Here is a 280731-nt window from a genome sequence, read left to right on the forward strand (position 1 = left end):
AAAACCTAAGGGCTGGGGCGCCCCAGGCCTGGGGCTCCCAAAGCCTAAGGGCTGGGGCGCCCCAAGCCTGGGGCTACCAAAGCCTAAGGGCTGGGGCGCACCAGGCCTGGGTCTCCCAAAGGATTAGGGCTGGGGCTCCCCAGACCTGGGGCTTCCAAAGGATAAGGGTTTGGGCGCCACAGGCCTGGGGCTCCCAAAGCCTAAGGGCTGGGGCGGCCCAGGCGTGGGGCTCCCAAAGTCTAAGGGCTGGGGCACCCCAGGCCTGGGGTTCCCAAATGATAAGGGCTGGGGCGCCCCAGCCTGGGTCTCCCAAAGCCTAAAGGCTGGGGCGCCCCAGGCCTGGGGCTCCCTAAGCCTAAGGTCTAGGGGCCCCAGGCCTGGGGCTCCCTAATCCTAGAGCTGGGGCGCCCCAGTCCTGATGCTCCCGAAGCCTAATGGCTGGCGAGCCCCAGTCCTGGGCTCCTAATGCCTAATGGCTGTGTCGCCTCAGGCCTGGGGTTCCCAAAACCTAAGGGCTGGGGCGCCCCAGGCCTGGGGCTCCCAAAACCTAAGGGCTGGAGCGCCCCAGGCCTTGGGCTCCCAAAACCTAAGGGCCAGGGCGCCCCAAGCCTGGGGCTACCAGAGCCCAAGGGCTGGGGCGCCCCTGTCCTTTGGCTCCCAAAGCCTAAGGGCTGGGGCGCCCCAGGGCTGGGGCTCCCTAAGCCTAAGGCCTGGGGCACCCTAGGCCTGGGGCTCCCAAAACCTAAGGACTGGGGTGCCCCTGGCCTGGGGCTACCTAAGCCTAAGGGCTCTGTCGGCCCAGGCTTGGGGCTCCCTAAGCCTAAGGGGTGGTGTGCCCCCGGCCAGGAGCTCCCAAAGCCTAAGGGCTGTGGCGCCCCAGACCTGTGCTACAAATGTCTAAGGGCTGGAGCGCTCCAGGCCTGGGGCCCCCAAAAGATAAGGGCTGGGGCTCCCCAGGCCTGGGGCTCCCAAAGGATAAGGGCTGGGGCGCCCCAGGCCTGGGGCTCCCCAAGCCTAAGGGCTAGGGCGGCCCAGGCGTTGGGCTCCCAAAGCATAAGGGCTGGGTCACCCCATGGATAGGACGCCCCAGGCCTGGTCCTCCCTAAGCCTAAGTGCTATTGCGCCCCTGGCCTGTGACTCCCAAAGCCTAAGTGCTGCGGCACCCAGGCCTGGGGCTCCCAAAGCCTAAGGGCTGGGGCGCCCCAAGCCTGGGGCTCCGAAAGCCTAAGGACTGGGGTGGTCCCTGCCTGGGGTTCCCAAAGCCTAAGGGCTAGAGCGCCCCTGGCCTTTGACTCCCAAAACCTAAGGGCTCGGGCACCCCAGGCCTGGGGCTCCCTAAGCCTAAGGCCTGGGGCACCCAGGGCCTTGTGCCCCAAAGCCTAAGGCTTGGGTGCCCCAGTCCTGGGGCTCCCTAAGCCTCAGAGCTGGTGTGCTCCAGGCCTGGGGCTCCCTAAGCTAAGGGCTGTGGCGGCCCAGCCTTGGGGCTCCCTAAGCCTAAGGGCTGGGGAGCCCCAGGCCTGGGGCTCCCTAAGCCTAAGGGCTGGGACTCCCCAGGCTGAGGCACCCAAATCTTAAGGGCTGGTGTGCCGCTGGCCTGGGACTCCCTAAGCCTAAGGGCTGGGGCTCCCCAGGCCTGGGGCTCCCAGCCTAAGGGATGGGCCGCCCCAGGCCTGGGCTCCAAATGCCTAAGGGCTGGGGTGCCCCAAGTCTGGTTCTCCCTAAGACTAAGGGCTGGGGTGCCCCAGGCCTGAGGCTCCCTACGCCAAAGTGCTGGGGATCCCCAGGCCTGGGCTCCCAAATCCTAAGGGCAGAGGCGCGCCAGGCCTGGGACTACCAAAGCCTAAGGGCTGGGGCGCCCCAGGCATGGGGCTCCCAAAGCCTAAGGGCTCGGGTGGCCCTGGCCTGGGCCTCCCAAATCCTAAGGGCTGGGGCGGCCCAGGCCTGGGGTTCCCAAAGGATAAAGGCTGGGGCGCCCCAGTCCTGGGGCTCCCAAAACCTAAGGGCTGGCGAACCCCAGGCATGGGCTCCCAATGCCTAAGGGATTGGGGCAACCGAGGCCTGGGGCTCCCAAAACCTAAGGGCTGGGCCCCCAGGCCTGGGGCTCCCAAAGCCTAAGGGCTGGAGCGCCCCAAGCCTGGGGCTACCAAACCTAAGGGCTGGGGCTCCCCAGGACTGGGGCCACCAAAGGATAAGGGCTGGGGCGCCCTAGGCCTGGGGCTCCCAAAGCCTAAGGGCTAGGGCGGCCCAGGCGTTGGGCTCCCAAAGCATAAGGGCTGGGGCGCCCCAGGCCTGGGTCTCCCAAAGGATAAAGGCTGGGTAGCCCCAGGCCTGGGGCTCCCTAAGCCTTAGGGCAGGGGCGCCCCAGGCTGGGGCTCCCAAAGCCTAAGGGCTGTTGCGCCCCAGTCGTGGGGCTCCCTAAGCCTAAGGGCTGAGGCGCCCTGGCCTGGGGCTCCCTAAGCCTAAGGGCTTGGGCGCCCCAAATCTGGGACGCCCCAGGCCTGGGGCTCCCTAAGCCTAAGGGCTGGGAGGCCCCAGGTCTGGGGCTCCCAAAGCCTAAGGGCTGGGGGGCCCGAAGCCTAAGGCTCCCTAAACCTAAGGGCTGGGGCGCCCCAGTTCTGGGACTCCGTATACCTAATGGCTGGGGCGCCCCAGGCCTAGGGCTCCCTAAGAGTAAGGGCTGGGGTGCCCCAGGCCTGGGGCTCCCTAAGCCTAAGGGCTGTGGCGCCCCAGGCTGAGGCACCCAAATCCAATGTGCTGGTGCGCCCCAGGCCTGGGCTCCAAATGCCTAAGGGCTGGGGCACCCGAAGCCTGGGGCTCCCTAAGACTAAGGGCTGGGGCGCCCCAGGCCTGAGGCTCCCTAAGCCTTAGGGCTGGGGCACCCCAGTCCTGGGCTCCCAAAGCCTAAGGGCAGGGGCGCCCCAGGCCTGGGGCTCCCAAAACCTAAGGGCTGGGGCACCCCAGGCCTGGGGCTCCCAAAGCCTAAGGGCTGGGGCGCCCCAAGCCTGGGGCTACCAAAGCCTAAGGGCTGGGGCGCACCAGCCCTGGGTCTCCCAAAGGATTAGGGCTGTGGCTCCCCAGGCCTGGGGCTTCCAAAGGATAAGGGTTGGGGTGCCCCAGGCCTGGAGCTCCCAAAGCCTAAGGGCTGGGGCGGCCCAGGCGTGAAGCTCCCAAAGCCTAAGGGCTGGGGCGCCCCAGGCCTGGGGCTCCCAAATGATAAGGGCTGGGGCGCCCCAGCCTGGGTCTCCCAAAGCCTAAAGGCTGGGGCGCCCCAGGCCTGGGCTCCCTAAGCCTAAGGGCTTGGGGGCCCCAGGCCTGGGGCTCTCTAATCCTAGGGCTGGGGCGCCCCAGTCCTGATGCTCCCGAAGCCTAATGGCTGGCGAGCCCCAGTCCTGGGCTCCTAATGCCTAATGGCTGTGTCGCCTCAGGCCTGGGCTTCCCAAAACCTAAGGGCTGGGGCGCCCCAGGCCTGGGGCTCCCAAAACCTAAGGGCTGGAGCGCCCCAGGCCTTGGGCTCCCAAAACCTAAGGGCCAGGGGGCCCCAAGCCTGGGGCTACCAGAGCCCAAGGGCTGGGGCGCCCCTGTCCTTTGACTCCCAAAGCCTAAGGGCTGGGACGCCCCATGCCTGGGGCTCCCTAAGCCTAAGGCCTGGGGCACCCTAGGTCTGGGGCTCCCAAAGCCTAAGGTTTGGGTGCCCCAGTCCTGAGGCTCCCTAAGCCTAAGGGCTGGGGTGCCCCTGGCCTGGGGCTACCTAAGCCTAAGGGCTGGGGCTCCCCAGGCTGAGGCACCCAAATCCTAAGGGCTGGTGTGCCCCTGGCCTGGGACTCCCTAAGCCTAAGGGCTGGGGCTCCCCAGGCCTGGGGCTCCCTGCCTAAGTGCTGGGGCGCCCCAGGCCTGGGCTCCAAATGCCTAAGGGATGGGGTGCCCCAAGTCTGGGCCTCCCTAAGACTAAGGGCTGGGGTGCCCCAGGCCTGAGGCTCCCTACGGCAACGGGCTGGGGCGCCCCAGGCCTGGGCTCCCAAATCGTAAGGGCAGAGGCGCCCCAGGCCTGGGGCTACCAAAGCCTAAGGGCTTGGGCGCCCCAGGCCTGGGGCTCCCAAAGCCTAAGGGCTCGGGTGCCCCTGGCCTGGGGCTCCCAAATCCTAAGGGCTGGGGCGGCCCAGGCTGGGGGTTCCCAAAGGATAAGGGCTGCGGCGCCCCAGGCCTGGGGATCCCAAAGCCTAAGGGCTGGCGAACCCCAGGCCTGGGCTCCCAATGCCTAAGGGATAGGGTCGCCCCAGGCCTGGGGCTCCCAAAGCCTAATGGCTGGGGCGCCCCAAGCTTGGGGCTACCAAACCTAAGGGCTGGGGCTCCCCAACCTGGGGCCCCCAAAGGATAAGGGCTGGGGCTCCCCATGCCTGGGGCTCCCAAAGGATAAGGGCTGGGGCACCCCAGGCCTGGGGCTCCCAAAGCCTAAGGGCTGGGGCGGCCCAGGCGATGGGCTCCCAAAGAATAAGGGCTGGGGCGCCCCAGGCCTGGGTCTCCCAAAGGATAAAGGCTGGGGAGCCCCAGGCCTGGGGCTCCCTAAGCCTAAGGGCTGGCGCGCCCCTGGCTGCGGCTCCCAAAGCCTAAGGGCTTTTGCGCCCCAGGCCTGGGGCTCACTAAGAGTAAGGCTGGGGAGCTCCAGGCCTGGGGCTCCCTAAGCCTACGGGCTGGGGCGCCCCAGGCTGGGGCTCCCAAGTACTAAGGGCTGGTGCCTCCCATGCCTGGGGCTCCCTAAGCCTAAGGGCTGGGGCGCCCAGGCCTGGGGCTCCCAAAGCCTAAAACCTGGGGTGGCCCAGGCCTGGGGTACCCAAAGCCTAAGGGCTGGGGCACCCTTGGGCTGTGTCTCCCAGAGCTTTACGGCTGGGGTGCCCCGGGCCTGTGGCTCCCTAAGCCTAAGGGCTGTGGCGGCCCAGCCTTGGGGCTCCCTAAGCCTAAGTGCTGGGGCGCCCCAGGCCTAGGGCTACCTAAGTCTAAGGGGTGGGACTTCCCAGGCCTAGGGCTCCCTAAGAGTAAAGGCTGGGCCCCCCCGGCCTGGGGCTCCCTAAGCCTAAGGGCTGGGGCGCCCCAGGCTGAGGCTCCCAAATCCTAAGGGCTGGTGCGCCCCAGGCCTGGGACTCCCTAAGCCTAAGGGCTGGGGCTCCCCAGGCCTGGGGCTCCCTACGCCTAAGGGCTGGGGCGCCTCAGGCCTGGGCTCCAAATGCCTAAGGGCTGGGGCGCCCCAGGCCTGGGGCTCCCTAAGACTAAGGGCTGGGGCGCCCCAGGCCTGAGGCTCCCTAAGCCTAAGGGCTGGGGCGCCCCAGGCATGGGCTCCCAAAGCCTAAGGGCAGGGGCGCCCCAGGCCAGGGGCTACCAAAGCCTAAGGACTGGGGCGCCCCAGGCCTGGGGCTCCCAAAGTATAAGGGCTGTGGCACTCCAGGTCTGGGGCTCCCAATGCTTAAGTGCTGTGGCGCCCCTGGCCTGGGGCTCCCAAAGCCTAAGAGCTGGGGCGCCCCAGGCCTGGGACCCCCAAATGATAAGGGCTGGGGCGCCCCAGGCCTGGGGTTCCCAAAGGATAAGGGCTGGGGCGCCCTAGGCCTGGGTCTCCCAAAGTATAAGGGCTGGGTCACGCCAGGCCTGGGGCTTCCTAAGCCTAGGGCTCGGGCGACCCAGGCCTGGGGCTCCCGAAGCCTAAGGGCTGGCGAGCCCCAGTCCTGTGCTCCCAATGCCTAAAGGCTGTGGCGCCCCAGGCCTGGGGCTCCCAAAACCAAAGAGCTGGGGCGCCCCAGGCGTGGGGCTCCCAAAACCTAAGGGCTGGGGCGCCCCAGGCCTGGGGTTCCCAAAGCCTAAGTGCTGGGGCCCCCCTAGCCTGTGGCTACCACAGCCTAAGGGCTGGGGCACCCCCAGCCTGGGGCTCCCAAAGGATAAGGGCTGGGGCGCCCCTTGCCTGGGGCTCCCTAAGCCTAAGGGCTGGGGCGCCCCAGGCCTGGGGCTACCAAAGCCTAAGGGCTGGGGCGTCCTAGGCCTGGGGCTCCCAAAGGATAAGGGCTTGGGCGCCCCATGCCTGGGGCTACCAAAACCTAAGGGCTGGGCCGCCCCAGGCCTGGGGTTCCCAAAGCCTTAGCGCTGGGGCGGCCCAGGAGTGGGGCTCCCAAAGCCTAAGGGCTGGGTTACCCCTGGCCTGGGGCTCCCAAAGCCTAAGGGCTGGGTCGCCCCAGGCCTGGGGCTCCCTAAGCCTAAGGGCTGGGTCGCCCCAGTCCTGGGGCTTCCAAAGCCTAAGGGCTGGGGCTCCCCAGTACTGGAGCTCCCTAAGCCTAAGGGCAGGGGCTCCCCAGGCCTGGGGCTCCCTAAGCCTTAGGGCAGGGGCGCCCAAGGCTGAGGCTCCCAAAGCCTAAGGGCTGTTGCGCCCCAGTCGTGGGGCTCCCTAAGCCTAAGGGCTAAGGCGCCCTGGCCTGGGGCTCCCTAAACCTAAGGGCTTGGGTGCCCCAATTCTGGGACGCCCCAGGCCTGGGGCTCCCTAAGCCTAAGGGCTGGGAGGCCCCAGGCCTGGGGTTCCCAAAGCCTAAGGGCTGGGGGTCCCGAAGCCTAGGGCTCCCTAAACCTAAGGGCTGGGGCGCCCCAGTTCTGGGACTCCGTATACCTAATGGCTGTGGCGCCCCAGGCCTAGGGCTCCCTAAGAGTAAGGGCTGGGAGCCCCATGCCTGGGGCTCCCTAAGCCTAAGGGCTGGGGCGCCCCAAGCCTGGGGCTACCAAAGCCTAAGGGCTGGGGCGCACCAGGCCTGGGTCTCCCAAAGGATTAGGGCTGGGGCTCCCCAGGCTGGGGCTTCCAAAGGATAAGGGCTGGGGCGCCCCAGGCTGGGGCTCCGAAAGCCTAAGGGCTGGGGCGGCCCAGGCGTGGGGCTCCCAAAGCCTAAGGGCTGGGGCGCACCAGGCCTGGGGCTCCCAAATGATAAGGGCTGGGTCGCCCCAAGCCTGGGGCTCCCAAAGGATAAGGGCTGGGGCGCCCCAGACCTGGGGCTCCCAAAATCTAAGGGCTGGGGCGCCCCAGGCCTTGGGCTCCCAAAACCCAAGGGCCAGGGCGCCCCAAGCCTGGGGCTACCAGAGCCCAAGGGCTGGGGCACCCCTGTCCCTGGGCTCCCAAAGCCTAAGGTCTGGGGCGCCCCAGGCCTGGGGCTCCCTAAGCCTAAGGCCTGGGGCACCCTAGGCCTGGGGCTACCTAAGCCTAAGGGTTCTGTCGGCCCAGGATTGGCGCTCCCTAAGCCTAAGGCCTGGGGCGACCCAGGCCTGGGGTTACCTAAGCCTAAGGGGTGGAGTGCCCCCGGCCTGGAGGTCCCAAAGCCTAAGGGCTGGGACGCCCCAGGCCTGGGGCTCCCTAAGCCTAAGGGCTTGGGGGCCCCTGGCCTTGGGCACCCTAAACCTAAGGGCTGGGGTGCCCCAGGCCTGGGCTCCCAAATCCTAAGGGCAGAGGCGCCCCAGGCCTGGGACTACCAAAGCCTAAGGGCTGGGGCGCCCCAGGCATGGGGCTCCCAAAGCCTAAGGGCTCGGGTGGCCCTGGCCTGGGCCTCCCAAATCCTAAGGGCTGGGGCGGCCCAGGCCTGGGGTTCCCAAAGGATAAAGGCTGGGGCGCCCCAGTCCTGGGGCTCCCAAAACCTAAGGGCTGGCGAACCCCAGGCATGGGCTCCCAATGCCTAAGGGATTGGGGCAACCGAGGCCTGGGGCTCCCAAAACCTAAGGGCTGGGCCCCCAGGCCTGGGGCTCCCAAAGCCTAAGGGCTGGAGCGCCCCAAGCCTGGGGCTACCAAACCTAAGGGCTGGGGCTCCCCAGGACTGGGGCCCCCAAAGGATAAGGGCTGGGGCTCCCCATTGCTGGGGCTCCCATAGGATAAGGGCTGGGGCGCCCTAGGCCTGGGGCTCCCAAAGCCTAAGGGCTAGGGCGGCCCAGGCGTTGGGCTCCCAAAGCATAAGGGCTGGGGCGCCCCAGGCCTGGGTCTCCCAAAGGATAAAGGCTGGGTAGCCCCAGGCCTGGGGCTCCCTAAGCCTTAGGGCAGGGGCGCCCCAGGCTGGGGCTCCCAAAGCCTAAGGGCTGTTGCGCCCCAGTCGTGGGGCTCCCTAAGCCTAAGGGCTGAGGCGCCCTGGCCTGGGGCTCCCTAAGCCTAAGGGCTTGGGCAACCCAAGTCTGGGACGCCCCAGGCCTGGGGCTCCCTAAGCCTAAGGGCTGGGAGGCCCCAGGTCTGGGGCTCCCAAAGCCTAAGGGCTGGGGGGCCCGAAGCCTAAGGCTCCCTAAACCTAAGGGCTGGGGCGCCCCAGTTCTGGGACTCCGTATACCTAATGGCTGGGGCGCCCCAGGCCTAGGGCTCCCTAAGAGTAAGGGCTGGGGTGCCCCAGGCCTGGGGCTCCCTAAGCCTAAGGGCTGTGGCGCCCCAGGCTGAGGCACCCAAATCCAATGTGCTGGTGCGCCCCAGGCCTGGGCTCCAAATGCCTAAGTGCTGGGGCACCCGAAGCCTGGGGCTCCCTAAGACTAAGTGCTGGGGCGCCCCAGGCCTGAGGCTCCCTAAGCCTTAGGGCTGGGGCACCCCAGTCCTGGGCTCCCAAAGCCTAAGGGCAGGGGCGCCCCAGGCCTGGGGCTCCCAAAACCTAAGGGCTGGGGCACCCCAGGCCTGGGGCTCCCAAAGCCTAAGGGCTGGGGCGCCCCAAGCCTGGGGCTACCAAAGCCTAAGGGCTGGGGCGCACCAGCCCTGGGCCTCCCAAAGGATTAGGGCTGTGGCTCCCCAGGCCTGGGGCTTCCAAAGGATAAGGGTTGGGGTGCCCCAGGCCTGGAGCTCCCAAAGCCTAAGGGCTGGGGCGGCCCAGGCGTGGAGCTCCCAAAGCCTAAGGGCTGGGGCGCCCCAGGCCTGGGGCTCCCAAATGATAAGGGCTGGGGCGCCCCAGCCTGGGTCTCCCAAAGCCTAAAGGCTGGGGCGCCCCAGGCCTGGGCTCCCTAAGCCTAAGGGCTTGGGGGCCCCAGGCCTGGGGCTCTCTAATCCTAGGGCTGGGGCGCCCCAGTCCTGATGCTCCCGAAGCCTAATGGCTGGCGAGCCCCAGTCCTGGGCTCCCAATGCCTAATGGCTGTGTCGCCTCAGGCCTGGGCTTCCCAAAACCTAAGGGCTGGGGCGCCCCAGGCCTAGGGCTCCCAAAACCTAAGGGCTGGAGCGCCCCAGGCCTTGGGCTCCCAAAACCTAAGGGCCAGGGGGCCCCAAGCCTGGGGCTACCAGAGCCCAAGGGCTGGGGCGCCCCTGTCCTTTGACTCCCAAAGCCTAAGGGCTGGGACGCCCCATGCCTGGGGCTCCCTAAGCCTAAGGCCTGGGGCACCCTAGGTCTGGGGCTCCCAAAGCCTAAGGCTTGGGTGCCCCAGTCCTGAGGCTCCCTAAGCCTAAGGGCTGTGGTGCCCCTGGCCTGGGGCTACCTAAGCCTAAGGGCTGGGGCTCCCCAGGCTGAGGCACCCAAATCCTAAGGGCTGGTGTGCCCCTGGCCTGGGACTCCCTAAGCCTAAGGGCTGGGGCTCCCCAGGCCTGGGGCTCCCTGCCTAAGTGCTGGGGCGCCCCAGGCCTGGGCTCCAAATGCCTAAGGGATGGGGTGCCCCAAGTCTGGGCCTCCCTAAGACTAAGGGCTGGGGTGCCCCAGGCCTGAGGCTCCCTACGGCAACGGGCTGGGGCGCCCCAGGCCTGGGCTCCCAAATCGTAAGGGCAGAGGCGCCCCAGGCCTGGGGCTACCAAAGCCTAAGGGCTTGGGCGCCCCAGGCCTGGGGCTCCCAAAGCCTAAGGGCTCGGGTGCCCCTGGCCTGGGGCTCCCAAATCCTAAGGGCTGGGGCGGCCCAGGCTGGGGGTTCCCAAAGGATAAGGGCTGCGGCGCCCCAGGCCTGGGGATCCCAAAGCCTAAGGGCTGGCGAACCCCAGGCCTGGGCTCCCAATGCCTAAGGTATAGGGGCGCCCCAGGCCTGGGGCTCCCAAAGCCTAATGGCTGGGGCGCCCCAAGCCTGGGGCTACCAAACCTAAGGGCTGGGGCTCCCCAACCTGGGGCCCCCAAAGGATAAGGGCTGGGGCTCCCCATGCCTGGGGCTCCCAAAGGATAAGGGCTGGGGCACCCCAGGCCTGGGGCTCCCAAAGCCTAAGGGCTGGGACGGCCCAGGCGATGGGCTCCCAAAGAATAAGGGCTGGGGCGCCCCAGGCCTGGGTCTCCCAAAGGATAAAGGCTGGGGAGCCCCAGGCCTGGGGCTCCCTAAGCCTAAGGGCTGGCGCGCCCCTGGCTGCGGCTCCCAAAGCCTAAGGGCTTTTGCGCCCCAGGCCTGGGGCTCACTAAGAGTAAGGCTGGGGAGCTCCAGGCCTGGGGCTCCCTAAGCCTACGGGCTGGGGCGCCCCAGGCTGGGGCTCCCAAGTACTAAGGGCTGGTGCCTCCCATGCCTGGGGCTCCCTAAGCCTAAGGGCTGGGGCGCCCAGGCCTGGGGCTCCCAAAGCCTAAAACCTGGGGTGGCCCAGGCCTGGGGTACCCAAAGCCTAAGGGCTGGGGCACCCTTGGGCTGTGTCTCCCAGAGCTTTACGGCTGGGGTGCCCCGGGCCTGTGGCTCCCTAAGCCTAAGGGCTGTGGCGGCCCAGCCTTGGGGCTCCCTAAGCCTAAGTGCTGGGGCGCCCCAGGCCTAGGGCTACCTAAGTCTAAGGGGTGGGACTTCCCAGGCCTAGGGCTCCCTAAGAGTAAGGGCTGGGCCCCCCCGGCCTGGGGCTCCCTAAGCCTAAGGGCTGGGGCGCCCCAGGCTGAGGCTCCCAAATCCTAAGGGCTGGTGCGCCCCAGGCCTGGGACTCCCTAAGCCTAAGGGCTGGGGCTCCCCAGGCCTGGGGCTCCCTACGCCTAAGGGCTGGGTTGCCTCAGGCCTGGGCTCCAAATGCCTAAGGGCTAGGGCGCACCAGGCCTGGGGCTCCCTAAGACTAAGGGCTGGGGCGCCCCAGGCCTGAGGCTCCCTAAGCCTAAGGGCTGGGGCGCCCCAGGCATGGGCTCCCAAAGCCTAAGGGCAGGGGCGCCCCAGGCCAGGGGCTACCAAAGCTTAAGGACTGGGGCGCCCCAGGCCTGGGGCTCCCAAAGTATAAGGGCTGTGGCACTCCAGGTCTGGGGCTCCCAATGCTTAAGTGCTGTGGCGCCCCTGGCCTGGGGCTCCCAAAGCCTAAGAGCTGGGGCGCCCCAGGCCTGGGGCCCCCAAATGATAAGGGCTGGGGCGCCCCAGGCCTGGGGTTCCCAAAGGATAAGGGCTGGGGCGCCCTAGGCCTGGGTCTCCCAAAGTATAAGGGCTGGGTCACGCCAGGCCTGGGGCTTCCTAAGCCTAGGGCTCGGGCGGCCCAGGCCTGGGGCTCCCGAAGCCTAAGGGCTGGCGAGCCCCAGTCCTGTGCTCCCAATGCCTAAAGGCTGTGGCGCCCCAGGCCTGGGGCTCCCAAAACCAAAGAGCTGGGGCGCCCCTGGCGTGGGGCTCCCAAAACCTAAGGGCTGGGGCGCCCCAGGCCTGGGGTTCCCAAAGCCTAAGTGCTGGGGCCCCCCTAGCCTGTGGCTACCACAGCCTAAGGGCTGGGGCACCCCCAGCCTGGGGCTCCCAAAGGATAAGGGCTGGGGCGCCCCTTGCCTGGGGCTCCCTAAGCCTAAGGGCTGGGGCGCCCCAGGCGTGGGGCTATGAAAGCCTAAGGGCTGGGGCGTCCCAGGCCTGGGGCTCCCAAAGGATAAGGGCTTGGGCGCCCCATGCCTGGGGCTACCAAAACCTAAGGGCTGGGCCGCCCCAGGCCTGGGGCTCCCAAAGCCTTAGCGCTGGGGCGGCCCAGGAGTGGGGCTCCCAAAGCCTAAGGGCTGGGTTACCCCTGGCCTGGGGCTCCCAAAGCCTAAGGGCTGGGTCGCCCCAGGCCTGGGGCTCCCTAAGCCTAAGGGCTGGGTCGCCCCAGTCCTGGGGCTTCCAAAGCCTAAGGGCTGGGGCTCCCCAGTACTGGAGCTCCCTAAGCCTAAGGGCAGGGGCTCCCCAGGCCTGGGGCTCCCTAAGCCTTAGGGCAGGGGCGCCCAAGGCTGAGGCTCCCAAAGCCTAAGGGCTGTTGCACCCCAGTCGTGGGGCTCCCTAAGCCTAAGGGCTAAGGCGCCCAAGCCTGGGGCTCCCAAAACCTAAGGGCTGGGGCGCCCCAGGCCTGGGGCTCCCAAAGCCTAAGGGCTGGGCCGCCCCAAGCCTGGGGCTACCAAAGCCTAAGGGCTGGGGCGCACCAGGCCTGTGTCTCCCAAAGGATTAGGGCTGGGGCTCCCCAGGCCTGGGGCTTCCAAAGGATAAGGGTTTGGGCGCCCCAGGCCTGGGGCTCCCAAAGCCTAAGGGCTGGGGCGGCCCAGGCGTGGGGCTCCCAAAGTCTAAGGGCTGGGGCGCCCCAGGCCTGGGGCTCCCAAATGATAAGGGCTGGGGCACCCCAGGCCTGGGGCTCCCTAAGCCTAAGGGCTTGGGGGCCCCTGGCCTTGGGCACCCTAAACCTAAGGGCTGGGGTGCCCCAGGCCTGGGGCTCCCTAAGCCTAAGGGCTGTGGCGCCCCAGGCTGAGGCACCCAAATCCAATGTGCTGGTGCGCCACAGGCCTGGGCTCCAAATGCCTAAGGGCTGGGGCGCCCGAAGCCTGGGGCTCCCTAAGACTAAGGGCTGGGGCGCCCCAGGCCTGAGGCTCCCAAAGCCTTAGGGCTGGGGCACCCCAGTCCTGGGCTCCCAAAGCCTAAGGACAGGGGCGCCCCAGGCCTGGGGCTCCCAAAACCTAAGGGCTGGGGCGCCCCAGGCCTGGGGCTCCCAAAGCCTAAGGGCTGGGGCGCCCCAAGCCTGGGGCTACCAAAGCCTAAGGGCTGGGGCGCACCAGGCCTGGGTCTCCCAAAGGATTAGGGCTGGGGATCCCCAGGCCTGGGGCTTCCAAAGGATAAGGGTTTGGTCGCCCCAGGCCTGGGGCTCCCAAAGCCTAAGGGCTGGGGCGGCCCAGGCGTGGGGCTCCCAAAGTCTAAGGTCTGGGGCGCCCCAGGCCTGGGGCTCCCAAATGATAAGGGCTGCGGCGCCCCAGCCTGTGTCTCCCAAAGCCTAAAGGCTGGGGCGCCCCAGGCCTGGGGCTCCCTAAGCCTTAGGTCTAGGGGCCCCTAGCCTGGGGCTCCCTAATCCTAGGGCTGGGGCGCCCCAGTCCTGATGCTCCCGAAGCCTAATGGCTGGCGAGCCCCAGTCCTGGGCTCCCAATGCCTAATGGCTGTGTCGCCTCAGGCCTGGGCTTCCCAAAACCTAAGGGCTGGGGCGCCCCAGGCCTGGGCTCCCAAATCGTAAGGGCAGAGGCGCCCCAGGCCTGGTCCTCCCTAAGCCTAAGTGCTATTGCGCCCCTGGCCTGTGACTCCCAAAGCCTAAGTGCTGCGGCACCCAGGCCTGGGGCTCCCAAAGCCTAAGGGCTGGGGCGCCCCAAGCCTGGGGCTCCGAAAGCCTAAGGACTGGGGTGGTCCCTGCCTGGGGTCCCAAAGCCTAAGGGCTAGAGCGCCCCTGGCCTTTGACTCCCAAAACCTAAGGGCTCGGGCGCCCCAGGCCTGGGGCTCCCTAAGCCTAAGGGCTGGGGAGCCCCAGGCCTGGGGCTCCCTAAGCCTAAGGGCTGGGACTCCCCAGGCTGAGGCACCCAAATCCTAAGGGCTGGTGCGCCGCTGGCCTGGGACTCCCTAAGCCTAAGGGCTGGGGCTCCCCAGGCCTGGGGCTCCCAGCCTAAGGGATGGGCCGCCCCAGGCCTGGGCTCCAAATGCCTAAGGGCTGGGGTGCCCCAAGTCTGGTTCTCCCTAAGACTAAGGGCTGGGGTGCCCCAGGCCTGAGGCTCCCTACGCCAAAGTGCTGGGGCTCCCCAGGCCTGGGCTCCCAAATCCTAAGGGCAGAGGCGCCCCAGGCCTGGGGCTACCAAAGCCTAAGGGCTGGGGCGCCCCAGGCATGGGGCTCCCAAAGCCTAAGGGCTCGGGTGGCCCTGGCCTGGGGCTCCAAAATCCTAAGGGCTGGGGCGGCCCAAGCCTGGGGTTCCCAAAGGATAATGGCTGGGGCACCCCAGTCCTGGGGCTCCCAAAACCTAAGGGCTGCCGAACCCCAGGCCTGGGCTCCCAATGTCTAAGGGATTGGGGCAACCGAGCCTGGGGCTCCCAAAACCTAAGGGTTGGGCCCCCAGGCCTGGGGCTCCCAAAGCCTAAGGGCTGGGGCGCCCCAAGCCTGGGGCTACCAAACCTAAGGGCTGGGGCTCCCCAGGACTGGGGCCCCCAAAGGATAAGTGCTGGGGCTCCCCATTGCTGGGTTCCCAAAGGATAAGGGCTGGGGCGCCCTAGGCCTGGGGCTCCCAAAGACTAAGGGCTGGGGCGGCCCAGGCGTTGGGCTCCCAAAGCATAAGGGCTGGGGCGCCCCAGGCCTGGGTCTCCCAAAGGATAAAGGCTGGGGAGCCCCAGGCCTAGGGCTACCTAAGTCTAAGGGGTGGGACTTCCCAGGCCTAGGGCTCCCTAAGCCTAAGGGCTGGCGCGCCCCAGGCTACGGCTCCCAAAGCCTAAGGGCTGTTGCGCCCCAGGCCTGGGGCTCCCTAAGCCTAAGGGCTTGGGGTTACCAGTTCTGGGGCTCCCTAAACCTATGGGCGGGTGTCCCCAGGCCTGGGGCTCGCTACACCTAAGGGCTGGGGCGCCCCAGGCCTGCGCTCCCAAAGCCTAAGGGCTTTTGCGCCCCAGGCCTGGGGCTCACTAAGACTAAGGCTGGGGAGCTCCAGGCCTGGGGCTCCCTAAGCCTAAGGGCTTGGGCGCCCCAGGCTGGGGCTCCCAAGTACTAAGGGCTGGTGCGTCCCATGCCTGGGGCTCGCTAAGCCTAAGGGCTGGGGCGCCCAGGCCTGGGGCTCCCAAAGCCTAAAAACTGGGGAGGCCCAGGCCTGGGGTTCCCAAAGCCTAAGGGCTGGGGCACCCCTGGCCTGTGTCTCCCAAAGCTTTACGACTGGGGTGCCCCCGGCCTGGGGCTCCGTAAGCCTAAGGGCTGTGGCGGCCCAGCCTTGGGGCTCCCTAAGCCTAAGGGCTGGGGCGCCCCAGGCCTAGGGCTACCTAAGTCTAAGGGGTGGGACTTCCCAGGCCTAGGGCTCCCTAACAGTAAGAGCTGGGCCCCCCTGGCCTGGGGCTCCCTAAGCCTAAGGGCTGGGGCGCCCCAGGCTGAGGCTCCCAAATCCTAAGGGCTGGTGCGCCCCAAGCCTGGGACTCCCTAAGCCTAAGGGCTGGGGCTCCCCAGGCCTGGGGCTCCCTACGCCTAAGGGCTGGGGCGCCTCAGGCCTGGGCTCCAAATGCCTAAGGGCTGGGGCGCCCCAGGACTGGGGCTCCCTAAGACTAAGGGCTGGGGCGCCCCACGCCTGAGGCTCCCTAAGCCTAAGGGCTGGGTCGCCCCAGGCTTGGGCTCCCAAAGCCTAAGGGCAGGGGGCTCCCCAGGCCTGGGGCTCCCAAAGTATAAGGGCTGTGGCACTCCAAGTCTGGGGCTCCCAAAGCTTAAGTGCTGGGGCGCCCCTGGCCTGGGACTCCCAAAGCCTAAGGGCTCGGGTGCCCCTGGCCTGGGGCTCCCAAATCCTAAGGGCTGGGGCGGCCCAGGCCTGGGGTTCCCAAAGGATAAGGGCTGGGGCGCCCCAGGCCTGGGGCTCCCAACACCTAAGGGCTGGGGAACCCCAGGCCTGGGCTCCCAATGCTTAAGGGATTGGGGCGCCCCAGGCCTGAGGCTCCCAAAACCTATGGGCTGGGGCGCCCCAGGCCTGGGGCTCCCAAAGCCTAAGGGCTGGGGCGCCTCAAGCCTGGGGCTACCAAACCTAAGGGCTGGGGCTCCCCAGGCCTGTGGCCCCCAAAGGATAAGGGCTGGGGCTCCCCATGCCTGGGGCTCCCAAAGATAAGGGCTGGGGCGCCCCAGGCCTGGGGCTCCCAAAGCCTAAGGGCTGGGGCGGCCCAGGCGTTAGGCTCCCAAGGCATAAGGGCTGGGGCGCCCTAGGCCTGGGTCTCCCTAAGCCTAAGGGCTGGCGCGCCCCAGGCTGCGGCTCCCAAAGCCTAAGGGCTGTTGCGCCCCAGGCCTGGGGCTCCCTAAGCCTAAGGGCTTGGGGGTCCCAGTTCTTGGGCTCCCTAAACCTATGGGCGGGTGTCCCCAGGCCTGGGGTTCGCTACACCTAAGGGCTGGGGCGCCCCAGGCCTGCGCTTCCAAAGCCTAAGGGCTTTTGCGCCCCAGGCCTGGGGCTCACTGAGACTAAGGCTGGGGAGCTCCAGTCCTGGGGCTCCCTAAGCCTAAGGGCTGGGGTGCCCCAGACTGGGGCTCCCAAGTACTAAGTGCTGGTGCGTCCCATGCCTGGGGCTCCCTAAGCCTAAGGGTTGGGCCGCCCAGGCCTGGGGCTCCCAAAGCCTAAAAACTGGGGAGGCCCAGGCCTGGGGTTCCCAAAGCCTAAGGGCTGGGGCACCCCTGGCCTGTGTCTCCCAAAGCTTTACGGCTGGGGTGCCCCGGGCCTGGGGCTCCCTAAGCCTAAGGGCTGTGGCGGCCCAGCCTTTCGGCTCCCTAAGCCTAAGGGCTGGGGCGCCCCAGGCCTAGGGCTACCTTAGTCTAAGGGGTGGGACTTCCCAGGCCTAGGGCTCCCTAAGAGTAAGGGCTGGGCCCCCCTGGCCTGGGGCTCCCTAAGCCTAAGGGCTGGGGCGCCCCAGGCTGAGGCTCCCAAATCCTAAGGGCTGGTGCGCCCCAAGCCTGGGACTCCCTAAGCCTAAGGGCTGGGGCTCCCCAGGCCTGGGGCTCCCTACGCCTAAGGGCTGGGGCGCCTCAGGCCTGGGCTCCAAATGCCTAAGGGCTGGGGCGCCCCAGGACTGGGGCTCCCTAAGACTAAGGGCTGGGGCGCCCCACGCCTGAGGCTCCCTAAGCCTAAGGGCTGGGTCGCCCCAGGCTTGGGCTCCCAAAGCCTAAGGGCAGGGGGCTCCCCAGGCCTGGGGCTCCCAAAGTATAAGGGCTGTGGCACTCCAAGTCTGGGGCTCCCAAAGCTTAAGTGCTGGGGCGCCCCTGGCCTGGGACTCCCAAAGCCTAAGGGCTCGGGTGCCCCTGGCCTGGGGCTCCCAAATCCTAAGGGCTGGGGCGGCCCAGGCCTGGGGTTCCCAAAGGATAAGGGCTGGGGCGCCCCAGGCCTGGGGCTCCCAACACCTAAGGGCTGGGGAACCCCAGGCCTGGGCTCCCAATGCTTAAGGGATTGGGGCGCCCCAGGCCTGAGGCTCCCAAAACCTATGGGCTGGGGCGCCCCAGGCCTGGGGCTCCCAAAGCCTAAGGGCTGGGGCGCCTCAAGCCTGGGGCTACCAAACCTAAGGGCTGGGGCTCCCCAGGCCTGTGGCCCCCAAAGGATAAGGGCTGGGGCTCCCCATGCCTGGGGCTCCCAAAGATAAGGGCTGGGGCGCCCCAGGCCTGGGGCTCCCAAAGCCTAAGGGCTGGGGCGGCCCAGGCGTTAGGCTCCCAAGGCATAAGGGCTGGGGCGCCCTAGGCCTGGGTCTCCCTAAGCCTAAGGGCTGGCGCGCCCCAGGCTGCGGCTCCCAAAGCCTAAGGGCTGTTGCGCCCCAGGCCTGGGGCTCCCTAAGCCTAAGGGCTTGGGGGTCCCAGTTCTTGGGCTCCCTAAACCTATGGGCGGGTGTCCCCAGGCCTGGGGTTCGCTACACCTAAGGGCTGGGGCGCCCCAGGCCTGCGCTTCCAAAGCCTAAGGGCTTTTGCGCCCCAGGCCTGGGGCTCACTGAGACTAAGGCTGGGGAGCTCCAGTCCTGGGGCTCCCTAAGCCTAAGGGCTGGGGTGCCCCAGACTGGGGCTCCCAAGTACTAAGTGCTGGTGCGTCCCATGCCTGGGGCTCCCTAAGCCTAAGGGTTGGGCCGCCCAGGCCTGGGGCTCCCAAAGCCTAAAAACTGGGGAGGCCCAGGCCTGGGGTTCCCAAAGCCTAAGGGCTGGGGCACCCCTGGCCTGTGTCTCCCAAAGCTTTACGGCTGGGGTGCCCCGGGCCTGGGGCTCCCTAAGCCTAAGGGCTGTGGCGGCCCAGCCTTTCGGCTCCCTAAGCCTAAGGGCTGGGGCGCCCCAGGCCTAGGGCTACCTTAGTCTAAGGGGTGGGACTTCCCAGGCCTAGGGCTCCCTAAGAGTAAGGGCTGGGCCCCCCTGGCCTGGGGCTCCCTAAGCCTAAGGGCTGGGGCGCCCCAGGCTGAGGCTCCCAAATCCAAAGGGCTGGTGCGCCCCAGGCCTGGGACTCCCTAAGCCTAAGGGCTGGGGCTCCCCAGGCCTGGGGCTCCCTACGCCTAAGGGCTGGGGCGCTTCAGGCCTGGGCGCCAAATGCCTAAGGGCTGGGGCGCCCCAGGCCTGGGGCTCCCTAAGACTAAGGGCTGGGGCGCCCCAGGCCTGAGGCTCCGTAAGCCTAAGGGCTGGGGCGCCCCAGGCCTGGGCTCCCAAAGCCTAAGGGCAGGGGCGCCCCAGGCCAGGGGCGCCCAAAGCCTAAGAGCTGGGGCGCCCCAGGCCTGGGGCTCCCAAAGCCTAAGGGTGGGCGGCCCAGGCATAGGGCTCCCAAAGCCTAAGAGCTGGGGCGCCCCAGGCCTGGGGCCCCCAAATGATAAGGGCTGGGCGCCCCAGGCCTGTGGTTCCCAAAGGATAAGGGCTGGGGCGCCCTAGGCCTGGGTCTCCCAAAGTATACGGGCTGGGTCGCGCCAGGCCTGGGGCTTCTTAAGCCTAGGGCTGGGGCGGCCCAGGCCTGGGGCTCCCGAAGCCTAAGGGCTGGCGAGCCCCAGTCCTGTGCTACCAATGCCTAAAGGCTGGGGCACCCCAGGCCTGGGGCTACCAAAGCCTAAGGGCTGGGCCGCCCCAGGCCTGGGGCTGCCAAAGCCTTAGCGCTGGGGCGGCCCAGGAGTGGGGCTCCCAAAGCCTAAGGGCTGGGTCACCCCAGGCCTGGGGCTCCCTAAGCATAAGGGCTGGGGCGACCCAGACCTGGGGCTTCCAAAGCCTAAGGCTGGGGCTCCCCAGTACTGGAGCTCCCTAAGCCTAAGGGCATGGGCTCCCCAGGCCTGGGGCTCTCTAAGCCTTAGGGCAGGGGCGCCCCAGGCTGAGGCTCCCAAAGCCTAAGGGCTGTTGCGCCCCAGTCGTGGGGCTCCCTAAACCTAAGGGCTAAGGCGCCCTGGCCTGGGGCTCCCTAAACCTAAGGGCTTGGGTGCCCCAAGTCTGGGACGCCCCAGGCCTGGGGCTCCCTAAGCCTAAGGGCTGGGAGGCCCCAGGCCTGCGGCTCCCAAAGCCTAAGGGCTGGGGGTCCCGAAGCCTAGGGCTCCATAAACCTAAGGGCTGGGGCGCCCCAGTTCTGGGACTCCGTATACCTAATGGCTGTGGCACCCCAGGCCTAGGGCTCCCTAAGAGTAAGGGCTGGGAGCCCCATGCCTGGGGCTCCCTAAGCCTAAGGGCTGGGGTGCCCCAGGCCTGGGGCTCCCTAAGCCTAAGGGCTGGGGCGCCCCTGGCTGAGGCACCCAAATCCTAAGGGCTGGTGCGCCCAAGGCCTGGGCTCCAAATGCCTAAGGGCTGGGGCGCCCCAAGCCTGGGGCTCCCTAAGACTACGGGCTGGGGCGCCCCAGGCCTGAGGCTCCCTAAGCCTTAGGGCTGGGGCACCCCAGGCCTGGGCTCGCAAAGCTTAAGGGCAGGGGCGCCCCAGGTCTGGGGCTCCCAAAGCCTAATGGCTGGCGAGCCCCAGGCCTGGGGCTCCCAAAGCCTAATGGCTGGGGCGCCCCAAGCCTGGGGCTACCAAAGCCCAAGGGCTGGGGCGCCCCTGTCCTTTGGCTCCCATAGCCTAAGGGCTGGGGCGCCCCAGGCCTGGGGCTCCCTAAGCCTAAGGCCTGGGGCACCCTAGGCCTGGGGCTCCCAAAGCCTAAGGCTGGGGTGCCCCAGTCCTGAGGCTCCCTAAGCCTAAGGGCTGGGGTGCCCCTGGCCTGGGGCTACCTAAGCCTAAGGGCTCTGTCGGCCCAGGCTTGGGGCTCCCTAAGCCTAAGGCCTGGGGCGACCCAGGCCTGGGGCTACCTAAGCCTAAGGGGTGGAGTGCCCCCGGCCTGGAGCTCCCAAAGCCTAAGGCCTGTGGCTCCCCAGGACTGGGGCTCCCTACGCCCAAGGGCTGGGGCGCCCCAGACCTGTGCTCCAAATGTCTAAGGGCTGGGGCGCCCCAGGCCTGGGGCCCCCAAAAGATAAGGGCTGGGGCCCCCAGGCCTGGGGCTCCCAAAGGATAAGGGCTGGGGCGCCCCAGGCCTGGGGCTCCCAAACCCTAAGAGCTAGGGCGGCCCAGGCGTTGGGCTCCCAAAGCATAAGGCCTGGGGCACCCCATGGATAGGACGCCCCAGGCCTGGTCCTCCCTAAGCCTAAGGGCTAGTGAGCCCCTGGCCTGTGACTCCCAAAGCCTAAGTGCTGTGGCACCCAGGCCTGGGGCTCCCAAAGCCTAATGGCTGGGGCGCCCCAAGCCTGGGGCTCGCAAAGCCTAAGGACTGGGGTGGTCCAGGCCTGGGGTTCCCAAAGCCTAAGGGCTAGAGTGCCCCTGGCCTGTGACTCCCAAAACCTAAGGGCTCGGGCGCCCCAGGCCTGGGGCTCCCTAAGCCTAAGGCCTGGGGCACCCTAGGCCTTGTGCCCCAAAGCCTAAGGCTTGGGTGCCCCAGTCCTGGGGCTCCCTAAGTCTCAGAGCTGGTGTGCTCCAGGCCTGGGGCTCCCTAAGCTAAGGGCTGTGGCGGCCCAGCCTTGGGGCTCCCTAAGCCTAAGGGCTGTGGCGGCCCAGCCTTGGGGCTCCTTAAGCCTAAGGGCTGGGGCGCCCCAGGCCTAGGGCTACCTAAGTCTAAGGGGTGGGACTTCCCAGGCCTAGGGCTCCCTAAGAGTAAGGGCTGGGCCCCCCTGGCCTGGGGCTCCCTAAGCCTAAGGGCTGGGGCACCCCAGGCTGAGGCTCCCAAATCCTAAGGGCTGGTGCGCCCCAGGCCTGGGACTCCCTAAGCCTAAGGGCTGGGGCTCCCCAGGCCTGGGGCTCCCTACGCCTAAGGGCTGGGGCGCCTCAGGCCTGGGCTCCAAATGCCTAAGGGCTGGGGCGCCCCAGGCCTGGGGCTCCCTAAGAGTAAGGGCTGGGGCGCCCCAGGCCTGAGGCTCCCTAAGCCTAAGGGCTGGTGCGCCCCAGGCCTGGGCTCCCAAAGCCTAAGGGCAGGGGCGCCCCAGTCCTGGGGCTACCAAAGCCTAAGGACTGGGGCGCCCCAGGCCTGGGGCTCCCAAAGTATAAGGGCTGTGGCACTCCAGGTCTGGGGCTCCCAAAGCTTAAGTGCTGGGGCGCCCCTGGCCTGGGGCTCCCAAAGTCTAAGAGCTGGGGCGCCCCAGGCCTGGGGCTCCCAAAGCCTAAGGATGGGTGGCCCAGGCGTTGGGCTCCCAAAGCCTAAGTGCTGGGGCGCCCCAGGCCTGGGGCCCCCAAATGATAAGGGCTGGGGTGCCCCAGGCCTGGGGTTCCCAAAGGATAAGTGCTGGGGCGCCCTAGGCCTGGGTCTCCCAAAGTATAAGGGCTGGGTCGCGCCAGGCCTGGGGCTTCCTAAGCCTAGGGCTGGGGCGGCCCAGGCCTGGGGCTCCCGAAGCCTAAGGGCTGGCGAGCCCCAGTCCTGTGCTCCCAATGCCTAAAGGCTGTGGCGCCCCAGGCCTGGGCCTCCCAAAACCAAAGAGCTGGGGCGCCCCAGGCGTGGGGCTCCCAAAACCTAAGGGCTTGGGCGCCCCAGGCCTGGGGTTCCTAAAGCCGAAGTGCTGGGGCCCCCCTAGCCTGTGGCTACCACAGCCTAAGGACTGGGGCACCCCCGGCCTGGGGCTCCCAAAGGATAAGGGCTGGGGCGCCCCTTGCCTGGGGCTCCCTAAGCCTAAGGGCTTGGGCGCCCCAGGCCTGGGGCTACCAAAGCCTAAGGGCTGGGCCGCCCCAGGCCTGGGGCTCCCAAAGCCTTAGCGCTGGGGCGGCCCAGGAGTGGGGCTCCCAAAGCCTAAGGGCTGGGGTGCCCCTGGCCTGGGGCTTCCAAAGCCTAAGGGCTGGGGATCCCCAGTACTGGAGCTCCCTAAGCCTAAGGGCAGGGGCTCCCCAGGCCTGGGGCTCCCAAAGCCTAAGGGCTGTTGCGCCCAGTCGTGGGGCTCCCTAAGCCTAAGGTCTAAGGCGCCCTGTCCGGGGGCTCCCTAAACCTAAGGGCTTGGGTGCCCCAATTCTGGGACACCCCAGGCCTGGGGCTCCCTAAGCCTAAGGGCTGGGAGGCCCCAGGCCTGGGGCTCCCTAAGCCTAAGGGCTGGGGTCACGATGCCTAGGGCTCCACAAACCTAAGGGCTGGGGCGCCCCAGTTCTGGGACTCCGTATACCTAATGGCTGTGGCGCCCCAGGCCTAGGGCTCCCTAAGAGTAAGGGCTGGGAGCCCCATGCCTGGGGCTCGCTAAGCCTAAGGTCTGGGGTGCCCCATGCTTGGGCTCCCTAAGCCTAAGGGCTGGGGCGCCCCTGGCTGAGGCACCCAAATCCTAAGGGCTGGTGCGCCCCAGGCCTGGGCTCCAAATGCCTAAGGGCTGGGGCGCCCCAACCTGGGGCTCCCTAAGACTAAGGGCTGGGGCGCCCCAGGCCTGAGGCTCCCTAAGCCTTAGGGCTGGGGCACCCCAGGCGTGGGCTCGTAAAGCCTAAGGGCAGGGGCGCCCTAGGCCTGGGGCTCCCAAAGCCTAAGGGCTGGGGCGCCCCAGGCCTGGGGCTCCTAAAGCCTAAGGGCTGGGGCGCCCCAAGCCTGGGGCTACCAAAGCCTATGGGCTGGGTCGCACCAGGCCTGGGTCTCCCAAAGGATTAGGGCTGGGGCTCCCCAGGCTGGGGCTTCCAAAGGATAAGGGCAGGGACGCCCCAGGCCTGGGGCTCCCAAAGCTTAAGGGCTGGGGCGGCCCAGGCGTGGGGCTCCCAAAACCTAAGGGCTGGGGCGCACAAGGCCTGGGGCTCCCAAATGATAAGGGCTGGGTCGCCCCAAGCCTGGGGCTCCCAAAGGATAAGGGCTGGGGCGCCCCAGGCCTGGGGCTCCCAAAACCTAAGGGCTGGGGCGCCCCAGGCCTTGGGCTCCCAAAACCTAAGGAACAGGGCGCCCGATGCCTGGGGCTACCAGAGCCCAAGGGCTGGGGCGCCCCTGTCCTTTGGCTCCCAAAGCCTAAGGGCTAGGGCGCCCCAGGCCTGGGGCTCCCTAAGCCTAAGGCCTGGGGCACCCTAGGCCTGGGGCTACCTAAGCCTAAGGGTTCTGTCGGCCCAGGCTTGGGGCTCCCTAAGCCTAAGGCCTGGGGCGACCCAGGCCTGGGGCTACCTAAGCCTAAAGGGTGGAGTGCCCCTGGCCTGGAGCTCCCAAAGCCTAAGGGCTGTGACGCCCCAGGCCTGGGGCTCCCTAAGCCAAAGGGCTTGGGGGCCCCAGGCCTGGGGCACCCTAAACCTAAGGGCTGGGGTGCCCCAGCCCTGGGACTTCCTAAGCCTAAGGGCTGTGGCGCCCCACGCTCAGGCACCCAAATCCAATGTGCTGGTGCGCCCCAGGCCTGGGCTCCAAATGCCTAAGGGCTGGGGCGCCCGAAGCATGGGGCTCCCTAAGACTAAGGGCTGGGGCGCCCAAGGCCTGGGGCTCCCAAAACCTAAGGGCTGGGGCGCCCCAGGCCTGGGGCTCCCAAAGCCTAAGGGCTGGGGCGCCCCAAGCCTGGGGCTACCAAAGCTTAAGGGGTGGGGCGCACCAGGCCTGGGTCTCCCAAAGGATTAGGGCTGGGGCTCCCCAGGCCTGAGGCTTCCAAAGGATAAGGGTTGGGGCGCCCCAGGCCTGGGGCTCCCAAATGATAAGGGCTGGGGCGCCCCAGCCTGGGTCTCCCAAAGCCTAATGGCTGGGGCGCCCCAGGCCTGGGGCTCCCTAAGCCTAAGGGCTTGGGGGCCCCAGGCCTGGGGCTCCCTAATCCTAGGGCTGGGGCGCCCCAGTCCTGATGCTCCCGAAGCCTAGTGGCTGGCGAGCCCGAGTCCTGGGCTCCCAATGCCTAATGGCTGTGTCGCCTCAGGCCTGGGCTTCCCAAAACCTAAGGGCTGGGGCGCCCCAGGCCTGGGGCTCCCAAAACCTAAGGGCTGGAGCGCCCCAGGCCTTGGGCTCCCAAAACCTAAGGGCCAGGGCGCCCCAAGCCTGGGGCTACCTAAGCCTAAGGGCTGGGGTGCCCCTGGCCTGGGGCTACCTAAGCCTAAGGGCTCTGTTGGCCCAGTCTTGGGGCTCCCTAAGCCTAAGGCCTGGGGTGACCCAGGCCTGGGGCTACCTAAGCCTAAGGGGTGGAGTGCCCCCGGCCTGGAGCTCCCAAAGCCTAAGGGCTGTGGCTCCCCAGGCCTGGGGCTCCCTACGCCTAAGGGCTGCGGCGCCCCAGACCTGTGCTCCAAATGTCTAAGGGCTGAGGCCCCCAAAAGATAAGGGCTGGGGCTCCCCAGGCCTGGGGCTCCCAAAGGATAAGGGCTGGGGCGCCCCAGGCCTGGGACTCCCAAACCCTAAGGGCTAGGGCGGCCCAGGCGTTGGGCTCCCAGAGCAAAAGGGCTGGGGCACCCCATGGATAGGACGCCCCAGGCCTGGTCCTCCATAAGCCTAAGGGCTAGTGCGCCCATGGCCTGTGACTCCCAAAGCCTAAGTGCTGTGGCACCCAGGCCTGGGGCCCCCAAATGATAAGGGCTGGGGCGCCCCAGGCCTGGGGTTCCCAAAGGATAAGGGCTGGGGCGCCCTAGGCCTGGGTCTCCCAAAGTATAAGGGCTGGGTCGCGCCAGGCCTGGGGCTTCCTAAGCCTTGGGCTGGGGCGGCCCAAGCCTGGGGCTCCCGAAGCCTAAGGGCTGGCGAGCCCCAGTCCTGTGCTCCCAATGCCTAAAGGCTGTGGAGCCCCAGGCCTGGGGCTCCCAAAACCAAAGAGCTGGGGCGCCCCAGGCGTGGGGCTCCCAAAGCCTAAGGGCTGTGGCGCCCCAGACCTGTGCTCCAAATGTCTAAGGGCTGGAGCGCTCCAGGCCTGGGGCCCCCAAAAGATAAGGGCTCGGGCTCCCCAGGCCTGGGGCTCCCAAAGGATAAGGGCTGGGGCGCCCCAGGCCTGGGGCTCCCCAAGCCTAAGGGCTAGGGCGGCCCAGGCGTTGGGCTCCCAAAGCATAAGGGCTGGGGCACCCCATGGATAGGACGCCCCAGGCCTGGTCCTCCCTAAGCCTAAGTGCTATTGCGCCCCTGGCCTGTGACTCCCAAAGCCTAAGTGCTGCGGCACCCAGGCCTGGGGCTCCCAAAGCCTAAGGGCTGGGGCGCCCCAAGCCTGGGGCTCCGAAAGCCTAAGGACTGGGGTGGTCCCTGCCTGGGGTTCCCAAAGCCTAAGGGCTAGAGCGCCCCTGGCCTTTGACTCCCAAAACCTAAGGGCTCGGGCACCCCAGGCCTGGAGCTCCCTAAGCCTAAGGCCTGGGGCACCCAGGGCCTTGTGCCCCAAAGCCTAAGGCTTGGGTGCCCCAGTCCTGGGGATCCCTAAGCCTCAGAGCTGGTGTGCTCCAGGCCTGGGGCTCCCTAAGCTAAGGGCTGTGGCGGCCCAGCCTTGGGGCTCCCTAAGCCTAAGGGCTGGGGATCCCCAGGCCTGGGGCTCCCTAAGCCTAAGGGCTGGGACTCCCCAGGCTGAGGCACCCAAATCCTAAGGGCTGGTGTGCCGCTGGCCTGGGACTCCCTAAGCCTAAGGGCTGGGGCTACCCAGGCCTGGGGCTCCCAGCCTAAGGGATGGGCCGCCCCAGGCCTGGGCCCCAAATGCCTAAGGGCTGGGGTGCCCCAAGTCTGGTTCTCCCTAAGACTAAGGGCTGGGGTGCCCCAGGCCTGAGGCTCCCAAAACCTAAGGGCTGGTGCGCCCCAGGGCTGGGGTTCCCAAAGCCTAAGTGCTGGGGCCCCCCTAGCCTGTGGCTACCACAGCCTAAGGGCTGGGGCACCCTGGCCTGGGGCTCCCAAAGGATAAGGGCTGGGGCGTCCCAGGCCTGGGGCTCCCAAAGGATAAGGGCTGGGGCGCCCCTTGCCTGGGGCTCCCTAAGCCTAAGGGCTGCGGTGCCCCTGGCCTGGGGCTCCCAAAGCATAAGGGCTGGGTCGCCCCAGGCCTGGGGCTCCCTAAGCCTAAGGGCTGGGGTCCCGACGCCTAGGGCTCCACAAACCTAAGGGTTGGGGCGCCCCAGTTCTGGGACTCCGTATACCTAATGGCTGTGGCGCCCCAGGCCTAGGGCTCCCTAAGAGTAAGGGCTGGGAGCCCCATGCCTGGGGCTCGCTAAGCCTAAGGTCTGGGGTGCCCCAGGCCTGGGGCTCCCTAAGCCTAAGCGCTGGGGCGCCCCTGGCTGAGGCACCCAAATCCTAAGGGCTGGTGCGCCCCAGGCCTGGGCTCCAAATGCCTAAGGGCTGTGGCGCCCCAAGCCTGGGGCTCCCTAAGACTAAGGGCTGGGGCGCCCCAGGCCGGAGGCTCCCTAAGCCTTAGGGCTGTGGCACCCCAGGCCTGGGCTCCCAAAGCCTAAGGGCAGGGGCGTCCCAGGCCTGGGGCTCCCAAAACCTAAGGGATGGGGCGCCCCAGGCCTGGGGCTCCCAAAGCCTAAGGGCTGGGGCGCCCCAAACCAGGGGCTACCAAAGCCTAAGGGCTGGGGCGCACCAGGCCTGGGTCTCCCAAAGGATTAGGGCTGGGGCACCCCAGGCCTGGGGCTCCCAAAGCCTAAGGGCTGGGGCGGCCCAGCCGATGGGCTCCCAAAGAATAAGGGCTGGGGCACCCCAGGCCTGGGTCTCCCAAAGGATAAAGGCTGGGGAGCCCCAGGCCTGGGGCTCCCTAAGCCTAAGGGCTGGCGCGCCCCTGGCTGCGGCTCCCAAAGCCTAAGGGCTTTTGCGCCCCAGGCCTGGGGCTCACTAAGAGTAAGGCTGGGGAGCTCCAGGCCTGGGGCTCCCTAAGCCTACGGGCTGGGGCGCCCCAGGCTGGGGCTCCCAAGTACTAAGGGCTGGTGCCTCCCATGCCTGGGGCTCCCTAAGCCTAAGGGCTGGGGCGCCCAGGCCTGGGGCTCCCAAAGCCTAAAACCTGGGGTGGCCCAGGCCTGGGGTACCCAAAGCCTAAGGGCTGGGGCACCCTTGGGCTGTGTCTCCCAGAGCTTTACGGCTGGGGTGCCCCGGGCCTGTGGCTCCCTAAGCCTAAGGGCTGTGGCGGCCCAGCCTTGGGGCTCCCTAAGCCTAAGTGCTGGGGCGCCCCAGGCCTAGGGCTACCTAAGTCTAAGGGGTGGGACTTCCCAGGCCTAGGGCTCCCTAAGAGTAAGGGCTGGGCCCCCCCGGCCTGGGGCTCCCTAAGCCTAAGGGCTGGTGCGCCCCAGGCCTGGGACTCCCTAAGCCTAAGGGCTGGGGCTCCCCAGGCCTGGGGCTCCCTACGCCTAAGGGCTGGGGCGCCTCAGGCCTGGGCTCCAAATGCCTAAGGGCTGGGGCGCCCCAGGCCTGGGGCTCCCTAAGACTAAGGGCTGGGGCGCCCCAGGCCTGAGGCTCCCTAAGCCTAAGGGCTGGGGCGCCCCAGGCATGGGCTCCCAAAGCCTAAGGGCAGGGGCGCCCCAGGCCAGGGGCTACCAAAGCCTAAGGACTGGGGCGCCCCAGGCCTGGGGCTCCCAAAGTATAAGGGCTGTGGCACTCCAGGTCTGGGGCTCCCAATGCTTAAGTGCTGTGGCGCCCCTGGCCTGGGGCTCCCAAAGCCTAAGAGCTGGGGCGCCCCAGGCCTGGGGCCCCCAAATGATAAGGGCTGGGGCGCCCCAGGCCTGGGGTTCCCAAAGGATAAGTGCTGGGGCGCCCTAGGCCTGGGTCTCCCAAAGTATAAGGGCTGGGTCGCGCCAGGCCTGGGGCTTCCTAAGCCTAGGGCTCGGGCGGCCCAGGCCTGGGGCTCCCGAAGCCTAAGGGCTGGCGAGCCCCAGTCCTGTGCTCCCAATGCCTAAAGGCTGTGGCGCCCCAGGCCTGGGGCTCCCAAAACCAAAGAGCTGGGGCGCCCCAGGCGTGGGCCTCCCAAAACCTAAGGGCTGGGGCGCCCCAGGCCTGGGGTTCCCAAAGCCTAAGTGCTGGGGCCCCCCTAGCCTGTGGCTACCACAGCCTAAGGGCTGGGGCACCCCCAGCCTGGGGCTCCCAAAGGATAAGGGCTGGGGCGCCCCTTGCCTGGGGCTCCCTAAGCCTAAGGGCTGGGGCGCCCCAGGCCTGGGGCTACCAAAGCCTAAGGGCTGGGGCGTCCTAGGCCTGGGGCTCCCAAAGGATAAGGGCTTGGGCGCCCCATGCCTGGGGCTGCCAAAACCTAAGGGCTGGGCCGCCCCAGGCCTGGGGCTCCCAAAGCCTTAGCGCTGGGGCGGCCCAGGAGTTTGGCTCCCAAAGCCTAAGGGCTGGGTTACCCCTGGCCTGGGGTTCCCAAAGCCTAAGGCCTGGGTCGCCCCAGGCCTGGGGCTCCCTAAGCCTAAGGGCTGGGTCGCCCCAGTCCTGGGGCTTCCAAAGCCTAAGGGCTGGGGCTCCCCAGTACTGGAGCTCCCTAAGCCTAAGGGCAGGGGCTCCCCAGGCCTGGGGCTCCCTAAGCCTTAGGGCAGGGGCGCCCAAGGCTGAGGCTCCCAAAGCCTAAGGGCTGTTGCGCCCCAGTCGTGGGGCTCCCTAAGCCTAAGGGCTAAGGCGCCCTGGCCTGGGGCTCCCTAAACCTAAGGGCTTGGGTGCCCCAATTCTGGGACGCCCCAGGCCTGGGGCTCCCTAAGCCTAAGGGCTGGGAGGCCCCAGGCCTGGGGTTCCCAAAGCCTAAGGGCTGGGGGTCCCGAAGCCTAGGGCTCCCTAAACCTAAGGGCTGGGGCTCCCCAGTTCTGGGACTCCGTATACCTAATGGCTGTGGCGCCCCAGGCCTAGGGCTCCCTAAGAGTAAGGGCTGGGAGCCCCATGCCTGGGGCTCCCTAAGCCTAAGGGCTGGGGTGCCCCAGGCCTGGGGCTCCCAAAGCCTAAGGGCTAGGGCGCCCCAGGCAGAGGCACCCAAATCCTAAGGGCAGGTGCGCCCCAGGCCAGGCCTCCAAATGCCTAAGGGCTGGGGCGCCCCAAGGCTGGGGCTCCCTAAGACTAAGGGCTGGGGCGCCCCAGGCCTGAGGCTCCCTAAGCCTTAGGGCTGGGGCACCCCAGGCCTGGGCTCCCAAAGCCTAAGGGCAGGGGCCCCCCAGGCCTGGGGCTCCCAAAACCTAAGGGCTGGGGCGCCCCAGGCCTGGGGCTCCCAAAGCCTAAGGGCTGGGGCGCCCCAAGCCTGGGGCTACCAAAGCCTAAGGGCTGGGGCGCACCAGGCCTGGGTCTCCCAAAGGATTAGGGCTGGGGCTCCCCAGGCTGGGGCTTCCAAAGGATAAGGGCTGGGGCGCCCCAGGCTGGGGCTCCGAAAGCCTAAGGGCTGGGGCGGCCCAGGCGTGGGGCTCCCAAAGCCTAAGGGCTGGGGCGCACCAGGCCTGGGGCTCCCAAATGATAAGGGCTGGGTCGCCCCAAGCCTGGGGCTCCCAAAGGATAAGGGCTGGGGCGCACCAGGCCTGGGGCTCCCAAAACCTAAGGGCTGGGGCGCCCCAGGCCTTGGGCTCCCAAAACCTAAGGGCCAGGGCGCCCCAAGCCTGGGGCTACCAGAGCCCAAGGGCTGGGGCACCCCTGTCCCTGGGCTCCCAAAGCCTAAGGTCTGGGGCGCCCCAGGCCTGGGGCTCCCTAAGCCTAAGGCCTGGGGCACCCTAGGCCTGGGGCTACCTAAGCCTAAGGGTTCTGTCGGCCCAGGATTGGCGCTCCCTAAGCCTAAGGCCTGGGGCGACCCAGGCCTGGGGTTACCTAAGCCTAAGGGGTGGAGTGCCCCCGGCCTGGAGGTCCCAAAGCCTAAGGGCTGGGACGCCCCAGGCCTGGGGCTCCCTAAGCCTAAGGGCTTGGGGGCCCCTGGCCTTGGGCACCCTAAACCTAAGGGCTGGGGTGCCCCAGGCCTGGGCTCCCAAATCCTAAGGGCAGAGGCGCCCCAGGCCTGGGACTACCAAAGCCTAAGGGCTGGGGCGCCCCAGGCATGGGGCTCCCAAAGCCTAAGGGCTCGGGTGGCCCTGGCCTGGGCCTCCCAAATCCTAAGGGCTGGGGCGGCCCAGGCCTGGGGTTCCCAAAGGATAAAGGCTGGGGCGCCCCAGTCCTGGGGCTCCCAAAACCTAAGGGCTGGCGAACCCCAGGCCTGGGCTCCCAATGCCTAAGGGATTGGGGCAACCGAGGCCTGGGGCTCCCAAAACCTAAGGGCTGGGCCCCCAGGCCTGGGGCTCCCAAAGCCTAAGGGCTGGAGCGCCCCAAGCCTGGGGCTACCAAACCTAAGGGCTGGGGCTCCCCAGGACTGGGGCCCCCAAAGGATAAGGGCTGGGGCTCCCCATTGCTGGGGCTCCCAAAGGATAAGGGCTGGGGCGCCCTAGGCCTGGGGCTCCCAAAGCCTAAGGGCTAGGGCGGCCCAGGCGTTGGGCTCCCAAAGCATAAGGGCTGGGGCGCCCCTGGCCTGGGTCTCCCAAAGGATAAAGGCTGGGTAGCCCCAGGCCTGGGGCTCCCTAAGCCTTAGGGCAGGGGCGCCCCAGGCTGGGGCTCCCAAAGCCTAAGGGCTGTTGCGCCCCAGTCGTGGGGCTCCCTAAGCCTAAGGGCTGAGGCGCCCTGGCCTGGGGCTCCCTAAGCCTAAGGGCTTGGGCAACCCAAGTCTGGGACGCCCCAGGCCTGGGGCTCCCTAAGCCTAAGGGCTGGGAGGCCCCAGGTCTGGGGCTCCCAAAGCCTAAGGGCTGGGGGGCCCGAAGCCTAAGGCTCCCTAAACCTAAGGGCTGGGGCGCCCCAGTTCTGGGACTCCGTATACCTAATGGCTGGGGCGCCCCAGGCCTAGGGCTCCCTAAGAGTAAGGGCTGGGGTGCCCCAGGCCTGGGGCTCCCTAAGCCTAAGGGCTGTGGCGCCCCAGGCTGAGGCACCCAAATCCAATGTGCTGGTGCGCCCCAGGCCTGGGCTCCAAATGCCTAAGGGCTGGGGCACCCGAAGCCTGGGGCTCCCTAAGACTAAGGGCTGGGGCGCCCCAGGCCTGAGGCTCCCTAAGCCTTAGGGCTGGGGCACCCCAGTCCTGGGCTCCCAAAGCCTAAGGGCAGGGGCGCCCCAGGCCTGGGGCTCCCAAAACCTAAGGGCTGGGGCACCCCAGGCCTGGGGCTCCCAAAGCCTAAGGGCTGGGGCGCCCCAAGCCTGGGGCTACCAAAGCCTAAGGGCTGGGGCGCACCAGCCCTGGGTCTCCCAAAGGATTAGGGCTGTGGCTCCCCAGGCCTGGGGCTTCCAAAGGATAAGGGTTGGGGTGCCCCAGGCCTGGAGCTCCCAAAGCCTAAGGGCTGGGGCGGCCCAGGCGTGGAGCTCCCAAAGCCTAAGGGCTGGGGCGCCCCAGGCCTGGGGCTCCCAAATGATAAGGGCTGGGGCGCCCCAGCCTGGGTCTCCCAAAGCCTAAAGGCTGGGGCGCCCCAGGCCTGGGCTCCCTAAGCCTAAGGGCTTGGGGGCCCCAGGCCTGGGGCTCTCTAATCCTAGGGCTGGGGCGCCCCAGTCCTGATGCTCCCGAAGCCTAATGGCTGGCGAGCCCCAATCCTGGGCTCCCAATGCCTAATGGCTGTGTCGCCTCAGGCCTGGGCTTCCCAAAACCTAAGGGCTGGGGCGCCCCAGGCCTGGGGCTCCCAAAACCTAAGGGCTGGAGCGCCCCAGGCCTTGGGCTCCCAAAACCTAAGGGACAGGGGGCCCCAAGCCTGGGGCTACCAGAGCCCAAGGGCTGGGGCGCCCCTGTCCTTTGACTCCCAAAGCCTAAGGGCTAGGACGCCCCATGCCTGGGGCTCCCTAAGCCTAAGGCCTGGGGCACCCTAGGTCTGGGGCTCCCAAAGTCTAAGGCTTGGGTGCCCCAGTCCTGAGGCTCCCAAAGCCTAAGGGCTGGGGTGCCCCTGGCCTGGGGCTACCTAAGCCTAAGGACTGGGGCTCCCCAGGCTGAGGCACCCAAATCCTAAGGGCTGGTGTGCCCCTGGCCTGGGACTCCCTAAGCCTAAGGGCTGGGGCTCCCCAGGCCTGGGGCTCCCTGCCTAAGGGCTGGGGAGCCCCAGGCCTGGGCTCCAAATGCCTAAGGGATGGGGTGCCCCAAGTCTGGGCCTCCCTAAGACTAAGGGCTGGGGTGCCCCAGGCCTGAGGCTCCCTACGCCAACGGGCTGGGGCGCCCCAGGCCTGGGCTCCCAAATCGTAAGGGCAGAGGCGCCCCAGGCCTGGGGCTACCAAAGCCTAAGGGCTTGGGCGCCCCAGGCCTGGGGCTCCCAAATCCTAAGTCCTGGGGCGGCCCAGGCTGGGGGTTCCCAAAGGATAAGGGCTGCGGCGCCCCAGGCCTGGGGATCCCAAAGCCTAAGGGCTGGCGAACCCCAGGCCTGGGCTCCCAATGCCTAAGGGATAGGGGCGCCCCAGGCCTGGGGCTCCCAAAGCCTAATGGCTGGGGCGCCCCAAGCCTGGGGCTACCAAACCTAAGGGCTGGGGCTCCCCAACCTGGGGCCCCCAAAGGATAAGGGCTGGGGCTCCCCATGCCTGGGGCTCCCAAAGGATAAGGGCTGGGGCACCCCAGGCCTGGGGCTCCCAAAGCCTAAGGGCTGGGGCGGCCCAGGCGATGGGCTCCCAAAGAATAAGGGCTGGGGCACCCCAGGCCTGGGTCTCCCAAAGGATAAAGGCTGGGGAGCCCCAGGCCTGGGGCTCCCTAAGCCTAAGGGCTGGCGCGCCCCTGGCTGCGGCTCCCAAAGCCTAAGGGCTTTTGCGCCCCAGGCCTGGGGCTCACTAAGAGTAAGGCTGGGGAGCTCCAGGCCTGGGGCTCCCTAAGCCTACGGGCTGGGGCGCCCCAGGCTGGGGCTCCCAAGTACTAAGGGCTGGTGCCTCCCATGCCTGGGGCTCCCTAAGCCTAAGGGCTGGGGCGCCCAGGCCTGGGGCTCCCAAAGCCTAAAACCTGGGGTGGCCCAGGCCTGGGGTACCCAAAGCCTAAGGGCTGGGGCACCCTTGGGCTGTGTCTCCCAGAGCTTTACGGCTGGGGTGCCCCGGGCCTGTGGCTCCCTAAGCCTAAGGGCTGTGGCGGCCCAGCCTTGGGGCTCCCTAAGCCTAAGTGCTGGGGCGCCCCAGGCCTAGGGCTACCTAAGTCTAAGGGGTGGGACTTCCCAGGCCTAGGGCTCCCTAAGAGTAAGGGCTGGGCCCCCCCGGCCTGGGGCTCCCTAAGCCTAAGGGCTGGTGCGCCCCAGGCCTGGGACTCCCTAAGCCTAAGGGCTGGGGCTCCCCAGGCCTGGGGCTCCCTACGCCTAAGGGCTGGGGCGCCTCAGGCCTGGGCTCCAAATGCCTAAGGGCTGGGGCTCCCTAAGACTAAGGGCTGGGGCGCCCCAGGCCTGAGGCTCCCTAAGCCTAAGGGCTGGGGCGCCCCAGGCATGGGCTCCCAAAGCCTAAGGACAGGGGCACCCCAGGCCAGGGGCTACCAAAGCCTAAGGACTGGGGCACCCCAGGCCTGGGGCTCCCAAAGTATAAGGGCTGTGGCACTCCAGGTCTGGGGCTCCCAATGCTTAAGTGCTGTGGCGCCCCTGGCCTGGGGCTCCCAAAGCCTAAGAGCTGGGGCGCCCCAGGCCTGGGGCCCCCAAATGATAAGGGCTGGGGCGCCCCAGGCCTGGGGTTCCCAAAGGATAAGGGCTGGGGCGCCCTAGGCCTGGGTCTCCCAAAGTATAAGGGCTGGGTCGCGCCAGGCCTGGGGCTTCCTAAGCCTAGGGCTCGGGCGGCCCAGGCCTGGGCCTACCGAAGCCTAAGGGCTGGCGAGCCCCAGTCCTGTGCTCCCAATGCCTAAAGGCTGTGGCGCCCCAGGCCTGGGGCTCCCAAAACCAAAGAGCTGGGGCGCCCCAGGCGTGGGGCTCCCAAAACCTAAGGGCTGGGGCGCCCCAGGCCTGGGGTTCCCAAAGCCTAAGTGCTGGGGCCCCCCTAGCCTGTGGCTACCACAGCCTAAGGGATGGGGCACCCCCAGCCTGGGGCTCCCAAAGGATAAGGGCTGGGGCGCCCCTTGCCTGGGGCTCCCTAAGCCTAAGGGCTGGGGCGCCCCAGGCCTGGGGCTACCAAAGCCTGAGGGCTGGGGCGTCCTAGGCCTGGGGCTCCCAAAGGATAAGGGCTTGGGCGCCCCATGCCTGGGGCTACCAAAACCTAAGGGCTGGGCCGCCCCAGGCCTGGGGCTCCCAAAGCCTTAGCGCTGGGGCGGCCCAGGAGTGGGGCTCCCAAAGCCTAAGGGCTGGGTTACCCCTGGCCTGGGGCTCCCAAAGCCTAAGGGCTGGGTCGCCCCAGGCCTGGGGCTCCCTAAGCCTAAGGGCTGGGTCGCCCCAGTCCTGGGGCTTCCAAAGCCTAAGGGCTGGGGCTCCCCAGTACTGGAGCTCCCTAAGCCTAAGGGCAGGGGCTCCCCAGGCCTGGGGCTCCCTAAGCCTTAGGGCAGGGGCGCCCAAGGCTGAGGCTCCCAAAGCCTAAGGGCTGTTGCGCCCCAGTCGTGGGGCTCCCTAAGCCTAAGGGCTAAGGCGCACTGGCCTGGGGCTTCCTAAACCTAAGGGCTTGGGTGCCCCAATTCTGGGACGCCCCAGGCCTGGGGCTCCCTAAGCCTAAGGGCTGGGAGGCCCCAGGCCTGGGGTTCCCAAAGCCTAAGGGCTGGGGGTCCCGAAGCCTAGGGCTCCCTAAACCTATGGGCTGGGGCGCCCCAGTTCTGGGACTCCGTATACCTAATGGCTGTGGCGCCCCAGGCCTAGGGCTCCCTAAGAGTAAGGGCTGGGAGCCCCATGCCTGGGGCTCCCTAAGCCTAAGGGCTGGGGTGCCCCAGGCCTGGGGCTCCCAAAGCCTAAGGGCTAGGGCGCCCCAGGCAGAGGCACCCAAATCCTAAGGGCAGGTGCGCCCCAGGCCAGGCCTCCAAATGCCTAAGGGCTGGGGCGCCCCAAGGCTGGGGCTCCCTAAGACTAAGGGCTGGGGCGCCCCAGGCCTGAGGCTCCCTAAGCCTTAGGGCTGGGGCACCCCAGGCCTGGGCTCCCAAAGCCTAAGGGCAGGGGCCCCCCAGGCCTGGGGCTCCCAAAACCTAAGGGCTGGGGCGCCCCAGGCCTGGGGCTCCCAAAGCCTAAGGGCTGGGGCGCCCCAAGCCTGGGGCTACCAAAGCCTAAGGGCTGGGGCGCACCAGGCCTGGGTCTCCCAAAGGATTAGGGCTGGGGCTCCCCAGGCTGGGGCTTCCAAAGGATAAGGGCTGGGGCGCCCCAGGCTGGGGCTCCGAAAGCCTAAGGGCTGGGGCGGCCCAGGCGTGGGGCTCCCAAAGCCTAAGTGCTGGGGCGCACCAGGCCTGGGGCTCCCAAATGATAAGGGCTGGGTCGCCCCAAGCCTGGGGCTCCCAAAGGATAAGGGCTGGGGCGCACCAGGCCTGGGGCTCCCAAAACCTAAGGGCTGGGGCGCCCCAGGCCTTGGGCTCCCAAAACCTAAGGGCCAGGGCGCCCCAAGCCTGGGGCTACCAGAGCCCAAGGGCTGGGGCACCCCTGTCCCTGGGCTCCCAAAGCCTAAGGTCTGGGGCGCCCCAGGCCTGGGGCTCCCTAAGCCTAAGGCCTGGGGCACCCTAGGCCTGGGGCTACCTAAGCCTAAGGGTTCTGTCGGCCCAGGATTGGCGCTCCCTAAGCCTAAGGCCTGGGGCGACCCAGGCCTGGGGTTACCTAAGCCTAAGGGGTGGAGTGCCCCCGGCCTGGAGGTCCCAAAGCCTAAGGGCTGGGACGCCCCAGGCCTGGGGCTCCCTAAGCCTAAGGGCTTGGGGGCCCCTGGCCTTGGGCACCCTAAACCTAAGGGCTGGGGTGCCCCAGGCCTGGGCTCCCAAATCCTAAGGGCAGAGGCGCCCCAGGCCTGGGACTACCAAAGCCTAAGGGCTGGGGCGCCCCAGGCATGGGGCTCCCAAAGCCTAAGGGCTCGGGTGGCCCTGGCCTGGGCCTCCCAAATCCTAAGGGCTGGGGCGGCCCAGGCCTGGGGTTCCCAAAGGATAAAGGCTGGGGCGCCCCAGTCCTGGGGCTCCCAAAACCTAAGGGCTGGCGAACCCCAGGCCTGGGCTCCCAATGCCTAAGGGATTGGGGCAACCGAGGCCTGGGGCTCCCAAAACCTAAGGGCTGGGCCCCCAGGCCTGGGGCTCCCAAAGCCTAAGGGCTGGAGCGCCCCAAGCCTGGGGCTACCAAACCTAAGGGCTGGGGCTCCCCAGGACTGGGGCCCCCAAAGGATAAGGGCTGGGGCTCCCCATTGCTGGGGCTCCCAAAGGATAAGGGCTGGGGCGCCCTAGGCCTGGGGCTCCCAAAGCCTAAGGGCTAGGGCGGCCCAGGCGTTGGGCTCCCAAAGCATAAGGGCTGGGGCGCCCCAGGCCTGGGTCTCCCAAAGGATAAAGGCTGGGTAGCCCCAGGCCTGGGGCTCCCTAAGCCTTAGGGCAGGGGCGCCCCAGGCTGGGGCTCCCAAAGCCTAAGGGCTGTTGCGCCCCAGTCGTGGGGCTCCCTAAGCCTAAGGGCTGAGGCGCCCTGGCCTGGGGCTCCCTAAGCCTAAGGGCTTGGGCAACCCAAGTCTGGGACGCCCCAGGCCTGGGGCTCCCTAAGCCTAAGGGCTGGGAGGCCCCAGGTCTGGGGCTCCCAAAGCCTAAGGGCTGGGGGGCCCGAAGCCTAAGGCTCCCTAAACCTAAGGGCTGGGGCGCCCCAGTTCTGGGACTCCGTATACCTAATGGCTGGGGCGCCCCAGGCCTAGGGCTCCCTAAGAGTAAGGGCTGGGGTGCCCCAGGCCTGGGGCTCCCTAAGCCTAAGGGCTGTGGCGCCCCAGGCTGAGGCACCCAAATCCAATGTGCTGGTGCGCCCCAGGCCTGGGCTCCAAATGCCTAAGGGCTGGGGCACCCGAAGCCTGGGGCTCCCTAAGACTAAGGGCTGGGGCGCCCCAGGCCTGAGGCTCCCTAAGCCTTAGGGCTGGGGCACCCCAGTCCTGGGCTTCCAAAGCCTAAGGGCAGGGGCGCCCCAGGCCTGGGGCTCCCAAAACCTAAGGGCTGGGGCACCCCAGGCCTGGGGCTCCCAAAGCCTAAGGGCTGGGGCGCCCCAAGCCTGGGGCTACCAAAGCCTAAGGGCTGGGGCGCACCAGCCCTGGGTCTCCCAAAGGATTAGTGCTGTGGCTCCCCAGGCCTAGGGCTTCCAAAGGATAATGGTTGGGGTGCCCCAGGCATGGAGCTCCCAAAGCCTAAGGGCTGGGGCGGCCCAGGCGTGGAGCTCCCAAAGCCTAAGGGCTGGGGCGCCCCAGGCCTGGGGCTCCCAAATGATAAGGGCTGGGGCGCCCCAGCCTGGGTCTCCCAAAGCCTAAAGGCTGGGGCGCCCCAGGCCTGGGCTCCCTAAGCCTAAGGGCTTGGGGGCCCCAGGCCTGGGGCTCTCTAATCCTAGGGCTGGGGCGCCCCAGTCCTGATGCTCCCGAAGCCTAATGGCTGGCGAGCCCCAGTCCTGGGCTCCCAATGCCTAATGGCTGTGTCGCCTCAGGCCTGGGCTTCCCAAAACCTAAGGGCTGGGGCGCCCCAGGCCTGGGGCTCCCAAAACCTAAGGGCTGGAGCGCCCCAGGCCTTGGGCTCCCAAAACCTAAGGGCCAGGGGGCCCCAAGCCTGGGGCTACCAGAGCCCAAGGGCTGGGGCGCCCCTGTCCTTTGACTCCCAAAGCCTAAGGGCTGGGACGCCCCATGCCTGGGGCTCCCTAAGCCTAAGGCCTGGGGCACCCTAGGTCTGGGGCTCCCAAAGCCTAAGGCTTGGGTGCCCCAGTCCTGAGGCTCCCTAAGCCTAAGGGCTAGGGTGCCCCTGGCCTGGGGCTACCTAAGCCTAAGGGCTGGGGCTCCCCAGGCTGAGGCACCCAAATCCTAAGGGCTGGTGTGCCCCTGGCCTGGGACTCCCTAAGCCTAAGGGCTGGGGCGCCCCAGGCCTGGGCTCCAAATGCCTAAGGGATGGGGTGCCCCAAGTCTGGGCCTCCCTAAGACTAAGGGCTGGGGTGCCCCAGGCCTGAGGCTCCCTACGCCAACGGGCTGGGGCGCCCTAGGCCTGGGCTCCCAAATCGTAAGGGCAGAGGCGCCCCAGGCCTGGGGCTACCAAAGCCTAAGGGCTTGGGCGCCCCAGGCCTGGGGCTCCCAAAGCCTAAGGGCTCGGGTGCCCCTGGCCTGGGGCTCCCAAATCCTAAGGGCTGGGGCGGCCCAGGCTGGGGGTTCCCAAAGGATAAGGGCTGCGGCGCCCCAGGCCTGGGGATCCCAAAGCCTAAGGGCTGGCGAACCCCAGGCCTGGGCTCCCAATGCCTAAGGTATAGGGGCGCCCCAGGCCTGGGGCTCCCAAAGCCTAATGGCTGGGGCGCCCCAAGCCTGGGGCTACCAAACCTAAGGGCTGGGGCTCCCCAACCTGGGGCCCCCAAAGGATAAGGGCTGGGGCTCCCCATGCCTGGGGCTCCCAAAGGATAAGGGCTGGGGCACCCCAGGCCTGGGGCTCCCAAAGCCTAAGGGCTGGGGCGGCCCAGGCGATGGGCTCCCAAAGAATAAGGGCTGGGGCGCCCCAAGCCTGGGTCTCCCAAAGGATAAAGGCTGGGGAGCCCCAGGCCTGGGGCTCCCTAAGCCTAAGGGCTGGCGCGCCCCTGGCTGCGGCTCCCAAAGCCTAAGGGCTTTTGCGCCCCAGGCCTGGGGCTCACTAAGAGTAAGGCTGGGGAGCTCCAGGCCTGGGGCTCCCTAAGCCTACGGGCTGGGGCGCCCCAGGCTGGGGCTCCCAAGTACTAAGGGCTGGTGCCTCCCATGCCTGGGGCTCCCTAAGCCTAAGGGCTGTGGCGCCCAGGCATGGGGCTCCCAAAGCCTAAAACCTGGGGTGGCCCAGGCCTGGGGTACCCAAAGCCTAAGGGCTGGGGCACCCTTGGGCTGTGTCTCCCAGAGCTTTACGGCTGGGGTGCCCCGGGCCTGTGGCTCCCTAAGCCTAAGGGCTGTGGCGGCCCAGCCTTGGGGCTCCCTAAGCCTAAGTGCTGGGGCGCCCCAGGCCTAGGGCTACCTAAGTCTAAGGGGTGGGACTTCCCAGGCCTAGGGCTCCCTAAGAGTAAGGGCTGGGCCCCCCCGGCCTGGGGCTCCCTAAGCCTAAGGGCTGGGGCGCCCCAGGCATGGGCTCCCTAAGCCTAAGGGCTGGGGCGCCCCAGGCATGGGCTCCCTAAGACTAAGGGCTGGGGCGCCCCAGGCCTGAGGCTCCCTAAGCCTAAGGGCTGGGGCGCCCCAGGCATGGGCTCCCAAAGCCTAAGGGCAGGGGCGCCCCAGGCCAGGGGCGACCAAAGCCTAAGGACTGGGGCGCCCCAGGCCTGGGGCTCCCAAAGTATAAGGGCTGTGGCACTCCAGGTCTGGGGCTCCCAATGCTTAAGTGCTGTGGCGCCCCTGGCCTGGGGCTCCCAAAGCCTAAGAGCTGGGGCGCCCCAGGCCTGGGGCCCCCAAATGATAAGGGCTGGGGCGCCCCAGGCCTGGGGTTCCCAAAGGATAAGGGCTGGGGCGCCCTAGGCCTGGGTCTCCCAAAGTATAAGGGCTGGGTCGCGCCAGGCCTAGGGCTTTCTAAGCCTAGGGCTCGGGCGGCCCAGGCCTGGGGCTCCCGAAGCCTAAGGGCTGGCGAGCCCCAGTCCTGTGCTCCCAATGCCTAAAGGCTGTGGCGCCCCAGGCCTGGGGCTCCCAAAACCAAAGAGCTGGGGCGCCCCAGGCGTGGGGCTCCCAAAACCTAAGGGATGGGGCGCCCCAGGGCTGGGTTACCCCTGGCCTGGGGCTCCCAAAGCCTAAGGGCTGGGTTACCCCTGGCCTGGGGCTCCCAAAGCCTAAGGGCTGGGTCGCCCCAGGCCTGGGGCTCCCTAAGCCTAAGGGCTGGGTCGCCCCAGTCCTGGGGCTTCCAAAGCCTAAGGGCTGGGGCTCCCCAGTACTGGAGCTCCCTAAGCCTAAGGGCAGGGGCTCCCCAGGCCTGGGGCTCCCTAAGACTTAGGGCAGGGGCGCCCAAGGCTGAGGCTCCCAAAGCCTAAGGGCTGTTGCGCCCCAGTCGTGGGGCTCCCTAAGCCTAAGGGCTAAGGCGCCCAGGCCTGGGGCTACCAAACCTAAGGGCTGGGGCTCCCCAACCTGGGGCCCCCAAAGGATAAGGGCTGGGGCTCCCCATGCCTGGGGCTCCCAAAGGATAAGGGCTGGGGCACCCCAGGCCTGGGGCTCCCAAAGCCTAAGGGCTGGGGCGGCCCAGGCGATGGGCTCCCAAAGAATAAGGGCTGGGGCGCCCCAGGCCTGGGTCTCCCAAAGGATAAAGGCTGGGGAGCCCCAGGCCTGGGGCTTCCTAAGCCTAAGGGCTGGCGCGCCCCTGGCTGCGGCTCCCAAAGCCTAAGGGCTTTTGCGCCCCAGGCCTGGGGCTCACTAAGAGTAAGGCTGGGGAGCTCCAGGCCTGGGGCTCCCTAAGCCTACGGGCTGGGGCGCCCCAGGCTGGGGCTCCCAAGTACTAAGGGCTGGTGCCTCCCATGCCTGGGGCTCCCTAAGCCTAAGGGCTGTGGCGCCCAGGCCTGGTGCTCCCAAAGCCTAAAACCTGGGGTGGCCCAGGCCTGGGGTACCCAAAGCCTAAGGGCTGGGGCACCCTTGGGCTGTGTCTCCCAGAGCTTTACGGCTGGGGTGCCCCGGGCCTGTGGCTCCCTAAGCCTAAGGGCTGTGGCGGCCCAGCCTTGGGGCTCCCTAAGCCTAAGTGCTGGGGCGCCCCAGGCCTAGGGCTACCTAAGTCTAAGGGGTGGGACTTCCCAGGCCTAGGGCTCCCTAAGAGTAAGGGCTGGGCCCCCCCGGCCTGGGGCTCCCTAAGCCTAAGGGCTGGTGCGCCCCAGGCCTGGGACTCCCTAAGCCTAAGGGCTGGGGCTCCCCAGGCCTGGGGCTCCCTACGCCTAAGGGCTGGGGCGCCTCAGGCCTGGGCTCCAAATGCCTAAGGGCTGGGGCGCCCCAGGCCTGGGGCTCCCTAAGACTAAGGGCTGGGGCGCCCCAGGCCTGAGGCTCCCTAAGCCTAAGGGCTGGGGCGCCCCAGGCATGGGCTCCCAAAGCCTAAGGGCAGGGGCGCCCCAGGCCAGGGGCTACCAAAGCCTAAGGACTGGGGCACCCCAGGCCTGGGGCTCCCAAAGTATAAGGGCTGTGGCACTCCAGGTCTGGGGCTCCCAATGCTTAAGTGCTGTGGCGCCCCTGGCCTGGGGCTCCCAAAGCCTAAGAGCTGGGGCGCCCCAGGCCTGGGGCCCCCAAATGATAAGGGCTGGGGCGCCCCAGGCCTGGGGTTCCCAAAGGATAAGGGCTGGGGCGCCCTAGGCCTGGGTCTCCCAAAGTATAAGGGCTGGGTCGCGCCAGGCCTGGGGCTTCCTAAGCCTAGGGCTCGGGCGGCCCAGGCCTGGGGCTACCGAAGCCTAAGGGCTGGCGAGCCCCAGTCCTGTGCTCCCAATGCCTAAAGGCTGTGGCGCCCCAGGCCTGGGGCTCCCAAAACCAAAGAGCTGGGGCGCCCCAGGCGTGGGGCTCCCAAAACCTAAGGGCTGGGGCGCCCCAGGCCTGGGGTTCCCAAAGCCTAAGTGCTGGGGCCCCCCTAGCCTGTGGCTACCACAGCCTAAGGGCTGGGGCACCCCCAGCCTGGGGCTCCCAAAGGATAAGGGCTGGGGCGCCCCTTGCCTGGGGCTCCCTAAGCCTAAGGGCTGGGGCGCCCCAGGCCTGGGGCTACCAAAGCCTGAGGGCTGGGGCGTCCTAGGCCTGGGGCTCCCAAAGGATAAGGGCTTGGGCGCCCCATGCCTGGGGCTACCAAAACCTAAGGGCTGGGCCGCCCCAGGCCTGGGGCTCCCAAAGCCTTAGCGCTGGGGCGGCCCAGGAGTGGGGCTCCCAAAGCCTAAGGGCTGGGTTACCCCTGGCCTGGGGCTCCCAAAGCCTAAGGGCTGGGTCGCCCCAGGCCTGGGGCTCCCTAAGCCTAAGGGCTGGGTCGCCCCAGTCCTGGGGCTTCCAAAGCCTAAGGGCTGGGGCTCCCCAGTACTGGAGCTCCCTAAGCCTAAGGGCAGGGGCTCCCCAGGCCTGGGGCTCCCTAAGCCTTAGGGCAGGGGCGCCCAAGGCTGAGGCTCCCAAAGCCTAAGGGCTGTTGCGCCCCAGTCGTGGGGCTCCCTAAGCCTAAGGGCTAAGGCGCACTGGCCTGGGGCTTCCTAAACCTAAGGGCTTGGGTGCCCCAATTCTGGGACGCCCCAGGCCTGGGGCTCCCTAAGCCTAAGGGCTGGGAGGCCCCAGGCCTGGGGTTCCCAAAGCCTAAGGGCTGGGGGTCCCGAAGCCTAGGGCTCCCTAAACCTAAGGGCTGGGGCGCCCCAGTTCTGGGACTCCGTATACCTAATGGCTGTGGCGCCCCAGGCCTAGGGCTCCCTAAGAGTAAGGGCTGGGAGCCCCATGCCTGGGGCTCCCTAAGCCTAAGGGCTGGGGTGCCCCAGGCCTGGGGCTCCCAAAGCCTAAGGGCTAGGGCGCCCCAGGCAGAGGCACCCAAATCCTAAGGGCAGGTGCGCCCCAGGCCAGGCCTCCAAATGCCTAAGGGCTGGGGCGCCCCAAGGCTGGGGCTCCCTAAGACTAAGGGCTGGGGCGCCCCAGGCCTGAGGCTCCCTAAGCCTTAGGGCTGGGGCACCCCAGGCCTGGGCTCCCAAAGCCTAAGGGCAGGGGCCCCCCAGGCCTGGGGCTCCCAAAACCTAAGGGCTGGGGCGCCCCAGGCCTGGGGCTCCCAAAGCCTAAGGGCTGGGGCGCCCCAAGCCTGGGGCTCCCAAAGCCTAAGGGCTGGGGCGCACCAGGCCTGGGTCTCCCAAAGGATTAGGGCTGGGGCTCCCCAGGCTGGGGCTTCCAAAGGATAAGGGCTGGGGCGCCCCAGGCTGGGGCTCCGAAAGCCTAAGGGCTGGGGCGGCCCAGGCGTGGGGCTCCCAAAGCCTAAGGGCTGGGGCGCACCAGGCCTGGGGCTCCCAAATGATAAGGGCTGGGTCGCCCCAAGCCTGGGGCTCCCAAAGGATAAGGGCTGGGGCGCACCAGGCCTGGGGCTCCCAAAACCTAAGGGCTGGGGCGCCCCAGGCCTTGGGCTCCCAAAACCTAAGGGCCAGGGCGCCCCAAGCCTGGGGCTACCAGAGCCCAAGGGCTGGGGCACCCCTGTCCCTGGGCTCCCAAAGCCTAAGGTCTGGGGCGCCCCAGGCCTGGGGCTCCCTAAGCCTAAGGCCTGGGGCACCCTAGGCCTGGGGCTACCTAAGCCTAAGGGTTCTGTCGGCCCAGGATTGGCGCTCCCTAAGCCTAAGGCCTGGGGCGACCCAGGCCTGGGGTTACCTAAGCCTAAGGGGTGGAGTGCCCCCGGCCTGGAGGTCCCAAAGCCTAAGGGCTGGGACGCCCCAGGCCTGGGGCTCCCTAAGCCTAAGGGCTTGGGGGCCCCTGGCCTTGGGCACCCTAAACCTAAGGGCTGGGGTGCCCCAGGCCTGGGCTCCCAAATCCTAAGGGCAGAGGCGCCCCAGGCCTGGGACTACCAAAGCCTAAGGGCTGGGGCGCCCCAGGCATGGGGCTCCCAAAGCCTAAGGGCTCGGGTGGCCCTGGCCTGGGCCTCCCAAATCCTAAGGGCTGGGGCGGCCCAGGCCTGGGGTTCCCAAAGGATAAAGGCTGGGGCGCCCCAGTCCTGGGGCTCCCAAAACCTAAGGGCTGGCGAACCCCAGGCCTGGGCTCCCAATGCCTAAGGGATTGGGGCAACCGAGGCCTGGGGCTCCCAAAACCTAAGGGCTGGGCCCCCAGGCCTGGGGCTCCCAAAGCCTAAGGGCTGGAGCGCCCCAAGCCTGGGGCTACCAAACCTAAGGGCTGGGGCTCCCCAGGACTGGGGCCCCCAAAGGATAAGGGCTGGGGCTCCCCATTGCTGGGGCTCCCAAAGGATAAGGGCTGGGGCGCCCTAGGCCTGGGGCTCCCAAAGCCTAAGGGCTAGGGCGGCCCAGGCGTTGGGCTCCCAAAGCATAAGGGCTGGGGCGCCCCAGGCCTGGGTCTCCCAAAGGATAAAGGCTGGGTAGCCCCAGGCCTGGCGCTCCCTAAGCCTTAGGGCAGGGGCGCCCCAGGCTGGGGCTCCCAAAGCCTAAGGGCTGTTGCGCCCCAGTCGTGGGGCTCCCTAAGCCTAAGGGCTGAGGCGCCCTGGCCTGGGGCTCCCTAAGCCTAAGGGCTTGGGCAACCCAAGTCTGGGACGCCCCAGGCCTGGGGCTCCCTAAGCCTAAGGGCTGGGAGGCCCCAGGTCTGGGGCTCCCAAAGCCTAAGGGCTGGGGGGCCCGAAGCCTAAGGCTCCCTAAACCTAAGGGCTGGGGCGCCCCAGTTCTGGGACTCCGTATACCTAATGGCTGGGGCGCCCCAGGCCTAGGGCTCCCTAAGAGTAAGGGCTGGGGTGCCCCAGGCCTGGGGCTCCCTAAGCCTAAGGGCTGTGGCGCCCCAGGCTGAGGCACCCAAATCCAATGTGCTGGTGCGCCCCAGGCCTGGGCTCCAAATGCCTAAGGGCTGGGGCACCCGAAGCCTGGGGCTCCCTAAGACTAAGGGCTGGGGCGCCCCAGGCCTGAGGCTCCCTAAGCCTTAGGGCTGGGGCACCCCAGTCCTGGGCTTCCAAAGCCTAAGGGCAGGGGCGCCCCAGGCCTGGGGCTCCCAAAACCTAAGGGCTGTGGCACCCCAGGCCTGGGGCTCCCAAAGCCTAAGGGCTGGGGCGCCCCAAGCCTGGGGCTACCAAAGCCTAAGGGCTGGGGCGCACCAGCCCTGGGTCTCCCAAAGGATTAGGGCTGTGGCTCCCCAGGCCTAGGGCTTCCAAAGGATAATGGTTGGGGTGCCCCAGGCATGGAGCTCCCAAAGCCTAAGGGCTGGGGCGGCCCAGGCGTGGGTCTCCCAAAGCCTAAAGGCTGGGGCGCCCCAGGCCTGGGCTCCCTAAGCCTAAGGGCTTGGGGGCCCCAGGCCTGGGGCTCTCTAATCCTAGGGCTGGGGCGCCCCAGTCCTGATGCTCCCGAAGCCTAATGGCTGGCGAGCCCCAGTCCTGGGCTCCCAATGCCTAATGGCTGTGTCGCCTCAGGCCTGGGCTTCCCAAAACCTAAGGGCTGGGGCGCCCCAGGCCTGGGGCTCCCAAAACCTAAGGGCTGGAGCGCCCCAGGCCTTGGGCTCCCAAAACCTAAGGGCCAGGGGGCCCCAAGCCTGGGGCTACCAGAGCCCAAGGGCTGGGGCGCCCCTGTCCTTTGACTCCCAAAGACTAAGGGCTGGGACGCCCCATGCCTGGGGCTCCCTAAGCCTAAGGCCTGGGGCACCCTAGGTCTGGGGCTCCCAAAGCCTAAGGCTTGGGTGCCACAGTCCTGAGGCTCCCTAAGCCTAAGGGCTGGGGTGCCCCTGGCCTGGGGCTACCTAAGCCTAAGGGCTGGGGCTCCCCAGGCTGAGGCACCCAAATCCTAAGGGCTGGTGTGCCCCTGGCCTGGGACTCCCTAAGCCTAAGGGCTGGGGCTCCCCAGGCCTGGGGCTCCCTGCCTAAGGGCTGGGGCGCCCCAGGCCTGGGCTCCAAATGCCTAAGGGATGGGGTGCCCCAAGTCTGGGCCTCCCTAAGACTAAGGGCTGGGGTGCCCCAGGCCTGAGGCTCCCTACGCCAACGGGCTGGGGCGCCCCAGGCCTGGGCTCCCAAATCATAAGGGCAGAGGCGCCCCAGGCCTGGGGCTACCAAAGCCTAAGGGCTTGGGCGCCCCAGGCCTGGGGCTCCCAAAGCCTAAGGGCTCGGGTGCCCCTGGCCTGGGGCTCCCAAATCCTAAGGGCTGGGGCGGCCCAGGCTGGGGGTTCCCAAAGGATAAGGGCTGCGGCGCCCCAGGCCTGGGGATCCCAAAGCCTAAGGGCTGGCGAACCCCAGGCCTGGGCTCCCAATGCCTAAGGTATAGGGGCGCCCCAGGCCTGGGGCTCCCAAAGCCTAATGGCTGGGGCGCCCCAAGCCTGGGGCTACCAAACCTAAGGGCTGGGGCTCCCCAACCTGGGGCCCCCAAAGGATAAGGGCTGGGGCTCCCCATGCCTGGGGCTCCCAAAGGATAAGGGCTGGGGCACCCCAGGCCTGGGGCTCCCAAAGCCTAAGGGCTGGGGCGGCCCAGGCGATGGGCTCCCAAAGAATAAGGGCTGGGGCGCCCCAGGCCTGGGTCTCCCAAAGGATAAAGGCTGGGGAGCCCCAGGCCTGGGGCTCCCTAAGCCTAAGGGCTGGCGCGCCCCTGGCTGCGGCTCCCAAAGCCTAAGGGCTTTTGCGCCCCAGGCCTGGGGCTCACTAAGAGTAAGGCTGGGGAGCTCCAGGCCTGGGGCTCCCTAAGCCTACGGGCTGGGGCGCCCCAGGCTGGGGCTCCCAAGTACTAAGGGCTGGTGCCTCCCATGCCTGGGGCTCCCTAAGCCTAAGGGCTGTGGCGCCCAGGCCTGGGGATCCCAAAGCCTAAAACCTGGGGTGGCCCAGGCCTGGGGTACCCAAAGCCTAAGGGCTGGGGCACCCTTGGGCTGTGTCTCCCAGAGCTTTACGGCTGGGGTGCCCTGGGCCTGTGGCTCCCTAAGCCTAAGGGCTGTGGCGGCCCAGCCTTGGGGCTCCCTAAGCCTAAGGGCTGGGGCGCCCCAGGCCTAGGGCTACCTAAGTCTAAGGGGTGGGACTTTCCAGGCCTAGGGCTCCCTAAGAGTAAGGGCTGGGCCCCCCCGGCCTGGGGCTCCCTAAGCCTAAGGGCTGGGGCGCCCCAGGCATGGGCTCCCTAAGCCTAAGGGCTGGGGCGCCCCAGGCATGGGCTCCCTAAGACTAAGGGCTGGGGCGCCCCAGGCCTGAGGCTCCCGAAGCCTAAGGGCTGGGACGCCCCAGGCATGGGCTCCCAAAGCCTAAGGGCAGGGGCGCCCCAGGCCAGGGGCGACCAAAGCCTAAGGACTGGGGCGCCCCAGGCCTGGGGCTCCCAAAGTATAAGGGCTGTGGCACTCCAGGTCTGGGGCTCCCAATGCTTAAGTGCTGTGGCGCCCCTGGCCTGGGGCTCCCAAAGCCTAAGAGCTGGGGCGCCCCAGGCCTGGGGCTACGAAAGCCTAAGGGCTGGGGCGTCCCAGGCCTGGGGCTCGCAAAGGATAAGGGCTTGGGCGCCCCATGCCTGGGGCTACCAAAACCTAAGGGCTGGGCCGCCCCAGGCCTGGGGCTCCCAAAGCCTTAGCGCTGGGGCGGCCCAGGAGTGGGGCTCCCAAAGCCTAAGGGCTGGGTTACCCCTGGCCTGGGGCTCCCAAAGCCTAAGGGCTGGGTTACCCCTGGCCTGGGGCTCCCAAAGCCTAAGGGCTGGGTCGCCCCAGGCCTGGGGCTCCCTAAGCCTAAGGGCTGGGTCGCCCCAGTCCTGGGGCTTCCAAAGCCTAAGGGCTGGGGCTCCCCAGTACTGGAGCTCCCTAAGCCTAAGGGTAGGGGCTCCCCAGGCCTGGGGCTCCCTAAGCCTTAGGGCAGGGGCGCCCAAGGCTGAGGCTCCCAAAGCCTAAGGGCTGTTGCGCCCCAGTCGTGGGGCTCCCTAAGCCTAAGGGCTAAGGCGCCCAGGCCTGGGGCTCCCAAAACCTAAGGGCTGGGGCGCCCCAGGCCTGGGGCTCCCAAAGCCTAAGGGCTGGGCCGCCCCAAGCCTGGGGCTACCAAAGCCTAAGGGCTGGGGCGCACCAGGCCTGTGTCTCCCAAAGGATTAGGGCTGGGGCTCCCCAGGCCTGGGGCTTCCAAAGGATAAGGGTTTGGGCGCCCCAGGCCTGGGGCTCCCAAAGCCTAAGGGCTGGGGCGGCCCAGGCGTGGGGCTCCCAAAGTCTAAGGGCTGGGGCGCCCCAGGCCTGGGGCTCCCAAATGATAAGGGCTGGGGCACCCCAGGCCTGGGGCTCCCTAAGCCTAAGGGCTTGGGGGCCCCTGGCCTTGGGCACCCTAAACCTAAGGGCTGGGGTGCCCCAGGCCTGGGGCTCCCTAAGCCTAAGGGCTGTGGCGCCCCAGGCTGAGGCACCCAAATCCAATGTGCTGGTGCGCCACAGGCCTGGGCTCCAAATGCCTAAGGGCTGGGGCGCCCGAAGCCTGGGGCTCCCTAAGACTAAGGGCTGGGGCGCCCCAGGCCTGAGGCTCCCTAAGCCTTAGGGCTGGGGCACCCCAGTCCTGGGCTCCCAAAGCCTAAGGACAGGGGCGCCCCAGGCCTGGGGCTCCCAAAACCTAAGGGCTGGGGCGCCCCAGGCCTGGGGCTCCCAAAGCCTAAGGGCTGGGGCGCCCCAAGCCTGGGGCTACCAAAGCCTAAGGGCTGGGGCGCACCAGGCCTGGGTCTCCCAAAGGATTAGGGCTGGGGCTCGCCAGGCCTGGGGCTTCCAAAGGATAAGGGTTTGGGCGCCCCAGGCCTGGGGCTCCCAAAGCCTAAGGGCTGGGACGGCCCAGGCGTGGGGCTCCCAAAGTCTAACGTCTGGGGCGCCCCAGGCCTGGGGCTCCCAAATGAAAAGGGCTGCGGCGCCCCAGCCTGGGTCTCCCAAAGCCTAAAGGCTGGGGCGCCCCAGGCCTGGGGCTCCCTAAGCCTTAGGTCTAGGGGCCCCTGGCCTGGGGCTCCCTAATCCTAGGGCTGGGGCTCCCCAGTCCTGATGCTCCCGAAGCCTAATGGCTGGCGAGCCCCAGTCCTGGGCTCCCAATGCCTAATGGCTGTGTCGCCTCAGGCCTGGGCTTCCCAAAACCTAAGGGCTGGAGCGCCCCAGGCCTTGGGCTCCCAAAACCTAAGGGGCAGGGGGCCCCAAGCCTGGGGCTACCAGAGCCCAAGGGCTGGGGCGCCCCTGTCCTTTGGCTCCCAAAGCCTAAGGGCTGGGGCGCCCCAGGCCTGGGGCTCCCTAAGCCTAAGGCCTGGGGCACCCTAGGCCTGGGGCTCCCAAAACCTAAGGACTGGGGTGCCCCTGGCCTGGGGCTCCCTAAGCCTAAGGGCTCTGTCGGCCCAGGCTTGGGGCTCCCTAAGCCTAAGGGGTGGAGTGCCCCCGGCCTGGAGCTCCCAAAGCCTAAGGGCTGTGGCTCCCCAGGCCTGGGGCTCCCAAATCCTAAGGGCTGTGGCGCCCCAGACCTGTGCTCCAAATGTCTAAGGGCTGGAGCGCTCCAGGCCAGGAGCCCCCAAAATATAAGGGCTGGGGCTCCCCAGGCCTGGGGCTCCCAAAGGATAAGGGCTGGGGCGTCCCAGGCCTGGGGCTCCCCAAGCCTAAGGGCTAGGGCGGCCCAGGCGTTGGGCTCCCAAAGCATAAGGGCTGGGGCACCCCATGGATAGGACGCCCCAGGCCTGGTCCTCCCTAAGCCTAAGTGCTATTGCGCCCCTGGCCTGTGACTCCCAAAGCCTAAGTGCTGCGGCACCCAGGCTGGGGCTCCCAAAGCCTAAGGGCTGGGGCGCCCTAGGCCTGGGGCTCCCAAAGACTAAGGGCTGGGGCACCCCAGGCCTGGGTCTCCCAAAGGATAAAGGCTGGGGAGCCCCAGGCCTGGGGCTCCCTAAGCCTAAGGGCTGGCGCGCCCCAGGCTGCGGCTCCCAAAGCCTAAGGGCTGTTGCGCCCCAGGCCTGGGGCTCCCTAAGCCTAAGGGCTTGGGGTTACCAGTTCTGGGGCTCCCTAAACCTATGGGCGGGGGTCCCCAGGCCTGGGGCTCGCTACACCTAAGGGCTGGGGCGCCCCAGGCCTGCGCTCCCAAAGCCTAAGGGCTTTTGCGCCCCAGGCCTGGGGCTCACTAAGACTAAGGCTGGGGAGCTCCAGGCCTGGGGCTCCCTAAGCCTAAGGGCTTGGGCGCCCCAGGCTGGGGCTCCCAAGTACTAAGGGCTGGTGCGTCCCATGCCTGGGGCTCGCTAAGCCTAAGGGCTGGGGCGCCCAGGCCTGGGGCTCCCAAAGCCTAAAAACTGGGGAGGCCCAGGCCTGGGGTTCCCAAAGCCTAAGGGCTGGGGCACCCCTGGCCTGTGTCTCCCAAAGCTTTACGACTGGGGTGCCCCCGGCCTGGGGCTCCCTAAGCCTAAGGGCTGTGGCGGCCCAGCCTTGGGGCTCCCTAAGCCTAAGGGCTGGGGCGCCCCAGGCCTAGGGCTACCTAAGTCTAAGGGGTGGGACTTCCCAGGCTTAGGGCTCCCTAAGAGTAAGGGCTGGGCCCCCCTGGCCTGGGGCTCCCTAAGCCTAAGGGCTGGGGCGCCCCAGGCTGAGGCTCCCAAATCCTAAGGGCTGGTGCGCCCCAGGCCTGGGACTCCCTAAGCCTAAGGGCTGGGGCTCCCCAGGCCTGGGGCTCCCTACGCCTAAGGGCTGGGGCGCCTCAGGCCTGGGCTCCAAATGCCTAAGGGCTGGGGCGCCCCAGGCCTGGGGCTCCCTAAGACTAAGGGCTGGGGCGCCCCACGCCTGAGGCTCCCTAAGCCTAAGGGCTGGGTCGCCCCAGGCTTGGGCTCCCAAAGCCTAAGGGCAGGGGGCGCCCCAGGCCTGGGGCTCCCAAAGTATAAGGGCTGTGGCACTCCAAGTCTGGGGCTCCCAAAGCTTAAGTGCTGGGGCGCCCCTGGCCTGGGACTCCCAAAGCCTAAGGGCTCGGGTGCCCCTGGCCTGGGGCTCCCAAATCCTAAGGGCTGGGGCGGCCCAGGCCTGGGGTTCCCAAAGGATAAGGGCTGGGGCGCCCCAGGCCTGGGGCTCCCAACACCTAAGGGCTGGGGAACCCCAGGCCTGGGCTCCCAATGCCTAAGGGATTGGGGCGCCCCAGGCCTGGGGCTCCCAAAACCTATGGGCTGGGGCGCCCCAGGCCTGGGGCTCCCAAAGCCTAAGGGCTGGGGCGCCTCAAGCCTGGGGCTACCAAACCTAAGGGCTGGGGTTCCCCAGGCCTGTGGCCCCCAAAGGATAAGGGCTGGGGCTCCCCATGCCTGGGGCTCCCAAAGATAAGGGCTGGGGCGCCCCAGGCCTGGGGCTCCCAAAGCCTAAGGGCTGGGGCGGCCCAGGCGTTAGGCTCCCAAGGCATAAGGGCTGGGGCGCCCTAGGCCTGGGTCTCCCTAATCCTAAGGGCTGGCGCGCCCCAGGCTGCGGCTCCCAAAGCCTAAGGGCTGTTGCGCCCCAGGCCTGGGGCTCCCTAAGCCTAAGGGCTTGGGGGTCCCAATTCTGGGGCTCCCTAAACCTATGGGCGGGTGTCCCCAGGACTGGGGCTCGCTACACCTAAGGGCTGGGGCGCCCCAGGCCTGCGCTTCCAAAGCCTAAGGGCTTTTGTGCCCCAGGCCTGGGGCTCACTGAGACTAAGGCTGGGGAGCTCCAGTCCTGGGGCTCCCCAAGCCTAAGGGCTGGGGTGCCCCAGACTGGGGCTCCCAAGTACTAAGTGCTGGTGCGTCCCATGCCTGGGGCTCCCTAAGCCTAAGGGCTGGGCCGCCCAGGCCTGGGTCTCCCAAAGCCTAAAAACTGGGGAGGCCCAGGCCTGGGGTTCCCAAAGCCTAAGGGCTGGGGCACCCCTGGCCTGTGTCTCCCAAAGCTTTACGGCTTGGGTGCCCCGGGCCTGGGGCTCCCTAAGCCTAAGGGCTGTGGCGGCCCAGCCTTTCGGCTCCCTAAGCCTAAGGGCTGGGGCGCCCCAGGCCTAGGGCTACCTTAGTCTAAGGGGTGGGACTTCCCAGGCCTAGGGCTCCCTAAGAGTAAGGGCTGGGCCCCTCTGGCCTGGGGCTCCCTAAGCCTAAGGGCTGGGGCGCCCCAGGCTGAGGCTCCCAAATCCAAAGGGCTGGTGCGCCCCAGGCCTGGGACTCCCTAAGCCTAAGGGCTGGGGCTCCCCAGGCCTGGGGCTCCCTACGCCTAAGGGCTGGGGCGCTTCAGGCCTGGGCGCCAAATGCCTAAGGGCTGGGGCGCCCCAGGCCTGGGGCTCCCTAAGACTAAGGGCTGGGGCGCCCCAGGCCTGAGGCTCCGTAAGCCTAAGGGCTGGGGCGCCCCAGGCCTGGGCTCCCAAAGCCTAAGGGCAGGGGCGCCCCAGGCCAGGGGCGCCCAAAGCCTAAGAGCTGGGGCGCCCCAGGCCTGGGGCTCCCAAAGCCTAAGGGTGGGCGGCCCAGGCGTAGGGCTCCCAAAGCCTAAGAGCTGGGGCGCCCCAGGCCTGGGGCCCCCAAATGATAAGGGCTGGGCGCCCCAGGCCTGTGGTTCCCAAAGGATAAGGGCTGGGGCGCCCTAGGCCTGGGTCTCCCAAAGTATAAGGGCTGGGTCGCGCCAGGCCTGGGGCTTCTTAAGCCTAGGGCTGGGGCGGCCCAGGCCTGGGGCTCCCGAAGCCTAAGGGCTGGCGAGCCCCAGTCCTGTGCTACCAATGCCTAAAGGCTGGGGCGCCCCAGGCCTGGGGCTACCAAAGCCTAAGGGCTGGGCCGCCCCAGGCCTGGGGCTGCCAAAGCCTTAGCGCTGGGGCGGCCCAGGAGTGGGGCTCCCAAAGCCTAAGGGCTGGGTCACCCCAGGCCTGGGGCTCCCTAAGCATAAGGGCTGGGGCGACCCAGACCTGGGGCTTCCAAAGCCTAAGGCTGGGGCTCCCCAGTACTGGAGCTCCCTAAGCCTAAGGGCAGGGGCTCCCCAGGCCTGGGGTTCTCTAAGCCTTAGGGCAGGGGCGCCCCAGGCTGAGGCTCCCAAAGCCTAAGGGCTGTTGCGCCCCAGTCGTGGGGCTCCCTAAACCTAAGGGCTAAGGCGCCCTGGCCTGGGGCTCCCTAAACCTAAGGGCTTGGGTGCCCCAAGTCTGGGACGCCCCAGGCCTGGGGCTCCCTAAGCCTAAGGGCTGGGAGGCCCCAGGCCTGCGGCTCCCAAAGCCTAAGGGCTGGGGGTCCCGAAGCCTAGGGCTCCATAAACCTAAGGGCTGGGGCGCCCCAGTTCTGGGACTCCGTATACCTAATGGCTGTGGCACCCCAGGCCTAGGGCTCCCTAAGAGTAAGGGCTGGGAGCCCCATGCCTGGGTCTCCCTAAGCCTAAGGGCTGGGGTGCCCCAGGCCTGGGGCTCCCTAAGCCTAAGGGCTGGGGCGCCCCTGGCTGAGGCACCCAAATCCTAAGGGCTGGTGCGCCCAAGGCTTGGGCTCCAAATGCCTAAGGGCTGGGGCGCCCCAAGGCTGGGGCTCCCTAAGACTAAGGGCTGGGGCGCCCCAGGCCTGAGGCTCCCTAAGCCTTAGGGCTGGGGCACCCCAAGCCTGGGCTCGCAAAGCCTAAGGGCAGGGGCGCCCCAGGCCTGAGGCTCCCTAAGCCTTAGGGCTGGGGCACCCCAAGCCTGGGCTCGCAAAGCCTAAGGGCTGGGGCGCCCCAGGCCTGAGGCTCCCTAAGCCTTAGGGCTGGGGCACCCCAAGCCTGGGCTCCCAAAGCCTAAGGGCAGAGGCGCCCCAGGTCTGGGGCTCCCAAAGCCTAAGGGCTGGGGCGCCCCAGGCCTGGGGCTCCCAAAGCCTAATGGCTGGGGCGCCCCAAGCCTGGGGCTACCAAAGCCTAAGGGCTGGGTCGCACCAGGCCTGGGTCTCCCAAAGGATTAGGGCTGGGGCTCCCCAGGCTGGGGTTTGCAAAGGATAAGGGCTGGGGCGCCCCGGCCTGGGGCTCCCAAAGCCTAAGGGCTGGGGCGGCCCAGGCGTGGGGCTCCCAAAGCCTAAGGGCTGGGGCGCACCAGGCCTGGGGCTCCCAAATGATAAGGGCTGGGTCGCCCCAAGCCTGGGGCTCCCAAAGGATAAGGGCTGGGGCGCCCCAAGCCTGGGGCTACCAGAGCCCAAGGGCTGGGGCGCCCCTGTCCTTTGGCTCCCATAGCCTAAGGGCTGGGGCGCCCCAGGCCTGGGGCTCCCTAAGCCTAAGGCCTGGGGCACCCTAGGCCTGGGGCTCCCAAAACCTAAGGCTGGGGTGCCCCAGTCCTGAGGCTCCCTAAGCCTAAGGGCTGGGGTGCCCCTGGCCTGTGGCTACCTAAGCCTAAGGGCTCTGTCGGCCCAGCCTTGGGGCTCCCTAAGCCTAAGGCCTGGGGCGACCCAGGCCTGGGGCTACCTAAGCCTAAGGGGTGGAGTGCCCCCGGCCTGGAGCTCCCAAAGCCTAAGGGCTGTGACTCCCCAGGACTGGGGCTCCCTACCCCCAAGGGCTGGGGCGCCCCAGACCTGTGCTCCAAATGTCTAAGGGCTGGGGCGCCCCAGGCCTGGGGGCCCCAAAAGATAAGGGCTGGGGCCCCCAGGCCTGGGGCTCCCAAAGGATAAGGGCTGGGGCGCCCCAGGCCTGGGGCTCCCAAAGGATAAGGGCTGGGGCGCCCCAGGCCTGGGGCTCCCAAACCCTAAGGGCTAGGGCGGCCCAGGCGTTGGGCTCCCAAAGCATAAGGCCTGGGTCACCCCATGGATAGGACGCCCCAGGCCTGGTCCTCCCTAAGCCTAAGGGCTAGTGAGCCCCTGGCCTGTGACTCCCAAAGCCTAAGTGCTGTGGCACCCAGGCCTGGGGCTCCCAAAGCCTAAGGGCTGGGCCGCCCCAAGCCTGGGGCTCGCAAAGCCTAAGGACTGGGGTGGTCCAGGCCTGGGGTTCCCAAAGCCTAAGGGCTAGATCGCCCCTGGCCTGTGACTCCCAAAACCTAAGGGCTCGGGCGCCCCAGGCCTGGGGCTCCCTAAGCCTAAGGCCTGGGGCACCCTAGGCCTTGTGCCCCAAAGCCTAAGGCTTGGGTGCCCCAGTCCTGGGGCTCCCTAAGCCTCAGAGCTGGTGTGCTCCAGGCCTGGGGCTCCCTAAGCTAAGGGCTGTGGCGGCCCAGCCTTGGGGCTCCCTAAGCCTAAGGGCTGTGGCGGCCCAGCCTTGGGGCTCCTTAAGCCTAAGGGCTGGGGCGCCCCAGGCCTAGGGCTACCTAAGTCTAAGGGGTGGGACTTCCCAGGCCTAGGGCTCCCTAAGAGTAAGGGCTGGGCCCCCCTGGCCTGGGGCTCCCTAAGCCTAAGGGCTGGGGCACCCCAGGCTGAGGCTCCCAAATCCTAAGGGCTGGTGCGCCCCAGGCCTGGGACTCCCTAAGCCTAAGGGCTGGGGCTCCCCAGGCCTGGGGCTCCCTACGCCTAAGGGCTGGGGCGCCTCAGGCCTGGGCTCCAAATGTCTAAGGGCTGGTGCGCCCCGGGCCTGGGGCTCCCTAAGAGTAAGGGCTGGGGTGCCCCAGGCCTGAGGCTCCCTAAGCCTAAGGGCTGGGGCGCCCCAGGCCTGGGCTCCCAAAGCCTAAGGGCAGGGGCGCCCCAGGCCTGGGGCTACCAAAGCCTAAGGACTGGGGCGCCCCAGGCCTGGGGCTCCCAAAGTATAAGGGCTGTGGCACTCCAGGTCTGGGGTTCCCAAAGCTTAAGTGCTGGGGCGCCCCTGGCCTGGGGCTCCCAAAGCCTAAGAGCTGGGGCGCCCCAGGCCTGGGGCTCCCAAAGCCTAAGGATGGGTGGCCCAGGCGTGGGGCTCCCAAAGCCTAAGTGCTGGGGCGCCCCAGGCCTGGGGCCCCCAAATGATAAGGGCTGGGGCGCCCCAGGCCTGGGGTTCCCAAAGGATAAGTGCTGGGGCGCCCTAGGCCTGGGTCTCCCAAAGTATAAGGGCTGGATCGCGCCAGGCCTGGAGCTTCCTAAGCCTAGGGCTGGGGCGGCCCAGGCCTGGGGCTCCCGAAGCCTAAGGGCTGGCGAGCCCCAGTCCTGTGCTCCCAATGCCTAAAAGCTGTGGCGCCCCAGGCCTGGGGCTCCCAAAACCAAAGAGCTGGGGCGCCCCAGGCGTGGGGCTCCCAAAACCTAAGGGCTGGGGCGCCCCAGGCCTGGGGTTCCTAAAGCCGAAGTGCTGGGGCCCCCCTAGCCTGTGGCTACCACAGCCTAAGAACTGGGGCACCCCCGGCCTGGGGCTCCCAAAGGATAAGGGCTGGGGCGCCCCTTGCCTGGGGCTCCCTAAGCCTAAGGGCTTGGGCGCCCCAGGCCTGGGGCTACCAAAGCCTAAGGGCTGGGCCGCCCCAGGCCTGGGGCTCCCAAAGCCTTAGCGCTGGGGCGGCCCAGGAGTGGGGCTCCCAAAGCCTAAGGGCTGGGGTGCCCCTGGCCTGGGGCTTCCAAAGCCTAAGGGCTGGGGATCCCCAGTACTGGAGCTCCCTAAGCCTAAGGGCAGGGGCTCCCCAGGCCTGGGGCTCCCAAAGCCTAAGGGCTGTTGCGCCCAGTCGTGGGGCTCCCTAAGCCTAAGGTCTAAGGCGCCCTGGCCGGGGGCTCCCTAAACCTAAGGGCTTGGGTGCCCCAATTCTGGGACACCCCTGGCCTGGGGCTCCCTAAGCCTAAGGGCTGGGAGGCCCCAGGCCTGGGGCTCCCTAAGCCTAAGGGCTGGGGTCACGATGCCTAGGGCTCCACAAACCTAAGGGCTGGGGCGCCCCAGTTCTGGGACTCCGTATACCTAATGGCTGTGGCGCCCCAGGCCTAGGGCTCCCTAAGAGTAAGGGCTGGGAGCCCCATGCCTGGGGCTCGCTAAGCCTAAGGTCTGGGGTGCCCCATGCTTGGGGCTCCCTAAGCCTAAGGGATGGGGCGCCCCTGGCTGAGGCACCCAAATCCTAAGGGCTGGTGCGCCCCAGGCCTGGGCTCCAAATGCCTAAGGGCTGGGGCGCCCCAACCTGGGGCTCCCTAAGACTAAGGGCTGGGGCGCCCCAGGCCTGAGGCTCCCTAAGCCTTAGGGCTGGGGCACCCCAGGCGTGGGCTCGTAAAGCCTAAGGGCTGGGGCGCCCCAGGCCTGGGGCTCCCAAAGCCTAAGGGCTGGGGCGCCCCAGGCCTGGGGCTCCTAAAGCCTAAGGGCTGGGGCGCCCCAAGCCTGGGGCTACCAAAGCCTAAGGGCTGGGTCGCACCAGGCCTGGGTCTCCCAAAGGATTAGGGCTGGGGCTCCCCAGGCTGGGGCTTCCAAAGGATAAGGGCTGGGGCGCCCCAGGCCTGGGGCTCCCAAAGCTTAAGGGCTGGGGCGGCCCAGGCGTGGGGCTCCCAAAACCTAAGGGCTGGGGCGCACAAGGCCTGGGGCTCCCAAATGATAAGGGCTGGGTCGCCCCAAGCCTGGGGCTCCCAAAGGATAAGGGCTGGGGCGCCCCAGGCCTGGGGCTCCCAAAACCTAAGGGCTGGGGCGCCCCAGGCCTTGGGCTCCCAAAACCTAAGGACCAGGGCGCCCGATGCCTGGGGCTACCAGAGCCCAAGGGCTGGGGCGCCCCTGTCCTTTGGCTCCCAAAGCCTAAGGGCTAGGGCGCCCCAGGCCTGGGGCTCCCTAAGCCTAAGGCCTGGGGCACCCTAGGCCTGGGGCTACCTAAGCCTAAGGGTTCTGTCGGCCCAGGCTTGGGGCTCCCTAAGCCTAAGGCCTGGGGCGACCCAGGCCTGGGGCTACCTAAGCCTAAGGGGTGGAGTGCCCCTGGCCTGGAGCTCCCAAAGCCTAAGGGCTGTGACGCCCCATGCCTGGGGCTCCCTAAGCCAAAGGGCTTGGGGGCCCCAGGCCTGGGGCACCCTAAACCTAAGGGCTGGGGTGCCCCAGGCCTGGGGCTCCCTAAGCCTAAGGGCTGTGGCGCCCCAGGCTCAGGCACCCAAATCCAATGTGCTGGTGCGCCCCAGGCCTGGGCTCCAAATGCCTAAGGGCTGGGGCGCCCGAAGCGTGGGGCTCCCTAAGACTAAGGGCTGGGGCGCCCAAGGCCTGGGGCTCCCAAAACCTAAGGGCTGGGGCGCCCCAGGCCTGGGGCTCCCAAAGCCTAAGGGCTGGGGCGCCCCAAGCCTGGGGCTACCAAAGCTTAAGGGGTGGGGCGCACCAGGCCTGGGTCTCCCAAAGGATTAGGGCTGGGGCTCCCCAGGCCTGAGGCTTCCAAAGGATAAGGGTTGGGGCGCCCCAGGCCTGGGGCTCCCAAATGATAAGGGCTGGGGCGCCCCAGCCTGGGTCTCCCAAAGCCTAATGGCTGGGGCGCCCCAGGCCTGGGGCTCCCTAAGCCTAAGGGCTTGGGGGCCCCAGGCCTGGGGCTCCCTAATCCTAGGGCTGGGGCGCCCCAGTCCTGATGATCCCGAAGCCTAGTGGCTGGCGAGCCTGAGTCCTGGGCTCCCAATGCCTAATGGCTGTGTCGCCTCAGGCCTGGGCTTCCCAAAACCTAAGGGCTGGGGCGCCCCAGGCTTGGGGCTCCCAAAACCTAAGGGCTGGAGCGCCCCAGGCCTTGGGCTCCCAAAACCTAAGGGCCAGGGCGCCCCAAGCCTGGGGCTACCTAAGCCTAAGGGCTGGGGTGCCCCTGGCCTGGGGCTACCTAAGCCTAAGGGCTCTGTCGGCCCAGTCTTGGGGCTCCCTAAGCCTAAGGCCTGGGGTGACCCAGGCCTGGGGCTACCTAAGCCTAAGGGGTGGAGTGCCCCCGGCCTGGAGCTCCCAAAGCCTAAGGGCTGTGGCTCCCCAGGCCTGGGGCTCCCTACGCCTAAGGGCTGGGGCGCCCCAGACCTGTGCTCCAAATGTCTAAGGGCTGGGGCCCCCAAAAGATAAGGGCTGGGGCTCCCCAGGCCTGGGGCTCCCAAAGGATAAGGGCTGGGGCGCCCCAGGCCTGGGACTCCCAAACCCTAAGGGCTAGGGCGGCCCAGGCGTTGGGCTCCCAGAGCAAAAGGGCTGGGGCACCCCATGGATAGGACGCCCCAGGCCTGGTCCTCCCTAAGCCTAAGGGCTAGTGCGCCCATGGCCTGTGACTCCCAAAGCCTAAGTGCTGCGGCACCCAGGCCTGGGGCCCCCAAATGATAAGGGCTGGGGCGCCCCAGGCCTGGGGTTCCCAAAGGATAAGGGCTGGGGCGCCCTAGGCCTGGGTCTCCCAAAGTATAAGGGCTGGGTTGCGCCAGGCCTGGGGCTTCCTAAGCCTTGGGCTGGGGCGGCCCAAGCCTGGGGCTCCCGAAGCCTAAGGGCTGGCGAGCCCCAGTCCTGTGCTCCCAATGCCTAAAGGCTGTGGAGCCCCAGGCCTGGGGCTCCCAAAACCAAAGAGCTGGGGCGCCCCAGGCGTGGGGCTCCCAAAGCCTAAGGGCTGTGGCGCCCCAGACCTGTGCTCCAAATGTCTAAGGGCTGGAGCGCTCCAGGCCTGGGGCCCCCAAAAGATAAGGGCTCGGGCTACCCAGGCCTGGGGCTCCCAAAGGATAAGGGCTGGGGCGCCCCAGGCCTGGGCTCCCCAAGCCTAAGGGCTAGGGCGGCCCAGGCGTTGGGCTCCCAAAGCATAAGGGCTGGGGCACCCCATGGATAGGACGCCCCAGGCCTGGTCCTCCCTAAGCCTAAGTGCTATTGCGCCCCTGGCCTGTGACTCCCAAAGCCTAAGTGCTGCGGCACCCAGGCCTGGGGCTCCCAAAGCCTAAGGGCTGGGGCGCCCCAAGCCTGGGGCTCCGAAAGCCTAAGGACTGGGGTGGTCCCTGCCTGGGGTTCCCAAAGCCTAAGGGCTAGAGCGCCCCTGGCCTTTGACTCCCAAAACCTAAGGGCTCGGGCACCCCAGGCCTGGAGCTCCCTAAGCCTAAGGCCTGGGGCACCCAGGGCCTTGTGCCCCAAAGCCTAAGGCTTGGGTGCCCCAGTCCTGGGGCTCCCTAAGCCTCAGAGCTGGTGTGCTCCAGGCCTGGGGCTCCCTAAGCTAAGGGCTGTGGCGGCCCAGCCTTGGGGCTCCCTAAGCCTAAGGGCTGGGGAGCCCCAGGCCTGGGGCTCCCTAAGCCTAAGGGCTGGGACTCCCCAGGCTGAGGCACCCAAATCCTAAGGGCTGGTGTGCCGCTGGCCAGGGACTCCCTAAGCCTAAGGGCTGGGGCTCCCCAGGCCTGGGGCTCCCAGCCTAAGGGATGGGCCGCCCCAGGCCTGGGCCCCAAATGCCTAAGGGCTGGGGTGCCCCAAGTCTGGTTCTCCCTAAGACTAAGGGCTGGGGTGCCCCAGGCCTGAGGCTCCCAAAACCTAAGGGCTGGGGCGCCCCAGGGCTGGGGTTCCCAAAGCCTAAGTGCTGGGGCCCCCCTAGCCTGTGGCTACCACAGCCTAAGGGCTGGGGCACCCTGGCCTGGGCTCCCAAAGGATAAGGGCTGGGGCGTCCCAGGCCTGAGGCTCCCAAAGGATAAGGGCTGGGGCGCCCCTTGCCTGGGGCTCCCTAAGCCTAAGGGCTTGGCCGCCCCAGGCCTGGGGCTACCAAAGCCTAAGGGCTGGGGCGTCCCAGGCCTGGGGCTCCCAAAGGATAAGGGCTTGGGCGCCCCATGCCTCGGGCTACCAAAGCCTAAGGGCTGCGGTGCCCCTGGCCTGGGGCTCCCAAAGCATAAGGGCTGGGTCACCCCAGGCCTGGGGCTCCCTAAGCCTAAGGGCTGGGGTCCCGACGCCTAGGGCTCCACAAACCTAAGGGCTGGGGCGCCCCAGTTCTGGGACTCCGTATACCTAATGGCTGTGGCGCCCCAGGCCTAGGGCTCCCTAAGAGTAAGGGCTGGGAGCCCCATGCCTGGGGCTCGCTAAGCCTAAGGTCTGGGGTGCCCCAGGCCTGGGGCTCCCTAAGCCTAAGGGCTGGGGCGCCCCTGGCTGAGGCACCCAAATCCTAAGGGCTGGTGCGCCCCAGGCCTGGGCTCCAAATGCCTAAGGGCTGTGGCGCCCCAGGCCTGGGGCTCCCTAAGACTAAGGGCTGGGGCGCCCCAGGCCTGAGGCTCCCTAAGCCTTAGGGCTGGGGCACCCCAGGCCTGGGCTCCCAAAGCCTAAGGGCAGGGGCGTCCCAGGCCTGCGGCTCCCAAAACCTAAGGGATGGGGCGCCCCAGGCCTGGGGCTCCCAAAGCCTAAGGGCTGGGGCGCCCCAAACCAGGGGCTACCAAAGCCTAAGGGCTGGGGCGCACCAGGCCTGGGTCTCCCAAAGGATTAGGGCTGGGGCTCCCCAGGCTGGGGCTTCCAAAGGATAAGGGCTGGGGCGCCCCAGGCCTGGGGCTCCCAAAGCCTAAGGACTGGGGTGGTCCAGGCCTGGGGTTCCCAAAGCCTAAGGGCTAGAGCGCCCCTGGCCTGTGACTCCCAAAACCTAAGGGCTCGGGCGCCCCAGGCCTGGGGGTCCCTAAGCCTAAGGCCTGGGGCACCCTAGGCCTTGTGCCCCAAAGACTAAGGCTTGGGTGCCCCAGTCCTGGGGCTTCCTAAGCCTCAGAGCTGGTGTGCTCCAGGTCTGGGGCTTCCTAAGCTAAGGGCTGTGGCGGCCCAGCCTTGGGGCTCCCTAAGCCTAAGGGCTGGGGCGCCCCAGGCCTAGGGCTACCTAAGTCTAAGGGGTGGGACTTCCCAGGCCTAGGGCTCCCTAAGAGTAAGGGCTGGCCCCCCTGGCCTGGGGCTCCCTAAGCCTAAGGGCTGGGGCGCCCCAGACTGAGGCTCCCAAAGCCTAAGGGCTGGGGCGCCCCAGGCCTGGGCTCCCAAAGCCTAAGGGCAGGGGCGCCCCAGGCCTGGGGCTACCAAAGCCTAAGGACTGGGGCGCCCCAGGCCTGGGCTCCCAAAGTATAAGGGCTGTGGCACTCCAGGTCTGGGGCTCCCAAAGCTTAAGTGCTGGGGCGCCCCTGGCCTGGGGCTCCCAAAGCCTAAGGGCTGGGGCGCCCCAGGCCTGGGGCTCCCAAAGCCTAAGGGTGGGCGGCCCAGGCGTGGGGCTCCCAAAGCCTAAGTGCTGGGGCGCCCCAGGCCTGGGGCCCCCAAATGATAAGGGCTGGGGCGCCCCAGGCCTGGGGTTCCCAAAGGATAAGGGCTGGGGCGCCCCAGGCCTGGGGCTCCCAAAGCCTAAGGACTGGGGTGGTCCAGGCCTGGGGTTCCCAAAGCCTAAGGGCTAGAGCGCCCCTGGCCTGTGACTCCCAAAACCTAAGGGCTCGGGCGCCCCAGGCCTGGGGGTCCCTAAGCCTAAGGCCTGGGGCACCCTAGGCCTTGTGCCCCAAAGACTAAGGCTTGGGTGCCCCAGTCCTGGGGCTTCCTAAGCCTCAGAGCTGGTGTGCTCCAGGTCTCGGGCTTCCTAAGCTAAGGGCTGTGGCGGCCCAGCCTTGGGGCTCCCTAAGCCTAAGGGCTGGGGCGCCCCAGGCCTAGGGCTACCTAAGTCTAAGGGGTGGGACTTCCCAGGCCTAGGGCTCCCTAAGAGTAAGGGCTGGCCCCCCTGGCCTGGGGCTCCCTAAGCCTAAGGGCTGGGGCGCCCCAGACTGAGGCTCCCAAAGCCTAAGGGCTGGGGCGCCCCAGGCCTGGGCTCCCAAAGCCTAAGGGCAGGGGCGCCCCAGGCCTGGGGCTACCAAAGCCTAAGGACTGGGGCGCCCCAGGCCTGGGCTCCCAAAGTATAAGGGCTGTGGCACTCCAGGTCTGGGGCTCCCAAAGCTTAAGTGCTGGGGCGCCCCTGGCCTGGGGCTCCCAAAGCCTAAGGGCTGGGGCGCCCCAGGCCTGGGGCTCCCAAAGCCTAAGGGTGGGCGGCCCAGGCGTGGGGCTCCCAAAGCCTAAGTGCTGGGGCGCCCCAGGCCTGGGGCCCCCAAATGATAAGGGCTGGGGCGCCCCAGGCCTGGGGTTCCCAAAGGATAAGGGCTGGGGCGCCCTAGGCCTGGGGTTCCCAAAGGATAAGTGCTGGGGCGCCCCAGGCCTGGGGCCCCCAAATGATAAGGGCTGGGGCGCCCCAGGCCTGGGGTTCCCAAAGGATAAGGGCTGGGGCGCCCTAGGCCTGGGTCTCCCAAAGTATAAGGGCTGGGTCGCGCCAGGCCTGGGGCTTCCTAAGCCTTGGGCTGGGGCGGCCCAAGCCTGGGGCTCCCGAAGCCTAAGGGCTGGCGAGCCCCAGTCCTGTGCTCCCAATGCCTAAAGGCTGTGGCGCCCCAGGCCTGGGGCTCCCATAACCAAAGAGCTGGGGCGCCCCAGGCGTGGGGCTCCCAAACCTAAGGGCTGGGGCGCCCCAGGGCTGGGGTTCCGAAAGCCTAAGTGCTGGGGCCCCCTAGCCTGTGGCTACCACAGCCTAAGGGCTGGGGCACCCTGGCCTGGGGCTCCCAAAGGATAAGGGCTGGGGCGTCCCAGGCCTGGGCCTCCCAAAGGATAAGGGCTGGGGCGCCCCTTGCCTTGGGCTCCCTAAGCCTACGGGCTTGGGCGCCCCAGGCCTGGGGCTACCAAAGCCTAAGGGCTGGGGCGTCCCAGGCCTGGGGCTCCCAAAGGATAAGGGCTTGGGCGCCCCATGCCTCGGGCTACCAAAGCCTAAGGGCTGCGGTGCCCCTGGCCTGGGGCTCCCAAAGCATAAGGGCTGGGTCGCCCCAGGCCTGGGGCTCCCTAAGCCTAAGGGCTGGGGTCCCGACGCCTAGGGCTCCACAAACCTAAGGGCTGGGGCGCCCCAGTTCTGGGACTCCGTATACCTAATGGCTGTGGCGCCCCAGGCCTAGGGCTCCCTAAGAGTAAGGGCTGGGAGCCCCATGCCTGGGGCTCGCTAAGCCTAAGGTCTGGGGTGCCCCAGGCCTGGGGCTCCCTAAGCCTAAGGGCTGGGGCGCCCCTGGCTGAGGCACCCAAATCCTAAGGGCTGGTGCGCCCCAGGCCTGGGCTCGAAATGCCTAAGGGCTGTGGCGCCCCAAGCCTGGGGCTCCCTAAGACTAAGGGCTGGGGCGCCCCAGGCCTGAGGCTCCCTAAGCCTTAGGGCTGGGGCACCCCAGGCCTGGGCTCCCAAAGCCTAAGGGCAGGGGCGTCCCAGGCCTGCGGCTCCCAAAACCTAAGTGATGGGGCGCCCCAGGTCTGGGGCTCCCAAAGCCTAAGGGCTGGGGAGCCCCAAACCAGGGGCTACCAAAGCCTAAGGGCTGGGGCGCACCAGGCCTGGGTCTCCCAAAGGATTAGGGCTGGGGCTCCCCAGGCTGGGGCTTCCAAAGGATAAGGGCTGGGGCGCCCCAGGCCTGGGGCTCCCAAAGCCTAAGGGCTGGGGCGGCCCAGGCATGGAGCTCCCACAGCCTAAGGGCTGGGGCGCACCAGGCCTGGGGCTCCCAAATGATAAGGGCTGGGTCGCCCCAAGCCTGGGGCTCCCAAAGGATAAGGGCTGGGGCGCCCCAGGCCTGGGGCTCCCAAAACCTAAGGGCTGGGGCGCCCCAGGCCTTGGGCTCCCAAAACCTAAGGGCCAGGGCGCCACAAGCCTGGGGCTACCAGAGCCCAAGGGCTGGGGCGCCCCTGTCCTTGGGCTCCCAAAGCCTAAAGTCTGGGGCGCCCCAGGCCTGGGGCTCCCTAAGCCTAAGGCCTGGGGCACCCTAGGCCTGGGGCTACCTAAGCCTAAGGGTTCTGTCGGCCCAGGCTTGGGGCTCCCTAAGCCTAAGGCCTGGGGTAACCCAGGCCTGGGGCTACCTAAGCCTAAGGGGTGGAGTACCCCCGGCCTGGAGCTCCCAAAGCCTAAGGACTGGGACGCCCCAGGCCTGGGGCTCCCTAAGCCTAATGGCTTGGGGGCCCCAGGCCTGGGGCACCCTAAATCTAAGGGCTGGGGTGCCCCAGGCCTGGGGCTCCCTAAACCTAAGGGCTGTGGCGCCCCAGGCTGAGGCACCCAAATCCAATGTGCTGGTGCGCCCCAGGCCTGGGCTCCAAAAGCCTAAGGGCTCGTGCGCCCGAAGCCTGGGGCTCCCTAAGACTAAGGGCAGGGGCGCCCCAGGCCTGGGGCTCCCAAAACCTAAGGGCTGGGGCGCCCCAGGCCTGGGGCTCCCAAAGCCTAAGGGCTGGGGCGCCCCAAGCCTGGGGCTACCAAAGCCTAAGGGCTGGGGCGCACCAGGCCTGGGTCTCCCAAAGGATTAGGCCTGTGGCTCCCCAGGCCTGGGGCTTCAAAAGGATAAGGGTTGGGGCGCCCCCGCCCTGGGGCTCCCACAGCCTATGGGCTGGGGCGGCCCAGGCGTGGGGCTCCCAAAGCGTAAGGGCTGGGGCGACCCAGGCCTGGGGCTCCCAAATGATAAGGGCTGGGGTGCCGCAGCCTGGGTCTCCCAAAGCCTAAGGGCTGGGGCGCCCCAGGCCTGGGGCTACCAAAGCCTAAGGGCTGGGCCGCCCCAGGCCTGGGGCTCCCAAAGCCTTAGCGCTGGGGCGGCCCAGGAGTGGGGCTCCCAAAGCCTAAGGGCTGGGGTACCCCTGGCCTGGGTCTCCCAAAGCCTAAGGGTTGGGTCGCCCCAGGCCTGGGGCTCCCTAAGCCTTAGGGCAGGGGCGCCCCAGGCTGAGGCTCCCAAAGCCTAAGGGTTGTTGCGCCCCAGTCGTGGGGCTCCCTAAGCCTAAGGGCTAAGGCGCCCTGGCCTGGGGCTCCCTAAAACTAAAGGCTTGGGTGCCCCAAGTCTGGGACGCCCCAGGCCTGGGGCTCCCTAAGCCTAAGGGCTGGGAGGCCCCAGGCCAGGGGCTCCCAAAGCCTAAGGGCTGGGGGTCCCGAAGCCTAGGGCTCCATAAACCTAAGGGCTGGGGCGCCCCAGTTCTGGGACTCCGTATACCTAATGGCTGTGGCGCCCCAGGCCTAGGGCTCCCTAAGAGTAAGGGCTGGGAGCCCCATGCCTGGGGCTCCCTAAGCCTAAGGGCTGGGGTGCCCCAGGCCTGGGGCTCCCGAAGCCTACGGGCTGGGGTGCCCCAGGCCTGGGGCTCCCTAAGCCTAAGGGCTGGGGCGCCCCTGGCTGAGGCACCCAAATCCTAAGGGCTGGTGCGCCCCAGGCCTGGGCTCCAAATGCCTAAGGGCTGGGGCGCCCCAACCTGGGGCTCCCTAAGACTAAGGGCTGGGGCGCCCCAGGCCTGAGGCTCCCTAAGCCTTAGGGCTGGGGCACCCCAGGCCTGGGCTCGTAAAGCCTAAGGGCAGGGGCGCCCCAGGCCTGGGGCTCCCAAAGCCTAAGGGCTGGGGCGCCCCAGGCCTGGGGCTACCAAAGCCTAAGGGCTGGGTCGCACCAGGCCTGGGTCTCCCAAAGGATTAGGGCTGGGGCTCCCCAGGCTGGGGCTTCCAAAGAATAAGGGCTGGGTCGCCCCAAGCCTGGGGCTCCCAAAGGATAAGGGCTGGGGCGCCCCAGGCCTGGGGCTCCCAAAACCTAAGGGCTGGGGCGCCCCAGGCCTTGGGCTCCCAAAACCTAAGGGCCAGGGCGCCCCAAGCCTGGGGCTACCAGAGCCCAAGGGCTGGGGCGCCCCTGTCCTTTGGCTCCCAAAGCCTAAGGGCTGGGGCGCCCCAGCCCTGGGGCTCCCTAAGCCTAAGGCCTGGGGCACCCTAGGCCTGGGGCTACCTAAGCCTAAGGGTTCTGTGGGCCCAGGCTTGGTGCAAACTAAGGCTAAGGCCTGTGGCGACCCAGGCCTGGGGCTACCTAAGCCTAAGGGGTGGAGTGCCCCCGGCCTGGAGCTTCTAAAGCCTAAGGACTGTGACGCCCCAGGCCTGGGGCTCCCTAAGCCTAAGGGCTTGGGGGCCCCAGGCCTGGGGCACCCTAAACCTAAGGGCTGGGGTTCCCCAGGCCTGGGGCTCCCTAAGCCTAAGGGCTGTGGCGCCCCAGGCTCAGGCACCCAAATCCAATGTGCTGGTGCGCCCCAGGCCTGGGCTCCAAATGCCTAAGGGCTGGGGCGCCCGAAGCGTGGGGCTCCCTAAGACTAAGGGCTGGGGAGCCCCAGGCCTGGGGCTCCCAAAACCTAAGGGCTGGGGCGCCCCAGGCCTGGGGCTCCCAAAGCCTAAGGGCTGGGGCGCCCCAAGCCTGGGGCTACCAAAGCCTAAGGGGTGGGGCGCACCAGGCCTGGGTCTCCCAAAGGATTAGGGCTGGGGCTCCCCAGGCCTGAGGCTTCCAAAGGATAAGGGTTGGGGCGCCCCAGGCCTGGGGCTCCGAAATGATAAGGGCTGGGGCGCCCCAGCCTGGGTCTCCCAAAGCCTAATGGCTGGGGCGCCCCAGGCCTGGGGCTCCCTAAGCCTAAGGGCTTGGGGGCCCCAGGCCTGGGGCTCCCTAATCCTAGGGCTGGGGCGCCCCAGTCCTGATGCTCCCGAAGCCTAATGGCAGGCGAGCCCGAGTCCTGGGCTCCCAATACCTAATGGCTGTGTCGCCTCAGGCCTGGGCTTCCCAAAACCTAAGGCCTGGGGCGCCCCAGGCCTGGGGCTCCCAAAACCTAAGGGCTGGAGCGCCCCAGGCCTTGGGCTCCCAAAACCTAAGGGCCAGGGCGCCCCAAGCCTGGGGCTACCTAAGCCTAAGGGCTGGGGTGCCCCTGGCCTGGGGCTACCTAAGCCTAAGGGCTCTGTCGGCCCAGCCTTGGGCCTCTCTAAGCCTAAGGCCTGGGGTGACCCAGGCCTGGGGCTACCTAAGCCTAAGGGGTGGAGTGCCCCTGGCCTGGAGCTCCCAAAGCCTAAGGGCTGTGGCTCCCCAGGCCTGGGGCTCCCTACGCCTAAGGGCTGGGGCGCCCCAGACCTGTGCTCCAAATGTCTAAGGGCTGCGGCCCCCAAAAGATAAGGGCTGGGGCTCCCCAGGCCTGGGGCTCCCAAAGGATAAGGGCTGGGGCGCCCCAGGCCTGGGGCTCCCAAACCCTAAGGGCTAGGGCGGCCCAGGCGTTGGGCTCCCAGAGCATAAGGGCTGGGGCACCCCATGGATAGGACGCCCCAGGCCTGGTCCTCCCTAAGCCTAAGGGCTACTGCGCCCCTGGCCTGTGACTCCCAAAGCCTAAGTGCTGCGGCACCCAGGCCTGGGGCTCCCAAAGCCTAAGGGCTGGGGCGCCCCAAGCCTGGGGCTCCCAAAGCCTAAGGACTGGGGTGGTCCAGGCCTGGGGTTCCCAAAGCCTAAGGGCAAGAGCGCCCCTGGCCTGTGACTCCCAAAACCTAAGGGCTCGGGCGCCCCAGGCCTGGGGGTCCCTAAGCCTAAGGCCTGGGGCACCCTAGGCCTTGTGCCCCAAAGACTAAGGCTTGGGTGCCCCAGTCCTGGGGCTCCCTAAGCCTCAGAGCTGGTGTGCTCCAGGCCTGGGGCTCCCTAAGCTAAGGGCTGTGGCGGCCCAGCCTTGGGGCTCCCTAAGCCTAAGGGCTGTGGGGGCCCAGCCTTGAGGCTCCCTAAGCCTAAGGGCTGGGGCGCCCCAGGCCTAGGGCTACCTAAGTCTAAGGGGTGCGACTTCCCAGGCCTAGGGCTCCCTAAGAGTAAGGGCTGGCCCCCCTGGCCTGGGGCTCCCTAAGCCTAAGGGCTGGGGTGCCCCAGGCTGAGGCTCCCAAATCCTAAGGGCTGGTGCGCCCCAGGCCTGGGACTCCCTAAGCCTAAGGGCTGGGGCTCCCCAGGCCTGGGCTCCAAATGCCTAAGGGCTGGGGCGCCCAAGGCCTGGGGCTCCCTAAGACTAAGGGCTGGGGCGCCCCAGACCTGAGGCTCCCTAAGCCTCAGGGCTGGGGCGCCCCAGGCCTGGGCTCCCAAAGCCTAAGGGCAGGGGCGCCCCAGGCCTGGGGCTACCAAAGCCTAAGGACTGGGGCGCCCCAGGCCTGGGGCTGCCAAAGTATAAGGGCTGTGGCACTCCAAGTCTGGGGCTCCCAAAGCCTAAGGGCTGGGGCGCCCCAGGCCTGGGGCTCCCAAAGCCTAAGGGTGGGCGGCCCAGGCGTGGGGCTCCCAAAGCCTAAGTGCTGGGGCGCCCCAGGCCTGGGGTTCCCAAAGGATAAGGGCTGGGGCGCCCTAGGCCTGGGTCTCCCAAAGTATAAGGGCTGGGTCGCGCCAGGCCTGGGGCTTCCTAAGCCTTGGGCTGGGGCGGCCCAAGCCTTGGGCTCCCGAAGCCTAAGGGCTGGCGAGCCCCAGTCCTGTGCTCCCAATGCCTAAAGGCTGTGGCGCCCCAGGCCTGGGGCTCCCAAAACCAAAGAGCTGGGGCGCCCCAAGCGTGGGGTTCCCAAAACCTAAGGGCTGGGGCGCCCCAGGCCTGGGGTTCCCAAAGCCTAAGTGCTGGGGCCCCCCTAGCCTGTGGCTACCACAGCCTAAGGGCTGGGGCACCCTGGCCTGGGGCTCCCAAAGGATAAGGGCTAGGGCGTCCCAGGCCTGGGGCTCCCAAAGGATAAGGGCTGGGGCGCCCCTTGCCTGGGGCTCCCTAAGCCTAAGGGCTTGGGCGCCCCAGGCCTGGGGCTACCAAAGCCTACGGGCTGGGGCGTCCCAGGCCTGGGGCTCCCAAAGGATAAGGGCTTGGGCGCCCCATGCCTCGGGCTACCAAAGCCAAAGGGCTGGGGTGCCCCTGGCCTGGGGCTCCCAAAGCCTAAGGGCTGGGTCGCCCCAGGCCTGGGGCTCCCTAAGCCTAAGGGCTGGGGCGCCCCAGACCTGGGGCTTCCAAAGCCTAAGGCCTGGGGCTCCCCAGTACTGGAGCTCCCTAAGCCTAAGGGCAGGGGCTCCCCAGGCCTGGGGCTCCCTAAGCCTTAGGGCATGGGCGCCCCAGGCTGAGGCTCCCAAAGCCTAAGGGCTGTTGCGCCCCAGTCGTGGGGCTCCCTAAGCCTAAGGGCTAAGGCGCCCTGGCCTGGGGCTCCCTAAACCTAAGGGCTGGGAGGCCCCAGGCCTGGGGCTCCCAAAGCCTAAGGGCTGGGGGTCCCGAAGCCTAGGGCTCCATAAACCTAAGGGCTGGGGCGCCCCAGTTCTGGGACTCCGTATACCTAATGGCTGTGGCGCCCCAGGCCTAGGGCTCCCTAAGAGTAAGGGCTGGGAGCCCCATGCCTGGGGCTCCCTAAGCCTAAGGGCTGGGGTGCCCCATTCCTGGGGCTCCCTAAGCCTAAGGGCTGGGGCGGCCCTGGCTGAGGCACCCAAATCCTAAGTGCTGGTGCGCCCAAGGCCTGGGCTCCAAATGCCTAAGAGCTGGGGCTCCCCAGGCTGGGGCTTCCAAAGAATAAGGGCTGGGGTGCCCCAGGCCTGGGGCTCCCAAAGCCTAAGGGCTGGGGCGGCCCAGGCGTGGGGCTCCCAAAGCCTAAGGGCTGGGGCACACCAGGCCTGGGGCTCCCAAAGCCTAAGGGCTGGGGCGCCCCAGGCCTTGGGCTCCCAAAACCTAAGGGCCAGGGTGCCCCAAGCCTGGGGCTACCAGAGCCCAAGGGCTGGGGCACCCCTGTCCTTTGGCTCCCAAAGCCTAAGGGCTGGGGCGCCCCAGGCCTGGGGCTCCCTAAGCCTAAGGCCTGGGTCACCCTAGGCCTGGGGCTACCTAAGCCTAAGGGTTCTGTCGGGCCAGACATGGGGCTCAAAAACCTAAGGGCTGGGGTGCCCCTGGCCTGGGGCTCCCAAAGCCTAAGGGCTGGGTCGCCCCAGGCCTAGGGCTCCCAAAGGATTAGGGCTGGGGCTCCCCAGGCTGGGGCTTCCAAAGGATAAGGGCTGGGGCGCCCCAGGCCTGCGGCTCCCAAAGCCTAAGGGCTGGGGCGGCCCAGGCGTGGGGCTCCCAAATCCTAAGGGCTGGGGCTCACCAGGCCTGGGGCTCCCAAAAGATAAGGGCTGGGTCGCCCCAAGCCTGGGGCTCCCAAAGGATAAGGGCTGGGGCGCCCCAGGCCTGGGGCTCCCAAAACCTAAGGGCTGGGGCGCCAAAGGCCTTGGGCTCCCAAAACCTAAGGGCCAGGGTGCCCCAAGCCTGGGGCTACCAGAGCCCAAGGGCTGGGGCGCCCCTGTCCTTTGGCTCCCAAAGCCTAAGGGCTGGGGCGCCCCAGGCCTGGGGCTCCCTAAGCCTAAGGCCTGGGGCACCCTAGGCCTGGGGCTACCTAAGCCTAAGGGTTCTGTCGGCCCAGACCTGGGGCTCCCAAAGCCTAAGGGCTGGGGTGCCCCTGGCCTGGGGCTCCCAAAGCCTAAGGGCTGGGTCGCCCCAGGCCTGGGGCTCCCTAAGCCTAAAGGCTGGGGCGCCCCAGACCTGGGGCTTCCAAAGCCTAAGGGCTGGGGCGCCCCAGTACTGGAGCTCCCTAAGCCTAAGGGCAGGGGCTCCCCAGGCCTGGGGCTCCCTAAGCCTTAGGGCAGGGGCGCCCAAGGCTGAGGCTCCCAAAGCCTAAGGGCTGTTGCGCCCCAATCGTGGGGCTACCTAAGCCTAAGGGCTAAGGCGCCCTGGCCTGGGGCTCCCTAAACCTAAGGGCTTGGGTGCCCCAAGTCTGGGACGCCCCAGGCCTGGGGCTCCCTAAGCCTAAGGGCTGGGAGGCCCCAGGCCTGGGGCTCCCAAAGCCTAAGGGCTGGGGGTCCCGAAGCCTAGGGCTCCATAAACTTAAGGGCTGGGGCGCCCCAGTTCTAGGACTCCGTATACCTAATGGCTGTGGCGCCCCAGGCCTAGGGCTCCTAAGGGTAAGGGCTGGGAGCCCCATGCCTGGGGCTCACTAGGCCTAAGGTCTGGGGTCCCCCAGGCCTGGGGCTCCCTAAGCCTAACGGCTGGGGCGCCCCTGGCTGAGGCACCCAAATCCTAAGGCAGGTGCGCCCCAGGCCTGGGCTCCAAATGCCTAAGGGCTGGGACGCCCCAAGCCTGGGGCTCCCTAAGACTAAGGGCTGGGGTGCCCCAGGCCTGAGGCTCCCTAAGCCTTAGGGCTGGGGCACCCCTGGCCTGGGCTCCCAAAGCCTAAGGGCAGGGGCGCCCCAGGCCTGGGGCTCCCAAAACCTAAGGGCTGGGGCGCCCCAGGCCTGGGGCTCCCAAAGCCTAAGGGCTGGGGCGCCCCAAGCCTGGGGCTACCAAAGCCTAAGGGCTGGCTCGCACCAGGCCTGGGTCTCCCAAAGGATTAGGGATGGGGCTCCCCAGGCTGGGGCTTCCAAAGCCTAAGGGCTGGGGCGCCCCAGGCCTGGGGCTCCCTAAGCCTAAGGCCTGGGGCACCCTAGGCCTGGGGCTACCTAAGCTTAAGGGTTCTGTCGGCCCAGGCTTGGGGCTCCCTAAGCCTAAGGCCTGGGGCGACCCAGGCTTGGGGTTACCTAAGCCTAAGGGGTGGAGTGCCCCGGCCTGGATCTCCCAAAGCCTAAGAGCTGGGACGCCCCAGGCCTGGGGCTCCCTAAGCCTAAGGGCTTGGGGGCCCCAGGCCTGGGGCACCCTAAACCTAAGGGCTGGGGTGTCCCAGGCCTGGGGCTCCTTAAGCCTAAGGGCTGTGGCGCCCCAGGCTGAGGCACCCAAATCCAATGTGCTGGTGCGCCCAGGCCTGGGCTCCAAATGCCTAAGGGCTGGGGCGCCCGAAGCCTGGGGCTCCCTAAGACTAAGGGCTGGGGCGCCCCAGGCCTGAGGCTCCCTAAGCCTTAGGGCTGGGGCACCCCAGGCCTGGGCTCCCAAAGCCTAAGGGAAGGGGCGCCCCAAGCCTGGGGCTACCAGAGCCCAAGGGCTGGGGCGCCCCTGTCCTTTGGCTCCCAAAGCCTAAGGGCTGGGGCGCCCCAGCCCTGGGGCTCCCTAAGCCTAAGGCCTGGGGCACCCTAGGCCTGGGGCTACCTAAGCCTAAGGGTTCTGTGGGCCCAGGCTTGGTGCAAACTAAGGCTAAGGCCTGTGGCGACCCAGGCCTGGGGCTACCTAAGCCTAAGGGGTGGAGTGCCCCCGGCCTGGAGCTTCTAAAGCCTAAGGACTGTGACGCCCCAGGCCTGGGGCTCCCTAAGCCTAAGGGCTTGGGGGCCCCAGGCCTGGGGCACCCTAAACCTAAGGGCTGGGGTTCCCCAGGCCTGGGGCTCCCTAAGCCTAAGGGCTGTGGCGCCCCAGGCTCAGGCACCCAAATCCAATGTGCTGGTGCGCCCCAGGCCTGGGCTCCAAATGCCTAAGGGCTGGGGCGCCCGAAGCGTGGGGCTCCCTAAGACTAAGGGCTGGGGAGCCCCAGGCCTGGGGCTCCCAAAACCTAAGGGCTGGGGCGCCCCAGGCCTGGGGCTCCCAAAGCCTAAGGGCTGGGGCGCCCCAAGCCTGGGGCTACCAAAGCCTAAGGGGTGGGGCGCACCAGGCCTGGGTCTCCCAAAGGATTAGGGCTGGGGCTCCCCAGGCCTGAGGCTTCCAAAGGATAAGGGTTGGGGCGCCCCAGGCCTGGGGCTCCGAAATGATAAGGGCTGGGCGCCCCAGCCTGGGTCTCCCAAAGCCTAATGGCTGGGGCGCCCCAGGCCTGGGGCTCCCTAAGCCTAAGGGCTTGGGGGCCCCAGGCCTGGGGCTCCCTAATCCTAGGGCTGGGGCGATCCAGTCCTGATGCTCCCGAAGCCTAATGGCAGGCGAGCCCGAGTCCTGGGCTCCCAATACCTAATGGCTGTGTCGCCTCAGGCCTGGGCTTCCCAAAACCTAAGGCCTGGGGCGCCCCAGGCCTGGGGCTCCCAAAACCTAAGGGCTGGAGCGCCCCAGGCCTTGGGCTCCCAAAACCTAAGGGCCAGGGCGCCCCAAGCCTGGGGCTACCTAAGCCTAAGGGCTGGGGTGCCCCTGGCCTGGGGCTACCTAAGCCTAAGGGCTCTGTCGGCCCAGCCTTGGGCCTCTCTAAGCCTAAGGCCTGGGGTGACCCAGGCCTGGGGCTACCTAAGCCTAAGGGGTGGAGTGCCCCTGGCCTGGAGCTCCCAAAGCCTAAGGGCTGTGGCTCCCCAGGCCTGGGGCTCCCTACGCCTAAGGGCTGGGGCGCCCCAGACCTGTGCTCCAAATGTCTAAGGGCTGCGGCCCCCAAAAGATAAGGGCTGGGGCTCCCCAGGCCTGGGGCTCCCAAAGGATAAGGGCTGGGGCGCCCCAGGCCTGGGGCTCCCAAACCCTAAGGGCTAGGGCGGCCCAGGCGTTGGGCTCCCAGAGCATAAGGGCTGGGGCACCCCATGGATAGGACGCCCCAGGCCTGGTCCTCCCTAAGCCTAAGGGCTACTGCGCCCCTGGCCTGTGACTCCCAAATTCTAAGTGCTGCGGCACCCAGGCCTGGGGCTCCCAAAGCCTAAGGGCTGGGGCGCCCCAAGCCTGGGGCTCCCAAAGCCTAAGGACTGGGGTGGTCTAGGCCTGGGGTTCCCAAAGCCTAAGGGCAAGAGCGCCCCTGGCCTGTGACTCCCAAAACCTAAGGGCTCGGGCGCCCCAGGCCTGGGGGTCCCTAAGCCTAAGGCCTGGGGCACCCTAGGCCTTGTGCCCCAAAGACTAAGGCTTGGGTGCCCCAGTCCTGGGGCTCCCTAAGCCTCAGAGCTGGTGTGCTCCAGGCCTGGGGCTCCCTAAGCTAAGGGCTGTGGCGGCCCAGCCTTGGGGCTCCCTAAGCCTAAGGGCTGTGGGGGCCCAGCCTTGAGGCTCCCTAAGCCTAAGGGCTGGGGCGCCCCAGGCCTAGGGCTACCTAAGTCTAAGGGGTGCGACTTCCCAGGCCTAGGGCTCCCTAAGAGTAAGGGCTGGCCCCCCTGGCCTGGGGCTCCCTAAGCCTAAGGGCTGGGGTGCCCCAGGCTGAGGCTCCCAAATCCTAAGGGCTGGTGCGCCCCAGGCCTGGGACTCCCTAAGCCTAAGGGCTGGGGCTCCCCAGGCCTGGGCTCCAAATGCCTAAGGGCTGGGGCGCCCAAGGCCTGGGGCTCCCTAAGACTAAGGGCTGGGGCGCCCCAGACCTGAGGCTCCCTAAGCCTAAGGGCTGGGGCGCCCCAGGCCTGGGCTCCCAAAGCCTAAGGGCAGGGGCGCCCCAGGCCTGGGGCTACCAAAGCCTAAGGACTGGGGCGCCCCAGGCCTGGGGCTCCCAAAGTATAAGGGCTGTGGCACTCCAAGTCTGGGGCTCCCAAAGCCTAAGGGCTGGGGCGCCCCAGGCCTGGGGCTCCCAAAGCCTAAGGGTGGGCGGCCCAGGCGTGGGGCTCCCAAAGCCTAAGTGCTGGGGCGCCCCAGGCCTGGGGTTCCCAAAGGATAAGGGCTGGGGCGCCCTAGGCCTGGGTCTCCCAAAGTATAAGGGCTGGGTCGCGCCAGGCCTGGGGCTTCCTAAGCCTTGGGCTGGGGCGGCCCAAGCCTTGGGCTCCCGAAGCCTAAGGGCTGGCGAGCCCCAGTCCTGTGCTCCCAATGCCTAAAGGCTGTGGCGCCCCAGGCCTGGGGCTCCCAAAACCAAAGAGCTGGGGCGCCCCAAGCGTGGGGTTCCCAAAACCTAAGGGCTGGGGCGCCCCAGGCCTGGGGTTCCCAAAGCCTAAGTGCTGGGGCCCCCCTAGCCTGTGGCTACCACAGCCTAAGGGCTGGGGCACCCTGGCCTGGGGCTCCCAAAGGATAAGGGCTGGGGCGTCCCAGGCCTGGGGCTCCCAAAGGATAAGGGCTGGGGCGCCCCTTGCCTGGGGCTCCCTAAGCCTAAGGGCTTGGGCGCCCCAGGCCTGGGGCTACCAAAGCCTACGGGCTGGGGCGTCCCAGGCCTGGGGCTCCCAAAGGATAAGGGCTTGGGCGCCCCATGCCTCGGGCTACCAAAGCCAAAGGGCTGGGGTGCCCCTGGCCTGGGGCTCCCAAAGCCTAAGGGCTGGGTCGCCCCAGGCCTGGGGCTCCCTAAGCCTAAGGGCTGGGGCACCCCAGACCTGGGGCTTCCAAAGCCTAAGGCCTGGGGCTCCCCAGTACTGGAGCTCCCTAAGCCTAAGGGCAGGGGCTCCCCAGGCCTGGGGCTCCCTAAGCCTTAGGGCATGGGCGCCCCAGGCTGAGGCTCCCAAAGCCTAAGGGCTGTTGCGCCCCAGTCGTGGGGCTCCCTAAGCCTAAGGGCTAAGGCGCCCTGGCCTGGGGCTCCCTAAACCTAAGGGCTGGGAGGCCCCAGGCCTGGGGCTCCCAAAGCCTAAGGGCTGGGGGTCCCGAAGCCTAGGGCTCCATAAACCTAAGGGCTGGGGCGCCCCAGTTCTGGGACTCCGTATACCTAATGGCTGTGGCGCCCCAGGCCTAGGGCTCCCTAAGAGTAAGGGCTGGGAGCCCCATGCCTGGGGCTCCCTAAGCCTAAGGGCTGGGGTGCCCCATTCCTGGGGCTCCCTAAGCCTAAGGGCTGGGGCGGCCCTGGCTGAGGCACCCAAATCCTAAGTGCTGGTGCGCCCAAGGCCTGGGCTCCAAATGCCTAAGAGCTGGGGCTCCCCAGGCTGGGGCTTCCAAAGAATAAGGGTTGGGGTGCCCCAGGCCTGGGGCTCCCAAAGCCTAAGGGCTGGGGCGGCCCAGGCGTGGGGCTCCCAAAGCCTAAGGGCTGGGGCACACCAGGCCTGGGGCTCCCAAAGCCTAAGGGCTGGGGCGCCCCAGGCCTTGGGCTCCCAAAACCTAAGGGCCAGGGTGCCCCAAGCCTGGGGCTACCAGAGCCCAAGGGCTGGGGCACCCCTGTCCTTTGGCTCCCAAAGCCTAAGGGCTGGGGCGCCCCAGGCCTGGGGCTCCCTAAGCCTAAGGCCTGGGTCACCCTAGGCCTGGGGCTACCTAAGCCTAAGGGTTCTGTCGGGCCAGACATGGGGCTCAAAAACCTAAGGGCTGGGGTGCCCCTGGCCTGGGGCTCCCAAAGCCTAAGGGCTGGGTCGCCCCAGGCCTAGGGCTCCCAAAGGATTAGGGCTGGGGCTCCCCAGGCTGGGGCTTCCAAAGGATAAGGGCTGGGGCGCCCCAGGCCTGCGGCTCCCAAAGCCTAAGGGCTGGGGCGGCCCAGGCGTGGGGCTCCCAAATCCTAAGGGCTGGGGCTCACCAGGCCTGGGGCTCCCAAAAGATAAGGGCTGGGTCGCCCCAAGCCTGGGGCTCCCAAAGGATAAGGGCTGGGGCGCCCCAGGCCTGGGGCTCCCAAAACCTAAGGGCTGGGGCGCCAAAGGCCTTGGGCTCCCAAAACCTAAGGGCCAGGGTGCCCCAAGCCTGGGGCTACCAGAGCCCAAGGGCTGGGGCGCCCCTGTCCTTTGGCTCCCAAAGCCTAAGGGCTGGGGCGCCCCAGGCCTGGGGCTCCCTAAGCCTAAGGCCTGGGGCACCCTAGGCCTGGGGCTACCTAAGCCTAAGGGTTCTGTCGGCCCAGACCTGGGGCTCCCAAAGCCTAAGGGCTGGGGTGCCCCTGGCCTGGGGCTCCCAAAGCCTAAGGGCTGGGTCGCCCCAGGCCTGGGGCTCCCTAAGCCTAAAGGCTGGGGCGCCCCAGACCTGGGGCTTCCAAAGCCTAAGGGCTGGGGCGCCCCAGTACTGGAGCTCCCTAAGCCTAAGGGCAGGGGCTCCCCAGGCCTGGGGCTCCCTAAGCCTTAGGGCAGGGGCGCCCAAGGCTGAGGCTCCCAAAGCCTAAGGGCTGTTGCGCCCCAATCGTGGGGCTACCTAAGCCTAAGGGCTAAGGCGCCCTGGCCTGGGGCTCCCTAAACCTAAGGGCTTGGGTGCCCCAAGTCTGGGACGCCCCAGGCCTGGGGCTCCCTAAGCCTAAGGGCTGGGAGGCCCCAGGCCTGGGGCTCCCAAAGCCTAAGGGCTGGGGGTCCCGAAGCCTAGGGCTCCATAAACTTAAGGGCTGGGGCGCCCCAGTTCTAGGACTCCGTATACCTAATGGCTGTGGCGCCCCAGGCCTAGGGCTCCTAAGGGTAAGGGCTGGGAGCCCCATGCCTGGGGCTCACTAGGCCTAAGGTCTGGGGTCCCCCAGGCCTGGGGCTCCCTAAGCCTAACGGCTGGGGCGCCCCTGGCTGAGGCACCCAAATCCTAAGGCAGGTGCGCCCCAGGCCTGGGCTCCAAATGCCTAAGGGCTGGGACGCCCCAAGCCTGGGGCTCCCTAAGACTAAGGGCTGGGGTGCCCCAGGCCTGAGGCTCCCTAAGCCTTAGGGCTGGGGCACCCCTGGCCTGGGCTCCCAAAGCCTAAGGGCAGGGGCGCCCCAGGCCTGGGGCTCCCAAAACCTAAGGGCTGGGGCGCCCCAGGCCTGGGGCTCCCAAAGCCTAAGGGCTGGGGCGCCCCAAGCCTGGGGCTACCAAAGCCTAAGGGCTGGCTCGCACCAGGCCTGGGTCTCCCAAAGGATTAGGGATGGGGCTCCCCAGGCTGGGGCTTCCAAAGCCTAAGGGCTGGGGCGCCCCAGGCCTGGGGCTCCCTAAGCCTAAGGCCTGGGGCACCCTAGGCCTGGGGCTACCTAAGCTTAAGGGTTCTGTCGGCCCAGGCTTGGGGCTCCCTAAGCCTAAGGCCTGGGGCGACCCAGGCTTGGGGTTACCTAAGCCTAAGGGGTGGAGTGCCCCGGCCTGGATCTCCCAAAGCCTAAGAGCTGGGACGCCCCAGGCCTGGGGCTCCCTAAGCCTAAGGGCTTGGGGGCCCCAGGCCTGGGGCACCCTAAACCTAAGGGCTGGGGTGTCCCAGGCCTGGGGCTCCTTAAGCCTAAGGGCTGTGGCGCCCCAGGCTGAGGCACCCAAATCCAATGTGCTGGTGCGCCCAGGCCTGGGCTCCAAATGCCTAAGGGCTGGGGCGCCCGAAGCCTGGGGCTCCCTAAGACTAAGGGCTGGGGCGCCCCAGGCCTGAGGCTCCCTAAGCCTTAGGGCTGGGGCACCCCAGGCCTGGGCTCCCAAAGCCTAAGGGAAGGGGCGCCCCAAGCCTGGGGCTCCCAAAACCTAAGGGCTGGGGCGCCCCAGGCCTGGGGCTACAAAAGCCTAAGGGCTGTGGTGCACCAGGCCTGGGTCTCCCAAAGGATTAGGGCTGGGGCTCCAAAGGCCTGGGGCTTCCAAAGGATAAGGGTTGGGGCGCCCCCAGGCCTGGGGCTCCCAAATGGTAAGGGCTGGGGCGCCCCAGCCTGGGTCTCCCAAAGCCTAAAGGCTGGGGCGCCCCAGGCCTGGTGCTCCCTAAGCCTAGGGCTGGGGCACCCCAGTCCTGATGCTCCCGAAGCATAATGGCTGGCGAGCCCGAGTCCTGGGCTCCCAATGCCTAATGGCTGTGTGGCCTCAGGCCTGGGCTTTCCAAAACCTAAGGGCTGGGGCGCCCCAGGCCTGGGGCTCCCAAAACCTAGAGGGCTGGAGCGCCCCAGGCCTTGGGCTCCCAAAACCTAAGGGCCAGGGCGCCCCAAGCCTGGGGCTTCCAGAGCCCAAGGGCTGGGGCGCCCCTGTCCTTTGGCTCCCAAAGCCTAAGGGCTGGGGCGCCACAGGCCTTGGGCTCCCCAAGCCTAAGGCCTAGGGCACCCTAGGCCTGGGGCTCCCAAAGCCTAAGGGCTGGGTTGCCCCTGGCCTGGGGCTACCTAAGCCTAAGGGCTCTGTCGGCCCAGGCTTGGGGCTCCCTAAGCCTAAGGCCTGGGGCGACCCAGGCCTGGGGCTACCTAAGCCTAAGGAGTGGAGTGCCCCCGGCCTGGAGCTCCCAAAGCCTAAGGGCTGTGGCTCCCCAGGCCTGGGGCTCCCTACGCCTAAGGGCTGGGGCGCCCCAGACCTGTGCTCCAAATGTCTAAGGGCTGGGGCGACCCAGGCCTGGGGCCCCCAAAAGATAAGGGCTGGTTCTCCCCAGGCCTGGGGCTCCCAAAGGATAAGGGCTGGGGCGCCCCAGGCCTTGGGCTCCCAAACCCTAAGGGCTAGGGCGGCCCAGGCGTTGGGCTCCCAAAGCATAAGGGCTGGGGCACCCCATGGATAGGACGCCCCAGGCCTGGTCCTCCCTAAGCCTAAGGGCTAGTGCGCCCCTGGCCTGTGACTCCCAAAGCCTAAGTGCTGCGGCACCCAGGCCTGGGGCTCCCAAAGCCTAAGGGCTGGGGCTCCCAAAACCTAAGGACTGGGGTGGTCCAGGCCTGGGGTTCCCAAAGCCTAAGGGCTAGAGCGCCCCTGGCCTGTGACTCCCAAAACCTAAGGGCTCGGGCGCCCCAGGCCTGGGGCTCCCTAAGCCTAAGGCCTGGGGCACCCTAGGCCTTGTGCCCCAAAGCCTAAGGCTTGGGTGCCCCAGTCCTGGGGCTCCCTAAGCCTCAGAGCTGGTGTGCTCCAGGCCTGGGGCTCCCTAAGCTAAGGGCTATGGCGGCCCAGCCTTGGGGCTCCCTAACCCTAAGGGCTGTGGCGGCCCAGCCTTGGGGCTCCCTAAGCCTAAGGGCTGGGGCGCCCCAGGCCTAGGGCTACCTAAGTCTAAGGGGTGGGATTTCCCAGGCCTAGGGCTCCCTAAGAGTAAGGGCTGGGCCCCCCTGGCCAGGGGCTCCCTAAGCCTAAGGGCTGGGGCGCCCCAGGCTGAGGCTCCCAAATCCTAAGGGCTGGTGCGCCTCAGGCCTGGGCTCCAAATGCCTAAGGGCTGGGGCGCCCCAGGCCTGGGGCTCCCTAAGACTAAGGGCTGGGGCGCCCCAGGCCTGGGCTCCCAAAGCCTAAGGGCAGGGGCGCCCCAGGCCTGGGGCTCCGAAAGTATAAGGGCTGTGGCACTCCAGGTCTGGGGCTCCCAAAGCTTAAGTGCTGGGGCGCCCCTGGCCTGGGGCTCCCAAAGCCTAAGAGCTGGGGCGCCCCAGGCCTGGGGCTCCCAAAGCCTAAGGGTGGGCTGCCCAGGCGTGGGGCTCCCAAAGCCTGAGTGCTGTGGCCCCCCAGGCCTGGGGCCCCCAAATGATAAGGGCTGGGGCGCCCCAGGCCTGGGGTTCCCAAAGGATAAGGGCTGGGGCGCCCTAGGCCTGGGTCTCCCAAAGTATAAGGGCTGGGTCGCGCCAGGCCTGGGGCTTCCTAAGCCTAGGGCTGGGGCGGCCCAGGCCTGGGGCTCCCGAAGCCTAAGAGCTGACGAGCCCCAGTCCTGTGCTCCCAATGCCTAAAGGCTGTGGCGTCCCAGGCCTGGGGCTCCCAAAACCTAAGGGCTGGGGCGCCCCAGGCCTTGGGCTCCCAAAACCTAAGGGCCAGGGCGCCCCAAGCCTGGGGCTACCAGAGCCCAAGGGCTGGGGCACCCCTGTCCTTTGGCTCCCAAAGCCTAAGGGCTGGGGCGCCCCAGCCCTGGGGCTCCCTAAGCCTAAGGCCTGGGGCACCCTAGGCCTGGGGCTACCTAAGCCTAAGGGTTCTGTGGGCCCAGGCTTGGTGCAAACTAAGGCTAAGGCCTGTGGCGACCCAGGCCTGGGGCTACCTAAGCCTAAGGGGTGGAGTGCCCCCGGCCTGGAGCTTCTAAAGCCTAAGGGCTGTGACGCCCCAGGCCTGGGGCTCCCTAAGCCTAAGGGCTTGGGGGCCCCAGGCCTGGGGCACCCTAAACCTAAGGGCTGGGGTTCCCCAGGCCTGGGGCTCCCTAAGCCTAAGGGCTGTGGCGCCCCAGGCTCAGGCACCCAAATCCAATGTGCTTGTGCGCCCCAGGCCTGGGCTCCAAATGCCTAAGGGCTGGGGCGCCCGAAGCGTGGGGCTCCCTAAGACTAAGGGCTGGGGAGCCCCAGGCCTGGGGCTCCCAAAACCTAAGGGCTGGGGCGCCCCAGGCCTGGGGCTCCCAAAGCCTAAGGGCTGGGGCGCCCCAAGCCTGGGGCTACCAAAGCCTAAGGGGTGGGGCGCACCAGGCCTGGGTCTCCCAAAGGATTAGGGCTGGGGCTCCCCAGGCCTGAGGCTTCCAAAGGATAAGGGTTGGGGCGCCCCAGGCCTGGGGCTCCGAAATGATAAGGGCTGGGGCGCCCCAGCCTGGGTCTCCCAAAGCCTAATGGCTGGGGCGCCCCAGGCCTGGGGCTCCCTAAGCCTAAGGGCTTGGGGGCCCCAGGCCTGGGGCTCCCTAATCCTAGGGCTGGGGCGCCCCAGTCCTGATGCTCCTGAAGCCTAATGGCAGGCGAGCCCGAGTCCTGGGCTCCCAATACCTAATGGCTGTGTCGCCTCAGGCCTGGGCTTCCCAAAACCTAAGGCCTGGGGCGCCCCAGGCCTGGGGCTCCCAAAACCTAAGGGCTGGAGCGCCCCAGGCCTTGGGCTCCCAAAACCTAAGGGCCAGGGCGCCCCAAGCCTGGGGCTACCTAAGCCTAAGGGCTGGGGTGCCCCTGGCCTGGGGCTACCTAAGCCTAAGGGGTGGAGTGCCCCTGGCCTGGAGCTCCCAAAGCCTAAGGGCTGTGGCTCCCCAGGCCTGGGGCTCCCTACGCCTAAGGGCTGGGGCGCCCCAGACCTGTGCTCCAAATGTCTAAGGGCTGCGGCCCCCAAAAGATAAGGGCTGGGGCTCCCCAGGCCTGGGGCTCCCAAAGGATAAGGGCTGGGGCGCCCCAGGCCTGGGGCTCCCAAACCCTAAGGGCTAGGGCGGCCCAGGCGTTGGGCTCCCAGAGCATAAGGGCTGGGGCACCCCATGGATAGGACGCCCCAGGCCTGGTCCTCCCTAAGCCTAAGGGCTACTGCGCCCCTGGCCTGTGACTCCCAAAGCCTAAGTGCTGCGGCACCCAGGCCTGGGGCTCCCAAAGCCTAAGGGCTGGGGCGCCCCAAGCCTGGGGCTCCCAAAGCCTAAGGACTGGGGTGGTCCAGGCCTGGGGTTCCCAAAGCCTAAGGGCAAGAGCGCCCCTGGCCTGTGACTCCCAAAACCTAAGGGCTCGGGCGCCCCAGGCCTGGGGGTCCCTAAGCCTAAGGCCTGGGGCACCCTAGGCCTTGTGCCCCAAAGACTAAGGCTTGGGTGCCCCAGTCCTGGGGCTTCCTAAGCCTCAGAGCTGGTGTGCTCCAGGCCTGGGGCTCCCTAAGCTAAGGGCTGTGGCGGCCCAGCCTTGGGGCTCCCTAAGCCTAAGGGCTGTGGGGGCCCAGCCTTGAGGCTCCCTAAGCCTAAGGGCTGGGGCGCCCCAGGCCTAGGGCTACCTAAGTCTAAGGGGTGCGACTTCCCAGGCCTAGGGCTCCCTAAGAGTAAGGGCTGGCCCCCCTGGCCTGGGGTTCCCTAAGCCTAAGGGCTGGGGTGCCCCAGGCTGAGGCTCCCAAATCCTAAGGGCTGGTGCGCCCCAGGCCTGGGACTCCCTAAGCCTAAGGGCTGGGGCTCCCCAGGCCTGGGCTCCAAATGCCTAAGGGCTGGGGCGCCCAAGGCCTGGGGCTCCCTAAGACTAAGGGCTGGGGCGCCCCAGACCTGAGGCTCCCTAAGCCTAAGGGCTGGGGCGCCCCAGGCCTGGGCTCCCAAAGCCTAAGGGCAGGGGCGCCCCAGGCCTGGGGCTACCAAAGCCTAAGGACTGGGGCGCCCCAGGCCTGGGGCTCCCAAAGTATAAGGGCTGTGGCACTCCAAGTCTGGGGCTCCCAAAGCCTAAGGGCTGGGGCGCCCCAGGCCTGGGGCTCCCAAAGCCTAAGGGTGGGCGGCCCAGGCGTGGGGCTCCCAAAGCCTAAGTGCTGGGGCGCCCCAGGCCTGGGGTTCCCAAAGGATAAGGGCTGGGGCGCCCTAGGCCTGGGTCTCCCAAAGTATAAGGGCTGGGTCGCGCCAGGCCTGGGGCTTCCTAAACCTTGGGCTGGGGCGGCCCAAGCCTTGGGCTCCCGAAGCCTAAGGGCTGGCGAGCCCCAGTCCTGTGCTCCCAATGCCTAAAGGCTGTGGCGCCCCAGGCCTGGGGCTCCCAAAACCAAAGAGCTGGGGCGCCCCAAGCGTGGGGTTCCCAAAACCTAAGGGCTGGGGCGCCCCAGGCCTGGGGTTCCCAAAGCCTAAGTGCTGGGGCCCCCTAGCCTGTGGCTACCACAGCCTAAGGGCTGGGGCACCCTGGCCTGGGGCTCCCAAAGGATAAGGGCTGGGGCGTCCCAGGCCTGGGGCTCCCAAAGGATAAGGGCTGGGGCGCCCCTTGCCTGGGGCTCCCTAAGCCTAACGGCTTGGGCGCCCCAGGCCTGGGGCTACCAAAGCCTACGGTCTGGGGCGTCCCAGGCCTGGGGCTCCCAAAGGATAAGGGCTTGGGCGCCCCATGCCTCGGGCTACCAAAGCCAAAGGGCTGGGGTGCCCCTGGCCTGGGGCTCCCAAAGCCTAAGGGCTGGGTCGCCCCAGGCCTGGGGCTCCCTAAGCCTAAGGGCTGGGGCGCCCCAGACCTGGGGCTTCCAAAGCCTAAGGCCTGGGGCTCCCCAGTACTGGAGCTCCCTAAGCCTAAGGGCAGGGGCTCCCCAGGCCTGGGGCTCCCTAAGCCTTAGGGCATGGGCGCCCCAGGCTGAGGCTCCCAAAGCCTAAGGGCTGTTGCGCCCCAGTCGTGGGGCTCCCTAAGCCTAAGGGCTAAGGCGCCCTGGCCTGGGGCTCCCTAAACCTAAGGGCTGGGAGGCCCCAGGCCTGGGGCTCCCAAAGCCTAAGGGCTGGGGATCCCGAAGCCTAGGGCTCCATAAACCTAAGGGCTGGGGCGCCCCAGTTCTGGGACTCCGTATACCTAAAGGCTGTGGCGCCCCAGGCCTAGGGCTCCCTAAGAGTAAGGGCTGGGAGCCCCATGCCTGGGGCTCCCTAAGCCTAAGGGCTGGGGTGCCCCATTCCTGGGGCTCCCTAAGCCTAAGGGCTGGGGCGGCCCAGGCTGAGGCACCCAAATCCTAAGTGCTTGTGCGCCCAAGGCCTGGGCTCCAAATGCCTAAGAGCTGGGGCTCCCCAGGCTGGGGCTTCCAAAGAATAAGGGCTGGGGTGCCCCAGGCCTGGGGCTCCCAAAGCCTAAGGCTGGGGCGGCCCAGGCGTGGGGCTCCCAAAGCCTAAGGGCTGGGGCACACCAGGCCTAGGGCTCCCAAATGATAAGGGCTGGTGCGCCCCAGGCCTTGGGCTCCCAAAACCTAAGGGCCAGGGTGCCCCAAGCCTGGGGCTACCAGAGCCCAAGGGCTGGGGCGCCCCTGTCCTTTGGCTCCCAAAGCCTAAGGGCTGGGGCGCCCCAGGCCTGGGGCTCCCTAAGCCTAAGGCCTGGGTCACCCTAGGCCTGGGGCTACCTAAGCCTAAGGGTTCTGTCGGCCCAGACCTGGGGCTCAAAAACCTAAGGGCTGGGGTGCCCCTGGCCTGGGGCTCCCAAAGCCTAAGGGCTGGGTCGCCCCAGGCCTGGGGCTCCCAAAGGATTAGGGCTGGGGCTCCCCAGGCTGGGGCTTCCAAAGGATAAGGGCTGGGGCGCCCCAGGCCTGCGGCTCCCAAAGCCTAAGGGCTGGGGCGGCCCAGGCGTGGGGCTCCCAAATCCTAAGGGCTGGGGCTCACCAGGCCTGGGGCTCCCAAATGATAAGGGCTGGGTCGCCCCAAGCCTGGGGCTCCCAAAGGATAAGGGCTGGGGCGCCCCAGGCCTGGGGCTCCCAAAACCTAAGGGCTGGGGCGCCAAAGGCCTTGGGCTCCCAAAACCTAAGGGCCAGGGTGCCCCAAGCCTGGGGCTACCAGAGCCCAAGGGCTGGGGCGCCCCTGTCCTTTGGCTCCCAAAGCCTAAGGGCTGGGGCGCCCCAGGCCTGGGGCTCCCTAAGCCTAAGGCCTGGGGCACCCTAGGCCTGGGGCTACCTAAGCCTAAGGGTTCTGTCGGCCCAGACCTGGGGCTCCCAAAGCCTAAGGGCTGGGGTGCCCCTGGCCTGGGGCTCCCAAAGCCTAAGGGCTGGGTCGCCCCAGGCCTGGGGCTCCCTAAGCCTAAGGGCTGGGGCGCCCCAGACCTGGGGCTTCCAAAGCCTAAGGGCTGGGGCGCCCCAGTACTGGAGCTCCCTAAGCCTAAGGGCAGGGGCTCCCCAGGCCTGGGGCTCCCTAAGCCTTAGGGCAGGGGCGCCCCAGGCTGAGGCTCCCAAAGCCTAAGGGCTGTTGCGCCCCAATCGTGGGGCTACCTAAGCCTAAGGGCTAAGGCGCCCTGGCCTGGGGCTCCCTAAACCTAAGGGCTTGGGTGCCCCAAGTCTGGGACGCCCCAGGCCTGGGGCTCCCTAAGCCTAAGGGCTGGGAGGCCCCAGGCCTGGGGCTCCCAAAGCCTAAGGGCTGGGGGTCCCGAAGCCTAGGGCTCCATAAACTTAAGGGCTGGGGCGCCCCAGTTCTAGGACTCCGTATACCTAATGGCTGTGGCGCCCCAGGCCTAGGGCTCCTAAGGGTAAGGGCTGGGAGCCCCATGCCTGGGGCTCACTAGGCCTAAGGTCTGGGGTCCCCCAGGCCTGGGGCTCCCTAAGCCTAACGGCTGGGGCGCCCCTGGCTGAGGCACCCAAATCCTAAGGCAGGTGCGCCCCAGGCCTGGGCTCCAAATGCCTAAGGGCTGGGACGCCCCAAGCCTGGGGCTCCCTAAGACTAAGGGCTGGGGTGCCCCAGGCCTGAGGCTCCCTAAGCCTTAGGGCTGGGGCACCCCTGGCCTGGGCTCCCAAAGCCTAAGGGCAGGGGCGCCCCAGGCCTGGGGCTCCCAAAACCTAAGGGCTGGGGCGCCCCAGGCCTGGGGCTCCCAAAGCCTAAGGGCTGGGGCGCCCCAAGCCTGGGGCTACCAAAGCCTAAGGGCTGGCTCGCACCAGGCCTGGGTCTCCCAAAGGATTAGGGATGGGGCTCCCCAGGCTGGGGCTTCCAAAGCCTAAGGGCTGGGGCGCCCCAGGCCTGGGGCTCCCTAAGCCTAAGGCCTGGGGCACCCTAGGCCTGGGGCTACCTAAGCTTAAGGGTTCTGTCGGCCCAGGCTTGGGGCTCCCTAAGCCTAAGGCCTGGGGCGACCCAGGCTTGGGGTTACCTAAGCCTAAGGGGTGGAGTGCCCCGGCCTGGATCTCCCAAAGCCTAAGGGCTGGGACGCCCCAGGCCTGGGGCTCCCTAAGCCTAAGGGCTTGGGGGCCCCAGGCCTGGGGCACCCTAAACCTAAGGGCTGTGGTGTCCCAGGCCTGGGGCTCCTTAAGCCTAAGGGCTGTGGCGCCCCAGGCTGAGGCACCCAAATCCAATGTGCTGGTGCGCCCAGGCCTGGGCTCCAAATGCCTAAGGGCTGGGGCGCCCGAAGCCTGGGGCTCCCTAAGACTAAGGGCTGGGGCGCCCCAGGCCTGAGGCTCCCTAAGCCTTAGGGCTGGGGCACCCCAGGCCTGGGCTCCCAAAGCCTAAGGGAAGGGGCGCCCCAAGCCTGGGGCTCCCAAAACCTAAGGGCTGGGGCGCCCCAGGCCTGGGGCTACAAAAGCCTAAGGGCTGTGGTGCACCAGGCCTGGGTCTCCCAAAGGATTAGGGCTGGGGCTCCAAAGGCCTGGGGCTTCCAAAGGATAAGGGTTGGGGCGCCCCCAGGCCTGGGGCTCCCAAATGGTAAGGGCTGGGGCGCCCCAGCCTGGGTCTCCCAAAGCCTAAAGGCTGGGGCGCCCCAGGCCTGGGGCTCCCTAAGCCTAGGGCTGGGGCACCCCAGTCCTGATGCTCCCGAAGCATAATGGCTGGCCAGCCCGAGTCCTGGGCTCCCAATGCCTAATGGCTGTGTGGCCTCAGGCCTGGGCTTCCCAAAACCTAAGGGCTGGGGCGCCCCAGGCCTGGGGCTCCCAAAACCTAGAGGGCTGGAGCGCCCCAGGCCTTGGGCTCCCAAAACCTAAGGGCCAGGGCGCCCCAAGCCTGGGGCTTCCAGAGCCCAAGGGCTGGGGCGCCCCTGTCCTTTGGCTCCCAAAGCCTAAGGGCTGGGGCGCCACAGGCCTTGGGCTCCCCAAGCCTAAGGCCTAGGGCACCCTAGGCCTGGGGCTCCCAAAGCCTAAGGGCTGGGGTGCCCCTGGCCTGGGGCTACCTAAGCCTAAGGGCTCTGTCGGCCCAGGCTTGGGGCTCCCTAAGCCTAAGGCCTGGGGCGACCCAGGCCTGGGGCTACCTAAGCCTAAGGAGTGGAGTGCCCCCGGCCTGGAGCTCCCAAAGCCTAAGGGCTGTGGCTCCCCAGGCCTGGGGCTCCCTACGCCTAAGGGCTGGGGCGCCCCAGACCTGTGCTCCAAATGTCTAAGGGCTGGGGCGACCCAGGCCTGGGGCCCCCAAAAGATAAGGGCTGGTTCTCCCCAGGCCTGGGGCTCCCAAAGGATAAGGGCTGGGGCGCCCCAGGCCTTGGGCTCCCAAACCCTAAGGGCTAGGGCGGCCCAGGCGTTGGGCTCCCAAAGCATAAGGGCTGGGGCACCCCATGGATAGGACGCCCCAGGCCTGGTCCTCCCTAAGCCTAAGGGCTAGTGCGCCCCTGGCCTGTGACTCCCAAAGCCTAAGTGCTGCGGCACCCAGGCCTGGGGCTCCCAAAGCCTAAGGGCTGGGGCTCCCAAAACCTAAGGACTGGGGTGGTCCAGGCCTGGGGTTCCAAAAGCCTAAGGGCTAGAGCGCCCCTGGCCTGTGACTCCCAAAACCTAAGGGCTCGGGCGCCCCAGGCCTGGGGCTCCCTAAGCCTAAGGCCTGGGGCACCCTAGGCCTTGTGCCCCAAAGCCTAAGGCTTGGGTGCCCCAGTCCTGGGGCTCCCTAAGCCTCAGAGCTGGTGTGCTCCAGGCCTGGGGCTCCCTAAGCTAAGGGCTATGGCGGCCCAGCCTTGGGGCTCCCTAACCCTAAGGGCTGTGGCGGCCCAGCCTTGGGGCTCCCTAAGCCTAAGGGCTGGGGCGCCCCAGGCCTAGGGCTACCTAAGTCTAAGGGGTGGGATTTCCCAGGCCTAGGGCTCCCTAAGAGTAAGGGCTGGGCCCCCCTGGCCAGGGGCTCCCTAAGCCTAAGGGCTGGGGCGCCCCAGGCTGAGGCTCCCAAATCCTAAGGGCTGGTGCGCCTCAGGCCTGGGCTCCAAATGCCTAAGGGCTGGGGCGCCCCAGGCCTGGGGCTCCCTAAGACTAAGGGCTGGGGCGCCCCAGGCCTGGGCTCCCAAAGCCTAAGGGCAGGGGCGCCCCAGGCCTGGGGCTCCGAAAGTATAAGGGCTGTGGCACTCCAGGTCTGGGGCTCCCAAAGCTTAAGTGCTGGGGCGCCCCTGCCTGGGGCTCCCAAAGCCTAAGAGCTGGGGCGCCCCAGGCCTGGGGCTCCCAAAGCCTAAGGGTGGGCTGCCCAGGCGTGGGGCTCCCAAAGCCTGAGTGCTGTGGCCCCCCAGGCCTGGGGCCCCCAAATGATAAGGGCTGGGGCGCCCCAGGCCTGGGGTTCCCAAAGGATAAGGGCTGGGGCGCCCTAGGCCTGGGTCTCCCAAAGTATAAGGGCTGGGTCGCGCCAGGCCTGGGGCTTCCTAAGCCTAGGGCTGGGGCGGCCCAGGCCTGGGGCTCCCGAAGCCTAAGGGCTGACGTGCCCCAGTCCTGTGCTCCCAATGCCTAAAGGCTGTGGCGTCCCAGGCCTGGGGCTCCCAAAACCAAAGAGCTGGGGCGCCCCAGGCGTGGGGCTCCCAAAACCTAAGGGCTGGGGCGCCCCAGGCCTGGGGTTCCCAAAGCCTAAGTGCCGAGGCCCCCCTAGCCTGTGGCTACCACAGCCTATGGGCTGGGGCACCCCCGGCCTGGGGCTCCCAAAGGATAAGGGCTGAGGCGTCCCAGGCCTGGGGCTCCCAAAGGATAAGGGCTGGGGCGCCCCTTGCCTGGGGCTCCCTAAGCCTAAGGGCTTGGGCGCCCCAGGCCTGGGGCTACCAAAGCCTAAGGGCTGGGGCGTCCCAGGCCTGGGGCTCCCAAAGGATAAGGGCTTGGGCGCCCCATCCCTCGGGCTACCAAAGCCTAAGGGCTGGGACGCCCCAGGCTTGGGGCTCCCAAAGCCTTAGCGCTGGGGCGGCCCAGGAGTGGGGCTCCCAAAGCCTAAGGGCTGGGGTGCCCCTGGCCTGGGGCTCACAAAGCCTAAGGGCTGGGTCGCCGCAGGCCTGGGGCTCCCTAAGCCTAAGGGCTGGGGCACCCCAGACCTGGGGCTTCCAAAGCCTAAGTCCTGGGGCTCCCCAGTACTGGAGCTCCCTTAGCCTAAGGGCAGGGGCTCCCCAGGCCTGGGGCTCCCTAAGCCTTAGGGCTGTTGCGCCCCAGTCGTGGGGCTCCCTAAGCCTAAGGGCTAAGGCGCCCTGGCCTGGGGCTCCCTAAACCTAAGGGCTTGGGTGCCCCAAGTCTGGGACGCCCCAGGCCTGGGGCTCCCTAAGCCTAAGGGCTGGGAGGCCCCAGGCCTGGGGCTCCCAAAGCCTAAGGGCTGGGGGTCCCGAAGCCTAGGGCTCCATAAACCTAAGGGCTGGGGCGCCCCAGTTCTGGGACTCCGTATACCTAATGACTGTGGCGCCCCAGGCCTAGGGCTCCCTAAGAGTAAGGGCTGGGAGCCCGATGCCTGGGGCTCGCTAATCCTAAGGTCTGGGGTGCCCCAGGCCTGGGGCTCCCTAAGCCTAAGGGCTGGGGGGCCCCTGGCTGAGGCACCCAAATCCTAAGGGCTGGTGCGCCCCAGGCCTCGGCTCCAAATGCCTAAGGGCTGTGGCGCCCCAAGCCTGGGGCTCCCTAAGACTAAGGGCTGGGACGCCCCGGCCTGAGGCTCCCTAAGCCTTAGGGCTGGGGCACCCCAGGCCAGGGCTCCCAAAGCCTAAGGGCAGGGGCGCCCCAGGCCTGGGGCTCCCAAAACCTAAGGGCTGGGGCGCCCCAGGCCTGGAGCTCCCAAAGCCTAAGGGCTGGGACGCCCCAGGCCTGGGGCTCCCTAAGCCTAAGGGCTTGGGGGCCCCAGGCCTGGGGCACCCTAAAACTAAGGGCTGTGGTGCCCCAGGCCTGGGGCTCCCTAAGCCTAAGGGCTGTGGCGCCCCAGGCTGAGGCACCCAAATCCAATGTGCTGGTGCGCCCCAGGCCTGGGCTCCAAATGCCTAAGGGCTGGGGCGCCCGAAGCCTGGGGCTCCCTAAAACTAAGGACTGGGGCAACCCCAGGCCTGAGGCTCCCTAAGCCTTAGGGCTGGGGCTCCCCAAGCCTGGGCTCCCAAAGCCTAAGGGCAGGGGCGCCCCAGGCCTGGGGCTCCCAAAACCTAAGGGCTGGGGCGCCCCAGGCCTGGGGCTCCCAAAGCCTAAGGGCTGGGGCGCCCCATGCCTGGGGCTACCAAAGCTAAGGGCTGGGGCGCACCAGGCCTGGGTCTCCCAAAGGATTAAGGCTGGGGCTCCCCAGGCCTGGGGCTTCCAAAGATAAGGGTTGGGGCGCCCCAGGCCTGGGGCTCCCAAAGCCTAAGGGCTGGGGCGGCCCAGGCGTGGTACTCCCAAGCCTAAGGGCTGGGGCGCCCCAGGCCTGGGGCTCCCAAATGATAAGGGCTGGGGCGCCCCAGCCTGGGTCTCCCAAAGCCAAAAGGCTGGGGCGCCCCTGGCTTGGGGCTACCTAAGCCTAAGGGCTTCGGGGCCCCAGGCCTGGGGCTCCCTAATCCTAGGGCTGGGGCGCCCCAGTCCTGATGCTCCCAAAGCCTAATGGCTGGCGAGCCCGAGTCCTGGGCTCCCAATGCCTAATGGCTGTGTCGCCTCAGGCCTGGGCTTCCCAAAACCTAAGGGCTGGGGCGCCCCAGGCCTGGGGCTCCCAAAACCTAAGGGCTGGAGCGCCCCAGGCCTTGGGCTCCCAAAACCTAAGGGCCAGGGCGCCCAAAGCCCGGGGCAACCAGAGCCCAAGGGCTGGGGCGCCCCTGTCCTTTGGCTCCCAAAGCCTAAGGGCTGGGGCGCCACAGGCCTGGGGCTCTCCAAGCCTAAGGCCTAGGGCACCCTAGGCCTGGGGCTCCCAAAGCCTAAGGGCTGGGGTGCCCCTGGCCTGGGGCTACCTAAGCCTAAGGGCTCTGTCGGCCCAGGCTTGGGGCTCCCTAAGCCTAAGGCCTGGGGCGACCCAGGCCTGGGGCTACCTAAGCCTAAGGGGTGGAGTGCCCCCGGCCTGGAGCTCCCAAAGCCTAAGGGCTGTGGCTCCCCAGGCCTGGGGCTCCCTACGACTAAGGGCTGGGGCGCCCCAGACCTGTGCTCCAAATGTCTAAGGGCTGGGGCGACCCAGGCCTGGGGCCCCCAAAAGATAAAGGCTGGGGCTCCCCAGGCCTGGGGCTCCCAAAGGATAAGGGCTGGGGCGCCCCAGGCCTTGGGCTCCCAAACCCTAAGGGCTAGGGCGGCCCAGGCGTTGGGCTCCCAAAGCATAAGGGCTGGGGCACCCCATGGATAGGACGCCCCAGGCCTGGTCCTCCCTAAGCCTAAGGGCTAGTGCGCCCCTGGCCTGTGACTCCCAAAGCCTAAGTGCTGCGGCACCCAGGCCTGGGGCTCCCAAAGCCTAAGGGCTGGGGCTCCCAAAACCTAAGGACTGGGGTGGTCCAGGCCTGGGGTTCCCAAAGCCTAAGGGCTAGAGCGCCCCTGGCCTGTGACTCCCAAAACCTAAGGGCTCGGGCGCCCCAGGCCTGGGGCTCCCTAAGCCTAAGGCCTGGGGCACCCTAGGCCTTGTGCCCCGAAGCCTAAGGCTTGGGTACCCCAGTCCTGGGGCTCCCTAAGCCTCAGAGCTGGTGTGCTCCAGGCCTGGGGCTCCCTAAGCTAAGGGCTATGGCGGCCCAGCCTTGGGGCTCCCTAACCCTAAGGGTTGTGGCGGCCCAGCCTTGGGGCTCCCTAAGCCTAAGGGCTGGGGCGCCCCAGGCCTAGGGCTACCTAAGTCTAAGGGGTGGGACTTCCCAGGCCTAGGGCTCCCTAAGAGTAAGGGCTGGGCCCCCCTGGCCAGGGGCTCCCTAAGCCTAAGGGCTGGGGCGCCCCAGGCTGAGGCTCCCAAATCCTAAGGGCTGGTGCGCCTCAGGCCTGTGCTCCAAATGCCTAAGGGCTGGGGCGCCCCAGGCCTGGGGCTCCCTAAGACTAAGGGCTGGGGCGCCCCAGGCCTGGGCTCCCAAAGCCTAAGGGCAGGGGCGCCTCAGGCCTGGGGCTCCGAAAGTATAAGGGCTGTGGCACTCCAGGTCTGGGGCTCCCAAAGCTTAAGTGCTGGGGCGCCCCTGGCCTGGGGCTCCCAAAGCCTAAGAGCTGGGGCGCCCCAGGCCTGGGGCTCCCAAAGCCTAAGGGTGGGCGGCCCAGGCGTGGGGCTCCCAAAGCCTGAGTGCTGTGGCCCCCCAGGCCTGGGGCCCCCAAATGATAAGGGCTGGGGCGCCCCAGGCCTGGGGTTCCCAAAGGATAAGGGCTGGGGCGCCCTAGGCCTGGGTCTCCCAAAGTATAAGGGCTGGGTCGCGCCAGGCCTGGGGCTTCCTAAGCCTAGGGCTGTGGCGTGCCAGGCCTGGGGCTCCCAAAACCAAAGAGCTGGGGCGCCCCAGGCGTGGGGCTCCCAAAACCTAAGGGCTGGGGCGCCCCAGGCCTGGGGTTCCCAAAGCCTAAGTGCTGGGGCCCCCCTAGCCTGTGGCTACCACAGCCTATGGGCTGGGGCACCCCCGGCCTGGGGCTCCCAAAGGATAAGGGCTGAGGCGTCCCAGGCCTGGGGCTCCCAAAGGATAAGGGCTGGGGCGCCCCTTGCCTGGGGCTCCCTAAGCCTAAGGGCTTGGGCGCCCCAGGCCTGGGGCTACCAAAGCCTAAGGGCTGGGGCGTCCCAGGCCTGGGGCTCCCAAAGGATAAGGGCTTGGGCGCCCCATGCCTCGGGCTGCCAAAGCCTAAGGGCTGGGACGCCCCAGGCTTGGGGCTCCCAAAGCCTTAGCGCTGGGGTGGCCCAGGAGTGGGGCTCCCTAAGCCTAAGGGCTGGGGTGCCCCTGGCCTGGTGCTCCCAAAGCCTAAGGGCTGGGTCGCCGCAGGCCTGGGGCTCCCTAAGCCTAAGGGCTGGGGCGCCCCAGACCTGGGGCTTCCAAAGCCTAAGGCCTGGGGCTCCCCAGTACTGGAGCTCCCTAAGCCTAAGGGCAGGGGCTCCCCAGGCCTGGGGCTCCCAAAGCCTTAGGGCATGGGCGCCCCAGGCTGAGGCTCCCAAAGCCTAAGGGCTGTTGCGCCCCAGTCGTGGGGCTCCATAAGCCTAAGGGCTAAGGCGCCCTGGCCTGGGGCTCCCTAAACCTAAGGGCTTGGGTGCCCCAAGTCTGGGACGCCCCAGGCCTGGGGCTCCCTAAGCCTAAGGGCTGGGAGGCCACAGGCCTGGGGCTCCCAAAGCCTAAGGGCTGGGGGTCCCGAAGCCTAGGGCTCCATAAACCTAATGGCTGGGGCGCCCCAGTTCTGGGACTCCGTATACCTAATGGCTGTGGCGCCCCAGGCCTAGGGCTCCCTAAGAGTAAGGGCTGGCAGCCCGATGCCTGGGGCTCCCTAAGCCTAAGGGCTGGGGGGCCCCTGGCTGAGGCACCCAAATCCTAAGGGCTGGTGCGCCCCAGGCCTCAGCTCCAAATGCCTAAGGGCTGTGGCGCCCCAAGCCTGGGGCTCCCTAAGACTAAGGGCTGGGGCGCCCCGGCCTGAGGCTCCCTAAGCCTTAGGGCTGGGGCACCCCAGGCCAGGGCTCCCAAAGCCTAAGGGCAGGGGCGCCCCAGGCCTGGGGCTCCCAAAACCTAAGGGCTGGGGCGCCCCAGGCCTGGAGCTCCCAAAGCCTAAGGGCTGGGACGCCCCAGGCCTGGGGCTCCCTAAGCCTAAGGGCTTGGGGGCCCCAGGCCTGGGGCACCCTAATACTAAGGGCTGGGGTGCCCCAGGCCTAGGGCTCCCTAAGCCTAAGGGCTGTGGCACCCCAGGCTGAGGCACCCAAATCCAATGTGCTGGTGCGCCCCAGGCCTGGGCTCCAAATGCCTAAGGGCTGGGGCGCCCGAAGCCTGGGGCTCCCTAAAACTAAGGGCTGGGGCGCCCCAGGCCTGAGGCTCCCTAAACCTTAGGGCTGGGGCACCCCAAGCCTGGGCTCCCAAAGCTTAAGGGCAGGGGCGCCCCAGGCCTGGGGCTCCCAAAACCTAAGGGCTGGGGCGCCCCAGGCCTGGGGCTCCCAAAGCCTAAGGGCTGGGGCGCCCCAAGCCTGGGGCTACCAAAGCCTAAGGGCTGGGGCGCACCAGGCCTGGGTCTCCCAAAGGATTAAGGCTGGGGCTCCCCAGGCCTGGGGCTTCCAAAGGATAAGGGTTGGGGCGCCCCAGGCCTGGGGCTCCCAAAGCCTAAGGGCTGGGTCGCCGCAGGCCTGGGGCTCCCTAAGCCTAAGGGCTGGGGCGCCCCAGACCTGGGGCTTCCAAAGCCTAAGGACTGGGGCTCCCCAGTACTGGAGCTCCCTAAGCCTAAGGGCAGGGGCTCCCCAGGCCTGGGGCTCCCAAAGCCTTAGGGCATGGGCGCCCCAGGCTGAGGCTCCCAAAGCCTAAGGGCTGTTGCGCCCCAGTCGGGGGGCTCCCTAAGCCTAAGGGCTAAGGCGCCCTGGCCTGGGGCTCCCTAAACCTAAGGGCTTGGGTGCCCCAAGTCTGGGACGCCCCAGACCTGGGGCTCCCTAAGCCTAAGGGCTGGGAGGCCCCAGGCCTGGGGCTCCCAAAGCCTAAGGGCTGGGGACCCGAAGCCTAGGGCTCCATAAACCTAAGGGCTGGGGCGCCCCAGTTCTGGGACTCCGTATACCTAATGGCTGTGGCGTCCCAGGCCTAGGGCTCCCTAAGAGTAAGGGCTGGGAGCCCGATGCCTGGGGCTCGCGAAGCCTAAGGTCTGGGGTGCCCCAGGCCTGGGGCTCCCTAAGCCTAAGGGCTAGGGGGCCCCTGGCTGAGGCACCCAAATCCTAAGGGCTGGTGCACCCCAGGCCTCGGCTCCAAATGCCTAAGGGCTGTGGCGCCCCAAGCCTGGGGCTCCCTAAGACTAAGGGCTGGGGCGCCCCGGCCTGAGGCTCCCTAAGCCTTAGGGCTGGGGCACCCCAGGCCAGGGCTCCCAAAGCCTAAGGGCAGGGGCGCCCCAGGCCTGGGGCTCCCAAAACCTAAGGGCTGGGGCGCCCCAGGCCTGGAGCTCCCAAAGCCTAAGGGCTGGGATGCCCCAGGCCTGGGGCTCCCTAAGCCTAAGGGCTGGGGCGCCCCAGTCCTGATGCTCCCCAAGCCTAATGGCTGGCGAGCCCGAGTCCTGGGCTCCCAATGCCTAATGGCTGTGTCGCCTCAGGCCTGGGCTTCCCAAAACCTAAGGGCTGTGGCGCCCCAGGCCTGGGGCTCCCAAAACCTAAGGGCTGGAGCGCCCCAGGCCTTGGGCTCCCAAAACCTAAGGGCCAGGGCGCCCCAAGCCCGGGGCAACGAGAGCCCAAGGGCTGGGGCGCCCCTGTCCTTTGGCTCCCAAAGCCTAAGGGCTGGGGCGCCCCAGGCCTGGGGCTCCCTAAGCCTAAGGCCTGGGGCACCCTGGGCTGGGGCTCCCAAAGCCTAAGGCTGGGGTGCCCCAGTCCTGAGGCTCCCTAAGCCTAAGGGCTGGGGTGCCCCTGGCCTGGGGCTACCTAAGCCTAAGGGTTCTGTCGGCCGAGGCTTGGGGCTCCCTAAGCCTAAGGCCTGGGGCGACCCAGGCCTGGGGCTACCTAAGCCTAAGGGGTGGAGTGCCCCCGGCCTGGAGCTCCCAAAGCCTAAGGGCTGTGGCTCCCCAGGCCTGGGGCTCCCTACGCCTAAGGGCTGGGGTGCCCCAGACCTGTGCTCCAAATGTCTAAGGGCTGGGGCGCCCCAGGCCAGGGGCCCCCAAAAGATAAGGGCTGGGGCTCCCCAGGCCTTGGGGCTCCCAAAGGATAAGGGCTGGGGCGCCCCAGGCCTGGGGCTCCCAAACCCTAAGGGCTTGGGCGGCCCAGGCGTTGGGCTCCCAAAGCATAAGGGCTGGGGCACCCCATGGATAGGACGCCCCAGGCCTGGTCCTCCCTAAGCCTAAGGGCTAGTGCGCCCCTGGCCTGTGACTCCCAAAGCCTAAGTGCTGCGGCACCCAGGCCTGGGGCTCCCAAAGCCTAAGGGCTGGGGCGCCCCAAGCCTGGGGCTCCCAAAGCCTAAGGACTGGGGTGGTCCAGGCCTGGGGTTCCCAAAGCCTAAGGGCTAGAGCGCCCCTGGCCTGTGACTCCCAAAACCTAAGGGCTCGGGCGCCCCAGGCCTGGGGCTCCCTAAGCCTAAGGCCTGGGGCACCCTAGGCCTTGTGCCCCAAAGCCTAAGGCTTGGGTGCCCCAGTCCTGGGGCTCCCTAAGCCACAGAGCTGGTGTGCTCCAGGCCTGGGGCTCCCTAAGCTAAGGGCTGTGGCGGCCCAGCCTTGGGGCTCCCTAAGCCTAAGGGCTGGGGTGCCCCAGGCCTGGGGCTCCCTAAGCCTAAGGGCTGGGTCTCCCCAGGCTGAGGCACCCAAATCCTAAGGGCTGGTGCGCCCCTGGCCTGGGACTCCCTAAGCCTAAGGGCTGGGGCTCCCCAGGCCTGGGGCTCCCTGCCTAAGGGATGGGCCGCCCCAGGCCTGGGCTCCAAATGCCTAAGGGCTGAGGTGCCCCAAGTCTGGGCCTCCCTAAGACTAAGGCCTGGGGCGCCCCAGGCCTGAGGCTCCCTACGCCAAAGGGCTGGGGCGCCCCAGGTCTGGGCTCCCAAATCCTAAGGGCAGAGGCGCCCCAGGCCGGGGGCTACCAAAGCCTAAGGGCTGGGGCGCCCCAGGCCTGGGGCTCCCAAAGTCTAAGGGCTCGGGTGCCCCTGGCCTGGGGCTCCCAAATCCTAAGGGCTGGGGCGGCCCAGGCCTGCGGTTCCCAATGGATAAGGGTTGGGGCGCCCCAGGCCTGGGGCTCCCAAAGCCTAAGGGCTGGCGAACCCCAGGCCTGGGCTCCCAATGCCTAAGGGATTGGGGCGCCCCAGGCCTGGGGCTCCCAAAACCTAAGGGCTGGGGCGCCCCAGGCCTGGGGCTCCCAAAGCCTAAGGGCTGGGGCGCCCCAAGCCTGGGGCTACCAAACCTAAGGGCTGGGGCTCCCCAGGCCTGGGGCCCCCAAAGGATAAGGGCTGGGGCTCCCCATGCCTGGGGCTCCCAAAGGATAAGGGCTGGGGCGCCCCAGGCCTGGGGCTCCCAAAGCCTAAGGGCTGGGGCGGCCCAGGCCTGGGGCTCCCTAAGCCTAAGGGCTGGCGCGCCCCAGGCTGCGGCTCCCAAAGCCTAAGGGCTGTTGCGCCCCAGGCCTGGGGCTCCCTAAGCCTAAGGGCTTGGGGTTCCCAGTTCTGGGGCTCCCTAAACCTATGGGCGTGGGTCCCCAGGCCTGGGGCTCGCTACACCTAAGGGCTGGGGCGCCCCAGGCCTGCGCTCCCAATGCCTAAGGGCTTTTGCGCCCCATGCCTGGGGTTCACTAAGCCTAAGGGCTGGGGCGCCCAGTCCTGGGGCTCCCAAAGCCTAAAAACTGGGGAGGCCCAAGCCTGGGGTTCCCAAAGCCTAAGGGCTGGGGCACCCCTGGCCTGTGTCTCCCAAAGCTTTACGGCTGGGGTGCCCCGGGCCTGGGGCTCCCTAAGCCTAAGGGCTGGGGCGCCCCAGGCCTAGGGCTACCTAAGTCTAAGGGGTGGGACTTCCCAGGCCTAGGGCTCCCTAAGAGTAAGGGCTGGGCCCCCCTGGCCTGGGGCTCCCTAAGCCTAAGGGCAGGGGCGCCCCAGGCTGAGGCTCCCAAATCCTAAGTGCTGGTGCGCCCCAGGCCTGGGACTCCCTAAGCCTAAGGGCTGGGGATCCCCAGGCCTGGGGCTCCCTACGCCTAAGGGCTGGGGCGCCTCAGGCCTGGGCTCCAAATGCCTAAGGGCTGGGGCGCCCCAGGCCTGGGGCTCCCTAAGACTAAGGGCTGGGGCGCCCCAGGCTGAGGCTCCCTAAGCCTAAGGGCTGGGGCGCCCCAGGCCTGGGCTCCCTAAGACTAAGAGCAGGGGCGCCCCAGGCCTGGGGCTACCAAAGCCTAAGGACTGGGGCGCCCCAGGCCTGGGGCTCCCAAAGTATAAGGGCTGTGGCACTCCAGGTCTGGGGCTCCCAAAGCTTAAGTGCTGGGGCGCCGCTGGCCTGGGGCTCTCAAAGCCTAAGAGCTGCGGCGCCCCAGGCCTGGGGCTCCCAAAGACTAAGGGTGGGCGGCTCAGGCGTGGGGCTCCCAAAGCCTAAGGGCTGGGGCGCACTAGGCTTGGGTCTCCCAAATTATAAGGGCTGGGTCGCGCCAGGCCTGGGGCTTCCTAAGCCTAGGGCTGGGGCGGCCCAGGCCTGGGGCTCCCGAAGCCTAAGTGCTGGCGAGCCCCAGTCCTGTGCTCCCAATGCCTAAAGGCTGTGGCGCCCCAGGCCTGGGGCTCCCAAAACCAAAGAGCTGGGGCGCCCCAGGCGTGGGGCTCCCAAAACCTATGGGCTGGGGCGCGCCAGGCCTGGGGTTCCCAAAGCCTAAGTGCTGGGGGCCCCCTAGCCTGTGGCTACCACAGCCTAAGGGCTGGGGCGCCCCAGGCCTGGGGTTCCCAAAGATAAGGGCTGGGGCGAACTAGGCTTGGGTCTCCCAAATTATAAGGGCTGGGGGGCACTAGGCTTGGGTCTCCCAAATTATAATGGCTGGGTCGCGCCAGGCCTGGGGCTTCCTAAGCCTAGGGCTGGGGCGGCCCAGGCCTGGGGCTCCCGAAGCCTAAGGGCTGGCGAGCCCCAGTCCTGTGCTCCCAATGCCTAAAGGCTGTGGCGCCCCAGGCCTGGGGCTCCCAAAACCAAAGAGCTAGGGCGCCCCAGGCGTGGGGCTCCCAAAACCAATGGGCTGGGGCGCCCCAGGCCTGGGGTTCCCAAAGCCTAAGTGCTGGGGCCCCCCTAGCCTGTGGCTACCACAGCCTAAGGGCTGGGGCACCCCCGGCCTGGGGCTCCCAAAGGATAAGGGCTTGGGCGCCCCAGGCCTGGGGCTACCAAAGCCTAAGGGCTGGGGCGTCCCAGGCCTGGGGCTCACAAAGGATAAGGGTTTGGGCGCCCCATGCCTCGGGCTACCAAAGCCTAAGGGCTGGGCCGCCCCAGGCCTGGGTCTCCCAAAGCCTTAGCGCTGGGGCGGCCCAGGAGTGGGGCTCCCAAAGCCTAAGGGCTGGGGAGCCCCTGGCCTGGGGCTCCCAAAGCCTAAGGGCTGGGTCGCCCCAGGCCTGGGGCTCCCTAAGCCTAAGGGCTGGGGCGCCCCAGACCTGGGTCTTCCAAAGCCTAAGGGCTGGGGCTCCCCAGTACTGGAGCTCCCTAAGTCTAAGGGCAGGGGCTCCCCAGGCCTGTGGCTCCCTAAGCCTAAGGGCTGTTGCGCCCCAGTCGTGGGGCTCCCTAAGCCTAAGGGCTAAGGCGCCCTGGCCTGGGGCACCCTAAACCTAAGGGCTTGGGCGCCCCAAGTCTGGGACGCCCCAGGCCTGGGGCTCCCTAAGCCTAAGGGCTGGGAGGCCCCAGGTCTGGGGCTCCCAAAGCCTAAGGGCTGGGCGTCCCGAAGCCTAGGGCTCCCTAAACCTAAGGGCTGGGGCGCCCCAGTTCTGGGACTCCGTATACCTAATGGCTGGGGCGCCCCAGGCCTAGGGCTCCCTAAGAGTAAGGGCTGGGAGCCCCATGCCTGGGGCTCTCTAAGCCTAAGGGCCTGGGTGCCCCAGGCCTGGGGCTCCCTAAGACTAAGGGCTGGGGCGCCCCAGGCTGCAGCACCCAAATCCTAAGGGCTGGTGCACCCCAGGCCTGGGCTCCAAATGCCTAAGGGCTGGGGCGCCCCAAGCCTGGGGCTCCCTAAGACTAAGGGCTGGGGCGCCCCAGGCCTGAGGATCCCTAAGCCTTAGGGCTGGGGCACCCTAGGCCTGGGCTCCCAAAGCCTAAGGGCAGGGGCGCCCCAGGCCTGGGGCTCCCAAAACCTAAGGGCTGGGGCGCCCCAGGCCTGGGGCTCCCAAAGCCTAAGGGCTGGGGCGCCCCAAGCTGGGGCTACCAAAACTTAAGGGCTGGGACGCCCCAGGCCTGGGGCTCCCTAAGCCTAAGGGCTGGGAAGCCCCAGACCTGGGGCTCCCAAAGCCTAAGGGCTGGGGGGCCCGATGCCTAGGGCTCCCTAAAGTTAAGGGCTGGGGCGCCCTAGTTCTGGGACTCCGTATACCTAATGGCTGGGGCGCCCCAGGCCTAGGGCTCCCTAAGAGTAAGGGCTGGGAGCCCCATGCCTGGGGCTCCCTAAGCCAAAGGGCTCTGGTGCCCCTGGCCTGGGGCTACCTAAGCCTAAGGGCTCTGTCGGCCCAGCCTTGGGGCTCCCTAAGCCTAAGGCCTGGGGCGACCCAGGCCTGGGGCTACCTAAGCCTAAGGGTTGGAGGGCCCCCGGCCTGGAGCTCCCAAAGCCTAAGGGCTGTGGCTCCCCAGTCCTGGGGCTCCCTACGCCTAAGGGCTGGGGCGCCCCAGACCGGTGCTCCAAATGTCTAAGGGCTGGGGCGCCCCAGCCTGGGGCTCCCTAAGACTAAGGGCTGGGGCGCCCCAGGGCTGAGGCTCAAGAAAGGATAAGGGTTGGGCGCCCCATACTGGGGCTCCCAAAGCTTAAGCGCTGTGGCAGCCCAGGCGTGGGGCTCCCAAAGCCAAAGGCTGGGGTGCCCCTGGGCTGGGGTACACAAAGCCCAAGGGCTGGGGTGCTCCAGCCTGGGGCTACCATAGCCTAAGGGCTGGGACGACCCAGGGCTGGGGCTCCCAAAGGATAAGCGCTGGAGCGCCCCATGCCTGGGGCTCCCAAAGCCTAAGCCCTGGGCCGGCCCAGGCGTGGGGCTCCCAGAGCCAATGGCTGGGGTGCCCCTGGCCTGGGAATCCCAAAGCCTAAGGGCAGGGGCGCCCCAGGCCTGGAGCTCCCAAAACCTAAGGGCTGGGGCGCCCCAGGCGTGGGGCTCCCAAAACCTAAGGGCTGGGGCGCCCCCGGACTTGGGTTCCCAAAGCCTTAGTGCTGGGGCCCCCCTAGCTTGTGGCTACCACAGCCTAAGGGCTGGGGCGTCCCAGGCTTGGGGCTCCCAAAGGATAAGGGCTGGGACGCCCTTTGCCTGTGGCACCCTAAGCCTAAGGGCTGGGGCGCCCCAGGCCTGGGGCTACCAAAGCTTAAGGGCTCGGGCGTCCCAGGCCTGGGGCTACCAAAGGATAAGGGCTGGGGCGCCCCATGCCTGGGGAACCCAAAGCCTTAGCGCTGGGGCGGCCCAGGCGTGGGGCTCCCTAAGCCTTAGGGCAGGGGCGCCCCAGGCCTGGGGCTCCCTAAGCCTAAGGACTGGTGCGCCCCAAGCTGGGGCTCCCAAAGCCTAAGGGCTGTTGCGCCCCAGTCGTGGGACTCCCTAAGCCTAAGGGCTGAGGCGCCCTGGCCTGGGTCTCCCTAAGCCTAAGGGCTTGGGCGCCCCAAGTCTGGGACGCCCCAAGCCTGGGCCTCCCTAAGCCTAAGGGCTGGGAGGCCCCAGGCCTGGGGTTCCCAAAGCCTAAGGGCTGGGGCATCCCAGGCCTGGGGCTACCAAAGCCTAAGGGCTGGGCCGCCCCAGGCCTGGGGCTCCCAAAGCCTTAGCGCTGGGGCGGCCTATGCGTGGGGCTCCCAAAGCCTAAGGGCTGGGGTGCCCCTGGCCTGGGGCTCCCAAAGCCTAAGGGCTGGGGCTCCCCAGTACTGGGGCTCCCTAAGCCTTAGGGCTGGGGCTCCCCAGGCCTGGGGCTCCCTAAGCCTTAGGGCAGGGGCGCCCCAGGCCTGGTGCTCCCTAAGCCTAAGTACTGGCGCGCCCCAGGCTGGGGCTTCCAAAGCCTAAGGGCTGTTGCGCCCCAGTCGTGGGGCTCCCTAAACCTAAGGGCTGAGGCGCCCTGGCCTGGGTCACCCTAAGCCTAAGGGCTGGGAGGCCCCAGGCCTGGGATTCCTAAAGCCTAAGGGCTGGGGGGCCCGAAGCCTAGGGCTCCCTAAACCTAAGGGCTCGGGCGCCCCAGTTCTGGGACTCCGTATACCTAATGGCTGGGGCGCCCCAGGCCTAGGGTTCCCTAAGAGTAACGGCTGGGAGCCCCATGCCTGGGGCTCCCTAAGCCTAAGGGCTGGAGTGCCCCTGGCCTGGGGCCCCCTAAGCCTAAGGGCTGGGGCGCCCCAGGCAGAGGCACCCAAATCCTAACGGCTGGTGCGCCCCAGGCCTGGGCTCCAAATGCCTAAGAGCTGGGGCGCCCCAAGCCTGGGGCTCCCTAAGACTAAGGGCTGGGGCGCCCCAGGCCTGAGGCTCCCTAAGCCTTAGGGCTGGGGCACCCCAGGCCAGGGCTCCCAAAACCTAAGGGCAGGGGCGCCCCAGGCCTGGGGCTACCAAAGCCTAAGGGCTGGCGCGCCCCAGGCCTGGGGCTCCCAAAGGATAAGGGCTGGGGCACTCCAGGTCTGGAGCTCACAAAGCCTAAGGGCTGGGATGCCCCTGGCCTGGGGCTCCCAAATCCTAAGGGCTGGGGCGCCCCTGGCCTGGGGCACCCTAAGCCTAAGGGCTGGCGAACCCCAGGCCTGGGCTCCCAATGCCTAAGGGATTGGGGCGCCCCAGGCCTGGGGCTCCCAAAACCTAAGGGCTGGGCGCCCCAGGCCTGGGGCTCCCAAAGCCCAAGTGCTGGGGCGCCCAAAGCCTGGGTCTCCCAAAGGATTAGGGCTGGGGCTCCCCAGCCTGGGGCTCCCAAAGTCTAAGGGCTCGGGTGCCCCTGGCCTGGGGCTCCCAAATCCTAAGGGCTGGGGCGGCCCAGGCCTAGGGTCCCAATGGATAAGGGTTGGGGCGCCCCAGGCCTGGGGCTCCCAAAGCCTAAGGGCTGGCGATCCCCAGGCCTGGGCTCCCAATGCCTAAGGGATTGGGGCGCCCCAGGCCTGGGGCTCCCAAAACCTAAGGGCTGGGGCGCCCCAGGCCTGGGGCTCCCAAAGCCTAAGGCCTGGGGCGCCCCAAGCCTGGGGCTACCAAACCTAAGGGCTGGGGCTCCCCAGGCCTGGGGCCCCCAAAGGATAAGGGCTGGGGCTCCCCATGCCTGGGGCTCCCAAAGGATAAGGGCTGGGGCGCCCCAGGCCTGGGGCTCCCAAAGCCTAAGGGCTGGGGCGGCCCAGGCGTTGGGCTCCCAAAGCATAAGGGCTGGGGCGCCCCAGGCCTGGGTCTCCCAAAGGATAAAGGCTGGGGAGCCCCAGGCCTGGGGCTCCCTAAGCCTAAGGGCTGGCGCGCCCCAGGCTGCGGCTCCCAAAGCCTAAGGGCTGTTGCGCCCCAGGCCTGGGGCTCCCTAAGCCTAAGGGCTTGGGGGTCCCAGTTCTGGGGCTCCCTAAACCTATGGGCGGGGGTCCCCAGGCCTGGGGCTCGCTACACCTAAGGGCTGGGGCGCCCCAGGCCTGCGCTCCCAAAGCCTAAGGGCTTTTGCGCCCCATGCCTGGGGCTCACTAAGCCTAAGGGCTGGGGCGCCCAGTCCTGGGGCTCCCAAAGCCTAAAAACTGGGGAGGCCCAAGCCTGGGGTTCCCAAAGCCTAAGGGCTGGGGCACCCCTGGCCTGTGTCTCCCAAAGCTTTACGGCTGGGGTGCCCCGGGCCTGGGGCTCCCTAAGCCTAAGGGCTGGGGCGCCCCAGGCCTAGGGCTACCTAAGTCTAAGGGGTGGGACTTCCCAGGCCTAGGGCTCCCTAAGAGTAAGGGCTGGGCCCCCCTGGCCTGGGGCTCCCTAAGCCTAAGGGCAGGGGCTCCCCAGGCTGAGGCTCCCAAATCCTAAGTGCTGGTGCGCCCCAGGCCTGGGACTCCCTAAGCCTAAGGGCTGGGGCTCCCCAGGCCTGGGGCTCCCTACGCCTAAGGGCTGGGGCGCCTCAGGCCTGGGCTCCAAATGCCTAAGGGCTGGGGCTCCCCAGGCCTGGGGCTTCCTAAGACTAAGGGCTGGGGCGCCCCAGGCTGAGGCTCCCTAAGCCTAAGGGCTGGGGCGCCCCAGGCCTGGGCTCCCTAAGACTAAGAGCAGGGGCGCCCCAGGCCTGGGGCTACCAAAGCCTAAGGACTGGGGCGCCCCAGGCCTGGGGCTCCCAAAGTATAAGGGCTGTGGCACTCCAGGTCTGGGGCTCCCAAAGCCTAAGAGCTGCGGCGCTCCAGGCCTGGGGCTCCCAAAGACTAAGGGTGGGCGGCTCAGGCGTGGGGCTCCCAAAGCCTAAGGGCTGGGGCGCCCCAGGCCTGTGGCCCCCAAATGAAAAGGGCTGGGGCGCCCCAGGCCTGGGGCCCCCAAATGATAAGGGCTGGGGCGCCCCAGGCCGGGGTTCCCAAAGATAAGGGCTGGGGCGCACTAGCTTGGGTCTCCCAAATTATAAGGGCTGGGTCGCGCCAGGCCTGGGGCTTCCTAAGCCTAGGGCTGGGGCGGCCCAGGCCTGGGGCTCCCGAAGCCTAAGGGCTGGCGAGCCCCAGTCCTGTGCTCCCAATGCCTAAAGGCTGTGGCGCCCCAGGCCTGGGGCTCCCAAAACCAAAGAGCTGGGGCGCCCCAGGCGTGGGGCTCCCAAAACCTATGGGCTGGGGCACCCCAGGCCTGGGGTTCCCAAACCTAAGTGCTGGGGCCCCCCTAGCCTGTGGCTACCACAGCCTAAGGGCTGGGGCACCCCCGGCCTGGGGCTCCCAAAGGATAAGGGCTGGGGCGTCCCAGGCCTGGGGCTCCCAAAGGATAAAGGCTGGGGCGCCCCTTGCCTGGGGCTCCCTAAGCCTAAGGGCTTGGGCGCCCCAGGCCTGGGGCTACCAAAGCCTAAGGGCTGGGGCATCCCAGGCCTGGGGCTCACAAAGGATAAGGGTTTGGGCGCCCCATGCCTCGGGCTACCAAAGCCTAAGGGCTGGGCCGCCCCAGGGTGGGTCTCCCAAAGCCTTAGCGCTGGGGCGGCCCAGGAGTGGGGCTCCCAAAGCCTAAGGGCTGGGGTGCCCCTGGCCTGGGGCTCCCAAAGCCTAAGGGCTGGGTCGCCCCAGGCCTGGGGCTCCCTAAGCCTAAGGGCTTGGGCGCCCCAGACCTGGGTCTTCCAAAGCCTAAGGGCTGGGGCTCCCCAGTACTGGAGCTCCCTAAGTCTAAGGGCAGGGGCTCCCCAGGCCTGTGGCTCCCTAAGCCTTAGGGCAGGGGCGCCCCAGGCTGAGGCTCCCAAAGCCTAAGGGCTTTTGCGCCCCAGTCGTGGGGCTCCCTAAGCCTAAGGGCTAAGGCGCCCTGGCCTGGGGCACCCTAAACCTAAGGGCTTGGGCGCCCCAAGTCTGGGACGCCCCAGGCCTGGGGATCCCTAAGCCTAAGGGCTGGGAGGCCCCAAGTCTGGGGATCCCAAAGCCTAAGGGCTGGGCGTCCCGAAGCCTAGGGCTCCCTAAACCTAAGGGCTGGGGCGACCCAGTTCTGGGACTCCGTATACCTAATGGCTGGGGCGCCCCAGGCCTAGGGCTCCCTAAGAGTAAGGGCTGGGAGCCCCATGCCTGGGGCTCTCTAAGCCTAAGGGCCTGGGTGCCCCAGGCCTGGGACTCCCTAAGCCTAAGGGCTGGGGCGCCCCAGGCTGCAGCACCCAAATCCTAAGGGCTGGTGCACCCCAGGCCTGGGCTCCAAATGCCTAAGGGCTGGGGCGCCCCAAGCCTGGGGCTCCCTAAGACTAAGGGCTGGGGCGCCCCAGGCCTGAGGTTCCCTAAGCCTTAGGGCTGGGGCACCCTAGGCCTGGGCTCCCAAAGCCTAAGGGCAGGGGCGCCCCAGGCCTGGGGCTCCCAAAACCTAAGGGCTGGGGCGCCCCAGGACTGGGGCTCCCAAAGCCTAAGGGCTGGGGCGCCCCAAGCTGGGGCTACCAAAACCTAAGGGCTGGGACGCCCCAGGCCTGGGGCTCCCTAAGCCTAAGGGCTGGGAAGCCCCAGACCTGGGGCTCCCAAAGCCTAAGGGCTGGGGGGCCCGATGCCTAGGGCTCCCTAAAGTTAGGGGCTGGGGCGCCCCAGTTCTGGGACTCCGTATACCTAATGGCTGGGGCGCCCCAGGCCTAGGGCTCCCTAAGAGTAAGGGCTGGGAGCCCCATGCCTGGGGCTCCCTAAGCCAAAGGGCTCTGGTGCCCCTGGCCTGGGGCTACCTAAGCCTAAGGGCTCTGTCGGCCCAGCCTTGGGGCTCCCTAAGCCTAAGGCCTGGGGCGACCCAGGCCTGGGGCTACCTAAGCCTAAGGGTTGGAGGGCCCCCGGCCTGGAGCTCCCAAAGCCTAAGGGCTGTGGCTTCCCAGGCCTGGGGCTCCCTACGCCTAAGGGCTGGGGCGCCCCAGACCGATGCTCCAAATGTCTAAGGGCTGGGGCGCCCCAGCCTGGGGCTCCCTAAGACTAAGGGCTGGGGCGCCCCAGGGCTGAGGCTCAAGAAAGGATAAGGGTTGGGCGCCCCATACTGGGGCTCCCAAAGCCTAAGCGCTGTGGCAGCCCAGGCGTGGGGCTCCCAAAGCCAAAGGCTGGGGTGCCCCTGGGCTGGGGTACACAAAGCCCAAGGGCTGGGGTGCCCCAGCCTGGGGCTACCATAGCCTAAGGGCTGGGACGACCCAGGGCTGGGGCTCCCAAAGGATAAGGGCTGGAGCGCCCCATGCCTGGGGCTCCCAAAGCCTAAGCCCTGGGCCGGCCCAGGCGTGGGGCTCCCAGAGCCAATGGCTGGGGTGCCCCTGGCCTGGGAATCCCAAAGCCTAAGGGCAGGGGCGCCCCAGGCCTGGAGCTCCCAAAACCTAAGGGCTGGGGCGCCCCAGGCGTGGGGCTCCCAAAACCTAAGGGCTGGGGCGCCCCCGGACTTGGGTTCCCAAAGCCTTAGTGCTGGGGCCCCCCTAGCTTGTGGCTACCACAGCCTAAGGGCTGGGGCGTCCCAGGCTTGGGGCTCCCAAAGGATAAGGGCTGGGACGCCCTTTGCCTGTGGCACCCTAAGCCTAAGGGCTGGGGCGCCACAGGCCTGGGGCTACCAAAGCCTAAGGGCTCGGGCGTCCCAGGCCTGGGGCTACCAAAGGATAAGGGCTGGGGCGCCCCATGCCTGGGGCTACCAAAGCCTAAGGTCTGGGCCCCCCCAGGCCTGGGGCACCCAAAGCCTTAGCGCTGGGGCGGCCCAGGCGTGGGGCTCCCTAAGCCTTAGGGCAGGGGCGCCCCAGGCCTGGGGCTCCCTAAGCCTAAGGACTGGTGCGCCCCAAGCTGGGTCTCCCAAAGCCTAAGGGCTGTTGCGCCCCAGTCGTGGGGCTCCCTAAGCCTAAGGGCTGAGGCGCCCTGGCCTGGGTCTCCCTAAGCCTAAGGGCTTGGGCGCCCCAAGTCTGGGACGCCCCAGGCCTGGGGCTCCCTAAGCCTAAGGGCTGGGAGGCCCCAGGCCTGGGGTTCCCAAAGCCTAAGGGCTGGGGCGTCCCAGGCCTGGGGCTACCAAAGCCTAAGGGCTGGGCCGCCCCAGGCCTGGGGCTCCCAAAGCCTTAGCGCTGGGGTGGCCTAGGCGTGGGGCTCCCAAAGCCTAAGGGCTGGGGTGCCCCTGGCCTGGGGCTCCCAAAGCCTAAGGGCTGGGGCTCCCCAGTACTGGGGCTCCCTAAGCCTTAGGGCTGGGGCTCCCCAGGCCTGGGGCTCCCTAAGCCTAAGTACTGGCGCGCCCCAGGCTGGGGCTTCCAAAGCCTAAGGGCTGTTGCGCCCCAGTCGTGGGGCTCCCTAAGCCTAAGGGCTGAGGCGCCCTGGCCTGGGTCACCCTAAGCCTAAGAGCTTGGGCGCCCCAAGTCTGGGATGCCCCAGGCCTGGGGCTCCCTAAGCCTAAGGGCTGGGAGGCCCCAGGCCAGGGATTCCCAAAGCCTAAGTGCTGGGGGGCCCGAAGCCTAGGGCTCCCTAAACCTAAGGGCTCGGGCGCCCCAGTTCTGGGACTCCGTATACCTAATGGCTGGGGCGCCCCAGGCCTAGGGCTCCCTAAGAGTAACGGCTGGGAGCCCCATGCCTGGGGCTCCCTAAGCCTAAGGGCTGGAGTGCCCCAGGCCTGGGGCCCCCTAAGCCTAAGGGCTGGGGCGCCCCAGGCAGAGGCACCCAAATCCTAACGGCTGGTGCGCCCCAGGCCTGGGCTCCAAATGCCTAAGAGCTGGGGCGCCCCAAGCCTGGGGCTCCCTAAGACTCAGGGCTGGGGCGCCCTAGGCCTGAGGCTCCCTAAGCCTTAGGGCTGGGGCAACCCAGGCCAGGGCTCCCAAAACCTAAGGGCAGGGGCGCCCCAGGCCTGGGGCTACCAAAGCCTAAGGGCTGGGGCGCCCCAGGCCTGGGGCTCCCAAAGGATAAGGGCTGGGGCACTCCAGGTCTGGAGCTCACAAAGCCTAAGGGCTGGGATGCCCCTGGCCTGGGGCTCCCAAATCCTAAGGGCTGGGGCGCCCCAGGCCTGGGGCACCCTAAGCCTAAGGGCTGGGGCGGCCCAGGCGTGGGGCTCCCAAAGCCTGAGGGCTGGGGCGCCCCAGGCCTGGGGCTCCCAAATGATAAGGGCTGGGGCGCCCCAGGACAGGGGCTCCCAAAGGATAAGGGCTGAGGTGCCCCAGCCTGGGTATCCCAAAGCCTAAGGGCTGGGTCGCCCCAGGCCTGGGGCTCCCTAAGCCTAAGGGCTTGGGCGCCCCAGGCCTGAGGCTCCCTAATCCTAGGGCTGGGGCGCCCCAGTCCTGAGGCTCCCGAAGCCTAATGGCTGGCGAGCCCCAGTCCTGGGCTCCCAATGCCTAATGGCTGTGTCGCCTCAGGCCTGGGTTTCCCAAAACCTAAGGGCTGGGGCGCCCCAAGCCTGGGGCTCCCAAAACCTAAGGGCTGGGGCGCCCCAGGCCTGGGGCTCCCAAAGCCTAAGGGCCAGGGCGCCCCAAGCCTTGGGCTACCAGAGCCCAAGGGCTGGGGCGCCCCTGTCCTTTGGCTCCCAAAGCCTAAGGGCTGGGGCGCCCCAGGCCTGGGGCTCCCTAAGCCTAAGGCCTGGGGCACCCTAGGCCTGGGGCTCCCAAAGCCTAAGGCTGGGGTGCCCCAGTCCTGGGGCTCCCTAAGCCTAAGGGCTGGGGTGTCCCTGGCCTGGGGCTACCTAAGCCTAAGGGCTCTGTCGGCCCAGCCTTGGGGCTCCCTAAGCCTAAGGCCTGGGTCGACCCAGGCTTGGGGCTACCTAAGCCTAAGGGTTGGAGGGCCCCCGGCCTGGAGCTCCCAAAGCCTAAGGGCTGTGGCTCCCCAGGCCTGGGGCTCCCTACGCCTAAGGGCTGGGGCGCCCAAGACCGGTGCTCCAAATGTCTAAGGGCTGGGGCGCCCCAGCCTGGGGCTCCCTAAGACTAAGGGCTGGGGCGCCCCAGTGCTGAAGCTCCCAAAGGATAAGGGTTGGGCGCCCCATACTGGGGCTCCCAAAGCCTAAGCGCTGTGGCGGCCCAGGCGTGGGGCTCCCAAAGCCAAAGGCTGGGGTGCCCCTGGGCTGGGGTACCCAAAGCCCAAGGGCTTAGGGGGCCCCTTGGCTGGGGTACCCAAAGCCCAAGGGCTGGGGTGCCCCAGCCTGGCGCTACCATAGCCTAAGGGCTGGGGCGACCCAGGGCTGGGGCTCCCAAAGGATAAGGGCTGGGGCGCCCCATGCCTGGGGCTCCCAAAGCCTAAGCCCTGGGGCGGCCCAGGCGTGGGGCTCCCAGAGCCAATGGCTGGGGTGCCCCTGGCCTGGGAATCCCAAAGGCTAAGGGCAGGGGCGCCCCAGGCCTGGGGCTCCCTAAGTCTTAGGGCAGGGGCGCCCCAGGCCTGGGGCTCCCTTAGCCTAAGGGCTGGCGCGCCCCAGGCTGGGGATCCCAAAGCCCAAGGCCTGTTGCTACCAAGAACTGGGACTCCCTAAGCCTAAGGGCTCTTGCGCCCCAGCCTGGGGCTCCCTAAGACTAAGGGCAGGGGCGCCCCAGGCCTGGAGCTCCCTAAGCCTAAGGGCTGGGGCGCCCCAGGCCTGGGGCTCCCTAAGCCTAAGTGCTGGTGGGCCCCAGGCCTGGGGCTCCCTAAATCTAAGGGCTGGGGCGCCCCAGTTCTGGGGCTCCCTAAACCTATGGGCGGGGGTCCCTTGGCCTGGGGCTCCCTACGCCTAAGGGCTGGGTCGCCCCAGGCCGGGGTTCCCAAAGCCTAAGGGCTGGGGCGCCCCAGGCCTGGCGCTCACTAAGACTAAGGCTGGGGCCCTCCAGGCCTGTGGCTCCCTAAGCCTAAGGGCTGGGGCGCCCCAGGCTGGGGCTCCCAAGTACTAAGGGCAGGTGTGTCCCATGCCTCGGGCTCCCTAAGCCTAAGGGCTGGAGTGCCCCAGGCCTGGAGGTCCCTAAGCCTAAGGGCTGTGTCTTCCCAGGCCTGGGACTCCCTACGCCTAAGGGCTGGGGCGTCCCAGGGCTGGGGCTCCCAAAGGATAAGGGCTGGGTCGCCCCATACTGGGGCTCCCTAAACCTAAGGGCTGGGGCGCCCCAGGCCTGAGGCTCCCTAAGCATAAGGGCTGGGGCGCCCCAGACCTGTGCTCCAAATGCCTAAGGGCTGGGGCGCCCCTGCCAGTAGCTCCCTAAGACTAAGGGCTGGGGCGCCCCAGGCTTGAGGCTCCCTAAGCATAAGAGCTGGGGCACCCCAGGCCTGGGCTCCCAAAGCATAAGGGCAGGGGCACCCCAGGCCTGGGGCTACCAAAACCTAAGTGCTGGGTCGCCCCAGGCTTGGGCCTCCCAAAGGATAACGGCTGGGGCACTCCAGGTCTAGGGCTCCCAAAGCCTAAGGGCTGGGGCGCCCCAAGCCTGGGGCTACCTAAGCCAAAGGGCTGGGGCGTCCCAGGGCTGGGGCTCCCAAAGGATAAGGGCTGGGTCGCCCCATACTGGGGCTCCCTAAACCTAAGGGTTGGGGCGCCCCAGGCCTTGGGATCCCAAAGCCTAAGGGCTGGGGCGCCCCAAGCCTGGGGCTACCAAACCCTAAGGGCTGGGGCGTCCCAGGGCTGGGGCTCCCAAAGGATAAGGGCTGGGGCGCCCCATACTGGGTCTCCCTAAACCTATGGGCGGGGGTCCCCAAACTGGGGCTACCTACGCCTAATGGCTGGGGAGCCCCAGGCCTGGGGCTCACTAAGACTAAGACTGGGGCACTCCAGGCCTGGGGCTCCCTAAGCCTAAGGGCTGGGGCGCCCCAGGTTGGGGCTCCCAAGTACTAAGGGCAGGTGCGTCCCATGCCTGGGGCTCCCTAAGCCTAAGGGCTGGGGCGCCCAGGCCTGGGGCTCCCAAAGCCTAAAAACTGGGGAGGCCCAAGCTTGGGTTCCCAAAGCCTAAGGGCTGGGGCGCCCCTGGCCTGTGGCTCCCAAAGCCTAAAGGCTGGGGCGCCCCAGGACAGGGGCTCCCTAAGCCTAAGGGCTGTGGCGCCCCAGGCGTGGGGCTACCTAAGCCTAAGGGCTGGGGTTTCCCAGGCCTGGGGCTCCCTAAACCTAAGGGCTATGGCGGCCCAGCCTTGGGGCTCCCTAAGCCTAAGGGCTCGGGCGCCCCAGGCCTGGGGCTACCTAAGTCTAAGGGGTGGGGCGCCCCAGGCCTAGGGCTCCCTAAGAGTAAGGGCTGGGCCCCCTGGTCTGGGGCTCCCTAAGCCTAAGGGCTGGGGCGCCCCAGGCTGAGGCTCCCAAATCCTAAGCGCTGGTGCGCGCCAGGCCTGGGACTCCCTAAGCCTATGGGCTGGGGCTCCCCAGGCCTGGGGCTCCCTACGCCTAAGGGCTGCGGCGCCTCAGGCCTGGGCTCCAAATGCCTAAGGGCTGAGGCGCCCCAGGCCTGGGGCTCCCAAAGCCTAAGGACTGGGACGCCCCAGGCCTGGGGCTCCCAAAGGATAAGGGCTGGGGCGCCCCAGGCCTGGGGCTTCCTAAGCCTAGGCCTGGGGCGGCCCAGGCCTGGGGCTCCCGAAGCCTAAGGGCTGGTGTGTCCCGCGCCTGGGACTCCCAAAGCCTAAAGGCTGGGGCGCCCCTGGCCTGGGGCTCCCAAATGATAAGGGCCGGGGCGCCCCAGGCCTGGTGCTCCCAAAGGATAAGGGCTGAGGCGCACCAGGCCTGGGGCTCCCTAAGCCTACGGGCTTGGGCGCCCCAGGCCTGGGGCTTCCTAAGCCTAGGGCTGGGGCAGCCCAGGCCTGCGGCTCCCGAAGCCTATGGGCTGGCGGGCCCCAGTCCTGTGCTCCCAATGCCTAAAGGCTGTGGCGTCCCAGGCCTGGGGCTCCCAAAACCTAAGGGCTGGGGCGCCCCAGGCGTGGGGCTCCCAAAGCCTAAGGGCTGGGGTGCCCCTGGCCTGGGGCTCCCAAAGCCTAAGGGCTGGGGCGCCCCAGGCTGGGGCTCCCTAAGCCTAAGGGCTGGGGCGCCCCAGGCCTGGGGCTTCCAAAGCCTAAGGGCTTGAGCTCCCCAGTACTGGGGCTCCCTAAGCCTAAGGGCAGGGGTTCCCAGGCCTGGGGCCTCCTAAGCCTTAGGGCAGGGGCGCCCCAGTTCTGGGGCTCCCTTAGCCTAAGGCCTGGGGCGCCCCGGGCCTAAGGCTCCCAAAGCCCAAGGGCTGCGGCGCCCTAGGCCTGGGGCTCCCTAAGCCTAAGGGCTGGGGCTCCCCAGGCCTGGGGCTCCCAAAGCCTAAGGGCTGGGTGCCCAAGGCCTGTGGCTCCCTAAGATTAAGGGCTTGGGAGCCCCAGGTTGGGGCTCCCTAAGCGTAATGGCTGGGGCGCCCCAGTCCTGGGGCTCTCTAAGCCTAAGTGCTGGGGCGCCCCAGGCCTGAGGCTCCCTAAGCCTAAGGGCTGGCACGCCCCAGGCTGGGGCTCCCAAAGCCTAAGGGCTGGTGCGCTCCAGTCCTGGGGCTCACTGAACCTAAGGGCTGGGTTGCCCCAGGCCTGGGGCTCCCTAAGCCTAAGGGCTGGCGCGCCCCACGCCTGGGCTTCCAATGCCTAATGTCTGGGGCGCCCCAGGCCTGGGGCTCCCAAATCCCATGGGCTGGAGCCCCCCAGGCCTGGGGATCCCTAAGCCTAAGGGCTGGTGCACCCCATGCCTGGGGCTCCCAAAGCCTAAGGGCTGGGGCGCCCCAAGCCTGGGGCTCCCAAATGATAAGGGCTGGGGTGCCCCAGGTCTGGGGCTTCCTAAGCCTAAGGGCTGGGGCACCCCAGGCCTGGGGCTCCCTAAGCCTAAGGGCTGGGGCGCCGCAGGCCTGTGGCTCCCTATGCCTAAGGGCTGGGTCGCCCCAGGCCTGGGGCTCCCTAACCCTAAGGGCTGGGGCGCCCCAGGCCTGGGGCTCCCTAAGCCACGCCTGTTCTCAAATCTTCCTGCAATCCTGAAGTCTCCAATTCAGCCATTCAAAACTCAAAACAGCTCAATGCCATGGAAGTCAGGTCAGTTCTGATTCGAGCAACCCTGTAGGCCAGGGAAGAATCTCCCGGAAGGTTTCCAAGGCTGTAATCTTTGTGGCAGCACATGGTCACATCTTTCTCACTCGGGATAGCTGGTGAATTCCAAGTGTTGCTCTTTCGGTTAACAGTGAAGTGCTTAAACATTGCCCTACCTGGATTCCAAGTGTGAGCTAGCAGCCTCAATTTTCTTCTGAGACCAAAGGGGTTGTTAGGTGTGAATTCTCGACCCACGGTGGTCCAGCAGACCTGCTCAGTATTCGCCCAGGTGCAAAATCCATCAAGAGGATGCATTGTCATTATTTTTAATCACATAACACTCCCAGGTGTAGCAGCAACCCAGCTTTGTAATATCACCCTGGTTTTGATAAATATGTCCCATTCCTTGATAACGCTTCCAAATCCTTTAATATCCTGCAGCTCAGTCCCTGATGTCTGGCTGTAACAAAATGTGTGATGGGAGACCATATGTCAATAAACTCTCCCCGTCTGCCTCAACTCAGCGCATAATCAGCTCCAAGGTAAAATGCATGGTAAGTCTGTTATGCGCTGGCGAGGAGGGCAAGGGGCCCCTTTCAGGTTTGTCTTCTGATGAAGCTGACCAAAAGGACTTCTTATTTCAGTCTATTAGGAGAGTGAGAGTTGCCCCCCCTCCCTCACCATTTTTCTTTTCTTTTCCCTTTTTGTCCCTTTCCTCTTGGAGGGACAGCCTGCTCTGCTATTCTGAAAGGGTTGTCTGTTTTATGCTGCGCTCTCCACTCCATTAAATCACCTTTCCTCACATTAAATACAGGTCTTCAGGGTGGTCAGAGAGCTTTGCTCTGAGGGATAATGATATAATGAGGATGACGTTCATGAAAAAATCATTTTTCAGCTCAATCCCAGGCAGACCACGGGGAAGCATGAAATGGGAAGGGGGAGAGGTGTACCTCACTTTAGACAAGAGCCAGGCTTCTGAGGGGGGCAGTCTCGACCTGGGAAGGCTGCAGAAGGTTTCTTTACCTCACTCACTCATTCACTCATTCATTCAACCAGCTTGCTACTTACTTATTAAATGCCAGACCTTGGGGCTCTCTCACTGAACAAAAGAGACAAAAACCCCCCTTCTGTCAAGAAGCTTCCATAAACAGAGGCATTCAAACACTTCCTAGAGAATGTGTTTAAAGTCCAATTTACACAAAAGCAGAAGAAGAGACTGATGCGAGGGGTTTCACATACACACATGTTCATATATGACACCCATTGCAGCGACAAAGTGTAGTACTCTTCCAGGAGACACTATTAATTGGAGTTAAATTGCTCCCCCCAGCCCCCTGAGCTCTGTCTCTCTTTTTTTTCTTTCTTTCTGAGAGCAATTGCCCTTGGAAGGGATTAGCTGTTATCACTCTCTAGCACCTTAGTGTGAACTTATTGGCTCCTTTTCCTGCCTAGATAGGAGGGGCCTCCAGGGCTCCTAAAAGCCAGAAAAATCCCAAAAAAAGGCAGCAACAAAAGAGGCAGAGGACAATTGGGGCCAGTGTTTCTCATTTGAGTGGGGGGGGGGGCATTTGTTAAAGATGCAGATTACACACACATACAGCACACACACACTTCCCTGCCGCCCCACCCAATATGGCCCTACTAAATAAGGATCCTACCCCACCATCTATCCGGGAGCCCCTGAACTGGCCCTTCCCATGAAACAAGCCAGGACCATTGAAAGTGACTCTTTAGGCAAAAGACCAGTGACTTAGGTTTTCCAAACCAGGATAAAGCCCATTTGTTAAGCACTTGCATATTAACCAAAAGGTTGATGCTTCAAACCCACCCACAGGTTCCTAGGACAGCAGGCCAGGTGATCTGTTTCTGAAAGGGCACAGTCTTGAAAAGGATCCCTGGTAACATATTGTCCTGCTAGCCATAAGGTCAGCAGTTCAATACTACCAGCTGCTCTGAGAAAGCTGAAGCTTTCTACTGTACAGATGTATAGTCTCAGAAACCTACCAGGGCAAGTATACTCCGCTGCCATGAGTCAGAATTGACTCAATGGCAGCAAGTGAGTGGATGGGCAGGGATTGATTGGGCACCAACTAACACTAAGAACAACTACTTTGGGTGGCAGTGACATTCTTCTGCTTTATCTAGAATCTGAACGCTCAGCGTCATTAACAATGGAGACAACAGACAAATAATAATAAACTACAGAAGGGTAAAGAAAAGCTAAAGAAGTTACTTCTGTTTGGGGTTTAGTTGTGTGTTTCTTTTAGCAGAAAATGTGAACTATGAAGGAGCAGGGACTTGCTGCACTTAAATATAAACTGTAAGATCTCTCTCCGGGCTAGAGTTACATTTCAGTTCTTGGCTCTGCATGAGAAAGAATTCACGCCAAAGCCTGGCTCGTGATCCAAGTGAGTTTAATGAAAATTAAAAGAAGTTTCAGGTTTTACGCGGCACCCCTAGGATTCCTCCCCACCATGCAGCCTGGCAGAGACTGCTCGAGGTCACACAAAGATCTCTCTCCTAAGTTTTCCTCCAAAAAAAGACCTGTCTCATGTTCTTTCTCAAGTTCTCTCCCCAGTTCCTGTCCACAGTTTTTCCTTTCTCCCACTCGCTCCTGCCTTTTCAAGGATTCCCGGGGGGAGGCATGGTGAATGACCCCAGGTCGATCCCATTGGCTGAATTGCAATCACCTAGCCCAGGTGGGCTGATCCAGGTTTAACACCCATCCGTACCCACCAGCGGGAAGACCTAGGCTTTTGTTCTATGCTTGGTTCTCCTGGGCATGCATCAAAGGACATCTCATTCCTGCCTATCTGCCTAACAAAACCTATTTTTCAACCCCAAGTCTTTCTTGCCAAAAAATAATGTCCCATAATAGGAATGGCATGAGCATGGCTTCTGCGTTGGATCAGATCAAGAAAATAGCTTTCATGCCCTGTACTAAGATCACAAAAGAATGTAATCCACTGCCATGTAGACAGTCTCGTGTACACAAAAGGTTTTCTAAGAGTCTAAATAGGCTGAATTGCAGCCTAAAACAGAGAGGGACCCATTTCAAAGAGACGTGGGGACATGGCTTCCATAAAATGGAATGCATCAGTGCAAGGGAAACCCAGTAACTTTGGGAAGGAACTGCATTGGCTTGGACTAAACAGCCAGAGATAGTGCTACATAAAAAGAAAGAAGATGATTGATAAAGCAACCCAGACATTATTGTGAAAAAGGAAAAGGGACTTAGAAGACAATCAAAAGCTACAAGGAACCTCTCTTAGGGAGAAGTCTTGTGGTTTCAACTTGTGTGCTCTGGGGGATATTTGGCAGTCACGTATTAAATTGTGCATTCAATTTAATCCCTTTAAGGGATTTTGTCACTAGGCCTACAGCCCAACTATCCTGACAAAAAAATCTATCTTGAAAATCACCCTGCTGTGAGGAAGCTAAAGGCAAGCACATGATACGATCACATGGAGGGAAATTGGGGAGCCAATGCAACAGCAAGAACCCAGGCCCTAGACCTATGAACCAAAGCAAACGCATCTTGCCGGGTCTCGCTGCTTGAGCTGGTTTGGCCAATGCCACATGGAGTGGAGATGTGCTGCCCCAGCCAAACCTTCCTCAAATTACAAAACTATGAGCAAATAATACACCGAGTGGGATTGAAAGTCACTAAGCAGCAATAGGTAAGTAAAACATATGGGCCTACCATTACCTATCTGTAAAGAGTCTTTGGCAACTGGTTTATGGAAGACGCAGGCCCTGATTACCTCCCATAACACGTATTCTTTATCATAGCCACGGACACTCATGGAAACATTAAAGTTGTGCTTGAGAGAGGAAAAGGTGAGTTAAGAACTAAGAAAGATGGTCATGTGGCCTGGATATTGCTCAAACACTCCATTCTCCTTGGTCTCTTGGAAGAAGTAGAGGGATGAGAACCCAAAGCTGTAAACATTGTGTGGATTAGAAACGGGTTAAGTTTGGCGTGAGGGCTGAAGGCCCAGGTTGGTAAAATTATTTTTGTGGGATTTTCTAAAACCAGAGCTGCTCTGAGGCCCACACTGGAGAGAATGCCATGGTCATTACCCTTGTATGCTTTATTTTGGCTGAGTCCCTCCCCCATCATGTGTCAGGGCTTACCCAGTGCCCCTTCTCAGCCATGATACACGGTGTTGCCAAAATGGCTCAGAGATGTTAAGCAATCTGATCAAGGTCATGTGGCTTAAGGTCAGTTACAGAGCCAGACACTGAAATGCAAGAAGACTGACTCCTATGCCCAGACCTGGGACAAATCTCTCTGACAGAGCTGGGTAGATGCCCCTAAACATCCGTCTTGTGTGTGTGTGTGTATTTGTGTGTGTGTATGTGTGTATCCACATATATATGTTTGGTTTATTTGTCATCAACATAATTAGAGTACTTTCTATCCAATTAAAAATGAATTAAGCCAAGGTTGGTGGTTTACAATTTGCACAAGTGCCTTTATGAACTATCATGGTATACTTTCTTTCATTGGGAGGCAGCTCCAAGCTTCAGACCTCTTCACTCCCCAGGTGAGGTGCTACATTCAGACCAGAGTCAGAGGAAAGGATTGACCAGAAAGAGTCAGTTCACTGAATGAGGTTCCTTTGAAAAGGAAGCCAAAATGGCCCTTAAACTCGTGGCCATCAAGTCAATACTAGCTCATAGTGAGGGACCCTGTTGAACAGGATCCTATGGTACAGGGTAGCTCTGTCCCTGTGACTCTCCAAGACTAACTCCATGGAAGCAGAAAGCACCATCTTTCTGCCACAGGGCTGATGGTGGTATCAAATTACTGGCCTTTGGGGTGTCAGCTCAACTTGTAACCACTGTGCCACAAGGGCCCTTAGTCAATATAACAGGTCTGGCAAAATGTAGAGCCAGACATTATATACTGAAAATGGCTCACCACCACAGGCTGGGTTTCTGGTGGGTAAGGGTAAGGGTAAGGGTAAGGGTAGGGGTAGGGGTAGGGGTAGGGGTAGGGGTAGGGGTAGGGGTAGGGGTAGGGGTAGGGGTAGGGGTAGGGGTAGGGGTAGGGGTAGGGGTAGGGGTAGGGGTAGGGGTTGGGGTTGGGGTTGGGGTTGGGGTTGGGGTTGGGGTTGGGGTTGGGGTTGGGGTTGGGGTTGGGGTTGGGGTTGGGGTTGGGGTTGGGGTTGGGGTTGGGGTTAGGGTTAGGGTTAGGGTTAGGGTTAGGGTTAGGGTTAGGGTTGTTAGGGATAATTGATGTGTGACTTCACAGGGCCACTAGTAAGCCAGCATATATAAAAGACTTACTCCCTCCCCCAACAGAATGGGTTCTTTTCCCCAAGATTTCAGTTAACATGGCATGACCAGTAAAGACAACCAGTCCAAGTTCCTAAATCCGCCAAAGTGGAGGCCCTCCCTCCCCTCCCCTCCCCATCCCCGTCGTCTTTATCCCACTTTGCAGGACGACTCAGGAGCGGGAGAGCTGGCTGAAGACCCTTTGTGACCGCTGCCTGCCTATCAGTTCATGGGGGGCCAGAGAGAGATATACCACCCCTTTTAAAGTCACCCCCCAATACGTGCACTAGGGCTGGCATGTCCTCTCCACCCCCCAAGAAGGATCACTGGGCAGCAGCATTCTCTGCTTAAGGCAAGCAGCCCCAACACCTGGGGAAACCCCCCAAGTCCCTCTTTGGGTCTATTTCCCCCTTTTTCCCAGGGATTGCATAATTGGAATAAACAAAACCCCCTGTCTGAGAAACCACAAGGTCTGATTTCTTTGCTAGACTAGCTTTTCCACATGCATCAGCCCACCTCAGACAAGTGCCAGCCACTTCTACAGGTGCTGTTCACAACAGAGGAACGGGAGTCCTTCCAGAAAGAGGCACAGAAAGCAGTCAATAGACCTGATGGTCAGCCAGCGGGCACTCCCCAGTGGAGGGAAACTCTTTTTACCACTCCACGAATAATGTGGGACCCAAACTTCCAGTAAGGCCCCAAGGGCTTAGCCAGGTATCACCAGTTTCTTTTGCAGGGCCTCCGCGGGACAGCTAGGAAACCTATGCATTTATCTAAGGTCAGTGAGAATTTTCAGGCGCCTACAAGAGAATGTCTGTCTGCCTGCTTGCCAGCCTGCCTGCCTTTTTAGAGTGGCTGATGGAAGCCTGCGTTCTTTGTACCCCCAAGGACCCAGAGGCCCCCGAGAACAAGAGGGAAATAAGTATTGCCTTTATTACTCAGCCCGCCTCAGACATGAAAAAGAAATGGGAAGCATTTGAAGGGAACAAACTTCATGATTTGGTAGAAGTGTCTTAGTGGGTGTATCACAACACAAATGACCCTACCACGACAGAGACAAAGAAATAGCTAAAATACTAGGAATTGCCATGAGACACACCAGAGACTCAGGAAAAGAGATCATGGCCCACTCACGGAGAGACTGACCTGTGGCACCACCAAGCCCTGAGGAAGGAAGGTTCCAGGTGCCTACTACAGAAGAGACAGACATTGGAAAAACCATTGCATTGAAAACCCCAGGAGAGACGGACAAACCTCCACTAGAGAGGACGGGCCTCGTCCTCGCCTAGAAAAACCCAAGCGAGAGACAATAACGCTTGAGGAAACTGAAGGAATGTCTCAGGGCTCTTTTTTACTGGCCCCCAGGATCCCGTGCTAACTGTCCAAGTCGGGGGCCGGCCAGGAAATGTCTTGGAGGACACAGGGGCCATCTTCTCAGGTTCAAAAAAGAGAACGGACACATTGTCAAAGGAAAGATTGGAATTACTGTCAGCCTATGATTGCTTCCAAAGTACTCACACCAGAAGGTTTGCATGGAGATTTGGGGGCTTCCCAAACCATCAAGGTAAAAAATGTCTCTCTGTCCTATGTCCCAGTTAGCCACATGGTTTTCATGGCACTGGCTGCCGGCTCGGCTGTTGAGCCAGTGAAACTCTTTTAGCAGGAGTTGAAGTGGCCATCAGCGGAAGGACAAAACCTCCACAGTGGGCTTCCCGTTTCAATACGAAGCCACCTATATCACCTCTTGGACATTATCATTGTCCTGGGCTCTGAATCACCACCCCAGATCTAGAATGCGCCTGACATGTGCACATGGTTTGAATCAGGTTCGGGTTAACCCCTCTCGATCACTTAGTGACAAAGGACACTAGATCATGGAATACCTTTACTTTCCAGATGAGAAAACTCACTCAAAAAGACACAGGTACTGACCCACAGGAACACAACTGGTTAACAACAAAGCCACATTCCCAAGCAGTGTCTGGAACCAGAGCTCAGAGCCCCATATGCCTGTGCCCAGCTGAGCAGTCACCCTCTCCTGGACCCTCGAAAGATCTGAGCAGATCCCCCCCCGTTCCCCCCTCCCACGCCTGAATATGTTTTTTCATAGGATGGCACTGAATCTGCAGCTCTGGGAGAGGGACATATCTGATGGAGAACACGGAGCAGACGAAGGGGGAGGGGGGAGAGTGGAGCACATCCTGGCCCACCAGGCCTTGAGGATGATGTTCCCACTCAGAGAAGCCAGTCCACACAGAAGACCACATGGCCAGCCCAAGATGAGACACGACGTCCCTCAAAGACCCATAGCCCTAGAAGGGACAACACTGGAGACACAGTGCGGGAACGGATCCCGCCACACCGAGGCACAGCACTAAGGGGGTGCAGCAGAAGAGCAAGGAAGTAGAGTTACAAGGTCCCCAGGGAATGCCAAAGGAGGACTTTGGGGGCAGGACTTGGTGCCAGCACAGACTGGACTGGAAAACACTGCTAAGGGCCAACAAACAGTCCGTGAACTAACTACGAGCTTTCCTTTCTTGATGAGTTGTGTTTTCTTTTATGGTCATTGGATTTTGGCTGTTTTCTTTCTTTTGGTGCTTGCTTTTGCTCTGTCTTGTGTTTGTGCATGTTATTACCTCTACTGTATGTCTAAAAAGAGATGCTGGATGCACAATCTACAGGAGAGAAAAAGGGGACCAACGCTTCGGGTGAGGGCCACGGGAAAGAGGGAGTTGGGGGGAAAGGGAGTGATGTTAAGAAACCCAGAGACTAGGGAACAACAAATGGATGCAAATCCATGGTGAGGGCGATGTAGGAATCCTGGTAGGGCGTGATCAAGGGTGAAGGAACCAAGAGGATTTACTGAAACCCAAATGAAGACTGAGCATGGCAGGGGGCACAAGAAGGAAATGAAAGGGAATAGCAGAGCGACCTAGGAAGCACGGGCCAGTTATAAAGGTCTAAAGAAAGGCACGCACAGATGTAAATATATTTATCTGTGAGCATGGGGAAATACACCTATGTCCATATCTTTATAGGTTTCCTATTAAGGTAGCAGATGGCCTTTGGGCCTCCACTCAAGGAATCTCTCATTGCAAGAATACCTTGTTCTATTACATTGGCATTCTATGATACTTACCTTCCCGACACGTTCCCTGAAGTCTAAGCGGTTGCATAAGCAAATGTGGTCAAGAAAGCTGATGGTGCCCTGCTATCAAAAGATATGGCGTCTGAGGTCTTAAAGGCCTGAAGGGTAAGCAAGCGGCCATGTAGCTCAGAAACAACAGAGCCCACATGGAATAAGGATACCAGCCTGTGCGATCACGAGATATCAAAGAGATCAGGCATCATCAACACAAAAAAATCTCATTGCCAATGAGCATGGAATGCTGGGTAGAGAGCCAAAGCCCATTTGCAGTACACTGGACATTCCCTTAAGTAAGGTCTTGGGGAAGAGACAAGCCTACACAGGGTACTAGACAGCAACGGTGAAACACAGCTTTCCTCTAGCTCCTCAATGTTTCCTCTCCCCTCACTATCAAGATCCCAATTATAACTTACAAATCTGACTAGACCAGAGAATGTACACTGGGACAGATAGGAACTAGAAACACAGGGAATTCAAGGTGGATGAGCCCTTTAGGACCAGTGTTATGAATGGGAATGCTGGGAGGGTGGAGGGAGGGTAGGCTGGCACCAGGGAACATATGACAAGGATCTACATAAACCTCAAAAGAAAAGGGGGTGAAGGAGGACATCAGACAGTGCAAGATATGACAAAATAATAATTAGTAAATGATGAAGGATTTTTGAGGAGGGGTAGTGAGAATGGGGGCGGGGGAATGAGGAGCTGAGGCCAGGGGCTTGGGTGGAGAGAAGATATTTTGAGAATAATGAGGGCAATGAATGTACAAATGTGCCTTATATCAGTGATGTTTGCACGTATTGTGGTTATTGTTGTATGAGCCCCTATAAAGGGAGAGGAAAAAAAGACCCTGGCAGAGGGCTGATGATAGGATGATCTCAGGCTGGATTAGACCAGCAAAAGCAGGTGCTGCAGTCGCCTCACCCTGTGTCTATTCCTGTGTGAGGCATGAAGCTTAGGGTCCACAGCCCCGGCAGCTGGACAGTGAGAGAGGCGGGGCTCTGAGGCCATTCCACAGGGGGAATGGCCCTCGGGTTCCTGCAGGGCCCACCCTCCTGGGTAGTCCTGCTGTCTGGGGCACCTCTTTCACGGAACCCACACCAGGGGAGCTCTTCAACTCATGGGGGATTGGCAGGAAGCCTCTGCTCATGCACACACACCACCACCTAGCTGGAGGACCTCGGTGAACAAAGCCTGAGGCAGACAACAAGCCTACTAACTGATCCTGTGAGAGTTATTATCAGGATCCAGAAACCGGCAACTGGGAGTAAGGGGCAGCATACCTGGGTCCCAGCCCCTCCCACTGCCCTCTGCAAGGAGTGACATTCCGAAGCACAGTGTTTTCCAAAGGCACTGTCAGGACTTTGGAATGGGCAGCTCATTTGTGGACATGGATACTATGTGATCCAGACATACTACCTCCTCAGATCCTGTCAGCTGAGACTAAAAACCCTTCCAAGCAGAAAGCCATGCATCTGAACAGTATCCACCAGCCACTCACGTCCACTCCTGCTGCCTCCAAAGAGCTTTCCTTGGTTGGTCAGATCTCTCTGGGGACAGATATCCCTCGGTCCTTGGTTCTGCGTGAGAAAGAATTCACGCCAAAGCCTGGTTTGTGATCCAAGTGAGGTTTAGGAGAGTTAGGGAGGTGTGGTGGGCAACCCAGGTCGATCCTAGTGGCTGAATTGAATATACTTGGCCTAGGTGGGTCAATGCAGGTGCAGCGCCCACCCAGGTAGAGCCCTTCCTGGCTGGAAACCTGGACCTCTGAGCACGCACAGTGTGCCACTCCTTCCTGGGCCGCTAACTGGGCCCTCTGAGCAGGTGTAATGGACACCCCAGTCCCTATGCTAGCTACCTAACATTTCCACCCTGAAGAGATATGGACCCAAATCTCTGGGGTACTGGGCGACGACATCTCTAGCTACTTCCTGCTGGCAAAAGGGGCGAAGTGGGGCTTTGGGTCCACACCCTTCCTGCTCTGCTGGGAGGGGTTGTCCATTCAGCGCTAGGATGGATAAGGTTGAAGTGGTCCAGGAGATGGTGGTCCTGGAGCTGGCACACTTGAATTAGGGGCTTTGGTAACTTGAGAACGTCTGGGAAAACCAACAAACGCACAAAAGGGTGAACAGTTTAACTGAGACAAGGCTAGGATTGTGAGGTGGGAGTGCCCTTGAAAGTAGGTGAGTATCACAGGAAGTAAGTAAAAATCTTAGGATTATCAGGTGTGTGTGTTTGTTCATTCTAAGTACCGGTACGGGGGTAAAAGCATTCACAATTTCCCCTAGGGGGGTCCAGGGTTTGGGCACTACTGGGTGCAGTGGGATCACCGCTTCACTTATGATCCTAAGGCATTGGCCCCTCTGATAAGAACCATCCTTCTTTTTAACCCTATAATGCCTCACTTTTAAATTTTTGGGCAAAAAAAATTTTCGTTTTGATTCATTACTTTCATAGTTATCAATGTATATACATTTATATTCATTTCATTAAATGTTAGGGAAAGGTCATGCTTGGCGTTATAGGGTTAAATTGTAAAATTGGGATGCTACAGGCGGAGTCAACAGGGATCAAAAGTAGAGTAACTGCCTGTGTCATTTTTAATGTTCTCGGGTACCATTTGAGTAAAAGGCTTGTAAGTTACCCGGGGACCAAATGCCCCTGGTGCCTCTACTAGGGGTAGAATGTTCAGGGAGGGTTCAGGGCTGGGAGAATAGTGACCTGAAGTCCAGGATCCCTTAGGGCAGGGGACCTCAAATTGTTTACACAGGGGGCCAGTTCATTGTCTCTCCGACCGTTGGAAGGCCAGAGTATGGTTTTCAAAAAACCTATGAACAAATTCCTATGCACACTGCACGAGTCGGCTGCTAAGCAGGACAGGCAGTGGCAGCAAAAACACCCCGAGGGTGGGATAAATGGCCTCGCGCCACATGTGCCCCAAGGGCCACAGTTTGAGGACGCCTGCCTTAGGGGTTCCTGGGTGCACTGGGGATGAAGGTTTCCTACTGCTCCTCGAGAGGAGAAATGCTCTAAGTTCTGGCATCTCCGTCCACTTTCCCATCACTCTACCGAACTGTTCCCGGTGAATCACGGTTGGAAGGGAAAGCGTACCATTCTCTGCCCAACATTCTCCTTTCTCAAAACGATACTGTGGCCAAATAGAGTTGCAAAGTGAATCTATCAGCTTTTGTTCGCCCAGCCTCTGTGTATCAACTCTATCCCAATTGGACAGGATTCATGCAAGGGGGCAATTCCTGAGCATCAAGCTGCTAAGTCCCATCTAGAAAGCACAAAACAAGGAGGCGATTGACAGCTTGCTGCCTCCCGGTCAATAACCCCCACTTGAGAGCGTACCCCTGGGTTGCCCTGAATCTCATGCCTCATCCCGAGGGAAGGGGTCAAAGACCAGTCGCCGAGGGCGACCTTTAGGTCCAACCATTTTTCTGGACAACAGGCTAGGAAGACCACTGCTTGGGATGGCCCCAAGGCCCTCCAAGACGCCTGCTGGCGGGGCTGAGGCTCAAATCTCTGAAGGGAAGGGACACGTGGCAGCTCAGGGAACCTTAAGGGAAATTGGAATTTCTGCCTGGAATATCATGGCAGAGGAGCTGTGTATTAAGTAAGAGCTGTCCCCAAAAGTGCCTAAAGCAGCATCGCTGAAAGCCTAAAGGTAACAGTGACTCCGCCTAGGCTTCCGAACGCCATTGGCCTAAGCGTGGGCTACGGAAAACCAGTCTGTAACAAGGAACAAACCAAATCTGGAAGAACACTAGCCCTATAACGCCTCAAGTTTTAAATTTAGGAAATATTTTTTTTTGTTTTTATTCGTTACTTTCATAGTTATCAATATATATGGTATTCAAAATATATTTTAAAAGCATAAAATTTTCAGTGTTTTTGAAATGTGACCAAATTGTCACTTTTATAATTTGGGTACCAGATACGTTTTCATTAAGAATTATGACAATTTTGTGCTTGGCGTTACAGGGCTAGAGCAGCTTGTTTGAAAAACCAGGAGAAAGGCAAAGGGAATGGAGGGGAAAAGGGAAACTTTTGGCTCCCGGGACCAGGCAGGGCTAACTCCCAGGCCTCTTCACCCAGCTCCCTAGGCAGCGCCCTTCCACATGTTTGGACTGGTGGGTGCCATCTTGGCCATGGTCACAGACCCTGTTACCTCTCGGCTACAATGGCGACTGTGTAGGATCTCTGGGAAAAGCTGAAACAGCTTTGACAAGAGTGAAGCCATTTGGGGCTGACAGAAGCCACCATGAAAAGAAAATAAAGTAGCTAGGAAGTGCAAATCCACTAGCTGATATTGGGGAGGTAGGCTGTGCAGACATTGCCCAAGGGAATGTCACAAATGAAATGGATGTCCAGAAGGCTTGCGAGAACGACCAGAGCAGTTTTGGTTCAACTAAGAATGGCTAACCCTAATACCCCGCTTCACACTCGCCTAGTCCTGAGGAAGTATCCATGTACCTACTATACAAAACAGTGACATTGGAAAAATCAGTGCCTTGAAAACCCCAGGAGAGGTGGACGAGCCACCACTAGAGAGAACGGGCCTAGTCCTCGCCTAGAAAAATCGAAGCAACAGACAATAATGCTTGAAGCTGAATAAAGGTGTCCAGGCTCTGTTTCACTTGACCCCAAAGAGCCCATGCTCACTCTCCATGAAGGGAGCCAGCCAGTAAATTTCTAGGTGGACAAAGGGGTCACCTTCTTGGTTTCAGAAAAGACTACAGGTGCCTTGTCAAAAGGAAAGGCTTTCATTACAGGGGCCCCAGGGCAGACCCAAGCACACCCATGGACAACGGCCAGAATAACAGATTTAGCACAAGAGACACTTACACGCTGCTTCCTGGTAATGCCTCAATGCCCCTTTCCCCAAATTGATCGTGACTTATTATGAAAAATGGCAGCCATAATTACTTTCTCATCTGCTACAACCACCATAACCCTTGAACTTGAAAAGCCAAAAGTTTTGCTCACCGCTCCAATGTCAGAGTGATATGTGTTTTATCAAGGAGCAGACGAGACCTCCTCAAAGGAACTTCTTGATAAATCGCTAAAAGATATTCCTTTTGTTTGGGCAGAGAACAACCTGCCAGAGCTTTCTACACTTCAGGTGCCTGGGGTCGTACAACTTCTGAGCTCAGCTACACTGGTGTGTCAAGCTAACCCTACTCCCTGGATAGCAAAGGAGGGTATTTCTGTTCCCATTTGCAGACTAAAGTGGACAGGCATTTTGGTCCTCTGCAAGTCCACATGGAATGCTCCCCTGCTGCCCATGCAGAAGCCGGGAACTGAGGACTTCCAACCGGTGCAGGATCTCAGAGAGGTAAATGAGAGAATAGAAACTGGCCACCCCACGTACCAAACCCCGAGACCCTCCTGAGTACTATCCTGTCAAACTGAATTTGTTATACTGTTTTGGACTTAAAGGATGCTTTGTTCTCCATACCCGTGTTCCCTGCACATCAACCCAGTGAAGACTTACAGGAACACAAGGAGGAACACCCCCAAACCACCTTACTCCGGTATGCAGATGACCTCCTCCTGGCCTCCAAAACCCTTGAGGAATGCCAACGGGCTACCAAGGACCTGCTAATAGTCCTTGGCCCATTGGGGTACAGGGTATCTGCAAGAAAGGCTCCACTGTGTGTCCATAAAGCTGTACACCTAGGCTACCAACTGGAGGAGGGAAAACGGATCTTGTCCCCCAGCCGCACTGAGGCGATTCCCAAAATCCCAGTCCCTGAGACTAAGAGGCAGGTGCAAGAGTTTCTAGGAGCTGTGGGGTACTGTCCATTGTGGAATTTGGGATTTGCAAAAATAACAAAACCCCTATATGCAAGTACTGGGGAAAGGAAAAAGAACTTAAATGGACTGAAGTAGAACAACAAGCGTTTGAATCCTTTAAAAAGTCGCTCATATGGGCAACCTCTCTTGGCCTACTACACATAGTAAAGCCCTTCCAATTGTCTATGTGAAGCCAGAGGCACAGCAAAAGAAATGCTAACTGGGAACTTGCGGCCATGGAAGAGACCTGTGGCCGATCTTGCAAAGAAACTGGACTCTGTAGCTGCAGGATGGCCGAGCTGCATGCGAGCTGAGGCTGCCACGGCCATCCTAGTCATAGAAGCTAGGAAGCTTACACTGGGACAGGATATTGCTGTGGTAGGGGGACCTATGGTTGAACCACTCCTAACCAGTCCCCTGGACCGGTGGATCTCGAATGCCAGGACTATACCACAATTCCCCAAGGTAGTGGCTGTGACCATGCCATCCCCAGTGTTACAGCCACAACCTACATACTCAGAAAATGATCTAAACATAAGCTGAGTTGGCCAGCCAAAAAGACTGGGAGCATCCAGGGTGGCTGCTCCATCCTGATGGAAGAAGATTCATGCCAGAAGCTCTGGAGACAGACCTGGTTCAAGGACTACATGAAAGTATGCACTCGGGATACTCTAAATGGTCTCAGTTGCTCCTCAGGCACTTTTACATACCCAGGCTTGGACACTGGGTGGCAGACGTCTCCCACCATTGATTGCACTGTGCTCGTGGAAACAACTCTAGAAAGAAAAGGAACAACCCCAAACACGAGCTCCAGGTAGTAGTCCTGGAGAATTTTGGAGGTGGACTTTATGGATATCAAACTCAGAAAGTATGGCTACCGATATTTGCTGGTGTTCGTGGACACCTATTCTGCATGGGTGGAAGCCTTCCCAACAAAGAAGGAAACCGCTGCTACTGTGTGGAAATTATTAGTAACTAAAATTGTCCATAGATTTGGCCTTCCCACCACCTTGGGGGTCTAACAGTGGCCCGGCATTCATTGCTCAAATTACTAAAGTTTTAGCACTGCTTCTAAATATTAACTGGAAGCTCTACTGGGCTTATAGGTCCCAAAGTTCAGGACAAGAAGAAAGAATAAACAGAACCCTAAAGGAATTGTTCGTTAAGTTGCATTTAGAACCTGGCGAGAACTGGGTTGATCCTTTCTTTACCTTTTGCCCTACTTCGAGTCCAATGCATTCCCTTTGTGAAAAGTTAGACCCCATTTGAATTTACATTTGGCAGACCTTGCCCAATTCCTCCCAAGATTGAAGGAAGTAGAAATAATGGAAGTGACTAATTGTTCCCTCATCAAGGGCCTGCAGGCTGTGCAGAAGGTGAGATACAAATCATCTGCTCTGACACTTTCATTTTGGGACCAACCAAGGGAAAGGTGAAGAGGAAACCCACTATTGCAACCTGGAGCCTGGACGTGGGTAAAGAAGCCCCAACATGACACCTTAGAACATAGGTGGACTGGCCCATACCAGGTGATACTTAAAGCACCACCTGCTGTGAAAGTAGTGGGGAAGGGGCCGGGGATACATCCCACCACAGCGAGGCATAACATTAAGGGGGTGCAGCAGAAGAGCAAGGAAATGGAGCAGCAAGGTACCCAGGGAATGCCAAAGGAGGACTTTGGGGGCAGGACTTGGTGCCCGCACACACTGAACTGGAAAACACTCCTAAAGGCCAACAAACAGTCCGTGAACTGATACGAGCTTTCCTTTCTTGATGAGTTGTGTTTTCTTTTATGGTCATTGGATTTTGGCTGTTTTCTTTCTTTTTGTGCATGCTTTTCCTCTGCACTCGTCAGCTGCAGTCTCTGCTTAAGGCAAGCAGCCCCAACACCTGGGGAAGATCCCCGAGTCTCTCTTTGGGTACATGTGCACTTTTCTTCCAGGGATTACATCATTGGAATCAACAAATACCCTTTTCTGACAAACCACAAGGTCTGATTTCTTTGCTAGACAAGCTTTTACACATGCATCAGCCCACCTCAGACAACTGCCAGCCACTTCTCTAGGTGCTGTTCACAACAGAGGAACGGGAGCCCTTCGAGAGAGGCCCAGAAAGCAGTCAATAGACCTGATGGTCAGCCAGCTGGCACTCCCCGCTTGAGAGAAACTCTTTTTGCCACTGCACGAACAATGGGGGACCCAAACGCCTAGTAACACCCCGAGGGCCTCACCAGGTAGCACCAGGTTCTCTAGCAGGGCCTCCGCGGGACAGCTAGGAAACCTATGCATTTACCTAAGGTCAGTGAGAATTTTCAGGCTCCTTCCTTTCTAGAGTGCTGAGGGAAGCCTGCGAGCTATACCCCTATCGATCCAGAGGCCCTCGAGAACAAGAGGGCAAAAGTATTGCCATTATTACTCAGCCCACGTCAGACATGATAAAGAAATGGGAAGCATTTCAAGGGAACAATCTTAGTGTTTGGTAGAAGTGCCTAAGAGGTTGTATCAGAACACAGATGACCCTACATATGAGGGTTGGAGGTACAGGGAATCCAGGGTGGATGATACCTTCAGGACCAAGGGTGTGAGGGACGATGCTGGGAGAGTGGAGGTTGAGTGGGTTGGAAAGGGGGAACTGATTACAAGGATCCACATGTGACCTCTTCCCTGGGAGAGGGACAGCAGAGAAGGGGGGGAAGGGAGACTCCGGATAGGGCAAGATATGACAAAATAACGATGTATAAATTACCAAGGGCATATGAGGGAGGGGGTAAAAAAAGAGGACCTGATGGAAGGGGCTTAAGTGGAGAGCAAGTGCCTTGAGAATGATTGGGGCAGGGAATGTATGGATGTGCTTTATACAATTGATATATGTATATGTATGGATTGTGGTAAGAGTTGTATGAGTCCCTAATAAAATGTAAAAGAAGAAAAAATGATTAGGGCAAAGACTGTACAGATGTGCTTTAAACAATTGATGTATGTATATGAATGAACTGTGAAAAGAATTGTATCAGCCCAATAAATTGATAAAATAAATAAATTAATTAATTAAATTAAAAAAAACCCAACAAACGGGGCACAAACACATGGCTGACAGGATCAATGTCCTCGGCTGTGCCCATGTGGCCCACAGGCTGTCGTTTGAGGACCCCTGCTCTAGGCACTCACAAAAAGCACGCGGTTTCAAACCTAAAGCCTGGAGACTGCAATTTGTTTAAAGTTGATTGGGTAGAAGGAGTCCCCGATGGGCCCACACAAGACTCGTTTTCCCTCACCCTACTCCTCAGAGGTCATAATTCTGCTATGGGCAACCAGGACATCCCGATCTGATCTCTGACATGGATGTGTGGATTGACATGGCCACTAATAAGCCAGCATCTATAAAAGACTTGCTCCCTCCCCCAACAGAAAGGGTTCTTGTTTCCATGAGTTCAGGAAACATGGCATGACCAGAAAAACAACTGGTCCAAGTTACTAAAACCACCAAGGTGGAGGCCGTCCCTCCCCTCCCCATCCCCCTCCCTGTCGTCTTTATACCACTTTGCAGGAGGACCGGGGGTGCAGGAGAGCTGGCTTAGGACCCATTGGGACCGCTGCCTGCCTATCAGTTCCCGGGGGCCAGAGAGAGATATACAACCCTCTTTAAATTCACCCCACAACACGTGCACTAGGGCTGGCATGTCTGCTCAACCCCCGAGAAGGATCACTCGGCAGCTGCAGTCTCTGCTTAAGGCAAGCAGCCCCAACACCTGGGGAAGACCCCCGAGTCTCTCTTTGGGTACATGTCCCCTTTTCTTCCAGGGATTACATCATTGGAGTCAACAAAATCCCCTTTTCTGACAAATCACAAGGTCTGATTTCTTTGCTAGACAAGCTTTTACACATGCATCAGCCCACCTCAGACAACTGCCAGCCACTTCTCCAGGTGCTGGTCACAACAGAGGAACAGGAGCCCTTCCAGACAGAGGCCCAGAAAGCAGTCAATAGACCTGATGGTCAGCCAGCTGGCACTCCCCGCTTGAGAGAAACTCTTTTTGCCACTGCACGAACAATGGGGGACCCAAACTCCTAGTAAGGCCCCGAGGGCCTCGCCAGGTAGCACCAGGTTTTCTAGCAGGGCCTCCGCGGGACAGCTAGGAAACCTATGCATTTACCTAAGGTCAGTGAGAATTTTCAGGGTCCTACCTTTCTAGAGTGGCTGATGGAAGCCTGCGGGCTGTATACCCCTTTTGATCCAGAGGCCCTCGAGAACAAGAGGGCAAAAGTATTGCCTGTATTACTCAGCCCGCCTCAGACATGATAAAGAAATGGGAAGCATATCAAGGGAACAATCTTAGTGATTTGGTAGAAGTGCCTTAGAGGTTGTATCACAATACAGAGGACCCTACCACGACAGAGACAAAGAAATAGCTAAAATACTAGGAATTGCTATGAGACACACTAGAGAATCAGGAAAAGAGATCATGGCCCCCTCACGGAGAGACTGACCTGTGGCACCGCCAAGTCCCGAGGAAAAAGGATCCATGTGCCTGCTACAGAAAAGGCAGACATTGGAAAAACCACTGCATTGAAAACCCCAGGAGAGACGGACAATCCTCCACTAGAGAGGACGGGCCTCGTCCTCGCCTAGAGAAACCCAAGCGAGAGACAATAATGCTTGAGGAAGCTGAAGGAAGGTATCAGGGCTCTGTTTTACTGACCCCAGGATCCCAGTAAATGTCTTGGAGAACACAGGGGCCATCTTCTCTGGTTCAAAAAAGAGAACGGGCACATTGTCAAAGGAAAGATTTAAATTACTGTCAGCATATGATTGCTTCCAAAGATAACGCACACCGGAAGGTTTGCATGGAGACTGGGGGGCTTTCCAAGCCATCAAGGTGAAAAATGTCTCTCTGTCCTTTTTTCGCAGTTGGCCACATGGTTTTCATGGCACTGGCTCCCGGCTTGGCTGTTGAGCCAGTGAAACTCTTTTGAGCAGGAGTTGAGGTGGCCGGTGAACATCAGCGGCGGACAAAATCGTCCTGTTTCAATACGAAGCCACCTATATCACCTCTTGGACATTATCATTGTCCTGGGCTCTGAATCACCAGCCCAGATGTAGAATGCGCCTGACAGGTACCTATTGTTTGAATGAGGCTCTGGTTAACCCCTCTCGGTAACTTAGTGGCATGGGAGTCTGGACAAGGGACTACCTTTACTTTCCAGATGAGAAAACTCACTCAAAAAGACAAAGGTATTGACCCACAGGAACACAACTGGTTAACAACAAAGCCATATTCCCAACCAGTGTCTGGAGCCAGAGCTCGGAGCCCCACATGCCTGTGCCCAGCTGAGCAGTCACTCTCTCCTGAACCTTCCAAAGATCTGAGCAGATCCTTCCCCCTCCCCATCCAGAATATGTTTTTTCATAGGATGGCGTGGATCTGCAGCTCTGGGAGAGGGACATATCTCATGGGAACACACGGAGCAGATGAAGGGGGAGGAGGGGTGAGTGGAGCCCATCTTGGCCCACCAGGCCTGGAGGATGATGTTCCCACTCAGAGAAGCCATTCCACATAGAAGACCACATGGCCAGCCCCACGATGAGACACGACGTCCCTCAAAGACCCATAGCCCTAGAAGGGACAACACTGGAGACACAGTGTGGGAATTGCAGCGACCTGATCCCACCACAGCGAAGCATAACACTAAGGGGGTGCAGCAGAAGCGCAAGGAAATGGAGCAGCAAGGTGCCCAAGGAATGCCAAAGGAGGCCTTTGGGGGCAGGACTTGGTGCCCGCACACACTGGACTGGAAAACACTCCTAAGGCCAACAAACAGTCCGTAAACTGACTATGAGCTTTCCTGTCTTGATGAGTTGTGTTTTCTTTTATGGTCATTGGATTTTGGCTGTTTTCTTTCTTTTGGTGCATGCTTTTGCTCTGTCTTGTGTTTGTGCATGTTATTACCTCTACTGTATGTCTCAAAAGAGATGCTGGATGAACAATCTCAGGAGAGAAAAAGGTGGCCCAACACTTCTGGGGGTCCACGAGAGAAAGGGAATTGGGGGGAAAGGGAGTGGTGTTAAGAAAGCCAGAGACAGGGGAACAACAAGTAGATACAAATCCGTGGTGAGGGCGATGTAGGAAGCCTGGTAGGGCGTGACCAAGGGTAAAGGAACCAAGAGGAATGACTGAAACCCAAATGAAGACTGAGCATGGCAGTGGGCACAAGAGGGAGATGAAGGGGAATAGCAGAGCGACCTAAGAAGCATTGGCGATTTAGAGAGGTCTAAATAAAGGCACGGACTTATGTAAATATATGTATCTGTGAGCATAGGGAAATAGCCCTATGTCCATATTTTTATAGGTTTCGTATTAAGGTAGCAGATGGCCTTTTGGCCTGCACTCAAGTACGATCTCAATGCAAGAATACTTGGTACTATTACATTGGCATTCCATAATGCTCACCTTCCCGACACGATCACTGAAGACTAAGTGGTTGCATAAGCAATTGTGATCAAGAAAGATGATGGTGCCAAGCTATCAAAAATTTTGGCAGCTGAGGTCTTAAAGGCTTGAAGGGTAAGCGAGCGGCCATCTAGCTCAGAAGCAACAAAGCCCACAGGGAGTAAGCCTACCAGCCTGTGGGATCAGGAGGATTCAAAGGGACCTGGCACCATCAGTACAAAAAAATCTTATCATTGCGAATGAGCGGGGAGTGCTGGGTAGAGACCCAAAGCCCATTTGCAGTCCACTGGACATTCCCTTAAGAAAGGTCTCGGGGACAAGACGAGCCAAGACAGGGTGCGAGACAGCAACAATGAAACACAACTTTCCTCTAGCTCCGCAATGTTTCCTCTCCCCTCACTATCAAGATCCCAATTATAACTTACAAATCTGGCTAGACCAGACAATGTGCACTGGGAAAGATAGGAAGTGGAAAGACAGGGAATTCTTGGCAGATGAGCCCTTGAGGACCAGTGTTATGAATGGAGATACTGGGAGGGTGGAGGGACGGTAGGTTGGATGGGGGGGCGGGGGGGAACAAATTACAAGGATCTACATTTAACCTCAAAAGATAAAGGGGTGAAGGGGGGATATCAGACAGTGCAAGATATGACCAAACAATAATTAGTAAATTATCAAGGATTTGTGAGAGAGGGGTAGTGAGAAGGGGTGGGGAATGAGGAGCTGAGGCCAGGGGCTTGGGTGGAGAGAAGATATTTTGAGAATAATGAGCGCAATGAATGTCCAAATGTGCTTTATAAGATTGATGTATGCACGGATTGGGGTTATTGTTGTATGAACCCCTAATAAAAGGAGGGAAAAAAAGACTCTGGCAGAGGGCTGATGCTAGCATGATCTCAGGCTGGATTAGACCAGCAAAAGCAGGTACTGGAGTCACCTCACCCTCTGTCTATTCCTGTGTGAGCCACGAAGCTCAGGTCCACAGCCCTGGCAGCTGGACAGTGAGAGAGGCGGGGCGGTGATTTCATTCCACAAGGGGAATGGCCCTACTGTCCTGCAGGGCCCAAGCTCCTGTGTAGTGCTGCTCTCTGGGGCAGCTCTTTCATGGAGCCCACACCATGGGAGCTCTACAATTCATGGGGGATTGGCAAAAGCCTCTGCTCATGCACACACACCACCCCCTAGGTGGAGGACCTCGGGGAACAAAGCCTGAGGCAGACACCAAGCCCACTAACTGATCCTGTAAGAGATAGAATCAGGATCCCGAAACTGGCAACTGGGAGTAAGAGGCAGCATCACTGGGTCCCAGCCCCTGCCACTGCCATCTCCAAGGAGTGACATTCCCAAACAGAGGGTTTTCCAAAGGCACTGTCAGGACTGTGGAATGAGCAGCTCATTTGTGGACATGGATACTATGTGATCCAGATGTACTACCTCCTCCGTTCCAGTCAGCGGAGACTGAAAACCCTGCCAAGCAGAGAGCCATGCATCTGAACAGTATCCACCAGTCACTCATGTCCAGTCCTGCTGCCTCTAAAGAGCTTTCCTGGGTTGGTCAGATCTCTCTGGGGACAGATATCCCTCTGTCCTTGGTTCTGCGTGAGAAAGAATTCACGCCAGAGCCTGGTTTGTGATCCAAGTGAGGTTTAGGAGAGAGCTAGGGAGGGGTGGTGGGCAACCCTGGTCGATCCCAGTGGCTGAATTGAATATACTTGGCCTACGTGGGTCGAGGCAGGTGCAGCGCCCACCTAGGTGTACCTGCCCTTCCTGGCCGGAAACCTGGACCTCTGAGCACGCACAGTGTGCCACTCCTTCCTGGGCCGCTAACTGTGCCCTCTGAGCATGTGTAATGGACACCCCAGTCCCTATGCTAGCTACCTAACATTTACACCCTGAAGAGATATGGACCCAAATCTCTGGGGTACTGGGCGACGACATCTCTAGCTACTTCCTGCTGGCAAAATGGGCGATGTGGGGCTTTGGGTCCACACCCTTCCTGCTCTGCTGGGAGGGGTTGTGCAATCAGGGCTAGGATGGATAAGGTTGAAGTGGTCCAGGAGATGGTGGTCCTGGAGCTGGCACACTTGGATTACGGGCCTTGGTAACTTGAGAATTTCTGGAAAAACCAACAAAAGGACAAAGGGGTGAACACATTAACTGAGACAAGGCTAGAATTGTGAGGTGGAAGTGCCCTTGAAAGTAGGTGAGTATCACAGGAAGTAAGTAAAAACCTTAGTGTTATCAGGCATGTGTGTTTGTTCATTCTAAGGACAGGCACGGGGGTAAAAGCGTTCACAAATTCCCCTAGGAGGGTCCAAAGTTTGGGCACCACTGGGTGCAGTGGGATCACTGCTTCATTTATGATCCTAAGGTCTTGGACCTACTTATAAGAAACATCCTTCTTTTTAACCCTATAACGCCTCAATTTTAAATTTGGGGGCAAAAAAATTTTTGTTTGGATTCATTACTTTCATAGTTATCAATATAGATCCATATATATTCATTTCTTAAATGTTACGGAAGGTCTTGCTCGGCGTTATAGGGTTAAATTGTAATATTGGGATACTACAGGCGGAGTCAACAGGGATCAAAAGTAGAGTAACTGCCTGTGTCATTTTTAATTTTCTTGGGTTCCATATAGCATAAGGCTTGTAAATTACCCGGGGACCAAATTCCCCTGGTGCCTCTACTACGGGTAGAATGTTTAGGGAGGTTTCAGGGCTGGGAAAATAGTAACCTAAAGTCCAGGATCCCTTAGGGCAGGGGTCCTCAAATTGTTTACACAGAGGGCCAGTTCACTGTCCCTCCCACCGTTGGAGGGCCAGACTATCGTTTTTAAAAAAAAAAATGAACAAATTCCTATGCACACTGCAAGGGTCGGCTGCTGAGCAGGACAGGCAGTGGCAGCAAAACACCCTGAGGGTGGGATAAATGGCAGCGGGCCACATGTGCCCCAAGGGCCACAGTTTGAGGACGCCTGCCTTAGGGGTTCCTGGGTGCACGGGGGATGAAGGTCTCCTATTGCTCCTCAAGAGGAGAAATGCTCTAAGTTCTGGCATCTCCGCCCACTTTCCCATCACTCTATAGAACTGTTCCAGGTGAATCACGGTTGGAAGGGAAAGTGTACCATTCTCTGGCCACCATTCTCCTTTCTCAAAAAGATATTGTGGCCAAATAGAGTTCCAAAGTGAATCTATCAGCTTTTGTTCGCCCAGCCTCTGTGTATCAACTCTATCCCAATTGGACAGGATTCATGCAAGGGGGCAATTCCTGAGCATCAAGCTGCTAAGTCCCATCTAGAAAGCACAAAACAAGGAGGCGATTGACAGCTTGCTGCCTCCCGGTCAATAACCCCGCTTGAGAGTGCACCCCTGGGTTGCCCTGAATCTGATGCCTCAGGCAGATGCCACAGCCCGAGGGAAGGGGTCAAAGACCAGTCGCTGAGGGCGACTTTAGGTCTAACCATTTTTCTGGACTACAGGCTAGGAGGACTACTGCTTGGGATGGCCCCACGGCCCTGCAAGACGCCTGCTGGCGGGGCAGACGCTCAAATCTCAGAAGGGAAGGGAACCTTAAGGGAAATTGGAATTTCTGGCTGGAACATCATGGCAGGGGAACTGGGTATTAAGGAAGAGCTGTCCCCCAAAGTGCCTAAAGCAGCATCACTGAAAGCGTAAAGGGAACACTTAGTCCGGCTAGGCTTCCGAACGCCATTGGCCTAAGCCTGGGCAACGGAAAACCAGCCTGTAACAAGGAACCAACCTAAACTGGTAGAACACTAGCCCTATAACGCCTCCAGTTTTAAATTCAGGAAATAATTTTTTTTGTTTTTATTCTTTACTTTCATAGCTATCAATATAGATGGCATTCAAAATATATTTAAAAGATATAAAATGTTCAATGGTTTTTAAATGTAACCAAATGGTCACATTTATAATTTATAATTTGGGTACCAGATACGTTTTAATTCAATATGATGACAATTTCGTGCTCGGCGTTATAGGGCTAGAGCAGCTTGTTTGAAAAGCCAGGAGAAAGGTAAGGGAATGGAGGGGAAAAGGGAAACATTTGGCTCCCGGGACAAGGCAGGGCTAACTCCCAGGCCTCCTCACCCAGCTCCCTAGGCAGCACCCTTCCACATGTTTGGACTGGTGGGTGCCTTCTTGGCCAGGGTCAAAGACCCTGTTTCCCTTCGGCCACAATGGCGGCTATGTGGGATCTCTGGGAAAAGCTTAAACAGCCTTGACAAGAGTGAAGCCATTTGGGGCTGACAGAAGCCACCATGAAAAGAAAATAAAGTAGCTATGAACTGTCAATAAACCAGCTGATATTGGGGAGGTAGGCTGTGCAGACTTAGTCCAAGGGAATGTCACCAAAGAAATGGATGATCGGAAGGCTTGCAAGAATGACCAGAGCCTTTGTGTTCAACTAGGAATGGCTAACCCAAATACCCTACTTCTCCCTCTTCGTGCTTGCACACCTGCACCTTGCAAAGGTATAAAAACCTTCGGAAAATTAGACTCGGGGCTGCTCAGACTCCTGTCAAGAGGGGTGACACACCCTGCTGAGGAAATAAAACTTTTTCTGTTGAACTTGCCGACGGTGTGAGTTGTTTTTTTCTGGGAATGGACAGCCGCTACAACATTTCCAGGAGCACTGAGCTCCGACTGCCACTGTCTGTGCCTGTATAGAAAGGAGACCACCGGTACAGGAGTGCTCTCCCCAGAACTAGAGAATTTCTGATTTCTCTAGGGCAGGGGTCCTTCAACTCTTTAAAGAGGGACCAGTTCACTGTCCCTCCGACCCATTGGAGTGCCGGACTATAGTTTCAAAAACAACTATGAACAAATTCCAAGGCACACTGCACACATCTTATTTTGAAGTTAAAAACAAACCAACAAACGGGGCACAAACACATGGCTGACAGGATCAATGTCCTCGGCTGTGCCCATGTGGCCCACAGGCTGTCGTTTGAGGACCCCTGCTCTAGGCACTCACAAAGAGCACGCGGTTTCAACCCTAAAACCTGGAGACTCTGCAATTTGTTTAAAGTTGATTGGGTAGAAGGAGTCCCCGATGGGCCCACGCAAGACTCGTTTTCCCTCACCCTACTCCTCAGAGGTCATAATTCTGCTATGGGCAACCAGGACATCCCGATCTGATCTCTGACATGGATGTGTGGATTGACATGGCCACTAATAAGCCAGCATCTATAAAAGACTTGCTCCCTCCCCCAACAGAAAGGGTTCTTGTTTCCATGAGTTCAGGAAACATGGCATGACCAGAAAAACAACTGGTCCAAGTTACTAAAACCACCAAGGTGGAGGCCGTCCCTCCCCTCCCCATCCCCCTCCCTGTCGTCTTTATACCACTTTGCAGGAGGACCGGGGGTGCAGGAGAGCTGGCTTAGGACCCATTGGGACCGCTGCCTGCCTATCAGTTCCCGGGGGCCAGAGAGAGATATACAACCCTCTTTAAATTCACCCCACAACACGTGCACTAGGGCTGGCATGTCTGCTCAACCCCCGAGAAGGATCACTCGGCAGCTGCAGTCTCTGCTTAAGGCAAGCAGCCCCAACACCTGGGGAAGACCCCCGAGTCTCTCTTTGGGTACATGTCCCCTTTTCTTCCAGGGATTACATCATTGGAGTCAACAAAATCCCCTTTTCTGACAAACCACAAGGTCTGATTTCTTTGCTAGACAAGCTTTTACACATGCATCAGCCCACCTCAGACAACTGCCAGCCACTTCTCCAGGTGCTGGTCACAACAGAGGAACAGGAGCCCTTCCAGACAGAGGCCCAGAAAGCAGTCAATAGACCTGATGGTCAGCCAGCTGGCACTCCCCGCTTGAGAGAAACTCTTTTTGCCACTGCACGAACAATGGGGGACCCAAACTCCTAGTAAGGCCCCGAGGGCCTCGCCAGGTAGCACCAGGTTCTCTAGCAGGGCCTCCGCGGGACAGCTAGGAAACCTATGCATTTACCTAAGGTCAGTGAGAATTTTCAGGGTCCTACCTTTCTAGAGTGGCTGATGGAAGCCTGCGGGCTGTATACCCCTTTTGATCCAGAGGCCCTCGAGAACAAGAGGGCTAAAGTATTGCCTGTATTACTCAGCCCGCCTCAGACATGATAAAGAAATGGGAAGCATATCAAGGGAACAATCTTAGTGATTTGGTAGAAGTGCCTTAGAGGTTGTATCACAATACAGAGGACCCTACCACGACAGAGACAAAGAAATAGCTAAAATACTAGGAATTGCTATGAGACACACTAGAGAATCAGGAAAAGAGATCATGGCCCCCTCACGGAGAGACTGACCTGTGGCACCGCCAAGTCCCGAGGAAAAAGGATCCATGTGCCTGCTACAGAAAAGGCAGACATTGGAAAAACCACTGCATTGAAAACCCCAGGAGAGACGGACAATCCTCCACTAGAGAGGACGGGCCTCGTCCTCGCCTAGAGAAACCCAAGCGAGAGACAATAATGCTTGAGGAAGCTGAAGGAAGGTGTCAGGGCTCTGTTTTACTGACCCCAGGATCCCAGTAAATGTCTTGGAGAACACAGGGGCCATCTTCTCAGGTTCAAAAAAGAGAACGGACACATTGTCAAAGGAAAGATTTAAATTACTGTCAGCATATGATTGCTTCCAAAGATAACGCACACCAGAAGGTTTGCATGGAGACTGGGGGGCTTTCCAAGCCATCAAGGTGAAAAATGTCTCTCTGTCCTTTTTTCGCAGTTGGCCACATGGTTTTCATGGCACTGGCTCCCGGCTCGGCTGTTGAGCCAGTGAAACTCTTTTGAGCAGGAGTTGAGGTGGCCGGTGAACATCAGCGGCGGACAAAATCGTCCTGTTTCAATACGAAGCCACCTATATCACCTCTTGGACATTATCATTGTCCTGGGCTCTGAATCACCAGCCCAGATGTAGAATGCGCCTGACAGGTACCTATTGTTTGAATGAGGCTCTGGTTAACCCCTCTCGGTAACTTAGTGGCATGGGAGTCTGGACAAGGGACTACCTTTACTTTCCAGATGAGAAAACTCACTCAAAAAGACAAAGGTATTGACCCACAGGAACACAACTGGTTAACAACAAAGCCATATTCCCAACCAGTGTCTGGAGCCAGAGCTCGGAGCCCCACATGCCTGTGCCCAGCTGAGCAGTCACCCTCTCCTGAACCTTCCAAAGATCTGAGCAGATCCTTCCCCCTCCCCATCCAGAATATGTTTTTTCATAGGATGGCGTGGATCTGCAGCTCTGGGAGAGGGACATATCTCATGGGAACACACGGAGCAGATGAAGGGGGAGGAGGGGTGAGTGGAGCCCATCTTGGCCCACCAGGCCTGGAGGATGATGTTCCCACTCAGAGAAGCCATTCCACATAGAAGACCACATGGCCAGCCCCACGATGAGACACGACGTCCCTCAAAGACCCATAGCCCTAGAAGGGACAACACTGGAGACACAGTGTGGGAATTGCAGCGACCTGATCCCACCACAGCGAAGCATAACACTAAGGGGGTGCAGCAGAAGCGCAAGGAAATGGAGCAGCAAGGTGCCCAAGGAATGCCAAAGGAGGCCTTTGGGGGCAGGACTTGGTGCCCGCACACACTGGACTGGAAAACACTCCTAAGGCCAACAAACAGTCCGTAAACTGACTATGAGCTTTCCTGTCTTGATGAGTTGTGTTTTCTTTTATGGTCATTGGATTTTGGCTGTTTTCTTTCTTTTGGTGCATGCTTTTGCTCTGTCTTGTGTTTGTGCATGTTATTACCTCTACTGTATGTCTCAAAAGAGATGCTGGATGAACAATCTCAGGAGAGAAAATGGTGGCCCAACACTTCTGGGGGTCCACGAGAGAAAGGGAATTGGGGGGAAAGGGAGTGGTGTTAAGAAAGCCAGAGACAGGGGAACAACAAGTAGATACAAATCCGTGGTGAGGGCGATGTAGGAAGCCTGGTAGGGCGTGACCAAGGGTAAAGGAACCAAGAGGAATGACTGAAACCCAAATGAAGACTGAGCATGGCAGTGGGCACAAGAGGGAGATGAAGGGGAATAGCAGAGCGACCTAAGAAGCATTGGCGATTTAGAGAGGTCTAAATAAAGGCACGGACTTATGTAAATATATGTATCTGTGAGCATAGGGAAATAGCCCTATGTCCATATTTTTATAGGTTTCGTATTAAGGTAGCAGATGGCCTTTTGGCCTGCACTCAAGTACGATCTCAATGCAAGAATACTTGGTACTATTACATTGGCATTCCATAATGCTCACCTTCCCGACACGATCACTGAAGACTAAGTGGTTGCATAAGCAATTGTGATCAAGAAAGATGATGGTGCCAAGCTATCAAAAATTTTGGCAGCTGAGGTCTTAAAGGCTTGAAGGGTAAGCGAGCGGCCATCTAGCTCAGAAGCAACAAAGCCCACAGGGAGTAAGCCTACCAGCCTGTGGGATCAGGAGGATTCAAAGGGACCTGGCACCATCAGTACAAAAAAATCTTATCATTGCGAATGAGCGGGGAGTGCTGGGTAGAGACCCAAAGCCCATTTGCAGTCCACTGGACATTCCCTTAAGAAAGGTCTCGGGGACAAGACGAGCCAAGACAGGGTGCGAGACAGCAACAATGAAACACAACTTTCCTCTAGCTCCGCAATGTTTCCTCTCCCCTCACTATCAAGATCCCAATTATAACTTACAAATCTGGCTAGACCAGACAATGTGCACTGGGAAAGATAGGAAGTGGAAAGACAGGGAATTCTTGGCAGATGAGCCCTTGAGGACCAGTGTTATGAATGGAGATACTGGGAGGGTGGAGGGACGGTAGGTTGGATGGGGGGGCGGGGGGGAACAAATTACAAGGATCTACATTTAACCTCAAAAGATAAAGGGGTGAAGGGGGGATATCAGACAGTGCAAGATATGACCAAACAATAATTAGTAAATTATCAAGGATTTGTGAGAGAGGGGTAGTGAGAAGGGGTGGGGAATGAGGAGCTGAGGCCAGGGGCTTGGGTGGAGAGAAGATATTTTGAGAATAATGAGCGCAATGAATGTCCAAATGTGCTTTATAAGATTGATGTATGCACGGATTGGGGTTATTGTTGTATGAACCCCTAATAAAAGGAGGGAAAAAAAGACTCTGGCAGAGGGCTGATGCTAGGATGATCTCAGGCTGGATTAGACCAGCAAAAGCAGGTACTGGAGTCACCTCACCCTCTGTCTATTCCTGTGTGAGCCACGAAGCTCAGGTCCACAGCCCTGGCAGCTGGACAGTGAGAGAGGCGGGGCTCTGATTTCATTCCACAAGGGGAATGGCCCTACTGTCCTGCAGGGCCCAACCTCCTGTGTAGTGCTGCTCTCTGGGGCAGCTCTTTCATGGAGCCCACACCATGGGAGCTCTACAATTCATGGGGGATTGGCAAAAGCCTCTGCTCATGCACACACACCACCCCCTAGGTGGAGGACCTCGGGGAACAAAGCCTGAGGCAGACACCAAGCCCACTAACTGATCCTGTAAGAGATAGAATCAGGATCCCGAAACTGGCAACTGGGAGTAAGAGGCAGCATCACTGGGTCCCAGCCCCTGCCACTGCCATCTCCAAGGAGTGACATTCCCAAACAGAGGGTTTTCCAAAGGCACTGTCAGGACTGTGGAATGAGCAGCTCATTTGTGGACATGGATACTATGTGATCCAGATGTACTACCTCCTCCGTTCCAGTCAGCGGAGACTGAAAACCCTGCCAAGCAGAGAGCCATGCATCTGAACAGTATCCACCAGTCACTCATGTCCAGTCCTGCTGCCTCTAAAGAGCTTTCCTGGGTTGGTCAGATCTCTCTGGGGACAGATATCCCTCTGTCCTTGGTTCTGCGTGAGAAAGAATTCACGCCAGAGCCTGGTTTGTGATCCAAGTGAGGTTTAGGAGAGAGCTAGGGAGGGGTGGTGGGCAACCCTGGTCGATCCCAGTGGCTGAATTGAATATACTTGGCCTACGTGGGTCGAGGCAGGTGCAGCGCCCACCTAGGTGTACCTGCCCTTCCTGGCCGGAAACCTGGACCTCTGAGCACGCACAGTGTGCCACTCCTTCCTGGGCCGCTAACTGGGCCCTCTGAGCATGTGTAATGGACACCCCAGTCCCTATGCTAGCTACCTAACATTTACACCCTGAAGAGATATGGACCCAAATCTCTGGGGTACTGGGCGACGACATCTCTAGCTACTTCCTGCTGGCAAAATGGGCGATGTGGGGCTTTGGGTCCACACCCTTCCTGCTCTGCTGGGAGGGGTTGTGCAATCAGGGCTAGGATGGATAAGGTTGAAGTGGTCCAGGAGATGGTGGTCCTGGAGCTGGCACACTTGGATTACGGGCCTTGGTAACTTGAGAATTTCTGGAAAAACCAACAAAAGGACAAAGGGGTGAACACTTTAACTGAGACAAGGCTAGAATTGTGAGGTGGAAGTGCCCTTGAAAGTAGGTGAGTATCACAGGAAGTAAGTAAAAACCTTAGTGTTATCAGGCATGTGTGTTTGTTCATTCTAAGGACAGGCACGGGGGTAAAAGCGTTCACAAATTCCCCTAGGAGGGTCCAAAGTTTGGGCACCACTGGGTGCAGTGGGATCACTGCTTCATTTATGATCCTAAGGTCTTGGACCTACTTATAAGAAACATCCTTCTTTTTAACCCTATAACGCCTCAATTTTAAATTTGGGGGCAAAAAATTTTTTGTTTGGATTCATTACTTTCATAGTTATCAATATAGATCCATATATATTCATTTCTTAAATGTTACGGAAGGTCTTGCTCGGCGTTATAGGGTTAAATTGTAATATTGGGATACTACAGGCGGAGTCAACAGGGATCAAAAGTAGAGTAACTGCCTGTGTCATTTTTAATTTTCTTGGGTTCCATATAGCATAAGGCTTGTAAATTACCCGGGGACCAAATTCCCCTGGTGCCTCTACTACGGGTAGAATGTTTAGGGAGGTTTCAGGGCTGGGAAAATAGTAACCTAAAGTCCAGGATCCCTTAGGGCAGGGGTCCTCAAATTGTTTACACAGAGGGCCAGTTCACTGTCCCTCCCACCGTTGGAGGGCCAGACTATCGTTTTTAAAAAAAAAAAAAAGAACAAATTCCTATGCACACTGCAAGAGTCGGCTGCTGAGCAGGACAGGCAGTGGCAGCAAAACACCCTGAGGGTGGGATAAATGGCAGCGGGCCACATGTGCCCCAAGGGCCACAGTTTGAGGACGCCTGCCTTAGGGGTTCCTGGGTGCACGGGGGATGAAGGTCTCCTATTGCTCCTCAAGAGGAGAAATGCTCTAAGTTCTGGCATCTCCGCCCACTTTCCCATCACTCTATAGAACTGTTCCAGGTGAATCACGGTTGGAAGGGAAAGTGTACCATTCTCTGGCCACCATTCTCCTTTCTCAAAAAGATATTGTGGCCAAATAGAGTTCCAAAGTGAATCTATCAGCTTTTGTTCGCCCAGCCTCTGTGTATCAACTCTATCCCAATTGGACAGGATTCATGCAAGGGGGCAATTCCTGAGCATCAAGCTGCTAAGTCCCATCTAGAAAGCACAAAACAAGGAGGCGATTGACAGCTTGCTGCCTCCCGGTCAATAACCCCGCTTGAGAGTGCACCCCTGGGTTGCCCTGAATCTGATGCCTCAGGCAGATGCCACAGCCCGAGGGAAGGGGTCAAAGACCAGTCGCTGAGGGCGACTTTAGGTCTAACCATTTTTCTGGACTACAGGCTAGGAGGACTACTGCTTGGGATGGCCCCACGGCCCTGCAAGACGCCTGCTGGCGGGGCAGACGCTCAAATCTCAGAAGGGAAGGGAACCTTAAGGGAAATTGGAATTTCTGGCTGGAACATCATGGCAGGGGAACTGGGTATTAAGGAAGAGCTGTCCCCCAAAGTGCCTAAAGCAGCATCACTGAAAGCGTAAAGGGAACACTTAGTCCGGCTAGGCTTCCGAACGCCATTGGCCTAAGCCTGAGCAACGGAAAACCAGCCTGTAACAAGGAACCAACCTAAACTGGTAGAACACTAGCCCTATAACGCCTCCAGTTTTAAATTCAGGAAATAATTTTTTTTGTTTTTATTCTTTACTTTCATAGCTATCAATATAGATGGCATTCAAAATATATTTAAAAGATATAAAATGTTCAATGGTTTTTAAATGTAACCAAATGGTCACATTTATAATTTATAATTTGGGTACCAGATACGTTTTAATTCAATATGATGACAATTTCGTGCTCGGCGTTATAGGGCTAGAGCAGCTTGTTTGAAAAGCCAGGAGAAAGGTAAGGGAATGGAGGGGAAAAGGGAAACATTTGGCTCCCGGGACAAGGCAGGGCTAACTCCCAGGCCTCCTCACCCAGCTCCCTAGGCAGCACCCTTCCACATGTTTGGACTGGTGGGTGCCTTCTTGGCCAGGGTCAAAGACCCTGTTTCCCTTCGGCCACAATGGCGGCTATGTGGGATCTCTGGGAAAAGCTTAAACAGCCTTGACAAGAGTGAAGCCATTTGGGGCTGACAGAAGCCACCATGAAAAGAAAATAAAGTAGCTATGAACTGTCAATAAACCAGCTGATATTGGGGAGGTAGGCTGTGCAGACTTAGTCCAAGGGAATGTCACCAAAGAAATGGATGATCGGAAGGCTTGCAAGAATGACCAGAGCCTTTGTGTTCAACTAGGAATGGCTAACCCAAATACCCTACTTCTCCCTCTTCGTGCTTGCACACCTGCACCTTGCAAAGGTATAAAAACCTTCGGAAAATTAGACTCGGGGCTGCTCAGACTCCTGTCAAGAGGGGTGACACACCCTGCTGAGGAAATAAAACTTTTTCTGTTGAACTTGCCGACGGTGTGAGTTGTTTTTTTCTGGGAATGGACAGCCGCTACAACATTTCCAGGAGCACTGAGCTCCGACTGCCACTGTCTGTGCCTGTATAGAAAGGAGACCACCGGTACAGGAGTGCTCTCCCCAGAACTAGAGAATTTCTGATTTCTCTAGGGCAGGGGTCCTTCAACTCTTTAAAGAGGGACCAGTTCACTGTCCCTCCGACCCATTGGAGTGCCGGACTATAGTTTCAAAAACAACTATGAACAAATTCCAAGGCACACTGCACACATCTTATTTTGAAGTTAAAAACAAACCAACAAACGGGGCACAAACACATGGCTGACAGGATCAATGTCCTCGGCTGTGCCCATGTGGCCCACAGGCTGTCGTTTGAGGACCCCTGCTCTAGGCACTCACAAAGAGCACGCGGTTTCAACCCTAAAACCTGGAGACTCTGCAATTTGTTTAAAGTTGATTGGGTAGAAGGAGTCCCCGATGGGCCCACGCAAGACTCGTTTTCCCTCACCCTACTCCTCAGAGGTCATAATTCTGCTATGGGCAACCAGGACATCCCGATCTGATCTCTGACATGGATGTGTGGATTGACATGGCCACTAATAAGCCAGCATCTATAAAAGACTTGCTCCCTCCCCCAACAGAAAGGGTTCTTGTTTCCATGAGTTCAGGAAACATGGCATGACCAGAAAAACAACTGGTCCAAGTTACTAAAACCACCAAGGTGGAGGCCGTCCCTCCCCTCCCCATCCCCCTCCCTGTCGTCTTTATACCACTTTGCAGGAGGACCGGGGGTGCAGGAGAGCTGGCTTAGGACCCATTGGGACCGCTGCCTGCCTATCAGTTCCCGGGGGCCAGAGAGAGATATACAACCCTCTTTAAATTCACCCCACAACACGTGCACTAGGGCTGGCATGTCTGCTCAACCCCCGAGAAGGATCACTCGGCAGCTGCAGTCTCTGCTTAAGGCAAGCAGCCCCAACACCTGGGGAAGACCCCCGAGTCTCTCTTTGGGTACATGTCCCCTTTTCTTCCAGGGATTACATCATTGGAGTCAACAAAATCCCCTTTTCTGACAAACCACAAGGTCTGATTTCTTTGCTAGACAAGCTTTTACACATGCATCAGCCCACCTCAGACAACTGCCAGCCACTTCTCCAGGTGCTGGTCACAACAGAGGAACAGGAGCCCTTCCAGACAGAGGCCCAGAAAGCAGTCAATAGACCTGATGGTCAGCCAGCTGGCACTCCCCGCTTGAGAGAAACTCTTTTTGCCACTGCACGAACAATGGGGGACCCAAACTCCTAGTAAGGCCCCGAGGGCCTCGCCAGGTAGCACCAGGTTTTCTAGCAGGGCCTCCGCGGGACAGCTAGGAAACCTATGCATTTACCTAAGGTCAGTGAGAATTTTCAGGGTCCTACCTTTCTAGAGTGGCTGATGGAAGCCTGCGGGCTGTATACCCCTTTTGATCCAGAGGCCCTCGAGAACAAGAGGGCAAAAGTATTGCCTGTATTACTCAGCCCGCCTCAGACATGATAAAGAAATGGGAAGCATATCAAGGGAACAATCTTAGTGATTTGGTAGAAGTGCCTTAGAGGTTGTATCACAATACAGAGGACCCTACCACGACAGAGACAAAGAAATAGCTAAAATACTAGGAATTGCTATGAGACACACTAGAGAATCAGGAAAAGAGATCATGGCCCCCTCACGGAGAGACTGACCTGTGGCACCGCCAAGTCCCGAGGAAAAAGGATCCATGTGCCTGCTACAGAAAAGGCAGACATTGGAAAAACCACTGCATTGAAAACCCCAGGAGAGACGGACAATCCTCCACTAGAGAGGACGGGCCTCGTCCTCGCCTAGAGAAACCCAAGCGAGAGACAATAATGCTTGAGGAAGCTGAAGGAAGGTGTCAGGGCTCTGTTTTACTGACCCCAGGATCCCAGTAAATGTCTTGGAGAACACAGGGGCCATCTTCTCAGGTTCAAAAAAGAGAACGGGCACATTGTCAAAGGAAAGATTTAAATTACTGTCAGCATATGATTGCTTCCAAAGATAACGCACACCAGAAGGTTTGCATGGAGACTGGGGCGCTTGCCAAGCCATCAAGGTGAAAAATGTCTCTCTGTCCTTTTTTCGCAGTTGGCCACATGGTTTTCATGGCACTGGCTCCCGGCTCGGCTGTTGAGCCAGTGAAACTCTTTTGAGCAGGAGTTGAGGTGGCCGGTGAACATCAGCGGCAGGACAAAATCGTCCTGTTTCAATACGAAGCCACCTATATCACCTCTTGGACATTATCATTGTCCTGGGCTCTGAATCACCAGCCCAGATGTAGAATGCGCCTGACAGGTACCTATTGTTTGAATGAGGCTCTGGTTAACCCCTCTCGGTAACTTAGTGGCATGGGAGTCTGGACAAGGGACTACCTTTACTTTCCAGATGAGAAAACTCACTCAAAAAGACAAAGGTATTGACCCACAGGAACACAACTGGTTAACAACAAAGCCATATTCCCAACCAGTGTCTGGAGCCAGAGCTCGGAGCCCCACATGCCTGTGCCCAGCTGAGCAGTCACTCTCTCCTGAACCTTCCAAAGATCTGAGCAGATCCTTCCCCCTCCCCATCCAGAATATATTTTTTCATAGGATGGCGTGGATCTGCAGCTCTGGGAGAGGGACATATCTCATGGGAACACACGGAGCAGATGAAGGGGGAGGAGGGGAGAGTGGAGCCCATCTTGGCCCACCAGGCCTGGAGGATGATGTTCCCACTCAGAGAAGCCATTCCACATAGAAGACCACATGGCCAGCCCCACGATGAGACACGACGTCCCTCAAAGACCCATAGCCCTAGAAGGGACAACACTGGAGACACAGTGTGGGAATTGCAGCGACCTGATCCCACCACAGCGAAGCATAACACTAAGGGGGTGCAGCAGAAGCGCAAGGAAATGGAGCAGCAAGGTGCCCAAGGAATGCCAAAGGAGGCCTTTGGGGGCAGGACTTGGTGCCCGCACACACTGGACTGGAAAACACTCCTAAGGCCAACAAACAGTCCGTAAACTGACTATGAGCTTTCCTGTCTTGATGAGTTGTGTTTTCTTTTATGGTCATTGGATTTTGGCTGTTTTCTTTCTTTTGGTGCATGCTTTTGCTCTGTCTTGTGTTTGTGCATGTTATTACCTCTACTGTATGTCTCAAAAGAGATGCTGGATGAACAATCTCAGGAGAGAAAAAGGTGGCCCAACACTTCTGGGGGTCCACGAGAGAAAGGGAATTGGGGGGAAAGGGAGTGGTGTTAAGAAAGCCAGAGACAGGGGAACAACAAGTAGATACAAATCCGTGGTGAGGGCGATGTAGGAAGCCTGGTAGGGCGTGACCAAGGGTAAAGGAACCAAGAGGAATGACTGAAACCCAAATGAAGACTGAGCATGGCAGTGGGCACAAGAGGGAGATGAAGGGGAATAGCAGAGCGACCTAAGAAGCATTGGCGATTTAGAGAGGTCTAAATAAAGGCACGAACTTATGTAAATATATGTATCTGTGAGCATAGGGAAATAGCCCTATGTCCATATTTTTATAGGTTTCGTATTAAGGTAGCAGATGGCCTTTTGGCCTGCACTCAAGTACGATCTCAATGCAAGAATACTTGGTACTATTACATTGGCATTCCATAATGCTCACCTTCCCGACACGATCACTGAAGACTAAGTGGTTGCATAAGCAATTGTGATCAAGAAAGATGATGGTGCCAAGCTATCAAAAATTTTGGCAGCTGAGGTCTTAAAGGCTTGAAGGGTAAGCGAGCGGCCATCTAGCTCAGAAGCAACAAAGCCCACAGGGAGTAAGCCTACCAGCCTGTGGGATCAGGAGGATTCAAAGGGACCTGGCACCATCAGTACAAAAAAATCTTATCATTGCGAATGAGCGGGGAGTGCTGGGTAGAGACCCAAAGCCCATTTGCAGTCCACTGGACATTCCCTTAAGAAAGGTCTCGGGGACAAGACGAGCCAAGACAGGGTGCGAGACAGCAACAATGAAACACAACTTTCCTCTAGCTCCGCAATGTTTCCTCTCCCCTCACTATCAAGATCCCAATTATAACTTACAAATCTGGCTAGACCAGACAATGTGCACTGGGAAAGATAGGAAGTGGAAAGACAGGGAATTCTTGGCAGATGAGCCCTTGAGGACCAGTGTTATGAATGGAGATACTGGGAGGGTGGAGGGACGGTAGGTTGCATGGGGGGGCGGGGGGGAACAAATTACAAGGATCTACATTTAACCTCAAAAGATAAAGGGGTGAAGGGGGGATATCAGACAGTGCAAGATATGACCAAATAATAATTAGTAAATTATCAAGGATTTGTGAGAGAGGGGTAGTGAGAAGGGGTGGGGAATGAGGAGCTGAGGCCAGGGGCTTGGGTGGAGAGAAGATATTTTGAGAATAATGAGCGCAATGAATGTCCAAATGTGCTTTATAAGATTGATGTATGCACGGATTGGGGTTATTGTTGTATGAACCCCTAATAAAAGGAGGGAAAAAAAGACTCTGGCAGAGGGCTGATGCTAGCATGATCTCAGGCTGGATTAGACCAGCAAAAGCAGGTACTGGAGTCACCTCACCCTCTGTCTATTCCTGTGTGAGCCACGAAGCTCAGGTCCACAGCCCTGGCAGCTGGACAGTGAGAGAGGCGGGGCTCTGATTTCATTCCACAAGGGGAATGGCCCTACTGTCCTGCAGGGCCCAACCTCCTGTGTAGTGCTGCTCTCTGGGGCAGCTCTTTCATGGAGCCCACACCATGGGAGCTCTACAATTCATGGGGGATTGGCAAAAGCCTCTGCTCATGCACACACACCACCCCCTAGGTGGAGGACCTCGGGGAACAAAGCCTGAGGCAGACACCAAGCCCACTAACTGATCCTGTAAGAGATAGAATCAGGATCCCGAAACTGGCAACTGGGAGTAAGAGGCAGCATCACTGGGTCCCAGCCCCTGCCACTGCCATCTCCAAGGAGTGACATTCCCAAACAGAGGGTTTTCCAAAGGCACTGTCAGGACTGTGGAATGAGCAGCTCATTTGTGGACATGGATACTATGTGATCCAGATGTACTACCTCCTCCATTCCAGTCAGCGGAGACTGAAAACTCTGCCAAGCAGAGAGCCATGCATCTGAACAGTATCCACCAGTCACTCATGTCCAGTCCTGCTGCCTCTAAAGAGCTTTCCTGGGTTGGTCAGATCTCTCTGGGGACAGATATCCCTCTGTCCTTGGTTCTGCGTGAGAAAGAATTCACGCCAGAGCCTGGTTTGTGATCCAAGTGAGGTTTAGGAGAGAGCTAGGGAGGGGTGGTGGGCAACCCTGGTCGATCCCAGTGGCTGAATTGAATATACTTGGCCTACGTGGGTCGAGACAGGTGCAGCGCCCACCTAGGTGTACCTGCCCTTCCTGGCCGGAAACCTGGACCTCTGAGCACGCACAGTGTGCCACTCCTTCCTGGGCCGCTAACTGGGCCCTCTGAGCATGTGTAGTGGACACCCCAGTCCCTATGCCAGCTACCTAACATTTACACCCTGAAGAGATATGGACCCAAATCTCTGGGGTACTGGGCGACGACATCTCTAGCTACTTCCTGCTGGCAAAATGGGCGATGTGGGGCTTTGGGTCCACACCCTTCCTGCTCTGCTGGGAGGGGTTGTGCAATCAGGGCTAGGATGGATAAGGTTGAAGTGGTCCAGGAGATGGTGGTCCTGGAGCTGGCACACTTGGATTACGGGTCTTGGTAACTTGAGAATTTCTGGAAAAACCAACAAAAGGACAAAGGGGTGAACACTTTAACTGAGACAAGGCTAGAATTGTGAGGTGGAAGTGCCCTTGAAAGTAGGTGAGTATCACAGGAAGTAAGTAAAAACCTTAGTGTTATCAGGCATGTGTGTTTGTTCATTCTAAGGACAGGCACGGGGGTAAAAGCGTTCACAAATTCCCCTAGGAGGGTCCAAAGTTTGGGCACTACTGGGTGCAGTGGGATCACTGCTTCATTTATGATCCTAAGGTCTTGGACCTACTTATAAGAAACATCCTTCTTTTTAACCCTATAACGCCTCAATTTTAAATTTGGGGGCAAAAAATTTTTTGTTTGGATTCATTACTTTCATAGTTATCAATATAGATCCATATATATTCATTTCTTAAATGTTACGGAAGGTCTTGCTCGGCGTTATAGGGTTAAATTGTAATATTGGGATACTACAGGCGGAGTCAACAGGGATCAAAAGTAGAGTAACTGCCTGTGTCATTTTTAATTTTCTTGGGTTCCATATGAGCATAAGGCTTGTAAATTACCCGGGGACCAAATTCCCCTGGTGCCTCTACTACGGGTAGAATGTTTAGGGAGGTTTCAGGGCTGGGAAAATAGTAACCTAAAGTCCAGGATCCCTTAGGGCAGGGGTCCTCAAATTGTTTACACAGAGGGCCAGTTCACTGTCCCTCCCACCGTTGGAGGGCCAGACTATCGTTTTTAAAAAAAAAATGAATAAATTCCTATGCACACTGCAAGAGTCGGCTGCTGAGCAGGACAGGCAGTGGCAGCAAAACACCCTGAGGGTGGGATAAATGGCAGCGGGCCACATGTGCCCCACGGGCCACAGTTTGAGGACGCCTGCCTTAGGGGTTCCTGGGTGCACGGGGGATGAAGGTCTCCTATTGCTCCTCAAGAGGAGAAATGCTCTAAGTTCTGGCATCTCCGCCCACTTTCCCATCACTCTATAGAACTGTTCCAGGTGAATCACGGTTGGAAGGGAAAGTGTACCATTCTCTGGTCACCATTCTCCTTTCTCAAAAAGATATTGTGGCCAAATAGAGTTCCAAAGTGAATCTATCAGCTTTTGTTCGCCCAGCCTCTGTGTATCAACTCTATCCCAATTGGATAGGATTCATGCAAGGGGGCAATTCCTGAGCATCAATCTGCTAAGTCCCATCTAGAAAGCACAAAACAAGGAGGCGATTGACAGCTTGCTGCCTCCGGTCAATAACCCCGCTTGAGAGTGCACCCCTGGGTTGCCCTGAATCTGATGCCTCAGGCAGATGCCACAGCCCGAGGGAAGGGGTCAAAGACCAGTCGCTGAGGGCGACTTTAGGTCTAACCATTTTTCTGGACTACAGGCTAGGAGGACTACTGCTTGGGATGGCCCCACGGCCCTGCAAGACGCCTGCTGGCGGGGCAGACGCTCAAATCTCAGAAGGGAAGGGAACCTTAAGGGAAATTGGAATTTCTGGCTGGAACATCATGGCAGGGGAGCTGGGTATTAAGGAAGAGCTGTCCCCCAAAGTGCCTAAAGCAGCATCACTGAAAGCGTAAAGGGAACACTTAGTCCGGCTAGGCTTCCGAACGCCATTGGCCTAAGCCTGGGCAACGGAAAACCAGCCTGTAACAAGGAACCAACCTAAACTGGTAGAACACTAGCCCTATAACGCCTCCAGTTTTAAATTCAGGAAATAATTTTTTTTTGTTTTTATTCTTTACTTTCATAGCTATCAATATAGATGGCATTCAAAATATATTTAAAAGATATAAAATGTTCAATGGTTTTTAAATGTAACCAAATGGTCACATTTATAATTTATAATTTGGGTACCAGATACGTTTTAATTCAATATGATGACAATTTCGTGCTCGGCGTTATAGGGCTAGAGCAGCTTGTTTGAAAAGCCAGGAGAAAGGTAAGGGAATGGAGGGGAAAAGGGAAACATTTGGCTCCCGGGACAAGGCAGGGCTAACTCCCAGGCCTCCTCACCCAGCTCCCTAGGCAGCACCCTTCCACATGTTTGGACTGGTGGGTGCCTTCTTGGCCAGGGTCAAAGACCCTGTTTCCCTTCGGCCACAATGGCGGCTATGTGGGATCTCTGGGAAAAGCTTAAACAGCCTTGACAAGAGTGAAGCCATTTGGGGCTGACAGAAGCCACCATGAAAAGAAAATAAAGTAGCTATGAACTGTCAATAAACCAGCTGATATTGGGGAGGTAGGCTGTGCAGACTTAGTCCAAGGGAATGTCACCAAAGAAATGGATGATCGGAAGGCTTGCAAGAATGACCAGAGCCTTTGTGTTCAACTAGGAATGGCTAACCCAAATACCCTACTTCTCCCTCTTCGTGCTTGCACACCTGCACCTTGCAAAGGTATAAAAACCTTCGGAAAATTAGACTCGGGGCTGCTCAGACTCCTGTCAAGAGGGGTGACACACCCTGCTGAGGAAATAAAACTTTTTCTGTTGAACTTGCCGACGGTGTGAGTTGTTTTTTTCTGGGAATGGACAGCCGCTACAACATTTCCAGGAGCACTGAGCTCCGACTGCCACTGTCTGTGCCTGTATAGAAAGGAGACCACCGGTACAGGAGTGCTCTCCCCAGAACTAGAGAATTTCTGATTTCTCTAGGGCAGGGGTCCTTCAACTCTTTAAAGAGGGACCAGTTCACTGTCCCTCCGACCCATTGGAGTGCCGGACTATAGTTTCAAAAACAACTATGAACAAATTCCAAGGCACACTGCACACATCTTATTTTGAAGTTAAAAACAAACCAACAAACGGGGCACAAACACATGGCTCACAGGATCAATGTCCTCGGCTGTGCCCATGTGGCCCACAGGCTGTCGTTTGAGGACCCCTGCTCTAGGCACTCACAAAGAGCACGCGGTTTCAACCCTAAAGCCTGGAGACTGCAATTTGTTTAAAGTTGATTGGGTAGAAGGAGTCCCCGATGGGCCCACGCAAGACTCGTTTTCCCTCACCCTACTCCTCAGAGGTCATAATTCTGCTATGGGCAACCAGGAGATCCTGATCTGATCTCTGACATGGATGTGTGGATTGACATGGCCACTAATAAGCCAGCATCTATAAAAGACTTGCTCCCTCCCCCAACAGAAAGGGTTCTTGTTTCCATGAGTTCAGGAAACATGGCATGACCAGAAAAACAACTGGTCCAAGTTACTAAAACCACCAAGGTGGAGGCCGTCCCTCCCCTCCCCATCCCCCTCCCTGTCGTCTTTATACCACTTTGTAGGAGGACCGGGGGAGCAGGAGAGCTGGCTTAGGACCCATTGGGACCGCTGCCTGCCTATCAGTTCCCGGGGGCCAGAGAGAGATATACAACCCTCTTTAAATTCACCCCACAACACGTGCACTAGGGATGGCATGTCTGCTCAACCCCCGAGAAGGATCACTCGGCAGCTGCAGTCTCTGCTTAAGGCAAGCAGCCCCAACACCTGGGGAAGACCCCCGAGTCTCTCTTTGGGTACGTGTCCCCTTATCTTCCAGGGATTACATCATTGGAATCAACAAAATCCCCTTTTCTGACAAACCACAAGGTCTGATTTCTTTGCTAGACAAGCTTTTACACATGCATCAGCCCACCTCAGACAACTGCCAGCCACTTCTCCAGGTGCTGGTCACAACAGAGGAACAGGAGCCCTTCCAGACAGAGGCCCAGAAAGCAGTCAATAGACCTGATGGTCAGCCAGCTGGCACTCCCCGCTTGAGAGAAACTCTTTTTGCCACTGCACGAACAATGGGGGACCCAAACTCCTAGTAAGGCCCCGAGGGCCTCGCCAGGTAGCACCAGGTTCTCTAGCAGGGCCTCCGCGGGACAGCTAGGAAACCTATGCATTTACCTAAGGTCAGTGAGAATTTTCAGGGTCCTACCTTTCTAGAGTGGCTGATGGAAGCCTGCGGGCTGTATACCCCTTTTGATCCAGAGGCCCTCGAGAACAAGAGGGCAAAAGTATTGCCTGTATTACTCAGCCCGCCTCAGACATGATAAAGAAATGGGAAGCATATCAAGGGAACAATCTTAGTGATTTGGTAGAAGTGCCTTAGAGGTTGTATCACAATACAGAGGACCCTACCATGACAGAGACAAAGAAATAGCTAAAATACTAGGAATTGCTATGAGACACACTAGAGAATCAGGAAAAGAGATCATGGCCCCCTCACGGAGAGACTGACCTGTGGCACCGCCAAGTCCCGAGGAAAAAGGATCCATGTGCCTGCTACAGAAAAGGCAGAAATTGGAAAAACCACTGCATTGAAAACCCCAGGAGAGACGGACAATCCTCCACTAGAGAGGACGGGCCTCGTCCTCGCCTAGAGAAACCCAAGCGAGAGACAATAATGCTTGAGGAAGCTGAAGGAAGGTGTCAGGGCTCTGTTTTACTGACCCCAGGATCCCAGTAAATGTCTTGGAGAACACAGGGGCCATCTTCTCGGGTTCAAAAAAGAGAACGGGCACATTGTCAAAGGAAAGATTTAAATTACTGTCAGCATATGATTGCTTCCAAAGATAACGCACACCAGAAGGTTTGCATGGTGACTGGGGGGCTTGCCAAGCCATCAAGGTGAAAAATGTCTCTCTGTCCTTTTTTCGCAGTTGGCCACATGGTTTTCATGGCACTGGCTCCCGGTTCGGCTGTTGAGCCAGTGAAACTCTTTTGAGCAGGAGTTGAGGTGGCCGGTGAACATCAGCGGCAGGACAAAATCGTCCTGTTTCAATACGAAGCCACCTATATCACCTCTTGGACATTATCATTGTCCTGGGCTCTGAATCACCAGCCCAGATGTAGAATGCGCCTGACAGGTACCTATTGTTTGAATGAGGCTCTGGTTAACCCCTCTCGGTAACTTAGTGGCATGGGAGTCTGGACAAGGGACTACCTTTATTTTCCAGATGAGAAAACTCACTCAAAAAGTCAAAGGTATTGACCCACAGGAACACAACTGGTTAACAACAAAGCCATATTCCCAACCAGTGTCTGGAGCCAGAGCTCGGAGCCCCACATGCCTGTGCCCAGCTGAGCAGTCACTCTCTCCTGAACCTTCCAAAGATCTGAGCAGATCCTTCCCCCTCCCCATCCAGAATATGTTTTTTCATAGGATGGCGTGGATCTGCAGCTCTGGGAGAGGGACATATCTCATGGGAACACACGGAGCAGATGAAGGGGGAGGAGGGGAGAGTGGAGCCCATCTTGGCCCACCAGGCCTGGAGGATGATGTTCCCACTCAGAGAAGCCATTCCACATAGAAGACCACATGGCCAGCCCCACGATGAGACACGACGTCCCTCAAAGACCCATAGCCCTAGAAGGGACAACACTGGAGACACAGTGTGGGAATTGCAGCGACCTGATCCCACCACAGCGAAGCATAACACTAAGGGGGTGCAGCAGAAGCGCAAGGAAATGGAGCAGCAAGGTGCCCAAGGAATGCCAAAGGAGGCCTTTGGGGGCAGGACTTGGTGCCCGCACACACTGGACTGGAAAACACTCTTAAGGCCAACAAACAGTCCGTAAACTGACTATGAGCTTTCCTGTCTTGATGAGTTGTGTTTTCTTTTATGGTCATTGGATTTTGGCTGTTTTCTTTCTTTTGGTGCATGCTTTTGCTCTGTCTTGTGTTTGTGCATGTTATTACCTCTACTGTATGTCTCAAAAGAGATGCTGGATGAACAATCTCAGGAGAGAAAAAGGTGGCCCAACACTTCTGGGGGTCCACGAGAGAAAGGGAATTGGGGGGAAAGGGAGTGGTGTTAAGAAAGCCAGAGACAGGGGAACAACAAGTAGATACAAATCCGTGGTGAGGGCGATGTAGGAAGCCTGGTAGGGCGTGACCAAGGGTAAAGGAACCAAGAGGAATGACTGAAACCCAAATGAAGACTGAGCATGGCAGTGGGCACAAGAGGGAGATGAAGGGGAATAGCAGAGCGACCTAAGAAGCATTGGCGATTTAGAGAGGTCTAAATAAAGGCACGAACTTATGTAAATATATGTATCTGTGAGCATAGGGAAATAGCCCTATGTCCATATTTTTATAGGTTTCGTATTAAGGTAGCAGATGGCCTTTTGGCCTGCACTCAAGTACGATCTCAATGCAAGAATACTTGGTACTATTACATTGGCATTCCATAATGCTCACCTTCCCGACACGATCACTGAAGACTAAGTGGTTGCATAAGCATTTGTGATCAAGAAAGATGATGGTGCCAAGCTATCAAAAATTTTGGCAGCTGAGGTCTTAAAGGCTTGAAGGGTAAGCGAGCGGCCATCTAGCTCAGAAGCAACAAAGCCCACAGGGAGTAAGCCTACCAGCCTGTGGGATCAGGAGGATTCAAAGGGACCTGGCACCATCAGTACAAAAAAATCTTATCATTGCGAATGAGCGGGGAGTGCTGGGTAGAGACCCAAAGCCCATTTGCAGTCCACTGGACATTCCCTTAAGAAAGGTCTCGGGGACAAGACGAGCCAAGACAGGGTGCGAGACAGCAACAATGAAACACAACTTTCCTCTAGCTCCGCAATGTTTCCTCTCCCCTCACTATCAAGATCCCAATTATAACTTACAAATCTGGCTAGACCAGACAATGTGCACTGGGAAAGATAGGAAGTGGAAAGACAGGGAATTCTTGGCAGATGAGCCCTTGAGGACCAGTGTTATGAATGGAGATACTGGGAGGGTGGAGGGACGGTAGGTTGGATGGGGGGGCGGGGGGGAACAAATTACAAGGATCTACATTTAACCTCAAAAGATAAAGGGGTGAAGGGGGGATATCAGACAGTGCAAGATATGACCAAATAATAATTAGTAAATTATCAAGGATTTGTGAGAGAGGGGTAGTGAGAAGGGGTGGGGAATGAGGAGCTGAGGCCAGGGGCTTGGGTGGAGAGAAGATATTTTGAGAATAATGAGCGCAATGAATGTCCAAATGTGCTTTATAAGATTGATGTATGCACGGATTGGGGTTATTGTTGTATGAACCCCTAATAAAAGGAGGGAAAAAAAGACTCTGGCAGAGGGCTGATGCTAGCATGATCTCAGGCTGGATTAGACCAGCAAAAGCAGGTACTGGAGTCACCTCACCCTCTGTCTATTCCTGTGTGAGCCACGAAGCTCAGGTCCACAGCCCTGGCAGCTGGACAGTGAGAGAGGCGGGGCTCTGATTTCATTCCACAAGGGGAATGGCCCTACTGTCCTGCAGGGCCCAACCTCCTGTGTAGTGCTGCTCTCTGGGGCAGCTCTTTCATGGAGCCCACACCATGGGAGCTCTACAATTCATGGGGGATTGGCAAAAGCCTCTGCTCATGCACACACACCACCCCCTAGGTGGAGGACCTCGGGGAACAAAGCCTGAGGCAGACACCAAGCCCACTAACTGATCCTGTAAGAGATAGAATCAGGATCCCGAAACTGGCAAAAGGGAGTAAGAGGCAGCATCACTGGGTCCCAGCCCCTGCCACTGCCATCTCCAAGGAGTGACATTCCCAAACAGAGGGTTTTCCAAAGGCACTGTCAGGACTGTGGAATGAGCAGCTCATTTGTGGACATGGATACTATGTGATCCAGATGTACTACCTCCTCCGTTCCAGTCAGCGGAGACTGAAAACCCTGCCAAGCAGAGAGCCATGCATCTGAACAGTATCCACCAGTCACTCATGTCCAGTCCTGCTGCCTCTAAAGAGCTTTCCTGGGTTGGTCAGATCTCTCTGGGGACAGATATCCCTCTGTCCTTGGTTCTGCGTGAGAAAGAATTCACGCCAGAGCCTGGTTTGTGATCCAAGTGAGGTTTAGGAGAGAGCTAGGGAGGGGTGGTGGGCAACCCTGGTCGATCCCAGTGGCTGAATTGAATATACTTGGCCTACGTGGGTCGAGACAGGTGCAGCGCCCACCTAGGTGTACCTGCCCTTCCTGGCCGGAAACCTGGACCTCTGAGCACGCACAGTGTGCCACTCCTTCCTGGGCCGCTAACTGGGCCCTCTGAGCATGTGTAATGGACACCCCAGTCCCTATGCTAGCTACCTAACATTTACACCCTGAAGAGATATGGACCCAAATCTCTGGGGTACTGGGCGACGACATCTCTAGCTACTTCCTGCTGGCAAAATGGGCGATGTGGGGCTTTGGGTCCACACCCTTCCTGCTCTGCTGGGAGGGGTTGTGCAATCAGGGCTAGGATGGATAAGGTTGAAGTGGTCCAGGAGATGGTGGTCCTGGAGCTGGCACACTTGGATTACGGGCCTTGGTAACTTGAGAATTTCTGGAAAAACCAACAAAAGGACAAAGGGGTGAACACTTTAACTGAGACAAGGCTAGAATTGTGAGGTGGAAGTGCCCTTGAAAGTAGGTGAGTATCACAGGAAGTAAGTAAAAACCTTAGTGTTATCAGGCATGTGTGTTTGTTCATTCTAAGGACAGGCACGGGGGTAAAAGCGTTCACAAATTCCCCTAGGAGGGTCCAAAGTTTGGGCACTACTGGGTGCAGTGGGATCACTGCTTCATTTATGATCCTAAGGTCTTGGACCTACTTATAAGAAACATCCTTCTTTTTAACCCTATAACGCCTCAATTTTAAATTTGGGGGCAAAAAATTTTTTGTTTGGATTCATTACTTTCATAGTTATCAATATAGATCCATATATATTCATTTCTTAAATGTTATGGAAGGTCTTGCTCGGCGTTATAGGGTTAAATTGTAATATTGGGATACTACAGGCGGAGTCAACAGGGATCAAAAGTAGAGTAACTGCCTGTGTCATTTTTAATTTTCTTGGGTTCCATATGAGCATAAGGCTTGTAAATTACCCGGGGACCAAATTCCCCTGGTGCCTCTACTACGGGTAGAATGTTTAGGGAGGTTTCAGGGCTGGGAAAATAGTAACCTAAAGTCCAGGATCCCTTAGGGCAGGGGTCCTCAAATTGTTTACACAGAGGGCCAGTTCACTGTCCCTCCCACCGTTGGAGGGCCAGACTATCGTTTTTTAAAAAAAAAAATGAACAAATTCCTATGCACACTGCAAGAGTCGGCTGCTGAGCAGGACAGGCAGTGGCAGCAAAACACCCTGAGGGTGGGATAAATGGCAGCGGGCCACATGTGCCCCAAGGGCCACAGTTTGAGGACGCCTGCCTTAGGGGTTCCTGGGTGCACGGGGGATGAAGGTCTCCTATTGCTCCTCAAGAGGAGAAATGCTCTAAGTTCTGGCATCTCCGCCCACTTTCCCATCACTCTATAGAACTGTTCCAGGTGAATCACGGTTGGAAGGGAAAGTGTACCATTCTCTGGCCACCATTCTCCTTTCTCAAAAAGATATTGTGGCCAAATAGAGTTCCAAAGTGAATCTATCAGCTTTTGTTCGCCCAGCCTCTGTGTATCAACTCTATCCCAATTGGACAGGATTCATGCAAGGGGGCAATTCCTGAGCATCAAGCTGCTAAGTCCCATCTAGAAAGCACAAAACAAGGAGGCGATTGACAGCTTGCTGCCTCCCGGTCAATAACCCCGCTTGAGAGTGCACCCCTGGGTTGCCCTGAATCTGATGCCTCAGGCAGATGCCACAGCCCGAGGGAAGGGGTCAAAGACCAGTCGCTGAGGGCGACTTTAGGTCTAACCATTTTTCTGGACTACAGGCTAGGAGGACTACTGCTTGGGATGGCCCCACGGCCCTGCAAGACGCCTGCTGGCGGGGCAGACGCTCCAATCTCAGAAGGGAAGGGAACCTTAAGGGAAATTGGAATTTCTGGCTGGAACATCATGGCAGTGGAGCTGGGTATTAAGGAAGAGCTGTCCCCCAAAGTGCCTAAAGCAGCATCACTGAAAGCGTAAAGGGAACACTTAGTCCGGCTAGGCTTCCGAACGCCATTGGCCTAAGCCTGGGCAACGGAAAACCAGCCTGTAACAAGGAACCAACCTAAACTGGTAGAACACTAGCCCTATAACGCCTCCAGTTTTAAATTCAGGAAATAATTTTTTTTTTGTTTTTATTCTTTACTTTCATAGCTATCAATATAGATGGCATTCAAAATATATTTAAAAGATATAAAATGTTCAATGGTTTTTAAATGTAACCAAATGGTCACATTTATAATTTATAATTTGGGTACCAGATACGTTTTAATTCAATATGATGACAATTTCGTGCTCGGCGTTATAGGGCTAGAGCAGCTTGTTTGAAAAGCCAGGAGAAAGGTAAGGGAATGGAGGGGAAAAGGGAAACATTTGGCTCCCGGGACAAGGCAGGGCTAACTCCCAGGCCTCCTCACCCAGCTCCCTAGGCAGCACCCTTCCACATGTTTGGACTGGTGGGTGCCTTCTTGGCCAGGGTCAAAGACCCTGTTTCCCTTCGGCCACAATGGCGGCTATGTGGGATCTCTGGGAAAAGCTTAAACAGCCTTGACAAGAGTGAAGCCATTTGGGGCTGACAGAAGCCACCATGAAAAGAAAATAAAGTAGCTATGAACTGTCAATAAACCAGCTGATATTGGGGAGGTAGGCTGTGCAGACTTAGTCCAAGGGAATGTCACCAAAGAAATGGATGATCGGAAGGCTTGCAAGAATGACCAGAGCCTTTGTGTTCAACTAGGAATGGCTAACCCAAATACCCTACTTCTCCCTCTTCGTGCTTGCACACCTGCACCTTGCAAAGGTATAAAAACCTTCGGAAAATTAGACTCGGGGCTGCTCAGACTCCTGTCAAGAGGGGTGACACACCCTGCTGAGGAAATAAAACTTTTTCTGTTGAACTTGCCGACGGTGTGAGTTGTTCTTTTCTGGGAATGGACAGCCGCTACAACATTTCCAGGAGCACTGAGCTCCGACTGCCACTGTCTGTGCCTGTATAGAAAGGAGACCACCGGTACAGGAGTGCTCTCCCCAGAACTAGAGAATTTCTGATTTCTCTAGGGCAGGGGTCCTTCAACTCTTTAAAGAGGGACCAGTTCACTGTCCCTCCGACCCATTGGAGTGCCGGACTATAGTTTCAAAAACAACTATGAACAAATTCCAAGGCACACTGCACACATCTTATTTTGAAGTTAAAAACAAACCAACAAACGGGGCACAAACACATGGCTCACAGGATCAATGTCCTCGGCTGTGCCCATGTGGCCCACAGGCTGTCGTTTGAGGACCCCTGCTCTAGGCACTCACAAAGAGCACGCGGTTTCAACCCTAAAACCTGGAGACTCTGCAATTTGTTTAAAGTTGATTGGGTAGAAGGAGTCCCCGATGGGCCCACGCAAGACTCGTTTTCCCTCACCCTACTCCTCAGAGGTCATAATTCTGCTATGGGCAACCAGGACATCCCGATCTGATCTCTGACATGGATGTGTGGATTGACATGGCCACTAATAAGCCAGCATCTATAAAAGACTTGCTCCCTCCCCCAACAGAAAGGGTTCTTGTTTCCATGAGTTCAGGAAACATGGCATGACCAGAAAAACAACTGGTCCAAGTTACTAAAACCACCAAGGTGGAGGCCGTCCCTCCCCTCCCCATCCCCCTCCCTGTCGTCTTTATACCACTTTGCAGGAGGACCGGGGGAGCAGGAGAGCTGGCTTAGGACCCATTGGGACCGCTGCCTGCCTATCAGTTCCCGGGGGCCAGAGAGAGATATACAACCCTCTTTAAATTCACCCCACAACACGTGCACTAGGGATGGCATGTCTGCTCAACCCCCGAGAAGGATCACTCGGCAGCTGCAGTCTCTGCTTAAGGCAAGCAGCCCCAACACCTGGGGAAGACCCCCGAGTCTCTCTTTGGGTACGTGTCCCCTTATCTTCCAGGGATTACATCATTGGAATCAACAAAATCCCCTTTTCTGACAAACCACAAGGTCTGATTTCTTTGCTAGACAAGCTTTTACACATGCATCAGCCCACCTCAGACAACTGCCAGCCACTTCTCCAGGTGCTGGTCACAACAGAGGAACAGGAGCCCTTCCAGACAGAGGCCCAGAAAGCAGTCAATAGACCTGATGGTCAGCCAGCTGGCACTCCCCGCTTGAGAGAAACTCTTTTTGCCACTGCACGAACAATGGGGGACCCAAACTCCTAGTAAGGCCCCGAGGGCCTCGCCAGGTAGCACCAGGTTTTCTAGCAGGGCCTCCGCGGGACAGCTAGGAAACCTATGCATTTACCTAAGGTCAGTGAGAATTTTCAGGGTCCTACCTTTCTAGAGTGGCTGATGGAAGCCTGCGGGCTGTATACCCCTTTTGATCCAGAGGCCCTCGAGAACAAGAGGGCAAAAGTATTGCCTGTATTACTCAGCCCGCCTCAGACATGATAAAGAAATGGGAAGCATATCAAGGGAACAATCTTAGTGATTTGGTAGAAGTGCCTTAGAGGTTGTATCACAATACAGAGGACCCTACCACGACAGAGACAAAGAAATAGCTAAAATACTAGGAATTGCTATGAGACACACTAGAGAATCAGGAAAAGAGATCATGGCCCCCTCACGGAGAGACTGACCTGTGGCACCGCCAAGTCCCGAGGAAAAAGGATCCATGTGCCTGCTACAGAAAAGGCAGACATTGGAAAAACCACTGCATTGAAAACCCCAGGAGAGACGGACAATCCTCCACTAGAGAGGACGGGCCTCGTCCTCGCCTAGAGAAACCCAAGCGAGAGACAATAATGCTTGAGGAAGCTGAAGGAAGGTGTCAGGGCTCTGTTTTACTGACCCCAGGATCCCAGTAAATGTCTTGGAGAACACAGGGGCCATCTACTCGGGTTCAAAAAAGAGAACGGGCACATTGTCAAAGGAAAGATTTAAATTACTGTCAGCATATGATTGCTTCCAAAGATAACGCACACCAGAAGGTTTGCATGGAGACTGGGGGGCTTGCCAAGCCATCAAGGTGAAAAATGTCTCTCTGTCCTTTTTTCGCAGTTGGCCACATGGTTTTCATGGCACTGGCTCCCGGCTCGGCTGTTGAGCCAGTGAAACTCTTTTGAGCAGGAGTTGAGGTGGCCGGTGAACATCAGCGGCGGACAAAATCGTCCTGTTTCAATACGAAGCCACCTATATCACCTCTTGGACATTATCATTGTCCTGGGCTCTGAATCACCAGCCCAGATGTAGAATGCGCCTGACAGGTACCTATTGTTTGAATGAGGCTCTGGTTAACCCCTCTCGGTAACTTAGTGGCATGGGAGTCTGGACAAGGGACTACCTTTACTTTCCAGATGAGAAAACTCACTCAAAAAGACAAAGGTATTGACCCACAGGAACACAACTGGTTAACAACAAAGCCATATTCCCAACCAGTGTCTGGAGCCAGAGCTCGGAGCCCCACATGCCTGTGCCCAGCTGAGCAGTCACTCTCTCCTGAACCTTCCAAAGATCTGAGCAGATCCTTCCCCCTCCCCATCCAGAATATGTTTTTTCATAGGATGGCGTGGATCTGCAGCTCTGGGAGAGGGACATATCTCATGGGAACACACGGAGCAGATGAAGGGGGAGGAGGGGAGAGTGGAGCCCATCTTGGCCCACCAGGCCTGGAGGATGATGTTCCCACTCAGAGAAGCCATTCCACATAGAAGACCACATGGCCAGCCCCACGATGAGACACGACGTCCCTCAAAGACCCATAGCCCTAGAAGGGACAACACTGGAGACACAGTGTGGGAATTGCAGCGACCTGATCCCACCACAGCGAAGCATAACACTAAGGGGGTGCAGCAGAAGCGCAAGGAAATGGAGCAGCAAGGTGCCCAAGGAATGCCAAAGGAGGCCTTTGGGGGCAGGACTTGGTGCCCGCACACACTGGACTGGAAAACACTCCTAAGGCCAACAAACAGTCCGTAAACTGACTATGAGCTTTCCTGTCTTGATGAGTTGTGTTTTCTTTTATGGTCATTGGATTTTGGCTGTTTTCTTTCTTTTGGTGCATGCTTTTGCTCTGTCTTGTGTTTGTGCATGTTATTACCTCTACTGTATGTCTCAAAAGAGATGCTGGATGAACAATCTCAGGAGAGAAAAAGGTGGCCCAACACTTCTGGGGGTCCACGAGAGAAAGGGAATTGGGGGGAAAGGGAGTGGTGTTAAGAAAGCCAGAGACAGGGGAACAACAAGTAGATACAAATCCGTGGTGAGGGCGATGTAGGAAGCCTGGTAGGGCGTGACCAAGGGTAAAGGAACCAAGAGGAATGACTGAAACCCAAATGAAGACTGAGCATGGCAGTGGGCACAAGAGGGAGATGAAGGGGAATAGCAGAGCGACCTAAGAAGCATTGGCGATTTAGAGAGGTCTAAATAAAGGCACGAACTGATGTAAATATATGTATCTGTGAGCATAGGGAAATAGCCCTATGTCCATATTTTTATAGGTTTCGTATTAAGGTAGCAGATGGCCTTTTGGCCTGCACTCAAGTACGATCTCAATGCAAGAATACTTGGTACTATTACATTGGCATTCCATAATGCTCACCTTCCCGACACGATCACTGAAGACTAAGTGGTTGCATAAGCAATTGTGATCAAGAAAGATGATGGTGCCAAGCTATCAAAAATTTTGGCAGCTGAGGTCTTAAAGGCTTGAAGGGTAAGCGAGCGGCCATCTAGCTCAGAAGCAACAAAGCCCACAGGGAGTAAGCCTACCAGCCTGTGGGATCAGGAGGATTCAAAGGGACCTGGCACCATCAGTACAAAAAAATCTTATCATTGCGAATGAGCGGGGAGTGCTGGGTAGAGACCCAAAGCCCATTTGCAGTCCACTGGACATTCCCTTAAGAAAGGTCTCGGGGACAAGACGAGCCAAGACAGGGTGCGAGACAGCAACAATGAAACACAACTTTCCTCTAGCTCCGCAATGTTTCCTCTCCCCTCACTATCAAGATCCCAATTATAACTTACAAATCTGGCTAGACCAGACAATGTGCACTGGGAAAGATAGGAAGTGGAAAGACAGGGAATTCTTGGCAGATGAGCCCTTGAGGACCAGTGTTATGAATGGAGATACTGGGAGGGTGGAGGGACGGTAGGTTGGATGGGGGGGCGGGGGGGAACAAATTACAAGGATCTACATTTAACCTCAAAAGATAAAGGGGTGAAGGGGGGATATCAGACAGTGCAAGATATGACCAAATAATAATTAGTAAATTATCAAGGATTTGTGAGAGAGGGGTAGTGAGAAGGGGTGGGGAATGAGGAGCTGAGGCCAGGGGCTTGGGTGGAGAGAAGATATTTTGAGAATAATGAGCGCAATGAATGTCCAAATGTGCTTTATAAGATTGATGTATGCACGGATTGGGGTTATTGTTGTATGAACCCCTAATAAAAGGAGGGAAAAAAAGACTCTGGCAGAGGGCTGATGCTAGGATGATCTCAGGCTGGATTAGACCAGCAAAAGCAGGTACTGGAGTCACCTCACCCTCTGTCTATTCCTGTGTGAGCCACGAAGCTCAGGTCCACAGCCCTGGCAGCTGGACAGTGAGAGAGGCGGGGCTGTGATTTCATTCCACAAGGGGAATGGCCCTACTGTCCTGCAGGGCCCAAGCTCCTGTGTAGTGCTGCTCTCTGGGGCAGCTCTTTCATGGAGCCCACACCATGGGAGCTCTACAATTCATGGGGGATTGGCAAAAGCCTCTGCTCATGCACACACACCACCCCCTAGGTGGAGGACCTCGGGGAACAAAGCCTGAGGCAGACACCAAGCCCACTAACTGATCCTGTAAGAGATAGAATCAGGATCCCGAAACTGGCAACTGGGAGTAAGAGGCAGCATCACTGCGTCCCAGCCCCTGCCACTGCCATCTCCAAGGAGTGACATTCCCAAACAGAGGGTTTTCCAAAGGCACTGTCTGGACTGTGGAATGAGCAGCTCATTTGTGGACATGGATACTATGTGATCCAGATGTACTACCTCCTCCGTTCCAGTCAGCAGAGACTGAAAACCCTGCCAAGCAGAGAGCCATGCATCTGAACAGTATCCACCAGTCACTCATGTCCAGTCCTGCTGCCTCTAAAGAGCTTTCCTGGGTTGGTCAGATCTCTCTGGGGACAGATATCCCTCTGTCCTTGGTTCTGCGTGAGAAAGAATTCACGCCAGAGCCTGGTTTGTGATCCAAGTGAGGTTTAGGAGAGAGCTAGGGAGGGGTGGTGGGCAACCCTGGTCGATCCCAGTGGCTGAATTGAATATACTTGGCCTACGTGGGTCGAGACAGGTGCAGCGCCCACCTAGGTGTACCTGCCCTTCCTGGCCGGAAACCTGGACCTCTGAGCACGCACAGTGTGCCACTCCTTCCTGGGCCGCTAACTGGGCCCTCTGAGCATGTGTAATGGACACCCCAGTCCCTATGCTAGCTACCTAACATTTACACCCTGAAGAGATATGGACCCAAATCTCTGGGGTACTGGGCGACGACATCTCTAGCTACTTCCTGCTGGCAAAATGGGCGATGTGGGGCTTTGGGTCCACACCCTTCCTGCTCTGCTGGGAGGGGTTGTGCAATCAGGGCTAGGATGGATAAGGTTGAAGTGGTCCAGGAGATGGTGGTCCTGGAGCTGGCACACTTGGATTACGGGCCTTGGTAACTTGAGAATTTCTGGAAAAACCAACAAAAGGACAAAGGGGTGAACACTTTAACTGAGACAAGGCTAGAATTGTGAGGTGGAAGTGCCCTTGAAAGTAGGTGAGTATCACAGGAAGTAAGTAAAAACCTTAGTGTTATCAGGCATGTGTGTTTGTTCATTCTAAGGACAGGCACGGGGGTAAAAGCGTTCACAAATTCCCCTAGGAGGGTCCAAAGTTTGGGCACTACTGGGTGCAGTGGGATCACTGCTTCATTTATGATCCTAAGGTCTTGGACCTACTTATAAGAAACATCCTTCTTTTTAACCCTATAACGCCTCAATTTTAAATTTGGGGGCAAAAAATTTTTTGTTTGGATTCATTACTTTCATAGTTATCAATATAGATCCATATATATTCATTTCTTAAATGTTACGGAAGGTCTTGCTCGGCGTTATAGGGTTAAATTGTAATATTGGGATACTACAGGCGGAGTCAACAGGGATCAAAAGTAGAGTAACTGCCTGTGTCATTTTTAATTTTCTTGGGTTCCATATGAGCATAAGGCTTGTAAATTACCCGGGGACCAAATTCCCCTGGTGCCTCTACTACGGGTAGAATGTTTAGGGAGGTTTCAGGGCTGGGAAAATAGTAACCTAAAGTCCAGGATCCCTTAGGGCAGGGGTCCTCAAATTGTTTACACAGAGGGCCAGTTCACTGTCCCTCCCACCGTTGGAGGGCCAGACTATCGTTTTTTAAAAAAAAAAATGAACAAATTCCTATGCACACTGCAAGAGTCGGCTGCTGAGCAGGACAGGCAGTGGCAGCAAAACACCCTGAGGGTGGGATAAATGGCAGCGGGCCACATGTGCCCCAAGGGCCACAGTTTGAGGACGCCTGCCTTAGGGGTTCCTGGGTGCACGGGGGATGAAGGTCTCCTATTGCTCCTCAAGAGGAGAAATGCTCTAAGTTCTGGCATCTCCGCCCACTTTCCCATCACTCTATAGAACTGTTCCAGGTGAATCACGGTTGGAAGGGAAAGTGTACCATTCTCTGGCCACCATTCTCCTTTCTCAAAAAGATATTGTGGCCAAATAGAGTTCCAAAGTGAATCTATCAGCTTTTGTTCGCCCAGCCTCTGTGTATCAACTCTATCCCAATTGGACAGGATTCATGCAAGGGGGCAATTCCTGAGCATCAAGCTGCTAAGTCCCATCTAGAAAGCACAAAACAAGGAGGCGATTGACAGCTTGCTGCCTCCCGGTCAATAACCCCGCTTGAGAGTGCACCCCTGGGTTGCCCTGAATCTGATGCCTCAGGCAGATGCCACAGCCCGAGGGAAGGGGTCAAAGACCAGTCGCTGAGGGCGACTTTAGGTCTAACCATTTTTCTGGACTACAGGCTAGGAGGACTACTGCTTGGGATGGCCCCACGGCCCTGCAAGACGCCTGCTGGCGGGGCAGACGCTCAAATCTCAGAAGGGAAGGGAACCTTAAGGGAAATTGGAATTTCTGGCTGGAACATCATGGCAGTGGAGCTGGGTATTAAGGAAGAGCTGTCCCCCAAAGTGCCTAAAGCAGCATCACTGAAAGCGTAAAGGGAACACTTAGTCCGGCTAGGCTTCCGAACGCCATTGGCCTAAGCCTGGGCAACGGAAAACCAGCCTGTAACAAGGAACCAACCTAAACTGGTAGAACACTAGCCCTATAACGCCTCCAGTTTTAAATTCAGGAAATAATTTTTTTTTGTTTTTATTCTTTACTTTCATAGCTATCAATATAGATGGCATTCAAAATATATTTAAAAGATATAAAATGTTCAATGGTTTTTAAATGTAACCAAATGGTCACATTTATAATTTATAATTTGGGTACCAGATACGTTTTAATTCAATATGATGACAATTTCGTGCTCGGCGTTATAGGGCTAGAGCAGCTTGTTTGAAAAGTCAGGAGAAAGGTAAGGGAATGGAGGGGAAAAGGGAAACATTTGGCTCCCGGGACAAGGCAGGGCTAACTCCCAGGCCTCCTCACCCAGCTCCCTAGGCAGCACCCTTCCACATGTTTGGACTGGTGGGTGCCTTCTTGGCCAGGGTCAAAGACCCTGTTTCCCTTCGGCCACAATGGCGGCTATGTGGGATCTCTGGGAAAAGCTTAAACAGCCTTGACAAGAGTGAAGCCATTTGGGGCTGACAGAAGCCACCATGAAAAGAAAATAAAGTAGCTATGAACTGTCAATAAACCAGCTGATATTGGGGAGGTAGGCTGTGCAGACTTAGTCCAAGGGAATGTCACCAAAGAAATGGATGATCGGAAGGCTTGCAAGAATGACCAGAGCCTTTGTGTTCAACTAGGAATGGCTAACCCAAATACCCTACTTCTCCCTCTTCGTGCTTGCACACCTGCACCTTGCAAAGGTATAAAAACCTTCGGAAAATTAGACTCGGGGCTGCTCAGACTCCTGTCAAGAGGGGTGACACACCCTGCTGAGGAAATAAAACTTTTTCTGTTGAACTTGCCGACGGTGTGAGTTGTTTTTTTCTGGGAATGGACAGCCGCTACAACATTTCCAGGAGCACTGAGCTCCGACTGCCACTGTCTGTGCCTGTATAGAAAGGAGACCACCGGTACAGGAGTGCTCTCCCCAGAACTAGAGAATTTCTGATTTCTCTAGGGCAGGGGTCCTTCAACTCTTTAAAGAGGGACCAGTTCACTGTCCCTCCGACCCATTGGAGTGCCGGACTATAGTTTCAAAAACAACTATGAACAAATTCCAAGGCACACTGCACACATCTTATTTTGAAGTTAAAAACAAACCAACAAACGGGGCACAAACACATGGCTGACAGGATCAATGTCCTCGGCTGTGCCCATGTGGCCCACAGACTGTCGTTTGAGGACCCCTGCTCTAGGCACTCACAAAGAGCACGCGGTTTCAACCCTAAAACCTGGAGACTCTGCAATTTGTTTAAAGTTGATTGGGTAGAAGGAGTCCCCGATGGGCCCACGCAAGACGCGTTTTCCCTCACCCTACTCCTCAGAGGTCATAATTCTGCTATGGGCAACCAGGACATCCCGATCTGATCTCTGACATGGATGTGTGGATTGACATGGCCACTAATAAGCCAGCATCTATAAAAGACTTGCTCCCTCCCCCAACAGAAAGGGTTCTTGTTTCCATGAGTTCAGGAAACATGGCATGACCAGAAAAACAACTGGTCCAAGTTACTAAAACCACCAAGGTGGAGGCCGTCCCTCCCCTCCCCATCCCCCTCCCTGTCGTCTTTATACCACTTTGCAGGAGGACCGGGGGAGCAGGAGAGCTGGCTTAGGACCCATTGGGACCGCTGCCTGCCTATCAGTTCCCGGGGGCCAGAGAGAGATATACAACCCTCTTTAAATTCACCCCACAACACGTGCACTAGGGCTGGCATGTCTGCTCAACCCCCGAAAAGGATCACTCAGCAGCTGCAGTTTCTGCTTAAGGCAAGCAGCCCCAACACCTGGGGAAGACCCCCGAGTCTCTCTTTGGGTACATGTCCCCTTTTCTTCCAGGGATTACATCATTGGAGTCAACAAAATCCCCTTTTCTGACAAACCACAAGGTCTGATTTCTTTGCTAGACAAGCTTTTACACATGCATCAGCCCACCTCAGACAACTGCCAGCCACTTCTCCAGGTGCTGGTCACAACAGAGGAACAGGAGCCCTTCCAGACAGAGGCCCAGAAAGCAGTCAATAGACCTGATGGTCAGCCAGCTGGCACTCCCCGCTTGAGAGAAACTCTTTTTGCCACTGCACGAACAATGGGGGACCCAAACTCCTAGTAAGGCCCCGAGGGCCTCGCCAGGTAGCACCAGGTTTTCTAGCAGGGCCTCCGCGGGACAGCTAGGAAACCTATGCATTTACCTAAGGTCAGTGAGAATTTTCAGGGTCCTACCTTTCTAGAGTGGCTGATGGAAGCCTGCGGGCTGTATACCCCTTTTGATCCAGAGGCCCTCGAGAACAAGAGGGCAAAAGTATTGCCTGTATTACTCAGCCCGCCTCAGACATGATAAAGAAATGGGAAGCATATCAAGGGAACAATCTTAGTGATTTGGTAGAAGTGCCTTAGAGGTTGTATCACAATACAGAGGACCCTACCACGACAGAGACAAAGAAATAGCTAAAATACTAGGAATTGCTATGAGACACACTAGAGAATCAGGAAAAGAGATCATGGCCCCCTCACGGAGAGACTGACCTGTGGCACCGCCAAGTCCCGAGGAAAAAGGATCCATGTGCCTGCTACAGAAAAGGCAGACATTGGAAAAACCACTGCATTGAAAACCCCAGGAGACGGACAATCCTCCACTAGAGAGGACGGGCCTCGTCCTCGCCTAGAGAAACCCAAGCGAGAGACAATAATGCTTGAGGAAGCTGAAGGAAGGTGTCAGGGCTCTGTTTTACTGACCCCAGGATCCCAGTAAATGTCTTGGAGAACACAGGGGCCATCTTCTCAGGTTCAAAAAAGAGAACGGGCACATTGTCAAAGGAAAGATTTAAATTACTGTCAGCATATGATTGCTTCCAAAGATAACGCACACCAGAAGGTTTGCATGGAGACTGGGGGGCTTGCCAAGCCATCAAGGTGAAAAATGTCTCTCTGTCCTTTTTTCGCAGTTGGCCACATGGTTTTCATGGCACTGGCTCCCGGCTCGGCTGTTGAGCCAGTGAAACTCTTTTGAGCAGGAGTTGAGGTGGCCGGTGAACATCAGCGGCGGACAAAATCGTCCTGTTTCAATACGAAGCCACCTATATCACCTCTTGGACATTATCATTGTCCTGGGCTCTGAATCACCAGCCCAGATGTAGAATGCGCCTGACAGGTACCTATTGTTTGAATGAGGCTCTGGTTAACCCCTCTCGGTAACTTAGTGGCATGGGAGTCTGGACAAGGGACTACCTTTACTTTCCAGATGAGAAAACTCACTCAAAAAGACAAAGGTATTGACCCACAGGAACACAACTGGTTAACAACAAAGCCAATTCCCAACCAGTGTCTGGAGCCAGAGCTCGGAGCCCCACATGCCTGTGCCCAGCTGAGCAGTCACTCTCTCCTGAACCTTCCAAAGATCTGAGCAGATCCTTCCCCCTCCCCATCCAGAATATGTTTTTTCATAGGATGGCGTGGATCTGCAGCTCTGGGAGAGGGACATATCTCATGGGAACACACGGAGCAGATGAAGGGGGAGGAGGGGAGAGTGGAGCCCATCTTGGCCCACCAGGCCTGGAGGATGATGTTCCCACTCAGAGAAGCCATTCCACATAGAAGACCACATGGCCAGCCCCACGATGAGACACGACGTCCCTCAAAGACCCATAGCCCTAGAAGGGACAACACTGGAGACACAGTGTGGGAATTGCAGCGACCTGATCCCACCACAGCGAAGCATAACACTAAGGGGGTGCAGCAGAAGCGCAAGGAAATGGAGCAGCAAGGTGCCCAAGGAATGCCAAAGGAGGCCTTTGGGGGCAGGACTTGGTGCCCGCACACACTGGACTGGAAAACACTCTTAAGGCCAACAAACAGTCCGTAAACTGACTATGAGCTTTCCTGTCTTGATGAGTTGTGTTTTCTTTTATGGTCATTGGATTTTGGCTGTTTTCTTTCTTTTGGTGCATGCTTTTGCTCTGTCTTGTGTTTGTGCATGTTATTACCTCTACTGTATGTCTCAAAAGAGATGCTGGATGAACAATCTCAGGAGAGAAAAAGGTGGCCCAACACTTCTGGGGGTCCACGAGAGAAAGGGAATTGGGGGGAAAGGGAGTGGTGTTAAGAAAGCCAGAGACAGGGGAACAACAAGTAGATACAAATCCGTGGTGAGGGCGATGTAGGAAGCCTGGTAGGGCGTGACCAAGGGTAAAGGAACCAAGAGGAATGACTGAAACCCAAATGAAGACTGAGCATGGCAGTGGGCACAAGAGGGAGATGAAGGGGAATAGCAGAGCGACCTAAGAAGCATTGGCGATTTAGAGAGGTCTAAATAAAGGCACGGACTTATGTAAATATATGTATCTGTGAGCATAGGGAAATAGCCCTATGTCCATATTTTTATAGGTTTCGTATTAAGGTAGCAGATGGCCTTTTGGCCTGCACTCAAGTACGATCTCAATGCAAGAATACTTGGTACTATTACATTGGCATTCCATAATGCTCACCTTCCCGACACGATCACTGAAGACTAAGTGGTTGCATAAGCAATTGTGATCAAGAAAGATGATGGTGCCAAGCTATCAAAAATTTTGGCAGCTGAGGTCTTAAAGGCTTGAAGGGTAAGCGAGCGGCCATCTAGCTCAGAAGCAACAAAGCCCACAGGGAGTAAGCCTACCAGCCTGTGGGATCAGGAGGATTCAAAGGGACCTGGCACCATCAGTACAAAAAAATCTTATCATTGCGAATGAGCGGGGAGTGCTGGGTAGAGACCCAAAGCCCATTTGCAGTCCACTGGACATTCCCTTAAGAAAGGTCTCGGGGACAAGACGAGCCAAGACAGGGTGCGAGACAGCAACAATGAAACACAACTTTCCTCTAGCTCCGCAATGTTTCCTCTCCCCTCACTATCAAGATCCCAATTATAACTTACAAATCTGGCTAGACCAGACAATGTGCACTGGGAAAGATAGGAAGTGGAAAGACAGGGAATTCTTGGCAGATGAGCCCTTGAGGACCAGTGTTATGAATGGAGATACTGGGAGGGTGGAGGGACGGTAGGTTGCATGGGGGGGCGGGGGGGGAACAAATTACAAGGATCTACATTTAACCTCAAAAGATAAAGGGGTGAAGGGGGGATATCAGACAGTGCAAGATATGACCAAATAATAATTAGTAAATTATCAAGGATTTGTGAGAGAGGGGTAGTGAGAAGGGGTGGGGAATGAGGAGCTGAGGCCAGGGGCTTGGGTGGAGAGAAGATATTTTGAGAATAATGAGCGCAATGAATGTCCAAATGTGCTTTATAAGATTGATGTATGCACGGATTGGGGTTATTGTATGAACCCCTAATAAAAGGAGGGAAAAAAAGACTCTGGCAGAGGGCTGATGCTAGCATGATCTCAGGCTGGATTAGACCAGCAAAAGCAGGTACTGGAGTCACCTCACCCTCTGTCTATTCCTGTGTGAGCCACGAAGCTCAGGTCCACAGCCCTGGCAGCTGGACAGTGAGAGAGGCGGGGCTCTGATTTCATTCCACAAGGGGAATGGCCCTACTGTCCTGCAGGGCCCAACCTCCTGTGTAGTGCTGCTCTCTGGGGCAGCTCTTTCATGGAGCCCACACCATGGGAGCTCTACAATTCATGGGGGATTGGCAAAAGTCTCTGCTCATGCACACACACCACCCCCTAGGTGGAGGACCTCGGGGAACAAAGCCTGAGGCAGACACCAAGCCCACTAACTGATCCTGTAAGAGATAGAATCAGGATCCCGAAACTGGCAACTGGGAGTAAGAGGCAGCATCACTGGGTCCCAGCCCCTGCCACTGCCATCTCCAAGGAGTGACATTCCCAAACAGAGGGTTTTCCAAAGGCACTGTCAGGACTGTGGAATGAGCAGCTCATTTGTGGACATGGATACTATGTGATCCAGATGTACTACCTCCTCCGTTCCAGTCAGCAGAGACTGAAAACCCTGCCAAGCAGAGAGCCATGCATCTGAACAGTATCCACCAGTCACTCATGTCCAGTCCTGCTGCCTCTAAAGAGCTTTCCTGGGTTGGTCAGATCTCTCTGGGGACAGATATCCCTCTGTCCTTGGTTCTGCGTGAGAAAGAATTCACGCCAGAGCCTGGTTTGTGATCCAAGTGAGGTTTAGGAGAGAGCTAGGGAGGGGTGGTGGGCAACCCTGGTCGATCCCAGTGGCTGAATTGAATATACTTGGCCTACGTGGGTCGAGACAGGTGCAGCGCCCACCTAGGTGTACCTGCCCTTCCTGGCCGGAAACCTGGACCTCTGAGCACGCACAGTGTGCCACTCCTTCCTGGGCCGCTAACTGGGCCCTCTGAGCATGTGTAATGGACACCCCAGTCCCTATGCTAGCTACCTAACATTTACACCCTGAAGAGATATGGACCCAAATCTCTGGGGTACTGGGCGACGACATCTCTAGCTACTTCCTGCTGGCAAAATGGGCGATGTGGGGCTTTGGGTCCACACCCTTCCTGCTCTGCTGGGAGGGGTTGTGCAATCAGGGCTAGGATGGATAAGGTTGAAGTGGTCCAGGAGATGGTGGTCCTGGAGCTGGCACACTTGGATTACGGGCCTTGGTAACTTGAGAATTTCTGGAAAAACCAACAAAAGGACAAAGGGGTGAACACTTTAACTGAGACAAGGCTAGAATTGTGAGGTGGAAGTGCCCTTGAAAGTAGGTGAGTATCACAGGAAGTAAGTAAAAACCTTAGTGTTATCAGGCATGTGTGTTTGTTCATTCTAAGGACAGGCACGGGGGTAAAAGCGTTCACAAATTCCCCTAGGAGGGTCCAAAGTTTGGGCACTACTGGGTGCAGTGGGATCACTGCTTCATTTATGATCCTAAGGTCTTGGACCTACTTATAAGAAACATCCTTCTTTTTAACCCTATAACGCCTCAATTTTAAATTTGGGGGCAAAAAATTTTTTGTTTGGATTCATTACTTTCATAGTTATCAATATAGATCCATATATATTCATTTCTTAAATGTTACGGAAGGTCTTGCTCGGCGTTATAGGGTTAAATTGTAATATTGGGATACTACAGGCGGAGTCAACAGGGATCAAAAGTAGAGTAACTGCCTGTGTCATTTTTAATTTTCTTGGGTTCCATATGAGCATAAGGCTTGTAAATTACCCGGGGACCAAATTCCCCTGGTGCCTCTACTACGGGTAGAATGTTTAGGGAGGTTTCAGGGCTGGGAAAATAGTAACCTAAAGTCCAGGATCCCTTAGGGCAGGGGTCCTCAAATTGTTTACACAGAGGGCCAGTTCACTGTCCCTCCCACCGTTGGAGGGCCAGACTATCGTTTTTAAAAAAAAAAAATGAACAAATTCCTATGCACAGTGCAAGAGTTGGCTGCTGAGCAGGACAGGCAGTGGCAGCAAAACACCCTGAGGGTGGGATAAATGGCAGCGGGCCACATGTGCCCCACGGGCCACAGTTTGAGGACGCCTGCCTTAGGGGTTCCTGAGTGCACGGGGGATGAAGGTCTCCTATTGCTCCTCAAGAGGAGAAATGCTCTAAGTTCTGGCATCTCCGCCCACTTTCCCATCACTCTATAGAACTGTTCCAGGTGAATCACGGTTGGAAGGGAAAGTGTACCATTCTCTGGTCACCATTCTCCTTTCTCAAAAAGATATTGTGGCCAAATAGAGTTCCAAAGTGAATCTATCAGCTTTTGTTCGCCCAGCCTCTGTGTATCAACTCTATCCCAATTGGATAGGATTCATGCAAGGGGGCAATTCCTGAGCATCAATCTGCTAAGTCCCATCTAGAAAGCACAAAACAAGGAGGCGATTGACAGCTTGCTGCCTCCCGGTCAATAACCCCGCTTGAGAGTGCACCCCTGGGTTGCCCTGAATCTGATGCCTCAGGCAGATGCCACAGCCCGAGGGAAGGGGTCAAAGACCAGTCGCTGAGGGCGACTTTAGGTCTAACCATTTTTCTGGACTACAGGCTAGGAGGACTACTGCTTGGGATGGCCCCACGGCCCTGCAAGACGCCTGCTGGCAGGGCAGACGCTCAAATCTCAGAAGGGAAGGGAACCTTAAGGGAAATTGGAATTTCTGGCTGGAACATCATGGCAGGGGAGCTGGGTATTAAGGAAGAGCTGTCCCCCAAAGTGCCTAAAGCAGCATCACTGAAAGCGTAAAGGGAACACTTAGTCCGGCTAGGCTTCCGAACGCCATTGGCCTAAGCCTGGGCAACGGAAAACCAGCCTGTAACAAGGAACCAACCTAAACTGGTAGAACACTAGCCCTATAACGCCTCCAGTTTTAAATTCAGGAAATAATTTTTTTTTTGTTTTTATTCTTTACTTTCATAGCTATCAATATAGATGGCATTCAAAATATATTTAAAAGATATAAAATGTTCAATGGTTTTTAAATGTAACCAAATGGTCACATTTATAATTTATAATTTGGGTACCAGATACGTTTTAATTCAATATGATGACAATTTCGTGCTCGGCGTTATAGGGCTAGAGCAGCTTGTTTGAAAAGCCAGGAGAAAGGTAAGGGAATGGAGGGGAAAAGGGAAACATTTGGCTCCCGGGACAAGGCAGGGCTAACTCCCAGGCCTCCTCACCCAGCTCCCTAGGCAGCACCCTTCCACATGTTTGGACTGGTGGGTGCCTTCTTGGCCAGGGTCAAAGACCCTGTTTCCCTTCGGCCACAATGGCGGCTATGTGGGATCTCTGGGAAAAGCTTAAACAGCCTTGACAAGAGTGAAGCCATTTGGGGCTGACAGAAGCCACCATGAAAAGAAAATAAAGTAGCTATGAACTGTCAATAAACCAGCTGATATTGGGGAGGTAGGCTGTGCAGACTTAGTCCAAGGGAATGTCACCAAAGAAATGGATGATCGGAAGGCTTGCAAGAATGACCAGAGCCTTTGTGTTCAACTAGGAATGGCTAACCCAAATACCCTACTTCTCCCTCTTCGTGCTTGCACACCTGCACCTTGCAAAGGTATAAAAACCTTCGGAAAATTAGACTCGGGGCTGCTCAGACTCCTGTCAAGAGGGGTGACACACCCTGCTGAGGAAATAAAACTTTTTCTGTTGAACTTGCCGACGGTGTGAGTTGTTTTTTTCTGGGAATGGACAGCCGCTACAACATTTCCAGGAGCACTGAGCTCCGACTGCCACTGTCTGTGCCTGTATAGAAAGGAGACCACCGGTACAGGAGTGCTCTCCCCAGAACTAGAGAATTTCTGATTTCTCTAGGGCAGGGGTCCTTCAACTCTTTAAAGAGGGACCAGTTCACTGTCCCTCCGACCCATTGGAGTGCCGGACTATAGTTTCAAAAACAACTATGAACAAATTCCAAGGCACACTGCACACATCTTATTTTGAAGTTAAAAACAAACCAACAAACGGGGCACAAACACATGGCTGACAGGATCAATGTCCTCGGCTGTGCCCATGTGGCCCACAGGCTGTCGTTTGAGGACCCCTGCTCTAGGCACTCACAAAGAGCACGCGGTTTCAACCCTAAAACCTGGAGACTCTGCAATTTGTTTAAAGTTGATTGGGTAGAAGGAGTCCCCGATGGGCCCACGCAAGACTCGTTTTCCCTCACCCTACTCCTCAGAGGTCATAATTCTGCTATGGGCAACCAGGACATCCCGATCTGATCTCTGACATGGATGTGTGGATTGACATGGCCACTAATAAGCCAGCATCTATAAAAGACTTGCTCCCTCCCCCAACAGAAAGGGTTCTTGTTTCCATGAGTTCAGGAAACATGGCATGACCAGAAAAACAACTGGTCCAAGTTACTAAAACCACCAAGGTGGAGGCCGTCCCTCCCCTCCCCATCCCCCTCCCTGTCGTCTTTATACCACTTTGCAGGAGGACCGGGGGAGCAGGAGAGCTGGCTTAGGACCCATTGGGACCGCTGCCTGCCTATCAGTTCCCGGGGGCCAGAGAGAGATATACAACCCTCTTTAAATTCACCCCACAACACGTGCACTAGGGCTGGCATGTCTGCTCAACCCCCGAGAAGGATCACTCGGCAGCTGCAGTCTCTGCTTAAGGCAAGCAGCCCCAACACCTGGGGAAGACCCCCGAGTCTCTCTTTGGGTACGTGTCCCCTTTTCTTCCAGGGATTACATCATTGGAGTCAACAAAATCCCCTTTTCTGACAAACCACAAGGTCTGATTTCTTTGCTAGACAAGCTTTTACACATGCATCAGCCCACCTCAGACAACTGCCAGCCACTTCTCCAGGTGCTGGTCACAACAGAGGAACAGGAGCCCTTCCAGACAGAGGCCCAGAAAGCAGTCAATAGACCTGATGGTCAGCCAGCTGGCACTCCCCGCTTGAGAGAAACTCTTTTTGCCACTGCACGAACAATGGGGGACCCAAACTCCTAGTAAGGCCCCGAGGGCCTCGCCAGGTAGCACCAGGTTCTCTAGCAGGGCCTCCGCGGGACAGCTAGGAAACCTATGCATTTACCTAAGGTCAGTGAGAATTTTCAGGGTCCTACCTTTCTAGAGTGGCTGATGGAAGCCTGCGGGCTGTATACCCCTTTTGATCCAGAGGCCCTCGAGAACAAGAGGGCAAAAGTATTGCCTGTATTACTCAGCCCGCCTCAGACATGATAAAGAAATGGGAAGCATATCAAGGGAACAATCTTAGTGATTTGGTAGAAGTGCCTTAGAGGTTGTATCACAATACAGAGGACCCTACCACGACAGAGACAAAGAAATAGCTAAAATACTAGGAATTGCTATGAGACACACTAGAGAATCAGGAAAAGAGATCATGGCCCCCTCACGGAGAGACTGACCTGTGGCACCGCCAAGTCCCGAGGAAAAAGGATCCATGTGCCTGCTACAGAAAAGGCAGACATTGGAAAAACCACTGCATTGAAAACCCCAGGAGAGACGGACAATCCTCCACTAGAGAGGACGGGCCTCGTCCTCGCCTAGAGAAACCCAAGCGAGAGACAATAATGCTTGAGGAAGCTGAAGGAAGGTGTCAGGGCTCTGTTTTACTGACCCCAGGATCCCAGTAAATGTCTTGGAGAACACAGGGGCCATCTTCTCGGGTTCAAAAAAGAGAACGGGCACATTGTCATAGGAAAGATTTAAATTACTGTCAGCATATGATTGCTTCCAAAGATAACGCACACCAGAAGGTTTGCATGGAGACTGGGGGGCTTGCCAAGCCATCAAGGTGAAAAATGTCTCTCTGTCCTTTTTTCGCAGTTGGCCACATGGTTTTCATGGCACTGGCTCCCGGCTCGGCTGTTGAGCCAGTGAAACTCTTTTGAGCAGGAGTTGAGGTGGCCGGTGAACATCAGCGGCGGACAAAATCGTCCTGTTTCAATACGAAGCCACCTATATCACCTCTTGGACATTATCATTGTCCTGGGCTCTGAATCACCAGCCCAGATGTAGAATGCGCCTGACAGGTACCTATTGTTTGAATGAGGCTCTGGTTAACCCCTCTCGGTAACTTAGTGGCATGGGAGTCTGGACAAGGGACTACCTTTACTTTCCAGATGAGAAAACTCACTCAAAAAGACAAAGGTATTGACCCACAGGAACACAACTGGTTAACAACAAAGCCATATTCCCAACCAGTGTCTGGAGCCAGAGCTCGGAGCCCCACATGCCTGTGCCCAGCTGAGCAGTCACTCTCTCCTGAACCTTCCAAAGATCTGAGCAGATCCTTCCCCCTCCCCATCCAGAATATGTTTTTTCATAGGATGGCGTGGATCTGCAGCTCTGGGAGAGGGACATATCTCATGGGAACACACGGAGCAGATGAAGGGGGAGGAGGGGAGAGTGGAGCCCATCTTGGCCCACCAGGCCTGGAGGATGATGTTCCCACTCAGAGAAGCCATTCCACATAGAAGACCACATGGCCAGCCCCACGATGAGACACGACGTCCCTCAAAGACCCATAGCCCTAGAAGGGACAACACTGGAGACACAGTGTGGGAATTGCAGCGACCTGATCCCACCACAGCGAAGCATAACACTAAGGGGGTGCAGCAGAAGCGCAAGGAAATGGAGCAGCAAGGTGCCCAAGGAATGCCAAAGGAGGCCTTTGGGGGCAGGACTTGGTGCCCGCACACACTGGACTGGAAAACACTCCTAAGGCCAACAAACAGTCCGTAAACTGACTATGAGCTTTCCTGTCTTGATGAGTTGTGTTTTCTTTTATGGTCATTGGATTTTGGCTGTTTTCTTTCTTTTGGTGCATGCTTTTGCTCTGTCTTGTGTTTGTGCATGTTATTACCTCTACTGTATGTCTCAAAAGAGATGCTGGATGAACAATCTCAGGAGAGAAAAAGGTGGCCCAACACTTCTGGGGGTACACGAGAGAAAGGGAGTTGGGGGGAAAGGGAGTGGTGTTAAGAAAGCCAGAGACAGGGGAACAACAAGTAGATACAAATCCGTGGTGAGGGCGATGTAGGAAGCCTGGTAGGGCGTGACCAAGGGTAAAGGAACCAAGAGGAATGACTGAAACCCAAATGAAGACTGAGCATGGCAGTGGGCACAAGAGGGAGATGAAGGGGAATAGCAGAGCGACCTAAGAAGCATTGGCGATTTAGAGAGGTCTAAATAAAGGCACGAACTTATGTAAATATATGTATCTGTGAGCATAGGGAAATAGCCCTATGTCCATATTTTTATAGGTTTCGTATTAAGGTAGCAGATGGCCTTTTGGCCTGCACTCAAGTACGATCTCAATGCAAGAATACTTGGTACTATTACATTGGCATTCCATAATGCTCACCTTCCCGACACGATCACTGAAGACTAAGTGGTTGCATAAGCAATTGTGATCAAGAAAGATGATGGTGCCAAGCTATCAAAAATTTTGGCAGCTGAGGTCTTAAAGGCTTGAAGGGTAAGCGAGCGGCCATCTAGCTCAGAAGCAACAAAGCCCACAGGGAGTAAGCCTACCAGCCTGTGGGATCAGGAGGATTCAAAGGGACCTGGCACCATCAGTACAAAAAAATCTTATCATTGCGAATGAGCGGGGAGTGCTGGGTAGAGACCCAAAGCCCATTTGCAGTCCACTGGACATTCCCTTAAGAAAGGTCTCGGGGACAAGACGAGCCAAGACAGGGTGCGAGACAGCAACAATGAAACACAACTTTCTTCTAGCTCCGCAATGTTTCCTCTCCCCTCACTATCAAGATCCCAATTATAACTTACAAATCTGGCTAGACCAGACAATGTGCTCTGGGAAAGATAGGAAGTGGAAAGACAGGGAATTCTTGGCAGATGTGCCCTTGAGGACCAGTGTTATGAATGGAGATACTGGGAGGGTGGAGGGACGGTAGGTTGGATGGGGGGGCGGGGGGGAACAAATTACAAGGATCTACATTTAACCTCAAAAGATAAAGGGGTGAAGGGGGGATATCAGACAGTGCAAGATATGACCAAACAATAATTAGTAAATTATCAAGGATTTGTGAGAGAGGGGTAGTGAGAAGGGGTGGGGAATGAGGAGCTGAGGCCAGGGGCTTGGGTGGAGAGAAGATATTTTGAGAATAATGAGCGCAATGAATGTCCAAATGTGCTTTATAAGATTGATGTATGCAGGGATTGGGGTTATTGTTGTATGAACCCCTAATAAAAGGAGGGAAAAAAAGACTCTGGCAGAGGGCTGATGCTAGCATGATCTCAGGCTGGATTAGACCAGCAAAAGCAGGTACTGGAGTCACCTCACCCTCTGTCTATTCCTGTGTGAGCCACGAAGCTCAGGTCCACAGCCCTGGCAGCTGGACAGTGAGAGAGGCGGGGCTCTGATTTCATTCCACAAGGGGAATGGCCCTACTGTCCTGCAGGGCCCAACCTCCTGTGTAGTGCTGCTCTCTGGGGCAGCTCTTTCATGGAGCCCACACCATGGGAGCTCTACAATTCATGGGGGATTGGCAAAAGCCTCTGCTCATGCACACACACCACCCCCTAGGTGGAGGACCTCGGGGAACAAAGCCTGAGGCAGACACCAAGCCCACTAACTGATCCTGTAAGAGATAGAATCAGGATCCCGAAACTGGCAACTGGGAGTAAGAGGCAGCATCACTGGGTCCCAGCCCCTGCCACTGCCATCTCCAAGGAGTGACATTCCCAAACAGAGGGTTTTCCAAAGGCACTGTCAGGACTGTGGAATGAGCAGCTCATTTGTGGACATGGATACTATGTGATCCAGATGTACTACCTCCTCCGTTCCAGTCAGCGGAGACTGAAAACCCTGCCAAGCAGAGAGCCATGCATCTGAACAGTATCCACCAGTCACTCATGTCCAGTCCTGCTGCCTCTAAAGAGCTTTCCTGGGTTGGTCAGATCTCTCTGGGGACAGATATCCCTCTGTCCTTGGTTCTGCGTGAGAAAGAATTCACGCCAGAGCCTGGTTTGTGATCCAAGTGAGGTTTAGGAGAGAGCTAGGGAGGGGTGGTGGGCAACCCTGGTCGATCCCAGTGGCTGAATTGAATATACTTGGCCTACGTGGGTCGAGGCAGGTGCAGCGCCCACCTAGGTGTACCTGCCCTTCCTGGCCGGAAACCTGGACCTCTGAGCACGCACAGTGTGCCACTCCTTCCTGGGCCGCTAACTGGGCCCTCTGAGCATGTGTAATGGACACCCCAGTCCCTATGCTAGCTACCTAACATTTACACCCTGAAGAGATATGGACCCAAATCTCTGGGGTACTGGGCGACGACATCTCTAGCTACTTCCTGCTGGCAAAATGGGCGATGTGGGGCTTTGGGTCCACACCCTTCCTGCTCTGCTGGGAGGGGTTGTGCAATCAGGGCTAGGATGGATAAGGTTGAAGTGGTCCAGGAGATGGTGGTCCTGGAGCTGGCACACTTGGATTACGGGCCTTGGTAACTTGAGAATTTCTGGAAAAACCAACAAAAGGACAAAGGGGTGAACACTTTAACTGAGACAAGGCTAGAATTGTGAGGTGGAAGTGCCCTTGAAAGTAGGTGAGTATCACAGGAAGTAAGTAAAAACCTTAGTGTTATCAGGCATGTGTGTTTGTTCATTCTAAGGACAGGCACGGGGGTAAAAGCGTTCACAAATTCCCCTAGGAGGGTCCAAAGTTTGGGCACTACTGGGTGCAGTGGGATCACTGCTTCATTTATGATCCTAAGGTCTTGGACCTACTTATAAGAAACATCCTTCTTTTTAACCCTATAACGCCTCAATTTTAAATTTGGGGGCAAAAAATTTTTTGTTTGGATTCATTACTTTCATAGTTATCAATATAGATCCATATATATTCATTTCTTAAATGTTACGGAAGGTCTTGCTCGGCGTTATAGGGTTAAATTGTAATATTGGGATACTACAGGCGGAGTCAACAGGGATCAAAAGTAGAGTAACTGCCTGTGTCATTTTTAATTTTCTTGGGTTCCATATAGCATAAGGCTTGTAAATTACCCGGGGACCAAATTCCCCTGGTGCCTCTACTACGGGTAGAATGTTTAGGGAGGTTTCAGGGCTGGGAAAATAGTAACCTAAAGTCCAGGATCCCTTAGGGCAGGGGTCCTCAAATTGTTTACACAGAGGGCCAGTTCACTGTCCCTCCCACCGTTGGAGGGCCAGACTATCGTTTTTAAAAAAAAAAAAAAAGAACAAATTCCTATGCACACTGCAAGAGTCGGCTGCTGAGCAGGACAGGCAGTGGCAGCAAAACACCCTGAGGGTGGGATAAATGGCAGCGGGCCACATGTGCCCCAAGGGCCACAGTTTGAGGACGCCTGCCTTAGGGGTTCCTGGGTGCACGGGGGATGAAGGTCTCCTATTGCTCCTCAAGAGGAGAAATGCTCTAAGTTCTGGCATCTCCGCCCACTTTCCCATCACTCTATAGAACTGTTCCAGGTGAATCACGGTTGGAAGGGAAAGTGTACCATTCTCTGGCCACCATTCTCCTTTCTCAAAAAGATATTGTGGCCAAATAGAGTTCCAAAGTGAATCTATCAGCTTTTGTTCGCCCAGCCTCTGTGTATCAACTCTATCCCAATTGGACAGGATTCATGCAAGGGGGCAATTCCTGAGCATCAAGCTGCTAAGTCCCATCTAGAAAGCACAAAACAAGGAGGCGATTGACAGCTTGCTGCCTCCCGGTCAATAACCCCGCTTGAGAGTGCACCCCTGGGTTGCCCTGAATCTGATGCCTCAGGCAGATGCCACAGCCCGAGGGAAGGGGTCAAAGACCAGTCGCTGAGGGCGACTTTAGGTCTAACCATTTTTCTGGACTACAGGCTAGGAGGACTACTGCTTGGGATGGCCCCACGGCCCTGCAAGACGCCTGCTGGCGGGGCAGACGCTCAAATCTCAGAAGGGAAGGGAACCTTAAGGGAAATTGGAATTTCTGGCTGGAACATCATGGCAGGGGAACTGGGTATTAAGGAAGAGCTGTCCCCCAAAGTGCCTAAAGCAGCATCACTGAAAGCGTAAAGGGAACACTTAGTCCGGCTAGGCTTCCGAACGCCATTGGCCTAAGCCTGGGCAACGGAAAACCAGCCTGTAACAAGGAACCAACCTAAACTGGTAGAACACTAGCCCTATAACGCCTCCAGTTTTAAATTCAGGAAATAATTTTTTTTTGTTTTTATTCTTTACTTTCATAGCTATCAATATAGATGGCATTCAAAATATATTTAAAAGATATAAAATGTTCAATGGTTTTTAAATGTAACCAAATGGTCACATTTATAATTTATAATTTGGGTACCAGATACGTTTTAATTCAATATGATGACAATTTCGTGCTCGGCGTTATAGGGCTAGAGCAGCTTGTTTGAAAAGCCAGGAGAAAGGTAAGGGAATGGAGGGGAAAAGGGAAACATTTGGCTCCCGGGACAAGGCAGGGCTAACTCCCAGGCCTCCTCACCCAGCTCCCTAGGCAGCACCCTTCCACATGTTTGGACTGGTGGGTGCCTTCTTGGCCAGGGTCAAAGACCCTGTTTCCCTTCGGCCACAATGGCGGCTATGTGGGATCTCTGGGAAAAGCTTAAACAGCCTTGACAAGAGTGAAGCCATTTGGGGCTGACAGAAGCCACCATGAAAAGAAAATAAAGTAGCTATGAACTGTCAATAAACCAGCTGATATTGGGGAGGTAGGCTGTGCAGACTTAGTCCAAGGGAATGTCACCAAAGAAATGGATGATCGGAAGGCTTGCAAGAATGACCAGAGCCTTTGTGTTCAACTAGGAATGGCTAACCCAAATACCCTACTTCTCCCTCTTCGTGCTTGCACACCTGCACCTTGCAAAGGTATAAAAACCTTCGGAAAATTAGACTCGGGGCTGCTCAGACTCCTGTCAAGAGGGGTGACACACCCTGCTGAGGAAATAAAACTTTTTCTGTTGAACTTGCCGACGGTGTGAGTTGTTTTTTTCTGGGAATGGACAGCCGCTACAACATTTCCAGGAGCACTGAGCTCCGACTGCCACTGTCTGTGCCTGTATAGAAAGGAGACCACCGGTACAGGAGTGCTCTCCCCAGAACTAGAGAATTTCTGATTTCTCTAGGGCAGGGGTCCTTCAACTCTTTAAAGAGGGACCAGTTCACTGTCCCTCCGACCCATTGGAGTGCCGGACTATAGTTTCAAAAACAACTATGAACAAATTCCAAGGCACACTGCACACATCTTATTTTGAAGTTAAAAACAAACCAACAAACGGGGCACAAACACATGGCTGACAGGATCAATGTCCTCGGCTGTGCCCATGTGGCCCACAGGCTGTCGTTTGAGGACCCCTGCTCTAGGCACTCACAAAGAGCACGCGGTTTCAACCCTAAAACCTGGAGACTCTGCAATTTGTTTAAAGTTGATTGGGTAGAAGGAGTCCCCGATGGGCCCACGCAAGACTCGTTTTCCCTCACCCTACTCCTCAGAGGTCATAATTCTGCTATGGGCAACCAGGACATCCCGATCTGATCTCTGACATGGATGTGTGGATTGACATGGCCACTAATAAGCCAGCATCTATAAAAGACTTGCTCCCTCCCCCAACAGAAAGGGTTCTTGTTTCCATGAGTTCAGGAAACATGGCATGACCAGAAAAACAACTGGTCCAAGTTACTAAAACCACCAAGGTGGAGGCCGTCCCTCCCCTCCCCATCCCCCTCCCTGTCGTCTTTATACCACTTTGCAGGAGGACCGGGGGAGCAGGAGAGCTGGCTTAGGACCCATTGGGACCGCTGCCTGCCTATCAGTTCCCGGGGGCCAGAGAGAGATATACAACCCTCTTTAAATTCACCCCACAACACGTGCACTAGGGCTGGCATGTCTGCTCAACCCCCGAGAAGGATCACTCGGCAGCTGCAGTCTCTGCTTAAGGCAAGCAGCCCCAACACCTGGGGAAGACCCCCGAGTCTCTCTTTGGGTACGTGTCCCCTTTTCTTCCAGGGATTACATCATTGGAGTCAACAAAATCCCCTTTTCTGACAAACCACAAGGTCTGATTTCTTTGCTAGACAAGCTTTTACACATGCATCAGCCCACCTCAGACAACTGCCAGCCACTTCTCCAGGTGCTGGTCACAACAGAGGAACAGGAGCCCTTCCAGACAGAGGCCCAGAAAGCAGTCAATAGACCTGATGGTCAGCCAGCTGGCACTCCCCGCTTGAGAGAAACTCTTTTTGCCACTGCACGAACAATGGGGGACCCAAACTCCTAGTAAGGCCCCGAGGGCCTCGCCAGGTAGCACCAGGTTCTCTAGCAGGGCCTCCGCGGGACAGCTAGGAAACCTATGCATTTACCTAAGGTCAGTGAGAATTTTCAGGGTCCTACCTTTCTAGAGTGGCTGATGGAAGCCTGCGGGCTGTATACCCCTTTTGATCCAGAGGCCCTCGAGAACAAGAGGGCAAAAGTATTGCCTGTATTACTCAGCCCGCCTCAGACATGATAAAGAAATGGGAAGCATATCAAGGGAACAATCTTAGTGATTTGGTAGAAGTGCCTTAGAGGTTGTATCACAATACAGAGGACCCTACCACGACAGAGACAAAGAAATAGCTAAAATACTAGGAATTGCTATGAGACACACTAGAGAATCAGGAAAAGAGATCATGGCCCCCTCACGGAGAGACTGACCTGTGGCACCGCCAAGTCCCGAGGAAAAAGGATCCATGTGCCTGCTACAGAAAAGGCAGACATTGGAAAAACCACTGCATTGAAAACCCCAGGAGAGACGGACAATCCTCCACTAGAGAGGACGGGCCTCGTCCTCGCCTAGAGAAACCCAAGCGAGAGACAATAATGCTTGAGGAAGCTGAAGGAAGGTGTCAGGGCTCTGTTTTACTGACCCCAGGATCCCAGTAAATGTCTTGGAGAACACAGGGGCCATCTTCTCGGGTTCAAAAAAGAGAACGGGCACATTGTCATAGGAAAGATTTAAATTACTGTCAGCATATGATTGCTTCCAAAGATAACGCACACCAGAAGGTTTGCATGGAGACTGGGGGGCTTGCCAAGCCATCAAGGTGAAAAATGTCTCTCTGTCCTTTTTTCGCAGTTGGCCACATGGTTTTCATGGCACTGGCTCCCGGCTCGGCTGTTGAGCCAGTGAAACTCTTTTGAGCAGGAGTTGAGGTGGCCGGTGAACATCAGCGGCGGACAAAATCGTCCTGTTTCAATACGAAGCCACCTATATCACCTCTTGGACATTATCATTGTCCTGGGCTCTGAATCACCAGCCCAGATGTAGAATGCGCCTGACAGGTACCTATTGTTTGAATGAGGCTCTGGTTAACCCCTCTCGGTAACTTAGTGGCATGGGAGTCTGGACAAGGGACTACCTTTACTTTCCAGATGAGAAAACTCACTCAAAAAGACAAAGGTATTGACCCACAGGAACACAACTGGTTAACAACAAAGCCATATTCCCAACCAGTGTCTGGAGCCAGAGCTCGGAGCCCCACATGCCTGTGCCCAGCTGAGCAGTCACTCTCTCCTGAACCTTCCAAAGATCTGAGCAGATCCTTCCCCCTCCCCATCCAGAATATGTTTTTTCATAGGATGGCGTGGATCTGCAGCTCTGGGAGAGGGACATATCTCATGGGAACACACGGAGCAGATGAAGGGGGAGGAGGGGAGAGTGGAGCCCATCTTGGCCCACCAGGCCTGGAGGATGATGTTCCCACTCAGAGAAGCCATTCCACATAGAAGACCACATGGCCAGCCCCACGATGAGACACGACGTCCCTCAAAGACCCATAGCCCTAGAAGGGACAACACTGGAGACACAGTGTGGGAATTGCAGCGACCTGATCCCACCACAGCGAAGCATAACACTAAGGGGGTGCAGCAGAAGCGCAAGGAAATGGAGCAGCAAGGTGCCCAAGGAATGCCAAAGGAGGCCTTTGGGGGCAGGACTTGGTGCCCGCACACACTGGACTGGAAAACACTCCTAAGGCCAACAAACAGTCCGTAAACTGACTATGAGCTTTCCTGTCTTGATGAGTTGTGTTTTCTTTTATGGTCATTGGATTTTGGCTGTTTTCTTTCTTTTGGTGCATGCTTTTGCTCTGTCTTGTGTTTGTGCATGTTATTACCTCTACTGTATGTCTCAAAAGAGATGCTGGATGAACAATCTCAGGAGAGAAAAAGGTGGCCCAACACTTCTGGGGGTACACGAGAGAAAGGGAGTTGGGGGGAAAGGGAGTGGTGTTAAGAAAGCCAGAGACAGGGGAACAACAAGTAGATACAAATCCGTGGTGAGGGCGATGTAGGAAGCCTGGTAGGGCGTGACCAAGGGTAAAGGAACCAAGAGGAATGACTGAAACCCAAATGAAGACTGAGCATGGCAGTGGGCACAAGAGGGAGATGAAGGGGAATAGCAGAGCGACCTAAGAAGCATTGGCGATTTAGAGAGGTCTAAATAAAGGCACGAACTGATGTAAATATATGTATCTGTGAGCATAGGGAAATAGCCCTATGTCCATATTTTTATAGGTTTCGTATTAAGGTAGCAGATGGCCTTTTGGCCTGCACTCAAGTACGATCTCAATGCAAGAATACTTGGTACTATTACATTGGCATTCCATAATGCTCACCTTCCCGACACGATCACTGAAGACTAAGTGGTTGCATAAGCAATTGTGATCAAGAAAGATGATGGTGCCAAGCTATCAAAAAATTTGGCAGCTGAGGTCTTAAAGGCTTGAAGGGTAAGCGAGCGGCCATCTAGCTCAGAAGCAACAAAGCCCACAGGGAGTAAGCCTACCAGCCTGTGGGATCAGGAGGATTCAAAGGGACCTGGCACCATCAGTACAAAAAAATCTTATCATTGCGAATGAGCGGGGAGTGCTGGGTAGAGACCCAAAGCCCATTTGCAGTCCACTGGACATTCCCTTAAGAAAGGTCTCGGGGACAAGACGAGCCAAGACAGGGTGCGAGACAGCAACAATGAAACACAACTTTCCTCTAGCTCCGCAATGTTTCCTCTCCCCTCACTATCAAGATCCCAATTATAACTTACAAATCTGGCTAGACCAGACAATGTGCACTGGGAAAGATAGGAAGTGGAAAGACAGGGAATTCTTGGCAGATGAGCCCTTGAGGACCAGTGTTATGAATGGAGATACTGGGAGGGTGGAGGGACGGTAGGTTGGATGGGGGGCCGGGGGGGAACAAATTACAAGGATCTACATTTAACCTCAAAAGATAAAGGGGTGAAGGGGGGATATCAGACAGTGCAAGATATGACCAAATAATAATTAGTAAATTATCAAGGATTTGTGAGAGAGGGGTAGTGAGAAGGGGTGGGGAATGAGGAGCTGAGGCCAGGGGCTTGGGTGGAGAGAAGATATTTTGAGAATAATGAGCGCAATGAATGTCCAAATGTGCTTTATAAGATTGATGTATGCACGGATTGGGGTTATTGTTGTATGAACCCCTAATAAAAGGAGGGAAAAAAAGACTCTGGCAGAGGGCTGATGCTAGGATGATCTCAGGCTGGATTAGACCAGCAAAAGCAGGTACTGGAGTCACCTCACCCTCTGTCTATTCCTGTGTGAGCCACGAAGCTCAGGTCCACAGCCCTGGCAGCTGGACAGTGAGAGAGGCGGGGCTCTGATTTCATTCCACAAGGGGAATGGCCCTACTGTCCTGCAGTTCCCAACCTCCTGTGTAGTGCTGCTCTCTGGGGCAGCTCTTTCATGGAGCCCACACCATGGGAGCTCTACAATTCATGGGGGATTGGCAAAAGCCTCTGCTCATGCACACACACCACCCCCTAGGTGGAGGACCTCGGGGAACAAAGCCTGAGGCAGACACCAAGCCCACTAACTGATCCTGTAAGAGATAGAATCAGGATCCCGAAACTGGCAACTGGGAGTAAGAGGCAGCATCACTGGGTCCCAGCCCCTGCCACTGCCATCTCCAAGGAGTGACATTCCCAAACAGAGGGTTTTCCAAAGGCACTGTCAGGACTGTGGAATGAGCAGCTCATTTGTGGACATGGATACTATGTGATCCAGATGTACTACCTCCTCCGTTCCAGTCAGCGGAGACTGAAAACTCTGCCAAGCAGAGAGCCATGCATCTGAACAGTATCCACCAGTCACTCATGTCCAGTCCTGCTGCCTCTAAAGAGCTTTCCTGGGTTGGTCAGATCTCTCTGGGGACAGATATCCCTCTGTCCTTGGTTCTGCGTGAGAAAGAATTCACGCCAGAGCCTGGTTTGTGATCCAAGTGAGGTTTAGGAGAGAGCTAGGGAGGGGTGGTGGGCAACCCTGGTCGATCCCAGTGGCTGAATTGAATATACTTGGCCTACGTGGGTCGAGGCAGGTGCAGCGCCCACCTAGGTGTACCTGCCCTTCCTGGCCGGAAACCTGGACCTCTGAGCACACACAGTGTGCCACTCCTTCCTGGGCCGCTAACTGGGCCCTCTGAGCATGTGTAATGGACACCCCAGTCCCTATGCTAGCTACCTAACATTTACACCCTGAAGAGATATGGACCCAAATCTCTGGGGTACTGGGCGACGACATCTCTAGCTACTTCCTGCTGGCAAAATGGGCGATGTGGGGCTTTGGGTCCACACCCTTCCTGCTCTGCTGGGAGGGGTTGTGCAATCAGGGCTAGGATGGATAAGGTTGAAGTGGTCCAGGAGATGGTGGTCCTGGAGCTGGCACACTTGGATTACGGGCCTTGGTAACTTGAGAATTTCTGGAAAAACCAACAAAAGGACAAAGGGGTGAACACTTTAACTGAGACAAGGCTAGAATTGTGAGGTGGAAGTGCCCTTGAAAGTAGGTGAGTATCACAGGAAGTAAGTAAAAACCTTAGTGTTATCAGGCATGTGTGTTTGTTCATTCTAAGGACAGGCACGGGGGTAAAAGCGTTCACAAATTCCCCTAGGAGGGTCCAAAGTTTGGGCACTACTGGGTGCAGTGGGATCACTGCTTCATTTATGATCCTAAGGTCTTGGACCTACTTATAAGAAACATCCTTCTTTTTAACCCTATAACGCCTCAATTTTAAATTTAGGGGCAAAAAATTTTTTGTTTGGATTCATTACTTTCATAGTTATCAATATAGATCCATATATATTCATTTCTTAAATGTTACGGAAGGTCTTGCTCGGCGTTATAGGGTTAAATTGTAATATTGGGATACTACAGGCGGAGTCAACAGGGATCAAAAGTAGAGTAACTGCCTGTGTCATTTTTAATTTTCTTGGGTTCCATATGAGCATAAGGCTTGTAAATTACCCGGGGACCAAATTCCCCTGGTGCCTCTACTACGGGTAGAATGTTTAGGGAGGTTTCAGGGCTGGGAAAATAGTAACCTAAAGTCCAGGATCCCTTAGGGCAGGGGTCCTCAAATTGTTTACACAGAGGGCCAGTTCACTGTCCCTCCCAACGTTGGAGGGCCAGACTATCGTTTTTAAAAAAAAAAAAATGAACAAATTCCTATGCACACTGCAAGAGTCGGCTGCTGAGCAGGACAGGCAGTGGCAGCAAAACACCCTGAGGGTGGGATAAATGGCAGCGGGCCACATGTGCCCCAAGGGCCACAGTTTGAGGACGCCTGCCTTAGGGGTTCCTGGGTGCACGGGGGATGAAGGTCTCCTATTGCTCCTCAAGAGGAGAAATGCTCTAAGTTCTGGCATCTCCGCCCACTTTCCCATCACTCTATAGAACTGTTCCAGGTGAATCACGGTTGGAAGGGAAAGTGTACCATTCTCTGGCCACCATTCTCCTTTCTCAAAAAGATATTGTGGCCAAATAGAGTTCCAAAGTGAATCTATCAGCTTTTGTTCGCCCAGCCTCTGTGTATCAACTCTATCCCAATTGGACAGGATTCATGCAAGGGGGCAATTCCTGAGCATCAAGCTGCTAAGTCCCATCTAGAAAGCACAAAACAAGGAGGCGATTGACAGCTTGCTGCCTCCCGGTCAATAACCCCGCTTGAGAGTGCACCCCTGGGTTGCCCTGAATCTGATGCCTCAGGCAGATGCCACAGCCCGAGGGAAGGGGTCAAAGACCAGTCGCTGAGGGCGACTTTAGGTCTAACCATTTTTCTGGACTACAGGCTAGGAGGACTACTGCTTGGGATGGCCCCACGGCCCTGCAAGACGCCTGCTGGCGGGGCAGACGCTCAAATCTCAGAAGGGAAGGGAACCTTAAGGGAAATTGGAATTTCTGGCTGGAACATCATGGCAGGGGAACTGGGTATTAAGGAAGAGCTGTCCCCCAAAGTGCCTAAAGCAGCATCACTGAAAGCGTAAAGGGAACACTTAGTCCGGCTAGGCTTCCGAACGCCATTGGCCTAAGCCTGGGCAACGGAAAACCAGCCTGTAACAAGGAACCAACCTAAACTGGTAGAACACTAGCCCTATAACGCCTCCAGTTTTAAATTCAGGAAATAATTTTTTTTGTTTTTATTCTTTACTTTCATAGCTATCAATATAGATGGCATTCAAAATATATTTAAAAGATATAAAATGTTCAATGGTTTTTAAATGTAACCAAATGGTCACATTTATAATTTATAATTTGGGTACCAGATACGTTTTAATTCAATATGATGACAATTTCGTGCTCGGCGTTATAGGGCTAGAGCAGCTTGTTTGAAAAGCCAGGAGAAAGGTAAGGGAATGGAGGGGAAAAGGGAAACATTTGGCTCCCGGGACAAGGCAGGGCTAACTCCCAGGCCTCCTCACCCAGCTCCCTAGGCAGCACCCTTCCACATGTTTGGACTGGTGGGTGCCTTCTTGGCCAGGGTCAAAGACCCTGTTTCCCTTCGGCCACAATGGCGGCTATGTGGGATCTCTGGGAAAAGCTTAAACAGCCTTGACAAGAGTGAAGCCATTTGGGGCTGACAGAAGCCACCATGAAAAGAAAATAAAGTAGCTATGAACTGTCAATAAACCAGCTGATATTGGGGAGGTAGGCTGTGCAGACTTAGTCCAAGGGAATGTCACCAAAGAAATGGATGATCGGAAGGCTTGCAAGAATGACCAGAGCCTTTGTGTTCAACTAGGAATGGCTAACCCAAATACCCTACTTCTCCCTCTTCGTGCTTGCACACCTGCACCTTGCAAAGGTATAAAAACCTTCGGAAAATTAGACTCGGGGCTGCTCAGACTCCTGTCAAGAGGGGTGACACACCCTGCTGAGGAAATAAAACTTTTTCTGTTGAACTTGCCGACGGTGTGAGTTGTTTTTTTCTGGGAATGGACAGCCGCTACAACATTTCCAGGAGCACTGAGCTCCGACTGCCACTGTCTGTGCCTGTATAGAAAGGAGACCACCGGTACAGGAGTGCTCTCCCCAGAACTAGAGAATTTCTGATTTCTCTAGGGCAGGGGTCCTTCAACTCTTTAAAGAGGGACCAGTTCACTGTCCCTCCGACCCATTGGAGTGCCGGACTATAGTTTCAAAAACAACTATGAACAAATTCCAAGGCACACTGCACACATCTTATTTTGAAGTTAAAAACAAACCAACAAACGGGGCACAAACACATGGCTGACAGGATCAATGTCCTCGGCTGTGCCCATGTGGCCCACAGGCTGTCGTTTGAGGACCCCTGCTCTAGGCACTCACAAAGAGCACGCGGTTTCAACCCTAAAACCTGGAGACTCTGCAATTTGTTTAAAGTTGATTGGGTAGAAGGAGTCCCCGATGGGCCCACGCAAGACTCGTTTTCCCTCACCCTACTCCTCAGAGGTCATAATTCTGCTATGGGCAACCAGGACATCCCGATCTGATCTCTGACATGGATGTGTGGATTGACATGGCCACTAATAAGCCAGCATCTATAAAAGACTTGCTCCCTCCCCCAACAGAAAGGGTTCTTGTTTCCATGAGTTCAGGAAACATGGCATGACCAGAAAAACAACTGGTCCAAGTTACTAAAACCACCAAGGTGGAGGCCGTCCCTCCCCTCCCCATCCCCCTCCCTGTCGTCTTTATACCACTTTGCAGGAGGACCGGGGGTGCAGGAGAGCTGGCTTAGGACCCATTGGGACCGCTGCCTGCCTATCAGTTCCCGGGGGCCAGAGAGAGATATACAACCCTCTTTAAATTCACCCCACAACACGTGCACTAGGGCTGGCATGTCTGCTCAACCCCCGAGAAGGATCACTCGGCAGCTGCAGTCTCTGCTTAAGGCAAGCAGCCCCAACACCTGGGGAAGACCCCCGAGTCTCTCTTTGGGTACATGTCCCCTTTTCTTCCAGGGATTACATCATTGGAGTCAACAAAATCCCCTTTTCTGACAAACCACAAGGTCTGATTTCTTTGCTAGACAAGCTTTTACACATGCATCAGCCCACCTCAGACAACTGCCAGCCACTTCTCCAGGTGCTGGTCACAACAGAGGAACAGGAGCCCTTCCAGACAGAGGCCCAGAAAGCAGTCAATAGACCTGATGGTCAGCCAGCTGGCACTCCCCGCTTGAGAGAAACTCTTTTTGCCACTGCACGAACAATGGGGGACCCAAACTCCTAGTAAGGCCCCGAGGGCCTCGCCAGGTAGCACCAGGTTTTCTAGCAGGGCCTCCGCGGGACAGCTAGGAAACCTATGCATTTACCTAAGGTCAGTGAGAATTTTCAGGGTCCTACCTTTCTAGAGTGGCTGATGGAAGCCTGCGGGCTGTATACCCCTTTTGATCCAGAGGCCCTCGAGAACAAGAGGGCAAAAGTATTGCCTGTATTACTCAGCCCGCCTCAGACATGATAAAGAAATGGGAAGCATATCAAGGGAACAATCTTAGTGATTTGGTAGAAGTGCCTTAGAGGTTGTATCACAATACAGAGGACCCTACCACGACAGAGACAAAGAAATAGCTAAAATACTAGGAATTGCTATGAGACACACTAGAGAATCAGGAAAAGAGATCATGGCCCCCTCACGGAGAGACTGACCTGTGGCACCGCCAAGTCCCGAGGAAAAAGGATCCATGTGCCTGCTACAGAAAAGGCAGACATTGGAAAAACCACTGCATTGAAAACCCCAGGAGAGACGGACAATCCTCCACTAGAGAGGACGGGCCTCGTCCTCGCCTAGAGAAACCCAAGCGAGAGACAATAATGCTTGAGGAAGCTGAAGGAAGGTGTCAGGGCTCTGTTTTACTGACCCCAGGATTCCAGTAAATGTCTTGGAGAACACAGGGGCCATCTTCTCGGGTTCAAAAAAGAGAACGGGCACATTGTCAAAGGAAAGATTTAAATTACTGTCAGCATATGATTGCTTCCAAAGATAACGCACACCAGAAGGTTTGCATGGAGACTGGGGGGCTTGCCAAGCCATCAAGGTGAAAAATGTCTCTCTGTCCTTTTTTCGCAGTTGGCCACATGGTTTTCATGGCACTGGCTCCCGGCTCGGCTGTTGAGCCAGTGAAACTCTTTTGAGCAGGAGTTGAGGTGGCCGGTGAACATCAGCGGCAGGACAAAATCGTCCTGTTTCAATACGAAGCCACCTATATCACCTCTTGGACATTACCATTGTCCTGGGCTCTGAATCACCAGCCCAGATGTAGAATGCGCCTGACAGGTACCTATTGTTTGAATGAGGCTCTGGTTAACCCCTCTCGGTAACTTAGTGGCATGGGAGTCTGGACAAGGGACTACCTTTACTTTCCAGATGAGAAAACTCACTCAAAAAGACAAAGGTATTGACCCACAGGAACACAACTGGTTAACAACAAAGCCATATTCCCAACCAGTGTCTGGAGCCAGAGCTCGGAGCCCCACATGCCTGTGCCCAGCTGAGCAGTCACTCTCTCCTGAACCTTCCAAAGATCTGAGCAGATCCTTCCCCCTCCCCATCCAGAATATGTTTTTTCATAGGATGGCGTGGATCTGCAGCTCTGGGAGAGGGACATATCTCATGGGAACACACGGAGCAGATGAAGGGGGAGGAGGGGAGAGTGGAGCCCATCTTGGCCCACCAGGCCTGGAGGATGATGTTCCCACTCAGAGAAGCCATTCCACATAGAAGACCACATGGCCAGCCCCACGATGAGACACGACGTCCCTCAAAGACCCATAGCCCTAGAAGGGACAACACTGGAGACACAGTGTGGGAATTGCAGCGACCTGATCCCACCACAGCGAAGCATAACACTAAGGGGGTGCAGCAGAAGAGCAAGGAAATGGAGCAGCAAGGTGCCCAAGGAATGCCAAAGGAGGCCTTTGGGGGCAGGACTTGGTGCCCGCACACACTGGACTGGAAAACACTCCTAAGGCCAACAAACAGTCCGTAAACTGACTATGAGCTTTCCTGTCTTGATGAGTTGTGTTTACTTTTATGGTCATTGGATTTTGGCTGTTTTCTTTCTTTTGGTGCATGCTTTTGCTCTGTCTTGTGTTTGTGCATGTTATTACCTCTACTGTATGTCTCAAAAGAGATGCTGGATGAACAATCTCAGGAGAGAAAATGGTGGCCCAACACTTCTGGGGGTCCACGAGAGAAAGGGAGTTGGGGGGAAAGGGAGTGGTGTTAAGAAAGCCAGAGACAGGGGAACAACAAGTAGATACAAATCCGTGGTGAGGGCGATGTAGGAAGCCTGGTAGGGCGTGACCAAGGGTAAAGGAACCAAGAGGAATGACTGAAACCCAAATGAAGACTGAGCATGGCAGTGGGCACAAGAGGGAGATGAAGGGGAATAGCAGAGCGACCTAAGAAGCATTGGCGATTTAGAGAGGTCTAAATAAAGGCACGGACTTATGTAAATATATGTATCTGTGAGCATAGGGAAATAGCCCTATGTCCATATTTTTATAGGTTTCGTATTAAGGTAGCAGATGGCCTTTTGGCCTGCACTCAAGTACGATCTCAATGCAAGAATACTTGGTACTATTACATTGGCATTCCATAATGCTCACCTTCCCGACACGATCACTGAAGACTAAGTGGTTGCATAAGCAATTGTGATCAAGAAAGATGATGGTGCCAAGCTATCAAAAATTTTGGCAGCTGAGGTCTTAAAGGCTTGAAGGGTAAGCGAGCGGCCATCTAGCTCAGAAGCAACAAAGCCCACAGGGAGTAAGCCTACCAGCCTGTGGGATCAGGAGGATTCAAAGGGACCTGGCACCATCAGTACAAAAAAATCTTATCATTGCGAATGAGCGGGGAGTGCTGGGTAGAGACCCAAAGCCCATTTGCAGTCCACTGGACATTCCCTTAAGAAAGGTCTCGGGGACAAGACGAGCCAAGACAGGGTGCGAGACAGCAACAATGAAACACAACTTTCCTCTAGCTCCGCAATGTTTCCTCTCCCCTCACTATCAAGATCCCAATTATAACTTACAAATCTGGCTAGACCAGACAATGTGCACTGGGAAAGATAGGAAGTGGAAAGACAGGGAATTCTTGGCAGATGAGCCCTTGAGGACCAGTGTTATGAATGGAGATACTGGGAGGGTGGAGGGACGGTAGGTTGCATGGGGGGGCGGGGGGGAACAAATTACAAGGATCTACATTTAACCTCAAAAGATAAAGGGGTGAAGGGGGGATATCAGACAGTGCAAGATATGACCAAATAATAATTAGTAAATTATCAAGGATTTGTGAGAGAGGGGTAGTGAGAAGGGGTGGGGAATGAGGAGCTGAGGCCAGGGGCTTGGGTGGAGAGAAGATATTTTGAGAATAATGAGCGCAATGAATGTCCAAATGTGCTTTATAAGATTGATGTATGCACGGATTGGGGTTATTGTTGTATGAACCCCTAATAAAAGGAGGGAAAAAAAGACTCTGGCAGAGGGCTGATGCTAGCATGATCTCAGGCTGGATTAGACCAGCAAAAGCAGGTACTGGAGTCACCTCACCCTCTGTCTATTCCTGTGTGAGCCACGAAGCTCAGGTCCACAGCCCTGGCAGCTGGACAGTGAGAGAGGCGGGGCTCTGATTTCATTCCACAAGGGGAATGGCCCTACTGTCCTGCAGGGCCCAACCTCCTGTGTAGTGCTGCTCTCTGGGGCAGCTCTTTCATGGAGCCCACACCATGGGAGCTCTACAATTCACGGGGGATTGGCAAAAGCCTCTGCTCATGCACACACACCACCCCCTAGGTGGAGGACCTCGGGGAACAAAGCCTGAGGCAGACACCAAGCCCACTAACTGATCCTGTAAGAGATAGAATCAGGATCCCGAAACTGGCAAAAGGGAGTAAGAGGCAGCATCACTGGGTCCCAGCCCCTGCCACTGCCATCTCCAAGGAGTGACATTCCCAAACAGAGGGTTTTCCAAAGGCACTGTCAGGACTGTGGAATGAGCAGCTCATTTGTGGACATGGATACTATGTGATCCAGATGTACTACCTCCTCCATTCCAGTCAGCGGAGACTGAAAACTCTGCCAAGCAGAGAGCCATGCATCTGAACAGTATCCACCAGTCACTCATGTCCAGTCCTGCTGCCTCTAAAGAGCTTTCCTGGGTTGGTCAGATCTCTCTGGGGACAGATATCCCTCTGTCCTTGGTTCTGCGTGAGAAAGAATTCACGCCAGAGCCTGGTTTGTGATCCAAGTGAGGTTTAGGAGAGAGCTAGGGAGGGGTGGTGGGCAACCCTGGTCGATCCCAGTGGCTGAATTGAATATACTTGGCCTACGTGGGTCGAGACAGGTGCAGCGCCCACCTAGGTGTACCTGCCCTTCCTGGCCGGAAACCTGGACCTCTGAGCACGCACAGTGTGCCACTCCTTCCTGGGCCGCTAACTGGGCCCTCTGAGCATGTGTAATGGACACCCCAGTCCCTATGCTAGCTACCTAACATTTACACCCTGAAGAGATATGGACCCAAATCTCTGGGGTACTGGGCGACGACATCTCTAGCTACTTCCTGCTGGCAAAATGGGCGATGTGGGGCTTTGGGTCCACACCCTTCCTGCTCTGCTGGGAGGGGTTGTGCAATCAGGGCTAGGATGGATAAGGTTGAAGTGGTCCAGGAGATGGTGGTCCTGGAGCTGGCACACTTGGATTACGGGCCTTGGTAACTTGAGAATTTCTGGAAAAACCAACAAAAGGACAAAGGGGTGAACACTTTAACTGAGACAAGGCTAGAATTGTGAGGTGGAAGTGCCCTTGAAAGTAGGTGAGTATCACAGGAAGTAAGTAAAAACCTTAGTGTTATCAGGCATGTGTGTTTGTTCATTCTAAGGACAGGCACGGGGGTAAAAGCGTTCACAAATTCCCCTAGGAGGGTCCAAAGTTTGGGCACTACTGGGTGCAGTGGGATCACTGCTTCATTTATGATCCTAAGGTCTTGGACCTACTTATAAGAAACATCCTTCTTTTTAACCCTATAACGCCTCAATTTTAAATTTGGGGGCAAAAAATTTTTTGTTTGGATTCATTACTTTCATAGTTATCAATATAGATCCATATATATTCATTTCTTAAATGTTACGGAAGGTCTTGCTCGGCGTTATAGGGTTAAATTGTAATATTGGGATACTACAGGCGGAGTCAACAGGGATCAAAAGTAGAGTAACTGCCTGTGTCATTTTTAATTTTCTTGGGTTCCATATGAGCATAAGGCTTGTAAATTACCCGGGGACCAAATTCCCCTGGTGCCTCTACTACGGGTAGAATGTTTAGGGAGGTTTCAGGGCTGGGAAAATAGTAACCTAAAGTCCAGGATCCCTTAGGGCAGGGGTCCTCAAATTGTTTACACAGAGGGCCAGTTCACTGTCCCTCCCACCGTTGGAGGGCCAGACTATCGTTTTTAAAAAAAAAAAAAAAGAACAAATTCCTATGCACACTGCAAGAGTCGGCTGCTGAGCAGGACAGGCAGTGGCAGCAAAACACCCTGAGGGTGGGATAAATGGCAGCGGGCCACATGTGCCCCAAGGGCCACAGTTTGAGGACGCCTGCCTTAGGGGTTCCTGGGTGCACGGGGGATGAAGGTCTCCTATTGCTCCTCAAGAGGAGAAATGCTCTAAGTTCTGGCATCTCCGCCCACTTTCCCATCACTCTATAGAACTGTTCCAGGTGAATCACGGTTGGAAGGGAAAGTGTACCATTCTCTGGCCACCATTCTCCTTTCTCAAAAAGATATTGTGGCCAAATAGAGTTCCAAAGTGAATCTATCAGCTTTTGTTCACCCAGCCTCTGTGTATCAACTCTATCCCAATTGGACAGGATTCATGCAAGGGGGCAATTCCTGAGCATCAAGCTGCTAAGTCCCATCTAGAAAGCACAAAACAAGGAGGCGATTGACAGCTTGCTGCCTCCCGGTCAATAACCCCGCTTGAGAGTGCACCCCTGGGTTGCCCTGAATCTGATGCCTCAGGCAGATGCCACAGCCCGAGAGAAGGGGTCAAAGACCAGTCGCTGAGGGCGACTTTAGGTCTAACCATTTTTCTGGACTACAGGCTAGGAGGACTACTGCTTGGGATGGCCCCACGGCCCTGCAAGACGCCTGCTGGCGGGGCAGACGCTCAAATCTCAGAAGGGAAGGGAACCTTAAGGGAAATTGGAATTTCTGGCTGGAACATCATGGCAGGGGAGCTGGGTATTAAGGAAGAGCTGTCCCCCAAAGTGCCTAAAGCAGCATCACTGAAAGCGTAAAGGGAACACTTAGTCCGGCTAGGCTTCCGAACGCCATTGGCCTAAGCCTGGGCAACGGAAAACCAGCCTGTAACAAGGAACCAACCTAAACTGGTAGAACACTAGCCCTATAACGCCTCCAGTTTTAAATTCCGGAAATAATTTTTTTTTGTTTTTATTCTTTACTTTCATAGCTATCAATATAGATGGCATTCAAAATATATTTAAAAGATATAAAATGTTCAATGGTTTTTAAATGTAACCAAATGGTCACATTTATAATTTATAATTTGGGTACCAGATACGTTTTAATTCAATATGATGACAATTTCGTGCTCGGCGTTATAGGGCTAGAGCAGCTTGTTTGAAAAGCCAGGAGAAAGGTAAGGGAATGGAGGGGAAAAGGGAAACATTTGGCTCCCGGGACAAGGCAGGGCTAACTCCCAGGCCTCCTCACCCAGCTCCCTAGGCAGCACCCTTCCACATGTTTGGACTGGTGGGTGCCTTCTTGGCCAGGGTCAAAGACCCTGTTTCCCTTCGGCCACAATGGCGGCTATGTGGGATCTCTGGGAAAAGCTTAAACAGCCTTGACAAGAGTGAAGCCATTTGGGGCTGACAGAAGCCACCATGAAAAGAAAATAAAGTAGCTATGAACTGTCAATAAACCAGCTGATATTGGGGAGGTAGGCTGTGCAGACTTAGTCCAAGGGAATGTCACCAAAGAAATGGATGATCGGAAGGCTTGCAAGAATGACCAGAGCCTTTGTGTTCAACTAGGAATGGCTAACCCAAATACCCTACTTCTCCCTCTTCGTGCTTGCACACCTGCACCTTGCAAAGGTATAAAAACCTTCGGAAAATTAGACTCGGGGCTGCTCAGACTCCTGTCAAGAGGGGTGACACACCCTGCTGAGGAAATAAAACTTTTTCTGTTGAACTTGCCGACGGTGTGAGTTGTTTTTTTCTGGGAATGGACAGCCGCTACAACATTTCCAGGAGCACTGAGCTCCGACTGCCACTGTCTGTGCCTGTATAGAAAGGAGACCACCGGTACAGGAGTGCTCTCCCCAGAACTAGAGAATTTCTGATTTCTCTAGGGCAGGGGTCCTTCAACTCTTTAAAGAGGGACCAGTTCACTGTCCCTCCGACCCATTGGAGTGCCGGACTATAGTTTCAAAAACAACTATGAACAAATTCCAAGGCACACTGCACACATCTTATTTTGAAGTTAAAAACAAACCAACAAACGGGGCACAAACACATGGCTGACAGGATCAATGTCCTCGGCTGTGCCCATGTGGCCCACAGGCTGTCGTTTGAGGACCCCTGCTCTAGGCACTCACAAAGAGCACGCGGTTTCAACCCTAAAACCTGGAGACTCTGCAATTTGTTTAAAGTTGATTGGGTAGAAGGAGTCCCCGATGGGCCCACGCAAGACTCGTTTTCCCTCACCCTACTCCTCAGAGGTCATAATTCTGCTATGGGCAACCAGGACATCCCGATCTGATCTCTGACATGGATGTGTGGATTGACATGGCCACTAATAAGCCAGCATCTATAAAAGACTTGCTCCCTCCCCCAACAGAAAGGGTTCTTGTTTCCATGAGTTCAGGAAACATGGCATGACCAGAAAAACAACTGGTCCAAGTTACTAAAACCACCAAGGTGGAGGCCGTCCCTCCCCTCCCCATCCCCCTCCCTGTCGTCTTTATACCACTTTGCAGGAGGACCGGGGGTGCAGGAGAGCTGGCTTAGGACCCATTGGGACCGCTGCCTGCCTATCAGTTCCCGGGGGCCAGAGAGAGATATACAACCCTCTTTAAATTCACCCCACAACACGTGCACTAGGGCTGGCATGTCTGCTCAACCCCCGAGAAGGATCACTCGGCAGCTGCAGTCTCTGCTTAAGGCAAGCAGCCCCAACACCTGGGGAAGACCCCCGAGTCTCTCTTTGGGTACATGTCCCCTTTTCTTCCAGGGATTACATCATTGGAGTCAACAAAATCCCCTTTTCTGACAAACCACAAGGTCTGATTTCTTTGCTAGACAAGCTTTTACACATGCATCAGCCCACCTCAGACAACTGCCAGCCACTTCTCCAGGTGCTGGTCACAACAGAGGAACAGGAGCCCTTCCAGACAGAGGCCCAGAAAGCAGTCAATAGACCTGATGGTCAGCCAGCTGGCACTTCCCGCTTGAGAGAAACTCTTTTTGCCACTGCACGAACAATGGGGGACCCAAACTCCTAGTAAGGCCCCGAGGGCCTCGCCAGGTAGCACCAGGTTTTCTAGCAGGGCCTCCGCGGGACAGCTAGGAAACCTATGCATTTACCTAAGGTCAGTGAGAATTTTCAGGGTCCTACCTTTCTAGAGTGGCTGATGGAAGCCTGCGGGCTGTATACCCCTTTTGATCCAGAGGCCCTCGAGAACAAGAGGGCAAAAGTATTGCCTGTATTACTCAGCCCGCCTCAGACATGATAAAGAAATGGGAAGCATATCAAGGGAACAATCTTAGTGATTTGGTAGAAGTGCCTTAGAGGTTGTATCACAATACAGAGGACCCTACCACGACAGAGACAAAGAAATAGCTAAAATACTAGGAATTGCTATGAGACACACTAGAGAATCAGGAAAAGAGATCATGGCCCCCTCACGGAGAGACTGACCTGTGGCACCGCCAAGTCCCGAGGAAAAAGGATCCATGTGCCTGCTACAGAAAAGGCAGACATTGGAAAAACCACTGCATTGAAAACCCCAGGAGAGACGGACAATCCTCCACTAGAGAGGACGGGCCTCGTCCTCGCCTAGAGAAACCCAAGCGAGAGACAATAATGCTTGAGGAAGCTGAAGGAAGGTGTCAGGGCTCTGTTTTACTGACCCGAGGATTCCAGTAAATGTCTTGGAGAACACAGGGGCCATCTTCTCGGGTTCAAAAAAGAGAACGGGCACATTGTCAAAGGAAAGATTTAAATTACTGTCAGCATATGATTGCTTCCAAAGATAACGCACACCAGAAGGTTTGCATGGAGACTGGGGGGCTTGCCAAGCCATCAAGGTGAAAAATGTCTCTCTGTCCTTTTTTCGCAGTTGGCCACATGGTTTTCATGGCACTGGCTCCCGGCTCGGCTGTTGAGCCAGTGAAACTCTTTTGAGCAGGAGTTGAGGTGGCCGGTGAACATCAGCGGCAGGACAAAATCGTCCTGTTTCAATACGAAGCCACCTATATCACCTCTTGGACATTATCATTGTCCTGGGCTCTGAATCACCAGCCCAGATGTAGAATGCGCCTGACAGGTACCTATTGTTTGAATGAGGCTCTGGTTAACCCCTCTCGGTAACTTAGTGGCATGGGAGTCTGGACAAGGGACTACCTTTACTTTCCAGATGAGAAAACTCACTCAAAAAGACAAAGGTATTGACCCACAGGAACACAACTGGTTAACAACAAAGCCATATTCCCAACCAGTGTCTGGAGCCAGAGCTCGGAGCCCCACATGCCTGTGCCCAGCTGAGCAGTCACTCTCTCCTGAACCTTCCAAAGATCTGAGCAGATCCTTCCCCCTCCCCATCCAGAATATGTTTTTTCATAGGATGGCGTGGATCTGCAGCTCTGGGAGAGGGACATATCTCATGGGAACACACGGAGCAGATGAAGGGGGAGGAGGGGAGAGTGGAGCCCATCGTGGCCCACCAGGCCTGGAAGATGATTTTCCCACTCAGAGAAGCCAGTCCACATAGAAGACCACATGGCCAGCCCCACGATGAGGCACGACGTCCCTCAAAGACCCATCGCCCTAGAAGGGACAACACTGGAGACACAGTGTGGGAATTGCAGCGAACTGATCCCACCACAGCGAAGCATGACACTAAGGGGGTGCAGCAGAAGAGCAAGGAAATGGAGCAGCAAGGTGCCCAAGGAATGCCAAAGGAGGCCTTTGGGGGCAGGACTTGGTGCCCGCACACACTGGACTGGAAAACACTCCTAAGGCCAACAAACAGTCCGTAAACTGACTATGAGCTTTCCTGTCTTGATGAGTTGTGTTTTCTATTATGGTCATTGGATTTTGGCTGTTTTCTTTCTTTTGGTGCATGCTTTTGCTCTGTCTTGTGTTTGTGCATGTTATTACCTCTACTGTATGTCTCAAAAGAGATGCTGGATGAACAATCTCAGGAGAGAAAAAGGGGGCCCAACACTTCTGGGGGTCCACGAGAGAAAGGGAGTTGGGGGGAAAGGGAGTGGTGTTAAGAAAGCCAGAGACAGGGGAACAACAAGTAGATACAAATCCGTGGTGAGGGCGATGTAGGAAGCCTGGTAGGGCGTGACCAAGGGTAAAGGAACCAAGAGGAATGACTGAAACCCAAATGAAGACTGAGCATGGCAGTGGGCACAAGAGGGAGATGAAGGGGAATAGCAGAGCGACCTAAGAAGCATTGGCGATTTAGAGAGGTCTAAATAAAGGCACGGACTTATGTAAATATATGTATCTGTGAGCATAGGGAAATAGCCCTATGTCCATATTTTTATAGGTTTCGTATTAAGGTAGCAGATGGCCTTTTGGCCTGCACTCAAGTACGATCTCAATGCAAGAATACTTGGTACTATTGCATTGGCATTCCATAATGCTCACCTTCCCGACACGATCACTGAAGACTAAGTGGTTGCATAAGCAATTGTGATCAAGAAAGATGATGGTGCCAAGCTATCAAAAAATTTGGCAGCTGAGGTCTTAAAGGCTTGAAGGGTAAGCGAGCGGCCATCTAGCTCAGAAGCAACAAAGCCCACAGGGAGTAAGCCTACCAGCCTGTGGGATCAGGAGGATTCAAAGGGACCTGGCACCATCAGTACAAAAAAATCTTATCATTGCGAATGAGCGGGGAGTGCTGGGTAGAGACCCAAAGCCCATTTGCAGTCCACTGGACATTCCCTTAAGAAAGGTCTCGGGGACAAGACGAGCCAAGACAGGGTGCGAGACAGCAACAATGAAACACAACTTTCCTCTAGCTCCGCAATGTTTCCTCTCCCCTCACTATCAAGATCCCAATTATAACTTACAAATCTGGCTAGACCAGACAATGTGCACTGGGAAAGATAGGAAGTGGAAAGACAGGGAATTCTTGGCAGATGAGCCCTTGAGGACCAGTGTTATGAATGGAGATACTGGGAGGGTGGAGGGACGGTAGGTTGGATGGGGGGGCGGGGGGGAACAAATTACAAGGATCTACATTTAACCTCAAAAGATAAAGGGGTGAAGGGGGGATATCAGACAGTGCAAGATATGACCAAATAATAATTAGTAAATTATCAAGGATTTGTGAGAGAGGGGTAGTGAGAAGGGGTGGGGAATGAGGAGCTGAGGCCAGGGGCTTGGGTGGAGAGAAGATATTTTGAGAATAATGAGCGCAATGAATGTCCAAATGTGCTTTATAAGATTGATGTATGCACGGATTGGGGTTATTGTTGTATGAACCCCTAATAAAAGGAGGGAAAAAAAGACTCTGGCAGAGGGCTGATGCTAGCATGATCTCAGGCTGGATTAGACCAGCAAAAGCAGGTACTGGAGTCACCTCACCCTCTGTCTATTCCTGTGTGAGCCACGAAGCTCAGGTCCACAGCCCTGGCAGCTGGACAGTGAGAGAGGCGGGGCTCTGATTTCATTCCACAAGGGGAATGGCCCTACTGTCCTGCAGGGCCCAACCTCCTGTGTAGTGCTGCTCTCTGGGGCAGCTCTTTCATGGAGCCCACACCATGGGAGCTCTACAATTCATGGGGGATTGGCAAAAGCCTCTGCTCATGCACACACACCACCCCCTAGGTGGAGGACCTCGGGGAACAAAGCCTGAGGCAGACACCAAGCCCACTAACTGATCCTGTAAGAGATAGAATCAGGATCCCGAAACTGGCAACTGGGAGTAAGAGGCAGCATCACTGGGTCCCAGCCCCTGCCACTGCCATCTCCAAGGAGTGACATTCCCAAACAGAGGGTTTTCCAAAGGCACTGTCAGGACTGTGGAATGAGCAGCTCATTTGTGGACATGGATACTATGTGATCCAGATGTACTACCTCCTCCGTTCCAGTCAGCAGAGACTGAAAACTCTGCCAAGCAGAGAGCCATGCATCTGAACAGTATCCACCAGTCACTCATGTCCAGTCCTGCTGCCTCTAAAGAGCTTTCCTGGGTTGGTCAGATCTCTCTGGGGACAGATATCCCTCTGTCCTTGGTTCTGCGTGAGAAAGAATTCACGCCAGAGCCTGGTTTGTGATCCAAGTGAGGTTTAGGAGAGAGCTAGGGAGGGGTGGTGGGCAACCCTGGTCGATCCCAGTGGCTGAATTGAATATACTTGGCCTACGTGGGTCGAGACAGGTGCAGCGCCCACCTAGGTGTACCTGCCCTTCCTGGCCGGAAACCTGGACCTCTGAGCACGCACAGTGTGCCACTCCTTCCTGGGCCGCTAACTGGGCCCTCTGAGCATGTGTAATGGACACCCCAGTCCCTATGCTAGCTACCTAACATTTACACCCTGAAGAGATATGGACCCAAATCTCTGGGGTACTGGGCGACGACATCTCTAGCTACTTCCTGCTGGCAAAATGGGCAATGTGGGGCTTTGGGTCCACACCCTTCCTGCTCTGCTGGGAGGGGTTGTGCAATCAGGGCTAGGATGGATAAGGTTGAAGTGGTCCAGGAGATGGTGGTCCTGGAGCTGGCACACTGGGATTACGGGCCTTGGTAACTTGAGAATTTCTGGAAAAACCAACAAAAGGACAAAGGGGTGAACACTTTAACTGAGACAAGGCTAGAATTGTGAGGTGGAAGTGCCCTTGAAAGTAGGTGAGTATCACAGGAAGTAAGTAAAAACCTTAGTGTTATCAGGCATGTGTGTTTGTTCATTCTAAGGACAGGCACGGGGGTAAAAGTGTTCACAAATTCCCCTAGGAGGGTCCAAAGTTTGGGCACTACTGGGTGCAGTGGGATCACTGCTTCATTTATGATCCTAAGGTCTTGGACCTACTTATAAGAAACATCCTTCTTTTTAACCCTATAACGCCTCAATTTTATATTTGGGGGCAAAAAATTTTTTGTTTGGATTCATTACTTTCATAGTTATCAATATAGATCCATATATATTCATTTCTTAAATGTTACGGAAGGTCTTGCTCGGCGTTATAGGGTTAAATTGTAATATTGGGATACTACAGGCGGAGTCAACAGGGATCAAAAGTAGAGTAACTGCCTGTGTCATTTTTAATTTTCTTGGGTTCCATATGAGCATAAGGCTTGTAAATTACCCGGGGACCAAATTCCCCTGGTGCCTCTACTTTGGGTAGAATGTTTAGGGAGGTTTCAGGGCTGGGAAAATAGTAACCTAAAGTCCAGGATCCCTTAGGGCAGGGGTCCTCAAATTGTTTACACAGAGGGCCAGTTCACTGTCCCTCCCACCGTTGGAGGGCCAGACTATCGTTTTTAAAAAAAAAAAAATGAACAAATTCCTATGCACACTGCAAGAGTTGGCTGCTGAGCAGGACAGGCAGTGGCAGCAAAACACCCTGAGGGTGGGATAAATGGCAGCGGGCCACATATGCCCCACGGGCCACAGTTTGAGGACGCCTGCCTTAGGGGTTCCTGGGTGCACGGGGGATGAAGGTCTCCTATTGCTCCTCAAGAGGAGAAATGCTCTAAGTTCTGGCATCTCCGCCCACTTTCCCATCACTCTATAGAACTGTTCCAGGTGAATCACGGTTGGAAGGGAAAGTGTACCATTCTCTGGCCACCATTCTCCTTTCTCAAAAAGATATTGTGGCCAAATAGAGTTCCAAAGTGAATCTATCAGCTTTTGTTCGCCCAGCCTCTGTGTATCAACTCTATCCCAATTGGACAGGATTCATGCAAGGGGGCAATTCCTGAGCATCAAGCTGCTAAGTCCCATCTAGAAAGCACAAAACAAGGAGGCGATTGACAGCTTGCTGCCTCCCGGTCAATAACCCCGCTTGAGAGTGCACCCCTGGGTTGCCCTGAATCTGATGCCTCAGGCAGATGCCACAGCCCGAGGGAAGGGGTCAAAGACCAGTCGCTGAGGGCGACTTTAGGTCTAACCATTTTTCTGGACTACAGGCTAGGAGGACTACTGCTTGGGATGGCCCCACGGCCCTGCAAGACGCCTGCTGGCGGGGCAGACGCTCAAATCTCAGAAGGGAAGGGAACCTTAAGGGAAATTGGAATTTCTGGCTGGAACATCATGGCAGTGGAGCTGGGTATTAAGGAAGAGCTGTCCCCCAAAGTGCCTAAAGCAGCATCACTGAAAGCGTAAAGGGAACACTTAGTCCGGCTAGGCTTCCGAACGCCATTGGCCTAAGCCTGGGCAACGGAAAACCAGCCTGTAACAAGGAACCAACCTAAACTGGTAGAACACTAGCCCTATAACGCCTCCAGTTTTAAATTCAGGAAATAATTTTTTTTTGTTTTTATTCTTTACTTTCATAGCTATCAATATAGATGGCATTCAAAATATATTTAAAAGATATAAAATGTTCAATGGTTTTTAAATGTAACCAAATGGTCACATTTATAATTTATAATTTGGGTACCAGATACGTTTTAATTCAATATGATGACAATTTCGTGCTCGGCGTTATAGGGCTAGAGCAGCTTGTTTGAAAAGCCAGGAGAAAGGTAAGGGAATGGAGGGGAAAAGGGAAACATTTGGCTCCCGGGACAAGGCAGGGCTAACTCCCAGGCCTCCTCACCCAGCTCCCTAGGCAGCACCCTTCCACATGTTTGGACTGGTGGGTGCCTTCTTGGCCAGGGTCAAAGACCCTGTTTCCCTTCGGCCACAATGGCGGCTATGTGGGATCTCTGGGAAAAGCTTAAACAGCCTTGACAAGAGTGAAGCCATTTGGGGCTGACAGAAGCCACCATGAAAAGAAAATAAAGTAGCTATGAACTGTCAATAAACCAGCTGATATTGGGGAGGTAGGCTGTGCAGACTTAGTCCAAGGGAATGTCACCAAAGAAATGGATGATCGGAAGGCTTGCAAGAATGACCAGAGCCTTTGTGTTCAACTAGGAATGGCTAACCCAAATACCCTACTTCTCCCTCTTCGTGCTTGCACACCTGCACCTTGCAAAGGTATAAAAACCTTCGGAAAATTAGACTCGGGGCTGCTCAGACTCCTGTCAAGAGGGGTGACACACCCTGCTGAGGAAATAAAACTTTTTCTGTTGAACTTGCCGACGGTGTGAGTTGTTTTTTTCTGGGAATGGACTGCCGCTACAACATTTCCAGGAGCACTGAGCTCCGACTGCCACTGTCTGTGCCTGTATAGAAAGGAGACCACCGGTACAGGAGTGCTCTCCCCAGAACTAGAGAATTTCTGATTTCTCTAGGGCAGGGGTCCTTCAACTCTTTAAAGAGGGACCAGTTCACTGTCCCTCCGACCCATTGGAGTGCCGGACTATAGTTTCAAAAACAACTATGAACAAATTCCAAGGCACACTGCACACATCTTATTTTGAAGTTAAAAACAAACCAACAAACGGGGCACAAACACATGGCTGACAGGATCAATGTCCTCGGCTGTGCCCATGTGGCCCACAGGCTGTCGTTTGAGGACCCCTGCTCTAGGCACTCACAAAGAGCACGCGGTTTCAACCCTAAAACCTGGAGACTCTGCAATTTGTTTAAAGTTGATTGGGTAGAAGGAGTCCCCGATGGGCCCACGCAAGACTCGTTTTCCCTCACCCTACTCCTCAGAGGTCATAATTCTGCTATGGGCAACCAGGACATCCCGATCTGATCTCTGACATGGATGTGTGGATTGACATGGCCACTAATAAGCCAGCATCTATAAAAGACTTGCTCCCTCCCCCAACAGAAAGGGTTCTTGTTTCCATGAGTTCAGGAAACATGGCATGACCAGAAAAACAACTGGTCCAAGTTACTAAAACCACCAAGGTGGAGGCCGTCCCTCCCCTCCCCATCCCCCTCCCTGTCGTCTTTATACCACTTTGCAGGAGGACCGGGGGTGCAGGAGAGCTGGCTTAGGACCCATTGGGACCGCTGCCTGCCTATCAGTTCCCGGGGGCCAGAGAGAGATATACAACCCTCTTTAAATTCATCCCACAACACGTGCACTAGGGCTGGCATGTCTGCTCAACCCCCGAGAAGGATCACTCGGCAGCTGCAGTCTCTGCTTAAGGCAAGCAGCCCCAACACCTGGGGAAGACCCCCGAGTCTCTCTTTGAGTACGTGTCCCCTTTTCTTCCAGGGATTACATCATTGGAGTCAACAAAATCCCCTTTTCTGACAAACCACAAGGTCTGATTTCTTTGCTAGACAAGCTTTTACACATGCATCAGCCCACCTCAGACAACTGCCAGCCACTTCTCCAGGTGCTGGTCACAACAGAGGAACAGGAGCCCTTCCAGACAGAGGCCCAGAAAGCAGTCAATAGACCTGATGGTCAGCCAGCTGGCACTCCCCGCTTGAGAGAAACTCTTTTTGCCACTGCACGAACAATGGGGGACCCAAACTCCTAGTAAGGCCCCGAGGGCCTCGCCAGGTAGCACCAGGTTTTCTAGCAGGGCCTCCGCGGGACAGCTAGGAAACCTATGCATTTACCTAAGGTCAGTGAGAATTTTCAGGGTCCTACCTTTCTAGAGTGGCTGATGGAAGCCTGCGGGCTGTATACCCCTTTTGATCCAGAGGCCCTCGAGAACAAGAGGGCAAAAGTATTGCCTGTATTACTCAGCCCGCCTCAGACATGATAAAGAAATGGGAAGCATATCAAGGGAACAATCTTAGTGATTTGGTAGAAGTGCCTTAGAGGTTGTATCACAATACAGAGGACCCTACCACGACAGAGACAAAGAAATAGCTAAAATACTAGGAATTGCTATGAGACACACTAGAGAATCAGGAAAAGAGATCATGGCCCCCTCACGGAGAGACTGACCTGTGGCACCGCCAAGTCCCGAGGAAAAAGGATCCATGTGCCTGCTACAGAAAAGGCAGACATTGGAAAAACCACTGCATTGAAAACCCCAGGAGAGACGGACAATCCTCCACTAGAGAGGACGGGCCTCGTCCTCGCCTAGAGAAACCCAAGCGAGAGACAATAATGCTTGAGGAAGCTGAAGGAAGGTGTCAGGGCTCTGTTTTACTGACCCCAGGATCCCAGTAAATGTCTTGGAGAACACAGGGGCCATCTTCTCAGGTACAAAAAAGAGAACGGGCACATTGTCATAGGAAAGATTTAAATTATTGTCAGCATATGATTGCTTCCAAAGATAACGCACACCAGAAGGTTTGCATGGAGACTGGGGGGCTTGCCAAGCCATCAAGGTGAAAAATGTCTCTCTGTCCTTTTTTCGCAGTTGGCCACATGGTTTTCATGGCACTGGCTCCCGGCTCGGCTGTTGAGCCAGTGAAACTCTTTTGAGCAGGAGTTGAGGTGGCCGGTGAACATCAGCGGTGGACAAAATCGTCCTGTTTCAATACGAAGCCACCTATATCACCTCTTGGACATTATCATTGTCCTGGGCTCTGAATCACCAGCCCAGATGTAGAATGCGCCTGACAGGTACCTATTGTTTGAATGAGGCTCTGGTTAACCCCTCTCGGTAACTTAGTGGCATGGGAGTCTGGACAAGGGACTACCTTTACTTTCCAGATGAGAAAACTCACTCAAAAAGACAAAGGTATTGACCCACAGGAACACAACTGGTTAACAACAAAGCCATATTCCCAACCAGTGTCTGGAGCCAGAGCTCGGAGCCCCACATGCCTGTGCCCAGCTGAGCAGTCACTCTCTCCTGAACCTTCCAAAGATCTGAGCAGATCCTTCCCCCTCCCCATCCAGAATATGTTTTTTCATAGGATGGCGTGGATCTGCAGCTCTGGGAGAGGGACATATCTCATGGGAACACACGGAGCAGATGAAGGGGGAGGAGGGGAGAGTGGAGCCCATCTTGGCCCACCAGGCCTGGAGGATGATGTTCCCACTCAGAGAAGCCATTCCACATAGAAGACCACATGGCCAGCCCCACGATGAGACACGACGTCCCTCAAAGACCCATAGCCCTAGAAGGGACAACACTGGAGACACAGTGTGGGAATTGCAGCGACCTGATCCCACCACAGCGAAGCATAACACTAAGGGGGTGCAGCAGAAGCGCAAGGAAATGGAGCAGCAAGGTGCCCAAGGAATGCCAAAGGAGGCCTTTGGGGGCAGGACTTGGTGCCCGCACACACTGGACTGGAAAACACTCCTAAGGCCAACAAACAGTCCGTAAACTGACTATGAGCTTTCCTTTCTTGATGGGTTGTGTTTTCTTTTATGGTCATTGGATTTTGGCTGTTTTCTTTCTTTTGGTGCATGCTTTTGCTCTGTCTTGTGTTTGTGCATGTTATTACCTCTACTGTATGTCTCAAAAGAGATGCTGGATGAACAATCTCAGGAGAGAAAAAGGTGGCCCAACACTTCTGGGGGTCCACGAGAGAAAGGGAGTTGGGGGGAAAGGGAGTGGTGTTAAGAAAGCCAGAGACAGGGGAACAACAAGTAGATACAAATCCGTGGTGAGGGCGATGTAGGAAGCCTGGTAGGGCGTGACCAAGGGTAAAGGAACCAAGAGGAATGACTGAAACCCAAATGAAGACTGAGCATGGCAGTGGGCACAAGAGGGAGATGAAGGGGAATAGCAGAGCGACCTAAGAAGCATTGGCGATTTAGAGAGGTCTAAATAAAGGCACGAACTTATGTAAATATATGTATCTGTGAGCATAGGGAAATAGCCCTATGTCCATATTTTTATAGGTTTCGTATTAAGGTAGCAGATGGCCTTTTGGCCTGCACTCAAGTACGATCTCAATGCAAGAATACTTGGTACTATTACATTGGCATTCCATAATGCTCACCTTCCCGACACGATCACTGAAGACTAAGTGGTTGCATAAGCAATTGTGATCAAGAAAGATGATGGTGCCAAGCTATCAAAAAATTTGGCAGCTGAGGTCTTAAAGGCTTGAAGGGTAAGCGAGCGGCCATCTAGCTCAGAAGCAACAAAGCCCACAGGGAGTAAGCCTACCAGCCTGTGGGATCAGGAGGATTCAAAGGGACCTGGCACCATCAGTACAAAAAAATCTTATCATTGCGAATGAGCGGGGAGTGCTGGGTAGAGACCCAAAGCCCATTTGCAGTCCACTGGACATTCCCTTAAGAAAGGTCTCGGGGACAAGACGAGCCAAGACAGGGTGCGAGACAGCAACAATGAAACACAACTTTCCTCTAGCTCCGCAATGTTTCCTCTCCCCTCACTATCAAGATCCCAATTATAACTTACAAATCTGGCTAGACCAGACAATGTGCACTGGGAAAGATAGGAAGTGGAAAGACAGGGAATTCTTGGCAGATGAGCCCTTGAGGACCAGTGTTATGAATGGAGATACTGGGAGGGTGGAGGGACGGTAGGTTGGATGGGGGGGCGGGGGGGAACAAATTACAAGGATCTACATTTAACCTCAAAAGATAAAGGGGTGAAGGGGGGATATCAGACAGTGCAAGATATGACCAAATAATAATTAGTAAATTATCAAGGATTTGTGAGAGAGGGGTAGTGAGAAGGGGTGGGGAATGAGGAGCTGAGGCCAGGGGCTTGGGTGGAGAGAAGATATTTTGAGAATAATGAGCGCAATGAATGTCCAAATGTGCTTTATAAGATTGATGTATGCACGGATTGGGGTTATTGTTGTATGAACCCCTAATAAAAGGAGGGAAAAAAAGACTCTGGCAGAGGGCTGATGCTAGCATGATCTCAGGCTGGATTAGACCAGCAAAAGCAGGTACTGGAGTCACCTCACCCTCTGTCTATTCCTGTGTGAGCCACGAAGCTCAGGTCCACAGCCCTGGCAGCTGGACAGTGAGAGAGGCGGGGCTCTGATTTCATTCCACAAGGGGAATGGCCCTACTGTCCTGCAGGGCCCAACCTCCTGTGTAGTGCTGCTCTCTGGGGCAGCTCTTTCATGGAGCCCACATCATGGGAGCTCTACAATTCATGGGGGATTGGCAAAAGCCTCTGCTCATGCACACACACCACCCCCTAGGTGGAGGACCTCGGGGAACAAAGCCTGAGGCAGACACCAAGCCCACTAACTGATCCTGTAAGAGATAGAATCAGGATCCCGAAACTGGCAACTGGGAGTAAGAGGCAGCATCACTGGGTCCCAGCCCCTGCCACTGCCATCTCCAAGGAGTGACATTCCCAAACAGAGGGTTTTCCAAAGGCACTGTCAGGACTGTGGAATGAGCAGCTCATTTGTGGACATGGATACTATGTGATCCAGATGTACTACCTCCTCCGTTCCAGTCAGCGGAGACTGAAAACCCTGCCAAGCAGAGAGCCATGCATCTGACCAGTATCCACCAGTCACTCATGTCCAGTCCTGCTGCCTCTAAAGAGCTTTCCTGGGTTGGTCAGATCTCTCTGGGGACAGATATCCCTCTGTCCTTGGTTCTGCGTGAGAAAGAATTCACGCCAGAGCCTGGTTTGTGATCCAAGTGAGGTTTAGGAGAGAGCTAGGGAGGGGTGGTGGGCAACCCTGGTCGATCCCAGTGGCTGAATTGAATATACTTGGCCTACGTGGGTCGAGGCAGGTGCAGCGCCCACCTAGGTGTACCTGCCCTTCCTGTCCGGAAACCTGGACCTCTGAGCACGCACAGTGTGCCACTCCTTCCTGGGCCGCTAACTGGGCCCTCTGAGCATGTGTAATGGACACCCCAGTCCCTATGCTAGCTACCTAACATTTACACCCTGAAGAGATATGGACCCAAATCTCTGGGGTACTGGGCGACGACATCTCTAGCTACTTCCTGCTGGCAAAATGGGCGATGTGGGGCTTTGGGTCCACACCCTTCCTGCTCTGCTGGGAGGGGTTGTGCAATCAGGGCTAGGATGGATAAGGTTGAAGTGGTCCAGGAGATGGTGGTCCTGGAGCTGGCACACTTGGATTACGGGCCTTGGTAACTTGAGAATTTCTGGAAAAACCAACAAAAGGACAAAGGGGTGAACACTTTAACTGAGACAAGGCTAGAATTGTGAGGTGGAAGTGCCCTTGAAAGTAGGTGAGTATCACAGGAAGTAAGTAAAAACCTTAGTGTTATCAGGCATGTGTGTTTGTTCATTCTAAGGACAGGCACGGGGGTAAAAGCGTTCACAAATTCCCCTAGGAGGGTCCAAAGTTTGGGCACTACTGGGTGCAGTGGGATCACTGCTTCATTTATGATCCTAAGGTCTTGGACCTACTTATAAGAAACATCCTTCTTTTTAACCCTATAACGCCTCAATTTTAAATTTGGGGGCAAAAAATTTTTTGTTTGGATTCATTACTTTCATAGTTATCAATATAGATCCATATATATTCATTTCTTAAATGTTACGGAAGGTCTTGCTCGGCGTTATAGGGTTAAATTGTAATATTGGGATACTACAGGCAGAGTCAACAGGGATCAAAAGTAGAGTAACTGCCTGTGTCATTTTTAATTTTCTTGGGTTCCATATGAGCATAAGGCTTGTAAATTACCCGGGGACCAAATTCCCCTGGTGCCTCTACTACGGGTAGAATGTTTAGGGAGGTTTCAGGGCTGGGAAAATAGTAACCTAAAGTCCAGGATCCCTTAGGGCAGGGGTCCTCAAATTGTTTACACAGAGGGCCAGTTCACTGTCCCTCCCACCGTTGGAGGGCCAGACTATCGTTTTTAAAAAAAAAAAAATGAACAAATTCCTATGCACACTGCAAGAGTCGGCTGCTGAGCAGGACAGGCAGTGGCAGCAAAACACCCTGAGGGTGGGATAAATGGCAGCGGGCCACATGTGCCCCAAGGGCCACAGTTTGAGGACGCCTGCCTTAGGGGTTCCTGGGTGCACGGGGGATGAAGGTCTCCTATTGCTCCTCAAGAGGAGAAATGCTCTAAGTTCTGGCATCTCCGCCCACTTTCCCATCACTCTATAGAACTGTTCCAGGTGAATCACGGTTGGAAGGGAAAGTGTACCATTCTCTGGCCACCATTCTCCTTTCTCAAAAAGATATTGTGGCCAAATAGAGTTCCAAAGTGAATCTATCAGCTTTTGTTCGCCCAGCCTCTGTGTATCAACTCTATCCCAATTGGACAGGATTCATGCAAGGGGGCAATCCCTGAGCATCAAGCTGCTAAGTCCCATCTAGAAAGCACAAAACAAGGAGGCGATTGACAGCTTGCTGCCTCCCGGTCAATAACCCCGCTTGAGAGTGCACCCCTGGGTTGCCCTGAATCTGATGCCTCAGGCAGATGCCACAGCCCGAGGGAAGGGGTCAAAGACCAGTCGCTGAGGGCGACTTTAGGTCTAACCATTTTTCTGGACTACAGGCTAGGAGGACTACTGCTTGGGATGGCCCCACGGCCCTGCAAGACGCCTGCTGGCAGGGCAGACGCTCAAATCTCAGAAGGGAAGGGAACCTTAAGGGAAATTGGAATTTCTGGCTAGAACATCATGGCAGGGGAGCTGGGTATTAAGGAAGAGCTGTCCCCCAAAGTGCCTAAAGCAGCATCACTGAAAGCGTAAAGGGAACACTTAGTCCGGCTAGGCTTCCGAACGCCATTGGCCTAAGCCTGGGCAACGGAAAACCAGCCTGTAACAAGGAACCAACCTAAACTGGTAGAACACTAGCCCTATAACGCCTCCAGTTTTAAATTCAGGAAATAATTTTTTTTGTTTTTATTCTTTACTTTCATAGCTATCAATATAGATGGCATTCAAAATATATTTAAAAGATATAAAATGTTCAATGGTTTTTAAATGTAACCAAATGGTCACATTTATAATTTATAATTTGGGTACCAGATACGTTTTAATTCAATATGATGACAATTTCGTGCTCGGCGTTATAGGGCTAGAGCAGCTTGTTTGAAAAGCCAGGAGAAAGGTAAGGGAATGGAGGGGAAAAGGGAAACATTTGGCTCCCGGGACAAGGCAGGGCTAACTCCCAGGCCTCCTCACCCAGCTCCCTAGGCAGCACCCTTCCACATGTTTGGACTGGTGGGTGCCTTCTTGGCCAGGGTCAAAGACCCTGTTTCCCTTCGGCCACAATGGCGGCTATGTGGGATCTCTGGGAAAAGCTTAAACAGCCTTGACAAGAGTGAAGCCATTTGGGGCTGACAGAAGCCACCATGAAAAGAAAATAAAGTAGCTATGAACTGTCAATAAACCAGCTGATATTGGGGAGGTAGGCTGTGCAGACTTAGTCCAAGGGAATGTCACCAAAGAAATGGATGATCGGAAGGCTTGCAAGAATGACCAGAGCCTTTGTGTTCAACTAGGAATGGCTAACCCAAATACCCTACTTCTCCCTCTTCGTGCTTGCACACCTGCACCTTGCAAAGGTATAAAAACCTTCGGAAAATTAGACTCGGGGCTGCTCAGACTCCTGTCAAGAGGGGTGACACACCCTGCTGAGGAAATAAAACTTTTTCTGTTGAACTTGCCGACGGTGTGAGTTGTTTTTTTCTGGGAATGGACAGCCGCTACAACATTTCCAGGAGCACTGAGCTCCGACTGCCACTGTCTGTGCCTGTATAGAAAGGAGACCACCGGTACAGGAGTGCTCTCCCCAGAACTAGAGAATTTCTGATTTCTCTAGGGCAGGGGTCCTTCAACTCTTTAAAGAGGGACCAGTTCACTGTCCCTCCGACCCATTGGAGTGCCGGACTATAGTTTCAAAAACAACTATGAACAAATTCCAAGGCACACTGCACACATCTTATTTTGAAGTTAAAAACAAACCAACAAACGGGGCACAAACACATGGCTGACAGGATCAATGTCCTCGGCTGTGCCCATGTGGCCCACAGGCTGTCGTTTGAGGACCCCTGCTCTAGGCACTCACAAAGAGCACGCGGTTTCAACCCTAAAACCTGGAGACTCTGCAATTTGTTTAAAGTTGATTGGGTAGAAGGAGTCCCCGATGGGCCCACGCAAGACTCGTTTTCCCTCACCCTACTCCTCAGAGGTCATAATTCTGCTATGGGCAACCAGGACATCCCGATCTGATCTCTGACATGGATGTGTGGATTGACATGGCCACTAATAAGCCAGCATCTATAAAAGACTTGCTCCCTCCCCCAACAGAAAGGGTTCTTGTTTCCATGAGTTCAGGAAACATGGCATGACCAGAAAAACAACTGGTCCAAGTTACTAAAACCACCAAGGTGGAGGCCGTCCCTCCCCTCCCCATCCCCCTCCCTGTCGTCTTTATACCACTTTGCAGGAGGACCGGGGGAGCAGGAGAGCTGGCTTAGGACCCATTGGGACCGCTGCCTGCCTATCAGTTCCCGGGGGCCAGAGAGAGATATACAACCCTCTTTAAATTCACCCCACAACACGTGCACTAGGGCTGGCATGTCTGCTCAACCCCCGAGAAGGATCACTCGGCAGCTGCAGTCTCTGCTTAAGGCAAGCAGCCCCAACACCTGGGGAAGACCCCCGAGTCTCTCTTTGGGTACATGTCCCCTTTTCCTCCAGGGATTACATCATTGGAGTCAACAAAATCCCCTTTTCTGACAAACCACAAGGTCTGATTTCTTTGCTAGACAAGCTTTTACACATGCATCAGCCCACCTCAGACAACTGCCAGCCACTTCTCCAGGTGCTGGTCACAACAGAGGAACAGGAGCCCTTCCAGACAGAGGCCCAGAAAGCAGTCAATAGACCTGATGGTCAGCCAGCTGGCACTCCCCGCTTGAGAGAAACTCTTTTTGCCACTGCACGAACAATGGGGGACCCAAACTCCTAGTAAGGCCCCGAGGGCCTCGCCAGGTAGCACCAGGTTCTCTAGCAGGGCCTCCGCGGGACAGCTAGGAAACCTATGCATTTACCTAAGGTCAGTGAGAATTTTCAGGGTCCTACCTTTCTAGAGTGGCTGATGGAAGCCTGCGGGCTGTATACCCCTTTTGATCCAGAGGCCCTCGAGAACAAGAGGGCAAAAGTATTGCCTGTATTACTCAGCCCGCCTCAGACATGATAAAGAAATGGGAAGCATATCAAGGGAACAATCTTAGTGATTTGGTAGAAGTGCCTTAGAGGTTGTATCACAATACAGAGGACCCTACCACGACAGAGACAAAGAAATAGCTAAAATACTAGGAATTGCTATGAGACACACTAGAGAATCAGGAAAAGAGATCATGGCCCCCTCATGGAGAGACTGACCTGTGGCACCGCCAAGTCCCGAGGAAAAAGGATCCATGTGCCTGCTACAGAAAAGGCAGACATTGGAAAAACCACTGCATTGAAAACCCCAGGAGAGACGGACAATCCTCCACTAGAGAGGACGGGCCTCGTCCTCGCCTAGAGAAACACAAGCGAGAGACAATAATGCTTGAGGAAGCTGAAGGAAGGTGTCAGGGCTCTGTTTTACTGACCCCAGGATTCCAGTAAATGTCTTGGAGAACACAGGGGCCATCTTCTCGGGTTCAAAAAAGAGAACGGGCACATTGTCAAAGGAAAGATTTAAATTACTGTCAGCATATGATTGCTTCCAAAGATAACGCACACCAGAAGGTTTACATGGAGACTGGGGGGCTTGCCAAGCCATCAAGGTGAAAAATGTCTCTCTGTCCTTTTTTCGCAGTTGACCACATGGTTTTCATGGCACTGGCTTCCGGCTCGGCTGTTGAGCCAGTGAAACTCTTTTGAGCAGGAGTTGAGGTGGCCGGTGAACATCAGCGGCAGGACAAAATCGTCCTGTTTCAATACGAAGCCACCTATATCACCTCTTGGACATTATCATTGTCCTGGGCTCTGAATCACCAGCCCAGATGTAGAATGCGCCTGACAGGTACCTATTGTTTGAATGAGGCTCTGGTTAACCCCTCTCGGTAACTTAGTGGCATGGGAGTCTGGACAAGGGACTACCTTTACTTTCCAGATGAGAAAACTCACTCAAAAAGACAAAGGTATTGACCCACAGGAACACAACTGGTTAACAACAAAGCCATATTCCCAACCAGTGTCTGGAGCCAGAGCTCGGAGCCCCACATGCCTGTGCCCAGCTGAGCAGTCACTCTCTCCTGAACCTTCCAAAGATCTGAGCAGATCCTTCCCCCTCCCCATCCAGAATATGTTTTTTCATAGGATGGCGTGGATCTGCAGCTCTGGGAGAGGGACATATCTCATGGGAACACACGGAGCAGATGAAGGGGGAGGAGGGGAGAGTGGAGCCCATCTTGGCCCACCAGGCCTGGAGGATGATGTTCCCACTCAGAGAAGCCATTCCACATAGAAGACCACATGGCCAGCCCCACGATGAGACACGACGTCCCTCAAAGACCCATAGCCCTAGAAGGGACAACACTGGAGACACAGTGTGGGAATTGCAGCGACCTGATCCCACCACAGCGAAGCATAACACTAAGGGGGTGCAGCAGAAGCGCAAGGAAATGGAGCAGCAAGGTGCCCAAGGAATGCCAAAGGAGGCCTTTGGGGGCAGGACTTGGTGCCCGCACACACTGGACTGGAAAACACTCCTAAGGCCAACAAACAGTCCGTAAACTGACTATGAGCTTTCCTGTCTTGATGAGTTGTGTTTTCTTTTATGGTCATTGGATTTTGGCTGTTTTCTTTCTTTTGGTGCATGCTTTTGCTCTGTCTTGTGTTTGTGCATGTTATTACCTCTACTGTATGTCTCAAAAGAGATGCTGGATGAACAATCTCAGGAGAGAAAAAGGTGGCCCAACACTTCTGGGGGTCCACGAGAGAAAGGGAGTTGGGGGGAAAGGGAGTGGTGTTAAGAAAGCCAGAGACAGGGGAACAACAAGTAGATACAAATCCGTGGTGAGGGCGATGTAGGAAGCCTGGTAGGGCGTGACCAAGGGTAAAGGAACCAAGAGGAATGACTGAAACCCAAATGAAGACTGAGCATGGCAGTGGGCACAAGAGGGAGATGAAGGGGAATAGCAGAGCGACCTAAGAAGCATTGGCGATTTAGAGAGGTCTAAATAAAGGCACGAACTTATGTAAATATATGTATCTGTGAGCATAGGGAAATAGCCCTATGTCCATATTTTTATAGGTTTCGTATTAAGGTAGCAGATGGCCTTTTGGCCTGCACTCAAGTACGATCTCAATGCAAGAATACTTGGTACTATTACATTGGCATTCCATAATGCTCACCTTCCCGACACGATCACTGAAGACTAAGTGGTTGCATAAGCAATTGTGATCAAGAAAGATGATGGTGCCAAGCTATCAAAAATTTTGGCAGCTGAGGTCTTAAAGGCTTGAAGGGTAAGCGAGCGGCCATCTAGCTCAGAAGCAACAAAGCCCACAGGGAGTAAGCCTACCAGCCTGTGGGATCAGGAGGATTCAAAGGGACCTGGCACCATCAGTACAAAAAAATCTTATCATTGCGAATGAGCGGGGAGTGCTGGGTAGAGACCCAAAGCCCATTTGCAGTCCACTGGACATTCCCTTAAGAAAGGTCTCGGGGACAAGACGAGCCAAGACAGGGTGCGAGACAGCAACAATGAAACACAACTTTCCTCTAGCTCCGCAATGTTTCCTCTCCCCTCACTATCAAGATCCCAATTATAACTTACAAATCTGGCTAGACCAGACAATGTGCACTGGGAAAGATAGGAAGTGGAAAGACAGGGAATTCTTGGCAGATGAGCCCTTGAGGACCAGTGTTATGAATGGAGATACTGGGAGGGTGGAGGGACGGTAGGTTGGATGGGGGGGCGGGGGGGAACAAATTACAAGGATCTACATTTAACCTCAAAAGATAAAGGGGTGAAGGGGGGATATCAGACAGTGCAAGATATGACCAAATAATAATTAGTAAATTATCAAGGATTTGTGAGAGAGGGGTAGTGAGAAGGGGTGGGGAATGAGGAGCTGAGGCCAGGGGCTTGGGTGGAGAGAAGATATTTTGAGAATAATGAGCGCAATGAATGTCCAAATGTGCTTTATAAGATTGATGTATGCACGGATTGGGGTTATTGTTGTATGAACCCCTAATAAAAGGAGGGAAAAAAAGACTCTGGCAGAGGGCTGATGCTAGGATGATCTCAGGCTGGATTAGACCAGCAAAAGCAGGTACTGGAGTCACCTCACCCTCTGTCTATTCCTGTGTGAGCCACGAAGCTCAGGTCCACAGCCCTGGCAGCTGGACAGTGAGAGAGGCGGGGCTCTGATTTCATTCCACAAGGGGAATGGCCCTACTGTCCTGCAGGGCCCAACCTCCTGTGTAGTGCTGCTCTCTGGGGCAGCTCTTTCATGGAGCCCACACCATGGGAGCTCTACAATTCATGGGGGATTGGCAAAAGCCTCTGCTCATGCACACACACCACCCCCTAGGTGGAGGACCTCGGGGAACAAAGCCTGAGGCAGACACCAAGCCCACTAACTGATCCTGTAAGAGATAGAATCAGGATCCCGAAACTGGCAACTGGGAGTAAGAGGCAGCATCACTGGGTCCCAGCCCCTGCCACTGCCATCTCCAAGGAGTGACATTCCCAAACAGAGGGTTTTCCAAAGGCACTGTCAGGACTGTGGAATGAGCAGCTCATTTGTGGACATGGATACTATGTGATCCAGATGTACTACCTCCTCCGTTCCAGTCAGCGGAGACTGAAAACTCTGCCAAGCAGAGAGCCATGCATCTGAACAGTATCCACCAGTCACTCATGTCCAGTCCTGCTGCCTCTAAAGAGCTTTCCTGGGTTGGTCAGATCTCTCTGGGGACAGATATCCCTCTGTCCTTGGTTCTGCGTGAGAAAGAATTCACGCCAGAGCCTGGTTTGTGATCCAAGTGAGGTTTAGGAGAGAGCTAGGGAGGGGTGGTGGGCAACCCTGGTCGATCCCAGTGGCTGAATTGAATATACTTGGCCTACGTGGGTCGAGGCAGGTGCAGCGCCCACCTAGGTGTACCTGCCCTTCCTGGCCGGAAACCTGGACCTCTGAGCACACACAGTGTGCCACTCCTTCCTGGGCCGCTAACTGGGCCCTCTGAGCATGTGTAATGGACACCCCAGTCCCTATGCTAGCTACCTAACATTTACACCCTGAAGAGATATGGACCCAAATCTCTGGGGTACTGGGCGACGACATCTCTAGCTACTTCCTGCTGGCAAAATGGGCGATGTGGGGCTTTGGGTCCACACCCTTCCTGCTCTGCTGGGAGGGGTTGTGCAATCAGGGCTAGGATGGATAAGGTTGAAGTGGTCCAGGAGATGGTGGTCCTGGAGCTGGCACACTTGGATTACGGGCCTTGGTAACTTGAGAATTTCTGGAAAAACCAACAAAAGGACAAAGGGGTGAACACTTTAACTGAGACAAGGCTAGAATTGTGAGGTGGAAGTGCCCTTGAAAGTAGGTGAGTATCACAGGAAGTAAGTAAAAACCTTAGTGTTATCAGGCATGTGTGTTTGTTCATTCTAAGGACAGGCACGGGGGTAAAAGCGTTCACAAATTCCCCTAGGAGGGTCCAAAGTTTGGGCACTACTGGGTGCAGTGGGATCACTGCTTCATTTATGATCCTAAGGTCTTGGACCTACTTATAAGAAACATCCTTCTTTTTAACCCTATAACGCCTCAATTTTAAATTTGGGGGCAAAAAATTTTTTGTTTGGATTCATTACTTTCATAGTTATCAATATAGATCCATATATATTCATTTCTTAAATGTTACGGAAGGTCTTGCTCGGCGTTATAGGGTTAAATTGTAATATTGGGATACTACAGGCGGAGTCAACAGGGATCAAAAGTAGAGTAACTGCCTGTGTCATTTTTAATTTTCTTGGGTTCCATATGAGCATAAGGCTTGTAAATTACCCGGGGACCAAATTCCCCTGGTGCCTCTACTACGGGTAGAATGTTTAGGGAGGTTTCAGGGCTGGGAAAATAGTAACCTAAAGTCCAGGATCCCTTAGGGCAGGGGTCCTCAAATTGTTTACACAGAGGGCCAGTTCACTGTCCCTCCCAACGTTGGAGGGCCAGACTATCGTTTTAAAAAAAAAAAAAATGAACAAATTCCTATGCACACTGCAAGAGTCGGCTGCTGAGCAGGACAGGCAGTGGCAGCAAAACACCCTGAGGGTGGGATAAATGGCAGCGGGCCACATGTGCCCCAAGGGCCACAGTTTGAGGACGCCTGCCTTAGGGGTTCCTGGGTGCACGGGGGATGAAGGTCTCCTATTGCTCCTCAAGAGGAGAAATGCTCTAAGTTCTGGCATCTCCGCCCACTTTCCCATCACTCTATAGAACTGTTCCAGGTGAATCACGGTTGGAAGGGAAAGTGTACCATTCTCTGGCCACCATTCTCCTTTCTCAAAAAGATATTGTGGCCAAATAGAGTTCCAAAGTGAATCTATCAGCTTTTGTTCGCCCAGCCTCTGTGTATCAACTCTATCCCAATTGGACAGGATTCATGCAAGGGGGCAATCCCTGAGCATCAAGCTGCTAAGTCCCATCTAGAAAGCACAAAACAAGGAGGCGATTGACAGCTTGCTGCCTCCCGGTCAATAACCCCGCTTGAGAGTGCACCCCTGGGTTGCCCTGAATCTGATGCCTCAGGCAGATGCCACAGCCCGAGGGAAGGGGTCAAAGACCAGTCGCTGAGGGCGACTTTAGGTCTAACCATTTTTCTGGACTACAGGCTAGGAGGACTACTGCTTGGGATGGCCCCACGGCCCTGCAAGACGCCTGCTGGCGGGGCAGACGCTCAAATCTCAGAAGGGAAGGGAACCTTAAGGGAAATTGGAATTTCTGGCTGGAACATCATGGCAGGGGAACTGGGTATTAAGGAAGAGCTGTCCCCCAAAGTGCCTAAAGCAGCATCACTGAAAGCGTAAAGGGAACACTTAGTCCGGCTAGGCTTCCGAACGCCATTGGCCTAAGCCTGGGCAACGGAAAACCAGCCTGTAACAAGGAACCAACCTAAACTGGTAGAACACTAGCCCTATAACGCCTCCAGTTTTAAATTCAGGAAATAATTTTTTTTGTTTTTATTCTTTACTTTCATAGCTATCAATATAGATGGCATTCAAAATATATTTAAAAGATATAAAATGTTCAATGGTTTTTAAATGTAACCAAATGGTCACATTTATAATTTATAATTTGGGTACCAGATACGTTTTAATTCAATATGATGACAATTTCGTGCTCGGCGTTATAGGGCTAGAGCAGCTTGTTTGAAAAGCCAGGAGAAAGGTAAGGGAATGGAGGGGAAAAGGGAAACATTTGGCTCCCGGGACAAGGCAGGGCTAACTCCCAGGCCTCCTCACCCAGCTCCCTAGGCAGCACCCTTCCACATGTTTGGACTGGTGGGTGCCTTCTTGGCCAGGGTCAAAGACCCTGTTTCCCTTCGGCCACAATGGCGGCTATGTGGGATCTCTGGGAAAAGCTTAAACAGCCTTGACAAGAGTGAAGCCATTTGGGGCTGACAGAAGCCACCATGAAAAGAAAATAAAGTAGCTATGAACTGTCAATAAACCAGCTGATATTGGGGAGGTAGGCTGTGCAGACTTAGTCCAAGGGAATGTCACCAAAGAAATGGATGATCGGAAGGCTTGCAAGAATGACCAGAGCCTTTGTGTTCAACTAGGAATGGCTAACCCAAATACCCTACTTCTCCCTCTTCGTGCTTGCACACCTGCACCTTGCAAAGGTATAAAAACCTTCGGAAAATTAGACTCGGGGCTGCTCAGACTCCTGTCAAGAGGGGTGACACACCCTGCTGAGGAAATAAAACTTTTTCTGTTGAACTTGCCGACGGTGTGAGTTGTTTTTTTCTGGGAATGGACAGCCGCTACAACATTTCCAGGAGCACTGAGCTCCGACTGCCACTGTCTGTGCCTGTATAGAAAGGAGACCACCGGTACAGGAGTGCTCTCCCCAGAACTAGAGAATTTCTGATTTCTCTAGGGCAGGGGTCCTTCAACTCTTTAAAGAGGGACCAGTTCACTGTCCCTCCGACCCATTGGAGTGCCGGACTATAGTTTCAAAAACAACTATGAACAAATTCCAAGGCACACTGCACACATCTTATTTTGAAGTTAAAAACAAACCAACAAACGGGGCACAAACACATGGCTGACAGGATCAATGTCCTCGGCTGTGCCCATGTGGCCCACAGGCTGTCGTTTGAGGACCCCTGCTCTAGGCACTCACAAAGAGCACGCGGTTTCAACCCTAAAACCTGGAGACTCTGCAATTTGTTTAAAGTTGATTGGGTAGAAGGAGTCCCCGATGGGCCCACGCAAGACTCGTTTTCCCTCACCCTACTCCTCAGAGGTCATAATTCTGCTATGGGCAACCAGGACATCCCGATCTGATCTCTGACATGGATGTGTGGATTGACATGGCCACTAATAAGCCAGCATCTATAAAAGACTTGCTCCCTCCCCCAACAGAAAGGGTTCTTGTTTCCATGAGTTCAGGAAACATGGCATGACCAGAAAAACAACTGGTCCAAGTTACTAAAACCACCAAGGTGGAGGCCGTCCCTCCCCTCCCCATCCCCCTCCCTGTCGTCTTTATACCACTTTGCAGGAGGACCGGGGGTGCAGGAGAGCTGGCTTAGGACCCATTGGGACCGCTGCCTGCCTATCAGTTCCCGGGGGCCAGAGAGAGATATACAACCCTCTTTAAATTCACCCCACAACACGTGCACTAGGGCTGGCATGTCTGCTCAACCCCCGAGAAGGATCACTCGGCAGCTGCAGTCTCTGCTTAAGGCAAGCAGCCCCAACACCTGGGGAAGACCCCCGAGTCTCTCTTTGGGTACATGTCCCCTTTTCTTCCAGGGATTACATCATTGGAGTCAACAAAATCCCCTTTTCTGACAAACCACAAGGTCTGATTTCTTTGCTAGACAAGCTTTTACACATGCATCAGCCCACCTCAGACAACTGCCAGCCACTTCTCCAGGTGCTGGTCACAACAGAGGAACAGGAGCCCTTCCAGACAGAGGCCCAGAAAGCAGTCAATAGACCTGATGGTCAGCCAGCTGGCACTCCCCGCTTGAGAGAAACTCTTTTTGCCACTGCACGAACAATGGGGGACCCAAACTCCTAGTAAGGCCCCGAGGGCCTCGCCAGGTAGCACCAGGTTTTCTAGCAGGGCCTCCGCGGGACAGCTAGGAAACCTATGCATTTACCTAAGGTCAGTGAGAATTTTCAGGGTCCTACCTTTCTAGAGTGGCTGATGGAAGCCTGCGGGCTGTATACCCCTTTTGATCCAGAGGCCCTCGAGAACAAGAGGGCAAAAGTATTGCCTGTATTACTCAGCCCGCCTCAGACATGATAAAGAAATGGGAAGCATATCAAGGGAACAATCTTAGTGATTTGGTAGAAGTGCCTTAGAGGTTGTATCACAATACAGAGGACCCTACCACGACAGAGACAAAGAAATAGCTAAAATACTAGGAATTGCTATGAGACACACTAGAGAATCAGGAAAAGAGATCATGGCCCCCTCACGGAGAGACTGACCTGTGGCACCGCCAAGTCCCGAGGAAAAAGGATCCATGTGCCTGCTACAGAAAAGGCAGACATTGGAAAAACCACTGCATTGAAAACCCCAGGAGAGACGGACAATCCTCCACTAGAGAGGACGGGCCTCGTCCTCGCCTAGAGAAACCCAAGCGAGAGACAATAATGCTTGAGGAAGCTGAAGGAAGGTGTCAGGGCTCTGTTTTACTGACCCCAGGATTCCAGTAAATGTCTTGGAGAACACAGGGGCCATCTTCTCGGGTTCAAAAAAGAGAACGGGCACATTGTCAAAGGAAAGATTTAAATTACTGTCAGCATATGATTGCTTCCAAAGATAACGCACACCAGAAGGTTTGCATGGAGACTGGGGGGCTTGCCAAGCCATCAAGGTGAAAAATGTCTCTCTGTCCTTTTTTCGCAGTTGGCCACATGGTTTTCATGGCACTGGCTCCCGGCTCGGCTGTTGAGCCAGTGAAACTCTTTTGAGCAGGAGTTGAGGTGGCCGGTGAACATCAGCGGCGGACAAAATCGTCCTGTTTCAATACGAAGCCACCTATATCACCTCTTGGACATTATCATTGTCCTGGGCTCTGAATCACCAGCCCAGATGTAGAATGCGCCTGACAGGTACCTATTGTTTGAATGAGGCTCTGGTTAACCCCTCTCGGTAACTTAGTGGCATGGGAGTCTGGACAAGGGACTACCTTTACTTTCCAGATGAGAAAACTCACTCAAAAAGACAAAGGTATTGACCCACAGGAACACAACTGGTTAACAACAAAGCCATATTCCCAACCAGTGTCTGGAGCCAGAGCTCGGAGCCCCACATGCCTGTGCCCAGCTGAGCAGTCACTCTCTCCTGAACCTTCCAAAGATCTGAGCAGATCCTTCCCCCTCCCCATCCAGAATATGTTTTTTCATAGGATGGCGTGGATCTGCAGCTCTGGGAGAGGGACATATCTCATGGGAACACACGGAGCAGATGAAGGGGGAGGAGGGGAGAGTGGAGCCCATCTTGGCCCACCAGGCCTGGAGGATGATGTTCCCACTCAGAGAAGCCATTCCACATAGAAGACCACATGGCCAGCCCCACGATGAGACACGACGTCCCTCAAAGACCCATAGCCCTAGAAGGGACAACACTGGAGACACAGTGTGGGAATTGCAGCGACCTGATCCCACCACAGCGAAGCATAACACTAAGGGGGTGCAGCAGAAGCGCAAGGAAATGGAGCAGCAAGGTGCCCAAGGAATGCCAAAGGAGGCCTTTGGGGGCAGGACTTGGTGCCCGCACACACTGGACTGGAAAACACTCCTAAGGCCAACAAACAGTCCGTAAACTGACTATGAGCTTTCCTGTCTTGATGAGTTGTGTTTTCTTTTATGGTCATTGGATTTTGGCTGTTTTCTTTCTTTTGGTGCATGCTTTTTCTCTGTCTTGTGTTTGTGCATGTTATTACCTCTACTGTATGTCTCAAAAGAGATGCTGGATGAACAATCTCAGGAGAGAAAAAGGTGGCCCAACACTTCTGGGGGTCCACGAGAGAAAGGGAATTGGGGGGAAAGGGAGTGGTGTTAAGAAAGCCAGAGACAGGGGAACAACAAGTAGATACAAATCCGTGGTGAGGGCGATGTAGGAAGCCTGGTAGGGCGTGACCAAGGGTAAAGGAACCAAGAGGAATGACTGAAACCCAAATGAAGACTGAGCATGGCAGTGGGCACAAGAGGGAGATGAAGGGGAATAGCAGAGCGACCTAAGAAGCATTGGCGATTTAGAGAGGTCTAAATAAAGGCACGGACTTATGTAAATATATGTATCTGTGAGCATAGGGAAATAGCCCTATGTCCATATTTTTATAGGTTTCGTATTAAGGTAGCAGATGGCCTTTTGGCCTGCACTCAAGTACGATCTCAATGCAAGAATACTTGGTACTATTACATTGGCATTCCATAATGCTCACCTTCCCGACACGATCACTGAAGACTAAGTGGTTGCATAAGCAATTGTGATCAAGAAAGATGGTGGTGCCAAGCTATCAAAAATTTTGGCAGCTGAGGTCGTAAAGGCTTGAAGGGTAAGCGAGCGGCCATCTAGCTCAGAAGCAACAAAGCCCACAGGGAGTAAGCCTACCAGCCTGTGGGATCAGGAGGATTCAAAGGGACCTGGCACCATCAGTACAAAAAAATCTTATCATTGCGAATGAGCGGGGAGTGCTGGGTAGAGACCCAAAGCCCATTTGCAGTCCACTGGACATTCCCTTAAGAAAGGTCTCGGGGACAAGACGAGCCAAGACAGGGTGCGAGACAGCAACAATGAAACACAACTTTCCTCTAGCTCCGCAATGTTTCCTCTCCCCTCACTATCAAGATCCCAATTATAACTTACAAATCTGGCTAGACCAGACAATGTGCACTGGGAAAGATAGGAAGTGGAAAGACAGGGAATTCTTGGCAGATGAGCCCTTGAGGACCAGTGTTATGAATGGAGATACTGGGAGGGTGGAGGGACGGTAGGTTGCATGGGGGGGCGGGGGGGAACAAATTACAAGGATCTACATTTAACCTCAAAAGATAAAGGGGTGAAGGGGGGATATCAGACAGTGCAAGATATGACCAAATAATAATTAGTAAATTATCAAGGATTTGTGAGAGAGGGGTAGTGAGAAGGGGTGGGGAATGAGGAGCTGAGGCCAGGGGCTTGGGTGGAGAGAAGATATTTTGAGAATAATGAGCGCAATGAATGTCCAAATGTGCTTTATAAGATTGATGTATGCACGGATTGGGGTTATTGTTGTATGAACCCCTAATAAAAGGAGGGAAAAAAAGACTCTGGCAGAGGGCTGATGCTAGCATGATCTCAGGCTGGATTAGACCAGCAAAAGCAGGTACTGGAGTCACCTCACCCTCTGTCTATTCCTGTGTGAGCCACGAAGCTCAGGTCCACAGCCCTGGCAGCTGGACAGTGAGAGAGGCGGGGCTCTGATTTCATTCCACAAGGGGAATGGCCCTACTGTCCTGCAGGGCCCAACCTCCTGTGTAGTGCTGCTCTCTGGGGCAGCTCTTTCATGGAGCCCACACCATGGGAGCTCTACAATTCACGGGGGATTGGCAAAAGCCTCTGCTCATGCACACACACCACCCCCTAGGTGGAGGACCTCGGGGAACAAAGCCTGAGGCAGACACCAAGCCCACTAACTGATCCTGTAAGAGATAGAATCAGGATCCCGAAACTGGCAAAAGGGAGTAAGAGGCAGCATCACTGGGTCCCAGCCCCTGCCACTGCCATCTCCAAGGAGTGACATTCCCAAACAGAGGGTTTTCCAAAGGCACTGTCAGGACTGTGGAATGAGCAGCTCATTTGTGGACATGGATACTATGTGATCCAGATGTACTACCTCCTCCGTTCCAGTCAGCGGAGACTGAAAACTCTGCCAAGCAGAGAGCCATGCATCTGAACAGTATCCACCAGTCACTCATGTCCAGTCCTGCTGCCTCTAAAGAGCTTTCCTGGGTTGGTCAGATCTCTCTGGGGACAGATATCCCTCTGTCCTTGGTTCTGCGTGAGAAAGAATTCACGCCAGAGCCTGGTTTGTGATCCAAGTGAGGTTTAGGAGAGAGCTAGGGAGGGGTGGTGGGCAACCCTGGTCGATCCCAGTGGCTGAATTGAATATACTTGGCCTACGTGGGTCGAGGCAGGTGCAGCGCCCACCTAGGTGTACCTGCCCTTCCTGGCCGGAAACCTGGACCTCTGAGCACGCACAGTGTGCCACTCCTTCCTGGGCCGCTAACTGGGCCCTCTGAGCATGTGTAATGGACACCCCAGTCCCTATGCTAGCTACCTAACATTTACACCCTGAAGAGATATGGACCCAAATCTCTGGGGTACTGGGCGACGACATCTCTAGCTACTTCCTGCTGGCAAAATGGGCGATGTGGGGCTTTGGGTCCACACCCTTCCTGCTCTGCTGGGAGGGGTTGTGCAATCAGGGCTAGGATGGATAAGGTTGAAGTGGTCCAGGAGATGGTGGTCCTGGAGCTGGCACACTTGGATTACGGGCCTTGGTAACTTGAGAATTTCTGGAAAAACCAACAAAAGGACAAAGGGGTGAACACTTTAACTGAGACAAGGCTAGAATTGTGAGGTGGAAGTGCCCTTGAAAGTAGGTGAGTATCACAGGAAGTAAGTAAAAACCTTAGTGTTATCAGGCATGTGTGTTTGTTCATTCTAAGGACAGGCACGGGGGTAAAAGCGTTCACAAATTCCCCTAGGAGGGTCCAAAGTTTGGGCACTACTGGGTGCAGTGGGATCACTGCTTCATTTATGATCCTAAGGTCTTGGACCTACTTATAAGAAACATCCTTCTTTTTAACCCTATAACGCCTCAATTTTAAATTTGGGGGCAAAAATTTTTTTGTTTGGATTCATTACTTTCATAGTTATCAATATAGATCCATATATATTCATTTCTTAAATGTTACGGAAGGTCTTGCTCGGCGTTATAGGGTTAAATTGTAATATTGGGATACTACAGGCGGAGTCAACAGGGATCAAAAGTAGAGTAACTGCCTGTGTCATTTTTAATTTTCTTGGGTTCCATATGAGCATAAGGCTTGTAAATTACCCGGGGACCAAATTCCCCTGGTGCCTCTACTACGGGTAGAATGTTTAGGGAGGTTTCAGGGCTGGGAAAATAGTAACCTAAAGTCCAGGATCCCTTAGGGCAGGGGTCCTCAAATTGTTTACACAGAGGGCCAGTTCACTGTCCCTCCCACCGTTGGAGGGCCAGACTATCGTTTTTTAAAAAAAAAAATGAACAAATTCCTATGCACACTGCAAGAGTCGGCTGCTGAGCAGGACAGGCAGTGGCAGCAAAACACCCTGAGGGTGGGATAAATGGCAGCGGGCCACATGTGCCCCACGGGCCACAGTTTGAGGACGCCTGCCTTAGGGGTTCCTGGGTGCACGGGGGATGAAGGTCTCCTATTGCTCCTCAAGAGGAGAAATGCTCTAAGTTCTGGCATCTCCGCCCACTTTCCCATCACTCTATAGAACTGTTCCAGGTGAATCACGGTTGGAAGGGAAAGTGTACCATTCTCTGGTCACCATTCTCCTTTCTCAAAAAGATATTGTGGCCAAATAGAGTTCCAAAGTGAATCTATCAGCTTTTGTTCGCCCAGCCTCTGTGTATCAACTCTATCCCAATTGGATAGGATTCATGCAAGGGGGCAATTCCTGAGCATCAATCTGCTAAGTCCCATCTAGAAAGCACAAAACAAGGAGGCGATTGACAGCTTGCTGCCTCCCGGTCAATAACCCCGCTTGAGAGTGCACCCCTGGGTTGCCCTGAATCTGATGCCTCAGGCAGATGCCACAGCCCGAGGGAAGGGGTCAAAGACCAGTCGCTGAGGGCGACTTTAGGTCTAACCATTTTTCTGGACTACAGGCTAGGAGGACTACTGCTTGGGATGGCCCCATGGCCCTGCAAGACGCCTGCTGGCGGGGCAGACGCTCAAATCTCAGAAGGGAAGGGAACCTTAAGGGAAATTGGAATTTCTGGCTGGAACATCATGGCAGTGGAGCTGGGTATTAAGGAAGAGCTGTCCCCCAAAGTGCCTAAAGCAGCATCACTGAAAGCGTAAAGGGAACACTTAGTCCGGCTAGGCTTCCGAACGCCATTGGCCTAAGCCTGGGCAACGGAAAACCAGCCTGTAACAAGGAACCAACCTAAACTGGTAGAACACTAGCCCTATAACGCCTCCAGTTTTAAATTCAGGAAATAATTTTTTTTTGTTTTTATTCTTTACTTTCATAGCTATCAATATAGATGGCATTCAAAATATATTTAAAAGATATAAAATGTTCAATGGTTTTTAAATGTAACCAAATGGTCACATTTATAATTTATAATTTGGGTACCAGATACGTTTTAATTCAATATGATGACAATTTCGTGCTCGGCGTTATAGGGCTAGAGCAGCTTGTTTGAAAAGCCAGGAGAAAGGTAAGGGAATGGAGGGGAAAAGGGAAACATTTGGCTCCCGGGACAAGGCAGGGCTAACTCCCAGGCCTCCTCACCCAGCTCCCTAGGCAGCACCCTTCCACATGTTTGGACTGGTGGGTGCCTTCTTGGCCAGGGTCAAAGACCCTGTTTCCCTTCGGCCACAATGGCGGCTATGTGGGATCTCTGGGAAAAGCTTAAACAGCCTTGACAAGAGTGAAGCCATTTGGGGCTGACAGAAGCCACCATGAAAAGAAAATAAAGTAGCTATGAACTGTCAATAAACCAGCTGATATTGGGGAGGTAGGCTGTGCAGACTTAGTCCAAGGGAATGTCACCAAAGAAATGGATGATCGGAAGGCTTGCAAGAATGACCAGAGCCTTTGTGTTCAACTAGGAATGGCTAACCCAAATACCCTACTTCTCCCTCTTCGTGCTTGCACACCTGCACCTTGCAAAGGTATAAAAACCTTCGGAAAATTAGACTCGGGGCTGCTCAGACTCCTGTCAAGAGGGGTGACACACCCTGCTGAGGAAATAAAACTTTTTCTGTTGAACTTGCCGACGGTGTGAGTTGTTTTTTTCTGGGAATGGACAGCCGCTACAACATTTCCAGGAGCACTGAGCTCCGACTGCCACTGTCTGTGCCTGTATAGAAAGGAGACCACCGGTACAGGAGTGCTCTCCCCAGAACTAGAGAATTTCTGATTTCTCTAGGGCAGGGGTCCTTCAACTCTTTAAAGAGGGACCAGTTCACTGTCCCTCCGACCCATTGGAGTGCCGGACTATAGTTTCAAAAACAACTATGAACAAATTCCAAGGCACACTGCACACATCTTATTTTGAAGTTAAAAACAAACCAACAAACGGGGCACAAACACATGGCTGACAGGATCAATGTCCTCGGCTGTGCCCATGTGGCCCACAGGCTGTCGTTTGAGGACCCCTGCTCTAGGCACTCACAAAGAGCACGCGGTTTCAACCCTAAAACCTGGAGACTCTGCAATTTGTTTAAAGTTGATTGGGTAGAAGGAGTCCCCGATGGGCCCACGCAAGACTCGTTTTCCCTCACCCTACTCCTCAGAGGTCATAATTCTGCTATGGGCAACCAGGACATCCCGATCTGATCTCTGACATGGATGTGTGGATTGACATGGCCACTAATAAGCCAGCATCTATAAAAGACTTGCTCCCTCCCCCAACAGAAAGGGTTCTTGTTTCCATGAGTTCAGGAAACATGGCATGACCAGAAAAACAACTGGTCCAAGTTACTAAAACCACCAAGGTGGAGGCCGTCCCTCCCCTCCCCATCCCCCTCCCTGTCGTCTTTATACCACTTTGCAGGAGGACCGGGGGAGCAGGAGAGCTGGCTTAGGACCCATTGGGACCGCTGCCTGCCTATCAGTTCCCGGGGGCCAGAGAGAGATATACAACCCTCTTTAAATTCACCCCACAACACGTGCACTAGGGCTGGCATGTCTGCTCAACCCCCGAGAAGGATCACTCGGCAGCTGCAGTCTCTGCTTAAGGCAAGCAGCCCCAACACCTGGGGAAGACCCCCGAGTCTCTCTTTGGGTACGTGTCCCCTTATCTTCCAGGGATTACATCATTGGAATCAACAAAATCCCCTTTTCTGACAAACCACAAGGTCTGATTTCTTTGCTAGACAAGCTTTTACACATGCATCAGCCCACCTCAGACAACTGCCAGCCACTTCTCCAGGTGCTGGTCACAACAGAGGAACAGGAGCCCTTCCAGACAGAGGCCCAGAAAGCAGTCAATAGACCTGATGGTCAGCCAGCTGGCACTCCCCGCTTGAGAGAAACTCTTTTTGCCACTGCACGAACAATGGGGGACCCAAACTCCTAGTAAGGCCCCGAGGGCCTCGCCAGGTAGCACCAGGTTCTCTAGCAGGGCCTCCGCGGGACAGCTAGGAAACCTATGCATTTACCTAAGGTCAGTGAGAATTTTCAGGGTCCTACCTTTCTAGAGTGGCTGATGGAAGCCTGCGGGCTGTATACCCCTTTTGATCCAGAGGCCCTCGAGAACAAGAGGGCAAAAGTATTGCCTGTATTACTCAGCCCGCCTCAGACATGATAAAGAAATGGGAAGCATATCAAGGGAACAATCTTAGTGATTTGGTAGAAGTGCCTTAGAGGTTGTATCACAATACAGAGGACCCTACCACGACAGAGACAAAGAAATAGCTAAAATACTAGGAATTGCTATGAGACACACTAGAGAATCAGGAAAAGAGATCATGGCCCCCTCACGGAGAGACTGACCTGTGGCACCGCCAAGTCCCGAGGAAAAAGGATCCATGTGCCTGCTACAGAAAAGGCAGACATTGGAAAAACCACTGCATTGAAAACCCCAGGAGAGACGGACAATCCTCCACTAGAGAGGACGGGCCTCGTCCTCGCCTAGAGAAACCCAAGCGAGAGACAATAATGCTTGAGGAAGCTGAAGGAAGGTGTCAGGGCTCTGTTTTACTGACCCCAGGATCCCAGTAAATGTCTTGGAGAACACAGGGGCCATCTTCTCGGGTTCAAAAAAGAGAACGGGCACATTGTCAAAGGAAATATTTAAATTACTGTCAGAATATGATTGCTTCCAAAGATAACGCACACCAGAAGGTTTGCATGGTGACTGGGGGGCTTGCCAAGCCATCAAGGTGAAAAATGTCTCTCTGTCCTTTTTTCCCAGTTGGCCACATGGTTTTCATGGCACTGGCTCCCGGTTCGGCTGTTGAGCCAGTGAAACTCTTTTGAGCAGGAGTTGAGGTGGCCGGTGAACATCAGCGGCAGGACAAAATCGTCCTGCTTCAATACGAAGCCACCTATATCACCTCTTGGACATTATCATTGTCCTGGGCTCTGAATCACCAGCCCAGATGTAGAATGCGCCTGACAGGTACCTATTGTTTGAATGAGGCTCTGGTTAACCCCTCTCGGTAACTTAGTGGCATGGGAGTCTGGACAAGGGACTACCTTTACTTTCCAGATGAGAAAACTCACTCAAAAAGACAAAGGTATTGACCCACAGGAACACAACTGGTTAACAACAAAGCCATATTCCCAACCAGTGTCTGGAGCCAGAGCTCGGAGCCCCACATGCCTGTGCCCAGCTGAGCAGTCACTCTCTCCTGAACCTTCCAAAGATCTGAGCAGATCCTTCCCCCTCCCCATCCAGAATATGTTTTTTCATAGGATGGCGTGGATCTGCAGCTCTGGGAGAGGGACATATCTCATGGGAACACACGGAGCAGATGAAGGGGGAGGAGGGGAGAGTGGAGCCCATCTTGGCCCACCAGGCCTGGAGGATGATGTTCCCATTCAGAGAAGCCATTCCACATAGAAGACCACATGGCCAGCCCCACGATGAGACACGACGTCCCTCAAAGACCCATAGCCCTAGAAGGGACAACACTGGAGACACAGTGTGGGAATTGCAGCGACCTGATCCCACCACAGTGAAGCATAACACTAAGGGGGTGCAGCAGAAGCGCAAGGAAATGGAGCAGCAAGGTGCCCAAGGAATGCCAAAGGAGGCCTTTGGGGGCAGGACTTGGTGCCCGCACACACTGGACTGGAAAACACTCCTAAGGCCAACAAACAGTCCGTAAACTGACTATGAGCTTTCCTGTCTTGATGAGTTGTGTTTTCTTTTATGGTCATTGGATTTTGGCTGTTTTCTTTCTTTTGGTGCATGCTTTTGCTCTGTCTTGTGTTTGTGCATGTTATTACCTCTACTGTATGTCTCAAAAGAGATGCTGGATGAACAATCTCAGGAGAGAAAATGGTGGCCCAACACTTCTGGGGGTCCACGAGAGAAAGGGAATTGGGGGGAAAGGGAGTGGTGTTAAGAAAGCCAGAGACAGGGGAACAACAAGTAGATACAAATCCGTGGTGAGGGCGATGTAGGAAGCCTGGTAGGGCGTGACCAAGGGTAAAGGAACCAAGAGGAATGACTGAAACCCAAATGAAGACTGAGCATGGCAGTGGGCACAAGAGGGAGATGAAGGGGAATAGCAGAGCGACCTAAGAAGCATTGGCGATTTAGAGAGGTCTAAATAAAGGCACGGACTTATGTAAATATATGTATCTGTGAGCATAGGGAAATAGCCCTATGTCCATATTTTTATAGGTTTCGTATTAAGGTAGCAGATGGCCTTTTGGCCTGCACTCAAGTACGATCTCAATGCAAGAATACTTGGTACTATTACATTGGCATTCCATAATGCTCACCTTCCCGACACGATCACTGAAGACTAAGTGGTTGCATAAGCAATTGTGATCAAGAAAGATGATGGTGCCAAGCTATCAAAAATTTTGGCAGCTGAGGTCTTAAAGGCTTGAAGGGTAAGCGAGCGGCCATCTAGCTCAGAAGCAACAAAGCCCACAGGGAGTAAGCCTACCAGCCTGTGGGATCAGGAGGATTCAAAGGGACCTGGCACCATCAGTACAAAAAAATCTTATCATTGCGAATGAGCGGGGAGTGCTGGGTAGAGACCCAAAGCCCATTTGCAGTCCACTGGACATTCCCTTAAGAAAGGTCTCGGGGACAAGACGAGCCAAGACAGGGTGCGAGACAGCAACAATGAAACACAACTTTCCTCTAGCTCCGCAATGTTTCCTCTCCCCTCACTATCAAGATCCCAATTATAACTTACAAATCTGGCTAGACCAGACAATGTGCACTGGGAAAGATAGGAAGTGGAAAGACAGGGAATTCTTGGCAGATGAGCCCTTGAGGACCAGTGTTATGAATGGAGATACTGGGAGGGTGGAGGGACGGTAGGTTGCATGGGGGGGCGGGGGGGAACAAATTACAAGGATCTACATTTAACCTCAAAAGATAAAGGGGTGAAGGGGGGATATCAGACAGTGCAAGATATGACCAAATAATAATTAGTAAATTATCAAGGATTTGTGAGAGAGGGGTAGTGAGAAGGGGTGGGGAATGAGGAGCTGAGGCCAGGGGCTTGGGTGGAGAGAAGATATTTTGAGAATAATGAGCGCAATGAATGTCCAAATGTGCTTTATAAGATTGATGTATGCACGGATTGGGGTTATTGTTGTATGAACCCCTAATAAAAGGAAGGAAAAAAAGACTCTGGCAGAGGGCTGATGCTAGGATGATCTCAGGCTGGATTAGACCAGCAAAAGCAGGTACTGGAGTCACCTCACCCTCTGTCTATTCCTGTGTGAGCCACGAAGCTCAGGTCCACAGCCCTGGCAGCTGGACAGTGAGAGAGGCGGGGCTCTGATTTCATTCCACAAGGGGAATGGCCCTACTGTCCTGCAGGGCCCAACCTCCTGTGTAGTGCTGCTCTCTGGGGCAGCTCTTTCATGGAGCCCACACCATGGGAGCTCTACAATTCATGGGGGATTGGCAAAAGCCTCTGCTCATGCACACACACCACCCCCTAGGTGGAGGACCTCGGGGAACAAAGCCTGAGGCAGACACCAAGCCCACTAACTGATCCTGTAAGAGATAGAATCAGGATCCCGAAACTGGCAAAAGGGAGTAAGAGGCAGCATCACTGGGTCCCAGCCCCTGCCACTGCCATCTCCAAGGAGTGACATTCCCAAACAGAGGGTTTTCCAAAGGCACTGTCAGGACTGTGGAATGAGCAGCTCATTTGTGGACATGGATACTATGTGATCCAGATGTACTACCTCCTCCGTTCCAGTCAGCGGAGACTGAAAACCCTGCCAAGCAGAGAGCCATGCATCTGAACAGTATCCACCAGTCACTCATGTCCAGTCCTGCTGCCTCTAAAGAGCTTTCCTGGGTTGGTCAGATCTCTCTGGGGACAGATATCCCTCTGTCCTTGGTTCTGCGTGAGAAAGAATTCACGCCAGAGCCTGGTTTGTGATCCAAGTGAGGTTTAGGAGAGAGCTAGGGAGGGGTGGTGGGCAACCCTGGTCGATCCCAGTGGCTGAATTGAATATACTTGGCCTACGTGGGTCGAGGCAGGTGCAGCGCCCACCTAGGTGTACCTGCCCTTCCTGGCCGGAAACCTGGACCTCTGAGCACGCACAGTGTGCCACTCCTTCCTGGGCCGCTAACTGGGCCCTCTGAGCATGTGTAATGGACACCCCAGTCCCTATGCTAGCTACCTAACATTTACACCCTGAAGAGATATGGACCCAAATCTCTGGGGTACTGGGCGACGACATCTCTAGCTACTTCCTGCTGGCAAAATGGGCGATGTGGGGCTTTGGGTCCACACCCTTCCTGCTCTGCTGGGAGGGGTTGTGCAATCAGGGCTAGGATGGATAAGGTTGAAGTGGTCCAGGAGATGGTGGTCCTGGAGCTGGCACACTTGGATTACGGGCCTTGGTAACTTGAGAATTTCTGGAAAAACCAACAAAAGGACAAAGGGGTGAACACTTTAACTGAGACAAGGCTAGAATTGTGAGGTGGAAGTGCCCTTGAAAGTAGGTGAGTATCACAGGAAGTAAGTAAAAACCTTAGTGTTATCAGGCATGTGTGTTTGTTCATTCTAAGGACAGGCACGGGGGTAAAAGCGTTCACAAATTCCCCTAGGAGGGTCCAAAGTTTGGGCACTACTGGGTGCAGTGGGATCACTGCTTCATTTATGATCCTAAGGTCTTGGACCTACTTATAAGAAACATCCTTCTTTTTAACCCTATAACGCCTCAATTTTAAATTTGGGGGCAAAAAATTTTTTGTTTGGATTCATTACTTTCATAGTTATCAATATAGATCCATATATATTCATTTCTTAAATGTTACGGAAGGTCTTGCTCGGCGTTATAGGGTTAAATTGTAATATTGGGATACTACAGGCGGAGTCAACAGGGATCAAAAGTAGAGTAACTGCCTGTGTCATTTTTAATTTTCTTGGGTTCCATATGAGCATAAGGCTTGTAAATTACCCGGGGACCAAATTCCCCTGGTGCCTCTACTACGGGTAGAATGTTTAGGGAGGTTTCAGGGCTGGGAAAATAGTAACCTAAAGTCCAGGATCCCTTAGGGCAGGGGTCCTCAAATTGTTTACACAGAGGGCCAGTTCACTGTCCCTCCCACCGTTGGAGGGCCAGACTATCGTTTTTAAAAAAAAAAAAATGAACAAATTCCTATGCACACTGCAAGAGTCGCCTGCTGAGCAGGACAGGCAGTGGCAGCAAAACACCCTGAGGGTGGGATAAATGGCAGCGGGCCACATGTGCCCCAAGGGCCACAGTTTGAGGACGCCTGCCTTAGGGGTTCCTGGGTGCACGGGGGATGAAGGTCTCCTATTGCTCCTCAAGAGGAGAAATGCTCTAAGTTCTGGCATCTCCGCCCACTTTCCCATCACTCTATAGAACTGTTCCAGGTGAATCACGGTTGGAAGGGAAAGTGTACCATTCTCTGGCCACCATTCTCCTTTCTCAAAAAGATATTGTGGCCAAATAGAGTTCCAAAGTGAATCTATCAGCTTTTGTTCGCCCAGCCTCTGTGTATCAACTCTATCCCAATTGGACAGGATTCATGCAAGGGGGCAATCCCTGAGCATCAAGCTGCTAAGTCCCATCTAGAAAGCACAAAACAAGGAGGCGATTGACAGCTTGCTGCCTCCCGGTCAATAACCCCGCTTGAGAGTGCACCCCTGGGTTGCCCTGAATCTGATGCCTCAGGCAGATGCCACAGCCCGAGGGAAGGGGTCAAAGACCAGTCGCTGAGGGCGACTTTAGGTCTAACCATTTTTCTGGACTACAGGCTAGGAGGACTACTGCTTGGGATGGCCCCACGGCCCTGCAAGACGCCTGCTGGCGGGGCAGACGCTCAAATCTCAGAAGGGAAGGGAACCTTAAGGGAAATTGGAATTTCTGGCTGGAACATCATGGCAGGGGAGCTGGGTATTAAGGAAGAGCTGTCCCCCAAAGTGCCTAAAGCAGCATCACTGAAAGCGTAAAGGGAACACTTAGTCCGGCTAGGCTTCCGAACGCCATTGGCCTAAGCCTGGGCAACGGAAAACCAGCCTGTAACAAGGAACCAACCTAAACTGGTAGAACACTAGCCCTATAACGCCTCCAGTTTTAAATTCAGGAAATAATTTTTTTTTGTTTTTATTCTTTACTTTCATAGCTATCAATATAGATGGCATTCAAAATATATTTAAAAGATATAAAATGTTCAATGGTTTTTAAATGTAACCAAATGGTCACATTTATAATTTATAATTTGGGTACCAGATACGTTTTAATTCAATATGATGACAATTTCGTGCTCGGCGTTATAGGGCTAGAGCAGCTTGTTTGAAAAGCCAGGAGAAAGGTAAGGGAATGGAGGGGAAAAGGGAAACATTTGGCTCCCGGGACAAGGCAGGGCTAACTCCCAGGCCTCCTCACCCAGCTCCCTAGGCAGCACCCTTCCACATGTTTGGACTGGTGGGTGCCTTCTTGGCCAGGGTCAAAGACCCTGTTTCCCTTCGGCCACAATGGCGGCTATGTGGGATCTCTGGGAAAAGCTTAAACAGCCTTGACAAGAGTGAAGCCATTTGGGGCTGACAGAAGCCACCATGAAAAGAAAATAAAGTAGCTATGAACTGTCAATAAACCAGCTGATATTGGGGAGGTAGGCTGTGCAGACTTAGTCCAAGGGAATGTCACCAAAGAAATGGATGATCGGAAGGCTTGCAAGAATGACCAGAGCCTTTGTGTTCAACTAGGAATGGCTAACCCAAATACCCTACTTCTCCCTCTTCGTGCTTGCACACCTGCACCTTGCAAAGGTATAAAAACCTTCGGAAAATTAGACTCGGGGCTGCTCAGACTCCTGTCAAGAGGGGTGACACACCCTGCTGAGGAAATAAAACTTTTTCTGTTGAACTTGCCGACGGTGTGAGTTGTTTTTTTCTGGGAATGGACAGCCGCTACAACATTTCCAGGAGCACTGAGCTCCGACTGCCACTGTCTGTGCCTGTATAGAAAGGAGACCACCGGTACAGGAGTGCTCTCCCCAGAACTAGAGAATTTCTGATTTCTCTAGGGCAGGGGTCCTTCAACTCTTTAAAGAGGGACCAGTTCACTGTCCCTCCGACCCATTGGAGTGCCGGACTATAGTTTCAAAAACAACTATGAACAAATTCCAAGGCACACTGCACACATCTTATTTTGAAGTTAAAAACAAACCAACAAACGGGGCACAAACACATGGCTGACAGGATCAATGTCCTCGGCTGTGCCCATGTGGCCCACAGGCTGTCGTTTGAGGACCCCTGCTCTAGGCACTCACAAAGAGCACGCGGTTTCAACCCTAAAACCTGGAGACTCTGCAATTTGTTTAAAGTTGATTGGGTAGAAGGAGTCCCCGATGGGCCCACGCAAGACTCGTTTTCCCTCACCCTACTCCTCAGAGGTCATAATTCTGCTATGGGCAACCAGGACATCCCGATCTGATCTCTGACATGGATGTGTGGATTGACATGGCCACTAATAAGCCAGCATCTATAAAAGACTTGCTCCCTCCCCCAACAGAAAGGGTTCTTGTTTCCATGAGTTCAGGAAACATGGCATGACCAGAAAAACAACTGGTCCAAGTTACTAAAACCACCAAGGTGGAGGCCGTCCCTCCCCTCCCCATCCCCCTCCCTGTCGTCTTTATACCACTTTGCAGGAGGACCGGGGGAGCAGGAGAGCTGGCTTAGGACCCATTGGGACCGCTGCCTGCCTATCAGTTCCCGGGGGCCAGAGAGAGATATACAACCCTCTTTAAATTCACCCCACAACATGTGCACTAGGGCTGGCATGTCTGCTCAACCCCCGAAAAGCATCACTCGGCAGCTGCAGTTTCTGCTTAAGGCAAGCAGCCCCAACACCTGGGGAAGACCCCCGAGTCTCTCTTTGGGTACATGTCCCCTTTTCTTCCAGGGATTACATCATTGGAGTCAACAAAATCCCCTTTTCTGACAAACCACAAGGTCTGATTTCTTTGCTAGACAAGCTTTTACACATGCATCAGCCCACCTCAGACAACTGCCAGCCACTTCTCCAGGTGCTGGTCACAACAGAGGAACAGGAGCCCTTCCAGACAGAGGCCCAGAAAGCAGTCAATAGACCTGATGGTCAGCCAGCTGGCACTCCCCGCTTGAGAGAAACTCTTTTTGCCACTGCACGAACAATGGGGGACCCAAACTCCTAGTAAGGCCCCGAGGGCCTCGCCAGGTAGCACCAGGTTCTCTAGCAGGGCCTCCGCGGGACAGCTAGGAAACCTATGCATTTACCTAAGGTCAGTGAGAATTTTCAGGGTCCTACCTTTCTAGAGTGGCTGATGGAAGCCTGCGGACTGTATACCCCTTTTGATCCAGAGGCCCTCGAGAACAAGAGGGCAAAAGTATTGCCTGTATTACTCAGCCCGCCTCAGACATGATAAAGAAATGGGAAGCATATCAAGGGAACAATCTTAGTGATTTGGTAGAAGTGCCTTAGAGGTTGTATCACAATACAGAGGACCCTACCACGACAGAGACAAAGAAATAGCTAAAATACTAGGAATTGCTATGAGACACACTAGAGAATCAGGAAAAGAGATCATGGCCCCCTCACGGAGAGACTGACCTGTGGCACCGCCAAGTCCCGAGGAAAAAGGATCCATGTGCCTGCTACAGAAAAGGCAGACATTGGAAAAACCACTGCATTGAAAACCCCAGGAGAGACGGACAATCCTCCACTAGAGAGGACGGGCCTCGTCCTCGCCTAGAGAAACCCAAGCGAGAGACAATAATGCTTGAGGAAGCTGAAGGAAGGTGTCAGGGCTCTGTTTTACTGACCCCAGGATCCCAGTAAATGTCTTGGAGAACACAGGGGCCATCTACTCGGGTTCAAAAAAGAGAACGGGCACATTGTCAAAGGAAAGATTTAAATTACTGTCAACATATGATTGCTTCCAAAGATAACGCACACCAGAAGGTTTGCATGGAGACTGGGGGGCTTGCCAAGCCATCAAGGTGAAAAATGTCTCTCTGTCCTTTTTTCGCAGTTGGCCACATGGTTTTCATGGCACTGGCTCCCGGCTCGGCTGTTGAGCCAGTGAAACTCTTTTGAGCAGGAGTTGAGGTGGCCGGTGAACATCAGCGGCGGACAAAATCGTCCTGTTTCAATACGAAGCCACCTATATCACCTCTTGGACATTATCATTGTCCTGGGATCTGAATCACCAGCCCAGATGTAGAATGCGTCTGACAGGTACCTATTGTTTGAATGAGGCTCTGGTTAACCCCTCTCGGTAACTTAGTGGCATGGGAGTCTGGACAAGGGACTACCTTTACTTTCCAGATGAGAAAACTCACTCAAAAAGACAAAGGTATTGACCCACAGGAACACAACTGGTTAACAACAAAGCCATATTCCCAACCAGTGTCTGGAGCCAGAGCTCGGAGCCCCACATGCCTGTGCCCAGCTGAGCAGTCACTCTCTCCTGAACCTTCCAAAGATCTGAGCAGATCCTTCCCCCTCCCCATCCAGAATATGTTTTTTCATAGGATGGCGTGGATCTGCAGCTCTGGGAGAGGGACATATCTCATGGGAACACACGGAGCAGATGAAGGGGGAGGAGGGGAGAGTGGAGCCCATCTTGGCCCACCAGGCCTGGAGGATGATGTTCCCACTCAGAGAAGCCATTCCACATAGAAGACCACATGGCCAGCCCCACGATGAGACACGACGTCCCTCAAAGACCCATAGCCCTAGAAGGGACAACACTGGAGACACAGTGTGGGAATTGCAGCGACCTGATCCCACCACAGCGAAGCATAACACTAAGGGGGTGCAGCAGAAGCGCAAGGAAATGGAGCAGCAAGGTGCCCAAGGAATGCCAAAGGAGGCCTTTGGGGGCAGGACTTGGTGCCCGCACACACTGGACTGGAAAACACTCCAAAGGCAAACAAACAGTCCGTAAACTGACTATGAGCTTTCCTGTCTTGATGAGTTGTGTTTTCTTTTATGGTCATTGGATTTTGGCTGTTTTCTTTCTTTTGGTGCATGGTTTTTCTCTGTCTTGTGTTTGTGCATGTTATTACCTCTACTGTATGTCTCAAAAGAGATGCTGGATGAACAATCTCAGGAGAGAAAAAGGTGGCCCAACACTTCTGGGGGTCCACGAGAGAAAGGGAATTGGGGGGAAAGGGAGTGGTGTTAAGAAAGCCAGAGACAGGGGAACAACAAGTAGATACAAATCCGTGGTGAGGGCGATGTAGGAAGCCTGGTAGGGCGTGACCAAGGGTAAAGGAACCAAGAGGAATGACTGAAACCCAAATGAAGACTGAGCATGGCAGTGGGCACAAGAGGGAGATGAAGGGGAATAGCAGAGCGACCTAAGAAGCATTGGCGATTTAGAGAGGTCTAAATAAAGGCACGGACTTATGTAAATATATGTATCTGTGAGCATAGGGAAATAGCCCTATGTCCATATTTTTATAGGTTTCGTATTAAGGTAGCAGATGGCCTTTTGGCCTGCACTCAAGTACGATCTCAATGCAAGAATACTTGGTACTATTACATTGGCATTCCATAATGCTCACCTTCCCGACACGATCACTGAAGACTAAGTGGTTGCATAAGCAATTGTGATCAAGAAAGATGATGGTGCCAAGCTATCAAAAATTTTGGCAGCTGAGGTCTTAAAGGCTTGAAGGGTAAGCGAGCGGCCATCTAGCTCAGAAGCAACAAAGCCCACAGGGAGTAAGCCTACCAGCCTGTGGGATCAGGAGGATTCAAAGGGACCTGGCACCATCAGTACAAAAAAATCTTATCATTGCGAATGAGCGGGGAGTGCTGGGTAGAGACCCAAAGCCCATTTGCAGTCCACTGGACATTCCCTTAAGAAAGGTCTCGGGGACAAGACGAGCCAAGACAGGGTGCGAGACAGCAACAATGAAACACAACTTTCCTCTAGCTCCGCAATGTTTCCTCTCCCCTCACTATCAAGATCCCAATTATAACTTACAAATCTGGCTAGACCAGACAATGTGCACTGGGAAAGATAGGAAGTGGAAAGACAGGGAATTCTTGGCAGATGAGCCCTTGAGGACCAGTGTTATGAATGGAGATACTGGGAGGGTGGAGGGACGGTAGGTTGCATGGGGGGGCGGGGGGGAACAAATTACAAGGATCTACATTTAACCTCAAAAGATAAAGGGGTGAAGGGGGGATATCAGACAGTGCAAGATATGACCAAATAATAATTAGTAAATTATCAAGGATTTGTGAGAGAGGGGTAGTGAGAAGGGGTGGGGAATGAGGAGCTGAGGCCAGGGGCTTGGGTGGAGAGAAGATATTTTGAGAATAATGAGCGCAATGAATGTCCAAATGTGCTTTATAAGATTGATGTATGTACGGATTGGGGTTATTGTTGTATGAACCCCTAATAAAAGGAGGGAAAAAAAGACTCTGGCAGAGGGCTGATGCTAGGATGATCTCAGGCTGGATTAGACCAGCAAAAGCAGGTACTGGAGTCACCTCACCCTCTGTCTATTCCTGTGTGAGCCACGAAGCTCAGGTCCACAGCCCTGGCAGCTGGACAGTGAGAGAGGCGGGGCTCTGATTTCATTCCACAAGGGGAATGGCCCTACTGTCCTGCAGGGCCCAACCTCCTGTGTAGTGCTGCTCTCTGGGGCAGCTCTTTCATGGAGCCCACACCATGGGAGCTCTACAATTCATGGGGGATTGGCAAAAGCCTCTGCTCATGCACACACACCACCCCCTAGGTGGAGGACCTCGGGGAACAAAGCCTGAGGCAGACACCAAGCCCACTAACTGATCCTGTAAGAGATAGAATCAGGATCCCGAAACTGGCAAAAGGGAGTAAGAGGCAGCATCACTGGGTCCCAGCCCCTGCCACTGCCATCTCCAAGGAGTGACATTCACAAACAGAGGGTTTTCCAAAGGCACTGTCAGGACTGTGGAATGAGCAGCTCATTTGTGGACATGGATACTATGTGATCCAGATGTACTACCTCCTCCGTTCCAGTCAGCGGAGACTGAAAACCCTGCCAAGCAGAGAGCCATGCATCTGAACAGTATCCACCAGTCACTCATGTCCAGTCCTGCTGCCTCTAAAGAGCTTTCCTGGGTTGGTCAGATCTCTCTGGGGACAGATATCCCTCTGTCCTTGGTTCTGCGTGAGAAAGAATTCACGCCAGAGCCTGGTTTGTGATCCAAGTGAGGTTTAGGAGAGAGCTAGGGAGGGGTGGTGGGCAACCCTGGTCGATCCCAGTGGCTGAATTGAATATACTTGGCCTACGTGGGTCGAGGCAGGTGCAGCGCCCACCTAGGTGTACCTGCCCTTCCTGGCCGGAAACCTGGACCTCTGAGCACGCACAGTGTGCCACTCCTTCCTGGGCCGCTAACTGGGCCCTCTGAGCATGTGTAATGGACACCCCAGTCCCTATGCTAGCTACCTAACATTTACACCCTGAAGAGATATGGACCCAAATCTCTGGGGTACTGGGCGACGACATCTCTAGCTACTTCCTGCTGGCAAAATGGGCGATGTGGGGCTTTGGGTCCACACCCTTCCTGCTCTGCTGGGAGGGGTTGTGCAATCAGGGCTAGGATGGATAAGGTTGAAGTGGTCCAGGAGATGGTGGTCCTGGAGCTGGCACACTTGGATTACGGGCCTTGGTAACTTGAGAATTTCTGGAAAAACCAACAAAAGGACAAAGGGGTGAACACTTTAACTGAGACAAGGCTAGAATTGTGAGGTGGAAGTGCCCTTGAAAGTAGGTGAGTATCACAGGAAGTAAGTAAAAACCTTAGTGTTATCAGGCATGTGTGTTTGTTCATTCTAAGGACAGGCACGGGGGTAAAAGCGTTCACAAATTCCCCTAGGAGGGTCCAAAGTTTGGGCACTACTGGGTGCAGTGGGATCACTGCTTCATTTATGATCCTAAGGTCTTGGACCTACTTATAAGAAACATCCTTCTTTTTAACCCTATAACGCCTCAATTTTAAATTTGGGGGCAAAAAATTTTTTGTTTGGATTCATTACTTTCATAGTTATCAATATAGATCCATATATATTCATTTCTTAAATGTTACGGAAGGTCTTGCTCGGCGTTATAGGGTTAAATTGTAATATTGGGATACTACAGGCGGAGTCAACAGGGATCAAAAGTAGAGTAACTGCCTGTGTCATTTTTAATTTTCTTGGGTTCCATATGAGCATAAGGCTTGTAAATTACCCGGGGACCAAATTCCCCTGGTGCCTCTACTACGGGTAGAATGTTTAGGGAGGTTTCAGGGCTGGGAAAATAGTAACCTAAAGTCCAGGATCCCTTAGGGCAGGGGTCCTCAAATTGTTTACACAGAGGGCCAGTTCACTGTCCCTCCCACCGTTGGAGGGCCAGACTATCGTTTTTTAAAAAAAAAAAATGAACAAATTCCTATGCACACTGCAAGAGTCGGCTGCTGAGCAGGACAGGCAGTGGCAGCAAAACACCCTGAGGGTGGGATAAATGGCAGCGGGCCACATGTGCCCCAAGGGCCACAGTTTGAGGACGCCTGCCTTAGGGGTTCCTGGGTGCACGGGGGATGAAGGTCTCCTATTGCTCCTCAAGAGGAGAAATGCTCTAAGTTCTGGCATCTCCGCCCACTTTCCCATCACTCTATAGAACTGTTCCAGGTGAATCACGGTTGGAAGGGAAAGTGTACCATTCTCTGGCCACCATTCTCCTTTCTCAAAAAGATATTGTGGCCAAATAGAGTTCCAAAGTGAATCTATCAGCTTTTGTTCGCCCAGCCTCTGTGTATCAACCCTATCCCAATTGGACAGGATTCATGCAAGGGGGCAATCCCTGAGCATCAAGCTGCTAAGTCCCATCTAGAAAGCACAAAACAAGGAGGCGATTGACAGCTTGCTGCCTCCCGGTCAATAACCCCGCTTGAGAGTGCACCCCTGGGTTGCCCTGAATCTGATGCCTCAGGCAGATGCCACAGCCCGAGGGAAGGGGTCAAAGACCAGTCGCTGAGGGCGACTTTAGGTCTAACCATTTTTCTGGACTACAGGCTAGGAGGACTACTGCTTGGGATGGCCCCACGGCCCTGCAAGACGCCTGCTGGCGGGGCAGACGCTCAAATCTCAGAAGGGAAGGGAACCTTAAGGGAAATTGGAATTTCTGGCTGGAACATCATGGCAGGGGAGCTGGGTATTAAGGAAGAGCTGTCCCCCAAAGTGCCTAAAGCAGCATCACTGAAAGCGTAAAGGGAACACTTAGTCCGGCTAGGCTTCCGAACGCCATTGGCCTAAGCCTGGGCAACGGAAAACCAGCCTGTAACAAGGAACCAACCTAAACTGGTAGAACACTAGCCCTATAATGCCTCCAGTTTTAAATTCAGGAAATAATTTTTTTTGTTTTTATTCTTTACTTTCATAGCTATCAATATAGATGGCATTCAAAATATATTTAAAAGATATAAAATGTTCAATGTTTTTTAAATGTAACCAAATGGTCACATTTATAATTTATAATTTGGGTACCAGATACGTTTTAATTCAATATGATGACAATTTCGTGCTGGGCGTTATAGGGCTAGAGCAGCTTGTTTGAAAAGCCAGGAGAAAGGTAAGGGAATGGAGGGGAAAAGGGAAACATTTGGCTCCCGGGACAAGGCAGGGCTAACTCCCAGGCCTCCTCACCCAGCTCCCTAGGCAGCACCCTTCCACATGTTTGGACTGGTGGGTGCCTTCTTGGCCAGGGTCATAGACCCTGTTTCCCTTCGGCCACAATGGCGGCTATGTGGGATCTCTGGGAAAAGCTTAAACAGCCTTGACAAGAGTGAAGCCATTTGGGGCTGACAGAAGCCACCATGAAAAGAAAATAAAGTAGCTATGAACTGTCAATAAACCAGCTGATATTGGGGAGGTAGGCTGTGCAGACTTAGTCCAAGGGAATGTCACCAAAGAAATGGATGATCGGAAGGCTTGCAAGAATGACCAGAGCCTTTGTGTTCAACTAGGAATGGCTAACCCAAATACCCTACTTCTCCCTCTTCGTGCTTGCACACCTGCACCTTGCAAAGGTATAAAAACCTTCGGAAAATTAGACTCGGGGCTGCTCAGAATCCTGTCAAGAGGGGTGACACACCCTGCTGAGGAAATAAAACTTTTTCTGTTGAACTTGCCGACGGTGTGAGTTGTTTTTTTCTGGGAATGGACAGCCGCTACAACATTTCCAGGAGCACTGAGCTCCGACTGCCACTGTCTGTGCCTGTATAGAAAGGAGACCACCGGTACAGGAGTGCTCTCCCCAGAACTAGAGAATTTCTGATTTCTCTAGGGCAGGGGTCCTTCAACTCTTTAAAGAGGGACCAGTTCACTGTCCCTCCGACCCATTGGAGTGCCGGACTATAGTTTCAAAAACAACTATGAACAAATTCCAAGGCACACTGCACACATCTTATTTTGAAGTTAAAAACAAACCAACAAACGGGGCACAAACACATGGCTGACAGGATCAATGTCCTCGGCTGTGCCCATGTGGCCCACAGGCTGTCGTTTGAGGACCCCTGCTCTAGGCACTCACAAAGAGCACGCGGTTTCAACCCTAAAACCTGGAGACTCTGCAATTTGTTTAAAGTTGATTGGGTAGAAGGAGTCCCCGATGGGCCCACGCAAGACTCGTTTTCCCTCACCCTACTCCTCAGAGGTCATAATTCTGCTATGGGCAACCAGGACATCCCGATCTGATCTCTGACATGGATGTGTGGATTGACATGGCCACTAATAAGCCAGCATCTATAAAAGACTTGCTCCCTCCCCCAACAGAAAGGGTTCTTGTTTCCATGAGTTCAGGAAACATGGCATGACCAGAAAAACAACTGGTCCAAGTTACTAAAACCACCAAGGTGGAGGCCGTCCCTCCCCTCCCCATCCCCCTCACTGTCGTCTTTATACCACTTTGCAGGAGGACCGGGGGAGCAGGAGAGCTGGCTTAGGACCCATTGGGACCGCTGCCTGCCTATCAGTTCCCGGGGGCCAGAGAGAGATATACAACCCTCTTTAAATTCACCCCACAACACGTGCACTAGGGCTGGCATGTCTGCTCAACCCCCGAAAAGGATCACTCAGCAGCTGCAGTTTCTGCTTAAGGCAAGCAGCCCCAACACCTGGGGAAGACCCCCGAGTCTCTCTTTGGGTACATGTCCCCTTTTCCTCCAGGGATTACATCATTGGAGTCAACAAAATCCCCTTTTCTGACAAACCACAAGGTCTGATTTCTTTGCTAGACAAGCTTTTACACATGCATCAGCCCACCTCAGACAACTGCCAGCCACTTCTCCAGGTGCTGGTCACAACAGAGGAACAGGAGCCCTTCCAGACAGAGGCCCAGAAAGCAGTCAATAGACCTGATGGTCAGCCAGCTGGCACTTCCCGCTTGAGAGAAACTCTTTTTGCCACTGCACGAACAATGGGGGACCCAAACTCCTAGTAAGGCCCCGAGGGCCTCGCCAGGTAGCACCAGGTTTTCTAGCAGGGCCTCCGCGGGACAGCTAGGAAACCTATGCATTTACCTAAGGTCAGTGAGAATTTTCAGGGTCCTACCTTTCTAGAGTGGCTGATGGAAGCCTGCGGGCTGTATACCCCTTTTGATCCAGAGGCCCTCGAGAACAAGAGGGCAAAAGTATTGCCTGTATTACTCAGCCCGCCTCAGACATGATAAAGAAATGGGAAGCATATCAAGGGAACAATCTTAGTGATTTGGTAGAAGTGCCTTAGAGGTTGTATCACAATACAGAGGACCCTACCACGACAGAGACAAAGAAATAGCTAAAATACTAGGAATTGCTATGAGACACACTAGAGAATCAGGAAAAGAGATCATGGCCCCCTCACGGAGAGACTGACCTGTGGCACCGCCAAGTCCCGAGGAAAAAGGATCCATGTGCCTGCTACAGAAAAGGCAGACATTGGAAAAACCACTGCATTGAAAACCCCAGGAGAGACGGACAATCCTCCACTAGAGAGGACGGGCCTCGTCCTCGCCTAGAGAAACCCAAGCGAGAGACAATAATGCTTGAGGAAGCTGAAGGAAGGTGTCAGGGCTCTGTTTTACTGACCCCAGGATCCCAGTAAATGTCTTGGAGAACACAGGGGCCATCTTCTCGGGTTCAAAAAAGAGAACGGGCACATTGTCAAAGGAAAGATTTAAATTACTGTCAGCATATGATTGCTTCCAAAGATAACGCACACCAGAAGGTTTGCATGGAGACTGGGGGGCTTGCCAAGCCATCAAGGTGAAAAATGTCTCTCTGTCCTTTTTTCGCAGTTGGCCACATGGTTTTCATGGCACTGGCTCCCGGCTCGGCTGTTGAGCCAGTGAAACTCTTTTGAGCAGGAGTTGAGGTGGCCGGTGAACATCAGCGGCGGACAAAATCGTCCTGTTTCAATACGAAGCCACCTATATCACCTCTTGGACATTATCATTGTCCTGGGCTCTGAATCACCAGCCCAGATGTAGAATGCGCCTGACAGGTACCTATTGTTTGAATGAGGCTCTGGTTAACCCCTCTCGGTAACTTAGTGGCATGGGAGTCTGGACAAGGGACTACCTTTACTTTCCAGATGAGAAAACTCACTCAAAAAGACAAAGGTATTGACCCACAGGAACACAACTGGTTAACAACAAAGCCATATTCCCAACCAGTGTCTGGAGCCAGAGCTCGGAGCCCCACATGCCTGTGCCCAGCTGAGCAGTCACTCTCTCCTGAACCTTCCAAAGATCTGAGCAGATCCTTCCCCCTCCCCATCCAGAATATGTTTTTTCATAGGATGGCGTGGATCTGCAGCTCTGGGAGAGGGACATATCTCATGGGAACACACGGAGCAGATGAAGGGGGAGGAGGGGAGAGTGGAGCCCATCTTGGCCCACCAGGCCTGGAGGATGATGTTCCCACTCAGAGAAGCCATTCCACATAGAAGACCACATGGCCAGCCCCACGATGAGACACGACGTCCCTCAAAGACCCATAGCCCTAGAAGGGACAACACTGGAGACACAGTGTGGGAATTGCAGCGACCTGATCCCACCACAGCGAAGCATAACACTAAGGGGGTGCAGCAGAAGCGCAAGGAAATGGAGCAGCAAGGTGCCCAAGGAATGCCAAAGGAGGCCTTTGGGGGCAGGACTTGGTGCCCGCACACACTGGACTGGAAAACACTCTTAAGGCCAACAAACAGTCCGTAAACTGACTATGAGCTTTCCTGTCTTGATGAGTTGTGTTTTCTTTTATGGTCATTGGATTTTGGCTGTTTTCTTTCTTTTGGTGCATGCTTTTGCTCTGTCTTGTGTTTGTGCATGTTATTACCTCTACTGTATGTCTCAAAAGAGATGCTGGATGAACAATCTCAGGAGAGAAAAAGGTGGCCCAACACTTCTGGGGGTCCACGAGAGAAAGGGAATTGGGGGGAAAGGGAGTGGTGTTAAGAAAGCCAGAGACAGGGGAACAACAAGTAGATACAAATCCGTGGTGAGGGCGATGTAGGAAGCCTGGTAGGGCGTGACCAAGGGTAAAGGAACCAAGAGGAATGACTGAAACCCAAATGAAGACTGAGCATGGCAGTGGGCACAAGAGGGAGATGAAGGGGAATAGCAGAGCGACCTAAGAAGCATTGGCGATTTAGAGAGGTCTAAATAAAGGCACGAACTTATGTAAATATATGTATCTGTGAGCATAGGGAAATAGCCCTATGTCCATATTTTTATAGGTTTCGTATTAAGGTAGCAGATGGCCTTTTGGCCTGCACTCAAGTACGATCTCAATGCAAGAATACTTGGTACTATTACATTGGCATTCCATAATGCTCACCTTCCCGACACGATCACTGAAGACTAAGTGGTTGCATAAGCAATTGTGATCAAGAAAGATGATGGTGCCAAGCTATCAAAAATTTTGGCAGCTGAGGTCGTAAAGGCTTGAAGGGTAAGCGAGCGGCCATCTAGCTCAGAAGCAACAAAGCCCACAGGGAGTAAGCCTACCAGCCTGTGGGATCAGGAGGATTCAAAGGGACCTGGCACCATCAGTACAAAAAAATCTTATCATTGCGAATGAGCGGGGAGTGCTGGGTAGAGACCCAAAGCCCATTTGCAGTCCACTGGACATTCCCTTAAGAAAGGTCTCGGGGACAAGAAGAGCCAAGACAGGGTGCGAGACAGCAACAATGAAACACAACTTTCCTCTAGCTCCGCAATGTTTCCTCTCCCCTCACTATCAAGATCCCAATTATAACTTACAAATCTGGCTAGACCAGACAATGTGCACTGGGAAAGATAGGAAGTGGAAAGACAGGGAATTCTTGGCAGATGAGCCCTTGAGGACCAGTGTTATGAATGGAGATACTGGGAGGGTGGAGGGACGGTAGGTTGCATGGGGGGGCGGGGGGGAACAAATTACAAGGATCTACATTTAACCTCAAAAGATAAAGGGGTGAAGGGGGGATATCAGACAGTGCAAGATATGACCAAATAATAATTAGTAAATTATCAAGGATTTGTGAGAGAGGGGTAGTGAGAAGGGGTGGGGAATGAGGAGCTGAGGCCAGGGGCTTGGGTGGAGAGAAGATATTTTGAGAATAATGAGCGCAATGAATGTCCAAATGTGCTTTATAAGATTGATGTATGCACGGATTGGGGTTATTGTTGTATGAACCCCTAATAAAAGGAGGGAAAAAAAGACTCTGGCAGAGGGCTGATGCTAGGATGATCTCAGGCTGGATTAGACCAGCAAAAGCAGGTACTGGAGTCACCTCACCCTCTGTCTATTCCTGTGTGAGCCACGAAGCTCAGGTCCACAGCCCTGGCAGCTGGACAGTGAGAGAGGCGGGGCTCTGATTTCATTCCACAAGGGGAATGGCCCTACTGTCCTGCAGGGCCCAACCTCCTGTGTAGTGCTGCTCTCTGGGGCAGCTCTTTCATGGAGCCCACACCATGGGAGCTCTACAATTCATGGGGGATTGGCAAAAGCCTCTGCTCATGCACACACACCACCCCCTAGGTGGAGGACCTCGGGGAACAAAGCCTGAGGCAGACACCAAGCCCACTAACTGATCCTGTAAGAGATAGAATCAGGATCCCGAAACTGGCAACTGGGAGTAAGAGGCAGCATCACTGGGTCCCAGCCCCTGCCACTGCCATCTCCAAGGAGTGACATTCCCAAACAGAGGGTTTTCCAAAGGCACTGTCAGGACTGTGGAATGAGCAGCTCATTTGTGGACATGGATACTATGTGATCCAGATGTACTACCTCCTCCGTTCCAGTCAGCGGAGACTGAAAACCCTGCCAAGCAGAGAGCCATGCATCTGAACAGTATCCACCAGTCACTCATGTCCAGTCCTGCTGCCTCTAAAGAGCTTTCCTGGGTTGGTCAGATCTCTCTGGGGACAGATATCCCTCTGTCCTTGGTTCTGCGTGAGAAAGAATTCACGCCAGAGCCTGGTTTGTGATCCAAGTGAGGTTTAGGAGAGAGCTAGGGAGGGGTGGTGGGCAACCCTGGTCGATCCCAGTGGCTGAATTGAATATACTTGGCCTACGTGGGTCGAGGCAGGTGCAGCGCCCACCTAGGTGTACCTGCCCTTCCTGGCCGGAAACCTGGACCTCTGAGCACGCACAGTGTGCCACTCCTTCCTGGGCCGCTAACTGGGCCCTCTGAGCATGTGTAATGGACACCCCAGTCCCTATGCTAGCTACCTAACATTTACACCCTGAAGAGATATGGACCCAAATCTCTGGGGTACTGGGCGACGACATCTCTAGCTACTTCCTGCTGGCAAAATGGGCGATGTGGGGCTTTGGGTCCACACCCTTCCTGCTCTGCTGGGAGGGGTTGTGCAATCAGGGCTAGGATGGATAAGGTTGAAGTGGTCCAGGAGATGGTGGTCCTGGAGCTGGCACACTTGGATTACGGGCCTTGGTAACTTGAGAATTTCTGGAAAAACCAACAAAAGGACAAAGGGGTGAACACTTTAACTGAGACAAGGCTAGAATTGTGAGGTGGAAGTGCCCTTGAAAGTAGGTGAGTATCACAGGAAGTAAGTAAAAACCTTAGTGTTATCAGGCATGTGTGTTTGTTCATTCTAAGGACAGGCACGGGGGTAAAAGCGTTCACAAATTCCCCTAGGAGGGTCCAAAGTTTGGGCACTATTGGGTGCAGTGGGATCACTGCTTCATTTATGATCCTAAGGTCTTGGACCTACTTATAAGAAACATCCTTCTTTTTAACCCTATAACGCCTCAATTTTAAATTTGGGGGCAAAAAATTTTTTGTTTGGATTCATTACTTTCATAGTTATCAATATAGATCCATATATATTCATTTCTTAAATGTTACGGAAGGTCTTGCTCGGCGTTATAGGGTTAAATTGTAATATTGGGATACTACAGGCGGAGTCAACAGGGATCAAAAGTAGAGTAACTGCCTGTGTCATTTTTAATTTTCTTGGGTTCCATATGAGCATAAGGCTTGTAAATTACCCGGGGACCAAATTCCCCTGGTGCCTCTACTACGGGTAGAATGTTTAGGGAGGTTTCAGGGCTGGGAAAATAGTAACCTAAAGTCCAGGATCCCTTAGGGCAGGGGTCCTCAAATTGTTTACACAGAGGGCCAGTTCACTGTCCCTCCCACCGTTGGAGGGCCAGACTATCGTTTTTAAAAAAAAAAAATTAACAAATTCCTATGCACACTGCAAGAGTCGGCTGCTGAGCAGGACAGGCAGTGGCAGCAAAACACCCTGAGGGTGGGATAAATGGCAGCGGGCCACATGTGCCCCACGGGCCACAGTTTGAGGACGCCTGCCTTAGGGGTTCCTGGGTGCACGGGGGATGAAGGTCTCCTATTGCTCCTCAAGAGGAGAAATGCTCTAAGTTCTGGCATCTCCGCCCACTTTCCCATCACTCTATAGAACTGTTCCAGGTGAATCAGGGTTGGAAGGGAAAGTGTACCATTCTCTGGTCACCATTCTCCTTTCTCAAAAAGATATTGTGGCCAAATAGAGTTCCAAAGTGAATCTATCAGCTTTTGTTCGCCCAGCCTCTGTGTATCAACTCTATCCCAATTGGATAGGATTCATGCAAGGGGGCAATTCCTGAGCATCAATCTGCTAAGTCCCATCTAGAAAGCACAAAACAAGGAGGCGATTGACAGCTTGCTGCCTCCCGGTCAATAACCCCGCTTGAGAGTGCACCCCTGGGTTGCCCTGAATCTGATGCCTCAGGCAGATGCCACAGCCCGAGGGAAGGGGTCAAAGACCAGTCGCTGAGGGCGACTTTAGGTCTAACCATTTTTCTGGACTACAGGCTAGGAGGACTACTGCTTGGGATGGCCCCACGGCCCTGCAAGACGCCTGCTGGCGGGGCAGACGCTCAAATCTCAGAAGGGAAGGGAACCTTAAGGGAAATTGGAATTTCTGGCTGGAACATCATGGCAGGGGAGCTGGGTATTAAGGAAGAGCTGTCCCCCAAAGTGCCTAAAGCAGCATCACTGAAAGCGTAAAGGGAACACTTAGTCCGGCTAGGCTTCCGAACGCCATTGGCCTAAGCCTGGGCAACGGAAAACCAGCCTGTAACAAGGAACCAACCTAAACTGGTAGAACACTAGCCCTATAACGCCTCCAGTTTTAAATTCAGGAAATAATTTTTTTTTGTTTTTATTCTTTACTTTCATAGCTATCAATATAGATGGCATTCAAAATATATTTAAAAGATATAAAATGTTCAATGGTTTTTAAATGTAACCAAATGGTCACATTTATAATTTATAATTTGGGTACCAGATACGTTTTAATTCAATATGATGACAATTTCGTGCTCGGCGTTATAGGGCTAGAGCAGCTTGTTTGAAAAGCCAGGAGAAAGGTAAGGGAATGGAGGGGAAAAGGGAAACATTTGGCTCCCGGGACAAGGCAGGGCTAACTCCCAGGCCTCCTCACCCAGCTCCCTAGGCAGCACCCTTCCACATGTTTGGACTGGTGGGTGCCTTCTTGGCCAGGGTCAAAGACCCTGTTTCCCTTCGGCCACAATGGCGGCTATGTGGGATCTCTGGGAAAAGCTTAAACAGCCTTGACAAGAGTGAAGCCATTTGGGGCTGACAGAAGCCACCATGAAAAGAAAATAAAGTAGCTATGAACTGTCAATAAACCAGCTGATATTGGGGAGGTAGGCTGTGCAGACTTAGTCCAAGGGAATGTCACCAAAGAAATGGATGATCGGAAGGCTTGCAAGAATGACCAGAGCCTTTGTGTTCAACTAGGAATGGCTAACCCAAATACCCTACTTCTCCCTCTTCGTGCTTGCACACCTGCACCTTGCAAAGGTATAAAAACCTTCGGAAAATTAGACTCGGGGCTGCTCAGACTCCTGTCAAGAGGGGTGACACACCCTGCTGAGGAAATAAAACTTTTTCTGTTGAACTTGCCGACGGTGTGAGTTGTTTTTTTCTGGGAATGGACTGCCGCTACAACATTTCCAGGAGCACTGAGCTCCGACTGCCACTGTCTGTGCCTGTATAGAAAGGAGACCACCGGTACAGGAGTGCTCTCCCCAGAACTAGAGAATTTCTGATTTCTCTAGGGCAGGGGTCCTTCAACTCTTTAAAGAGGGACCAGTTCACTGTCCCTCCGACCCATTGGAGTGCCGGACTATAGTTTCAAAAACAACTATGAACAAATTCCAAGGCACACTGCACACATCTTATTTTGAAGTTAAAAACAAACCAACAAACGGGGCACAAACACATGGCTGACAGGATCAATGTCCTCGGCTGTGCCCATGTGGCCCACAGGCTGTCGTTTGAGGACCCCTGCTCTAGGCACTCACAAAGAGCACGCGGTTTCAACCCTAAAACCTGGAGACTCTGCAATTTGTTTAAAGTTGATTGGGTAGAAGGAGTCCCCGATGGGCCCACGCAAGACTCGTTTTCCCTCACCCTACTCCTCAGAGGTCATAATTCTGCTATGGGCAACCAGGACATCCCGATCTGATCTCTGACATGGATGTGTGGATTGACATGGCCACTAATAAGCCAGCATCTATAAAAGACTTGCTCCCTCCCCCAACAGAAAGGGTTCTTGTTTCCATGAGTTCAGGAAACATGGCATGACCAGAAAAACAACTGGTCCAAGTTACTAAAACCACCAAGGTGGAGGCCGTCCCTCCCCTCCCCATCCCCCTCCCTGTCGTCTTTATACCACTTTGCAGGAGGACCGGGGGAGCAGGAGAGCTGGCTTAGGACCCATTGGGACCGCTGCCTGCCTATCAGTTCCCGGGGGCCAGAGAGAGATATACAACCCTCTTTAAATTCACCCCACAACACGTGCACTAGGGCTGGCATGTCTGTTCAACCCCCGAGAAGGATCACTCGGCAGCTGCAGTCTCTGATTAAGGCAAGCAGCCCCAACACCTGGGGAAGACCCCCGAGTCTCTCTTTGGGTACGTGTCCCCTTTTCTTCCAGGGATTACATCATTGGAGTCAACAAAATCCCCTTTTCTGACAAACCACAAGGTCTGATTTCTTTGCTAGACAAGCTTTTACACATGCATCAGCCCACCTCAGACAACTGCCAGCCACTTCTCCAGGTGCTGGTCACAACAGAGGAACAGGAGCCCTTCCAGACAGAGGCCCAGAAAGCAGTCAATAGACCTGATGGTCAGCCAGCTGGCACTCCCCGCTTGAGAGAAACTCTTTTTGCCACTGCACGAACAATGGGGGACCCAAACTACTAGTAAGGCCCCGAGGGCCTCGCCAGGTAGCACCAGGTTCTCTAGCAGGGCCTCCGCGGGACAGCTAGGAAACCTATGCATTTACCTAAGGTCAGTGAGAATTTTCAGGGTCCTACCTTTCTAGAGTGGCTGATGGAAGCCTGCGGGCTGTATACCCCTTTTGATCCAGAGGCCCTCGAGAACAAGAGGGCAAAAGTATTGCCTATATTACTCAGCCCGCCTCAGACATGATAAAGAAATGGGAAGCATATCAAGGGAACAATCTTAGTGATTTGGTAGAAGTGCCTTAGAGGTTGTATCACAATACAGAGGACCCTACCACGACAGAGACAAAGAAATAGCTAAAATACTAGGAATTGCTATGAGACACACTAGAGAATCAGGAAAAGAGATCATGGCCCCCTCACGGAGAGACTGACCTGTGGCACCGCCAAGTCCCGAGGAAAAAGGATCCATGTGCCTGCTACAGAAAAGGCAGACATTGGAAAAACCACTGCATTGAAAACCCCAGGAGAGACGGACAATCCTCCACTAGAGAGGACGGGCCTCGTCCTCGCCTAGAGAAACCCAAGCGAGAGACAATAATGCTTGAGGAAGCTGAAGGAAGGTGTCAGGGCTCTGTTTTACTGACCCCAGGATCCCAGTAAATGTCTTGGAGAACACAGGGGCCATCTTCTCGGGTTCAAAAAAGAGAACGGGCACATTGTCATAGGAAAGATTTAAATTACTGTCAGCATATGATTGCTTCCAAAGATAACGCACACCAGAAGGTTTGCATGGAGACTGGGGGGCTTGCCAAGCCATCAAGGTGAAAAATGTCTCTCTGTCCTTTTTTCGCAGTTGGCCACATGGTTTTCATGGCACTGGCTCCCGGCTCGGCTGTTGAGCCAGTGAAACTCTTTTGAGCAGGAGTTGAGGTGGCCGGTGAACATCAGCGGCGGACAAAATCGTCCTGTTTCAATACGAAGCCACCTATATCACCTCTTGGACATTATCATTGTCCTGGGCTCTGAATCACCAGCCCAGATGTAGAATGCGCCTGACAGGTACCTATTGTTTGAATGAGGCTCTGGTTAACCCCTCTCGGTAACTTAGTGGCATGGGAGTCTGGACAAGGGACTACCTTTACTTTCCAGATGAGAAAACTCACTCAAAAAGACAAAGGTATTGACCCACAGGAACACAACTGGTTAACAACAAAGCCATATTCCCAACCAGTGTCTGGAGCCAGAGCTCGGAGCCCCACATGCCTGTGCCCAGCTGAGCAGTCACTCTCTCCTGAACCTTCCAAAGATCTGAGCAGATCCTTCCCCCTCCCCATCCAGAATATGTTTTTTCATAGGATGGCGTGGATCTGCAGCTCTGGGAGAGGGACATATCTCATGGGAACACACGGAGCAGATGAAGGGGGAGGAGGGGAGAGTGGAGCCCATCTTGGCCCACCAGGCCTGGAGGATGATGTTCCCACTCAGAGAAGCCATTCCACATAGAAGACCACATGGCCAGCCCCACGATGAGACACGACGTCCCTCAAAGACCCATAGCCCTAGAAGGGACAACACTGGAGACACAGTGTGGGAATTGCAGCGACCTGATCCCACCACAGCGAAGCATAACACTAAGGGGGTGCAGCAGAAGTGCAAGGAAATGGAGCAGCAAGGTGCCCAAGGAATGCCAAAGGAGGCCTTTGGGGGCAGGACTTGGTGCCCGCACACACTGGACTGGAAAACACTCCTAAGGCCAACAAACAGTCCGTAAACTGACTATGAGCTTTCCTGTCTTGATGAGTTGTGTTTTCTTTTATGGTCATTGGATTTTGGCTGTTTTCTTTCTTTTGGTGCATGCTTTTGCTCTGTCTTGTGTTTGTGCATGTTATTACCTCTACTGTATGTCTCAAAAGAGATGCTGGATGAACAATCTCAGGAGAGAAAAAGGTGGCCCAACACTTCTGGGGGTCCACGAGAGAAAGGGAATTGGGGGGAAAGGGAGTGGTGTTAAGAAAGCCAGAGACAGGGGAACAACAAGTAGATACAAATCCGTGGTGAGGGCGATGTAGGAAGCCTGGTAGGGCGTGACCAAGGGTAAAGGAACCAAGAGGAATGACTGAAACCCAAATGAAGACTGAGCATGGCAGTGGGCACAAGAGGGAGATGAAGGGGAATAGCAGAGCGACCTAAGAAGCATTGGCGATTTAGAGAGGTCTAAATAAAGGCACGGACTTATGTAAATATATGTATCTGTGAGCATAGGGAAATAGCCCTATGTCCATATTTTTATAGGTTTCGTATTAAGGTAGCAGATGGCCTTTTGGCCTGCACTCAAGTACGATCTCAATGCAAGAATACTTGGTACTATTACATTGGCATTCCATAATGCTCACCTTCCCGACACGATCACTGAAGACTAAGTGGTTGCATAAGCAATTGTGATCAAGAAAGATGATGGTGCCAAGCTATCAAAAATTTTGGCAGCTGAGGTCTTAAAGGCTTGAAGGGTAAGCGAGCGGCCATCTAGCTCAGAAGCAACAAAGCCCACAGGGAGTAAGCCTACCAGCCTGTGGGATCAGGAGGATTCAAAGGGACCTGGCACCATCAGTACAAAAAAATCTTATCATTGCGAATGAGCGGGGAGTGCTGGGTAGAGACCCAAAGCCCATTTGCAGTCCACTGGACATTCCCTTAAGAAAGGTCTCGGGGACAAGACGAGCCAAGACAGGGTGCGAGACAGCAACAATGAAACACAACTTTCCTCTAGCTCCGCAATGTTTCCTCTCCCCTCACTATCAAGATCCCAATTATAACTTACAAATCTGGCTAGACCAGACAATGTGCACTGGGAAAGATAGGAAGTGGAAAGACAGGGAATTCTTGGCAGATGAGCCCTTGAGGACCAGTGTTATGAATGGAGATAGTGGGAGGGTGGAGGGACGGTAGGTTGGATGGGGGGGCGGGGGGGAACAAATTACAAGGATCTACATTTAACCTCAAAAGATAAAGGGGTGAAGGGGGGATATCAGACAGTGCAAGATATGACCAAATAATAATTAGTAAATTATCAAGGATTTGTGAGAGAGGGGTAGTGAGAAGGGGTGGGGAATGAGGAGCTGAGGCCAGGGGCTTGGGTGGAGAGAAGATATTTTGAGAATAATGAGCGCAATGAATGTCCAAATGTGCTTTATAAGATTGATGTATGCACGGATTGGGGTTATTGTTGTATGAACCCATAATAAAAGGAGGGAAAAAAAGACTCTGGCAGAGGGCTGATGCTAGGATGATCTCAGGCTGGATTAGACCAGCAAAAGCAGGTACTGGAGTCACCTCACCCTCTGTCTATTCCTGTGTGAGCCACGAAGCTCAGGTCCACAGCCCTGGCAGCTGGACAGTGAGAGAGGCGGGGCTCTGATTTCATTCCACAAGGGGAATGGCCCTACTGTCCTGCAGGGCCCAACCTCCTGTGTAGTGCTGCTCTCTGGGGCAGCTCTTTCATGGAGCCCACACCATGGGAGCTCTACAATTCATGGGGGATTGGCAAAAGCCTCTGCTCATGCACACACACCACCCCCTAGGTGGAGGACCTCGGGGAACAAAGCCTGAGGCAGACACCAAGCCCACTAACTGATCCTGTAAGAGATAGAATCAGGATCCCGAAACTGGCAAAAGGGAGTAAGAGGCAGCATCACTGGGTCCCAGCCCCTGCCACTGCCATCTCCAAGGAGTGACATTCCCAAACAGAGGGTTTTCCAAAGGCACTGTCAGGACTGTGGAATGAGCAGCTCATTTGTGGACATGGATACTATGTGATCCAGATGTACTACCTCCTCCGTTCCAGTCAGCGGAGACTGAAAACCCTGCCAAGCAGAGAGCCATGCATCTGAACAGTATCCACCAGTCACTCATGTCCAGTCCTGCTGCCTCTAAAGAGCTTTCCTGGGTTGGTCAGATCTCTCTGGGGACAGATATCCCTCTGTCCTTGGTTCTGCGTGAGAAAGAATTCATGCCAGAGCCTGGTTTGTGATCCAAGTGAGGTTTAGGAGAGAGCTAGGGAGGGGTGGTGGGCAACCCTGGTCGATCCCAGTGGCTGAATTGAATATACTTGGCCTACGTGGGTCGAGGCAGGTGCAGCACCCACCTAGGTGTACCTGCCCTTCCTGGCCGGAAACCTGGACCTCTGAGCACGCACAGTGTGCCACTCCTTCCTGGGCCGCTAACTGGGCCCTCTGAGCATGTGTAATGGACACCCCAGTCCCTATGCTAGCTACCTAACATTTACACCCTGAAGAGATATGGACCCAAATCTCTGGGGTACTGGGCGACGACATCTCTAGCTACTTCCTGCTGGCAAAATGGGCGATGTGGGGCTTTGGGTCCACACCCTTCCTGCTCTGCTGGGAGGGGTTGTGCAATCAGGGCTAGGATGGATAAGGTTGAAGTGGTCCAGGAGATGGTGGTCCTGGAGCTGGCACACTTGGATTACGGGCCTTGGTAACTTGAGAATTTCTGGAAAAACCAACAAAAGGACAAAGGGGTGAACACTTTAACTGAGACAAGGCTAGAATTGTGAGGTGGAAGTGCCCTTGAAAGTAGGTGAGTATCACAGGAAGTAAGTAAAAACCTTAGTGTTATCAGGCATGTGTGTTTGTTCATTCTAAGGACAGGCACGGGGGTAAAAGCGTTCACAAATTCCCCTAGGAGGGTCCAAAGTTTGGGCACTACTGGGTGCAGTGGGATCACTGCTTCATTTATGATCCTAAGGTCTTGGACCTACTTATAAGAAACATCCTTCTTTTTAACCCTATAACGCCTCAATTTTAAATTTGGGGGCAAAAAATTTTTTGTTTGGATTCATTCCTTTCATAGTTATCAATATAGATCCATATATATTCATTTCTTAAATGTTACGGAAGGTCTTGCTCGGCGTTATAGGGTTAAATTGTAATATTGGGATACTACAGGCGGAGTCAACAGGGATCAAAAGTAGAGTAACTGCCTGTGTCATTTTTAATTTTCTTGGGTTCCATATGAGCATAAGGCTTGTAAATTACCCGGGGACCAAATTCCCCTGGTGCCTCTACTACGGGTAGAATGTTTAGGGAGGTTTCAGGGCTGGGAAAATAGTAACCTAAAGTCCAGGATCCCTTAGGGCAGGGGTCCTCAAATTGTTTACACAGAGGGCCAGTTCACTGTCCCTCCCACCGTTGGAGGGCCAGACTATCGTTTTTAAAAAAAAAAAAATGAACAAATTCCTATGCACACTGCAAGAGTCGGCTGCTGAGCAGGACAGGCAGTGGCAGCAAAACACCCTGAGGGTGGGATAAATGGCAGCGGGCCACATGTGCCCCAAGGGCCACAGTTTGAGGACGCCTGCCTTAGGGGTTCCTGGGTGCACGGGGGATGAAGGTCTCCTATTGCTCCTCAAGAGGAGAAATGCTCTAAGTTCTGGCATCTCCGCCCACTTTCCCATCACTCTATAGAACTGTTCCAGGTGAATCACGGTTGGAAGGGAAAGTGTACCATTCTCTGGCCACCATTCTCCTTTCTCAAAAAGATATTGTGGCCAAATAGAGTTCCAAAGTGAATCTATCAGCTTTTGTTCGCCCAGCCTCTGTGTATCAACTCTATCCCAATTGGACAGGATTCATGCAAGGGGGCAATTCCTGAGCATCAAGCTGCTAAGTCCCATCTAGAAAGCACAAAACAAGGAGGCGATTGACAGCTTGCTGCCTCCCGGTCAATAACCCCGCTTGAGAGTGCACCCCTGGGTTGCCCTGAATCTGATGCCTCAGGCAGATGCCACAGCCCGAGGGAAGGGGTCAAAGACCAGTCGCTGAGGGCGACTTTAGGTCTAACCATTTTTCTGGACTACAGGCTAGGAGGACTACTGCTTGGGATGGCCCCACGGCCCTGCAAGACGCCTGCTGGCGGGGCAGACGCTCAAATCTCAGAAGGGAAGGGAACCTTAAGGGAAATTGGAATTTCTGGCTGGAACATCATGGCAGGGGAGCTGGGTATTAAGGAAGAGCTGTCCCCCAAAGTGCCTAAAGCAGCATCACTGAAAGCGTAAAGGGAACACTTAGTCCGGCTAGGCTTCCGAACGCCATTGGCCTAAGCCTGGGCAACGGAAAACCAGCCTGTAACAAGGAACCAACCTAAACTGGTAGAACACTAGCCCTATAACGCCTCCAGTTTTAAATTCAGGAAATAATTTTTTTTGTTTTTATTCTTTACTTTCATAGCTATCAATATAGATGGCATTCAAAATATATTTAAAAGATATAAAATGTTCAATGGTTTTTAAATGTAACCAAATGGTCACATTTATAATTTATAATTTGGGTACCAGATACGTTTTAATTCAATATGATGACAATTTCGTGCTCGGCGTTATAGGGCTAGAGCAGCTTGTTTGAAAAGCCAGGAGAAAGGTAAGGGAATGGAGGGGAAAAGGGAAACATTTGGCTCCCGGGACAAGGCAGGGCTAACTCCCAGGCCTCCTCACCCAGCTCCCTAGGCAGCACCCTTCCACATGTTTGGACTGGTGGGTGCCTTCTTGGCCAGGGTCAAAGACCCTGTTTCCCTTCGGCCACAATGGCGGCTATGTGGGATCTCTGGGAAAAGCTTAAACAGCCTTGACAAGAGTGAAGCCATTTGGGGCTGACAGAAGCCACCATGAAAAGAAAATAAAGTAGCTATGAACTGTCAATAAACCAGCTGATATTGGGGAGGTAGGCTGTGCAGACTTAGTCCAAGGGAATGTCACCAAAGAAATGGATGATCGGAAGGCTTGCAAGAATGACCAGAGCCTTTGTGTTCAACTAGGAATGGCTAACCCAAATACCCTACTTCTCCCTCTTCGTGCTTGCACACCTGCACCTTGCAAAGGTATAAAAACCTTCGGAAAATTAGACTCGGGGCTGCTCAGACTCCTGTCAAGAGGGGTGACACACCCTGCTGAGGAAATAAAACTTTTTCTGTTGAACTTGCCGACGGTGTGAGTTGTTTTTTTCTGGGAATGGACAGCCGCTACAACATTTCCAGGAGCACTGAGCTCCGACTGCCACTGTCTGTGCCTGTATAGAAAGGAGACCACCGGTACAGGAGTGCTCTCCCCAGAACTAGAGAATTTCTGATTTCTCTAGGGCAGGGGTCCTTCAACTCTTTAAAGAGGGACCAGTTCACTGTCCCTCCGACCCATTGGAGTGCCGGACTATAGTTTCAAAAACAACTATGAACAAATTCCAAGGCACACTGCACACATCTTATTTTGAAGTTAAAAACAAACCAACAAACGGGGCACAAACACATGGCTGACAGGATCAATGTCCTCGGCTGTGCCCATGTGGCCCACAGGCTGTCGTTTGAGGACCCCTGCTCTAGGCACTCACAAAGAGCACGCGGTTTCAACCCTAAAACCTGGAGACTCTGCAATTTGTTTAAAGTTGATTGGGTAGAAGGAGTCCCCGATGGGCCCACTCAAGACTCGTTTTCCCTCACCCTACTCCTCAGAGGTCATAATTCTGCTATGGGCAACCAGGACATCCCGATCTGATCTCTGACATGGATGTGTGGATTGACATGGCCACTAATAAGCCAGCATCTATAAAAGACTTGCTCCCTCCCCCAACAGAAAGGGTTCTTGTTTCCATGAGTTCAGGAAACATGGCATGACCAGAAAAACAACTGGTCCAAGTTACTAAAACCACCAAGGTGGAGGCCGTCCCTCCCCTCCCCATCCCCCTCCCTGTCGTCTTTATACCACTTTGCAGGAGGACCGGGGGAGCAGGAGAGCTGGCTTAGGACCCATTGGGACCGCTGCCTGCCTATCAGTTCCCGGGGGCCAGAGAGAGATATACAACCCTCTTTAAATTCACCCCACAACACGTGCACTAGGGCTGGCATGTCTGCTCAACCCCCGAGAAGGATCACTCGGCAGCTGCAGTCTCTGCTTAAGGCAAGCAGCCCCAACACCTGGGGAAGACCCCCGAGTCTCTCTTTGGGTACATGTCCCCTTTTCTTGCAGGGATTACATCATTGGAGTCAACAAAATCCCCTTTTCTGACAAACCACAAGGTCTGATTTCTTTGCTAGACAAGCTTTTACACATGCATCAGCCCACCTCAGACAACTGCCAGCCACTTCTCCAGGTGCTGGTCACAACAGAGGAACAGGAGCCCTTCCAGACAGAGGCCCAGAAAGCAGTCAATAGACCTGATGGTCAGCCAGCTGGCACTCCCCGCTTGAGAGAAACTCTTTTTGCCACTGCACGAACAATGGGGGACCCAAACTCCTAGTAAGGCCCCGAGGGCCTCGCCAGGTAGCACCAGGTTTTCTAGCAGGGCCTCCGCGGGACAGCTAGGAAACCTATGCATTTACCTAAGGTCAGTGAGAATTTTCAGGGTCCTACCTTTCTAGAGTGGCTGATGGAAGCCTGCGGGCTGTATACCCCTTTTGATCCAGAGGCCCTCGAGAACAAGAGGGCAAAAGTATTGCCTGTATTACTCAGCCCGCCTCAGACATGATAAAGAAATGGGAAGCATATCAAGGGAACAATCTTAGTGATTTGGTAGAAGTGCCTTAGAGGTTGTATCACAATACAGAGGACCCTACCACGACAGAGACAAAGAAATAGCTAAAATACTAGGAATTGCTATGAGACACACTAGAGAATCAGGAAAAGAGATCATGGCCCCCTCACGGAGAGACTGACCTGTGGCACCGCCAAGTCCCGAGGAAAAAGGATCCATGTGCCTGCTACAGAAAAGGCAGACATTGGAAAAACCACTGCATTGAAAACCCCAGGAGAGACGGACAATCCTCCACTAGAGAGGACGGGCCTCGTCCTCGCCTAGAGAAACCCAAGCGAGAGACAATAATGCTTGAGGAAGCTGAAGGAAGGTGTCAGGGCTCTGTTTTACTGACCCCAGGATCCCAGTAAATGTCTTGGAGAACACAGGGGCCATCTTCTCGGGTTCAAAAAAGAGAACGGGCACATTGTCAAAGGAAAGATTTAAATTACTGTCAGCATATGATTGCTTCCAAAGATAACGCACACCAGAAGGTTTGCATGGAGACTGGGGGGCTTGCCAAGCCATCAAGGTGAAAAATGTCTCTCTGTCCTTTTTTCGCAGTTGGCCACATGGTTTTCATGGCACTGGCTCCCGGCTCGGCTGTTGAGCCAGTGAAACTCTTTTGAGCAGGAGTTGAGGTGGCCGGTGAACATCAGCGGCGGACAAAATCGTCCTGTTTCAATACGAAGCCACCTATATCACCTCTTGGACATTATCATTGTCCTGGGCTCTGAATCACCAGCCCAGATGTAGAATGCGCCTGACAGGTACCTATTGTTTGAATGAGGCTCTGGTTAACCCCTCTCGGTAACTTAGTGGCATGGGAGTCTGGACAAGGGACTACCTTTACTTTCCAGATGAGAAAACTCACTCAAAAAGACAAAGGTATTGACCCACAGGAACACAACTGGTTAACAACAAAGCCATATTCCCAACCAGTGTCTGGAGCCAGAGCTCGGAGCCCCACATGCCTGTGCCCAGCTGAGCAGTCACTCTCTCCTGAACCTTCCAAAGATCTGAGCAGATCCTTCCCCCTCCCCATCCAGAATATGTTTTTTCATAGGATGGCGTGGATCTGCAGCTCTGGGAGAGGGACATATCTCATGGGAACACACGGAGCAGATGAAGGGGGAGGAGGGGAGAGTGGAGCCCATCTTGGCCCACCAGGCCTGGAGGATGATGTTCCCACTCAGAGAAGCCATTCCACATAGAAGACCACATGGCCAGCCCCACGATGAGACACGACGTCCCTCAAAGACCCATAGCCCTAGAAGGGACAACACTGGAGACACAGTGTGGGAATTGCAGCGACCTGATCCCACCACAGCGAAGCATAACACTAAGGGGGTGCAGCAGAAGAGCAAGGAAATGGAGCAGCAAGGTGCCCAAGGAATGCCAAAGGAGGCCTTTGGGGGCAGGACTTGGTGCCCGCACACACTGGACTGGAAAACACTCCTAAGGCCAACAAACAGTCCGTAAACTGACTATGAGCTTTCCTGTCTTGATGAGTTGTGTTTTCTTTTATGGTCATTGGATTTTGGCTGTTTTCTTTCTTTTGGTGCATGCTTTTGCTCTGTCTTGTGTTTGTGCATGTTATTACCTCTACTGTATGTCTCAAAAGAGATGCTGGATGAACAATCTCAGGAGAGAAAAAGGGGGCCCAACACTTCTGGGGGTCCACGAGAGAAAGGGAGTTGGGGGGAAAGGGAGTGGTGTTAAGAAAGCCAGAGACAGGGGAACAACAAGTAGATACAAATCCGTGGTGAGGGCGATGTAGGAAGCCTGGTAGGGCGTGACCAAGGGTAAAGGAACCAAGAGGAATGACTGAAACCCAAATGAAGACTGAGCATGGCAGTGGGCACAAGAGGGAGATGAAGGGGAATAGCAGAGCGACTTAAGAAGCATTGGCGATTTAGAGAGGTCTAAATAAAGGCACGGACTTATGTAAATATATGTATCTGTGAGCATAGGGAAATAGCCCTATGTCCATATTTTTATAGGTTTCGTATTAAGGTAGCAGTTGGCCTTTTGGCCTGCACTCAAGTACGATCTCAATGCAAGAATACTTGGTACTATTACATTGGCATTCCATAATGCTCACCTTCCCGACACGATCACTGAAGACTAAGTGGTTGCATAAGCAATTGTGATCAAGAAAGATGATGGTGCCAAGCTATCAAAAATTTTGGCAGCTGAGGTCTTAAAGGCTTGAAGGGTAAGCGAGCGGCCATCTAGCTCAGAAGCAACAAAGCCCACAGGGAGTAAGCCTACCAGCCTGTGGGATCAGGAGGATTCAAAGGGACCTGGCACCATCAGTACAAAAAAATCTTATCATTGCGAATGAGCGGGGAGTGCTGGGTAGAGACCCAAAGCCCATTTGCAGTCCACTGGACATTCCCTTAAGAAAGGTCTCGGGGACAAGACGAGCCAAGACAGGGTGCGAGACAGCAACAATGAAACACAACTTTCCTCTAGCTCCGCAATGTTTCCTCTCCCCTCACTATCAAGATCCCAATTATAACTTACAAATCTGGCTAGACCAGACAATGTGCACTGGGAAAGATAGGAAGTGGAAAGACAGGGAATTCTTGGCAGATGAGCCCTTGAGGACCAGTGTTATGAATGGAGATAGTGGGAGGGTGGAGGGACGGTAGGTTGGATGGGGGGGCGGGGGGGAACAAATTACAAGGATCTACATTTAACCTCAAAAGATAAAGGGGTGAAGGGGGGATATCAGACAGTGCAAGATATGACCAAATAATAATTAGTAAATTATCAAGGATTTGTGAGAGAGGGGTAGTGAGAAGGGGTGGGGAATGAGGAGCTGAGGCCAGGGGCTTGGGTGGAGAGAAGATATTTTGAGAATAATGAGCGCAATGAATGTCCAAATGTGCTTTATAAGATTGATGTATGCACGGATTGGGGTTATTGTTGTATGAACCCATAATAAAAGGAGGGAAAAAAAGACTCTGGCAGAGGGCTGATGCTAGGATGATCTCAGGCTGGATTAGACCAGCAAAAGCAGGTACTGGAGTCACCTCACCCTCTGTCTATTCCTGTGTGAGCCACGAAGCTCAGGTCCACAGCCCTGGCAGCTGGACAGTGAGAGAGGCGGGGCTCTGATTTCATTCCACAAGGGGAATGGCCCTACTGTCCTGCAGGGCCCAACCTCCTGTGTAGTGCTGCTCTCTGGGGCAGCTCTTTCATGGAGCCCACACCATGGGAGCTCTACAATTCATGGGGGATTGGCAAAAGCCTCTGCTCATGCACACACACCACCCCCTAGGTGGAGGACCTCGGGGAACAAAGCCTGAGGCAGACACCAAGCCCACTAACTGATCCTGTAAGAGATAGAATCAGGATCCAGAAACTGGCAAATGGGAGTAAGAGGCAGCATCACTGGGTCCCAGCCCCTGCCACTGCCATCTCCAAGGAGTGACATTCCCAAACAGAGGGTTTTCCAAAGGCACTGTCAGGACTGTGGAATGAGCAGCTCATTTGTGGACATGGATACTATGTGATCCAGATGTACTACCTCCTCCGTTCCAGTCAGCGGAGACTGAAAACCCTGCCAAGCAGAGAGCCATGCATCTGAACAGTATCCACCAGTCACTCATGTTCAGTCCTGCTGCCTCTAAAGAGCTTTCCTGGGTTGGTCAGATCTCTCTGGGGACAGATATCCCTCTGTCCTTGGTTCTGCGTGAGAAAGAATTCACGCCAGAGCCTGGTTTGTGATCCAAGTGAGGTTTAGGAGAGAGCTAGGGAGGGGTGGTGGGCAACCCTGGTCGATCCCAGTGGCTGAATTGAATATACTTGGCCTACGTGGGTCGAGGCAGGTGCAGCGCCCACCTAGGTGTACCTGCCCTTCCTGGCCGGAAACCTGGACCTCTGAGCACGCACAGTGTGCCACTCCTTCCTGGGCCGCTAACTGGGCCCTCTGAGCATGTGTAATGGACACCCCAGTCCCTATGCTAGCTACCTAACATTTACACCCTGAAGAGATATGGACCCAAATCTCTGGGGTACTGGGCGACGACATCTCTAGCTACTTCCTGCTGGCAAAATGGGCGATGTGGGGCTTTGGGTCCACACCCTTCCTGCTCTGCTGGGAGGGGTTGTGCAATCAGGGCTAGGATGGATAAGGTTGAAGTGGTCCAGGAGATGGTGGTCCTGGAGCTGGCACACTTGGATTACGGGCCTTGGTAACTTGAGAATTTCTGGAAAAACCAACAAAAGGACAAAGGGGTGAACACTTTAACTGAGACAAGGCTAGAATTGTGAGGTGGAAGTGCCCTTGAAAGTAGGTGAGTATCACAGGAAGTAAGTAAAAACCTTAGGGTTATCAGGCATGTGTGTTTGTTCATTCTAAGGACAGGCACGGGGGTAAAAGCGTTCACAAATTCCCCTAGGAGGGTCCAAAGTTTGGGCACTACTGGGTGCAGTGGGATCACTGCTTCATTTATGATCCTAAGGTCTTGGACCTACTTATAAGAAACATCCTTCTTTTTAACCCTATAACGCCTCAATTTTAAATTTGGGGGCAAAAAATTTTTTGTTTGGATTCATTACTTTCATAGTTATCAATATAGATCCATATATATTCATTTCTTAAATGTTACGGAAGGTCTTGCTCGGCATTATAGGGTTAAATTGTAATATTGGGATACTACAGGCGGAGTCAACAGGGATCAAAAGTAGAGTAACTGCCTGTGTCATTTTTAATTTTCTTGGGTTCCATATGAGCATAAGGCTTGTAAATTACCCGGGGACCAAATTCCCCTGGTGCCTCTACTATGGGTAGAATGTTTAGGGAGGTTTCAGGGCTGGGAAAATAGTAACCTAAAGTCCAGGATCCCTTAGGGCAGGGGTCCTCAAATTGTTTACACAGAGGGCCAGTTCACTGTCCCTCCCACCGTTGGAGGGCCAGACTATCGTTTTTTTTAAAAAAAAAAAATGAACAAATTCCTATGCACACTGCAAGAGTCGGCTGCTGAGCAGGACAGGCAGTGGCAGCAAAACACCCTGAGGGTGGGATAAATGGCAGCGGGCCACATGTGCCCCACGGGCCACAGTTTGAGGACGCCTGCCTTAGGGGTTCCTGGGTGCACGGGGTATGAACGTCTCCTATTGCTCCTCAAGAGGAGAAATGCTCTAAGTTCTGGCATCTCCGCCCACTTTCCCATCACTCTATAGAACTGTTCCAGGTGAATCACGGTTGGAAGGGAAAGTGTACCATTCTCTGGCCACCATTCTCCTTTCTCAAAAAGATATTGTGGCCAAATAGAGTTCCAAAGTGAATCTATCAGCTTTTGTTCGCCCAGCCTCTGTGTATCAACTCTATCCCAATTGGACAGGATTCATGCAAGGGGGCAATTCCTGAGCATCAAGCTGCTAAGTCCCATCTAGAAAGCACAAAACAAGGAGGCGATTGACAGCTTGCTGCCTCCCGGTCAATAACCCCGCTTGAGAGTGCACCCCTGGGTTGCCCTGAATCTGATGCCTCAGGCAGATGCCACAGCCCGAGGGAAGGGGTCAAAGACCAGTCGCTGAGGGCGACTTTAGGTCTAACCATTTTTCTGGACTACAGGCTAGGAGGACTACTGCTTGGGATGGCCCCACGGCCCTGCAAGACGCCTGCTGGCGGGGCAGACGCTCAAATCTCAGAAGGGAAGGGAACCTTAAGGGAAATTGGAATTTCTGGCTGGAACATCATGGCAGGGGAGCTGGGTATTAAGGAAGAGCTGTCCCCCAAAGTGCCTAAAGCAGCATCACTGAAAGCGTAAAGGGAACACTTAGTCCGGCTAGGCTTCCGAACGCCATTGGCCTAAGCCTGGGCAACGGAAAACCAGCCTGTAACAAGGAACCAACCTAAACTGGTAGAACACTAGCCCTATAACGCTTCCAGTTTTAAATTCAGGAAATAATTTTTTTTGTTTTTATTCTTTACTTTCATAGCTATCAATATAGATGGCATTCAAAATATATTTAAAAGATATAAAATGTTCAATGGTTTTTAAATGTAACCAAATGGTCACATTTATAATTTATAATTTGGGTACCAGATACGTTTTAATTCAATATGATGACAATTTCGTGCTCGGCGTTATAGGGCTAGAGCAGCTTGTTTGAAAAGCCAGGAGAAAGGTAAGGGAATGGAGGGGAAAAGGGAAACATTTGGCTCCCGGGACAAGGCAGGGCTAACTCCCAGGCCTCCTCACCCAGCTCCCTAGGCAGCACCCTTCCACATGTTTGGACTGGTGGGTGCCTTCTTGGCCAGGGTCATAGACCCTGTTTCCCTTCGGCCACAATGGCGGCTATGTGGGATCTCTGGGAAAAGCTTAAACAGCCTTGACAAGAGTGAAGCCATTTGGGGCTGACAGAAGCCACCATGAAAAGAAAATAAAGTAGCTATGAACTGTCAATAAACCAGCTGATATTGGGGAGGTAGGCTGTGCAGACTTAGTCCAAGGGAATGTCACCAAATAAATGGATGATCGGAAGGCTTGCAAGAATGACCAGAGCCTTTGTGTTCAACTAGGAATGGCTAACCCAAATACCCTACTTCTCCCTCTTCGTGCTTGCACACCTGCACCTTGCAAAGGTATAAAAACCTTCGGAAAATTAGACTCGGGGCTGCTCAGAATCCTGTCAAGAGGGGTGACACACCCTGCTGAGGAAATAAAACTTTTTCTGTTGAACTTGCCGACGGTGTGAGTTGTTTTTTTCTGGGAATGGACAGCCGCTACAACATTTCCAGGAGCACTGAGCTCCGACTGCCACTGTCTGTGCCTGTATAGAAAGGAGACCACCGGTACAGGAGTGCTCTCCCCAGAACTAGAGAATTTCTGATTTCTCTAGGGCAGGGGTCCTTCAACTCTTTAAAGAGGGACCAGTTCACTGTCCCTCCGACCCATTGGAGTGCCGGACTATAGTTTCAAAAACAACTATGAACAAATTCCAAGGCACACTGCACACATCTTATTTTGAAGTTAAAAACAAACCAACAAACGGGGCACAAACACATGGCTGACAGGATCAATGTCCTCGGCTGTGCCCATGTGGCCCACAGGCTGTCGTTTGAGGACCCCTGCTCTAGGCACTCACAAAGAGCACGCGGTTTCAACCCTAAAACCTGGAGACTCTGCAATTTGTTTAAAGTTGATTGGGTAGAAGGAGTCCCCGATGGGCCCACGCAAGACTCGTTTTCCCTCACCCTACTCCTCAGAGGTCATAATTCTGCTATGGGCAACCAGGACATCCCGATCTGATCTCTGACATGGATGTGTGGATTGACATGGCCACTAATAAGCCAGCATCTATAAAAGACTTGCTCCCTCCCCCAACAGAAAGGGTTCTTGTTTCCATGAGTTCAGGAAACATGGCATGAACAGAAAAACAACTGGTCCAAGTTACTAAAACCACCAAGGTGGAGGCCGTCCCTCCCCTCCCCATCCCCATCCCTGTCGTCTTTATACCACTTTGCAGGAGGACCGGGGGAGCAGGAGAGCTGGCTTAGGACCCATTGGGACCGCTGCCTGCCTATCAGTTCCCGGGGGCCAGAGAGAGATATACAACCCTCTTTAAATTCACCCCACAACACGTGCACTAGGGCTGGCATGTCTGCTCAACCCCCGAGAAGGATCACTCGGCAGCTGCAGTCTCTGCTTAAGGCAAGCAGCCCCAACACCTGGGGAAGACCCCCGAGTCTCTCTTTGGGTACATGTCCCCTTTACTTCCAGGGATTACATCATTGGAGTCAACAAAATCCCCTTTTCTGACAAACCACAAGGTCTGATTTCTTTGCTAGACAAGCTTTTACACATGCATCAGCCCACCTCAGACAACTGCCAGCCACTTCTCCAGGTGCTGGTCACAACAGAGGAACAGGAGCCCTTCCAGACAGAGGCCCAGAAAGCAGTCAATAGACCTGATGGTAAGCCAGCTGGCACTCCCCGCTTGAGATAAACTCTTTTTGCCACTGCACGAACAATGGGGGACCCAAACTCCTAGTAAGGCCCCGAGGGCCTCGCCAGGTAGCACCAGGTTCTCTAGCAGGGCCTCCGCGGGACAGCTAGGAAACCTATG

Source organism: Tenrec ecaudatus, chromosome 9, assembly GCF_050624435.1.
Source record: "Tenrec ecaudatus isolate mTenEca1 chromosome 9, mTenEca1.hap1, whole genome shotgun sequence".
Classification (NCBI taxonomy): domain Eukaryota; kingdom Metazoa; phylum Chordata; class Mammalia; order Afrosoricida; family Tenrecidae; genus Tenrec; species Tenrec ecaudatus.